Source organism: Crocodylus siamensis, chromosome 4, assembly GCF_052110815.1.
Source record: "Crocodylus siamensis isolate JL-2025a chromosome 4, ASM5211081v1, whole genome shotgun sequence".
In the NCBI taxonomy this organism is placed as follows: domain Eukaryota; kingdom Metazoa; phylum Chordata; order Crocodylia; family Crocodylidae; genus Crocodylus; species Crocodylus siamensis.
In genome coordinates, this window is record NC_143398.1 from 169,144,548 (window position 1) to 169,432,905 (window position 288,358).

At 44.7% G+C, this 288,358-nt stretch overlaps 1 protein-coding gene and 2 pseudogenes across 1 annotated transcript; 2 read left to right on the forward strand and 1 right to left on the reverse strand.

Annotated features, from left to right (window-relative positions):
* The first annotated feature begins 2,537 nt into the window (after positions 1-2,537).
* On the forward strand, positions 2,538-4,293 carry LOC149867164 (fibrous sheath-interacting protein 2-like; annotated as a pseudogene).
* A 101-nt stretch (positions 4,294-4,394) lies between these two features.
* LOC149867165 (fibrous sheath-interacting protein 2-like) lies at positions 4,395-47,769 on the forward strand (annotated as a pseudogene).
* An 81,370-nt stretch (positions 47,770-129,139) lies between these two features.
* Positions 129,140-223,692, reverse strand: PTH2R (parathyroid hormone 2 receptor). Its single transcript, XM_090041225.1, has 13 exons — positions 223,529-223,692; positions 187,812-187,914; positions 180,947-181,057; positions 180,723-180,844; positions 177,063-177,160; positions 168,123-168,309; positions 167,117-167,270; positions 156,935-156,995; positions 148,677-148,743; positions 140,283-140,377; positions 133,917-134,055; positions 131,015-131,056; positions 129,140-130,269 (listed from the first exon to the last, which is right to left on the reverse strand). The coding sequence occupies exons 1-13, from the start codon at positions 223,595-223,597 to the stop codon at positions 129,880-129,882; spliced, it is 1,638 nt and encodes a 545-aa protein (XP_089897351.1). The 5' UTR covers positions 223,598-223,692; the 3' UTR covers positions 129,140-129,879.
* Positions 223,693-288,358: the final 64,666 nt, after the last annotated feature.

The following is a 288,358-nucleotide window of genomic DNA, read 5'->3' on the forward strand; positions in this document are numbered from 1 at the left end:
GCCCGAGGATGTAGGGGGGCAGTCAGGAAGGCCAAGGCAGAGATGGAGATAGGACTAGCTTCCCGGATTAAGGACAATAAGAAGTCCTTCTTCAAATACATAGGGGGTAAAAAGAGGGTCCCGGGTAATGTGGGGCCCCTGCAGGACACGATGGGCAACTTAGTCGTCATGCCAGATGACAAAGCTAACATATTTAACGATTTCTTTGCCTCTGTCTTCCTAAGTAGGGACCAGTTCAGCCACCTCCCTGCTGGGCCCCCCTCGGGCCCCGGGAGAGACACGCCTGGGCCAGGGGTTAGCGAGGAGTTAGTTAGGGTACTTCTGGAGAGGCTGGACGTGTTCAAGTCTGCTGGTCCGGACGATCTTCACCCTAGGGTTCTACAGGAACTGGCCGAGGTCATTGCGGGACCCCTGGCGCGGCTCTATGAGCACTCGTGGTGCTCTGGTGAGGTGCCGGAGGACTGGAAGAGGGCCAATGTGGTCCCTATCTTCAAAAAGGGAAAAAAAGAGGACCCGGGAAATTACAGGCCAGTTAGTCTTACCTCAATCCCGGGTAAGCTCTTTGAAAAAATTATCCTGGCACACATCCAGGAGGGCCTTGCGGGGGAATGCATGCTCAGGGGCAACCAACATGGGTTCATCAGTGGCAGGTCTTGTCAGACCAACCTGGTGGCCTTTTACGATCAGGTCACCAAATCATTAGACGCAGGGGTTGCTGTGGATGTAGTCTTTCTGGACTTCCGGAAGGCTTTCGACACTGTCTCTCACCCTGTCCTCATCAAAAAGCTGGGAGACTGTGGTGTCGATGCCCACACAGTCAAATGGGTCGCCAACTGGTTGGAGGGCCGCACCCAGAGGGTGGTAGTGGATGGGTTCTTCTCGACCTGGAAGGACGTGGGCAGTGGGGTTCCACAGGGCTCGGTCCTCAGGCCCGCACTGTTCAACATCTTCATCAGTGACTTGGATGAGGGGGTAGAAAGCACCCTGTTCAAGTTTGTTGATGACACTAAGATGTGGGGGGATGTGGGTGCACTAGAAGGGTGCAATAGGCTACAAGCTGACCTTGACAGGTTGCAACGGTGGGCGGATGAGAATAGGATGGGGTTTAACACTGATAAGTGCAAGGTGTTGCACATGGGGAGGAAGAACCGGCACCACACTTACAGGTTGGGGAACTCCCCTCTTGCCAGCAAGGAGACGGAAAAGGATCTTGGAGTCGTCATTGACTCCACGATGAACATGGACCGGCAGTGTGGGGAGGCAGTCAAGAAGGCCAACCGTACCCTGTCATGCATCCACAGATGCATCTCGAGCAGGTCCAGGGAGGTGATCCTCCCCCTCTATGCGGCACTGGTCAGGCCGCAGCTGGAGTACTGCGTCCAGTTCTGGGCGCCACACTTCAAGAGGGACGTGGATGATATGGAAAGAGTCCAGAGGAGGGCCACTTGTATGATCAGGGGTCAGCAGGGCAGGCCTTATGAGGAGAGGCTACGGGACCTGAACCTGTTTAGCCTCCACAAGAGAAGGTTAAGGGGGGACCTTGTGGCCTGCTACAAACTGGTCAGGGGGGATCAGCAGGTATTGGGGGAGTCCCTGTTCCCCCGTGCGCTGCCAGGAGTGACCAGGAAAAGCGGTCACAAGCTGGCGGAGGGTAGGTTTAGATTAGATATTAGGAGGCGCTACTTCACAGTCAGGGTGGCTAGGGCCTGGAACCGGCTTCCAGGGGAAGTGGTGCAGGCTCCTAGCCTGGGGATTTTTAAAAGGAAGTTAGATGAGCACCTTGCCGGGGTCATCTGACCCCGGTGCTCTTTCCTGCCAAGGCAGGGGGTCAGACTAGATGATCTACCTAGGTCCCTTCCGACTCTAGCTACTATAAACTATGACCCTATCCAAAAGGCTGGTGATACATGTCACTTTTCATAGGGGCTGTTATTGTTTATCCTAAACGTTTAAATTGCACCCAGTAGACAGCTGTTGCCATCTACAGATGGGAGAATGAAGGAATTAATTAACACATTTATTGTCCTTTCTCATTTGTTCCTGCAACAGAAAAACGAGACCAAAGAAATGACTGATGAAATTACAAATATAATGACATGGTTTGTATCCAAGGTAACAGACATCATCTATCTAGCAGTAATACAATATGAAGAGAGAAAAAGATCTGAGAGGGGGATGAGAGATGAGGAGGCCAATGCCAAAAAGTCTGTCTTCACAGAGAGAAAGAGAACCCCCAGCAGATCACCAGGATGTATGAAAAGAGGGAGTAGAGGGAAACTAACCCCAGTCTTTCCTCAGCAATCACCTGGCCTGTCTCCAACAAGAAGCAGGCCACTGTCTCTAAGCAGAGTTTTGGGAAGAAAATCTTCCAGAGGCTGAGCCAGCAGTGGTAGTTCCTCATCCAGATGACAATATTTCTAGTTTATGCAGGGAGAGCATGTGCATGGGAGCTCTGCTTGAGCATCCCGTGCGGACTATCAAAGCGGAGAAGTTTCCTCATAGCCAAACTTATTTTAAATACAAATTAACAAGAAAAGATGGCAAATTACAAAACTGTCGCTTTAGGGAAGATATTTTTTCTGACTTTAAACAAGATCACCTTTAAAACAGGCAAGGTTAGAAAATTATTTTCATTGATCAATGTCCAGGGAAGAGTGCTAGATTTGGAGGAACAGGTACAAAGGGAAGGGCAAATGCTAAGGCAGCTTCAAGTCCCTGAGCTTGTACAACCCACATCAGGGGGCATCTGGAAGCTGAGTTACTGCACAGGAGCTCCGGGCCTCAAACCTTCTACATCCCCCTGGACACACTAACCAAGCCAGGGGCAGTTTGCTCCAATGTAACTCTACCCCAGCTTGGCAGGCATCTTGCAAGAAAGCCCTTCTTTTCATCACACAGAAAGACATTTCCTGAAGAGGAAGTACCACATAAGACAGTACAGGAAGCTTGCAGCAAGGCCCTGTCAACATATGCATTTGAGTCTCAGCCCTTGCAGTATTTATGCTAATGCTTTTTGGAAGAAATATGTGATGAACTAATGAGCAAACTGATCCCTTCACAAAACCTACATGCTTAGGACAGTGTAATCCCTGGAAGTGATCCTTTATATATCAGCCGAGATGTAGTTGATTCCATGTTAAATAAGCTTTCCATATAAGCTTTCCATATGTCAGGCCACAGACCTGCAGCCTTCTGAAGATCAGGGTCCCTCCCCTGACATAGATACATTGACGGCCAAAATTATTCACACCAGTTGATCTGACCTTCTGCAGGAGATGTGAAAAGCAACAAGAGTGCATCAGAAGAGAGCTTAGGTGTTTTGATAAGGAGAGAAATTACTGGTTACCAGCAGGAAGACCCCTTAGCAAAAGCACCCTCTTCAGCTCTGTATAAATCTCTAGAACCTGGGGAAATTGATGAGATGCTTTCAGAAGATGCTACCAAAAGCAACACCCAATGCCAAAATCCCACACCATCTACTCTGGGGGTGTGAGGGTGGGGGTGACAGATTTTTGGAAGATATAATCAGCAAGCTTTTATCTAACATACTCCCTGCCACCACCAGCACATCTTCCTCCACAGAAAAGAAAACAGAACTTGCAGAATTTGGCTTCATTCACATGAAAGTAATCAGTAAAGTTATGGCAAAAATCTCTGAAGATGAGAACTCTCCTAGCCAGTATATTGAACATCTACATTCCAGGGAGGATGATATGATTCAAACAATTGCTGAGTTGGTCTATAACAAGCTTTTGACACAGTTTTAGTCTATATTCAACATACAGAATTGTTTTAGAAGTCGGTGCATCATTATTTCTGAAACTCTTTGCGACTTGGTCCTCCAAGAGATTTCTGGGAAGCCATTGCAGAACTCTCTTTCTGGAGAATTATCACTTCACCACTGTGTTGAAGCAGACAATATTGTTGAAAATACACTAGGCGATGTTACTGAGCCTTCAGATAATCCCAACAGGTTATCATCAGTTCTTAGTATAATAGTTCCTCTTATCATACAAAAACTGGTAGCAAATCTTTTGCCAACTTTTTCTTCCCTCTTTCCCATTGCGGATTTGGATGCAGAAAAGACTTTGTTACTGAACGATGCAACTAGAAAAATACAACATGCTTTGCAAGTACTCCTGTCAAAACATCAGATGAATGTGAATGAACATGTCAATGAAAGAGAATTTTTACACACTGGAGACAGCCAAGCTATGGGAGACCTGTTCGATTCAGCTTGCCCAAGCACTGGAGACCATGCTGATTCTGACATTTTTGTTTGCAGAGACCTAACAAATAGGAAAGATATTTTAGCACATAGGATAGCACCTTCAATAGTAAAAGAAGTTGCCAAACCTGAATTTCAAGCCAGTTCAGAGGAGAGGATATTGCCTTCTTCATCTTCAACAACAGAAGGTGTTAGGATTGTTGAAAAAATCCCTACTGGTCTTGGCATGATAAAGAAATCCCCAAACCAACTTTAAACCCACAAATTCCTGTGGTACCTGTGACATTTGTGGAACAAATATTAAGTAGATTCCTGTTGAAAGTCTTACATTCAATTGATGGCAGAAGCCCAAAGTACAGAAGATGTTTATCAAGAGCCAAAATGAACGGAATTGCTGAGAACCTTAAACAGGCCATGGAACAAGGCCTGTCCAAACATAAAATCAGCCTTGTGGCAGCTACAGATCAAGAACAACATCTACATCTAGAACATGAAGAAGCAGTTAATCAAGTTGTTCTTTCTATTTCTAGAACTATTTTACAAAAATCTGGATCTGAGCAAGACCTTTATGATGATGTAACAGGTTTCAATGCACTTTTTCCTCAAGAGGCGGCCACTGTAATAATTGAGGAACTCTCCGATAGCCCCCTTTTACAGGCTGTTAGTGACAGCCCACCAACACTGAGCCAAAGTGTGATGAACCCAGACTGAACTGCTGGCAAAGGTCTTTCCCAAGTGTCTGTTAATGCAGAGCCTAAGACAGGGGCTCTGAAGAGGCAATCCCAGGTTCAAGTGCAAACAAAACCCCAACAGAGCCAGAGGAGCAGCCTGTAAGAATAATCCCCCATGTTAGAATCAAACATGTACCCATTGCTCCAGACTTGGTATCTGATCTTTTACAAGTCATTTACATAAAAACAGAGCCTCTTGAGGAACTACAAGAAGCATTCATTGCTCAAACTGGGGATGGCCTAAGAGACCCAAGAGTAACGCTGGTTGAGAAGTGTCTTGAAGATGAAAATTCAAGATCTGAGGCACAGAGAAAAGAAGACAGTCATTTCTCTCTGGGTAGCATGGGACAACCAGTTGTAAGACCAGGGGAGGTAAGTGGAAAGAATAAGGCAGGGGCAATCCTGTTTTGTGAATGCCATTTGGCTTCTAACTCAGGGGTTTTCAAACTATGGGTCATGACCCCCCCCCAGGGGTCACAAGCAACTTAAAAGGAGTTCGCAAACCCACGTGCTGCTGGTGCTTCCACTTTCACCACCACATGCCCCATGGGCAAGCAGGGGACCCCCCCCACTAGTCAATCAGCTACCAGGGGGTCATGGTATCACAAAGTTTGAGAACTCCTGTTCTAACTGGATCTTTTGTTAAGATGTTCATGCGGCATTGAAAGCCTATCTGCTATGAATGCTGAATGCTCTTATAAAGGTGGTGGACCATTTCCTAGAGAGCCTGCAGTGGGCCATCAGCATGGATGACCCTCACTAGCTGGGATTCTGGGTTACTGGTCAGTAAATTTGCTAATCTTAAATCTACTCTCTTTCCAAGAAATTTGTCTGGGGATAAGAAGAACGCTGGAATTCCTTGGGTTAAGCATATGGTTAAGACAGCTACAGCTCTCTGCTTTGCTTACTGATGGCAGAGACTGGTTCAAAGGCAGCTGCTCTTCAAGCCAAAAGGGTCATTTGATCACTAGGAAGAGAAGACCATGTGTGGCAGTATGAGGGGCTTTGCATCCCCTGAAAAGCTTGGGTCAAAACTAGAGAGTGATAAATAATGGGGGTTGTGGTGTGAGTGTCCAGAGTAATGAGGACAGTTTCAGGAGCTTGCTCTCCATAGGGCTGCAACTCTTATCCTCTTTCCAAGTAAAGCACAGAAGGTATGTAAGAAATGATTTTGCTAAGCCCAATTTCTGAGCTTTGGATGGCTCAGACAATGGTTCCAAGATCCTACTGCTGAGTCCTGCTGCCCAAAATAAGGATATGAGACAGGGAGTGTAAACCAGGCAATGAGTACAGGTAACCCAGATGTGAAAACAGTATCAGGTAACCCAGACCCAGCTTATTTAGCAAGCCATGGGATTGAGTAGTTGGGTCTCATTACAAAGCCAGAGTTTCTGTTTAGAGAGCAGGAACTGACCAGTTTATGACACAGATACATTCATGTGTGCATTGATTAAAAGAAACAAACTTATTTTGTGACCTTGCTAGAGCCCTGATCCATGGAACAGTTGTAAACACTGTCTGAAGATGGTGGAAAGAAAGATCCTTCCATACCAGAAGACATGGGGGTTGATACAGGTATGTATGGGGAACTGATACTGGCTAAGTGAGGTGATGTACTCTCAGTCACACAGGAAGTCTATAGCTAAGCCAGGAAGTGACTCTAGGCCTCCTGAATCCATATTCATTGACCTACCCAGAGACCATCATTACTGCCCTACCTACCATCCCACACGCAGCCCTGCAAAAGATAGTTAGCTCCTGACCTTGAATCATGAAAGTCTGCAGAGCTTGGCCACAGCACAGGATCCAGTCAAGCTAGTTATCAGTGCCCCACACTAATACTCCATAGCATACGTGGCTTATTCACTCTGCTTGTAGACTCCATTTTGGCTAAGTGCAATGGCTGAGTGATTACAAGACTGGACTGGAAATCCAAAGGTGTTTCCCTGTACAAAAATCAAACCCTGTCCACAGGAGTGGCTTGTTTCTTGAGGAAGGACATTGGGCTAAATGACCTTTGGAGACCTTTGCTCTATTTTTCTATATTAAATAACTGCTCTCTTTTCTCCACAACAGCTGCTGCCACTGTTCCAAAAAACCCCCCAAAAAACCGTCTTCCTTTTTCAAGAAGATCCCAAATGCTCTGTCCAGAGTGCACTCTCTTGTCTCAAGTTGCCTACTGCACCACAGGAAATTTTGGAAAGTTGCACCAGAGATTATACCTACATGTTAAGCTGTTTTAGGAAAAATAAGAAAAATATAAATAGGGGGAAAAAGTGGTCTGGTGGAGGCTGCTAATTGTACTTTGTGATTGTTTGCAACCTCATTTTCATGTAGTTAAACTCAACAAAGAGGGCAGACAGAGAAAGCAGACAGGAGGCCTAGTCCACAGGGAGGAGGGAGGATCCATTTAAGATGCATTATAGGAGAGTCAAGGTGTATTCCCAAGTAGTTGGCTGTGCCACAGGAGGGGTGTTGGAGAGAGAGGTCAGGAGCCAGCCCAACCAGCAGGTAGTGCCACAAAGGGCCAGAGAACTCCTTGAGATAACTTGGAGGTGCCACCTAGGCAGGATGGGGAGTTAAAGCCAGCAGATAATGCCATTTGGAGATGGTGGCATTCTCCACCTGGAATCACAGGGTAATCAGAAGGCCCCTGGAATCGCAGGTGCTGACACGTCATTCTCAGCACCAGTAGAAGGAACAATTTTCTGAATTGTTAGCTACAGCAAGTGAGGTTTAATCAAGCTCTCTAAGCAGAAGAGCAGCATGGCACAGGTGCCTGAGGGGAGCAAACACCCAGGGCTGAGGACCAGTCTGTCCTAGTCTGGCAGCAGGGAGGGGTGAAGGGACTGTAGGTGTCCCTGACCTCTGCTTCCCCTTTGGAGCTCAGGCCCACCTGGGTTCTGACCCATCTCTAATTTGTGCCGCTTTTCCCTCAACAGCTGGAAATATTTTGTTCTGGGGGAGGGGGTACTACCAACATCACTGCTGCCCACCCCCAAAATTCAAAGCTTCGGAGGAAGAGCCCCCAAGTTAGGGATGGCCCTCAAGTAATGAAGATTTCTTTAATATGAGCTGCCTAAACACCTGTTCATTGGTGGTCTAATTAGAATGCATTGGAGCAGACGTGATTAATCGAGTCTGCTCCATGTTCTCATTAGAAAGCTGCAGCATTGCCACAGTGTCACACGTATTAATCTCCCACACATTGAAAAATGGGCGCAGGGTGCTTGAACTAAACCTCATTGAATGGAGTTAGATAAAGGGTCCTGCAGCTGTTTTTAAACATGCGGGGGCTTAATACATGTTATGGTGAGGCATTTTAATTAGAGTGGCTGCCCAGGAACTCCTCTAATTAAAATGCCACCCCCCCACCTCTAAGCATGTGTACAGGCAGCCAAATTACTGTAAGCTCTTGCTTTTTGAACTCCCTCCCTTCATAACTGGGAACAGCTTCCAGGCTGCTGGCTGCCATACGAGCAGAACAGGAAACTCTGATGCCTGCTCCCACCAGGAGCTTGCACTGCCTGCCTGAGGGCACAGCTTCTCCACAATGATGTTCTAGCGTAAGCCACAGGCTGTGGGCTGCTGAGGCCTGTTTCAGTGAGCCCTGTTTCTGTTCTCCGCTGTTCCTCCTGCACCTCTAGCTTCAGGACTGTTTCCCATCCTTCCCCAGGCCAGGAAGGGGCTCCACTGAACCCCCCATACCCATTCTCAGGCTTCTTAGCAAGGATGGGCCTGTTAGGACCCATGCAATGGGAGAAGATAGGGGAGTAGTAGAACTGACATTCTCCATCATCCTTCCATGTGAGGCATATTGGGTTACCAGAGCAAGGAGCAAGAGCTGCTGCCTCCTGAGGAGCCTAGGGTTACCATACATCTGGTTTTCCTGGATGTGTCCTTTTTTTTTGCCTCCTATCCTTGTGTATGGGGAGGTTTTTAAAATGTGAGCAAATGTCCAGGTTTTTGCTTTGCCTCTGCTTTTTCTGGGCAGAAGCAGCTTGGATGCTTGGGGCTGGGAGCAGTGGGCATGGTAATTGGCTGTTGGGGGTCATGTGCTCTGCACGCAGGCCTGTCAAGAGTGCATGTGTGTGTGCATGCGTGCATGCAGGAGCTGCATGGGCAGCAGGGCTGGAAGGACATGGGTTTCTGGGTTGGTAGTGAAGGGCACCAGGTTGTGGGTTGGGAGTGAGGGGCATTGGCAGGGCTAGGGGGGCAGGGACTTAGGAGTGAGAAGCAGAGGCAGGTCACAGTCCCCCCCCACTCAATCATATACCATGTCCCCTCCCCACCACAGGTGTCCTCTTTTTTGATCCTGTAAATACAGTAACCCTAAGTCTGTAGTTATGCCCCACAGCAGCACTATGCAATGTGGAATCACAGCAAGGGTTTCTGGTCATGCCATCTCTCTGACCAGGGGAAGGAAGCAGTAACTCACATTGACACCACAACGCTGGTTGTGACATGTTGTGATGACACAATGCGAGCGCAGTTCAGCACAGATTTACATGAATTCCCATTAGCTAATCAGACACTCATATAAAAAGAGACAACTCAATAACTCTTCTCAGTATATCAAATATTAACTTTTTTCAGGAAGCTATTTTTGTAGTCAGCACCCCAGAAGATTAACTCCAGTACCTCTGCTCAGTTCACACACTTACTTTCTCCTAGACAGTTTCCCAGACCCAAAAGGAAAAGCACAACATTGCAGCAGTTGTTTGCATACATTTGGAATGGTATTTCAGCATTTAGCACTTTTTACTCTATTTTGGAAATCTTCCTTGTTGAATTTCTTTTTCATTCTCAAAATCTTAAGTTTTCCCACTTTCTTATTGCAACATCAAATCGTTGAGATTATTCCTATGCCCCATTTGGAACGCTCTGTAATGAGAGCAAATTGAGGAGTCAGACACGTTCTGCTTGTTTTCCTGACATGTGGAAGATGGCATCATTTGCCAGCTCCTCAGATCACTGCAAACACCAAAATCACACTACTACAAAGGAAAATTGGCCATGTAAATAAAATGGAGGCAACAACTTTAAGAATTGAACAGGGATATTATGGAAGACTGAGGCTCTTTTAACTCCATGCTTATGTTGGGTCATGTAATTCCAGGCAATAGCGCCCTCCCAAACCTTCCTGTCTCTCACCTTCTGATCATCTCACTTTACATTGTATCTGACTGGCATTCTTGCATACATACTGGCCTCTGGCTGCTTTACCACTCCATCCAGGAAGAGCACAGCAGATGCTTTCTCAGCCTGACAAAGGGTGTTTGTGCCCAAAAGCTTGCTAAGAAGAATTTTTCCAACTATTTGAGTTGGTCTAATAAAAGATACAGGTTTTCCCCAAATAACGTTGTCTGCCTATGTCATTAGATCAACACGGCTACAACCTACACTCCCAAACCTTCCACATTCTCACTTGGCCAGCCCCACAGTGCCCAGCCATTGCAGATGCTCCCCAAGAATATTTAGAACAGTTCCTGAGCTACCCATGGAAAGCTCCTGTAAGTCAAGAACTTCCTCCCTCAGCTTTTGGCCCAGGGAAAGCACAGCTGGCAGCTACATTTCAGAATTGCAGCATCCTAGACACTAGCAGAGTAAGGCAAGCTGTCCACTAAAAAGAAATGTTTTCTGTAGTTACAGGTATTCCCACTGGATACAAAGGTGCCACAGCAGGCAAATTGTTTATGCTAGATCTGTCCAGAGCAAGCTGAGATCATTTTAAGTATTATCATGCAATTGCTCAGGACACAGTCTAAATTTCAATGCAGCATAGTAATGCTTACTACAATTTAAATAAAATGCAAGCCAAGTGTCTCATGCAACAAGACCCTTGAGTGCTATTTAAACCCTAACATTCAAGGTATATACACACACACACAAGCAGGCTATCATTTGTTCTTAATTTGTGTAATTACCCAGTTTGTTGCTAGGTGAAAAGTAGAGTAGAGGAAATTGCTTTGCTTTATAAATCTAAACAAAGCAATCGCATGAGCCAGATCATCAGCTTTTGTAAATTGGCATTATAACTAGGGCAGTTTACATCAACTGAAAATCTGACTTTCATGTCTGCAGCATATTGGAAATCAATTGTTATTCAAAAGTGGATTATCAGCCTTTGTACCTTCAGCTTCTTATTTTTGTCCTCCTTTGAAACTACAGTCAAATGTTTTCACTCCTTCATAGTTTCAATTAACATAGTCATGCTGCAATTGCTTTTTTCAGTAGATAAGAGACCATGCAAGGCATGCAATCTAAACTTTAATCAGTATCAATTACTGAGTAATTATCTTTTAAAGGTCCTTCTGTAATTTTGTTCCTACAAAAGCCAATTGAATATTTAGCATGAGGTGGCTAAATGCAATTAAGGACTCCATTCCTGTGACCACAGGAGCTGTTTTTTGTCATTTATTTCTGTGGGAGCTGGCTAAAGTCTTTAATGATTTTAAAAGGCAGTTATTAGAGTAAGTGTGCTACCATTTTCAGACAGAAATACTTACAGAAAATAAGAGTTATATAATAAAATAGTAGTAATAATATGTGGGAAATCCTCCAAAAAATCTACAGGAGTTTGCTGCCCCCCACAAGTCTGAAGTAGTTTTGCAAAGGTTTTCTATTCAATACATTTTACGTTTTAAATGCAGATGCCCATAAGAGGTGGATTTATTAAGGCTAGATAGCATGGGGCAGCCATGTAAAGGGGATTCCCAAATCACTCATTTCAGTTATAGATGGAGTAGATCTACTCTTGTAATGAAACCTGAAGGAAGGCAAACTTGCCTAATACTAGGTTTTGTGATCTGCCTGTGTTTTTATCCAGTTACTTAAAGATTTACCTAAAGATATATCAACTTTCCAGATCTGGCCAAATTTAAACAGTATTCAAATATCTTAAAATTTAAGTCTCTTCATAGGGAATCCCTGCAGATCCATTACAAGTAAATCTTGCAATGTCTCGGAGATGAATTTACATCAGGGTGGAAGTGATGATACCTGGAAACCTTCACCAATTAAGTCTCCCTCTAGCAGTTACAAGAAGGCTGTAACAGCCTTTCTAGCTCAGGGAAGTCATAAAGCAAAGCAGTCTGAAAGGGTTGTTTTTTATTAGTAAGATCAGCTTAGGTGGATTTTAAACTTTACTGGGCTCTTTTTAGTTTTGAGGCATATACAGCAAAAATGTTGCAAACTAGATGTGGTTTGAAATGTCCAACTTGTTGGTATTTTCTGTCAGAAAGTGCCAAGCTGATGAAATATCAACATTGCATTGGAAGGTGCTGATTTGGCCAAACTTTTCAACCAGAGCTAGGTGAGCCTCCAAGAACTCCCAGGCTTCCTAGAAACCTTGTCATGGAATAAAGCTTTGAGGAAGCTTCTTGTGGGGCAATGTGACAGGAAACCTGGAAGCAGAGCTGCTGAATCTCCAAACAGCTCTGTGAGCTTCATTAGGCTCCTTTTCAGAAAAGAAAATGAAATTAATTTCAGGTGCTCTTTCCAACCACACTTCAGAATTACCTTGCCATGGAAAAGTCTGAATTCTCTTGTGATTCTGGTGTAGGAGTTGTTTAAGTTTCAGATCATGGTACTGTTTGGTAACTCCTGGTTCCAGCAAGTCCTTCTGAAGCCATCTTCTCATACTATGGTAGCCGACTGTAGTAGCTTCCAGGGCAGTCTGTCTGGGCAGGACTACTGCAGAAACACCTAGCAAGCAAGTCTGGGAAATGTCTCCAAGAAGCTGCAAGTAGCAGTAAGATCTGTTCCAATACATCTTTGAACTCTCATGAAAAACAAATTTTAAGGTAAGTTAAATAACTTTCTCATGGAAAAGTTGAGTGAAAAGAAAATTACTGTCTTTCCCCCTGCCCTATACCCACTCAGTTTTTCAGCAGAATTTTAATAGAGAAACTTTGGCCAAAACCTGAAATACATATTTGGAAATGACCCATGGGTGTTGAAGCTTGTAGTCCCCAACTTAAGAGTTCAGTCTGATCCTTAGCTTAACAAACCACTCGGGTTTAAAGACAAGCCTTTACTTAGCTGACTAACTTCAGCACTTGCTTCTCTTGCTGAGCGTTGAGCCTGATCACAGGTCCTTGTCTTGTGCCCTGCCATCTTTGTTCTTAGAGCCTGTCTCCCAACTTTCTGACTCTGGTTTATCTTTTTTCCCCAGTTGTGGCTCTGTTTATCTCCTGATTTCCACTGTCTGGCTCTAGACCATTATTTTGACATCCTGGCTACAGTTTTTTGGCTTGAGCAGGTATGCTTTGAGAATTTACTACATATGCTTAAGAGATCCTGGCGCTCTCAGCTGGCTGTTGGCTGAGAACATTCCTTCAGCTTTCAGATGCTTTGTGTTTTCTCTTGCATGCCCTTTTGAGACAATATATGTCCTATCTTTGCCTACTTTCCAAATCTAAATGTTGTTTGCCTGTTAACAGTTCCTTCCCCATAAGTGATTAATAATCTGAGTGTGGACAGATGTGTTGTGTGCTCTAAGTGCTTTCAAAGCACTGTAGTGAGGGTGTTGATGAGTGATTCTCAGTTATGGTGCCAGTGTGCTCTGGGATGTCATGCAATCTTTCAAGGGTGCTACAGGAGCAAGGAGACGAGTGCAGGCTCAGGCTTATCCCTATGTGGCTGCTGCCTTGCTGTCATTGCCCCACCCCTCTGCAAGGACAAAAATATAGATAAAGAACATAACACCTGAAATATCTTCTTCAAATGAATATGCTCCTGGTTAAACCCAAACATGTAGGGGTGTGTCAAATGAAAAACCTCAATAGAGAGAAATTGTACTTAACTTTTCAAACCTTCATAAGGGACTCTGTTTAGGTGTACTTTGAATTTTGGAAAGCCATTCTGGTTGGCTCTGCTTTTAGTTAAACCACGCTTAAAAGGTAATAGCTTGCCCTTTGCAATAGTATTAAATTTCACTTGGGACCTATTTGGAAGCTTTATGTGGAAGTAAATCATGCATAGGCCTTCTTCTGGCTCTCCACGCAGTGACAGCTTTCATTCCAAACAGTAAAAATTCCTTCTTTTATGTCTTTTGGTTATTTTTGCATGCTCTCTGAACCTAATTGATAGGCTTATCCTGAAGATGATTTCAGAATTAAGTGGATTATGACAGCCCTGCAGGTAGCTAAAGACATCACTACAAACATACCTCTGATGCCTTTGGGTTGGCAGTTATTTGAAGCTCAAATTGATCTGCTTTATTGCCTCCTTTAAAGTGAGCATACTCTAAAGGGCCAGAACTAGAGCTGCACTGTCTTCAGTTGTCATGTTCATTGTCAATTGACAACCTGCCGCTCTCTGAAATTCACCCCTCTGAGGTGAGATTACACATTATGAGTAGCTAGTGTTAAAAGCACTTAAAACTTGAACAACTGTATGTTCAAGCTCTTTAACTAGTGCTAAGTGCCCTTTAGGTATCTTTAAAGTAATGTGACTAAGGGAGGACTATCACTGATCTGTGTTAACCAGCTAGTTTTGAGCACACTTCTGAGAATTGCACTGTCCTAAAATGACCAATTTGGAGTCCTCCAGCATCCCAGATGCATCATTCCCAGCCTTTCCCACTCTCCTGCTCCAAGGGCAAGCTTTCTTCCCCCCACCCCTTTCTACTGTCCAGGGGATAATACTGGCCTCAAGCCAACACCCATCCTGCCCCTGGGGATTCAACTCGGGACTCCATGGCACCACAAGTCTATCATCTCTCTCAACAATTTGCTGCTTGCTTGTACATTGAACTTGCATTGTCTGGGTTGAAACCTCCTCCCCCAACTCCTTTGCCCCTGTATTTTACTCCTAGCAAGGGGGGAGTGGGGCTGGTGACCCAAACACCTGACACCTGCATGGGCTGGCCAATGAACTGCAAGGAGGGCTGGGGCCGTGGCCACTCAAGCCTCTGATTTGCTGCATCACCACTGGATGTGGAGGGGGGAGTCTCGTCAAGTGAAGCTTGACCAGGGGGGCAGCCTGGGTGCCATGGGTCCTCTTGCCTCAGCTGACTGGCTGTAACCTGCTGTGAGCTGCTGTGGGGGGGGGAGAGAAAACAATTAACTTAATTTAAAGGAACTGGGGTAAATTTGGAGTGGCAGCTAGTAAGCCCTATCAAGGACCTGTGGAAGTCTGGTGGGGGAAGGGGCATGCTCCTCAGTGATCTACCTATCCCCTGTACTTCATGCCCCACTGCTCCCCTGAAGACCTGCAGCCACCCAGCTGTGATGAGGGAAGGCATTGTCCCTTTAAACTTGAAGCATCCAGTGGGAAGATCACGGGGGGGGGAGATGCTACTGGTCTAAGCCAAGGCTTTAGTCCTATTCTGGGTGAAGATGGGCCAGGCAGAAACTCAATGGGGCCTTGAGTTGCCACCCCTAGCCCCGCCCCCCCATTTCCTTGCGGCCCTCTGGGAGGGAGCTTGGCAGCTGGCCGGGATGGCTGGCTGACATGCAACTAGCCAGCAGTGTGGGTTACCAGGGCCTCAGGGGGCCAGCCCCAGCCCTCCCACTCCCTCTAGGAGGGAACTGTGGACAGGTCATAGAATTGGAGAACACGAGAGTTGGAAAGGACCGCAGGAAGTCATCTAGTCCAATCTCCTGCTCAAAGCAGGACCATCCCAGCCAAAGCTTTGTCTAGCCAGGTATTGAAAACCTCCAAGGATGGAAATCCCACTGCCTCTGTAGGTTAGCCTAGGTGCCTCAGCCCCCTCCTACCAGACCTGCACCAACCCCCCTGCCAGGCAGTCCCCCTTGCAGCTTGTTCTGGCCACCCCCAGCCTCAAACCAAAGGGGCTGGCTGCACTGGGGCCTGGATAGGGCCCAGCTCTCTTTCACCCTTTACAATATATTAAAACAGAGTGTCTCTTGTCTTGTATAACTTTAATCAAATAAAAATGCTTTAAAATAACTATTCATTACATGGAAAAATATGGGAATAGGGTTTTCTACTTCCTAACATGCTGTTCCATGTTGCTTTGCCTCCTGATACACTGTGCCCTTTCAGGACCGCCTCCCGCAACAGGGAAAACCCAAGTGCTGGGCTCAGACAAGCACCATTCACTAGCAGTCTAATGATAGGTCTGGGCAGTGCACATTAGAGTGGATTTTAACCCTTAACATGCCACTGGGCATTGGCTCATGGTATCTTTAACACCAGCTAACACCCTTTACAATTAGCACCTGCAAGCTTGAATGTGTAATCTCACCCAGACAAAGGCGCTCTGCTAGTTTGCCTTACCTACACTTTTATGTTCTTGACCTTAGTCTCTTTAAGCAAAAAAAAAAAAAAAAAAAGCAGCAAACAAACAGGGGAAAAAAAAATATCCCACTTGAATTCATGTCTAGAAATGAGTGAAGAGACAACATGAGTAGCTGCTTGGAGCTGTTGGGACCAAAAGGCAGGCAGGTGACTAAACTAATTTAGAGCTGTAGTAATGTTTTCCTGCTATTAGGCTGTGAGGAGAGAAACATTGTGTTCTTTCTAAATACTTCAGCACAAGCAGAGGAAATCCATACATAAGCGCTCCCACTTAGGAGCCATTCATAAGATAGACAGATTTTTCATTAGCAGAAAAGGGAACGCTTGGTGTTTGGCTTGGCCCAAATGCCACTATCATCAGGCAATAATAAAAATTGCTGGTAAATGTTTTCATTTGCTTTCTCCCCCTCCTGCTGAAAGCTTTTGACATTTAATCACTTGCTGGGGGCGGGTACTAGTAATTTGGCGACAATGCTCTAGTCCAATTGACTAAGTAAACAGACTGGGGTTTTAGGGAAGGGCTGGAATCTACAAAGGATCTAGGCACAGTTGCCCCATGTAAGGTTTCAGTGCCTGGTTTCAGATGGCATCCAAACCCCAACAGTCAAACATGTGGTACACCTGGGGTTATTACATTGTGCCTGGGGTAAGTAAGGGTTTGCTTATGCCTTGGCAGTGGCTTGTCCCAACAGGGGAGGATCCAGAGCTGGTGCAGTGGCACAGCTGCACCCTGCTCTTTCTGACTATGCCAGCTTAAGTCTCAAAGGAGGTAAGCACTCCCTCTCCTCTACCCCATTTCCCTCTGTGCTTAGAGGCATGTCCCTTCCCCTCTCCTGCCTGCTACTGTGAAGGGCTGTGCTGTGAAGGGAAAGGGATGAGAGAAGCTCCTGCCTGGTTCAGCTGGGCTACGCTGGGCCCATAGGAGCAGGCAGGCACATAGCCTTTCCCTGGGTGTTCCCTGCCAGCCCAGGAGCAAGTGCAGGGAAGGGGAAAGTGCCAAACTACCACTGCCACCTCTGTGGCAGTCCTGGGTGAGTACAGCCCAGCTGGAGTGGGACAGGTGCTCCTCCTGCCCTGGAACAATGGGAACCCCAGTAGGTAGGGAAGGCAAGAATGGGAGGGGATGCATGTCTGAGCATGGAGGGAAAAGGGTGAGTGCTTATCTTCCCTGGGACTCAAGTCCGCAGCAGCTGTTCCTGCAGTGTGTGCCTGCCCCAGTGGGCGCAGGGGCAGGAGGCCAGGAGTTGGGGGTGCAGCCATTTCTTCAGCACCAGTCTCTGCATTCCCCCTGGATCCATTTCTGAGTCCTGGTGAGAATGTGATTGAGCATCCTGCTCTCACCTGTGTCCACAGGCATGCTCCAAATGAGAAACATGTAAATGAAACTACTCCAAACTGACCCCTCTGCTTCTGCTCTCAAGCCCTTGGTTTCCAGTAGGCTTGAGAGTGGTCACTGGGCTCAGCTGACAAGTTGCTGGGGTTGGAGCATGGTGGGCATGGGTAAGGCATACTCGGCTACTGCTGTAGTGTTGAGAAGCCCTAAGCTGCTTCAGAATGGAATCCAGAACAGTCAACTTGGTCAGCAGGGAGTTGGACACAATATTTTGTGCTAACCCATAGGATATCCCAAGAACAGGCATGTGTGCAACATCACCCTTCTGGGATGTGGGTGTCTGTATCCATTTAAGAGCCGCAACCTGGGATCCTCTTCTGAAAGCATTTGCTTATGATCTTTTTCAAAGAACTGAGCAGGGCTTATTGCTCCATTTAAAAACATGGCAGGAGGAAGAGAAGTAGGAAGGGGTCTGCTACCATTTATTTTATAGCCAAGTAGTTGAGCACCCACACGTGAAGTGGAAGAGCCAAGTTTAATCCTCCATCCAAAAGGAGCCATCCTGTTCAAATTGTTTTACTGTGAAGAAAAGAATTCGAGACTTACTGGCTTAGAGAGAGCAAGAAAGAGCATGGTTCTGTAACATATTGGTCGGCGTTCTCCGTAGAGATGAGGATGGTCCTACATCCTGGTCTCTGCTCACAGAACTGTCTCTAGATTTCACATTAAATAATCACTGCATGAAATAGGGCAGTTCCAGGCATATATAGTTGCTACTCCGGGCACCTGGGGGAAAAGTAATTTGCTGCTGGAGTTTCTAATAAATCCAACATCTCAAGTGCAAAATTGAGAAGCGACGTACGGAACGTCTCCACTTTCTTCTTCTCTTTCATTTTAAGAAGAATGAATTATAGGTGTGTCATCCTTCCTCATCCTTGGCACATGTTTTTCTCCCACCAGGTTTTGCTCTATTCCCATGTAACTGCTTTTGAAATTACAAGCTTATAAAGGCAGAGGTAGTTATGTCTTCCAGGGGTTTCATTCCCCACTACAGTTCCCCTGTGCACTCCTCTATGCTAGTGCAAACAAAAAGGAGTGTGCAAAATATTACTAAATCCAAATCTACACTTTATGGCTCTGGTGTTTGTGTTCACTTTGCATGACTATGAATAACTACCCAGGTTGCAAAACATGCACTGTCATCTCTTAGTGATCTAGGAGAAAGGCCTGACATAGCTGTAAAGTATGTAATTTTCCCCAAGTTAACTTGACTTCCTTTGTCAAATATCTGCTTGAGCTTACCAGCCATTCACACAAGCATGGTTTGGGCTTACCTACTTTGGTGGCTTACAGTGCATGAGGGAGTAATATGTCTAGCATTGCAGCTGGCTGCCTTTGACTCATGAGATCAAATGACCAGGTGCCCATTTATAGCTGGGTCAACTGGGACAGCTTTCAGCATGAGTCAGTGTGTCTTGAAGTCAAGCCTCTGGAACTAAAGCAAGTCACTTCAGTCACTTTACCACAGAAATTCTTGACTTTCTTGTACCTCAGTGAAATCTTGAAAATGGAGCAATAAAAACTTCACTTAAAACCCATTTTATAGCTCAGCAAAGGTGCATTAGAGCACAGAAGTGTTTGGATGAATAACAGTATTATATGGGTCCCAGACCAGCCCCCAAAGGGTGCTGCATGCAGATGATATACCAGCTAGAGAAGGTGCCAGGTGTGCTGGATTCAGTGCGCAGCTGGGGGTGGGGGCAGTCTCTCGGCCCAATCTGGCCTATGGACCAGCCTCATGCCAGCCATCTGACCCGTGTGCCTACATAAGTGCCCACTCCCACTCTACCATGTGCCCACAACACTGCTGCGCTGTGTCCTTGTAACCTCCCCCACCTTTTGCTGCACCACACACCCTTGGCTCACCCTCAGCTCTTTGCACTCTTACACAGCTGCCCTCCCTGGGACAGAGGCAGAAAGCAGCAGCTGGAGGAGGAGCCTGGAGATGCAGCCAGAGCAATGGAGGCAATGGGGACCAGACTGGAGCATGAGGACAAGAATTTAACCCCTCACGGGCTGTATGTGGCTTGTGGGCTGCCAGTTGGACAACTCTGTTCTAAGTGAAGTACAATAGTTGACTGGCTTTAATGATGAAAATCCTACAAGGTCCCTTCATTTTGTAACAGTGCCATGCTGTCATAGACTTCTTGCCCGATCTTTGAGAAGTTGCTTAGAATTTCTGAGTCTTCGTTCCTTAACTGTAAAATAGGGATCATAAGGGGTTTTATTCCCACCTCACCAAGGTCATCTAAGGTACTCCAGTGGCTGCAATGGACTTGGGACTGACTTGACTTGACTTGACCAAGATCTTGTGAGGGTAAATGCATTAAAGATTCTGAGTAGCATTGCAATGAAGTTACAGCTGTTATGGCCCAGGAAATATGAGAAACAAGAAGGATGTTTTGGTGGTATCTTGTATTGGACCAATTGTATTTTGGGGAGGATGGTTAGGGAAGCTTTTTGGCACAAATTGCCTTTCTTCAGGACCTTCTTCAGAAAGACCATCTGCCCACTTTGTCCAATAAAAGATATCAACAGATAATTCTTGCCTCTCCTAAAGATACTGAGGCTTTTGGATACTGCATGACTGAACAGCAGGCACATACCACTGCTGGCAACCAAAAGAAACAAACTTGCTGAAATATCTGGTCAGTGCTTTCCTTCCCATGATATAATTGCTTATTTTTTTTCAGGTAATTGTTTAGTAAGCCTCTCTGCCCACCCTCCACTCCTACATAGCAATGACATTGCAGCTCAATTTCAAAGACCTCTTCTACCTTTTAGTTTTGTTTTTTGTGATGTCAGAACTGGTTTACTTTTCCATATCTAACCTCCTGAACTGAAGCCTGTTGAGCTAGTCATCTTTTTTTACTTTTTGCCTCTCCTTAATGTTTCTTCTCAAGTGTGATGGAAAAGGACGTCTCTCCTTTGTACATACATCAGGGCAGAGGCATGTGTAACTTAGGACAATTCTGCCATGTGTATAGTGGTGTATAATGAGAACTAGTCTAACACATTACCGTGAGATGACTACAGCACCCGGACCTCTCCTGTTGCAAATACAGAATACTTCCAACTATACTATTCTACCTCAGAAGGGTAATGCTGAATTTCCAATAGTGATGAATCCTTACCCACAAAACTAGTGTACCCGGCAGAAGCATTCCAAGACCAGTTGAAGACCCAATAGATAGGGCATTATACTGGAAGTCAGATACCTGGGCCTTATTCCCAGATTTGACATTGACCAGCTTCTTGACTTTGAGAGATTCACTTCACTTTGCGCCTTTTCTATCCTTTTTCTGATTAATTTAGTTGGACTGATTTCTGAGTCAGGGAGCACTTCTTACTATGCACATATAGATCAGTGGTTCCCAACCTTGCGTCGTAACCCAAATGAGGATTGCAGGGGCAATGCCAGTGGCGCTGTACACAGAGGATAAGTTCTGCCGGGAGCTTCCATGCTGTGCGCTGGGAGCTCCCCCGTCTCTGCCACCGCTGCGCTCTGCTCCAGCAGCAGGTCGTGGTAAAAAAGGTTGGGAAGCACTGGTATAGAAGGATTCCTTGATGGGTTCCTAAATTTTGTTGGGGACTTACAGGCACTACTGTAACATACCTACACTATGTATTTTCTGCAATATAAACAGTTCCCCTTCCTGCTATATAAGCTGTATCATAGCATAGGACATATCTACCATTAAAATGGATTAGCGTGTAATATATCCAGAATCAAGTACCTCAGCATAGACAAATGGCTGACATATTCATTATTGTAAAGGTAAATCAGCAGCATTCAAAGAGTCTGATTTATTTATTTTTTTTAAGCACATATTAGACCCAGGTTACCTTTTGTTTCTTGTTCTCAGTGTTTCACCTGTGTAGAGACTGCCTCTGCCTTATTGCCCTTTCACGAATGTGTCAGAGAGACATGAAAGGAGATCCTGCAATAGGTGTATTTTGTGTCACCTGATATGGCTAACAGCCAAAAGGAACATCCCTTATCGTTGACTAAGAACAAACAAAACTTTAACTACATTACTGTCTCAGCATTACTTAGAAGAAAACGGTTTATATATTACATTGTTTCAGGGACAAGGAATCAAGTTACTTAGAAGAAAACGGTTTATATATTACATTGTTTCAGGGACAAGGAATCAAGTTGACTTTCACTTGTGGCAACCTGTAGCATAACTCCCATATCATATTGTTTGGTAGAGAAAGGTTCAGATTCTCAACTGGTATGATTCAATATTGCTCTACTGACTTTGTTAGAGTGGTGCCACTTTGCACCAACTAAGACTCCTGTCCAGAATATTTGTATCCCTTTTACTTTTTCTTCATCTCTTTGCTTTCAAGTCAGCTTTGTTTCTCTGTAGTCATTACAGGTATACTTTTGTCCAAGGACACTCTAACCACACTTCTGTTTTGTAGTGTAGATGTGATATTAATAGCATCCACAAATGCACTAAAATCTTGATTCTTGGGGTGAGACCTATTAGAAAGAGATTCCTTCCTAAGGCTCCTTGCAGACTCATTAGGAGGGAGGACTGATCTACTACCCTTAATATAAGAGTAATATATATTTTGCTGCCTCCGTTCACTATTAAGGAGATTATTGATTCTCATTTTTAAAACAAGTTTCAGACAGAGGAAAGCGTTCTGGTTTTAGAAGGAGTCTAACTTTTTTTTTCTTGGCCAATTGTTAACACAGCTCTACTTCCTCTTAGTTACTGTGATACTGAACTGTGAGGGTAGCATCAGTTATCAGAGTTCATATCGGTTCTTGAAGAAGTACTTTTGATACCTTTTGCTGTTTGCCATGATGAATGTCAATAATTCTGTTCTCTGAAGGTCACAACTGAGAGGATTACTTAAAATACCTCATTTTGTTCTTGTGGTTCCACTGCTACTCTTCCACAGGACGCTATTTCAAAGGACATTTAACCTCTTACAAATCTGAACGTAGATGCATGTCTCTTGCAAACCAGTGTGTTGTCAGGAGGAGCTATAATGAGCCCAGCTTGCTGAAAACGTAACTGCCACAAAAGCATATTGTATTTCTGTAATTCCCAGCTAACAAATTGGAGTTGGTAGCTGTACTAACACATGGCACAGTTGCATCAGATGAGCAGGGTCAAAGGACCTGGAATGGATTTTCTAAGGATTCATAGGTGCTGCAGAAACAGACATATATGACTCAGTAGGCTATCATCCTTTTTACTAGTCAGTATTGAACCAAAGCCACAGGGTAAGGTTAGCAGATACTACGCTACTGGGAATGATGTTATTCTGGATGCATAAATAATAAGTCAGATAGAGATTCTGAACTATTTTAATCAGCTAATGATTCTACAGCACTTTTGGCAAAAGTAGGAATGGTAACTCAGCTATTTCTCTAATTTTACCTAGAGGTCTGATCTTAAAAGTCCTACTACCTAAATACTTCAGTTGTGTATATATTGAAAGTATATGGGTTTGCAAGATTAGGTTGTGAAGTTACATCCAAGATTTGACTTAAATAACATATTGTTCACTTTTGGGTAGTTAAAACATCATCATGCTTCACTTTAGAGAACTGTATCTTCATGGTGGAGACAATTATAGACACGTGGCAGTTGGAATACTCTAATAAAATGTGTTCCATTAATTCACATGAAGCTAAATCTGAAGTGAGGAGTCTAAAATTCATAAATATGCTTTCATGGAGTGGAATGCTTGTATGTCACTACACTATTTAAGGTTTTGGAACTAAACTGGGACAGCAAAGGATTATGAGGATGAATTGCCTGCAGACTGCTATACGTGGCAGAATCTCTGTCTTCTGCCATCAGACAAATTCACTGCTTCCTTTATTTCTTGGGCACTGATGCAGCAATGAGTGCAGTATGAATGGCAAGATTAAAGCAATGGTAGCTAGAATAGAGCTTCTCATCATCAGCCACCCAGGGTAATACTGTTTGGTGTCATCTTTTCACCCTCTAATTACACTTGACTTTTCAAATCTTGACACTGTCCTTTGTTCAAGGGAGTGAGCACTCCAAGTGTAACTGAACATAATGTGAACACTAGAGACTACTTATTACTATTACACAGTCTAATTTAAAGCTCTTCCTCACTTTAATAAGAATTGATGCAGCATGTGTAGGAGCTAGTGTGATTTTTATTTGACAAAATCGCTGTAAGGTGTTTTTCCTAATTTTCTTTTTTAGATTACGATGGGTGCTGATGGAAAAGCAAATGCTTTATAAATGGGCTCTCCCTTTAGATGTGGCTGATTGATTACTGTATTAACTTAGAGTTTCAAGATATTGTCTTGTGTATTCAGGGGAAAAGCTCAGGACCAGAGACTGTAGGCTAGATCCTGATCAGTTCAGGGTGCAGACAAGCTAAGCCAACCAAATTAGGATGTGACTTTATGGCAGATCAGCTACTCTGGTAACTGCCTCTGGTGATGCTTTCCCCCACAGTAAATGTTAACAGCTTACCCTACCTCCTCTGAGGCTCAGGTAATATGGTGTTTGCCACAGGAAATAGTATGCTTACTGGTAGCTACCATAGGCTTGGTGGCATGCTAGACATCAACCCTCTAGCTTTCTTGGCAATTACTTGTTCATGCGTCAAGACGCTTACTCATGCAAGCAGTTCACCAACCTCATTGGAATTAGGAAGGTCAGTAAAAGCAACAGAATTTGGATCAGTAAAGTAAAACCTAAAACAAAGAGAGGACCAAGTGGGCAGTGTGGGGTAAATCTCTGGTGTTATGATCAACATTGCACAAATCTGTATAGTTCCATTGACGTTCAGGATGTTCTGCTGATTTGTACCAACTGAGCATCTGTCCTTATGAAATGTATTTACTTGCTTACCATATGTGCCTTTCCTGCAAAACTAGCCCTCCAAAATTGGGATGTATGTCTTACACAGAGGAGCTGATTTTTGCACTGGAATAGAAACATGGAGATGCTGGAGTGGCTGCCAGGGGCTGTGTTTTTTCCCAGGCCAGCATGTAGCAGCAGTGGAATCCATTCTTCAGCATCAGAGCTAGAGTTTTTACCCTCTGCCAGCCACACCAGAACTGGTAGCAGCTTTTGGCTAAGCAGCAAAGGAAGGCCAGTGACACTGAAGAGTAGACCCTGGTACTGTTTTATGTAGTCGGCATCAGCTGTGACTCTGGAAAAAAATGTCTTTAGTCTGCCTTTCCAAAACAATCTGTGTCTCTTACTTGGAGGGTGTGTGGTTTGTGAGGCAATATGGTACAGGTTTCCTTCACTTTATGCAGGTTCTGTATGTGCAACTTTGCTTTTATGCAATGACCCTTTTTATACCAAAAAATCATTATATGCAAGGTAAATTCACTCTAATGCGATCAGTGTGGTGGAAGCCCGCAGTCAGCTGCTTTGTGCAGTGCATTGTGGGAGTGATGTGCACCAAAATGTAGTCTCCTGTGTGGATCTGTGCTTCTTGCTCATTGTCTATGACCTATGTTTCTAAAGTTGCCATCCCCACTATGTTAGTGCCCTGTGCTTGTGTGTATTCTCTGCTGTTGGTGAGTATCAAAAGTGTCTTGTAAAAGTGGTAGAAATGGGTCTGGGAGTCAGTACAGACGAAGTCTTGGAACGTATCCCTATTTGTTACATTGTAAAGTGAGCTCCCTTTATGCTCATTTGAGTTGCACGTCATTTTCCAGGAATGCCTGTGTAGCATTAAGCAAGGGAAACCTGTATGTTACATTTGGATGCTAAGTAGTGACATTATGGCTCCAACATACATGTGAATAATACATAACTTATCTGTAGAACCAATGCTTCTTTATTGGGGAATAACGAGCACAAAAACAGAGTAATTCAGTTTGTATCTTTTGCATTTCCAGGCAATGTTTCTCTCAAGATGGGGGCAGGGTGCATATGTATGTTGTAGAAGAAGAGGGAGGTTGCTTACCTCTGGAAGGTAATGGGAATTCCACTTTCCAAACTCATGGAACAAAAAGCACTGCTGCTCAGAGGCTCCTTGCCTCTCCTCTGCTCTCTATCAATCTGCTTCTTCTCCAATTTCCTTACCTCCCCTGGGTAGCACGACTTTTTTAGGAAGAGCCAATCTACTATGATCTCTGAGACACATGACTGCTGATGGATGCCCTCCCCCACCCTGCCCATGCTTTGATCCACAGCGCTAAGTTCACTGTCACGCACACCTATGGTAAAGAGCATTATGTGAGTGAGGGATTAGGTTCAGTGGTTACAGCCCTGGATGGGGACTCTTGGGGGTCTATCCCTAGCTCTGCCACTAGTCTGTATAACCTATAGTGAGTCACTTCTCTCTGTGCTTCAGCTTCCCACATGATAGCATGTAGACAATGGTAATGAATTCCATGGTAAAGGGCTCCAAGATTTGCGGATGAAAGGCAGTCTGTAGGAATAGATATTATGGTATTACTATTATGTGTTTTTATAGTCTTATCCTGTTAATGTATATCCTGAGACAGAAATACTACATCTGTATTGGCTTAATTATGCTATTGATTTCAGTGGGGATGGATCTGGTTCATGCTCTGGAGAATTCCATCCACCAGATATAAGTATTGTTACAGAAAGCAGTGCATTATGATAGATGTTTTTGGAAGAGTGGCTTCCAGGAGAAAGAAAATAAACATTTGCCTATGGTCTGTGCTGTCAAAATGTTTTTCTTGTCAGCCATTTCTATGATACCCTCTGCCCTGCCCCTCCACCCCCATCAGTTCCTCTCATTCAGCTTCCTCATTTACAATTTTTCCAATGTAAATAGAAAGCAAAGTTAAAATCCTCTGAAATAGTCAATAAAGCCATAGCTTTTGAGAAAACTAATATATACAGCTACAGCACACTTTATAACAATGTTTGACTCTATGGGTGCTTGTACACATGACAAAATTTGCCCTTTCTTGCATTTCAGCAGCATTACAGTTTGCACATGCAGGTTCTCCTGATGTTTTAAAAGTCTTCTTGGCATTTTAAAGTAAAACACTTTGCAGTGTAGTTTAGTTTGGGTAGTCACAAATTAAAATGTTGCATCCATGGATTTATCACATGCAAACAGAATGCACTCAAAGACATGTAATGAGCCCCTTTGTCCATCAGATGACACTGCAACTTGTTTGTAGTTTATTAGGCCTGTGTGAAGCTTCAGTAGCCAATTCGATTTGGAAGAGATTTGGGCTGATTTGGGAACAGAATTTCCAAGTCTGAATCAAATTGGAAGACCAGTGGAAAGTTCTGAATCGATTTTGAAGCATCTGAATCAATTCGGAAAAGAGTCGGTGATTCGGCCGTAGACTAAACAGGCAGCTGGCACAGCTGCCTCCAGCTGGTAAGCCTGTTGGGGTTGGAAGGTGGGGAGGGAAGGTGTGTGAGGCAGGGAGGGATTGAGGCTGGGGCTGGGACAAGCTGCCTAGCCAGGGCAGGGTGCATTACTTGGGGAGGGGGGCAGTGGTGTCAGCTGCCTGTTTAGTCTATGGCTGAATCTCCAAAGCAGCACTGAATCTTTTGGATCTGATTCAGCTGAATTAAATTGGGACAGTGATTCTGAATCTCCAAATCAAATCGGTGCCCTCCATATCGGCTGAATCTGAATTGAATACTTGCTGCTTCACACGGGCCTAGTAAGCATGTATAAACTTACTTTCAAACATTAAAAAGAAAAATCACCCCCCTCCCCCCAAGCCCCTAAAACTTAAATTGAGTTGCTCCTATTCATGGAAGGACTTTGCTTGTTTCATTCACTACATGAAATAATTGGATCTTTATTAGTTTCATAGTTAGTAGGGTTGGAAGGGACCTGAGCAGATCATCAAGTCCGACCCCCTGCTATGGGCAGGAAAGAGTACTGGGGTGAAACAACCCCAGCAAGGTGTTCATCTAGCCTTGTCTTAAAGACCCCCAGGGTAGGAGCCAGCACCACTTCTCTTGGAAGTTGGTTCCAGATCCTAGCCGCCCTGACAGTGAAATAGCGCCTCCTGATATCGAGCCTGAATTTACCCTCTGCCAGCTTGTGACCGTTATTTCTAGACACTCCTGGTAGTGCTCGGGGAAACAGGGACTCCCCCAATGCCTGCCATCTCTCTCTGGTTATCTCTAACAAAGTTAAACAAGTTTAGATGATTTCTATTAAAAAAAAAAAAAAAAAGTAGTAAAAACTAAAGACTACTGTCCAATTTAGACAGCAGCAGGATATAGTTACTAAATTACTTCTGGTTGCTTTTTAAAGCTAAACAAAGCATAAACTGGCTGAGGAGGAAAAAACCAGAAGCTGGAGTAGATTACCTAAGCTGGCTGTGCAGTCCCCAACCTTCAACAGGAGAGTGGACAGATGCCTTCCTTGAATCATTTGATCTCAGCAGTGTTTCTGCCCTGACTAGGCTGGTTTGAACTCGATAATCTTTCCAGGTCCCTTCCAGCCCTTACTTTCTATAAATCTACATGATTCCTAGCCCATTATTCATCAAGCATGTCAGCTGAACACTGCAAAGCATGCTCGCTCACACATTATCCACCACACATGACTGGGGACTGCCATGGATGACAGCATCCAGCATGCATGCAAGGTCTGTGCTTGCTCTGTCAAGTCCAGGTGCATCATGATTAGTAAGGGAATACTAGCTCTCCCCCCCTTGTGTCTGTCTGTTACTGCACAGTGGCATGAAATTAATAACAGCTTCTCAGCTTTGAGTGCTTTCATTTGCCCTTTAAACTATCATGAGGTTCTCCAATTCCAAGGCTGCGCTCACTGGGGAACTGCTTTCCCCTAGGTTAGCCACTCTTTCCCCATGGGTCATACAGAGGCTAGACACTTTCCCCCAAATGTTAAAAGGGATGGTTACCTGCCTCCAATGCTACATGCATAATCTCCCCAGCACATCCAATCCAATGGCACTGAAACAGTGCCTGCCAGGCACTGACGCCCAGGAAAAAGCCAACCTATTAAATAGGTACTTTGCGTCAGTCTTTCATCAGTCCCATGGGATGCCCATGCCTGCTATGGGACAGGGAGATCTGGGTGATGGGGATCCCCTACCCTCCATAAATGCTGACCTCGTGAAGGAACACCTTGAGAAGCTGGATACCTTCAAGTCAGCCAGCCCTGACAATCTGCACCCCAGGGTACTCAAGGAGCTGGCGAGCATCATAGCCCAGCCCCTGGCACGGATCTTTGAAAACTCCTGGCGCTCTGGTGTAGTGCCCGAAGACTGGAAGAAGGCCAATGTGGTGCCGATCTTCAAGAAAGGGAGGAGAGTGGATCCGGCTAACTACAGGCCCATTAGCCTGACTTCTATCCTGGGGAAGATCTTAGAAAAGTTTATTAAGGAGGCCATCCTTGATGGACTGGCCCAGGCTAACATCCTAAGGGATAGCCAGCACGTGTTTGTTGCGGGTAGGTCTTGTTTGACCAATCTCATTTCCTTCTATGACCAGGTGACCTATCACCTGGAGGAGGGAGAAGAGATTGATGTCCTATATCTTGACTTCAAAAAAGCTTTTGATCTGGTATCCCATGATCACCTCTGGGCCAAACTGGCCAGTTGTGGCCTTGGCTCCACCACGATCTGCTGGCTGGGAAACTGGCTCCATGGTCGGACCCAGAGGGTTGTAATTGATGGCAGTCGCTCATTGTGGTGCCCTGTGACCAGTGGGGTCCCTCAAGGCTCTGTCCTTGGACCCATACTGTTCAACATCTTCATTAATGATGTGGACATTGGGGTCAGGAGTGGACTGGCCAAGTTCGCCGATGACACCAAACTTTGGGGCAAAGCATCCACGCCAGAAGATAGGTGGGTGATCCAGGCTGACCTGGACAAGCTCAGCAAATGGGCAGATGAGAACCTGATGGTGTTTAACACCGAAAAATGCAAGGTTCTCCACTTTGGGAGGAAAAACCTGCAGCATCCTTATAGGCTCGGCAGTGCTACGTTGGATAGCACTACAGAAGAAAGAGACTTGGGGGTCATCATTGACCACAAGATGAACATGAGCCTGCAATGTGATGCTGCGGCTAGTAAAGCGACCAAAATGCTGGCGTGCATCCATAGATGCTTCTCGGGCAAATCCCAGGATGTCATTCTCCCCTTGTACTCGGCCTTGGTGAGGCCGCAGCTGGAGTACTGCGTCCAGTTTTGGGCTCCACAATTCAAAAAGGATGTGGAGAAGCTTGAGAGAGTCCAGAGGAGAGCCACGCACATGATAAGAGGTTAGGAAAACAGATCTTATGATGATAGGCTGAGAGCCGTGGGACTCTTTAGCCTGGAAAAGCACAGGCTCAGGGGTGATCTGATGGCCACCTATAAGTTTATTGGGGTGACCACCAGGATCTGGGGGAACATTTGTTCACCAGAGCGCCCCAAGGGATGACGAGGTCGAACAGTCACAAACTCCTGCAAGACCGTTTCAGGCTGGACATAAGAAAGAATTTCTTTACTGTCCGAGCCCCCAAGGTCTGGAACAGTCTGCCAGTGGAGGTGGTTCAAGCACCTACATTGAACACCTTCAAGAGTAAATTGGATGCTTATCTTGCTGGGATCCTATGACCCCAGCTGACTTCCTGCCCTTTGGGCAGGGGGCTGGACTCGATGATCTCCCAAGGTCTCTTCCAGCCCTGATGTCTATGAAATCTATAGTGGTGCAAATGGATATAGTGCCCATTCCCTCTTACTTGCAATTCCCTGGTTATGCATCCTTTTGCATCTTGGGAACATAAACTGATCTTTGGGTCTCAGGAGGAACTTCTGATGCATTTACCGCATGTGAATTGGTGTCCTTCTCCTCATCTGTGCCATTGGTGAAGGTGTTGAGGAGACTGGGGTCATGATCAGGGTCTCCTCCTCTTGGCTGTCCCTGTCATCTAGGAGCATCAAGCAGTCGCTCCATAGCTCCAACATGCTATGGCTGGGCACTGGTAGTGCCTGTCACTTTAAGGACTGGGCAAGGGAGGGACAGGTACCTGATGAGTGTGGCTATTTTAAGGCCCAGCCAGCTCCCTGAGCTGAAGGCAGTTCATGATCAGCCAGCAGAGACAAAACATCTCTCTGCTGAGCTCTGCCAGGAACACCTTTGAGGTAAGGGTGAGGCTATAGGGATGGTTTGGAGGTCTCATTGGTCCTGGGCATAACCAAAAACTGCACCCTGCTGGGGATGGGTGGCCTGGTGGGGCTCCTAGGTGTGGGAGCCCCCAAGAAATGCCAGGTCAGTTACCTCCCTGGTGAAAGGCGTGTTAATAACCCCAGCCCCCACCTTCCTGTGGGTTAGATAATGCAGGGGAGGTCAGTTAAGCTTCCTCAAGTGCCTGAGCCTGCTGGGGTGAGTGATCCCGTAGGGTGGGCCAGGCATACTTTGCAAAGCAACTGAGTTGGGGGAATGGGGGAACCTTGAACCCTGAGAGCAGGCATGCAGCTTAGACCTGACCCAAGGGACCTGACTGGTCAGTAGTGGGGCCAGGACCCGGAAAGGGATCAAAAGGGCCAGGGGGGCCCACTGCAAGGGATGCCTGCAGAGAGCAAAGAAGCTCAGGGTCCTGACTGACCTGAGATGGGGCCAGGGCCTAAGGGGAGAGCTGAAGATCCCAGGGAAGGGACCACAGCTAATGTGTGAAGGGGATGGCTGAGTTAGCTGCCTGAGATGCCACTTGTGAGGCTTGTGCTGCAGTGTAGGGGTGGAATGGAACTGAGGATCTCCCCCTAAATGTTGGGGTACCACTTAATTAACACAATAATCGTGTATCAAGGCGTGGCAGAAGAGTGAGGTGGGTGGCTGTGCACAAAAATTGTCAAGACCAACGTACTCTAACAACGGAGTCACAGAATGGTTTCTGCCAAACTTTGAGGGCTGTTGTTATATAGACATGTGTTGAATGAACCTCTTTGAAAATTTCAAGTATGCATAATTATGAAGGTGTGAACTCTGTCTCAGAAGCATCAGTCGGGGCAATCTGATGAAGTAACGATTTGGAACAAAGCATGTGATAGGCATAGCCTGGTCCAAATTGACCCCCATTGTCCATACAGATAGACTGATAATGTCCAACTGCTGATCACACACAAGCATCTGTGGCTGACAGCTCTTCCTTCAGGGAAATTTTCCCCTGCCCTCACTACCACAGCTGCTGCAGGTGCTTCCATGGAAACCAGCCCAAGATGCAATGGCAGGGGCTGCTGGGAATAGGGGTAGTCCTTATATGGAGAAAAGAAAATGGAGGAGCACGACCCAACCCTCTTTGCATACCCTGGTGTACTACCCTGTGGTAATGGTGGTGCACATACCACCACCACTGGTTTTGTATGTGCTCCCCCCACCCTGTCCTGCGCCCAGCACTGCAGTGGAGAATGTGGAGCACAGCAGCAGCAGCAGCAAATGGTAAATGTGCAATACTCTACTATTTCAGGGTAACTTTCCTATTTCTTATAATTGACATTCCAGAAACATGACAGATAGCGCGAGCAGATGCTGCGTGCCAGACCTGCCCCCCAGGTGACATATAGATAATGTCAGAAATATCCCACCAACTTTGTAGCCCCTCACATATACATTTTCAAGATGTATTTCCCCCAAACAATAGGTCCAACCTGTAGGGAGTGGGTGAAGAAGGTGGTGTTGGGACTATGGCCAAAAACCCATCTTCTTCTTTCTTCCCCTGCAGAAGACTTACATGATCAGAAATAGAAGAGCAAAGTAATGAAAGAATGAATGAATGAAAGAAGGAAGAACATTAGAAGAAACAGAAGAACAGAACTAGGATAGAGAATAATGATAAAAATAGATAATATCAGATACAGAATAGATTACCCTATTTCTGCTCTGTTTCTAGAATGTAGAATGAAGTAAGGAAAGCTTATTTATGTTGTTTTTGCACGTTGCCTACTGTATATGTATATTAGTACTTACCTAGTTATCTATTTTATTTAGTTGATAAATACGGCAGAAAAGTTTAAAAAAAAAAGGCTAATTTAAATTTTTATAATGTGTTCTTACCTCTTTTTTGGAACAACATTCTTATCTGATAATACTTTTAATGCTATATTTAAGTAAAGGGCCAATAGTAGTTTCATAGTTGTTAGGGTTGGAAGGGACCTCAGTGGATCATCGAATTTGACCCCCTGCCCTGGGCAGGAAAAAGTGCTGGGGTCATAATACCCCAGCCAGATACTTGTTCAGTCTCCTCTTAAAGACCCCTAAGGTAGGGGAGAGCATCACCTCCCTTGGAAACCCATTCCAGATTCTAGCAACCCTTACCGTAAAGAAGTTCTTCCTGATGTCCAACCTAAATCTGCTCTCTGTCACTTTGTGGCCATTGTTCCTGGTTATTCCAAGAGATGCCCTGGTAAACAGAGCATCTCCTATTACTTGCTGTGCCCCCCTCCCTTCCCCCGCCCCCAATGGATTTGTAAATGGCCACAACATTTTTCAAGAAGCAGATAAAGGTTTCAGTTTATTGCTGGATGTGGTGCAATGCAGCTAGCTCTACATGGTTGTCAAAAGAATGAAGCCTAAAGACAAATGCAGTGCATATTACTGACTGACAGTGCTGTTACGAGCATATACTTATGCTCACCTGGGTTCTCCACATGGAAACAAAGTGGAATCATGGTAGCTTCTTGTAGCATGATAGCTTGTACTCCCTTAGGGATCATTTCTCTTAGCCAGCTATTCAACTTTTTTGATATGAAGCTGTCTCACCAGGTGAGATTTGCAGTGTTTGCAAATATATATAGAAAATTTAACAAAAAGATTTTTTTTTTCCAGCATCCGATGAAATAGGCTGGAAAAGCTTATACCACTTTGAACAAGTTAGCCTAAGGTGCCAAACTGCTTTTCCTGACTTCAGATTAACACAACTAACTACCTTTCTCTACTACAGAAAATTAATAGAGATGGTCTTGGGGCTAAGGCATTTGATTGGAATTGGAGAAAGGCATGCATCCTCTCTGACCTCAGGTTCTCATCTGAACAATGGCAGCTCCACCACCCTTTGTCTGGTGCATTCTGATTGTAAGTTCTTAGGGGCGTAGATTTTCAGTATGTATTTGTCTGATGCCTAGCACAATGGGGTCATTATCTCAGTTTAGGATTTTAGCTATTCATTTAATGAAAATATTATAAGAGTCTGTAGTTTTCTGCCAGAGAGCCTACAGCAATAAAAAAGTGGGCTATTTTTCAGCATTGTATAGAGGAACACAAATTTCCTGAGCCCTCTGGCAGTATAAGACATCTTGTTCCTTTGCGGTGTTAGGACCCTTCTTTGCAGTTATTTGGTGTGGTATTTTCTTCTCGCATCTCAGGCTAGAAAAACAAAAATAACACAAGCTTTAGAAAATGTTTAAAATGAAAATAGAAATCCCTATCTCTGAAAAGCATGATAACCCAAGGCTTTCTCTGTATTACATGGGATAAGCTGTAACACAATAGTTTCACAGACTAGAGAGAACCTGGCAGTCAACTAATCTCTAGCATTTAAAGCTAACCACAAAGGTTTCCTCTTAAGCATGTAAGTAAGGAACAAGGATGAAATCCTAGCTCCATTTAAGTCAATAGTCAAAGTTCCTTTGACTTTAGTGAGCCCAGAAATGTACTCAAGTTTTTCAAGTACATCTGGTATTCAGTAGCTCCTGTTCTGATGCTTATGGCCATATTTGTATAAAAATTCAGTATCCTTCCAGACCAGCAGGTTGAAGTTTTTACAAATCTAGCCTATTAGGTGCTTAACTAGGAGCCATGCTCTCTTGAAAATATTCCAATGTTAATACCTTTTGGTATTAGTATTGATAACCCTGTCCACAGCCACAGAGACTCTGATTGGAAAAACTGGTGAGCGAAAAACTCAGTTTAATCTGTTTAAGTCCTTGTTGCTATTATTTCATAAATGCAATTCACTGAAATCTGGGACTCCCTGCCTTCTTGAGATTGCTACACATGGTCAAACTCAGTGATTTGGGCTTGGCAGTTCTGTAATGCTCAAAATTCATGAGTTGGGCTGAAAAGAATCAGCAGCTAAGGATTTCCTTAGCAACCATAACAGCTAGACTGAGGATTTTTTAAATGAAAGATGAGATTCTTGTTCAGGTCCTTGTGAGCTGCCAGGGCTTTACAGAATACACCAGATGTCATGAGGCATGAAATGGACCTGTGAGAGTTGGCTCCCTTATGATTGCTATTTAATTATGATATTGTTCCAGGCCCTGACTCTGCACTAGACATGAATCTGATTAATTGCACCTCTTTTTTTTAAATCCATTTATTCTAGTTGAAAGACTAGGTGTTTTCAGATAAATGTCTGTTTTTGAGGAAAATTGTGCATCCTCAAGCCCTTTCCCATGAAAGCAGCCAGCTGGATAGTGTTGAAAAGTTTGGGTTTTTTTTAGCTCCATGGTTCCATATTTTCAGAAGCTTGATTTCATGCAAACAGATTTTTTTTTAACTCTAAAAATGGGATTTAAAAACACATAGCTTTAAATATAATAGCATGTATGATGCAATGTTTAATTCAATGAGAAACTGAGTTAAATATTATAAATCACCATTTTAGTGTCTAGAGTATATTCAGAACTTGACGTAGTCAGCAATTTAAACATTCTTCTTCCATCAATAAATCCATAGTTTATAGTTCCCAAAAGAGGAGAGTGTCCAGCAGTCACAAAGATGGATGAGCTCTGCAGCATTTTCACTTGTGAGCTATGCACCAGGGAGAGGCCCTTTCAAAGAACATCCACTCTACTTGTATAAGTAAAGCTAAAGATCTCGGGCTACTACAGTAGCAATCTAAATAAGAGGCCCATTCTATCTGACAAAACAACAGGAATTTAGCTTTCTTAGACTTAGTGCTCTAATTACAATTCAAGTAATTTCTTAAAAGACAAGGACAAACTTTAGTGCTCAGTCTCTCAGACACAAACCTCCTTGAATGACTTTGCTGAATTTAGCAAGAAGACCTGGGACCATAGAAAGTAACAATATTACAACGATGATTACAAACAGTCCTTGACTCACAGCTTTTTGACTTACGGCGATTTGCACTTGTGGCGCTCTGCCATTTACACCTATATTATTACTTACGGCGCTGGATCCTTGCGCTTATGGCACTACAGAGAAATTTAGAATGAGAAAAAGAGGGCAGCAGAACAAACATCCCTGGATCAGTTTCTCAGAAAGCCATCAAGTGGCCCTAAGACTCCCCAAAATCTCTCCAAAGAAGCCCTTCCGAATTCCATGTCCCTGATGAAGGTGTTCCTTCACCTTCTTATTAAATAAAATTTTATGTGATTAGTTACTGTATTGCCCTGTTTAATTGATTTACATACAGTACACTTTAGAAAGCTTTGTCCTGTATAGTGTATATCATTTATAGTTGATTAAACAGTTGATATAATATGGTGTTTATGGTCACTTTTATAAAAAGCTGGGCATCAGGCCTTTGGTCAGGAACATAACTCCCTATTATAACATTGTTTCTATGGGAAAATCAGATTCAACTTGCATTGTTTCAACTTACAGCACCTTTTCCAGGTACGTAACCTGCCGTAAGTGCAAGGACTGCCTGTACTACTATTCCTGCCTGCTGCTTTTGACAAGTGGTACAATTAAGCTAGGGACAGAAATTACACACAAAGCAGTGTGAGTGATTGGAAACCAGTTCAAATCTGTAACACAACAGAAGTTCAGTGCACATAAACCACTTTCAAAATAGCCAAAACTAGTGTAAGATAAACTTGGTTGGATGACATATCGGACTTCATTGATTTTAGGTTAAAAGGGTTTATTGAACTTCTGTCCCAGATCCTTTCTAGATTTAAGTTAATTCACAGTCCCCCAGCAGCCCAGGATGCATTGCACCTGCTCTGTAAAACCCACCTTGCAGGGGGGGCAGGCTAGCCTTGGCCCAAGTTGTCTGCTCCAGCCAAGTAGGAAGGCATGCTCTAGCATTCCTCAGCTTCTGGCCTTGGCCATTGCAGGCAGGTGACTGAATTTCTGGAATCAAAAGTGAATGTCTGTTCACTTTTGTGTCTTGGTTCAATCTATGCAGCTTAGAGTAAACGCAAAGATTGAATCAATTCAGCCTCAGGTTTTTTTGATGCTCTGTATTTAGCCTTAAAGAGAGGCTGCATGGAACTTTAGTGAAAATATAACCTTTCCTGGTGTATTTGACATGTTATGTAAAATAATGGAGGATTTAATTCAGTGAAGCATTTATGCACATGATTATATCTATGCACAGAAATATGTCTTACATGTATACTTAAATATTACATTGAAAGCCATAAAAGCTGCTGGAAATGAGGAAGATCCAATGACAGTAGCTGCTGCAACGGAGAAAGGGAAAGTAGAACGCTTCCAGAGGCTTGAGGAAGAGTACTATAATATCAAAAATCTTGCCTATATGCATTCCAGCCATGCAGCTGGTCCAATAAAAGATATTAACCACAAGATTTCTTGGCTTGCATAATATATTGTGACAAACTTTGAGGTCAATGGAACTACTCATATGTTTAGAAGAAGCCACTTCAGAAGTATGTTATTGGTTTGGTGTCTGAGTGAAGTATCATATAATAGCTATTTTTCTTCTGTATTATTCTTCATATTGGTGTGATTTAAGAAAGATACATACTACTTCTTCAATAAAAAAAATGCTCCATTTCTGGAGTACCAATTCATGTTGCAAACATAGAACTGGAATCTTTAAAAATTAGGGTTGGAACAATAACCAATGATCTGGCTCATAATTGTTTTGTTTAGATTTATAAAACATAGCAATTTCCTCTGCTTTGTTTCTTACCTAGCAACAGCTGGGGTAATTACAAAAATTAAGAACAAATGATTGCCTGCTTGTGTGTATACCTTGAATTTTAGTCCAACCCCCTGTTCAAAGCAGGACCATCCCCAACTCTGTTATCCCAGCCACTTCCCTTGATCTGCTGACGGTGCTCCTACTAATGCACCCCAGTGTGCCGTTAGCCTTCTTGGCAACAAGGGCACACGGTTGGTTCATATTCAGCTTATTGTCTGCTGTAACCACCAGCTCCTTTTCTGCAGGGCTGCTGCTTAACCAGTTAATCCCCAACCTATACCTGTGCATGGGATTTTTCCATCGTAAGCGTAGGACATTTCACTTGTCATTATTGAACCTCATGAGATTTCTTTGGGTCTAATCTTCCAATTTGTTGAGTAGGTCTGCATCCTAGCCCTACTTTCTAGCATATCTACTACTCCCCCCATCTTGATATCATCCTCAAACTTGCTGAGCGTACACTCCATCCCAGGTTATTTATGAAGATACTGAATAAAAACAGCTCAAGGACTGACCCCTGGTGCACTCCACTTGAAACCAGTTGCCAGGTAGTTGAGCCATTGATTACTACTGTTTGAGCCTGATTATCCAGCCGGTTTTCCATCCATCTTAGAGTCCATTCATCCAGCCTGTACTTCCTTAGCTTGCTTGCAAGAATGCTGTGGGAGACCATATCAAAAGACTTGCTAAAATCAAGGTATAGTGCATCCACAGAGCCAGTTGTCTCATCATAGAAAGCAATTAGGTTGGTCAGGCATGACTTGCCTTTGGTGAATCCATGCTGACTATTCCTAATCGCCTTCTTCTCCTCCAAGTGCTTGGAGTACTGCATCCAGTACTGGGCACCGCACTTCAAAAAGGATGTGGGAAGCCTGGAGAGGGTTCAGAGGAGGGCTACCCGCTTGGTGAGAGGGTAACAGGGCAGGCCCTATGAGGAGAGACTGAGGGACCTGAAACTGTTCAGCCTCAGCAAGAGGAGGCTGAGGAGGGACCTGGTGGCTGTCTACAAACTCATCAGGGGAGATCAACAGCAAATAGGTAGAGCCCTTTTCTCCCCAGCACCACCTGGGGTGACGCAGAACAATGGTAATAAGCTGATGGAGAACAGGTTTAGGTTAGAGATCAGAAGGCAATATTTTACAGTTAGGGTGGCCAAAATCTGGAACCAACTTTCCAGGGAAGTGGTGCTCACCCCTACCTTTGGGCAAATTCAAGAGGAGGTTGGATGATCACCTGTCTGGGTTCTTGTAAACCCCGCATTCATTCCTGCCTGTGGCAGGGGGTCAGGCTAGATGATCTGTTCAGGTCCTTCCTGACCCTAGCTACTAGGAAACTATGAAATGGATTCCTTGAGGACCTGCTCCATGATTTTTCCTGAGACTGAGGTGAGACTGACTGGTCTGTAATTCCTTAGATCCTCCTTCCCTTTCTTAAAGACGGGCACTATATTTGCCCTTTTACAATCATCTAGGACCCCTCCCGACCACCATGAGTTTTCCAAGTTAATGGCCAATGGCTCTGCAATCATATCAGCCAACTCCCTCAGCACCCTTGCATGCGGCCCCATGGATTTGTACACACAAATGTCTGTACAAATCTGGGGTCCTCATTCTTTCAATCTTCTGGGACCTCTTGTGATTGCCACAAACTTTCAAAGATAATGGCCAGCAGCTCTACAATCACATCAGCCAACTCCCTCAGCACTCTTCGGTGCATTGCATCCAGCTTCATGGACTTGTACATGTTGAGCTTTTCCAAATAGTCCCTAACCTGTTCTTTTACCACTGTTGTCAGCTAACCTTCTCTCCAAGCTGTGCTGCCAAGTGGGAGCTGCTCCTGACTGAAGACTGGGGTAAAAAAGGCATTGAGTACCTTAGCCTTTTCCACTTCATCTATCACTAGGTTGCCTCCCCCATTCAGTAAGGGACCCACACTTTCTCTGATCTTCCTCTTGTTGCTGACATTCTTGTAGAAATCCTTCTTGTTACCTTTATGTCTCTTGCTAGCTGCAACTCCAGTTGTGCTTTGGCCTTCCTGATTTCATCGCTGCATGCCCAAGCAATACTCTTGTACTCCTCCCTAGATGTTTGTCTACATTTCCACTTCTTGTAAGCTTCTTTTTTGTGTTTAAGCTCACTGAAGAGTTCTCTGCCAAGCCAAGCTAGCCTTCTGCCATATTTGCTGGTCTTCCTGCACCTCAAGATGGTTTTGTTCTTGTGCCCTCAGTAAGGTTTCTTTAAACTATAGTCAGCTGTTCTAGACTTCTTTTCCACTCAGACTGACCTCCAGGAGATCCTGCCCATCAGTTTCCTGTAAAAGTCAAACTCTGCTTTTCTGAAGTCCAGGGTCCTTCCTTTTCTGCTCCCCTTCCCTCCTTTCCTCAGAATCCTTAACTCAATCATTTCATGGTCAGTGCTGCCCAAATTGACATCTACTTCTACATTCCTCACCAATTCTTCCTTGTTTGTGAGCAGCAGATCAAGAAGAACACAGCCCATAGGAAGTCTCTCCAATGCTTGCACCAGGAAATTGTCCCTAACACTCTCCAAAAATTTCCTGGATTTCCTGTACACTGCTATATTGCCCTCTCAGCAGATGTCAGGATGATTAAAGCTCCCCATGAGAATGAAGGCCTGTGATTTGGAATCTTCTACTAGCTATTTTGAGAGAGCCTCATCTACCTCATCTTCTTGGTCTGGTGGTCTATAGAAGGCACCCACCATGACATCACTCTCTTGTTGCTTTCCCCTCAGATCTGAGCCCAGAGACTTTCAACAGGGCTGTCTCAAGTTTCCTACTGGACCTCTGAGCAATCATATGGTTCTTTTACATAAGGCACAGCTCCTCCTGCTCTTCTCCTCTACCTATCCTTCCTGAACAGATTAAAGAGTGTCCAAAACCATAATGAATAAGTATGAAATTATAGAATCCAAGTTTTGTATGATATGTGCATAAATACAAGTGTACAACACCAGAGGAATTTGGATCTTCCATTTTTTTTCAGACATTTTCTCTAAAAGTTGTTGTTAGGTAGGTTCTGTTGTTTCTTTGAATTTCTTCAGAATGCTTTCACAGTGATTAATTAAACAGGATTGTGGCATCTCTAGTCGATGCTCTGAGTACCACACTGCCCCCTTGGTCGGGGTCCCCCAACTCGCCTGCCATGACTTTTTGTTACCTGAAGAAAGGAGGGGTTCATCAGTGTTCTTCCTGAGCGACCTGATGATGGGGGCACTCACAGCAGTATTCACAGCAGTGTTCTTCAGGGATCTGCCTCCCCAACACCCTGTCCATTCACCAACCACTCTGGTGTTCTGCTTGTGGTTCTGCCATTCCCAGCAAGCCCCCTTTTTAAAGGGGTCTGGTGTCAGCTTCAGCACTGGTCAGTTGTCTGTATGTTAAGGAGCCTGGAGCCTCAGACCCTAATCCCAGAAGGCTGAGCTCCCATTCTCTGGCATCCTTCTCCCACCAAGGGAAAGGGATGCTCCTATGAGCTTTGAAATTAAGGTCGCTTCCCCTGCAATGCTGGTATTGCCAGCCTTCGGAGTGACTGCCTGCCTGGCAAGCTCCCTGCTGGCTCTCTCCTTCCCCGCCCCCCCCGCCAGTTTCCAGTGGGGTTTTTGAATTTCCTGTAGTGGCGGCACAAGCTGCCGCAATTAGACCGATGCCACCCCACCCAGGAAGCAGCTGTTTGAAGAGCCAGAATAATGCTGTGTCATGAGGAGGAACAGAAGGGAAGACCCCAAAGAGCCAGGGGGGAGCCCCGGGGTCAGGAAACTTCAGAAGAAAATAAAAGTAAAGAAAAGAAAATGAAAACTTCTTACCTGCAGCAGAATCTGTGGCAAAGCCGGGGCCGAAGGCAGGACCCGCACGGCTCGTTAGCTGTGTCTTTATACAGTTGTGGCCAGCTGATGATGTGAGCTGCAGGAGCCGGCCGGCAGGGCTAAAAGGAGCTGCTGGCAAGGAAGCGGGGGGAAGGGAGAACAGCATGAGCGCCAGCAGGGAAGGAAGCCCCTGAGCCCCTACAGAGGGAAAAAGAGTGGGAAGCTGCTTCTCCCAGCATGGGAGGGCACAGCAAAGCCCACCACCGGAAAGACACTGTCGTCAGCAGTGCAAGGAGTGAGGGACCAGAGGCAGCTCTTCCTGACCAGGGACCCAGATTGGAAGGCAGAGAGCAGCAGGAGGATCTCGATGCCAGTAGTTATCGCCAAGGAGCTGGAGGGTCTAGCATATACCAAGGCGCCAGACCAGTTGGGACTGTTGAGGGCTCCAGAAGACCTGAGGAGGTGCCCCAGGTGGGAGACAAGGGGCACAAGCAGTGTGAGGGGCTGCAGAATATGGGCCCCAGTAGCATAGAACTGCCCCAATGGGTGACTGGGAACAGGTGTATGGATAAGGACCTCTGTGGGTCCAGTGAACCCACAGGCTGGGCGAAGAGGGGAGAGGAGTCTGGAGTAGTCTGCAGACTATCCCTGACCCATTTTAGGGCTGAGTAGAGGCCTTGGGTACCTGGGGCCCAGTATTGGTGGTTATCACCAGCTCCTTTGGCCTAAGGGGGCAGCAGGCCTCTCTTAATGTCTCAGAGGGTTTTTTTTGTTGTCTGTATTTTATGGTTCCCACTAGTGGAGGGGTTGTGGTGCAGGGTGTGCGGAGACTGAGTGTTGTTTAAACCTAAAGGGGGTTTACAGCCTCAGGGGAGGATAGGCAGCTGTGAGATGTGGAGAGTCTATTGAGGGTTAGGCCCTGCAGGCCGATAAGACCATCTCTGCAAATGCACGGGGGACCCTCAGCAGTCGGGGACCTGGCCTGAAGGACATCTGGGGCCCATCAAGGCAGGGTGTAAGGGCAAGGTAGAGGGGAGGTGGACCCTAGCAGAAGATCACCAGACGGACATCCCGTAGTCAAGAGATCCCTGGTGGTTGGACGCCCACCATTGAAATGAAGTCATGGCAGGTTAGATTGGGGAAAGACTGCACTTGAGGGAGATATCCACTCAGTGTAACACTGGGGACAGACAGACGAACACCACCAAACATCTGGGCCCAAGCGGCACGTGACCTGATGTTAGAGGCCAGACGGGCACATGCTGGCTTGCATGGCTCCAGCTGTGGCTATGGCTCTGGCTCCACTCCCAGAGGTAAGTTTGCCGGGGCACTGGGGGCCTGCTTGTTCACCCTGGGGATGGCCCCAGAACCCTTAGTGCCTGTGGGGGCTTCTCACTGCCACAAGGATACTTGAAGATTATCTACAAAACCAAAGACTTGCTTTAAAAAAATACTTCTAATACTTTGTGTTAGACCCCGACTCCAAGCAATGCCCAGCAACTAGGGAGACAACAGATCAATGCCATCATGCATCACCTGTGCACATTGCTCATTAACAGCTTTATTCAAAATGAAGACAGCTTTAGGCCAGCTTCAACAAACCAGGGAGCTGCGACAAACATTAGTTCTTTCCATATTTATACACCTTGGTTTATATTCATTAACGCTTACTCCACCTTTGTCCCTCCTTTGTTACACCCATATTCCCTCCTATCTTAAGCTGCACCTCAGTTTACTGTTTGTTTCAGTAACATGGAGTTACCTATGCATTTCACTTATTTGCATGTCTTTTGCTATGAGCGCATGCCTAAAACCCTGACCCCAGCTGCTTTCGGTCATTTGCCGTTTCTTGCTGATTTCTTCATCATCTCCAAGGTCTTGCTTCTGCTTTATTTCCTAATGACAGCCAGTGGTCTGCATCCTGTTCTTCTTACACAATGGGTTATATATCTTATAACACCATTATACTGTTAGGAAAATGCTTGCCTAAGCATCTTGCAATGTTACTTTTAATACATATATCATTCTGCCTTGTGGTTAGCAGATTTTTATAATACTTCTTATACTTTTCATGTTTATTTGTTGTTCTGTTGAGAAAATAAATGTTTTATTCCACTGGAAACCTCAGCTTTTCACTCAATTTAAAAAAAAAAACCCAGCTAAAAGGTTTTCAAACAATTTGGGTTTTTTTGTTTTTGTTTTTTTTTTTACAGCACCTCAAAATTGCAGAACTGGCAGCGTTTGAAAAGAGTTTTTTGTTGGAAAAATTCTAGCCAGCTTTACTTCCAATGTTTCATACTGACCTGTCAGTCTGCCAAGGTGGTGGGCTTTTATCTATATCTATATCTTTTGAGAGAGAAAATACTCTAATCCAAGTGTCAGAATCCCAAACCCACTGATGTCATTGTAGTCTCCTGTCCACGCCAATGCATGCTGAGGAAGACTCCAGTTCACCACAATTGCTGAATTGAATTTGAGAGTGGACGAGGGCTGCAAAATCAGGATTTTGTTACTTTGGTTCAAGACTGAACTGCATGGGAGGTGGAGCTGGGTAAAACTTCTTTTTAGACAACTGGAGATTGTGAGCACTTCTGATTCCCTCTGTGTGTTTCCATTTTAATCAATGGCTTTTACAAGTGCTTAAAACCTCACAAATGGCCGAACAAGCAAATGCCCCAGGGTTGGATTCTACATCAATGAAATAAACAGAGACTCTCCCTTTAAGTTTTTTGTCAGATGTGGAATGAACCTTGCCCATGAAATGAATTTAGTAAAAAATAAATTCATAGATGATATATTTGAATGTCATGCTTTTTACCCCTTTTGCTCTTTAGTTATTTTTTTCTTTGTCGTTCACGGACTTTCAGTCCAAGAGATTTACTGATTTTTATCTGTAAATGAAGATTGGTGACTAGAATACACTAACTGCTGAGAGACAGACATTTATAATCTGATAGATTTTGGAAAGTAACAAGATTCCATAAATGTCACTATATATAGAAATATGCATTCAGGAAATTGAAGTGTTATAGCAGGAGGCTGTTAAATGTTCTAAAAAATAATAGAAAAGTTATCCAGGTGACCTTTAATTGAAGACATGGATTTACCAAACAACATTTAATCTCTGAATAGAGTGTGTTCATGCACACGTGTGTATAGCATGGTCAGATTTCTTGTTGCCAAGCACAGTCCTAACTTAATGCTTGAAAATAGGGGTATAAATAAAACTTTTCTTTTAAGCGCTGAAAGAAATTGAAGTGTAAAGTGTACAGCATTTGATACCCCAAATTATGACCAAGGAAGAACAGGCTAAAAAGTTTAAACCTAAGTTCTGGCAGTAAGATATGCTGGGCACACCTACATGTGAAATTAGTGTGTCTGAATAAACTCCAGCTCGGTTTGTGCTGTTTATTGCTTCTGGGCTCAGCATTTACACATGTGCCCGAGACCACAGCATGTTGAGTTGGAGTGGCAAGCCTGTATGGCTCAGCCTGCCAACCCAGAACTGCTCCTGCCTAGCTCATCATGCTGTTAAGAGGCTGCCAGGGGCATGAGGGTGCTACAATGCAGGGCTAGCCAGCAGGCAGTGCACACTGTAGCACCCTTGTGCCTCAGCTGCCCCTGGCCACTGTCACGTGTGTTGAAGTGAAATAAATAACTCCACCAGAATAGTACTTGTGCTGGACAGTACTGTCCTACAGCGGCGTTAAGTAGGGATATGGTAAGATCCTTTCAAGGGTACTTCGGGTTGCTACACAAGTGTAACCACTGTTAGGTGTGCAAACATAATTCAAAAGATAAACCCAGAGAGTTCCATTAGGAATCTGTAATGTTAAAAACATTCTAACCTGTTTTGTTTTTTCTGAGTTCTTCGCAACAGAAAAACTGCTTTATATTTCTGTAGTCAAAAAAATTAGTGAAAAATTAAGAGCTGGCATTTTTTGGGTTGGGAGGCCCTCGCGTCTCTTGAGGTATAGATGGTGACACTTTTTACTGTGGAGCTAATTAGTCAACTCTGAAGTAAAGGGCATGTGTAAATGTGCTCACTATGGGTTAGGCCCAATGAAGGCATACATGTAGAGCTAATTAATCATGCCAAGTGTACCGTATTGAAAGATTCTGTGCTGCTCCCTGATGAAAACCTTTTTAATCACTGCTAGTGTAGCTGTTTTAGTGAGGCACTAGAAGCAATTACTTTACCTGCAGTGGTAATTGTAACTGCTGTACTGAAGTGGCTACACTAGTTGCTTGAGAGCGTATACATGGAGGAACACAGTGTTTTCCAGCTTGGCACTACCTAGCAAGGTACATTAGGCATATAGATGTGTCCTGAGTTCCCACAGTGCCCTATAACAGGGGTTTTCAACCTTTTTAAACAAGTGTACCCCCTCTGTCTCAAGGTTTCACTTCATGTACCCCTTTATATTTTTTTTTCTTGTTTTTAATGTTACGAGTTACGTTCCTGGCCACCACTGCCCACCCTGTGTGCAGCCCTGGCCCCTGTCCACCCTCAGCCCACACACAGATCCAGGGGCACACAATCTCCATGCCCTCCTGGGATGTGTGCAGCAGTGGGAGCTGCCATCACCCCTTCCACCCGCCATGTGTGGAAGCTGCTTATGGCTTAGTCCTGTGCTCTGTGTTGGCTGTGCAGCCCCTGCCCCTGCCCTACTCCCTCCCTCCCTCCCTTGCAGTAGGGGCCTCAACCTGCCCCTCCCCCCTGTACCCCATCCCTCACAACAGACTTACCAGCCAGACCCAGATGCTCTCCATGCTGCTGGGCTGCACTCCTGGCCACCTGTGTGCTGCACTGTGGCTGTGTGTATGCACAGGGCATTTATCATCCACTTTATTTGCCATATCAGCCAAAAAAGGCTGATTGCTGATACTTGTACATTCATTCTGCCTACCCCCTACAACCTTTTAAAGTACCCCTAGGGGTATGCGTACCCATGGTTGACAACCACTGGCCTATAACATCTCCAAGAATTTCTGGGGTTCATAGCACAGTACAGCTTGATCAATAGTATAACTTGGTCTCTCTTCTGTAGACATCCAGCTATGTCATGTCCTCATTTCGTCCTTGGCCCTTCCTAGTGTCTCTAGAAATTCTCTGACACAGGTGATGGCCGTAGAATGTACGAAGGCATCAAATGAGCAGTTAGTCCAGTCCAGAAGAAAACGGCACTGAAAGACCAACAGAAATGTCATTACTGATAAACAAAACCAACTTGAGCTTTGGATTGAACACTTTGGAATTATATACTCCAGTAAGCCTGAAATCAAACACAAAAAGATCAAAGGATTACCGCAGTTTGAAGTTTGGATTTAGACCATGAACCTATGTTAAAAGATCTCCTGAAAGCCACTAAATCGATTTCTGGGAACAAGGCATCTGGCAATGACTTTTTGCCCACTGGTATCTACAAATGTGCCAATGACGAATTACTTTGAAAGCTTCATGAAGTTATACTGCTGAGCTGGAAAGAGGAAGAGGTGCTGCAAGATTTCAAAGATTCTCATTTTGTACAAAAACAAGGGGGATAGAAGCAACTGAGACAACTACAGAGGTATCTCCCTGTTGAACGTTGTTGAAAAAATCGTCACTGACTTCATGCTTTCTAGGCTGCAGTCTCTAGGTGAAAGAATATATCCTGAATGTCAATGCAGTTTTTGCTCAGGATGTTCCACTAGTGATATGATATTTTTGGTTAAGCAACTGCAAGAAAAATGTAGAGAAAAACAAATACCACTATATATAGCCTTCATTGATCTGACAAAAGCCTTTTCATTGTTCCGAAGAAACTGGGTTGTCCTCCCAAACTGTTGAACATCATTCACTTATTACAGGTGAAGGAAACTAGTGTATGAAAACAAAGAATCAAATGCCTTTGATGTCAACAATGGGGTGAAACAGGAGTGTGTTTTACCCCGGTGCTTTTTAGCATTTACTTTTCATTCCTGCTTCTTCATGCATTCAAGGACAGCAATGATGATATTTATCTTCAAACCAGACTAGATAAAGACTTGTTCACCATTGCAGCTTTTAGAGCAAAAACTAAGGTGAAAGAACTGGTTCTGAGAGATTTTGTGTTTGCAGGTGACATGGCTTTGTTTGCCCACAGTGAATCTTCCCTGCAAAACCTCTTGGGCAGAATTTCTGAATCATGCGAGAGTTTCAGGATGGCAATTAGTCTCAAAAAGACTGTGATCATGTACAAAGGGGTGAAAGAACCAATGCCTGACATCACTCTGGCGGATAAATCTCTTGGTGTCGTTGACATTTTTTGCTACTTATCTTCTACGATCAGTAGGAATCTTGACCTTCAGACTGAACTGACTAACAGAATTGGAAAAGCTGCTAAGAATTTTGGGCTGTTGCAGAAATTTGCCTGGAATAGCTGCAAACTATCAGCTAAGATGAAGATGCAAATCTACAAGATTGGTGTGCTGTCATCCCTGCTTTCTAGGTCAGAAATGTGGACTACATATGTTAGGCCTATCAAGAGGCTGAAAATTTCCTTATGAGATGTCTGCATAAGATTCTGAAAAGAAAATGGAAAGATATAATACCAAACACAGAGATACTGGAGTGCACAGGACTGACATATTTAGAAATGAGTATTAAGGATAGGAGGTGGTGATGGGTCAGCTACATCAGGACAATAGGAAGAAAGCAGGGGCACCCTCTATGGTGGTACTAGTGTGTGCAAAAATGATATAAAGTCATTAAATATCAACATAAAAAGCCTGGAAGAACACACAGAACAATAAACAGGCCCTGTCTGTTGACCAGGTACAGACATTACACTTTTACTGGTACAAGTAATCAGAAACTAGTCTATACCTGTAACAGAGCAGACATTTGGCACTTATAGACTGCTTTAAAAATGGTAGAACCTGGTCAAGATTTGCCCCCCTGACCAAAGGGTGGCTGGCTGTTCTGTTTGCTACCAGTCTAAACTATGCAGATTATATAATTTAGGCCAGTTCTGCCTCGGGCTTTTTGAATGTCTGTACTCAGCCTAAATGTTTTAAAGATAAGCCACTCAAAAGGAAGTTTATCTTGGAAATGTTTTACGCATGCTGTTCCAGGGTATTATCTGAATGGTCAGGGGAGGCAAAATGCTTTACTTTCATTACTCCAGCATCCTAGGCTGGACAGCTCCCAGCTGCTCTACACCCTCCTACCCTCCAAAACTCTAGTGGTCCTCTCCTCTCATCTGCTGAGAGCAACTGGTCTGAGCTTAGTTGCAGAAAGACCACGGAGTTGGGGAAGCCTGCCTCCCTCAGCAACATGGTCTTCTTGCAGGAAGCTGAATTTCAGCAGAGACTACTTCTCTGGGGCTCTGTGCTTGGGCTGCAACTGAGGCGGCTCTGTGGGACCCTGGAGTTGGGGAAAGCTTGCTTTCCCAGCCCCAGGGTCTCGCCTCTGTAGGTAGGACAGCTTCTCACCTCCCAGGCAGCACAAACCCTGCTGTCCCTAATCCCACTCCTCCTAATCCTACCCTGCCCTCTGACCAAATCCCAATTCATTGAGACACTTGCAACATTTTAGTTGTTTAATTTTTTTAAGTCTTTCTCTCACTTCTTTCCCTGCTCCTTTCAAACAGTTCTTCAAGATTTATCCCCTCCCACCCTGCACTCTGGCTGGTCTCCTGCTGGATGTGGGGGGGGATCGGGGGGAGGCCCTGTGTTGGTTTGTCTGCCTCTCAGCTACATGCCACCCTTCCTCATCTTCCACCACAGGGTGAGAATAGAGTCCTGGGGCATCTATACAGATGCTTTGGGGTTGGGGAGAGGGGTGCTTTAATTAGAGCTGCTCTAATTAAAGCACCTGCAGCATCATGTGTATTCAGTGTCCCGTGCTTCAAAATGGTGGCAGGCACACTTTTTAACTAAAGCTCATTACATGAGCATTTGATGAGCTTTAGTTAAAGTGCCCCTGCTGCCATTTTGAAATGCGGGGGCAATGAATACATGTGACACAGAGGTTGCTGTAATGTGTTAATTAGCATGTTCCAGCAGACTTGCAGTAGGCGTGCTTAATCCTGAGAGCCTGAGGAGAAGAGTTCTTTGCAGCAGGGCAGGAGGACTCCCAAAGGACCTAAGAAGGTAGGGGAAACAAAGACTCTGCAAGCCTGGGAGCTAGAGAATATTATCTGGGGCAGAGAAGAAAGGATTTATGCAGGCAAAGGGTCTTTGTTTTATGTTGATGATATCATTTGAGTTTAGAAGCCTCGAGCCCTGCTGGAGACAGGCTCACAGTCTATAGAGAGCCCACCAGCTCAGAGAAAGGGCTGAGTGGGGATAGGGAGCAAGGGAATAGTGCTTACCGGCCCAGAGAAGGGAACTGAGCAGGGCTCAGAGTGCCCATTCCGGAGGAGGCTTGGAATAAGGAAGCAAAGCCCACCAACCCAGGGAAGTGGCTGGGTGGGGCACAAAGGGCTCCCAGCCCAGAGAGGGACTGCATGAGGACCCAGAGATGGAAGGCAGCTAGGGACCTAGGTAGTCGGAGAGTCCTGAGAGATGCTAATGGAAACAAACAGCTGAAGTGATAAGACCTGTGAGGCTTGGGTTTTGGTATGGCGGGGGATGGAGCCACACAATTTGCCCTTCAGGCTATAGGGGCCCTGCCAGGCCGAGAGTCTTATTTCACTGATTGAGACTAGTGGCATCCAGGAGGGATCCATTTACGGGTTGATTGGATGCTCTCTCTCTCTCTAAGGCCCATTGGCAGCTGCCCTTCCTTAACCTCAAGAACAGTAAGGCATAGGAGAAAAGTAATTAAGGGAGGGCACCCTTAGAGACAAAGTCAGGCAGGACTCATACAGCCACCCCTGTGGCTTGAACCTGCTACACCCTGGAACATATTTACTCTCTCTTCTACCCACTATACCCTACCACTTCCCTGTGTAGTCTCTGGGCTGGCTTACACCATGGCCCCACATGGACACATATATTTAGGGAGAAAAAATAAGGATTCTCTTCCTTGGTTTCAACGTCCTACAGGAAAGAGGATCAGAATTGCAGTTGTACCCAAGACATTTTCATTTGAAGTGCTATGGTAGACATGGGGCATGGAGAAGGCAGAACCAATCCATACCCGCTAGTCAGCTATTTGGGACCAGCACTTGCTGTGTTTTGATGTGAGTAGGTAGCAAATATTCTAGCTAGGAAGAAGAACTGGTGCTGGAGTTAAGTATCTTTGATGTATTTCTTTTATTCACAAGAATGTACCACATCCTGTTTTCCTGAAATGGTCTCCCTCTGCACAGCGATTGAGTAGCACTCAGACTTTTTTCAGAGCCACACGTGTGTACAGGCACAGGCTATGATAAAATTTTATCAGTTTGTCTTTTCTTCTTAATATGAGCTGACTACCCTTCTCCTGTCCACCTTTACACTCACCCTTGCCAGTTGCCACTAAAGCAACACCCATCAAAGCCCCCTCACCTCTGTAATTCAAAATTTTGACTAGAATTGCATGCTTTTTTTTGTTGGACACATTTCTTAATCGTCTCTTACAGTACCTTAAGTGAAAGATGGTAGCTCAGCCCACTGGTTTAAATGGCCTTTAACAATATGCTGCACTATATCCACTGTATCGATACTGTACTTTTATATGTTAGGCTAGAGTTTTCAACCTTTTTAGACTCAAGGAACCCTTTGGAAAATTCCAGCTTTTAGCTTTCATTCATTTTTTGACTATAGAAAACACTAGAGCGATTATTCTGTTGTCAAGAACTCAGACTACAGCAGGTCAGAATATTTGTGACACTGGATTCCTATTTGAAGCCTCTGGGTTTATTTTGTGAATTATGTGTAGGTGTTTGCAAACTGACAGTGTTAATATTGAGTGGCACCCTGGTTAAGAATAACTATACCATACCTATGCTACCATACCTTTGCAGGGGTATAATGAATTACTCTCTTTCCTTGTTAATCTGTAGCACATTCAGGAAACAACAGGAGTCTCATGGAAAGCCAAATCACTAGCATAGTGTCTGTGGAGCTTTCTAGCTAGTGGGCCATTATAAACCAGTTTCTACTGCAGGCACCAAGCTCAAAGCTCTTTGTAGTTACCTAGAAGAGTCCTAGATAAACATCTGAAAAAATAAAACTTGACAAACTTAAACACCAAAGCAATGTTATTGGTTAAACAATAGTTATCCTTTTTATAGATAAATCATACTACTTTTTCATAAGTGAAACAGGAACTGTTGGTGACTATCTAGAGAACAAAGAATCGGACTGACATTCATGGCTTGAGACATCATTTGGAATACAGACTGATTGGACAGGCATTTATGTGGAGCTCAAACAAAGCAATTTTCATTTGACCTCAGTTTCAAGGGTGGTTTACTGATCAATAAAAATAAGGAGAATGGGAAATGTTGCTCTTCTCTGCTCAGGGAAGCCCTTATTGGCTTCTGGGTGAAAGAAAAAAAACAAAAAGCACTAATTGGCAGAAAATTAATATTTCGTTAAAAAAAAGAATCTTCCTCAAAAAGAACATAAAAGAGGGAAGTGAAAAGTTAAAAATGCAGTAATCTCTCAAGCTGTGAGGTTTCAGTGGTTTGATGAAAAGAAAACTTGTGTGTAAGTTTTTTTTTTTCTTAATTTGGCCAGCAAAAAATCATATATGACTTTCCTTTGACTTTAAAAGTCCCTGTTTAGTCGCTGGACATAACTATGGTTTTTTGGTTATTTTTGCCGGTAGGAGGAAATTTTATGGAAAAATTACATCCATTCCCTGCACAGCTTAAAGCACTAAAGCTACTTTCTGTTGGACTGTAATGACCTGATGGATCTCAAAGTGCTAGCTACTCTTACTGATTCTGGCTACTATGTTATATTAAAGACAGCAAGGACAGATATGAAATACCCCATAAATTACCATATTCTAGGGAAAGTGACCAGTGTTCAGGTAACAAAAGTTGGTGCACACTTCTGGAACTCTTTAAGGCAGTTTGTGTAGTTGCCTTACTTCCAGTTTGAGGACCCATGTAGTAGCCTGCGCTGCTTCCTCAAACCAGAAGCAGCGCTCATGTGGCACTGCTCCCAAGTGAATTATTTCTGCCTTTCAGCAGATACAAATCATGTGGCACTGCAAAAAGGTTCAGAGAGGGTAGCTGTCTTTATCCAAAACTTGGAAATTTGCTTTTAAGCTTTATTTTAGGGACAGTGATGCTGCGGTAGAACCCCCAAATTTAAGACTATCTTGGAAAATGTGGGGAGGCCAGTAACTTTAATTCTAGGTAAGCATTTGCTGCAGTTTCCCAATGGTGGTTATGCAATTTGGAAAGGAAAAAGAAATGGCTTATGTGCTGATGCACAGTAATTTATGTGATCTGTGTGGTTATGAATGGCAGGAGTGGTGCACTAAGGGACAGTCTCTTTAAAGCATTCCTCAGGCTCTGAAAATCATTATAAACCCCACCATTAAGAATCACTGACTGTACATGGGCAGGCAACATCCATCCTTACTGAGTCCAATAATTTTTATTCTTGCCAAGTTCTTTTACACAAATTTCACCTTGAAAAATGGGCCCAGAATACGATCAAACAAAATACATATTCCATTGCTGAAAAATTAACCAGGATGTCAGCACCCAGATTAGCCTAGCCCCAGTTTACTGGTGCACTTCCTCACATGTGCCTTGTGGTTTTATACCATGGTTCTTTGGCTGTAGTGAGGCAAACCAGGCAATGATTGCTTCCCAGTGGATTGTAGGAGAATTATCCATTTTTCTGGGCCCAGGGCACTTTGTTCAGTGATATGGGTGGGCTATCAGCACTTGAGTGGTGTAGCCTGTATCCTCACTGCCAATTGGGCAGGTTAGCAGCCCAAGAGAAAGTAACATCTGAACTATTAGTCTCTGCCTTTAGCCTGGCTGGGTAACCTAGATATAGAGTGCACTACAATTCAGTTCAGAATGTTTTCTGTGTAAATGCAACAGCAGTTTGGGAACAACATTCACATAAGAATCTGAGTTGTTACCCGATGAAAGTGAAAGACATTTGGCACCTCATAGGATCAACCATGAATGGTTTTTTTTGTTGAAGATGAATTAAGGCCCCTAATCTCAATCAGATGTACCAGCTTTGTGATAAGGTAAGAGACTTTTTCAACATGTTGCTGTTTGTTGTAGCCTTTGTCATTATTGTGGTCTTGGGAATTTTCTGCTTGACCCTTGTTCTTCTTGTAGTGAAACCTGATAAGGAATATCCATGAAATGGAGGAAAAACATTTTGTTTACTTTAACCTCCAAGAGCTCAATTTACTATTGCTTTATTAAGTTAGGAGAAAAAGGCTTCTGATACCAAATGTTCAGCCAAAATAGTTTTGTGTATATTTTCTATCAATTAGTGGCTCACTTAAACTTTTAATACAATAAAAGCAAATGCATTTTTTTTAAACTATAGGCTGGTACTTATAATTCCTATTTCAGTTCATTATTTTACGTACTCTGTTACAGTTGCATAGTGGACAGCCATCAATGTATGCCTGAGGGCACCTATTTTATGGTATGTGATCAAATAATATTGCAATGAAAATATATGACTGCTGTGTTATTCTTGAACTTTTCAGATTATGACTTTTCAGGGCCAATTCCTGCTCCTGTCAAAACCAGAGTCTGTTGATTTCACCAGGAGTGGGACAGTACCTATGGTTTTGCACTGATAAAGTCTGTTGTAACATTTTGCATACGATGATGCATGCCCTGTAATAATAATTTGAGTATTTCTGTGGCAGGAATAACCATGGTTTTGGAATGTATGGTGGGGTAAGGAAAGTAATATGTGAAAATGTATTCTGTATCTGATACCACAGGACTAAATTTCTAAATTTAAATGCTAAAAGTATCATGATAACTATCTCTTGTTAATAATATAAATACAATGATTGAAGCTTACAGCACAACTGATTTGCAAGCATCTTACTAAAGATTAGGCTCGTCTCACTTTATTAATATCTTCAGAACCTCAACTCACAAGATAAAAGCATATTAGCACTAGCAAACAAACTTTCAAGATATTAGCATTAGATCATCTTGGATCATAGAGAAGTGAGGCTGGAAGGGACCTCAAGAGATTAACAGTGGTTCCCAAACTCTGACAGATTGTGCACCAACAATTTAAAATGATACCACTTTAAGTACCACTAGCAGTTTTTTCAGTTCAACCGTAAATAGCACAGTAAATTTTTGTCATACAAAGTCATTATAATAAATCAGTTAATGTGTGCGACTGACAGGTTGTCTGTGTACCACTGGTGGTACCCATACCACAGTTTGGGAACCACTGAGCTAATCCAACCAAGGATCAAAGGACTTGACTCTGGAGTAGCATATGGCTTGGGGGGATCTAGATGGAATATGGACATTTTCCAGTCTGGGCACTGAGAGCAGTTAAAAAATGCCATGAATGTAGTTATGGCTGAATGTTAGGAAGCATCTACCAAGGCTGTAGTCTGTAGGATAAAGCCCAGTCAGAAGCTAGGCTATTTGGTTTGAATGGCATCCTGGTTGAAAATACTATGGCAGGGTTTTGGGTTACAGCTATGTGCATCTATGACTCTGTCTCCTCTGTAGAGCTGACCTAAATTCAGGTATCCAGGTGAAACAAACCAGCCTGAAAGCAGCACAGAGAGGTGCACTTAACTCATACCTGTACAGTCATGTTTATACTGGCACTGCATTAGAGCAGGGTAGGCTTTCTGAAACGTATCCTTTTAGCCTATTACTAACTCATTCAAGCCCCTATAAGGATTGTTTTGTGGACTGGTATGGAAAAAATTCCATCCTTCTGGATAGGGGCAATGCTCCGAAGGAAAACTTACCCCAAAGGAAAGAGCTCCCGAGCTGGCAGGACACGGCCAAAAACGGGAAGTCCAGCAGGAGCAAAACCGTGGTGCAGAAAAATGCCACAGCAACAAACGGGGTGGGGGAGGCACAACAGGTCCAGGAAGAGCCGGGGTTGGTGCTAGCCCTGGCATGGACCTGCTTTATGGCTGTGTGCCGGCACTGATTCATCATCCAGACCTTTAGGGCAGAGGTAAAAGCTCCACTGGAAGTCAGGAGAACCAAAAGTGAAGCTTCCAGTGGGGCCAGAAGAGCCCTGAGGAGGGAGCTTCAGAGAGGAGCACTGGTGGCTTCCCCAGAAAAGGGAAAGGCCTGCAAGGGCCAAGGTATATATCTGAATCGGAGGTGTGGATCCCAGATGCCTCTGGACATGATTGGATGGCCAAGGACCCTGCAAAGGGAAAAGAGAGCCAGGATTCTGGACCACAGTAACCACATAACAGAGAAGCAAGGATGTCCCTGCCAACAAGGTAACCTGGGGATAGCAAGGACCACAAGCCAATCTTTGCTATAACCAGGAGTTCAGGCCAAGTGAAGTTCATACCCTATTTTCCTTTAAGGTCAAAGGCCAAAACAAAAAAATTACTGCCATGGCTCACCTTAGAGGTAAGCAGAAGATAACAATTTAAGGTGGGGTGTAGGGGAGGTGGAGCCCTGAATCAGGAAACCAGACAAGACAGGTTATGGAAGGCCCCGCGGAACGTGGGACATAATATCCTACTCCTAGTAACAAATTATTTTTCCATCAAAGACGTGGCAGGTAAGAACCCCCTGAAGGCCTTCCAAGGCAAATACTTCAACACCAACCTATCTGGATCCCAATGAAATGGCAACACCTGAGAGGTCCCTAAGAGCTAGGTATACTAGCGAATGCCACAGGAACTTGCACCTTCCCAAGCCCCTGTAGGGAAATATTCTTAGTTCACCAAGACAACAACACAAAGTACTTCTGGGTATGCATACCCTTCACTCCTTTCTGTTCCAGCCAGTGCCAAGGCCCAGATCCAGTCTAGGCAGATAGGCTGTTCCTGCTTTTAGCTGTACTATTATCAAAACAGAATACTGACAGTGGGCACATGCTGGAGGTCATTTCAGCAGCAGGCTGTGACCTGCAGAAGGTATTGGCAGGTGTTGGTAGACAAGTCATAAATGATAGGCACTGACAGGCTGGATAGGAAATCATTATGGGCCCAAGCTGAAGAACTAGACCCAGGGAAGGGGGATGAACTAGAACTGAAATCACAAGGGCTGACTGACACTAATAAATGCAGTGGAGACCAGGTCTCAGAGCAGGTTGGAGCTTATGCTGTACAAAACCAACAGTGATCAGTGTAAGTGTTGGAATGCACCCTATTTGAGACTGAGATTGGGGCTCAGGCTTTTTGGACTTCTGTTTTATAGCAGCAATTCTCAACCAGGGTCCCATGGCACTCTGGAGTGCTTTGAAATCCTTTCAAGGATGTCACAGGGTGCCATGCACTGTTAGCATTGTTAAGTACATAAACATTATTTATAAGATAAACCCAGACATTTCAAATAGGAATCCCCATTATTAAAAACTCTTTGACCTGATGTGATGTTTCTGAGTTCTTTACAACAGAAGAATTGCTCTGTTATTTTTCATAGTCAAAAAATGAGTGGAAGCTAAGAGTTGGCATTTTTCAAGGAGTGCCTTACGTCTAAAAAGAGGTTGGTAATCACTGGTTTAGGTGGCTTTAACCATATAGGGCTGGCTGTAAGTATACAGGCTTGTAAGTATTAAGCAAGCATACAGTTAACGTGTAATAAGTAAGTTGTCTGGGTACATTGTATGATTTCTGAGAGGTCAGTATGTGGGTGACTCCCCAAAATACCCTTCCCCAGAATCTTCTGTAATTTTCATTGGTAGTTTATCTCTGCAAAGATAAGTTGTGTTCTTGGTACAATTGTTTTTATTGTTGGTGTTAATTTCTGGCTGTCCAAGAGGCCTGGAAGGAAACCAAATGAGGTTTTCTCAGGCATGTATTTTGGGATTTGAAAGAAACTTAACCAGCCCCTGGATGTCCATCTGGTTTTATATGAGGCCAGGGCAAAGTCAATGAATAAAATTAGAATTGGAAGGAAACGATGGGATTTGGGAATATACTGGTCATACACAAGTTGAATCAGAAACATAAAAGAATGAGCTAATTTAGAAATTTAATTAAGCCTGTACTTTACTGTCTCTTTTACAAAGCAGTAGAGGTAAGTTCCACTGACTAACATGAACAATGACTTTAAAACAGAGAGAACAAATATCCTATGTGGATCCAAAAGCTGTCTCTAAGAACATTGGGACAAAGTTGTTTGACATAAGCCAACAGCAGACATTAAGATGGCTCTGTTGTAACTAATGGCCACATTGCAGTTTCAATCTGTATGAGTATGCATTATAAGGAGACCTAAGAAGTAATGCCAATAGATCACCTGTACGTGTTTTCCATTATAAATATTTTTTATGATCTTTTCTTTGAAAACCTCTTCTACATCTGTTGTTTGCAGCAGATCTCAGATGTTTAGTGGGGAAACAATTCACACAAATAGTTATGTGTTCTCAGTTATTGCTCCCTTGCTACAGATGAGTTGCATAGGCAAATGCTGACCTCCATCAGCCAGGCCTGTATATAGTAGCAACATGTGATGTAGGAGCTCCCAATTTCAAGGTGGGGTGTGGAGGGGGTGGTAAGAGAAAAACAGGCTGGAGTCCCTAAGACCTATTCCATAGACTCAGAAAACCACTCCCCTATAAGAAGACAGTTGCCTTCAGCTGACGGAAAATAGTGTTGATCTTGTACCTCAAATAGCAGTAGTCAGTGCTACAATGCAGCAGTTTGGTATTCTCAGTCCCAGTGAGATGATTCACGGTGGAGGGTTTGTTATAGCAACATTTAATAGAATTTGTTTTTGTCTTAAAAAAGAAAAGAAACCTTAAGCAATTTTACAAACAATTAAAAGAATGTTATTTGGGTTGCAAAATGAAACACTTGAATGTCTGGAAATATTAGCTCCAGGGTTGCTGTGCAACTGGCTCTTGTCTCTCAGTGTGGATGGACTGTGACTCTATCTTTAATTATCTGATCATATGCTTTTTTTCCCCCCCGCCCTTAGGACCCTTATGTCATTTGGTGCATAGGCTAGACCCACATGGGAAGAAGATTAGGTTGCTCTAGCAGATTGTAGCATAGCAGTCAGTGTTCTTTTCATGTAGTGTTGCTGTTTGCACATATGAATGTAATATAACATGGGTGCAGATGATATGAAAACCTAACCCTTAGAAGTTAGGTTTCATAGTCAAGGGCTGATGTCAGAAATTGCCCACTTAAGTTGGTGGAAATTTTTCTGTTGTCTCCAATGGGCATTGTTTGAGAACTTAAAAATCTAAACACCCTGCAGTTCCTTATTTTGAAGAATAAAAAACCTGCACACTCTGCTAGCTAATGCCCTCCCCAAAACTGCCAAACACCTTTCACCTGTTATATCACGGTGAATCCTATATCCAGCCTCCTATAGTCTGACCTTGGGGCATGGCATTCCATTTTAGGATGATTTCTAACAAAACTTTTTTTAGACTACTAAGCAGTACAAAAAGAGAAGCACATGTAGCCCCAGCAGCTGAAATAATGTATCCTTAACCCACTATATAAAGTAAAAGCTACAATTTCCCAAGATAAACCCATTTTAAAACAGCTTGAACAAATCTAGCTTACAGCTCTTTCTCCGCCCTGTAAGTGGACTGTTACAAACTGCCTAAAAAGGCTGAAGCAGCCATTTACAGAGAATGCATCACATTTCTTTTGAGATTTCCTGTAGGACTCTGAAGAATAAAAATGAGGAAACATTTAAAAGAGCATATAAAGTGCAAGAATTTTAATTAAGTACTGTTTTCTAATGATCACACTGTAGCCCAGCCTAACATGGAAGACCGTAAAAGAACCCCTAATCTATTGAGTCTACCTATGGGGATTTCCTTCAGTTGGTGATCTAAGAACTTTTATGCGGGTCCTACAAGGTAGGGAAGTCCTGTTATTCCTGTTTTGCAAGTAAGAACAGAAGAGGCTAAGCAATCTGCTCACCATCACACAGTATGTCTGCTGAAGCAAGATTGTCAGGCTAGCGTTCTCTCCATGGGGCCACCCAACACCTGGCTGTAGATGAGCATATTGTGCTATTGTCATGACAGCTGGCTTGTGGATGGGTGAGCAGCTGCCAGATGCCTGGTACTTCTGTGGTTGTGGGGAATGGACAGAACTCTGGCTTCGTTTCATGAAAATTAACTGAGTTCCTAGCATGGGGGGAAAAATGGTTCTTTACCAAAACTTCTTCACGATTAAACAGAGTTGTAACAGAACCATTGTAGTGGTATACTCTTATCTTGGACAATGATAATTCCCTGCTTTTAGAAGGGAACGTAATTGGGATATAAACATTTAGGAAAATGAACTAGACTTTTAGTTCAGAATCATGAGCAGGCATGCAAATATCTCTCTCTCCCACTGTGATGGGAACCATCTAGGTCTGGAGCAATCCAAATCAAACTGTGACCTTTGCTTGGCACAATAAATACTGTTTTGAAAAATGCATCTTACATTTTGACCGTGTAACTAAAACTGCTGACAGATGTCAAGAATAGATCAGTGTAGCTTACTGTAATGCCTGATGTCCCCCTGAAACAATACAAAGGGCAATTAATTCATGAGAGTCTTCGTGTGTTTTGCTGTAAGGTAGCCTGACTAAAGGAAATGTAGTTTCTCAGATGGGCCCCAGGAGATCTGAGATTTTCACTATCTGGCTGGGGTGCTGAGGCTGGTGAGGTAGTTGCTGTAGCAACATGGGAAAAAGGGGCAAAGACCTTATTAAAAAATAGGATCTTTCCAGCTTCTCTCAGCCTAGCTATCTTGACACAAGGATTGGGATAAAGGAAGCACAAGAAGGGGTGGGCATATATTTGGAGGGGGGTGTGGAGCGTGACACCTCTAGTTGTGTTGTCTAAAGCTCTGTAATTCTTGTGTCATGGAGCTCTGTATTGTGTCATGGAGCTAAAGCTCTGTAATGTTCTTGTGTCCTATTCAAAACATGGTTTTCTCACTTGACCCACCCCATGGTCTCCAAAGAGTGGAACTATAAAATGGAATAGCCTTAGAAGTGGAGCCCTGATGCATAAGTGACTGAGGAAGTTAGAGAAATCAAACCACTGGTTTTGTAGCTTAAGGCAACTAAACTATGGAGTCCCGCAACCAAAGTAAGCAGGCCAGACCAAGACAGCTATTCCTACAGTGAGAGCATAGGGGACCAAAGTTAGAAACAGCAACTAAACACTTAGCAAATCCAGAGTGCTTGGGAGCACATGAATCCAAAAGTTGGATCAAATTGCAAAGTGGTGGATCTCCAGACAGAGCTAGGTCTGTTGCTGTAACTCAGAGAATATCAGTCTTCCAACAAATTATGCATTTAATAAATCATAATTACTTTCCTAATAAGTTGTCACTTTTAAGGTAAATAAAGCAGCTAGCAAGGATACTGTTGTTGAAAAGTGCTGATTTATAGAAAGCAAACTTTCCACAGAAACCAGTTTTCAGAAGAAAAGTCTCTTGGGCAGAGCATACAACTCTGATTCCAAATTGGAGCAAGCTTTCCATCCCAGATCAGCCGAGAGTCTGGTTGCCAAGTCACCGCTTATGGTGTGAGAGGCTCTAATTCAGACCCTTGTTCTCCTTGATTCAGGGCAGAAATCTGAGTTCCACAGATGCAGGTGAGTGCCCTGACCACCAGGCCACTCTGGCATTTCTTCTGTCTCTGCTTTTCCACAGAATGAGTAATTGTTGAAGTAGTGTGGGACAGGAAAGCAGTTTCCTGCATAGCTCTGGTTAATACCAAAGATAGTCATTGGACTTTTGTCTTCTGCAAACATTTTCAAAAGCAAAAACATCATTTAAGCAAATATTGCATGAAAAATAGAAGCATCATTAGTACCATCTAGAGTGTGTGTGTGTGTGTGTGTGTGTGTTTGAAGGAAATCACTGGCTCTGAGTAGGGTTTTGCAATATTTCACTAGCTCTGGATTTGCTGAGGTTGGGCATGGTGTTTAGAAGACCACTGTACCTGTATTAACACTGTTGAAGAGCAAAAGACCACAAAGCAATCAGAAACAAAGAAGGAAACATGTAATATAACGTATTACAAAAAATATTTACAGCAACATTTAAAATGTGATTTAAGATGCATTGCCAGATACTTTTTTTTCAGTTTCTGCTGTAGATCTCAAGTAAGTTGATGTTCATTCAGAATTGGCATATCAAGTCATTGGCATATCAAGTTGTGAGTCGTAGGCAAAACTGCATCATTGTCAAAATCCTTGTGGGAGGTATATTTTATGTTCAAAATGTGGATGTAGAAAAAGGAACCATAGTGTCAAACAACATTTTTGTGCCTTTTTCTTTGTTCTTTTGTAAGTGGTTGGTATGCTGGTGTGTATACTGAATAAAATACAGTAGAACCCAAGTATTTTTGCAGGGTTAGGCTCTTATCCCCTGAAAAGAAGAGGGGTTACAAACTAGCTGGAGGTATATAAAACCAAATAAAAGAGATGCCTGGGAAGGCTGACATGTTCCCACTGTTTTTATTTCAAAGCAGTGTGGTGAGCTCCACCTGATGGTGGAGGACCCTTTGAAGTAAGTCTGCAGCAATCAACTGATTGTCCCTAAATTGTCAAACTGCTGTGAATTAAAGGGGACGTGACCCGTGTGGATATGAAAAATCTGGGTTGTAGCACATATTGCAGGCATAGTTTATAGGGCCTCTTTTCTGTCTGTTGTTGGTTTTTTTGAGTGGGTAGGTTTTAAATAAAAGGCCCCTAGTGTGGTTAAAATTTAAATTGGCTGAATCAATTCTGCTGTAATGTGCATATATGCCCACACTGTTTGCCAAATAGAATTACCCACACCAGGTGTTGGTGTCTGTATAACTATGTATAATGTAAAAATACAGATGGCAAACCTTTTAAAAATCACCGTGTATAAATAATTTTGGGACAAAAACTAATACTACATAAGGATTGTATTATTTGCTATATAATAGCTGAATAGTGTTCATGAGTCCCATTGATAACTGAGGGCAGCCATCCTCATGAACCTAAAGTAAGGACCAACCTTAAACCTCAAGCTCTTTAGTCATAACTGCTCTGTCATTACTGGTATCTGTGCATTATTGCGCAGATATGGGAACAATTCCATTGAAGACAATGGTTCTATGCTTGAAGATAAGTATGTGTGTAGGCATTACGAGGTTTCAAATGTTTATAAAATAAATCAGGGCATGTATTTGTTTGAAAAACTCAAAATGTGTTCAAAAGGTAAGGATTATATTTTATAGTGCCAAATTGGAAGTTGCCTAAACTTTCCATGCCACTCTTAGTGACTTTTTAAAAAAGAATAAGCAAAAATTGAAACACATGGTAAGCAAGGCTTCCTAGATCCAGAAAACAAATGGCATTTCCATGATCTCTTGTTTATGGTTCAAGAGATGAAATGAAAACTTACTGTGAAAAACCAGGTTTGACACACAGGTTATCATTCTTGTTGGCTTCTTAGGTAGAGAATAAAGCCAGCTGAAAGTGACCTTAACTGCCAGTATATTTATTTGTGTGAAAGCAACAAGATATAAAAATACATAGCTGTTAGACGACATCTTCTGTGGATAGAAGCTGTTACAGCCAACGACTTCTCATTTGAGATGATGAAAATGGAGAGCTTGTGTATCAAGTGGGCTAGCTTCCAAGCTGTGACTCTGGCCAACAGCACAAAAAAATAATATGATAGAGGCATACCTTTAATATTTACTGGTTTGATACAGAATAAAGCCTAACTGATAACAACTACCTCTCCCAGGCAGCATACTGTATTTGATGTCAATGATTCTCAGTCGGGGTGCCACCAGATGCTTTTCAGGGTGCTGTAGAGCGTGAGGAACAAAAGTGCATGGAGATAAGCAGATAAGCTAGTCAGAAAACTGCAGGCTCAGGCTTTTCCCTGCCTGGCTGATCTCTCACCACATAGCTCATGCAGGCAGGCAGGCTCTGGGAAGAAAAAAAAAAAAAGATTAGGGTTGACACTTCTTTTTTTCCTTTAGTGGAACTTGCCTGCATGGGCTGCCTGCATAGCCCCTGAGCTGCACAGGTCCAAGTGCTTCCCTCCATGGCTGTAAGATTGAAGACAGCTCGGGCATGTTTTATTTTTTTCTGCGTCCCAAAGTCATTTAACATGCAATACTCCACTGACATTGTAAACAGCCATGCCATTAAAGTACATTATGCTGCCAACAGTGTAAACAGCCACACAATTAAAGTGGTGCAAAAGGGCATTTAAGCCACTTTAAAGGCCAATTTTGTGGCATGTACAAAGGCCCTCAATTCACAAAGGTTATGGAAGGGTGCCTTGAGTCCAAAAAAGTTGAGAAGCACTGGATTATGTACTTAGAGGTTTTTTATTTTAACCTGCTACCCAATATTCCATTTCATTTTAGAAAGAAATTCTTGAATAATTCCCTTTACATCAAGAAAAATATAAAAAGGGAGAACTGGCCGTTACAGATAATGGTCCAGATTTACCGTCAAGATAAATTTGCATCTTTACTGAAGTCAATGGCATTACACTGATTTATGGTAACTGATGACTACCTCTTTCCTCTTCCCTATGAATGAAAACAGTTTGGTTCTATATTTCCTTGCAAAGTACCGATGAGGAGGAGTGCAGTGCTGCTCTCCTGGGCAGTACCTTGAACACTGGTTGGGAGGGAACCAGGAAATAATTGTACATTTTGAATGTACCTACCAATCACAGCTGATGAATGCTTCTTCCCCATCAACAACTTGGAATGAGAATTTTTCATTTGATATTTTTCAAAGATAAGGTTTAGTGAGAAATGCAATTTCATTTGTTTTTATTCAAATAAAGATTTTTCATTTAATTTCAATCGCAGCTGGTAATGCCATGCTTCAGGACTTCTAGTAGTGCCTTATAAGGAAGGAAGAGAGTTTCCCCCTCCCCAAGAATGCTTTAATACCTTGGGGAGATGTGATGGGGGAAGGGGAAAAGGAAAAAGGTTGCTTTTCTCTGAAGCATTGGATGTCAGCCATAGCTAAAGATGGGAGTTTTGCCTGGGGTGTCCTTAAGCTCCAGCCAGTACTGAGAAAGCTCTTGTGTACCTGGCTGGGGGTCTTGCTATTCTGCTCAGGGTCGAAATGATGACCAGATCTGAGGTCAGGAAGGATTTTTTTTTCCTTGGTTGGATTTGCAGGCCTGTGATGCGTGTTGTCTCCTGCAGCTGCATGAGGCACAGTATTCTTCCTAGGATTATCTACTTATACATTAACCTCATAGCTTCCCTGCCATTGCAGTGGCTTGGAATTGATGGTGTCCTTATCTCCCCTGCTTTTTCCTTGCACCATATTGCAGGCTGTTTGTGTTTTCATAATGTGCTTTGGGGTTGTGGGATAGGTGTGGAGTTGGAGGGGATGATATTTAGGACTCTGTGGATATATGATTGCCTGTGAATGCCAGGGACCAGCCTTGATGGCCTGAGAGGTCCCTTGTATCCCTGTGTTCCTAAAATTATTTACCTTTTTGCAATTCTATATATGTTATCTTACCAATGTGGAATCTAAGCCTTTTTATTAACTTATGTTTTAACAAATGCAGTTCTCTTCTAAAGGATATCAAAGTTGTCTTATTGCACAACCCCCCCTCCAAAAATAGTATTAAAATTTGCTTGAAATAAGTACTAGGATTTGATAAGGCTGAAGAAGATACTACTAAAAATTAATCCGAGCTGTTTCAGTATAACATCAAGAAATTATGACATTTGTTGGCTCTTGTACGCTACCCCAAACTGTAGACGTGTAGCCTATCCTGAAGTATTATGGGCATGAATACAGACTGTTTAAAAAAAACAAAACAAACAACAACAACAAAAAACAAACCCAAAACCCCTCTCTATCAAAATGCATTTTGCTACATTACAATGACTAATAAATTGCTTTTAGCTTGATATTTTCCTCTTCTCAACTATTTATATTAATATTTCTTATGCTTAGCATATGCTTTTAATAGTATAACCTTTTGCAGCTGCTTCCTCTGTGCATCAGTCAGTGCACAAATATAAGCCCTACAAGATAAGCAAGAAAATGTAACTTCTGAAGAAGCAAGATAGTGTATCTGAGCTCATACTCACAATGGGCTACATTCCACGCTGTTTTACACCACATGTGCTCCCGAGTTAATGGAACTGCAGGACGGAATGGAATGGAAGTGGAGTGAGTTGATCTGAAATTTAAACGATAGTATTTGTGCCTAATCATTCTGCCACTGAAATCAGAAAAAAGGTTTTACTGTTAAATGTCAGCTGCAGCGTGATCAGGCACGAACACTTTGGGACCTTAGAGAACCTCTGGCAGCCACAGGCATCTGTCAGCTGCTGGCAGGCAGTGCTGGGGGAGGGAACGCTTGTCCATGCCTGGCAGCACAGTCGCACTGTGGGGCTGAACCCATTCTCAGGGGTTGCCCTGGGCTCAGTGTCAGGTCTCATGTGTACATTATGAGGTGCTTCGTGATGGGGTTTGTGCAGGGACACAAACACCTTCCTTCCCCTGCCACACTGCCTGCCAGCAGATCACGGATGCCTGTAGCTGACATGGTGTGGCAGGAGAAGGGCAGCTTGCTCATTCCTACCCGGCAGCCAGTCTGGTGTGACCTGGGTGCTTGGCCATGCTTTGCAGTCTCCAGCAGCCCAGGGAGCCTGCAGGGTGTGCTGGCATGCAGGAGCACCCCCAACCTGCTGGGGTCTGCCAGTGCAGGCTGCTTGTGTGCTCCCCTACCCCCACTAAAGGGCTAGTGTGTTCTGCTGGCTACCGATCTAACCTACACCACTTAGATCGATTCCACCTCGGGCTTTTTGAATGTCTGTACTTAGCCTTCATTACATTCATGTTTCCCCTTTCCTTACTTGGTGCAACCTGATTGTTTTTGCAGTATTGCTGTTAATAACCTCCATCCACATTAGTGCCCCTGCTGCATGTATATACATTTTCAAGCTTTCATTTTAAGTGTAATGAAATAGAAGTCTAATGCAACAGGGCAAAGCTGGCCCTATATCAAGTGTGGGCCAGATGTGGCCCCCCAAGGGATTCTATCTTGCCCATGGCAGGACCCCTGGCCCCACCTGGCCTAGGTGCAGGGGGCAGCCTGGGCTGTAGCATGTGCAGCCAGTCCTGCTGCCCCTGGATGTGCAAAGGGGCCAGGCAAGTGATGCCGCTGGGCCTGGCTTCCTGGCAGCCCCTGCAGTAGCAGCTATCACTGCCTGGCTGTTGCTACCAGTGTGTCCACCACCACTACCACCAGGCCTGGCCCCATTGTCTGGGCACCCCAGCCCATCTGTCCCACATCTACCTCCAGGGGCACTGGATGGAGTAGGTGGGTGGGTGGGCAGGCAGGATCTCCATGGAGACCAGCCTGGGCCCCCCATAGGCAGGGCATACTCAGCTGGGCAGATGGGATAGGGCCATAAGTGGGTGGGAAGCAGCATCTGGAAGCAGTACATATCAGCAGGGCTGGGGCTTGGGCTGGGGCCAGGATTGCAACAGGGTGATTGTGGGGCTGAAGCCCAGTGCAGAGCCACAATCTGCTCTGTGCACATCCCTGCCTTTGGAACCAGCGCCCATTGCAGGGAGGTGTGGGGAGTAAAACACAGCTCTGCCTGAGGCCCTGACCCCACGCTGTCACTGCCCTTAGATCTCAGCTCCTCCTGCCCATCCTGCTCCTGGACGTGGCACCCCCACCCACCTGTGGCCCCATTCTGTCCACCTGGCTGAGTGGGCCCTGCCCACTGGGGTCCTGAGCTAGTTTCCGTGGAGACCCCACCCCACTCCATCCAGTGCCCTTGGTCATGGGTGTGAGGCAGACAGGCCCCGGGCTGGATAGAATCAATTGCCCCATTCACCTTCCCCAGCCCCGCCATGCTGCTAGGTCAGCGCTCTCCCCTCAGCCCACATCTGTTCACCAAAACTACTTAAATGGCCCTGAAGCCCAAATAATTGCCTACCCCTGCCCTATATTGACTGCATTCACAATTATACAAATAAGAAGTAACCCCTTCAGGATTTCACATGCATGCTTTGGAAAGAGAAGTATCATTTGCTTAGAATGCCTTACCTTCATTTTCAGCTTATATTAGTATGACGACATTAGAATAGGGACCCAGTTGAGTGGTAGGAGTATAGCAGCAAGAGTTAAGTTTGGGTTTATTTTCAACTGTGTCAATGACTGCAGGATTAAGCATAAGCCCCTTATACTCCTGTAATTCAGCTTTGGTGGTTATAAAATTAGAATAGTAATATTTCACAGAGGTGCTGTGAAAATTAATATTTGAAAAGGTCTTTGAGGCACTCAAATGTTCCTATTTCATGCAAAATACTAAATTTCAGCATTTTGCATGGATCATATGTATATATATGAAATATTCCTTTTGTGACCCCAATATTTTGAAAGCCTGCAGTTTATGTTGATGACTTCTAGCGGGAGGTGGTTTGATCAGGACTTAACTGTGCCATTAGTTTCAAATAACTTCATACAAATCTGATTCAAAAGCACAGGCATTTTTAAATGTAAATCGGAAGAGGGGAAAATGACAAGTATAGTTGTAGCAATTGCAACAATCAAAGTGTTTTCCTTCTGTTCCAGAGTCCTAATCAGACACACATTTGTGTCATGGATTAAGCATCTAATCAGTTTTTGTTGAATAAACTGTTGAGTTTCTTCTCCCCCTTCAGCACTGCTGGGTTGGGAGCGTAGAGGCAAGACATTAGCTTTCTTTGTTCATCCTGATGTGTTAGTTGAATCCCAAATAATTCAGTTCTACCTCTGCTCCTAGAAGAGACCAGCTACACTCTGACCACTACTCAGGGAAGAGTGTAAGGTGGTTGTTTATCTGGCCTGTAGCAATCTTGTAGTGGATATCATTATTAGGCCTGCAGCATTTCACGCGTGGAATCACAGTAAATGATTGTATGATGTAATTTTCCATGTAGTCTGTGTAGTTTAGGTGGTAGATATACTTCTGTTAAATGCACACACCTCTTGCAATGCTACCTCAATATTCAGGTCGTATTATGTGGCAAATTACCAACCTAAAGAGTTATGTAATGCAATATATCTGGGACCTTGCCATTAGGGCTGTGCAAAACACCATTGTTTTGTTTTGATATCCATTTTGCCATTTTGAAGGGAAAGCATTTTGCTTCATTGTTTCATTTTGTTTCGAAGCACTGTTCCATTTCATTTTATCAGAACTGTTTCGCTGTTTTGACTTGTTTCAACGTTTTGCCCATAGGCTATAATGGGGAATCATGAAAATGCCTAAAGGGTTGTCATTTGTTGCCTGATTCAGACACAAATTGCAGGGTTGGTAGTCCCTTCTGAGGGCATGAAACCTGCCAAATTTCAAGGAGATAGGTGCAGAAGTTTCTTGGAAACTGTACCTCAAAATCTTGAAAGCAATTCATGACGTCTGCCGGCAATGGCGGCCTCCTGTCATCCAGCATGCAGATCCAGGGGCTGGCATCCCCTGGAGGGCTGTGGGGCTGTGCCAGACTCCATCTACACTGAATGATGGGAAGCTGCTGCTGCCACCTGTAACTGGTGCTCAGTGCAGCCCATGCTCAGCACCGGGCTTCACGGAGCTCAGTCTAGTGGTAAGAGGTGGAGTGCAGCCCCAGCTCTGCCAGCCTCCCATTGCTGAGCTGCACTCCATGGGGCTGGCAGAGCCAACTGGAGCATAGCCCAGTGGTGGGAGGTGGGCGGAGCTGGGGCTGTGCTCTGATCAGCCCCGCCAGCCCTACAGAGCGCATCCCAGTGGCAGGAGGCGGGCAGAGCTGGGGCTGCGCTCCCTCTCCTGCCATGGGCTGAGTTACATGGGGTTGGCAGAGCTGATCAGAGCACAGCTTGGTGGCAGGAGGCAGACAGAGACAGGGATGCACTCCAATTGGCTCTGGCAGCCTCATGGAGCAAGCTTTCAGGTTTAAAAACCCTTAATCAGGCTGAGGAGGCATCTGCAGTTGGTGTATGCTCTTCCTGGATGGAATAAACCCAAAAGCTTGCTAAGAAAAATGTTTCTAACTATTTAAGTTGGTCTAATAAAAGATATGAGATTCACTGAAAGAAACTTGTCTCTTATATAGTTTACTATATTTTATACCTCCAAAAGCCAAAAAGCAAACAATAACAACCTTCCATCATTTAAATAAAAAACCCAGAAAAAGACACACGACTGAACATAGTTTTCTACCTTGGAGAGGATGAGAAGATGAGCACTTGAGAGATGCTAACATCACTTCACGCATTACTGGAAGCCACTCGGGTACTATGTTTTAAGTATAGCATAAAAGTTTAATGTATTAGACCCTACAAGGGAATTGGGGATCATGATAGATATTCAGCTGAAAATTATTCTTTAATGCAACACTGCAGCTGAAAGCACTGATGCAAACTGTGGATGTACAAATAGGAAAAGATCAATTAGGAGGAAGGTGGAATTTTTTTTTTTTTTTTTTGAATACTGTGGCCAGTTCAAATGTTCATAATTCAAGAAAGATACATGCAATAGGAAAGGTTTTGAAGAAAAACTGCAAGAATAAAGAAATGGAAAATATGCCTTTTAGGCCCCTGGCGCACATTAAACTTAGAAATGATTAACCAGTTAATCACATCTTAAATTGTTACCCGGCCATACCGTCATGCAATTAATGGTGTGATAAAGCAAGGTATAATGTTTAATAATTGTGTGGATGCTTCCTATCATGCCATTAATTAAATGTGTGGCCAGACTGTCCCCGCCCCCCCTCCTCCACTGTGAGCCTGGATCAGCTGACAGGGCTCCCACATGCAGGAACACATGGTGCCCCCTACAGCTGGGAGCTTTATCAGCTGATGGGGCAATGGCAGTAAGGTGTGATGGGATCTGATGGTGGATTTCACAATCACAGTTCCTGCCATGCACGTGTGTGGCAGGAGGTGCGATTATAGGGATCCCCTATCAGACTCCATCATGCCTTGACTTCAGGGGTGGGCAATTATTTCTGGTGGAGAGCTGCTTACTGAGTTTTGGTGAGCTGTTGAGGGCTGCCTGGGTAGCCCTACCTCTTGACAGGTGCCCCACCCCTGGTCTCCATCTTGTGACCAGAAGCCCTGCCCTCTAACCCCTGCCCTTTGCTATCAGAAGTCCCTCACCTTGCCCTCGGAAATGCTCCTTTCAACAAGGGGTTTTCTCATCTCAGAATCAGAAAAATGCCAAATTATGTTCCAAAAATTGAACATCTATAACATTCATTAATTTGATTTCAAAAAATATTTTATCTTGATTTACATGTGTTTATATAGTATGCATAGAGGTGATTGTACAATAGCTTAAAATGAAGTCTTACTCTTGTATATTGTGGCAGGGGGCATGGGGAGGTGGGTATAGGTTTGTGGGGAGCTGAGGGTATGTGGGGAAAGGTGTAGGTATCTGTAGGGGGCATGTAGGGGGGTGCATAGGTGTGGGTGTGGGGTGAGGGAGCATGTGGATGTGTGTGTGTGTAGATACATGGGGTGTGGGTATGGGGTTTGTAGGGAGCTGTGTGTTGGGGGGAGGGTGGCTGGGGTGTATGAAGGGGTGTGCGGCTCTGCCTTTATGGCAGTGGGGGGTGTGGGTGCATGTGTATGGTGCGGGGGTGTGGAACTCACACTCTCACTCTCACTCAGATGCACATGTGCATGTACCCCCTCCATTCCTGCTTGTGGGCCCCGTGGTCTGGAGATGCAGCCAGGAGCCATGTGGTGCTGGAGTGGTGGGAAGGCAGGAAACTGGGAAAATGGCAGCTATAGGCAGGGGGGGGGGGGGAGTGGCAGCAAGTGGGTGTATGGGAGTGCAGCAACAGCTGGGTGGGAGTGTGGGGCCCACACCGGTGTCCTGGGGCCAGCGCTGGTACTGATGCAGTTGCCCAGGTCTTGCTCAGTTTCTCCCATTTCCAGCGGCTTCTCCTTGTCATCCTCCTAATGCTGCTGCAGGGGATAAGCTGCACCCTCCTGCCCTAGTGTGAGGGACTCCAGCTTCAGCTTCTGGCTGCCTTCCACCCACTCTGTCTGCCCTGCATGATGAGCAGCCATCAGCAAGTGGCTGCATGGGTAGAAGGTGACTGGGAGCTGGAGCCCCACTTGCTGGGGCAGGAGTCACCTGGCTGCAGCTATCCCCTCACCCAGAATGGCACAGCATGGACAAGAGAAGGAAGAGGAAGAGCTGATGGAGGTGCGGGGAGCTAAGCAGCACCCAGGCAGCTGCAGCAGCAGAACAGTCCCACCAGGAAGCTGTGCATGCTGCCCAGGTCTGGGGCCAGTGTTAAGGCTGCCAATGGACGCAAGGTGAGTGCAGATGGGAATGTGGTATGGGCTGCCTTGAGTGGGAGCAGGTGGACCTCAGCTGTGGGCCAGATACGATCAGTTGGCAGGCCAGATCTGGCCCATGGGCCATATTTTGCCCACCCCTGATCTGCAATAAACATCTGTTCCCTGTGTACCTCCTCACCAAATGTTCAAGTCACTCACTTTTCCTTCTTTGTCAAATGAAACAGATTGAACTGCCCAAGACTGAATCCTTTTAAAAAAGATTTTATGATTCAAACAGATTAATTCAGGGAAGTCTTGTGAGCTGGCGTTATGCAAGTACTCAGACTACGTGATTGCTGTGGCCTCTTCTGGTTTCTAATCTCTGCACTTCAAATGCTAGGCAGGTTAGAACAAGATCATCTGAGTATAGAGGTTCTTTTTAAGACAAGTGTATGCAGACATTGGACTGCATTTTTTAGCTTTCCTGTCCTAATGTTAACATTTTTTAAATGTTAAAAGTGTTAGAACATTAAAAAACACAGGATAATACTGAACCTAGGAAAAAGGTAATTAGAACTTGTTGAGCTAGTTGTCAGAAATGGTATTGGAGCATATGACATGGGCTGTGGGGCACACAAAACATGCAGACCAGCTGGGGACTGTATTAAGTCAGGTTTCCCAAACAGCGTCTAGTTCTGTTTCCACATCAGTACAGTCTTGTATACTCCATCCTTATTTTACTTGTACTCCATTTACAATTTGAGCTATGTTGACTTATTTATTCAGTTAACCTTTTCTTCCAAATTAACTTAAATCCTGTCAGCAATGGAGCCTAGTTCCTTGTGACAGCTGGCTTTTAGGCTTCTAGGTCATACTGCTGTTGGCAGATACCTTTAGGAAGGATTGGTAGCTGCATTTCTGGAGAATCCTGAAAAGAACATTTTGTCATGTTAACTGCTGATCAAGCTAATCCCTGCATGTTCAAAAATACTGATGTCTTGTGAGTCTGTCTCTTGGGGAAACAGAACTGTATTTGAAGGCTATAGCATTCACTAAAGAAAAAACTATATTCAAGTCCTTTAAGAGCTTAGATAAACATCAGGAATGCCTGTTATGCCTGTTATTGATCAGAAGGAAATGAATAAGCATACCTGAGGTGTAGTTACTAACAGCAGGAGCAATTCAGATACATTGTATTGGGTTTAGTGGATGTGATCCATCAGGGTGAGATCATCCATCCAAACAATACACAAGGGAAGGGGGTGTAAAGAAGATTAAAAAGCAAACCAGAAACTGCACTGTCCAAGACAGAACTGATCCTGCTTCTGTCCCTGCTGCAGCAGCCTCACTTGGCAGAAGGACCGGAGTGATTCTGCTGTGCAAGGGTGGGCACCAAGCAATGGTGCATGGTGTGGAGCTCAGGTCTAAAAGGTCTGCATTGAGGCATGCAAGGAAGAAGTGAAAGTTGGGGAAAAGGCAGAGGGTATTTGTTGTAGCAGGCTTACCTTTCAGAGCTTGGGTTGAGTCCCAGGCTTGAGATCCTGCTGTTTTGATTGGTGGAGCCCATCCACCAATCAGGAGGCAGCAGGAGAAATAGAGTTATGCCCCTTTCCTGAGGGGAGGGGGAAAAGAGCTTCCCCGGACCCAACTGAAGACTGTAAACTGTCAAGTCCGGAAGACTTCCGGGGCAGAGCCCTGGAGCGTATAAAAGGAGCTGGATACCCAGCATGAGGGACAGATGCGGCGAGGGACTCAAGAAGCGCGGAGCCAAGAAAAGCTGGGGAGCTCTCCCCCAGTGGGCAATAGGCCCAAGGCTCCTGAAGCTGCCACTGGAGGAGTGGCCTTGGGAGTGGTGCGAGACCACTCGGGTTTATCACAGGGCGTGGTTCAGCGCATGGAGCCCAGGCTTTTGGAGCCTCAAGTGGTGGCTCGAGCCTGCTGCCCTGGCAGGGCAGCAGGCCACAATGCGTGGCGAAGTGCACAGGGCAAAGGCCTTGGGGCTGCAGTGAGGCAGCTCGGGCCCCATCTCCTGGCAAGCGGCCAGGTCCCACAGCATGCAGGGTGGCGCACAGGCACCAAGGGCTCAGCTCCTTGGGAGCCAGGGAGCAGTGGACACCAATGATGTCTGGTTATGATAAGTTCTGATAAGTGTGTGCTGCTTATGCCATTCTCCTTAAAACTGCTTGGGTTAGTCACCCAGTGTGAGGACAGCCGGCCACAGCTTGAAGGGCCCAGCCTGTGCTAAGAGAGCCCTCAGTGTTAAGCCAGGGCATGGGGGAATAGTGGTGCAGCGTGAGGCCCAGGAGCCAGCAGTGGTGGTGCAGCAGCTGAGAGGAGCTGAGCCCTCGATGCCTAGAGCAGGGCACAGAGTGGCGAGGAGCCCAGCAGTGCGGGAGAGACCTGGAGAGGCGCTTCAGCCAAGGAGACTTCATAGAGCTGCACCCTGACCGCCACCACCTGAAGAAGCGTGAGTCCTTGGGCTTCTGGATCCCACAGGGGAAAGCCATTTGGGGCGGGCAAACCCAGAGAAGGGGCTGGGTGAACAGCCCCTCACCTAGTCAAGGCCCTCAGGGGAGGGGCCTCTGGTGCTTCCTGGACACCCCACAAGGGACCCCACTGGAAGGAGGACTATCTCTTGCCATGGGTCAGGAACTATATTAAGGAATAGATGTTGTTAAGATTGTTCATGTTTGTGCTTTATATTTTGTAATTGAAATATTGTATTGTGACATTGTAAATAGTGTTATTTAGGGTTTGACCTTAGTTATTAGTGTTCACTGTGTAAATATGTGTATATGATATTTAGTTTAATGTATATTATAACTTAATAAAATTGTATATAGTTAAGAACTTTGGGCCCAGGCTAACTCTATAGAGGAAAGAGGGATCTGCTTGAGATTGTGGGATCCTCTCACAGCACCCCTTCCTGCCTGCCCATCCCATTCAGCTGAGAATAGGGCACTCACTTGAGTGTACCCAGGTTACATGTTATTGGCTTCATCCTGTCTCCTGCAAGGAATGAGTTACAGTAAAACAAAGCCTATTCCTGCCCATGGGAAACAGCTTCTGTGAAGCTGGTCCGTGCGTGCTGTAGCAGGTGAAATTCTTCCCCTCTTATCCCAGCATGCATCTCAGCACCCAGCCTGACTGCGTAGTTCATCAGTTTAAGTGCCCCCAAAACACCAGAGGGATCCACATCTGTGAAGACATGCTGGTTTAATAAAAAGGTATAACAGGCTGCATGGGCATTCTTGTTTTGTTCAAAACCAAGCTTTATCTTAAATCTCTTGGGTTTTTAAGCTAAACCAAAATAAGCCCTACTTAAAGTAAGTACGTTCACATGAGACTTTGCATGGGTTGCACCAGCGATGGAATCAGAAAAGAAGTTCTGACAATGTACTCCTTTCTTACACTATTTTCCCTTCTCTGCATCTATAAATCAATGATGTCTGGTTATGATGAGTTCTGATAAGTGTGTGCTGCTTATGCCATTCTCCTTAAAACTGAGGGGTGAGAAAGCTTTGGAAAGGGTCTAAATTCTGATAATTTGAGATTTAAGTTCTTAAATCCTTTAGGATTTTTTAGCCTTCTTCAGTTTTTAAGCAAGAGTGATTTAAAATCAATATATTATCCACTAATGATGCTTATTATTATTTTATTTCACTAACAGTTGGAAGGAGTCTCAAATACAGCCTTTCTAAGCATAAGAATTTAGAGATAAAGTTTGAAGGGGATTGCTAAATAAAGGTATTATGCTGGTTTAATAGTTTTTAAATTAAATATTAGTTTAGTTCTGTCCTAATCACTCAGTAAGGATGGCTTGCAGCTCATAATTTTTCCCTGCCTTTTCATGGAAATTCAAAGAGATTAAGGTGACATTTTGAAGTATATTTTCAATATAACACACAGGGATTTAACAACGGGACTCCTGTTGATGGTTGAGGTTAAATCTTCCTTACTACGCTAAGCATGTCCCCAAGGGTCTAGCTGAAGGCACAACGGTATGAACGTTCAGAGTTTGAAGCCTTAAATTCTGTTCTGAAAAGGCTCCATTCAGTATTTGGATACTAATTTTGTTTTACAATGGCCTCTTTGTGGAGCTGTGTGTCTAACCACTGAACAGGAAGGATGGACACTGACCCTTACCATTTAATTTCATGCACTCCCCAACTTTCCCCTCCCCACCCTGCTCCTGTGAGAGCTTGGATGGAGTTTCCTGCTACTTAATTTCCTTTGTTTTATTTTTAACCGTGTTGCATTAAGGGATTGCTCTCTAAACAAATTAAACTCTAAGAGGGTTCCACTGCCATGCTGATCAGGTGCCTAGGACTAGATTTCAGCATGGGTTATGTGCTTGTATTGGGAAGTAAAGGTTTTCCTTCACCTAGGGGGAAAAAAAAAGGGTAAAAAACTGTTTTACCTTTGGTTAGTCAGTTTGTTCAACCATCTTTAAGTACAGGCACAATAAATACAAGACATTTTAGTTTCACCATGCGGTAAATTAGGATTGATTTAGGCAATCTGCGCACTTGGTGATGACTTTAGTGGGTTAACCTCAGGTTTAAGTTAAAGATTTGTCTTCTCTCTGCACCTTGAGACAGCTCAAGCACACTAACTACCATGATGTAAAAATCTCACAGCCATTTTAGCAGTGAACACAATTCCCCAGATGTCTGCCTTTCTGTGCTTGTGTGGAGTACTTGAACCTGGGGTCAGGGCATTTTGTATTAGGCTTGTTTAAACCCCATCGTCAGAGGATGTGGTTTGAAAGTACGTCTAGCCAGTTCAGCTGAATGGGGCTGAGGTTACCGAGTAAAAAAATCACTTGCCTCTAGGAGCAAGGGAGGAACTGTGACTTAGAAAGATATCTCTAAATCATGGTGCTTTCCAAAGTTAGTCCTAAATTGTGCCTGAAGGCTTCCTCTAGACCTTAATAAATAGATTATACAGACAGATTTCTTCCACTGAGGGTTGGTTTTTATTTCACTGGGAAGAATATGTGGCTTAACTTTGGAATGTGCTATATTGTTCAAGGTAAAAAAAAAAAAAAAAAAAAAAAAAGGCGGGGGAGAAGAGGAGAAATGAGTTTAAATTCAGTCCAAAGCTTTGTCCATCTGTGCCTTGTAATGAACAGTTTTGGCTTCTGGATGAGATTATGCTTGTAGCCAGTTCTGTCATGACCTCAGTTTGTATTTTTTGCAGCGATAGTCTAGCTCTGTAAATTTGCCACAGGCTCGGCAGCTACAGCATTTCCAGTTTAAATAGCAGCTTTCAGATTGTAACTTCAACACACACTTTTAAATTATTATTAACATAATTAGGTATGTAGCAGAATTAATGCATGCAATGTATATAATGGACTAATATCAGGAATGGCCTTTTAAAATTTAGTTTGCTAAATTTAAGAGTTTTTATTAAGGGTCCTTTATATGACTCTTGTCAATAATCCTTTCTGCACCTGATTTTGCTCCCTTTGAACTCAATGTCTAGGGACAGAAGTTGCACAGAAACCAGTATAAGTGATTGATTGGAAACTGGTTTAAACCTGTAACAGAACAGAAGTTCTGCACACTTAAACTGGTTTCAAAGTGGTCAAACCTGGTTTAAGATAAACCTGGATGGATGCAGTATCAGACTTACCTGATTTAAGTTAAATCAGTCTATGGAACTTATGCCCCAGATCCCCTCCTGCCTCAAGTTATGTTCCAGTCCCCCAGCATCCCAGGATGCACTGGGGCATCTTCTAGCCCCCCCCGCCCCTGCAGGGCAGGCAGGCTAGCCTTGGCTGTGCTGTTTGCTCTGGCTGAGCTAGGGCCAGCCTTGCCACATGACTGTCACAGAGCCCAGGCAGCAATGGCTCTGCTTCCCAGCCTGGTCCTACCCGTACTTGTGAGCCCTGCAGAGCAGCAGACTCTGAGCCCTGGTCTGTGAGGGGTGCCTCCACTTCCCCCCCTCCCAGGACAGGCTGGCACAAGTCAATGACCTGCTGGGGGGAGGGGGAAAGGAGTCCTCCGTTCCACATGGTCAGATGCCAAGCCAGGTGTCTGCCCATGTGGAAGGAGCCCCAGCCTCTAGGGGGTTTCCTGTGGCCAGCTGGGGATCCCACCCAGCATTGGTCTGCCCAGCTGTGAGGGTGATTCTTGCCCTCTATGAAGCACTCCCATCCCTGCCACCCGGCACGAGTTCCCTAGGCCACCTGGCATGTCCCACCAGAGCCCAGCACCAGCAGCAACTGGCAAGATTTATCAAGCAGCCCCAGCAGCTTGTGCTGGGCACCAGGGCCTGATACTTCTTTGTATGCAACCAGCCTAGCCTGGCAGGGAAGGGCAGCGAAAATTCACTGGAGCCCAGTTCCTCTCTGAGTTGGGAAGACCACAGCTCAGGGCCAGGGCCAGGATGGGGGGCTTCGTTCCCTCCTTCCCCCTGCACATCAGTGACTTGTGTTGGCCGCATGGGGGTGGGGAGGGGGGCGAATCACTCCCTGCAGCTTGGCAGACCAGGGCTGGGAGGGATCCCAGGTCAGCCTGGGGAAATGCCTCCCCCTGTGGCCAGACACCTGGCTTGGGGGCCGGTACCGGGAGCAGGGCTCTTTCCTCCCCATGGGACAGGCTGGGAGACATGTTCTAGCACCACCACCTTCTGGCCTGGGTCAGTGCAGGCCTCCGCCTGCCTTTCCCAAGTGAAAAGTGAATTTCAGTTCAGTTCGCCATCAGCTTAACCTACGCAGCTTAGAGAAACCTGCAAAGATTGAATGAATTCTGCCTTTGGCTTTTTGATTTTCTGTACTTAGCCACAGGTAAATGACCACGGTGCTGTCCTCTAAGGTATAGCAATGTATGCTCTTTCTCAGCGCTCTTCGAGCTTACCTGGAGGCATTTTGTTTGCATGTATTCTCTCTGGACAGAAGGTCTGTTGTGATACCGATGGACAAAATTGCAATACATTTTGAACTGTTAGAAACTGTCAATTCTTTGGTTATTTTACCAATTTCCAGTTACCAGGAAAGGGCTGTAATCTATTGTCTCACAGGTGGGCTCCATATATTTTCACTAGTTGGCAGCAAAAGGCGATCAACAATAATTTTTTTAACTAATTGAGAAGTCCTGTTTCTCTTCTGCTGCTCTCACTGAATTAATCCACAGTTGAAGGTAATGACCTGCAAAATTCATTTCTGAAAGACAGTTGTGCTCTTGCTTCATAGAGATTGTAAAAGCATTACAAAACTCCCTTCTTTCTCCTCCCAACACAATTTTCTTGCTGGTATTTTAAGCAAAGCATATTTTATTCCCATAGTAATGAAAAAGAACATATCACCCAACTCTGATGTTATTAAGGCAGTTCTAATATTATATAGGAATATTTTATGGAATTATAGAAAATAGGGCTGTAAAGACCCTTTGAAAGCTACATTGCCTAAGAGCTGAGGCCAGTGATCCACTTAAAATTAAAGTGGGAATTTAAGGTAAAATGTATTTACTTTTACTTTTGAAATGCATCATGTCTTATTAGGTATCCAGGTTGTAGCTGTATTGGTCTAAAGGAAAAGGCAATCAGGACTCATAGTAGAGACGGTATTTTTTATTTGACTAACAAGATTTTTGCAAAAAAAATTCTTTAATTTCAAGCTTTCGGGCACAAGCACCCTTTATCAGGCATCGGAGAAAAGATTGTAAAAGTTCTCCTGGGTAGAAATGAAAGTTCGTATTTCATAGGATTTCACAGAGGAGTCAATAGGTGGAACATTTCTCTGGGCAGGCAGGTTTTAATTTTAAAGAGTCTCTCACCTTTTAACAACTAAGTTAAAAAGTTAAGTCAGGGCAAGTAAGATTTCTCTTCCCTCAACCCCTAACCCCATCTACAGTGGTGAGCTGCCCCCACTCTCTGTCCTGCCCAGGCACTAAAGGAGCTCACTACAGCTCTGGATTGAAATCTGAAATGTATCCACTGACTTCCCACCTGATGCCTTAACCACAAAGTCATCTTCTTGGGAAAGAGGAACCTGGGGCGTAATATAAGGCGTAGAATTGAAATGGTGTTTTAGACCTTGTCTCCAATGAGTCTTCTGCTGACAGAAGTTCTGCTACAGCAGACACCCCAGGAAAGCTGCCAAAGCATGTGCACACCTGCTCAGCTTCCGTCAGTTCACAGCTCCACTTCACCCATTGTGTCTTCAGAGCTTAGACTGAAACTGGTTAAGGCACAGTGGCTGATGAGACCACAGCAGGTGGCAGCCAGGAGGAAGCATGTGCATATTTGTACATGCTTTCTGCTGCTTAGCGTGCTTTTTCTGTCTGACAGGGTATGTTATTTTTCTGGCAGAAAGGAATAGTTCTGAAGATAAAGTACAGCTTTGAGTATGGATGCACTCAAGTTCTACCAGCAAAAATATGTAGTGAAAAGCAGGCCTTACTCTTAAACCTGTGCATTTACAAATGTGAGTGAATCATCATTATTATTTTCATGTATGCCTTTCCACCCTCCTTCGCTTATGTGCACATCTTTGATATTGCTGCGTCATAGGAATTCGTGTATTTTATTTTTGCAAGGCCTTCTATCAGGATTTCAAATCCTGATGCAAAAATTGGCCTGTGATTTGTTGGGCAGTAATGCACGTACATTATGAGCAAGTAGAACTTGGCCTTCAGAGTACATGTTTACTCAGGTAATTAGTTAGGCCAAGAGAGCTGGATTAGCTACAAACCACAATTAAATCAGTAGAATCTAGTTCTTATTCAACTATAAATTCTGCTAAAGGACATCTCTGCTCAATTCAGACATAATGAAGAGATGGCTGAAAGCAACCATCCCTACCTTGGAAGATATACTGTATAAAAATGTTTTATAAAGTACTTCCTGTATCAACAACTGCAGCTTCAGACAAGGCTGTTGAGCAGTGTGCAGTGCTATTGGCATCACCTGATTATCATGACCTTATCATAATCTGTCTTCTAAATTCATAGTTACTGGCATTGGTGTATGTGGCCTTTGGTTCACACATACTGCAGAAGGAGAATGCTGCTTAGTTTTGGTCATACTACTACAAGAACTATTTTTTCCCCAAATGAATTCTTGGTATTCACTTAATTTCAGAACAGTTGGGTACATCTCTTCCTAGATGGCCAATCATACCTACAATTTTTTTCTGGTTTGTAAGGGAGCCAGACAGCTGCATGTACTTAATAGCTTTTACTTTTTCTGCATCTGGGTTTATTTCTTGCTCATTTATGTAATGTTCACTGAAGCCTGTCTGTTTCAGTTCATTTAGAGAATCTCTTATCTTTTTCCTTTCTTTATGGGCTGTATACTGCCATCATAGGAAATGCAGGAAGTTAGGGCTGGAAGGGACTTCACAAGTCCTCTAATTTGGCCCCTTGGAGTCCTAATTGTTGGGATCATGGATCAAATCCCATTATGCCTTTAATTAAATGCCTACCAGGTGCCCTAGATCCTCTGAGGCCAAAATTTACCTAACCTGTTTTTGAAAACTTCCAGTGAAGGAGATTGTACAACTTCCTTAGGTAGCTTGTTGCATTATTCTATGGTTCTTACAATTGGGAGATTTTTCCCTGAGATCTGCTCTGCTGAAGTTTAAACCTATTGCCTTCTGCCTTGTTCTCTGGGGCAAGGGTCAAAAGATTTTCCCCCCTTTTCTTTAAATAATTCAAAACTCCTATCATGTCACCTTTAATCTCTTTTTCTGCAGGTTAAATATATCTAGTTCTCGCACCCTTTCCTCATGCAGCTTGAATTCCAAATCCTTTATCATCTTTGTCACTTCCCATAGGCCCCCTTCACTTTCTCTGTGTCCTACTTAAAATGCAGAGCTCAGAACTACACACAACACTCCATTTGTGCTGAGTAGGATGGTACTATCACCACCTGTCTTACATAAAAATACATTTCTGTTAATGCAGCCCATTTGTTATTTTGTGACCACATGTTGATGCTGACTTGTGGTGTTTTTTATGATCAAACATAACCCCCAGTTCTTGTGGCACTGCTGCTGTCTAGCACAAATGCCTTTCCCTATTCTGTGTCTGTGCACTTTGTTTTTCTTCCCTAGGTATAGCCCTTACATCTGTCTTTGAATTTTTCTTTGTTGTCTATCTTCCAGTTCTTCAATTTATGAAGTTCCTTTTGAATTCTGATCATCCAAAGCATTTTGAACCCTCCTTGGCTTTGTGTAATATGCAAACTTAATCAATAAGCTTTCTATTACTGCACCTTAAGTCATTAGGACAAATGTTAAACAGATTGGATCCTGAACAGACCCTCGTGGAGCTCCAGTTGAGTCGTCTAGGTATTCTGACAATGATCCATTTATAGATGCTCTTTGCTTGTACTTATTAAACTAATTATATACACAACTAATAATTATTCTCTGTAGCCCACATACTTAGAATAGTCCTTATTAGCCAGTCAAAAAGTCTTCATCTGAGCTGGAAACAGTTTTGATATGCATAGATATGCATAGTTCATTACATGGTTATGCAGTAGGGCTGTGTGAAATTTCGCCAGCTGTTTCATTTTGATGCTGTTTTGACTAGTTTTGAGCTCAAAACAGCAACATTGAAATGAAATGAAGGGCTTTGAACCAGCCTCAAAACTTTTTCAGTTTCAAAGCTGAAGCTGGGTTTGCCTGCAGGGAAACAAAGTAAGGAGAGGGAGGGGGAAGAGGAGGGGGGAAAGACGCAGTGAAGGTGTGCATTAACACATGTGCTGGAGAAGAAGCTCCAGCAGGAGGGGAAAGAAACGCTCTGTCACAGTTTGGCTGCCTGAGATGCTGCTGGTGCTACTGTGCTGCTGCTCACTAAGTTATTATTTTACCTGTTGTTATTTGAAGTTGTGGGCCCATTGAGGCTGTAGGGGAGGAGGAGACCTCATTGGGGCACACTGCTGTGTCATGTAGAGGCCTCAGCACCACTGAGGGCACACCTTAACACAGACAGTCACACGTCACAAGTTTTGCTTGTCAGCAGCTTGAGGTGCAGTTTCCCAGAAACCGCTGCACCTATCTCCTTGAAATTTGGCAGGATTCATGGCCTTGGAAGGGGCTACCATTCCTGTTGTTTTCATCCACATCTGCAAAAAAACTGACAAAGTTATAGGCAGTTTTGTGCTTCCCCATTATAGCTTACAAGCGACACAGCAAAACAGGTTTGATGAAATGAAATGGACCAGCGCTTTCAAAATCAAATGAAACGAAACACTGCCCCATTGAAACAGCCAAAATGGAAGTCGAAACAAAATGGTGCTATTTTACACAGCCCTTATTACACAGCTGCACACTTGTTTTAAATTAGACTTGTCCCAAAGAAATTCCTACTGTAGAAGCTCACTGTTTGTAGACCTGATTGAAGGCCTGTTGAAGTCAGCGAGATGTACATGGACTCCAATGGGCTTTGAATCAGGCCTCATTTGCTCAGTTAAGTCTGTATTGTGACTTCAGACTGCAACCTACGTGAGGGCCAATGCACAAATTACACTACTGCAGAAGCAGCAGGAGGAGGCATGTGATAGCCCTCTGAAGAGTGATTTATTTTATAATTCATCCTCAATTTTCTGGGGATGGGCGGCAAGTAACTTGTTACTAACCTAAATATCACATTTTCCTCAGCTGAAACTGAGCTCAGCTGGGCTGAAGTTAAACTCCCACAAAGCTCCATTCTAGTGCAGGTGTAACATTTAAACGTGGTTTTTTTTTTCATTAAAACACATTGGCTTTCAAGAATCCCCCACTTTGGCACATACAATGAACAGTAGTTATTAAGTTCTGAAACAGCCACCTGCTTCTATAGGCTAGGAAGTAATCAAAACAGCAATTTATTACATGGATGATGTGGCAAACACAATTATTTTTATAAAGGCAAACAAGTTTTGCTCTGTAGCATTTGTTCCATAATGATATATGCTGGAATATGCATTAGCTAAAGAAACTCAGTATTTCTAAGCTCCATTGATAACTATGTAATATTCATTATTATTTATTGTCAAGGGAAACCCCTGTAAGGGCCTTATGGAACTGTTGGCAAGTTTGTGATCGATTGCAATGTCCATGTGCTGCCTTTTTATGTAAAGCTTGTATCTAAAACTATACTTAAATACCTCAGTGTAAACCACTGCCTTAAAACTTAGTGCTAAAGTAGGTCACTGGCAAAGGAAGGGAGGGGGGAAGCTAAATAGCAGCACCATACAAAATGATGTTAAAAAGGTACTGTGCAACTATGAGAAACTTGTCTATGTGAATTTCTGAATTCCAGTTTGAGTTTACAAGCTCTTGAATGTTTATACCTTCAGAATGACACTGTGCCACAAGACAAAAACGTATATTTTGTCTGGGGGATGGAGAAGTGGCACCTGAATGCTCACCACTGAAGGAGCAAGTTGTTAAGGATCATCAGTGAATGAATACCTTGGTTCTAACAGAACAGTGGACTGGCTGCAGCCTAGATGAGTCTCATTTTCTCCACTTTGTTCACAGGCAAGGAGGATTGGAATGGTGTTTTGTTCCCTATCAGAACAGGAGAGCAAGGGTAGCGATTAGGGTTGTGCAAAATGGCACTGTTCTCTTTCAACTTGAGTTATGAGGTTTGAATGGAACAGTGTTTTGTTTCGAATTTCATTTACAGTTGAAACAGCTGTTCTACTGCACTTCCTCAAAACAGTGAGGCTGTTTCAAGCTGTATCAGTGTTTCACCTGACCATAGAGGTAGGGAAAGGAAATCAGCCCAGCTGGGGCTGAGTTCATTTCCCCAGCCTGGATGGTCACACTGGGGAAAAGAACTCAGCCCGGCTGGGCTGACTTCCCAACCTCAGCCTGATCCTAGTTCTGGGGATGGGACCTCAGCCCAGGTGGGCTGGCTTCCCATTCCCAGCCTAATCTAGCACAGGGGATCCTCAGCATGATCACAATACTTGGGAGGGGAACTGAGCAATCAGGCTTAGTTCCCTTCCCCTGCACTATGATCAGCTTCCCACAGCCCAGTAGTGGGAGATGGGGAGAGCCAGGGCTATGCTGGGAGTGCAACTGTTGTTCTCCCCTGTCTCCCACCACCTTGCTGCTGGCTTTGAAACTCAAAATGTTTCAAAACTTTTGAAATGTTTTGAGTAGCTTTGTTTTGTTTTCAGGCTGTTTTTTTTGTTTTCGATTTCACTGTTTCAGTGTGGAAATGAGTTAAAACAGTGTTGAATGGAAACTTCCAGCAAAATTTTGCACAGCCCTAATAGTGATGTTAGAATTAGCTACTGAACATTGGAGCACATGTGGAGCTTGAGGTGGGAGTGAAGGGAGACTTTGACTTGGAGGAGAAGCCTGAGTTAAATGTATGAGGTCCAGCAAAGGTAACCTGAGACTGTTTGTTTAATGGAGCTGGTCATGATTTTTCTAGCAAAACATTTTTTCATCAGAAAATTCTGATTTGTTGGAAACAAGACTATTCATAGGAAAGGGTCCATTTAAACTAAGCCTTTGGTTTGAAAAAAAAATGTGGAAAAAACAAAATTGTCCCGTGAACCCATTTCAGTTTTTTCTTTTAGATTATTGATTTGTGAACATTTTTGACTTTTTTTTAAATTATTTTTTTGTCCAGACCCAGCATGAGGAAAATATTTTGAAATCTCAAACTCTTGTGGTGTGGGTAAACACCTTTCTGTTAAGTGCTTCTAACCATAGATGGAACATAAAACTGTCTTCTGTTGCAGGGTAAACATCCTTTGAGTGACTCACTTGTGTCATGAGACATACAGAACTACCTGTATGTGAACATCTGACTTTTGCCCTGAATCTTGCATTAGGACACAGCTTTTCCATCCGTTCAAATTGTAACCAGGAGGAAAGTCACCTAAGAGCTGAAGTTTATTCCATATTAAAAAATAAACAGTACACTGCCTTTTTACTATTGGTGAAGGAGACAGAGTTTAAAGAGAAAACACAGAGGGTATAAAGATATTCTCAGCTTCAATAGAATACAATAAAGGGTCATTTGTGGTTGAGAATGTTCTTGGCAGCGGCTAGAGAAATCAGTTTTTATCATCATAGTCATACCATTATTTCCGGACACTCAGAAGCTGTGTTGAAGCTATTTCAATCCTGTGATGATTGGAAACTATTAAAAACCTTGAGACATAAATAGATTTTGTTTACATTTGTTTCTGATTTTGACAGACAGAAAAATAAGTATGACATTTTAGGAAGAATGTTTTCCCAGTTCTTCTATCATGAAAAAGACCACTATTAAGAACCAGAGAGATCATCCACTTGAATTTCAAAGGGAGTACACTGACAATAAAATTCTTTGAGTTGTCAGTTTGGAAGTGTCTAGCCCAAATGTTCTTTTGATTACAATACCTGAAAGCCAGTACTCTGCATATCTAGGATTGCGGCCTGTCACTCCTAGTAAATTTCAAAACTAGGAAAGTTTTAGCCTCTTCTAATGGCAGAAGAAAAAAAACTACAGACAAAAAGTAAAAGAATGGAAGAGTGCAAAGAAAATAATATGATGTTGTGTTCTTGTGTTATTTAAGAGGCTCCCCAACTACCACCTGCAGTGCAACTATTTGGACTACACTCTGAGCATCCTTTCCCTGATAGAGGTCCCTTCCCTGTGGTTTCCTGGTTATGGTTCTGATTCCCACCTTCCCTCTCACTTCCTTCCACTCCATCTCTGTGTCTCTTCTGCTTGTGCCCCAGTGGTGACCCCAGAGGCAGACTCACAGTCAGGAGAAACCTGAAGCAATATGGCTGCCAGGTCCAGGTGCAGGCACAGCCTAATGATGCAGGAAGGGGAAGTAGAGGGGTCATGTGACCCAGAGAGCCCTGTATATGCTCAGGCTGGGGCAGGCAGTCTGGCTGTAGAAGCCATCAGAGGTAGCACACATTGCTGAAAAGCGGAGCTGGGTGGCCGTCAGCCAGGCTCCACCCAGCAGCACTGCTGCAGCTGCATCCCCAGGAGGCCCCCAGGACCTCAGAGGACTGCTGGGGCCAGCACAGTGCTGGTGCCACTGATAGTTGTCCCTGGGGGACCATACATCCATGCACGTCTGGACACACCCATTGTGTTTTAAGCATGTCCCTTCTTAGAGTGGGCTTTAACAGTCTACTTTAAATTAGGTCCTGTTAACAACCTTGTGCTGTCTGAATTATAGTAGGACAGGATGAATTTCTGGTTACAATAGAAAATATGCAGCCTTGTGTTATAAAGTACTTTAATCTGGAGCCATTATGTTTTTTGAATGTCTGAATTATTTTTCCATCTGCCACTTGTAGCAGGATGGTAAGGACATGTTTAATGCTATTGCAGCTAGCAAAAAAAGGAAACTCTTTATTTGTAGAGTATGATCTGAGTTATACTGTCACTTAGAATTCACTGAGGAATGTCCATACTTGAAAACAGCAGTATTAACACTTCCACACTCCTTGTTGAATTAGTGGACTTCCTTCAGAATTTGCTCAGGCATTGAGAATAAGCATATATCACAAAGCAAATGGCCTATAAATGAACTAGTGTAGGGTGTCTGGAATTGCTGCCATGGAATAATTTGTCACTCCCTGTGATGGAAAAGAGCAAACGATCCTAATTCATGAAGGCACTAGAATAATGAATAACTGCAGAGGCCTAGAGAAATGGAAATGGAGATCTGCAGCTATTCTTTGAAAATTCACTAGAGGACTGATCTTCCCCTGGTAAAAGGCTAGAAAAGCACATGGGAGCTGATGGCAGAAAGCAAGAGAAAGGGGTTGGGCTTTTACTGAATGTGAAAGGAGTTAGAAGTTATTTCTGGTTTCCAGTTTATAAACAAAGTCTTAAAGTACATGGAACAATTCCTAATTATATGGTTGAATCAAGGAAATTTAACAGAGCTGTGCCTGGAGAGAGTTCAAATGATGCATTACAGCAGTGGTTTTCAAACTTTTTAGAGTCAGGGCACCCCTTGGACAATGTCAGATTTTAGTTTTCACTTCATTTTTGATTACAAAAAAAAATATAGAGCAATTCTTTTGTTGCAAAGAGACAGAATGCTCTTAACACTGTGGATTCCTCTTTGAGATCTTTGGGTTTGAAATCTCTTATGAATCATGTATGCACACTGCAAGTATGTGTCGATGTTCAAGCCACGCCGCTACATTGGAACACGCCTGACCTTCAGCCCACCCTTTCTCTCACTTGCCCTCCCACCACATCTTGATGTTTTGCTTTTCTTGCAAAGGTTAGATGATCCCTTGTGTGAAGGTTTATCTGACTAGGCCACTAGTTCTTCTGCAGGCCTCCACCTCCCCTACACCCTACCCCTTTCCGCTCAGGTTTGTGGTAAAAGATTCTTGCTGGTCCTAAATTAAAGTTCCAGTCTGGGGTCTCTTTCTCTGGGCTCTTTCCATGTTCCTTACATCATTAGTTACTTCCTCTTGTCTCTCCTCCCGTGAAATCAATATCCAGGTGTTAAGTTGACTGGTTATTCATAAACATTATATTATGCACATTCTCTCACAGAGTCCCCAAATTAGTTCACTCCTTTTCCTTTGGGCAATCCTATAAATTAATTCCATAAATTAACTTGCTTAAGGGTTTCCCATTTACCTTCACAAATTCATTCAAAAACCTATAAATTAATTTACTTCGAACTTCCTAATCATTTCTATACATTCATTCATAATTCATGTAACCCTTCTGCCAGGCACTAGTTGACAGCAACAATGGCTGGGTTCCATTTTGGTGTCTAAATATATTTTACTTTGACTCAAGCTGCCACCCAGACAACCTAGGAAACACTAAATAAATTACTAGGGTGTCCTGAATAAACAAAACCCCCTCCTTGCAAGCAGTGTAAACAGAGGATACATTTATTACAGAAACAAAGACAAAGAAAACACTGAATACTATTTAAAATGCTACCAACTACAAGGCATAGTTCATGGATTGTACTCTCTTGGGGAGGCTTCACCCATGCCCAGGCAGTCTACAACTTAGGGCTTACCCAAAAGGCAGTTCCAGGGGCTTGCACCCTTATACCTGCCCTTCAGCAACGGGCTGGAGAGGGGGACTTCACTGGAGAGTCCTTTGAGCTGCTCCTTGGGTTTGGTGGGCCGCAGGAAACTCCTAGAGAGTGGGGTTCTTCTGTGTTGCAAGAGGTCCCTCATTACTCCCTGCAATGCTGTAAGACAATTACCATTTCCATATGGTGGCCTTGAGGGTTTAACTGTGGCTCCAGACTGCATGCCATACCTCTACAGTCCTATTTCCAATTCCCAGCTCTGCTGGGCAGAAACTGCAAAAGAAAATGTAAAACGAGAGATCAGGCCTACTTCACTGGGCCTGAACTGGGCAGCAAAAGCTGGCCAGGCCTATACTGCACTGAGGCCTGAACATATATTTGGAGTTTAGACATGCAGCTAGGATAAAACACTGTAACTGTAGAAACAGCAGAAAAAAGGCCCAGGCCTATAGCTGTGGCCTGGACACCTGGTCTCAGCTATACCCCATGTTGAGATGATACAATTACAAATCACAGGGGGCCAGGCCCCTGTATCCAGTAACTGTCAGGACCCATTTCTGGGCAGTTTGCTTCAGGGATTGATATTCCCATGGCATTAACCCACTTAGAAAAAAAAGAGAAAAGAAAGAGGGAGGAACTAAAAGTCTCAAACTCCAAATAAGACTTTCTCTCCCTCTACTTGAGGCTTTCCCTTTAAATAGTGTTTGCTTGCCTCTTCATCAAAGGGAGGGGGGAGATCCCCCTCCCTCCGATTTTCTGGCTCCCAATTTAGATGTGCAGCTCTCAGAAGGCGCAGATGAACAATAGCCCCAAAACCTTAGAGAGTTGTTCTTGTATACCTGGTGTGACATCACCCAAGCCTTGTGTCCCTCCTGGATTGGACATTTCAGTCTTTCTCCCAACCAATCCACCTGAAGTAGCCCCTGCTTCCTCTGGCCAATGAAGCCCAAGGGTTTTACAAATGTTCCCCAGGTACACGCCCCAGCTTGCCATGTGCTGAGTACATGGTCAAAACAACAGGGGCCATCTTGCCCATATCAAAACACACTCACACACCCTACACAATCCAGTGTGTATGTGGGTGTTACATTCATAAATCAATCCCCTTCTTGCTTGTTGATTCATTTCTCTAAATTAATTTGCAGTCCCTACATTAATTTCCTTCTCGTTCCTTGATCACTCCTAGAAATCCATTCATGGTTCTTAAATTAATTTCCTTCCAATCGCTCATCTAATCCTGACACTGCTTTACCTCCACCAGGTGCATTGGGTATGGATTCTAACTTAGCCCATCCTTGGAATTGCTGGATTGACCCCTCGCTAACCCAGCCACCTTCTGTACTTATCTCTCTCTGTCCCGTCAGTCAGATCTTTACTTGAGGCTTATCCCAACTTCTGTGGGGCTCATTGGTTCAGCTTTCTGGGTCCCACATCTCTAGATGGGTTGTACAACACTTGTGCTTGAGCTGTACTGTCCCTTCTTTGGGGTGCCAAATGCTGGTCCGTCTTCTGGCTCTCTCTTCAATTGCCTGGCCAGTCCACTGGGCCAATGAGGATGGGCTTCTCCAGGCACATGATGCTGTGCCCTGGGAGGCCTGCACCTACCCAGGTTACCCCCAGACCCTTTTCCAGGTGGGCCTGTGGCCATGTTGTTGCAATTAGAAGCCAATGTTTTAACCTCGTGCTTTAAGAATTGACACAACACTTGGTTGATGAATAGCAGAAAGGCTTGCTTTAATAACTTCCAACAGGTTACAAAACTAAATGATAGAAAAAGACTTTCCCAACATAAAATGGGCTATTATTATCTTAGCTGCAAAGAGAACTTTACCCAATGCAGGCAGGAAGCAGTTCTTGTACATCCTCACGATATGGATATTGACTTGTGGCTGGGTGGTGCAGGATGGCTTCTTGATTTTCCCTGTACTGCACAGACACCTTGCTGACAGTTCTGTCTTGCTTTTTATACTGTTTTAATAGTGTAGCTTCCAAGCATTTGTTCTTGATAGTTGGTTAATCAGAGTCCGAACAAAGCAGGCAAGACAAGAATTAACATATTACAATTGTATCCTGTTTGTGTTTTGTGAAGTTTGCAAGCTTTTGATCAGTTTGGAATCAAACAGGTTGGGTATTGATTTAATGAGATACCTTTAGAAAGTTGATCACAGAATACTATTTTTCAGTAGTTACTTTAACAATCGAGCCTAATAAAGAGCTGCATCAAATGGCTTATGGATATAGTAAAGATCAGAGACCATTGGGTTCAACAGGTGTGAGTTTCAGGAGAATATACAGTGGTTTAGCATAATAAACATTTAGAAATTGACTGCCTATTTTGAGAAATATGCCTTAATAAATGCAACTGAGAGGCAGTGAGGATCAGACAATAGGTGTGAGGTAGGTTAGATGCAGTCTCATAGACTGATTCAGCATACAATTTAGACATATATTGGTTGTTTGCTTTGGGAAATGCGTCTTAATCAAAGCGGGAATGTGTTAATTAGGATATATTAACAGTCATGTTTTCAATGCATTTTGGCTTTTCTTGTCTCTTACAGGCTTTGCTTTGAAGTGCATATTTTAGTTCTTTTGTTTTCTTTAGTGACACTTGGCTCAGTTGAAATCTCTGGGTTAATCTTGTGGAACATATGTAGGTGTTTGCAGATATAGGAGTGCTAATATTGGGTGACACCCCACCACACTTTTAATAAAAGGATCTCACAGTACCTCAAGGTGCTGCAACACCCTGGTTGAAAGTCACTGTTACATAAATAAGCAATATATGGGTTTACAGTGGCAAAATTCTTTGGTGGGTTAAGATTCTAAATAATGCCTTCTCTTCTTTCGCACTTCTGTGTTAACTTTATTCTTCGAAAATATTAAATAAATCAGAATACCTTCTAAACTTCAATTCTCTTTCAGCCCTTGAGTTCCAACTAGCAGGCTATGCACTGGTGATCTCTGTACAGGGAAGGAATTATCACAACTAGCTATGGACCTGCTGCATGATTCTGGTTTTGGAATGGACTCCAGTGCCATACTGCTTACTCCTCTCTTCTCTCAGGAAGTGGATACTTTTTTCATGCCATGGCTAGCTGACTCCTTGATGAAGGGTGCTCCCCAGATGAACAGGGGCCATCATAAACAGTGCATACCCTTTTGCAGCTGTCTAAATGTACGTTGTTAATGGAAGTTGAATTCATCGTAAATGAGTTGGGCATCTAAATACATAATGAGGTTCTGGACCCTAAACTGTTCACATGCTGTTGGTGTATATGCATATATAGCAAATGTCCACCATTCCAATGCACAGGAAGTTAATCCAGTCCCATGCTCTATTCAGTGCCTGGCTTTTCTTCAGAAACTGTTAACAAGCAAGCCAGTTTGTGAGAACTGCACCAGTTTTTCTGTGGAGTTGTAAGTTTCCTTCATGTAAGACTCTGAAAGTAATCTGGTGATGCTGATCTGTTTTATTATCCTGGGGCCCAGTTCTCCCTCACTGGAGGTAAAAGCAGCATTCCTGTTGACTTAATTTGGAATAGGCTCAATCCCTGGGAGAATTTAGTTGTTTAAAAAACATGGAATTGAATCTGTTAATTTTATTTGCTTTTTTTTACTTTTTATCTGTAAATGACAAGTGATACATACTTGCATAACAATTCACTTTAAGCTGTGACAAGAAAGCAGTGATTTAAGAATTAATTCTATATCAGTGATCTTATAAATAATATCTTTAAACATTTTATTCATATAAAGTTTTTCTCACTTGCCATGTGCATATCATGAGAATAATAAAATGTTACTCAACAGTTTTAAATCATTCTTCTGAAGACAGGCTGGCTTCCAGAAATAACACACATTTAGGGTGGGATGTTGCTTTCCCAGCATACCCCAGTTCTTCCTGACTTGTAATGTCACATCCAGTTTAAGATATCCAAACCAGTTTTCCAACTGAATCTTGTGATTTAACAACAGAGTGGTCTTTTGGAGCTCTTGCTTCAGGTATGGGTCCAGACAAAGGCTTTATGTACATCCTTGAGCAAATGACTTCCTTCTGGAATATCTAAGGTATTTGTTCATTCATTTATTAGATTTGTTTGTTTATTCACTTCCCAACAGAGGCTTGGAACTACTTACAATAAAAGGACAGAATAACTTATAAAGCAGGAATGTGACAAGAACAAAACAACGTAAGGGGGACTAGAATATCTACATAAAAGAGAATACCCTCTTAAATAATATCTTAGCCTAGCTTTATGTGATAAGTGTCTGACCAAATGAGGAGGTCTTACAGCACTTCTGAAAGATGTCTAGTCTTGGGCTTGAGTGGGCCTCAAGAGGGAGGGAATTCCAGAGCTGAGAACTGACTGCCATTAATGACCTTGTATGTTCACTAAGTGGACTTGGTGTACTGATGATACTTGCAGCAACTTCATTGGATTGATGTAAAAATCGCGGTTCGTTTCTCGGGAGGCGAAAAAAAACCTTCAGCCACAGACACACTCTATTAGCAACACAAAAGGTATATATTTGCAAATAGGGTCAGAGAGAGAGACAAAAGATCAAACACTCTGCTGCCCCCGAGGGAAACTGCCCAGCTGGCTTTATCCCCTCTCTCCTGACCACGTGTGCAGAAGGAGGAACTTTTACAACTCATTTCCGATTCATACAAACATGTATGTGAATACGTCAAATCATGTGTCGCATGTGTATTATAATTAACTACTTAAGTATGCGGGGCGGATAGGCTTAATATGTATTAGGTTATTGCGCATGGGCAGACAATATTTGAGGTTACAAGAGTTTGAAATTTTTCTTGCTTCAAGGCTAGAACTGTAATCTACTTTTATCTGCATGAGAAAAGCTGAGGAGTATATGCTTTACTGTAACAAAGAGATAGTAACTTTGCAAAACAAAGAGGGAGTGATACCTTAGTACAAAGAGCCTTTGGTAGTTTTCCCTTCAATTTCCAACCCCCCCTTCCCTCTCCCATTAAGGAGACAAGGAGGGCTAGCAGCTGTGTTTTTTCTAAATCTGCTATTGATAATGCATTTTTAATAATATTTCTAACAGGATCATAGGGAAGTAGGTTTGGAAGGGACCTCGTGATGTCATCTAATCCAGTCTCTTGCTCAAAGCAGGAACAACTCTGACTAAACAATCCCAGCCAAATGTCTGTCTAAACTACTCTTGAAAATATCCAGAGATGGAGAAGTTGCTATTGGTTGCTCTTGGCTGACTGTAGGGATTGCTATAGGACACAAGTGAAAGCAGTCCCTTAGTTATTTAGGGATCAGACTGTTTAGGGCCCTACAAGTTCAAAATCAGCACCTTGAATTGTGCCCAAAAAGCTACTGGGAGCCAGTGCAGGCTCTGTAGCACTGGAGCTGTGCTCCTTGTGACCCACCTCTGTTAGAAGTAAGTCACTCTGATCTGAATCAGCTGCAGTTTTTGGAGAGCTTTAAAGGACAGTTCTGCATAAAGCATGTTACAGTCGGCTAGCTTTGAGGTTACAAAGGCATGGATGGTGGTGGCCAGATTTGAATCTGAAAGAAAGGGTTGAAGCCTTCTCACTGGATGAACTTGGTGAAAGATGTTTCTAGTCACCACTGCCACCTGACAATCCAAGTGCAGCAGAGGACCCAGGAGCACCCAGAAACTGGGAACCTGATGCCCCTCTTAAATAGTAATTGCAACTTACATAGAAACCTGGCCATATGTACAGGAAACAACTGGTATGATAAAATGGGAAATGAATCGCAATATTATTCCACAAACTAATATTGTAGTAAATCTGTGACTGGATTCCATCTCACTTTAACATGAATGTGTGGCAGGGTCCCTGCCATGCATCCTGAGGCTGGGACTCTGGGACTGGCCCCAGTGTGGTCTTGGAGCTCAGACCCACAGTCGGCTGATTGTTATCCTCAGACCTGGGACCACACTGGAGTCTCTAGTTGGCTCCAGTGCAGTCCCAGTGCTGTGACAAAGAAGCAGCTGGTTGTCAGTTCCAGCCCTGGAACTGCTCCAGCGTGTTGAACTAGCCCTGATGTGATCCCAGAACTGAGACTGACAGTCAGTTGTTTGCCAGTACTAGCCCTGGTCCACACCGAAGTCTTCAAATGGCTCTGGCGTGATCCCAAGGTTAAGACTGACAATTGACTGATTTGTCAGCCTCGGGGCTGCACCAGAGTTTCCAACTCATTCAGGTGTGGTCCCAAGGCTGAGACTGACAATCAATGCTTTCCAGTACCTGCTGCAGCTCATGACCCTGGAATGCAAGAGAAGGGATTTATATGGTGCTATCAGGATCATTCTACATTGGAACAAGGGGGCCACAGCATGTGCTGCTTTAATGATGCTACATCTGGGTTGGATTCATAACCAAAATGTGCAGAAATGATAAGCAATTCTTTGGTTTTGGGTGTCTGACTAAAGACACCTTTAAATGACTTGATTTTCAGAGGGTGGAGACTCAGTAGTTTCTGAAATCAGGCCCATCTTAATTTTTTTAAGCTGTGGTCTCAGAAATTAAACTGTCTAAAATGACTAGTAATGTTTTAAATCGTCTTCTGTCTTATTGTACACAGCACATCCACAGTATTTCCTGTTTCCATTTCCCCTGATGCTCTGCAGCTTCTCTCTGCATCTACCAGCCAATATCTGCTGGCATTGATTCTTTTATAAATAGTCATGTAGAATAAGAGGATGCATTGCTTGCTTATAGGTATTTTTCACGTGTGTGGGTTTGTATGTTTCTAGACCTATTTTTGTTCATGATTGGGCAGAAAAAGCATTTGCAAAATGTGCCATATAATTCAAATAAAAGCATTACTCTTTTAATAGGGAAGATTAAAAACTTTCTGAGATTTTTATCGCTGAGGATCCTTGTTACCTGCAGCATTCAACAGATGTTGAGAACACTGGATTATGGGCATGCTGGGAAAGTTTTCCTTAAGAGCTCACACGAGTAACGTCTAAAGGCATTTTTATACATGCAAACACTGCAGCGCCGGGCACTTTGAAAAGGTCCTGGTGCCACAATGCTTGCAGTTGTATGAGTGGTGAAATGCATGCCAGCGTGAAGAAAATGGCAGCAGTGTGCTTTTTAACTAAAATAACTTGGAGGCGCATTAGTTCAAAAGCATGTGCTGCCACCATTTTCTCCGTGCTGGCGTGCATTTTGCCATTTATACAACTGCAAGTGGCACATCCAAGAACTAAAAGGTACATGTATAAATGCCCTAAGATTATATGCAGTTTATTTCTGTAAATTAATACTGTATAATTAATTCATTAATACTAATTAATTCTATAATTGGTAATGTGTCCTTTGAACTAAACTTAAGTGAGGAATTTCCTTGATACTTATGTAGTGGGCCCAGTAGGGGTTGCTACTACACTTAGCCACCCACCTCACTGTGCCAGACCCAAAACCATGATTTGGGAGTCTCCCCTGGGGCACCTATGTCTAGCCCTCCCCCTTCTTGGACCACACCTGCAAGCCTGGGGTAATGCTGCTACCACCCAGGCACTGGCCTCTGTTAGGGCTCTGTGCAGCCTGGGGTACACAGACCCAGGCAGCCTGTGGGGTGCTTTGCCCACTGGTAGTATTTCTCGGTGCTTCTTATAGCCTGGAATGTCCCAAGATAATTTCAGGTAGGACTAAATTACTTAATAAACACCCAAGCACCCTCTCCCCTGAGGCATGCTGAGCCAGAGAGCTTTTTATTGATGAGGGAGGGAGAGAATGGGGAAGGGGTAGAACAAGGGAAGTTTGAGAACCAAAAAACCTTGAGCAATACAGAACAAATTGAGCCTTTCATCAAATTTGGACTCAGGGACCCTTTTAATACACATCTAAAATTACTTAATCCTAATCTACTGGCTAAATTTCCTAATCTACTGACAATAAATCATCCAGAAAGTCTCTCTCTGGAGATCCAGGCTTGCGAGTGTTCCCAAAAAGAATGCCACTGGAGAGAGGAAGAGGCAATTACCCTCTCCTCCCCTTGGGAATTTTTACAGCCCGGTCGCCTAGGTGGCCAGATTGAAACCTAATAGCACACAGTTTGAAAGAGGAGTGAGTGGGTTGTGCCAAGGCAGGGCAGAGAAAGGGACTTCTTTATAACTTATCTCCCAATAGGATGTATACCTCTCAGACATTTCTCACTCCAAGATTTTGAACATGCTACAAATAATTATTAGAAATAGTTAACAAGTACTGATGGAAGTTGATTCTTGACTAAGTGGTTCACATCAGCTTTGAATGATAACCTAGAGCAGGGGTGTCAAAGATGCAGCCTATGGGCCAGATCCAGCCCATGGGGTCCTCTTTTTATATCCCCTGTGTCTCTCAGTTGACTCATGTAGTAGGTGCTAGATCAGCCTTTCATGCAGAGTTTCATGCTGCATATGGTCCAGTATGCATACTGCATGTGGCTCCCGCTTTGGCACATGATGCCTCTCCAGTTGGTTTGGGATGTGAGCAGCATACAGCTCAGGTTCCAGAGTTGGTGCCCTGCGTGGCATAGTCCTGAACCAGGCGGAGTGGGCACTGGATTCAGCTTGCAAGGGCAGGGAGGTCTGTGGGTCCCCCACATGCTGGATATAATGCCTACTTTGACCAGTCCAGAACCTGTGCTGTATGCAGCACTTGCCCCAGACTATCTGGAGTGGATGTTATATTTGGCTTACATCCTGGACTGGCCAGAGCAACATGTCATGCACTAGATTTGCCATGGGGAGAGGGATGGTCCATAAGCTCAGTCTGGCCCATAGGGCCTGCCCTGCATCTTTCATCCAGCCTGCAGTACTGGATGATTTTTTACACCCCTGATAATTTTCCAGTTCAAATGTTATAATACTCCATCTTTAAAAGGGACATTTTATTGCATAAAATTATACAACTGTTCCCTTTAATAATTTATTTAGTAAGGCAAAATGTGTTTGATAGAAAAGAATTCTTAAACATCATGAGGAGCCTAAGGTTGGGAAAGTTACTATGAAAGATGCATTTAAAAGATTCAAACCTGAAAGCATTAAGCAGTAAATATATCAGATATCTTGGGTATAAAGTAATCTCTTGTTTCTTTACCCACATGCGATAAAAACGATTGAGAAATCTGTGTCATGGCTGCTATCTTTATATTTTCTAACTAAGTTTACTTCATGATGGGCAGTTCTTTGATTTTGTTTTCAGTAACAGAAGTCAGCCAGCCAGCCACTATGGGAGGCTATCCCTTATGGGCATTCATCTGCTAGTTATGAAATGCATGTTCCTGATTCACTGCGCTCTTTCATCATAAAAGCTTTAATACCAGAGGAAAGTAATGGCACAGATCAAAAAAAGTAATTTCCAATGTATTTACTGGGGAGACCAATATACAAATATATCCTCTGCAAGCCCTATACTGTTTTCTGTTTATGCATCACTGTATTTGTAATTAGTCATTTTCATCTTCGCCCATGAAATAGGAGAAAAGATGAAAAAATCAAGCACCCTTTCTTTGTTTTCTCATCTGAGAAAACTCATCAACAGCCAGCTGTCTCCTTTTGGATGAACACAGGTTGTAAAGGCTCTGATTGAGGGAAATGTACCATATTTTCTTGCATGCAGCATGCCCCCAAATATAATATGTACCTTGTTTTTAATATATAAGATGAAGAGAAAAAGATTTTTCCTGAGTTATGGTTTCATAGAGCAGCGGTAGAGCCTAATATTCAACTGACTCACCCTCCTCTTCCTGATTAGGTGATGAAATAGGAAAAGAGAGACCAAGGATGGCTAGCAAGTAGGAAAACTGCTCTAAGATTAGCTTTATAAGTGGAACATCAAGACCATAAAAGAAATGCTCTTACAGAAGGGCACAGCTGCAGAGAACTTTAAAAGGGCCCAATCCCACAACCATCTGAGCATCCATTTCATGAGGGTTCAGATGAAGGTGCTCCAAAGCAGAGTGCCTTCATTAACTTGTATCAGCATGCATCAGAAGCAGAGCTGGGCTGGGCTGACACAGCCCAGCCCTGCTCCCAGTGCTGTCTTCACAATGGGAGTAGGGGGGAAGAACACAGAGGGAGGTCCATCTGGGGTTTGCTCAGCCTGAGCTGGAGATTGGGGCAGGTGGATTGGAGCCCCCCAAGGTGGTGGTGGTGGGGGACTCCAATCTACCCACCCTATCCTCCAACTCAGGCTAGGCAAACCCCAAACTGAGCTCCCTTTGCTCCCTTCCTTCATTCTCTCCCATTCTGAAGACAGCACCAGAGCTGGGAGCGGGGAGGAGCAGAGTTGGAGGAGAGTGCCTGCAGACTCACAGCTGCTCCAAACTGCAGCTGAATCCTTCAGCCCCTGGGACCCAACAGTGAACATGTGTTTGGTCCAAGAGATCGCTGTAACTTATGGCATTTCCTGCAAAGCACCATGAGTTAAAAGGGCACTGACAAATACGTAGCTCCCCAAGTCAAGTGACTTCAGCTGCTTGCATAATAGTACCACAGCTGCTGTAGTGTGGAGCAGGAATAAAGGAGGGCGCTTCTATGTTGGGCAGAAAATTACTTTCCTCTCTTACTAGGTGCATCCCAATTGGGAGGGGGTTGTTTGGGGGGAGGGCTTGGGTGGGAGGAAGAGAAATGTGTATTGTATGTAAGAAAATGCAGTACCCCTTTAACACTTGCACATGGTTTTTAAGTTGCATGGAAAAACACATGTACTGAAGTGCTGCCACTGCCTTATCCAGGGATAGACTTAAGCACATGTTTGCATAATAATATTTTCTGATTCACATGTAGAGAGCTGGGCAAACTATTAAATTTACATAAATAAATTGTTAATTACAAATCTTTCTTTCTTGTGAGTAGCCTGTGAACAGATTGCTCAATATATCAGTGTGTTTGTTAGATGAAATGAACAGAAGGTCCGTGTAAAAATGGTATTTGAATGTGAAATTAAAGACTGTTTCATATTGCACATAGATACATGGGCAAAATAAATTTCTACCAGAGGCTTCATTCCAGCATTTCCAAGCTTCTAAATGCTTGACTTCAGAAGATCAGTGTTTGCTCAGTGTAGTAATGTTTTAAAATATAACTTCCTGAATTTTTCAAACAAACACAAAAAATAGAATGCTATAGTCTGGAAATGTATTGGTATATTTCATAGATTTCATAGACATCAGGGCTGGAAGGGACCTTGGGAGATCATCGAGTCCAGCCCCCTGCCCGAAGGGCAGGAAGTCAGCTGGGGTCATAGGATCCCAGCAAGATAAGCATCCAATTTACTCTTGAAGGTGTTCAATGTAGGTGCTTGAACCACCTCCGCTGGCAGACTGTTCCAGACCTTGGGGGCTCGGACAGTAAAGAAATTCTTCCTTATGTCCAGCCTGAAACGGTCTTGCAGGAGTTTGTGACCATTCGACCTAGTCATCCCTTGGGGCGCTCTGGTGAACAAACGTTCCCCCAGATCCTGGTGGTCACCCCTGATAAACTTATAGGTGGCCATCAGATCACCCCTGAGCCTATGCTTTTCCAGGCTAAAGAGTCCCATGGCTCTCAGCCTATCTTCGTAAGATCTGTTTTCCTGACCTCTGATCATGTGCGTGGACTCTCTCAAGCTTCTCCTCTGGACTCTCTCAAGCTTCTCCACATCCTTTTTGAATTGTGGAGCCCAAAACTGGACGCAGTACTCCAGCTGCGGCCTCACCAAGGCCGAGTACAAGGGGAGAATGACGTCCCGGGATTTGCTCGAGAAGCATCTATGGATGCAAGCCAGCGTTTTGGTCGCTTTATTAGCTGCAGCATGGCATTGCAGGCTCATGTTCATCTTGCGGTCAATGATGACCCCCAAGCCTCTTTCTTCTGTAGTGCTATCCAACGTAGCACTGCCAAGCCTATAAGGATGCCACAGGTTTTTCCTCCCAAGGTGGAGAACCTTGCATTTTTCAGTGTTAAACACCATCAGGTTCTCATCTGCCCATTTGCTGAGCTTGTCCAGGTCAGCCTGGATCACCCGCCTATCTTCTGGCGTGGATGCTTTGCCCCAAAGTTTGGTGTCATCAGCGAACTTGGCCAGTCCACTCCTGACCCCAATGTCCACATCATTAATGAAGATGTTGAACAGTATGGGTCCAAGGACAGAGCCTTGAGGGACCCCATTGGTCACAGGGCACCACGATGAGTGACTGCCATCAATTACAACCCTCTGGGTCCGACCACGGAGCCAGTTTCCCAGCCAGTGGATCGTGGTGGAGCCAAGGCCACAACTGGCCAGTTTGGCCAAGAGGTGATCATGGGATACCAGATCAAAAGCTTTTTTGAAGTCAAGATATATGACATCAATCTCTTCTCCCTCCTCCAGGTGATAGGTCACCTGGTCATTGAAGGAAATGAGATTGGTCAAACAAGACCAACCCGCAACAAACCCGTGCTGGCTATCCCTTAGGATGTTAGCCTGGGCCAGTCCATCAAGGATGGCCTCCTTAATAAACTTTTCTAAGATCTTCCCCAGGATAGAAGTCAGGCTAATGGGCCTGTAGTTAGCCGGAGCCACTCTCCTCCCTTTCTTGAAGATCGGCACCACATTGGCCTTCTTCCAGTCTTCGGGCACTACACCAGAGCACCAGGAGTTTTCAAAGATCCGTGCCAGGGGCTGGGCTATGATGCTCGCCAGCTCCTTGAGTACCCTGGGGTGCAGATTGTCAGGGCCAGCTGACTTGAAGGTATCCAGCTTCTCAAGGTGTTCCTTCACAAGGTCAGCAATCTCTTCTCCCTCGTCCAGGTGATAGGTCACCTGGTCATAGAAGGAAATGAGATTGGTCAAACAAGACCTACCCGCAACAAACCCGTGCTGGCTATCCCTTAGGATGTTAGCCTAAGTATGGGTCAGCAGCAGTGTTCAGACTTAAAGGTTGCATCTACACCTGTGCCTTAACATGCATTAGCCTATTTTAATGTGCATTTAAGTGTAACAAAAAAAGTGCTCTTTGGCTAATGAGTATTAAAATAGGCTAATGCCCCTTTGTACCTCACAATGGAAGTACTCGATTTAACGTGCATTGCCTAAAGCTCGTTAATTGAATGTGTAGACATAACCTTAGATATCCAGCACAGACCTCTACAGTGGAACTAACTACTACTAATAGTAGTCTCTTACCTTACATGTGGTTTGGTCACTAGGAAGTGGCTATACACACATTTTTCCAGTTGGAATCGCAGCTTGTTAAAAGTGGTGAAATGGTGAGACTTGGGAAGCTTGGATTCTTTACTAATTCTGAAAGGGAATGTGCTATCGTGGATGGAGACCCTTTTACACCTTAGTCCCAGCTTGTCTCTTTATGCTCCTTCTCCTCAGCATGAACTCCTTCTATGCTTAGTGATGCAGGACACTAAGGTGTGCCTGCTCCTTTATGAGCAGAAGCAATGTAGTTAGAGCTGGAGAGCTAGGCAGTGCCCCACAGCTGCAGGTTGCCTTTGCAGCAGGCTAATGAGGGAATTAGCTGGCACCCGCACCCGGTCAACTGACCTGAAGGAAGCAAGGGCCCTGGGCATATATAAGCCCAGGGCTGGGGCTGGCAGGAGTTAGTTCTCTTACACTTGCCAGAGGAAGCAGCTCCTGCACAAAAGAGCTGCCTGGGGAGTTTTGATTACCTGGTCTGCTGCCTACAGGATTGGAGCCCATAAGGTACCTGGGGTCTAGGTGGCACATGATACTGAGGAAGAAGCTTAGCTTCTTAAAGATGCAGAGGGTAGCCTCCATTGTTCTTCTTATGTTGTAACCCAAGGGCTTGTGCTTTTATTGTCTTTTGAACTGGTGGACTAGGATGAGGCTAATTGGGGCAGAGGAGGCCTCATTGGGGCTTACAATCTTGTAGCACCCCAGCACTGGAGAGGGCACAGAGACAGGACTGCAGAGAGCCCAGCGCCAGAGTGGGTACAGAGACAGGGACGAAGGGCCCATGGGGCATGGCAAAGGGGAAGCTTTGAAGCCACACATCTAGCCCATAAGGCTTAGGGTGTCTCAGGAGGCACTGACTTTAAGTGAGACCTGGCAAGGGATCCAAGGTCAGCAGGGTCTAGTGGAGTTCAACAAACTCGTCTGCAGCCTCCCAACTTATTATTTCAACCAACAAGATGTGGCAGGTGAGATTTAAAAGGTACCCACAGGGCAGAGCAGGCATGGCCACCCCTGGAGGCCCCACGCTGTGACACTTAGCTTCTGTTTCATGTAATGTAATGTCTACACAGTTACACAAATTGGGCGTTTGTGCACATGCTTGCACTGCAGTGCTGGGCACTTCTTAAAAGCTCCTGGTGCTGCAGCACATACATTTCTATAAACGGCAAAATGCACATCAGCACTGTGAAAATGGCAGTGGTGTGTTTTTGAACTAAAATGCACCAAAGTTGTTTTAGTTCAGAAGTGCACCGCTGCCATTTCCTCAGTGCTGATGCACATTTCACCACTTATACAAATGCATGTGATGCAGCACTGGGTGTGTTGACTTGTGTGCAGAGCAGACTCAATTAATCAAGCCAGCTCCAACATGCTGGATCTCTGGCATGTTGAAGCAGACAAATGTATGTGTATAAATACCCATTGTTTTTACACTGTGCTTGTGGGTATCACCAAGCTCTGCCTGAACTAATGACAACTTTGTTTCTATGATAACTATTTATTTTTCAAATTAAGATGAGTATAGTGAAATAAAGGCAAAGGTTGATCAATACAAGGCTAACACATATAGTACCTATGTTTGTGGATGGGATGTTAAGCTTTCACCATCATTTGTTTGCTAAGTCTTTATATCTTATAATAAATACAGGCATCCCAAATTCTAAGGATGCATTAAAGTTCTTACATAATTCACCCTTTCACCTATTTTCAGTTGATTTATATAGCATACTTTCTTGCAACTTGCAGAATGCCCAGAGATGATTTGGACACCATTAAGACATGCACATGAAATCCATTTAGAGTCTAAGTGGAAAAATAATCCAAATGTGATTTTCATTTCTCTTCTTCAGAAGGTAGGCAGGACAACATTTGGATGATGTGATATCATCCGTGATGTGGTATGCAAAGTATATCATGTGAAAAGTATATCTACTTGGATTAGCAAATTAATAAATCAACTGTTTATGTGGTGATATTATTGATCAATATACATATTATTTATAAGTATTAACCTAGGAATAAATATTTATGACATAAAAATAAGTGTGAATCTTGAAAATTTCATGATTTTATCACTGGCGATGATGACTATGACTGACTATTATTTCTTTGTTATTTACCATATATTACAGTGGTTGTCACAGATATACTCTTAACTACAAATGCATATTGCATACTTTGTTATATAGCTCACTAGAGATTCACATGTATATAGATTTTTGAGAGTGGAAGTTTTTGGTTTAAATTCTGTACATAGCAAGCCATAGCTTTTCATTCCATTATCCCTGTACTGGGCTCACTAACTTGCGTTGATTAAAGCATACTTTGCATAAAGGGATACCATCCTAATCTGGGGATGCTAATCTCACTGCTAAAGAGAGAATCGTGCCATAGTTCTACATATGAATTTGCCTGGTTCTAACTTCTGCTGGTACTTTCCAAGATACAGTCCATTATCCTGTTGTTATGATCTGTATGCTTTGTAGCCAAATTTGTTTTAATATTTGGCCATTCTGTTTGAATTAACCCAGCCTACAAGTGTTCCAGATCATTTTGAATAGCTGTCTAATCCTTATCAATACTGAATAGCATTGGTGAATAGCTTTGAGTTTTGTACTTGCCTTGTCTGAAAATACTACTCCTTGTTGAGATCTGGTAGCCAGCTATATCTTTTTGTTTGTTTGGTAGGATCCATTTCCTATTAATCTCTGTTGATTACCATTCATTACATTTTCACCCTTCTATTTCTTTATCAGTTGAATCCTATTATACCCCCCCGCACTTTTTTTTGCCCAATTTCAGATGCTTACTGTTTTTCCTTTACAATACAAGGTTGGTCTCTTACATCACCTTGTTTCTTTTCCTTGAGTGAATCAATGAACAGGAGACTGAGCAATGACAGAGCACAATTTGGATCACGCTGAAGCCAATGACTATTATTTTGACTTTAATGATGCAGAATCAGGCAGGTTGTGACTAATACATAACATTCTTAGTGCAACTTTCCAGGTGAATCATTATTTGTGATAAAATCCATTAATCTTTCTCGAGTCACAAACATGTTTACAAATAACTAATCATTTGAATATTTGTGAATAATGAACAACATGATGCCTATAATAATTGCAAACTGAGCATCACATTTCAATTTGTAAAACATTTTTTGAGTAAGTTTTGTCTTTATTTAACCACTGCTAGCAGTAGAGTAACAATCATGTCTATGGATGCACGTAAGCAATAAATAAGAGCATGTAAATTACTGGCATACTGAAAAATACTCCATGCTGTCACATTCTGTACTCTGATGAAGATCAAGGGTTTTTGGTAAAAAAGTAATCTAGCATGTGTGTTTTTAATGGAGGAACAATATGTACACTCGGAGGTAGAGTTTGTTTGTTCCATCCCAAATTGAACTTGTTCAAATTCAAGGTTCTGAAAAACCTTTAACAAGAAGCTTTCTGATGGATTTTTTGAGAATATGTTGAAAAGCTCATACTCTCTTTATTTCCTACTTGGAAAAAGCTAACTGTATAGTCTATCATCAGTGCAAAAACCTACACTGAAAATCTGTAAGGATCTAAAACTAAATAGATCTCAAAATATTGTCTATAGTTTTCCCCTTTGGGTGGGGAGGGTGGTAGAGGGGCTCCCTTGGTTAATGTGGGGAGGGGGTTCTTTTGTTGAGCATGGAGGCAGGAGGGATGGGGGTGGGTGTTATGAAGGTAAAAAAGTTGTTTTTGTTTTGTTTCGTTTCACCCATGTGTGTGTCCCGAGAGTGGTGCTGGGGGTGGGTAGTGGGGCAGGTGGGTTGGAGTGGGGAGTGCAGGAGGAGGGAGTCAGGCAAGGCCTTCTGCAGCCAGTGACCAGACCTCCCTGCTGGTGGGTGCGTGGCTGTCCTGGGGGGGAAGGGGGAAGGGGGCACAGGCTTCTGGGACCAGCAGGGCCAACACCGTGGCCAGCAGGAGTGCAGGGCACTGGTTATTGCTGGCAGGGGCCAGGCTGGAACAGTGGCATTGCTGGCTGGAGCAGTCCTGGCATGGGAAGGCAGGGAGGGAGCTGCCATGTGCTGGGCACGCAGGTGTTGGGCAGGAAAGGGGCTGGACAGAGATTAGAGGTTTCCCAGGTGGCTGCCAGGTGTACTCAGCTGCCTCTGGCTTCAGCATGGCTGCCAAGAGCTGGCAGCCAAGTGACCAGAGGCTGGAGCTTCCCCGGGTGGCCACAGGGGCACATGGGAGAGCTGTAAGGACCTGGGACTAACTTCAGTGCCAAGTCTCTGCATGTGCAAACACCTGCCAAAAATTGCTTAAGGTGCATTAGCTTAATGCACATTAAATTTAGTCTCACTTAAATGCACATGTAGATGTGCCCAATGTCTAATAACTTTGTAGCTGCTTCCTATCATGGCATTAATTGAATGTGTGGCCATGGGTCTCTGTGGATGGTAGCCCTGTCAGCTGATTGGAGATCCCAGCTGGGGGGAACCCTGTGCACCTGTGAACCTGGGAGCACTCAGCTGATGTTGGGATCACAGCTGACCATAGCATAAAGAGTATGGGTATGCGAAGCCGGCCCTATCTGATTCAGATTCGGCCCAAATCAGGGAAAGTGATTTGACTGATTGATTTGGATTGCTGTCCCCAATTCAATTTGGCCGAATCTGAAGATTTGATGCCGATTCAGAGAATCGGCGATTTGGACACAGACACAGCTTTAAAAGTTTTTTCTATATACCTTGAGGTACCAGGTGCAGCTCATGATTGCTGTGATGCTGGGGTGCATGGAGTGTCCCATAGGAGTGTGGGAGGACCCTCCGTGTGCTTGGCGGCAAACCAGGAAGTGGACCAGAAGTACTTCTGGTCCTCTGCCAGGGAGCACACAGGGGGCCTCCCCTTCTCTCCCCTCCCCTCTTGTCGCCTCCTGGGTACCCTTCCCAGACCTGGGAGGCACCAGTCACCGAGCTGTGGGAGCACAGGGGGGCCTCCTAGTGTGCTCCCCAGTGGACCTGGAAGTGGACTAGAAGTGGTTCTTGTCCACTTCCAGGTCTGCTGCTGAATGCGCTGGGGAGCTCCCTGTGCTTCTGTGGGATACTCCATGTGCCCCAGCATTGCAGCACTCATGAGCCCCTGCTATCTAAAGGTATGTAGAAAAAACATTTCAAGCTGTGTTTGTCTGAATCATTGAATCTTTCTGAATCTCTCCGAATCAATTTGGAGGGTTCTGATTTGATTTGGAGAGATTTAAAGGGCCCTCTGATTTGATTTGAATTTCAAGATTTGGCCACCAAATTGGCCCAAATCTCTGCCGAATTGAATCGGGAACTGAAGCTTCATGAAGTCCTAATCAGGAGAACCCCTGTGGCTGGGAAGCAACTCATCAGTAGTTTCCCTGCTGTGGAGACCCCTGGGGCACCCCTGTAGCTGGGAGGCCGGGTCAGCTGATGGGGGTGGGGGGGAGGCCTCCCAGCCACAGAAGCTGGCTTCTGGCCAATGCAGGAGGACCCCAAGATTGGATTTGCCCTGCACCAGCAATAAGGCATAATGCAATCTAATGCATGTGCAGCATGGCAGGAGGCAGCATTGGGTAGAATGTGCATTAGATCCCAGTGAGCCTTTACCTGGGACAGAACAATACTACTGGTGTCCCCTCTTTCTCCAGCCCATGCCAGAGCCAGACTCACTTCACCACCACCTGCGTAAGCCAGATGCCACAGCTGCAGCTGCCATCTGGAGCCCCTTGGCTGCCTCCTGCCTTCCAGCCACATCTGGCTTCTTGCTGCTGCTGTGGAGTTCAGCACTGGTCCTCCCAGCCCCAGCTGCAGCAGAGTCAGGGAATGGGAAGACTGTAGTTTGGGAGTATGGGGCACTGGCAGGGATAGGGGTGTGCGGGTCAGGAGTGAGGGGCACCATCAGGGCTGAGCAGGGGTGGAAGGCTGTGTTGGGAGTGGGAGGCATGAGCAGGGCCAGGGAGCTGCAGGTCTGGTGTAAGGGGCACCAGCATGCATTGGCAGAGGGAGAAAAAATTATATGGGGGGGCTGAGTCCTTGCATGCACCCCCCCCCAGCAGGTAAGTCTGTGGGAGAGGGGAAAGGGCTGCAGAGTAGGCAGATTGAGGCCCCCATGGTGAGAGAGGGAGTGGGGCACAAGCAGGAGTAGGGTCTGGATTAAGTGTGCCCCCGGCTGGGCCAGGTGGTGGAACAAGTGGAGGCCTGGGGAGCATGTTTCCACCCCCCACCCTCCAATCTGTGTGCAGGGTGGAAGTAGTTGCCACTCAAGCTCTGCGCTTTGAGTCTCACTGCTCTGAGAGCTGCACAATGCCATATGTCTCACTGCTGGGTGGGCAGGGGGCATGGTGCAGCCCCACGATGGGATGCATGTGGTGTTGGCTGCTCCTGGGTCAGCTACAACAGGGAGAAAAGCACAGTGACTGCCGCCTCTGTCCTGCGCACAGATGGAGGGGGCATGTCCCTGCTGGGCCTCTGCTTGTCCCACCTCCCAACCCAGCTGAGGCCCTGCTCCCTCACTTACGACTGGGGCCTCAATCTACCCCCCGCTGCAGTGATGGAGGGAGTGGGGCTGGGACAGGCAGGCTCTGCACAGCCAGGGTGGGGTGCAGGATGGAGCCATGAGTGGCTTGTCCCGGTGCAGGAAGGGGGTGGCAACTCCCACTGCTGCATGCACCTTGGGAGGGCATGTGGGGAGTGTGCCCTGGATATGTGCGTGGGACAAGGGAGGGCTGTCAGCTGTGCAATGCAGTTGAAGTGAATGCAATATGCCCTTGCCCTGTACGCAGATTTTGGGGCACCTGCCCCACCCTTAACTCCCTTGTGGCACATGCAGTGGTGGGAGTCCCCCTGTGCCCCTGGATCAGCCACTGGGCTCCAATTGTCCCATAACCTGGCCTGGCAGGGGCCCCATTCACAGTGAGTGGGGCCATGGCCCGGCCAGGTTGTAGAACAATCCCCACAGTGCAGGAGGGAGTAGGGTAGGGGCAGGGGGGATTTTCCCCTGCCCCCCTCCATCCTGCACTGTGGGGGTCTTGATTTGCCCTCCCCCCAAACCCAAACATAGTAGATTGAAACTTACGTTTTGTTCTGGGTAGCCACACACCAGGGCTGCAATCCTGGCTGTGCAGGGTATCTGAGTATGCTCTCCCCTCCTCCCCTGCTGCAGCAGCCTGCAGCCAGGTTGCCTTGTGGCTATATTTGTTGCCTTGCATGGGGGGGGGAGGGGACTGAGACCCGGTAGTGCCCCCCACTTCCACTGCCTATGCCAGCATAGCTGGGGAGAAGGAGGACTGACATTGGGAGTGAGGGTCAATGGCAAGGCTGGTGGGGGGGAATGTGGCTTGTAGTGAGGGGCGATGGCATGGGCAGGGGCCAGGCATTGGCATATCAGGGCTGCTGAGTGCCACAAAGTGGGTGGGGGGGGGGAGAACAGCTGCAGTTGGACCTGTGTCCTGGCGAGTGAAGGGGGAGCTCTGACTTTCCATGATTAAAAAAAAAATGAAAATCAAACACCAAAATACATAGGCATTTACAATTTATTATAATGACTGAGGCATTGGTTGGCTTTAAAATTGTAAATATATCTCTAAAACATTGTGTTCAACTGATTATCTACATCTATATATAGTAGCACTCCAGTTTAATCATGGAAAAATGTGGATTTTGGGTTTAATTGGAGAATTTTACATTGTTAAAAAATCCAAAATTCTCTGATAAAGGAGAAAGCCAGGATGCATGGATATTACTCATTTTTTGTGTAATAACTTTGTGGTTTATTCCTGTTTTATCACATCTTTAATTGATTGAACTTATGGCCAGGTAACAACTTAAGATGTGATTAACCAGTTAACTACATCTGAAGCATAATATGTGCGAGGAGCCTGATAGCCAGGTGCTGATACTCTTACTTGTGTTAGCTGTACTTTATTCTACCTGTCTCCTTTTTGGCATTTGCAACAAACCATAAAGGCTCCTTTGGGAAAGGGAGAGTTTTCTGGATTGGAGCAGAATCCCCTTTATACTCCCACTCCTTGACTGTGCCCCTAATTCACCCTGCATGCCAAGGCTGTGAGATGAGCTGGCATGCACAGAGTTTATAACTTCAGCTAGCTTTACAACCCTGGGGGATCTTTTCATGCTTAATAGTGTGACTAGACATCCTATTTTGACTAAATCCCATTTTAAACACCTGTCCCTGGTATCCTATTGGTTTGAGACCTCCACTTATGCAAATGGGACAAAAGCAGCACTCTTCAGCCAAGGTATTGCAGTATGTTAGGAGGTTGCTAGTATCCCACGTCTTCCTTCACTACCCCATCTCTCCCTAGCTCTCTGATCCACTCAACTGAAAACTGAGCTTGGAGAAAGCAGTGTCCTATTTTGAACTTCTTTGTTAGACCTGACTCTGGTAATTCTTTTAAATAATAACTTAGGTCCAAGTTCTCTATGGTATTTAAGTGCTTGATTCCCATTAGAGTTCATGAGAATTAAATGCCCGACTCCCCTTGACAACTTGAGCCCGCTGCAGTTGACTCTCAGTACAAGTGTATTCCTTCTGGGTACTAACAAGTGACATTTTTTGCCTGATCTGGCCACAAAGTGGTCTATAGCCAGGACCAAACACAAGTGCATGGCTGCAAACTGCTTAAAAATGGCTGATCCAGTGAAATCTGAACCCTCATTGCATGAGGGGACAGCTGAAGATGTTTCAAAACAGAGCCTCTTCTGTAACTTTTGTCTGCCTGCCTGCCAGCTTCTGAGCTGTTTTCAGAATGGGAGGGGGGCAGGGGAGCAGAGGGAGTTCTGTCTGGAGGGGTTTCAGCCCCCATTGGAGGGTGGGGTGGGTCTATTGGAGCTCTCCCAAGGTGCCTGTGTGTGTGCGTGGCGGGGGGGGTGGTTCTACAATTCACCCACTCCATCCTCCAGCACGGTCTGGGGAACCCCTAGAACAATCTCCCTTTGCTCCCTTTCCCCCCTTCGATTCTGAAAGCAGCATGGGCTGGCAGGGAGGAGAGGCTGTCACTAGGGGAAACTGACTTCAGGCTCAAAGCCAGTAGCTAGATTTCCCCTCCCCTCTGGGACCAACAGTGAACTTCTGTTTGCTCCATGGGATCCTTGTAACTCAGAACATTTCCTGCAAAGTGCTCTGAGTTACTGTGGGGAGCTGCACTTCTGTCTGTGCCCTTGCGTTCTCTTTAGGTGCACACAACTGATACCTCAGGGAAGCTGCAAAGTCAGTTTACTTTTGCCATATTCTTTTGTGCTCTTACTTTATTTCTTAATGCATTTTTGAGTTTAAGTTCTGTTGCTGATTTCAGGCTGGATCAAGAAAGTGGATGATCACGACTGTCCATGTGACTTTAAAATCTCCCATGAATCTCTATATCAGAGAACTGTGTTTTATTAACTTCTGTCCTTTTAACATTTATTATTCCACCCTGCTTTTTTTGTCTTTGCAACAGAGTCCCTTCCGTTTCACGTTTTTTTTTTTTTAGCATTGAAGATTATATTCAAATTTGATTTTGACTTGACTTTTACATTTCTAGCCTCTCCCAGAGCTTAACGGCTGGTTTCCACTTTCTTGCTCCATTGCAGTCAGCTCTGCTGAATTGTTTTAAAGCATTGCATCTGGGAAAAAGTATCTTTAATTCCTCATTCCTGTGGCACTGTTTAGGGCTGTATCCCTGAAATTCCCGTTGTATTGAATGGAAGGTGCAAATAGTCACTACTACTTAGGATACTGCCTGATGTTAACATCACAAGATAAGTGGAATGAAGAGAGAAGATTCAAAAGAAGTGACTGACTAATAAACACACCACTATTTATCTTACAGTGCCAACTGAAATGATGTCAGCCATACAGTAATACTTATGCTCCTGTTTTTTGTCTGTGTGTATTTTGTTTTTGTTGTTTCTTTTTTGTGATGAGAATTAATATTGACTAAAGGATATATCTATATTCTCCTGAAAGTTAATGACCCACTGCATTTAATAGCATTTGACTACTTCTACCTTTTTCCATCAGCTCCTTCTACTAGACGTTGCCCTATTCCTTTATTACTGATCAATTAATATGCACTCTGATTGTAACTCCTTGGATTGTATCAGTGAAAATCCAGAGCATCTTTAAAAGATATTCCTGGCTGGAACCTAACCACTGGAACTTGCAAGATATGGGTTAGAAGTCATTGAGAAGTAGGTTTGGGAGGGACAGCCAAAATGTATCTAGTTCAACTCCTGGCTAGAGGTAGGACCATCTGAAACAAATCCATTGTATCGGATTCACTTTCTTCATCTCTCTCAAACTCTGTCTGTGACTGAATTTCTTAGTCTTCCTATGCCTCAGTTCCCAAGTTTAAATCGGCTCTGCCCAACCTTCCATGGGTGAGGTGAGGATAAATACATTACAGTAATGGGGTGCTCAGGTAGTATGGCTGCGGTCCTCAGAAGTACTTGCGATAGATAATTACAACTTTAATAGCACTGAGAATAATGTTTGACCTTTAGAGTTTTTCTATAATCCTCACCCACATTCTCCAGTTGTGAAATACAGAATTGTAAGCAAGTCACTGGGTTTTTTTTAAAGCTTTGACTCATTCTGTGAACCTTTGCAGTCAGATGCTAAGTCTATAATATTCCCTGTTAGCTGGAACTGGTGTCAGCGTAGATGTCAGTTATATGACAAATCTCTTCCCTCAGTGCTGGTCTTTGGAAAACCATTCTCTACAAAAGTAGCTGATTCCCTTTTTGCCAGTAACTGAAACAGTTCAACGTTACATATGTCTATGATGAGTCGGGTGTTTGAGGCCAGGTTGTATAAACACCCCAACACTGCAGTGATTATCTACTGTGGTCATGCAAATCTGTGGAGACTCCAAAATTAGGACCTCAGTCTGATTTGGAGCCTAGATTGAAGTTAGCGGGTCTTTGGCCTCAGCAAGGACTGTGCATTTGGCTTTTAGGCAGGAAATCTAATAAAACCAGCTCCTCCCCTCCCTACCCCATGAGTTCCTCTTTTTTTTTTTTTTTTTAAATCAACAGTGAAAGCTCGGCAGTGATAGGAGAAGCAGCTAAGTGGACTGGTCACATTTTGGTTTTTTTGTTTTGTTACTGCCACCATTGAATACCGTTCTTTATTTCTCTAGGTTGTTAGTTCAACTTCCATTCTACTTGGAATACAGATTTACCTTTATGCCTTCCCTCTCATTTTTTTTTCTCTTTGCTGTCAACCTTTGCAGTGTTTCATAGTCAAATCCTAAGAGCATAGAGTAGGATTTAATCTTTTTCTGACAGTCAAATAACTCAATTTTTTTTCAAGAATAGATTTTCAGTGTGATAATTTACATCAATCGGTTTTCTTGCTTTTATCAGTCTCTTTCTCAGTCTTTTTTTTCCTACCTGCTTGATTTAAAGATATTGCTTTCTTATACAAGATCCCATGAGCACTTCAAAGATGATGCTATGACTACTAAAGCTAGACATTTCTACTTCAGAAAGCTAGCAAGCTAGGAATTTGGGACTAAATTCATATATTTATTATATGTGAGGCAAATTATTTCCATCTAATGAAATATATTGTAATTGAGCTTCTTCATGTAAAATGTTCACCGTTTCTTCATCACCACCTCCACAAGTTCCATTACATGATAGACTCAGTCTAGGACAACTGCAATCATCTTTATTTTTAACATCCATTCTAGTTACCCTCTCATGTGGAAACCATTTAACTGTAATTTATTAAGTTTTGTGCAATGCGTATATTCATGTTGGATGTACCCATAAAATTCAGGGACAGGGTAAAATGTCAAAATATAGAGAATGTGGGGTGACCTTCCATCCCCTTCCTCATTGTCTGAGGCCTTGGACACATGTTCATTTGTAGTGCTGCAAAGTGCTAAGGCACTGTACAAAGATAGAGCACTATGCAGTGTATACATGTGCACGACCTTCTGGCTGGAACATGACACACTGACCTCAAAGTCACTTCTAGTCAGGTAACAGGTGGCTGCTCTTTTTGTTCTTCCCACCACTGTGGCAGATGAGCTATCTCCCCCACAGGTATCAGCTAGAGGCAGCTGTAGCAGAGATACCGGTAGGGCATGCTCCCCTTATCCGTATCTGCCTGCAGGTGGCTGAGGCATATATAAATATATAAGTAACGTGTGCCCAAGTAACGTAATTGTCCAGAGTTGGTTGTCCACATGCCTGTGAGAGAGAGGAGGAGCCAGCAGGCTCCAAGGCTCCCAGGCTAGGCAGAGGGTCAGTGGCCCCAGGTCCACAGCCCCAAGGAGCCTGGCAGAAATTCCCCTTACCCAGGTGTGTTGGGAAGGGAGGGGCTGATATTTCCCCTGCTGGTATAAAGAAGAGGCCAGGACCAGAAAGCAGCAACAATGCAGAACCGGAAAGAAGAGGAGGAGAAGGTACTGCAGGGAACGCTGAAAGCGACGCTGAGCGCTGGTGGGAGCCTCTGGCAGAGAGCAAAACCCCAGTGGGGTTTTGGAACCCAGTTTCCTGGCCCCTGTGGGGGTAGAACTGTTTGTTTACCGTCTGGGAGCTGGCTGAGCCCGGCAGGAGAAGGGTACTGTAATAACCCTAATAGAGGGGCACGGTTGACGTTGGGGTACAGTATTCCCTGTAATAGGGGCACAGTCCAATAGTGAACTTAAGCTATTGAAAAGGGAGCTCATCAAGCCCTGCAAAGGGGCTCTCAGAAAGCCAACAAAGGGGTGCTTGACACCTCGAAGGTCACGTCTGAGTTGGAGGGTGGCTGCAGACAGCTGGAGCAGCTACACAGACCAGGAGAGCCGTCTTGGTTGTCGTGTTTGCTTTGATTGACCTTTCTTTTGTTGATTATCCGGGAGGAACTAAAGATATGTGGCCAGACCAGCCGGCTGGCCACCACCCGGTGGAATGGGCGAGGGTGTAGGGGTGGCGGAGCCCTCAGAAACTCGGGACCTCACGAGACGCCGGGGAGACTCGTAATTGGACTACAAGTGAAGGCATCTGAACCAACTCCATTAATATCAAGTCATGGCAGGAGAAGCGTACGTGTGTGAGACCCCAATTATATCTGATGACACCCTAGGCAAGTGGCAGGCGGCGTCTGTTAGGTTCACAGGGGACAGCGATCCCCGACAATGCCATTATTGGTTCTCTACATGCCAAAAAAGCTACTTGTGTATTTTGTTCCTGGGTGCATAGTCACTTGTGAAGGCTGAACAGGTTCAGGTCCCGCAGTCTCTCATTGTAGGGCCTGCCCTGTTGTCCCTGGATCATGCTGGTGGCCCTCCTCTGGACCCTCTCAATGTTGAAATGGGGCGCACAGAACTGGACACAGTACTCCAGCTGTGGCCTGACCAGTGTTGCGTAGAAGGGGAGGATCACCTCCTTGTCCCTGCTAGAGATGCACCTGTGGATGCATGACAAGGTCCGGTTAGCCCTGCCAACCAGGACCTCGCATTGTCGGCCCATGTTCATCTTGGAGGTAATAATGACTCCAAGATCCCTTTCTGCCTCTGTGCTCTCAAGAAGGGAGTTTCCTATCTTATAGGTGTGCTGCTAGTTACTACTGCCCAAGTGCAGCACTCTACACTTGTTAGTGTTGAAGCACATCCTGTTTTTGCTAGCCTACCCCTATCCAAATCTTGTTGCAGTCTTTCCCTCTCTACTAGCATGCTCACCTCACCTGAAATTTTGGTACCATCAGCAAATTTAAACCGGTTGCTTTTCGCCCCGTTGTCCAAATCGCTGATAAAGAAATTGAACAGCGCAGGCCCAAGGACCAAGCCCTGGGGGACTCCGCTGCCCACTTCTCCCCAAGTCAAATATGACCCATCCACCACCACCCTCTGAGTGCGACCCTTCAGCCAATCTGCAATCCATCTGACTGTGAAGGCATCAATGCCACAGTTGCCCAATTTTTTAATGAGGATGGGGTGGGAGGAAGTGTGCATGTCCTTTTTTTGACTGTATAGTTCATTACCTAGGGCCCTCACCTGGGAAACTAGGGGTTCTGGGCACCCCTCACCTTGACTGGATTTGAACATGGGTGCCCTGGACTTCTCAGCATAGCACTCTAAGGCTGCACCACAGCTCAGTCACTATCCAGGCCCTTCTTCAGTGCCCCTTTTTATAGCTAAACAACCAATACAGTCTTTTTGGGGGGTTGGAGGGAAGCTTCTGCCTCACTGGGAACAAAGGCCTCTGCTAGAATCCAGGCCAGCAGCCATATTCCCTCTAGTTTGCTCCTTTTCTCCTAGTCCAGTGGCCCAGCTTCAAAAGGAGTGCCAGAGATGGAGTTGGATAATGGTGGACTTGCATGTGGTGGTTTGCTATGCAAGGAAAATCAGAGAGATCCAGTGTAAACAGTGTCTAGGTAAGAAGGCCCTGGAAATTGGGACCTCTAGATTGCTGGGTGAATGCCCTAGCCATCCAGCTATTTGGGGAAAAGCTAAGAGGTCTAGCTTGCCCAGTCAGAATTTGCCCATATGTAGTTAGTTATGTATCTGGGAATAGAATGCTAACTTTTGTGTAAGCACTTTTGGCACTTGGATGACCTTGTATACAATTAAATCAGGACACTATGAAGAACAGAATGTCACCCATCGTCTTTCTAGTCCTATATCTGTTGGTAGTAGCCAGTATTGGATGTCTTGGAGGAACGTGGTTTACTATAGACAAACCTTCCCGCCAAACTTTCCCAGATTACCCTTGATAATTTATGGGATAAATATTAAAATATACGAAAGACAAGCTGCTGACTCCCAGTGCAAGCCTATTATTTTTGCTCTTGAAAAAAATCTTCTAGTTTTTCTTTGTTTTTATTTTTTATTTCCTAAATGTGCTGTCTCTGAAGCTTTGGATCTTGCAACTGTTTTTTCTATAAAAGCAAGAAGTGCTGAAGGCCTAGTCTTAGTGAATTTAGGGGTTCAATTGTGGAAGAGCAGCTAACCAGGTAATGATTGTTGACTCTTCACTTAGCACTTTGGCTCAGTCCATGAGTGAGTGCCTCTTAAAAATAAGTGTCAGATGAGCCTAAGGCAGATTATGACCTTATTGAACCCTTTTAAGTCTAAGTCTACTCAGTATTGCTCAACAGGGAGCTTACACGCATCTTTCCACGGAAAGCAGTCTTAAAAAGGTCACACTGATCACCAAATAATCATCTATGCTTACATGTGCCTTGCTCCTCCAAAACTCCATTAAGAGTGTTTATATGAGTAGTACAGTTATAGGAAGGAGTGTATTAAACTTGAACTTACAAGGGGGTAATTGAAATATGAGCAAAGATAAAAATGCTAATAGCACAGTCTCCACTTGCTCCCAGATGAGCTCAAAGGGCATAGAGCAGTGGTTCTCAACCTTTCCAGACTTGAGGCATTGCCTAAAATGCCAGCTGTTCATTTTTTACTTGTTTTTTGACTACAGAAAAATAATAGAGCAGTTTTTCTGTTGCAAAGCACTCAGAAAAACCACTACAGGTTAGAATGTTTTTAACACTATGAATTTCTTTTGGAACTCCCTGGGTTTATCTTCTGAATCATGTTTGCACACCTAACAGTGCTAATATTGCATAGTATCTTGAAGTACCCTTGAAAGGATCTTAAGGCATCACAAGGTGCTGCAACGCCTCCAGTGAGAATCATTGACTTGAAGCATGAATGAGAGAAGCTGTTTATCCACTCCCTGATGCACAAGGATCTTAATTCCAGTGGAAGATTCGGTAACACCGCAACCTACTGGACTGCATACCTATCCTATCCACAGGGCACATCTACATGTGCAATTAATGCACACAAATAAACTTCAGAGCTTTCTGCTCCAGAGTTGTTTGCTCCCAGGCACACTATTTAAATGCGCACCAAGGAGCAAAAAACTTTGCAGCATACTGTTCTGGAGTTTATTTGTGCGCAGCATGTGAAGCCCAGCTGGAGCAACCTGGGCTGGCAAGGGATCTGGAGGAGTGGGATCAGCCTGCCAGCCCAGGGCTGCTCTGGTAGGGCTCCACATCCTGCTGTGGAGGGGTGGCTGAGGCACAAGGGTGCTTCAGTGTGAGGCTAGCTGGCAGGGCTCCACTTGCTGCAGAAGGGCTAGCTGGGACATGAGTGTGCTTTGGCATAGAAGCTTCCTGCTAGCTAGCATGCACTGAAGCACCCTATGCCACAGCCAGCTGGGATAATTTCTACATGTGCACTGCTGCACACTTGTATTTACAAGTCCTAACCTTCTGCTGAGTTTATTAGTATCATGCACCCTAATAGGTTTGCACATGTAGACAGTGAGGTATTTATCACGCAGTTAATTAGTCAACTGAACAGTAAACATATCATGTAGACATGCCCACAGAGTAGCAAAACCAGGCTTCCTTCCATCCAGGGAATGTGGAAGAGAATGAGCTAATGCATTAGGCAGTAGACCTTCCTCCGCTCCCTTCATACTACTGTAGTACTCTCCTTCATAGGAAAGTTTTTCAGTGGCCTTTACCAACAACCTTATGGCTACTTTGTACTTATGTGATGTTAATGGTTGGGGAACTTGAGATGTATTTAATGGGAAGGAATGAACAGTGTTTTGCTGTCTCTAAGGGCCTTGTTACCCATTGCACTTTGAGCTGCTCAAATGATGGCCAGTGTTAGTGCTGGCTGAAATTTGGAGTAGTCGCACCTTAAGGCTAAAATCCTTCTCTGACTGTCTCCTCTGACAGCTGTATGTTCCTACTACAGGGATGGTAAGCCAGGGCTGGCTTCTATGCCTGTTTTAGATGGGGGATGTGTGAGAGATGGGTTTTGGTAGGGCAGGAACATGAAGCTGGGAGGCAGAGAGTTAACAGGATGGGAGTGGGTAATGAAATGGGAGGTGAAATGGAAAAGGAAATGCAGTGGAGGAATGGTGGTGAAATGAAGGAATTCAACCACTGAAGGATAAAATAAAAAGAAGTTAAAATGAATTTAAAAAGAAATATAGAGGAAGTTCGTTAAGAAAGATCTCATGTTTTAATAAAATGGGATTTAGGATTAGGATGTAAGGGGTGCTGGTTGTGTTTCCCAAGGTGGGGAGAGTGGGAATAGTAAGAGAAGGCGCTTTTGGGGGAGCTACTCCCCCTATCCCAGAAAGAAAACCCTAGTTCATGGGGACCTGATCTGGTTCCCTACCTTGTTCCCCCACATCTCCCCTAGACCCCACTCCTGTACCCCTCCATGCCCTGTGACCCAGGGTAGCTGACATGTACTCAGCAGGCTGTTTGCATGGGGTTGAACCTCTGCACCCTAGGGGTGGGAGGGAGAGTTAGCGCGGTGTCAGAACTGCTCCCTGGGCCATATTGTTCAGGAGGTAGAAAGTTCATCTACACAGAACAGGATGGGGGAGGGGACAGTGCATCCTGGGATATTGGAGGACTGTAACTTGAGCAGCTATCTATGGGGAGTGGCCACACATTAATAGAACACAAGCTGGTAAGACAGATCAGAGAGAAACTTGCCCTGGAGTGGTGTAACTTTAAGGCACCTAAAGTATGCTTAAAGCTAGTTTCAGATGTTGATGTGTGAACAGTTCAGGGGTTAAGAGCTTGAGAAGCTGTTTAAAATTAATATGTAACAAGGCCCTAAATGTGATTAACAGAGCTGAGGTGGTAGCAACCTGACGGGTCAACTAAAAAGGAAGTTTTATACAGCTACTGGCTATGCCTTTAAACATTGTAGGACCAACCTTTTGGGCAGGTGTACCACAAATTAGACCCACATCCTCTCTGAATACCACTCTCACCCCCTTCTGCCCAGTCTACTGCTCTGCTTTCCTGCCCTATCTGCTGCTGTAATGCCTGTCCCCTTTCTGATCTGTCATGTGCTACATACACAGGCTGCCCGTGCTACTTGTAGCACTTGTCACAGGTTGGCCACCCTTGAATCTTAAATCTTACTGAGCCCCTTTTACCAGGTATCATCTTTTGGCGGGCGGGAGAAGGAAAAGAAAAAATAAGGTTGATGGCTAGTCAATTGCCTGGTCAAATATTGTCAATTGACTGCATATTTTTGACCCATTTAAGATTATAGCAGTTTTCTTGACCAAAATCTGTTTTGTGACACATTTCTTAATGGAAAATTTGTGCTTTTTTCTCTATATTATTAGGACCTACTGGCCATTTATTTGATTTTATTTTTTGCAATTTTTGACTGATATTTGATTGGTCAATTGACCAAACTATTTGACTGTTCAAATTCCCAACCCTTCTGAAGAAATCACTGATGGTTACAGAGAAGGTGGCTTAGGGATATTCTTTCCTCAGACTGCCATGCACAAGAATCGCCTTGTAAACCCTCATCATTCTGTCTTAAGACATGAGACTGTTATTGCACAAAGGCAACAGACAGCTTTGCTAGCAGAAATAGTTGGAGGTCTTGCTGGTGAGCTACTTAACACTACTGCATGTCAGGACCAATTAGACTGCTTGCAGCACCTTGAAAAGCACACCCATGCTGCTTTCACATTAAGAAGCCAACTCCACAGAGCAGGAGGAAATGTTTGAGAGCATACATACCTGACATGGTAAGTTTGTTGTGTAAATCTACCCGTAGTGTGATGTTACTAGATTTGCCCGCTACTTTGGGGTGTGCTCATTTATTTAGGTCTTCGTAATTCTATCAATGTGCTGCTTGTGTTACTTGTGTTTCTATACAGAGCTGTATCTCTCCCTTCTGCAAGCCCTCACCCCCCCCAATGGAGCTATCTTCCAGGACTCAGTTCAGTGGGGCTGGGTTCCTCCAGTCCCCAAATCAGTTATACACACAAACACATGCAGATTAATGTGACACTCCTGACCTGGCCGGGTTGATCAGCATGGACAGGCTGACACCCTCATATGCCAAGAATCAGTTCATCAGAGCAACAATAACCACAGTCAGACACAAGCACACAATTAAACAGGATACCTCTGAATCTGGCTGGGTGTCCAGATGACACCCTCATGGGCCAGCATTCAGTTCATTAGGGCACGTCTGAGCCAAACTGGGTCAATCAGCCTGTACAAGCTGATCCCCTTATGTGTTTCGAACTCAGCACGTCCCAATCTTTTAGTCTCTTGATGAGCAGACCCCACCGTATTTCTGGGCTTCACAGGGATCTTTAGCTTAGGTAAGAGGGGCGTTGCTACAGAGCAAGTGGGGAAAGAGAAGTAAAGAAGGCAAAATATACCCAGTTACCACCAGTTTGACTATAAAAGTTATTTATTGCTAAGTAGATGAAATATATATTGACACTAGTAGTGATAGACATGCAAAGGAAAAACAAACACAAACAGTATACCCTGGTTTCACTAAGTATTTGGGGAAACTTAGCTCAAGCTTAACTAATACAGTTCGAGTTCAGAAATCTGTGCTTAGAGAGAGAGAAGAGAAAAGAGAGAGAGAGCTGGGATCTCACCAGTCCAAGGCACTCGGGTTGCAAAGCTGACAGGTCAAAGTTCTCAGCACGATCCTTGAAGGGAGATGATCTTCCTCCTGCAGCCTCTCCAGAAGAAAGCGAGTGGTGTCAGCACACACACTGCTGCTGCTTTTACAGATTTTTATACCCCCAGTTCAGTTTCTTTCAAGCATTCTCAATATTGTAAATCAAATTGTCTTTTCTATTGACAAGGGGTTATCTGGGTGGAACATCTCAGGAACTTGATTGATACTCAGGAAACATCTACTTGGAGCCAGCTTGACATTCCTATGGATAGCAGATATACTTGATGGGATATCTCTTGGTGTCTTCAGAAACAATAGATTGTAGCATCAGGGTTTTTGGATTTTTACTTGCTGTTAACAAGCCTCAGCTTAGCATGACTTTTCCAGATCTTACTTTTCCAATCTTTTAACAGACTTAAGGCAATTATTGGAGTGTTCATAACCTGTTGAGGAGAGGACTTCCACCAGTCGTCTCGGGAAAAGTATGACAACACTTGTGGACAGGGCTTCAACGGGCTGGACGCTGTGATGAACCCTGTACCATTGTTCAAATGTTGCTCATACCCCCTCTGACTCGGTCTATTGCCTCAGCATTCCCTAACCCGGCAACCGAGTTGTAGCCAATTAAGTTTACATAGGCCTCCCATAGTGGGACCGGGGAATGTACCGCCCGAGATGCCTAATAAACTTACTTTTGCTTAGAGGTGTGTGGGGGGGGGGTGGGGAGGAAAAGTCCTTTGTAAATCCAGATTAGAACTGGTCTGATAAATGCTGAGCTGGGTGTGGGGGTTGATTAGCATTTGGAGCGCAGATTCCCCATCATGCAGTGTTCCCCTGCTTTGCTGATCCCAGAATTCACTGCAGTCTCTGCTTCAGGTTTTCTGTTCTCCATCTCTCATGTAAATGAATGGTCATCTGTTCCCATCTCAGATGCAAATGAGACCTAGGGCACTTGTTGCACTTTTGTCACCCTTATCTGGAGGGTTTTAGATGTGTCTCTCACTGCATCTTAATCAGTTTCTGTTTGGGTGGGGGGGCAATTCATTGTGAGTCAGACAGTCTGTGTCCTGTGTCAGGGTTCCCCAAGAACATGGAGCGGACAGGTAACAGTGATCTTCTATATAATGCAGGCCCCAGGACTGGTGCTATTGCTCTTACCCTTGCTTTTGTGTGGATAGACAGGATTTTTGTATATGGTAGTAAATCAGGCACTTTTCACAAACATTAAATTTATGTATGACCATTTTAAAAAAAGAAATTGGACGGTGAAGTCATGATCTTTTTCATATTTCAACGACCGTAACCATTCTCAGGGTGGAATGAAAGTTACTTTATCTTGGCAGCATTTTAACTAGAGCATAACAGTGAGGCACGGATCAGTTATCAGCCAAATCACCAATGGACTCTAGATGAGCTAATGTCTCTCTTATAGAGAGTTACACCTCTGTTATTTCAACTGAGCAAATCATTGGGTAATGATTTGAGGAAAGTGGTGCAGAGGAACTAATTAACAGCAGCTTTCTAGAAGAAACCAGTGATTATATAGCTCTCAGAAACTAAACTATTGGAATTTTAATGCTGAAAAGGAAGCTGGTACAAGTTGGACATGCATATTATTCTGAATCTATGATCTTAAATAATATGAAGGTGAACAAGCACTGTTGTAGGCAGTTTTCACTGAGAGAGGCAGGAACAGCTATTCTTCCATGTAGAGGGAAAATAGGGTCTTTAAACACAGTGATAAGCATTGCACTGTCCATTGTCAGTAGGAGAGAGGTGGGAAGGATGGATCTAGGGCAGGATTCTGGTTTGCTATTAGGACACCTAATTATCACTTCTATAGTTTTAGGAGCCAACTCCTATTTCACCCTCATTTGCCATCTTTGCCACTTATGCAGATGTTATATACTATTTCCACTTGCACATCTGTACATTCCTTGAGTTTGCTTTGTGCACATGGTGAGAAGGCTTCTTTAGAGGCTATAGGCTCTGAGGCAAAACAGAATCACTTCGGCATGTGCAGGTCAGGAGAAAAAAAACCCAGTCTTAGAACCAGACAAGGAAACAGACCATCCTACCTTCATAGCCTAATAACAGAGGCATTTAAGGCAGGGGTAAGCAGCCCCTGGCACAGGTGCCAGGGTGTGGCACTCGAAGGCATTTTGCTTGGCGCACGTGGATGGCAGGGAAGGGGCCGGGGCTATGCTGCCACAACAAGGATCAGTCTTCTTGCGGCTCCCCCACCATCCCCCCCCCACAGCACATCTCATCTTACAAGTCAAAACACTGCCCAAAAACATTGCTGACCCCTGCATCAGGGCATTTGCCCAGGTAGGGAAAGATCTGATTTGTCGGCTCCACAGCTTTGCCCCTCCCCCCCCGACAGAGGTTTGGACCTATTTTTCTGACTCCCCAGCAAAGTCATGCAGTCACCACCACCAAAGGTAAGGCTACCACAGAACGAGTGGCGCAGTGCCCTAAACAGGTAGGAGCTATGGGTTCTAGCCCTGGACCCTACCCCCAGTGGAACAGAAGCTTTTAAAATTTTCCTCATTAAAAGACTGATCTAGTAAATGTGCAGCAAAGCCACTTGGGACAGGAACTGGGGCCAGAACCCAGGACTCCCACTCCTGCAGGTTGGAGTCTAGCCTTCTGAGCCACTGATCTGCTCTCTTATAGTTTTACTGCCACTCCCCACCCCCATACAATAGCATAGCTTCTGTTTTTGCAAACCAGTGGTCCAGCTTCCAGGGGGCTTGACAATGCTTTGTACAACACTTACCTCATGGCCTGATGGTTAGCACATTCTGTTAGGAAGTGGGGAATGCAAATTCTAACCTTCTTCACGGTGAAATTTAATCTTGTGTCGAATGAACAATCCCGAGGCAATGTGTGTTTTATAATGGGGGGGAGAGAGAGAGATCACAAATACAGTGCTCCAGCACTTCTGAAAGGGCTATTACAAGAAGATTTCTCCTTAGCCACAGATATACATGAGGCATTATTAGCAGTTCATGAAGAAGCACAGCATTTTCATTCTTTTGTTGCCTGCAATACGTAGAGAGATACATTTATGACAGTAAGCGAAGCACTCCGCTTTTGCTGAGAATTTAACTGGCAAAAAACCTCACTTCATTGCTAATAGTTGGAGTAGACAAATACACTTTTAAGCGGTGTTGTTCAAAATAGCAATGTGTGGTCACTGGTAGAAACAAGGAAAGGACTCTGTTCACAATCTAAACTGCAGATGCAGTCAGGGAAGTTTGTTTTCCCACCTGATCTTTGTTTGAGAAGTGAAAGCTTGATACCAGTTTCCACAGCTCAGTCAGCAGAAAGAGCAGTTTTGTATGTTTACCAGTCAATATTACCCAGTGGCAGAGATTAACACTAGGGCAGAGAGAGGAAGAACAAGGGATTGAGCAAGAATGAATGTGAAAAATGGCCTCAAGTTGAGATGCAGTCAGAGCTATGCTAGTGCCGGACAGAGGCATAACTAGGTACTTGAGTGCCCTGGGTGGAAGCTGGGCACAGACGGAGACAATGACCATGCCGAAAGCACAGCTGCTGCTATTTCTGCACTCTCCTCTGCCACAGTGATTGGCAGGCAAAGCTGGTGCCTGAGTCCTCCACTCCTCCAGTATGTTACTGGTGCCAAAAGTGTATGAGGCCTGACCCAAAGTGTACTGGTAGTATGGAAGTCTCTCAGTGGGCTTTGAATTGGTCCTATGGAGAGCATTTTTTTTCATCATACAATAAATTACTACAAAAACTGGCTGGAAGTTATATATTTTTAGCAAAAGGATGCATTCCTCTGGTCAAATTTGTAGTAATTTATGCAGTCATTACTGTAGCATGTAGTTCTTGTACATGGCTATATGGTATGCTTTTCACTTGAAGCTCAAGGACTTTAGAATTAGTCAGCATTACAACTAATAGAGGGAGAGATGGAAAAGAAATTATTTTATCTGATCCTTCCCCTTTTATGTATGTTTACTGACTAACTAATAGGTTCAGAGAGAGGGATTAGAGCTTTTCAGAACACAACATGGGATTTAACAACAGGAAATACTTGAGCAGAACAGGGAACAGTGTTTAATAATTGCAAGGTAGGTACCTGATAAATGAGAGCAAGCATTAAGGATGCTTCACCATAGCTTAAGAGACGCACAAAAGCTGGGAAAAAAATGAAATTTCTTTTAATCACTCTCACATACCACTGAACATTATTTGCCCAACAAAATAATGAAACAATAGCAAGTGAAGCAGCATAATTAACTCATAACATCAACTAGCACTTAACAGCATCAGCCCTCATGTGTTTTAGCCAGACAGAAAATAAGTTTATTTCTAGTGAAATCAAGATGGGAGAAGTGATGAGATCTGCATTTTTTTCATGCCTTGTAGAAAGCAATGAGCTGCAGTTCATGCTGAAGTTCAAATGTACACCAGACATATGATTTTGAGTCGGTTATCTCAGTCTCTTTGGAACTGAGATGAGGCATGGTTGTGCCAATTTTCTAAACTTGTCATAAGTTCCCATTCCCCTTCAAATTCTGGCATTTTAGAAACATTTACATCTTAAACTTAAGCACTATGTGTGAATACATGGAAGTGTAGCAGACTGTGCAATGTAGTCTCACACGTGTAATATTTCCAGATGTGCATCTTACCTTTGTACTGCTGCCCTTACAATGATGGGACAGATAGCAGGAGGACTGAAATAGCTCTAAGAGGCAGGACTGAAGGCTGCACATCTATCATGACAGTTATTGCATAGCCACGATGGTTTTTCTGCTGAGCTCCCCATATGCAGATCAAGATGGAATAGCAGGCAGAATCTCCTAAACTCTTCTTTCAGGTTGATATAAAATGATTATCACCATAGTATCTGAGCTGTACCCAATACATCACCTGATATAGCAGCTCTGTAGGAAAGCATCCAGTAAAATTAACTGGCCAATAAAAAAGCTGCTCTGGTGCCACTTGGAGAAGCTTGGGGTATGTAGCTCTTGGCTTGAGCTCCTCATCCTTGGTAAAAAAGAAGACCACTGCCTGGAAATCAGAGTAGGATTGTATGTTAGTAGAAAGGGGACTTAGGACCAAAGATGAACAAAGGTGGGACTTATGCATTTGGCAAAGATCTTGATGGCTAGGGACAGACATTACACACAAACTGGCTTAAGAGATCAGAAACTGGTTAAACCCTGTAACAGAACAGAGATTCAGTGCACATAAACCAGTTTGAAAAGGCTGAAACTGGCTTGAGATAAACCTGGTTGAACGTAGTATCAGACTTAACTGATTTGGCTCAAACCGGTTTATGCAATATCTGTCCCAGATCCCTTGCTGGTTTAAGATCAACCAGACTCCCCAGCATCCCAGCATGCTCTCTGGGATGGGCGGGGCTCCCTGCTCTCTAACTGGAATAGGGACTGGCCCAGCAGAGATACTGACTGGCATGGCCCTGTTAAGGAAAAATGGGCAGGGAGAAGGTTAATTCTTTCTTCCTTCCCCCACTGCAACCAGGGCCAGCCTGTCTGCTGGGGAACAGAAGGGAGGGGGCTCCAGAGGTGGCCCCTGGAGCTGGCAGACCCCGGCTGCAGGGAAGGGAGGGAGGGAGGAATTAACCCTTCTCCCTGCCCCCTTCACCTTAATGGGGACATGCTGGGTAGGCTCCTAACAGGGTTAGGAGGGGGGCTCTATTCTGTGCTTGGGGGGGACTCTTTCCCTTCCTCCTCCTCCCAAGATGGTGTGGGGGACACTGAGGCGCTGGATGGGGACAGGCTCAGCAAATGGGTGAATGAGAACCTGATGGTGTTTAACTGAAAAATACAAGGTTCTCCACCGTGGGAGGAAAAACCTGCAGCATCCTTATAGGCTCGGCAGTGCTACGCTGGTTAGCACTACGGAAGAAAGAGACTTGGGGGTCGTCATTGACCACAAGATGAACATAAGCCTGCAGTGCAATGCTGCGGCTAGTAAAGCAACCAAAACATTGGATTGCATCCATAGATGCTTCTCAAGCAAATCCCGAGACGTCATTCTCCCCTTGTACTCGGCCTTGGTGAGGCTGCAGATGGAGTACTGAGTCCAGTTTTGGGCTCCAGAATTCAAAGGATGTGGAGAAGCTTGAAAGAGTCCAGAGAAGAGCCATGTGCATCAGCAGAGATCAGGAAAACAGACCTTACGATGACAGGCTGAGAGCCGTGGGGCTCTTTAGCCTGGAAAAGTGAAGACTCAGGGGTGATCTGGTGGCCACCTATACATTTATCAAGGGTGACCACCAGTATCTGGGGGAATGTTTGTTCAGAGTGCCCCAAAGGATGACTAGGTCAAATGGTTATTAACTACTGCAAGACTGTTTCAGGCTGGACATAAGGAAGATTTTCTTTACTGTCCGAGCCCCCAAGGTCTGGAACAGTCTGCCATCGGAGGTAGTTCAAGCACCTACATTGAACACCTTCAAGAGCAAATTGGATGCTTATCTTGCTGGGATCCTATGACCCCAGCTGACTTTCTGCCTTTGGGCGGGGGGCTGGACTCGATGATCTTCCAAGGTCCTTTCCAGCCCTAATGTCTATGAATCTCCCTTCCCTTCCCCTCTCCCTGCTGCAGGCCTGGGAGGATGGGGCTCCATGTGATGCTGTCAAGCCCCAGAGCGGGGGCAGGGGGAGGCTCTGTTCCATGCTGGGGGGGGAACCTTTTCTTCTCCCTGCAGAAAGGCAGCGGGAGCATGGAGCTCAGCTAGGCAGGGTGTGGGGTGTAGGGACCCTCACACACTCCCACCATGGCATACAGCCCCCACCGCCTGGCAGCAGGTGGGGAGGTCAAGCATGGCTCTGACCAGCACTGCACAGGGGGAGAAGAGCCTGCCTTATCCCTGTGGGTCTGCTCCCTGAGCCAGAGCCTGAAGCTCCAGCCCTTGCAATAGGGGAAGCCCCATACTGGAGCCAGCTGCTTCCCCCAGTCCCTGCTGTGCAGGCACTCTGCTGGGAGTGGAGGGAGCCTTACCCCCTGCTTCCTCAGTTTGCAAGTGGATAGATATTTGGCACTTGCCTGCAGTAACTCAAGTCAGAAGCCTGGGGGCAGCACAGCAGCCCTCCCTTCCACAGGGAAGCTAAGGGGGGTGGGCATTGCCAGGCCCCACCAGCTCCCTGACAGCTGGGAGCCACCCCCGCACATAGGGCTGCCTGCCCCAGCCCCAGCCCCAGAGGGGAACTGTTCCCTCTCTTCCCTCTCCCGCACCACTGTAGGGCCAGGACAGTGGCCCTGTTCAGTGCTGGGGGGTTCTTCTCCACCCTCCTCCCCACCCTGTGGTGGGATTGGGGGAGGGGGACTTTGTGAGGCTGCCTGGCCCCCTAAGGGGGACTCTTCCCCCTGCTTCTCCCCCATCTCTGTTCTGTGTGAGGGGGCACTATGAGATGATGCCAAGCCCCAGAGGGAGACTTCCCCCACTGTCAGCAGGTTAGACTAACCTGCAAAGTCTGAATCAATTCATGCTCAGACTTTTTGAATGGCTGTCCCTAGCTGATGCATTTCTGGAAAGTGATTTTGCTATAAGACCAAAGGTGGTTGAAGTAGCACAAGTCTGTATTAACCATATCCTAGCCTCTGCTTATGTATAATGAAATGCATTGGGAACAAACCTATCTGCTGCTTAACACTGAGGTTTTCCAGAGGACAGCATGTAAGAGGACCTATTTTTTTGCCACAGTGCAAAAACTAGGAAATCAAAGAAAGAAAGCACTAATTACATTTTTACTGAACAGTGTGATGTTTGGGGTTGGGGTTTTTTTTTGTGAACAATTTCTTTGAAGCTTGAGGTTATCAAATTATTTTGTGTTCATTTAGGATTGTCACATCTTGCCCAATTTGCAGCAAAATTGAATATACCAAACAGGGGAGGGGGCTTTTTTGAGAATTTAAACCACACAGTATAAAACCACACAGGGGTTTTGGTTTTAACAAACTAAAACAATAATATAGATGGTTAAATACAGTGGCATCTCAGTTAATAAAAACCAATCACATTATTCAGATTTGAGATCAAGTTCATAAAAAGCTTGGAGGGCTGCCCCGGATTCACAATCAGGATCTTCTAGAATCTAAAGAATTCCTTTAGGTGCCTCTGATCTCTGTCCCTTTTCTCCTTAGGATGTAAAAAAGTATAGTCACATGTTTAGGCCTTCAGAAGAGCATCTGCAGAAAACATCCAAGGACTCATCTCAACTGAGTTTAAGTGCAGGTACTGCAAGTCTATAAAAAGTGACTGCATGACATAATAATTCAGTTTTATTGTATATAAAACCACTTGATAATCATTTGCTTCTTTGTGCCTTTAAAATTTGTGGTATAGAAGCCATTTTGCTTCTTCACTAACATGTTGATCCTTCACCTTGATCCAGTTGACCTTGTTGACTGAGCTTTAGCTTGGATCAGGATATTCACTGAGGCCAGCTGAAGGCAACAGATGGATACATTTAGCAACCCAGTTCATAAGAGGATATCGCATTAGCTGTGTCCATGCAGTGGCGTAACTAGGGTGGGGAGACCAGGGCAGTTGCCCCAGGCGCTGACTTTGGGGAGTGAGAAGGGCAGAAATACTTGGCTGCCACTGCAGCTGCACAACTGCACTAGTGGCCCAATGGCAGCCAGAAGTTGCTGCTCCCCACCATGTGTTGCAGCTGCCCTGTGCTTCTAGCTGCATTGTTACTTCTCTGTGTTTTTTATGGATGTCCATGACTGTTCATAGTGCCTCCTCTAGTTCTCCTCTGTTCTCCTCAGGATCTGTGTTAGTATCCCGTGGCCTCAGGGACTCTTTTAGTGATATATCATCCACCTGTTTCTCTTCATTGGCCTCCTCATGCACCCAGTGGTGTACACAGTCCTGTTCAGAGTTGCTCCTAACATACCCAGGCAAATTTATGTGCATGTCATTCTGCCTGTTGGCAGCTCTGTTGACTTTGCTTGAAAACATGACTGTGCGGGAGTTGGCCACCATTTGAGACTGGCTGCTGGTGCTATGGGTCATGTTTGTGAGAACAGAGCCATATCTGTAATTGCCACATGGAGTTGTTCTTTTCCAGTCAATAGCCAGGTTCCATCTGGTCCACATCTTCTTGATCTCAGTCTGAACCTAACAGGAAAAAATAAAATAAAATCTACAACAGAGCCAATACAGAGAATGAGAATGGTATAAATTCACGAGCAGAATCCTTTAGGTGTATGCTCTTTTGAGCACTATCACAAAATCACATGACATGAAGCATTATGTACATTTTTTTTCCTGAATTTTCCCCTTAAATAAATGCTGTCAGGTTAAGGATCATAGCCTTAATTTTTTTTATTTTTTTTTAACCCACAGCCCATGCAAATACCTTCATGTATGGGTCATACTCTAATTCCCTTGCTCTTGTAGAGTTCTTTTCTTCGCAAATGGCCACGCTGCGGCCAGTGGGGGCAATATTTTCAGGAACTGTTATGAATCTGAGAATCTCGCCCTCTGCCGCTATGGCCACCTTGACTAAGAAAACTTGTAAACACATTTCACCCAGGATGTCATTTTTTACTTTGTTTTTACAGTGAATGTTACTTTCTATATCTAATGAGTTTCTTACAACATTGCAAAGTTTTGGCTACAAATGACACAGGACACATGTCAAACAAAAACAGAAATTGCTTTAATTGAATTTGTTTTATACTTCATTTCTGAACATCTCAGGACACAAACTGCCTGATAAGTTCTTTTAAGAGTTGCTCAGTAGCTACATTCAGCCTGTAGGCAGACAAATTAATTTCCTGCCATGCTTATAGTGTTCTGTGCAAAAGCTCCTTTCTGCCACTCAGTTTGTTCAGGAGTTTATTCTTATCCTTGGACTTACCTCTCCATTGCAGTAGCAATATATAATAGAAACGAAGAAACCCTGCAGAATAAGAAAGGAAAATAGATTATTAAGGGATAATTGCCAGGTGTACAAGCATGTCAAAAGTAACTATTTTCTGTTAAAATTTAAGTCATAGATATTATAGACATTAGGGCTGGAAGGGACCTTGGAAGATCGAGTCCAGCCCCCTGCCCCAGGACCAGGAAGTCAGCAGGGGTCATAGGATCCCAGCAAGAAAAACCTCCAAATTTCTCTTGAAGGTGTTCAAAGAAGGTGCTTGAACCACTTCTGGCAGCAGTCTATTCCAGACCTTAGGGTCTCGAATTGTAAAGAAGTTCTTCCTTATGTCCAGCCTGAAATGGTCCTGAAGGAGTTTGGCGCTCTAGTGAACTGATGTTCCCCCAGATCTTGGTGAGCACCTGTGATAAACTTATAGGCGGCCACCAGATCACCTCTGAGCCTGTGCTTTTCCATGCTGAAGAGTCTCATAGCTCTTAGCCTCTCATCATAAGGTCTGTTTTCCTGACCTCTGATCATGTGCATGGCTCTCCTCTGGACTCTCTTAAGCTTCTCCACATCCTTTTTGAATTCTGGAGCCCAAAACTGGACACCAGTACTCCAGCTGCAGCCTCACAAAGCCCGAGTACAACAGGAGGATGACGTTCTGGGATTTGCTTGAGAAGTATCTATGGATGCAAGCCAGCATTTTGGCCACTATACTAGCCACAGCATCACATTGAAGGCTCATGTTCATCTTGTGGTCAATCATGACCCCCAAGTCCCTTTCGTCCGTACAGCTAGCCAGTGTAGCACTGCCGAGCCTATAAGGATGCTGCAGGTTTTTCTTCCCAAGATGGAGAACCTTGCATTTTTTGGTGTTAAACACCAGCAGGTTCTTGTCCACCCATTTCCTGAGCCTGTCCAGGTTAGCCTGGATCACCCTCCTATCCTCAGGTGTGGGCGCTTTGCCCCAGAATTTGGTGTTGTCAGTGGACTTGACCAGTCCACTTCTGATACCAACGCCCACATCATTAATGAAGGTGCTGAATAGGATTGGCCCAAGGACAGAGCCTTGAGGGACCCCACTGGTCACAGGGCACCATGATGATTGACTTCCAGCAGCTAGTGGGTTCAACCTCTGGGGCTGACCACGGAGCCAATTCCCCAGGCAATAGATTGTGGTGAAGCCGAGGCCACAGTTGGCCAGTTTTTCCAAGAGGTGGGATATCAGATTGATTGTGGGATACCAGATTGAAGGCTTTTTTGAAGTCAGGATATATGACATAAATCTCTTCTCCCTTGTCCAGGTGATGGGTCATAAAAGGAAATAAGATTGGTCAAGCAAGACCTACCTGCAACAAACCCGGGCTGGCTATCCCTCAGGATGTTGCCATTGGCCAGCCCATTAAGAATGGCTTGTTTGATAAACTTTTCTAAGACCTTCCCTAGAACAGAGGTCAGGCTGATGGGCCTGTAGTTTGCCGGATCCACTTTCCTCTGTTTCTCGAAGATAGGCACCACATTGGCCTTCTTCCAGTCTTTGGGCACTTCACCAGAGTGCCAGGAGTTCTCGAAGATCCGTGCCAGTAGCTGAGCTATGATGCTTGCCAGCTCCTTGAGTACCCTGGGGTACTGTCAGGGCTGGATGACTTGAAGGTGGCCAGCCTCTCAAGGTGTTCCTTCACAAGGTCAGCACTGATTGAGGGTATGGAAGTCAGCATTAATGGAGGGTAAGGAAGTCAAAGTATTCTAAGCTCACTCCAATTTCTCTGTTACTTTAGCAAGCCTATGTGGAATTAAAACTGTTATTTACCATAATCCCTGGAAGGGAAAAAGGTGAGAAGCTGGAAGGTGGCAACTCTGGTACAGCTGGTTTAAAAAATGGAAATGCCTTCCAAAAAAAAAAAAAAGTCCCATTGTTTAAACGATCTGAACTGAGGCTAAAAAAATTCTAAAATAACCATTTTAAGGAATTGCCAGAAAAAGAGAAATTGTTTGAGAGAAACAGAGACAAAATTGCAACATTCTGTTTGGCAGGCTGCTGGGGAGGCCTTTGCCAATTTCAGAAGGTGAAATTGACACCCATGTTTCAGGCATGCAGTTTAAGGCTGAACAGTCCAGCTCTCAGACTCTATGCTATACTCTACTGCTATAAAGTTTCACAGGGAGGATGAAAGTCAAGAAGCAGGGAGGAGGAGAGCCTGAGCACTGGCAGGCAGACTGACATTTCCCAGAGTCTTCCTGGTGGGCTTCCAGGGAGCGACCATTTTGCTTTTCCAACAGGGAAAATGAAAATTTGCTGAAAATTGAAATGAAATGAAAATTTTGATTTTGAAAAATAAGTATTTCTGTTAGGAGATCATTCTAATGGAAAATTCCTAACCAGCTCCATTCTCCAAGTCTTTTTCACTTCAGAGGCTATCGTCTATTTCACCTTTTTTTGCGTCCACATCAACCAGTGGTTATTTGAACCCAGCTGTAATAGAAATTTCACTTACAGATAGATTAAATGAAATCTACATTTCTGTGCTATGCAACCAAAATGCCAGACCTTTACTTCTGAAATATAACTTCCAAAACCAGTGCACAAATATTTTATCAAAAGAATGTACATACCAAATGTAGTAGTCACAAATCCTTTCTGAGGCAAATTGCATGCTAAATAATAGTGTTATTTCCACTACAGTTAAAAGAACAATTACAGTCACCTGCTGCTGCCAGGTTCAGGAAATCAATAACTTACCCTCTCAGGACTCTGTAAAAAGGTGATCTGCTGTTGGCATCAGAATTCTAGTCTCTCACAGCATCAAACACTGAATTACTGGCAGAGCCAGAAAGAAGGGATCAGAGATGAACATACATACAGAGGGATAATGCTTTATATTGCTACCTTTCGCACCTGGAAAGAGTTGAAGAAGAGCTCACAGTGCATTCGGATCTCCCAGCCCAGCCCAGTGAATGTGTGGGGGAGGCACACAAAGACAATATAATGGACGCCGAAGACCAGGATCAGAACCAAGGTGGATTTTGCTAACTTCCTGTAATCACAAGAAGCCCGTTTATTGTATAAATTGGAGTGGGTTGCACCTAGGAGATCAAATACTCATTAAGTGTCTTATATAGGGTTACCATACATCCAGGTTATCCTGGACACATCCTCTGTTTGGGTCCTCCTATCTGTCTGGGTGGTTGCTTTTGTTGATATTAAAAAAAAAAAAAAAAAAAAAAAAGAAGTCTGGGATTGTGTTCTGCTCAGCACTGAAGCTTTTCCCAGCTTGCCTTAGCAAGGAGCTGCTTGGGGCTGGGAGAAGTTGGGGGTGGGAGGCAGCTTCATACAAGTACGTCTGTGGGGGAGGCAGGATTTGCTGGGTCAGAGCTTAGCACTGTCTGGGTGTGTCATAGTTTGGGAGGGGGGAGTTGCCTGCTGGTGCTGGGGGAAGCTGTCTGGGCACTGGTGCTGCAGAAGGGCAGGAGAAGCAGGGGAGGCACCTGCTCTTCCAGCAGGGTAAAGGGGTGGAGAGGCTCTTTGGGAGCATCAGGGAGCTTGGTGAGCAGCCTAGCAGCACCAGGGCTGGTGACTGTGCTAGCAGGGGTGGGACAGCTGGGAGACACTGCAGAGATGGAGGAGTAGGGGGCTGCAAGTCAGGAGTCAAGGGTACCAGCAGGGGTCTGTGGGTCAGAAGTGAGGGGCACCGGCAGGGCTGGGGGAGCTGTGGCTTGGGAGTGAGGGGCTCTGGGGGGGCAGGAACTGTGGGTCAGAGCATGGGGCACAGGCAGTGCCAGGGGGCCACGGTTCAGAAGTGAGGGGTATAAGCAGGGACTGTGGGTTGCAGGTTGGGAGTGAGGGGCACTAGTATGGTCTGAAGGCAGGATACTATGAGTCAGGGGCAGTATCAGGGCCAGGGGGGCTGTGGCTTAGGAGTGATGGGCAGGGCACGGGCATATCACCGCATCCGCACCCCCCAGTCATTACCCACCCCGCTCCCCAATAAGTGTTCTTTTTTTTTTTTTTTGAAACTGGAAATATGGTAACCCTACTCTTATATAAATGGGTTGAGTTTTTTTGTTTAACTTCACACCACAAATTGATTTTTCTTTTACAATTTTTACTAACCATTTTCTAACACCAGGGTATGGCAGGGTAATAACATTTCCTCAATCTAGTGTGAAATGTCAAATCCCCTTTCATTCTTTCTCCAAACATATTGATCAAGGGTTATTTGTACACCAGTTAGAAATCCTTCAGTAATTATTTACTACCTGAGTTTGTGCTACAAATGTAACAATGGATACAAGTATATTTCTTCTGAATTAGGCCTATGCAAGTTTTTAAATGTTAATCTGAAAAAAACATAATCTCTCTTTTTTTTCCGGAAAGGTCTACAATTTCATAAGCCTCAGAAGCACTTAGTTAAAAGGAACTACAGACACATTAGACTTTGCATTGCTAAGTGGTGAGGACAGTATAGGTGAGCTTGTAGAAAATAACTTTGAATTGATGGATCATGAGTTGATACAGTATAGATTAAATGGACGTATGAAGAAAAAATGGTCTATAAGGTTTCAAAGCAAGCCAAAAAACAAACAAGGTACTTGTAGAGAAGGGTCCAGATCCAATAACAAAAATTATTTTAGGAGTAAGAAGAGAGCTTTCAAGGAATACATAAAGGCTAGATCAGAAGCTGGTTTAAACCTGTAACAGAACATAAATTCAGTGCACATAAACCAATTTCAAAATGGCTGAAACTGGTTTAAGGTAAACCTGGCTGAATGTAGAATCAGGCTTAACTGATTTGAGTCAAACTGGTTAACACAACTTGGCCCAGACCCCTTCCTTTTTTAAAGTTAAATCAGAGCCCCCCAGCACCACAGATGCTTTGCAGCCTTGGGCTGGGCTGTCTGCTCCAGAGAACAGGGCTGACCCCACCCCTCTGTTCCCTAGCCAGAGCTCCAAGGGAGACTGCAGGCACAATAGAGTCTGCCTGGCTTCCCTCGCTGCTGAAGTAGAGACCCCTCTTCCCTCCCTCCCATCTCCCACAGCATGGACCCCAGCCCCAGGGACCCTAGGCATGTGGTATGCTACCTAATGCTGAGAGGTGTCCCTGTGTGTGCGTGTCTCTAATTTCACTGACAGAACAGTGTTCGTTTAGGGATTTTTGGAGGTAAATAACAGTTCAGCTGGTAATGTCCCTCCATTCCTTCCTTGGAAAAATCTGTTTAAGAAGAGCTTGAACAAATGAGAGAGGTTTTTGTTTTGTTGATAGGCTGGTAAACACTGCATTATCACCTCCCTGCTGGTTTGAATTAATGTTCGGTAGTTACTGCACATTTAATTTAGTACTTCATTAAAAGTACTAAGTGAATATACACTAACTACATTTACTGTGCAGTAGTGCCAGCGAACAGTTTTTTTGTGACTGTTACTGCACAATAGTCTAATAACACTGTTCAGTAGCTTATCAGCATGGTTTTTGGAGATAATATGAAGAAACAGGGAGAGGGAGATTGAAAAGCTTAGTGTCATCAACAGATGCATCCACTGCACACCACTCCCCTCCCTTGCCTCAGAGTGTTAGCCTGGGGCAGGGGTCTGGCAACACTCCTGTACCTTTAGCAGTGAGCGGGGGGTGGGGTGGGAAGCCTGGGACAATGCAGGCAGGGTGGGGATTTACACCCCTCCCTAATCAAGGGGTTCTGCTGGGGCCTGGCCACACCCACCCTCAGCCGGCATTGTGGAAGGGAAGGGAGGGCTGCTCTAGCACCTTCCAGCTTTTAGCCTGAGCCACTGCAAGCATGTGCCTGCATTTCTTCAGTCAAGAGGGAATGTCTTCGTGGTTGTAAACTGGTTCAACCTAGGCAAACTAACCTGCAAAAATTGAATCAATTAAGGCTCAGGGTTTTTTAATATCTGTCCGTAGCCAAAGGGACTGACCAGCAAAGAAAGCTGTTTGTTAGAGTATGTCTACAATGCAATACAGAGATGGGATTGAAGCTTCTGTGGATGTATTTGAACTACCTTTAAACTATGTTAACTGCAGAGTATGTACCTATGCACCTAGGATCTGGCAGGAAAACATGCCTTGAGACCTTTCACACCATATAGTGGAATTTATGCTTGCTTCTGTCACCCAAGCGAACTACTTTAAAGCTATCTCAGGGATGTCTACATCAACTGTAATCACCAGGGATCCTGGTTTTCTCTGATTTAAAAAAAAAATCCCCAATTTTTGGATTAAGAGTAACCCCAAATCCACATTTTTTCCATGATCTAAATGAAACACCACTAATATGTAGATATATGGATAAATAGTGGTGTTTCATTTTAATCACAAAAAATGTGGATTTTGGGTTTCTTTTGTAATCTGAAAATTGGAGATGTTTTTATCACAGAAAACCAGGATCCTTGGTAATCTGGACTGTACTGTAAACATGCCATAGAGGTCATGGTGTAGAAATGAAATGGAAATTGCCAAAAGTCAAACAGAATTAGATTTTACAAAGGATATTAAATTAGAACAATGGTTTTTTAACCATGTACATAAAAAGATGGCAAGAAAAGAAATGAGGCTGCAGTACAGTGAGGGTGAGGCCAAGGTGATATGGTATGAGGACAAGATGATATCTAGATATGACTTGCAAACAAAATGAATATTCTGCCTCAGTTTTGAATAAGCAAAATGATGTTCAATATGGGCCAAAGTCAGGATGGATAATGGAAACGAGAGTATAGAAATGGAAATGACCACAACTGAGTTAGAAAAAATATTGTAGAGTACTCAGGGTAGATGGCAAAGTAATCTGTATCCTAGAAAGCTGAAAGAACTGTCACATGAAGTCTGATATTAGGAGGTTTTATTTGATCTGTCAAATCATGGTGCCATGACTGCTATTCATAAATACATCAGGGTATAAACACTAGGAAAGAAAAAAATAATTTAGCTGAGAAGGACAATGATTACACAAGAATAAATGGGTACTAAATGGCCACAAATAAACATACGGTAGAAATTAACAGGAATTTTCTAAAAGGAAAAGAATTGAAGTTCTTGGGTGCAAGAGACAAAGCTAATTTAAAATGAAGCAGAAGTTTATGAAAAGGATTGTGATGTGGTTGCCTGTGATGGCAGGAGACTGAACATGATTACTCAGGAAATCCTTTCCAGCGCTACACCCTTATTTCCAAGAAAATAATGCAAATTAAGGGCTCTACTATACCCTGCAACTGGATATAGTTCCTGGCTGTATTTTTGTCACTTTAAATCACTTTGATCCAAAGAGCCAAAAAACTATGAAGCACTGCATCTCCAAGGAAGGGGATACTTCCAGAACAACCAGATCTCTCACAGGGGAAATATGCCTACTACTACATTTTTCCTGTGCATACATGCAGATTAAAGACATGGCCATACTTACATTGGCGTCACTACACAAGATGCTTACTGTGTGGTAGCCCAATGACACTGCACAGTAGCATGCCAGTTTAAAACTGTGCTAATAAGCAACTGCACAGTGTTATTTGACTACTGCACAGTAACTATCACAAAAAAACCTACGCCAGCACTACTGTGCAGTAAATGTAGTTACTGTGCATTCGGTTTATACTTCATTAAGGAAGTAGTAAACTAAATGCGCAGTAACTATGGTGCATTAATGAACATGTAGACACGCCCACTACGTAGCTTACAATGGTTTTGTTTACCATTATAAAGCATTTGAGGTTCTGGATATGCAACTAACCTGTGGTATCCTACTGTTTTGTCCACAGTGGGTAGCTTTTAAAATACCTCACCATTAAGAGACACGAAAGTGAGTAATAACATATTTGCTTTGAACTCCAAGGACAAGCTGCAGATGCACAGTACCATGTACCCTGGTATAATTTACACTTTGGGGCAATTTTGCTGATTTTTCCTGGTGTTGTCTGCATTGGTTGCACACTGGCTGTACATTGGGTTTCTACCTTCTTTTGAACATCAGTATAAAGGGCAATTTTACTTCCATAATATTATGGGTCCATGCCATAACTGGAAAATAAAGCTAGAGTAGAATGTGGCCAACTACTTTTTAAGAAAAGAATTCATCACACAAGTGCATCAAAACCTGAAATGGCTGTCAGGTGTTTCCAGATAGAGTCCAAGGTATTGGCTTTAATTGTAGAATCCTAATTGGTTTGGGACCTCCCTCTCTTTGTGTGGACAGACAAGGCTCTTTAGTTAATATGATATCTTTTATTACACCAACTAAAATAGTTGGAAAAATTCTTGTTTGCTAGCATTCAGATACAAACACCCTTGTTCAGACTGAGAAAATGTGAGGCTAAAAGCAAATGACTAAATTGCAAAGGTCTGCTGGCAGAGCACCTTCCAGGAAGGAAGCTAAGCATGCAATACCTTCCTTATTTCTCATTCACCAACCCCAGATTTGTTAACCTGCAACATCTACTTTTTTTCTTAGGTATTTGGAAAAGGATTAGATCTAAGTGTTGATTTGGATGCTGAGGAAGTGGCAGTGGGTGTAATTATTAATTATAAAAGGGGGGAGATGGGCATGTTGAGAGTGTGAGAATTCCCTGTAAGAATTCTATGAGTCTTAAAACTTCCACTGACCTGGGCAGTACTTGCTATGTAGATAGAGATTAATGAAGAAAGGAATGGCTATTTTTAGAAATGCTTCCATACTCTGAAAGTGTGATGATGAAACTAAAACAATGTTAGCTTTTCAACCCAGATATTTTAGACATATGTAGTTAAACAATCTGTCAGCCCCCATGTTTTGTGGGAGTTGTACAACAAGGATTTTTGCAGGTGCTATCTCTTATTGAACCAACTGCAACTCTGGGAGAATTTTAGGCTAAAAACAGAGTTCCCTGGGACAAAGCCTGTCATTTCAGGATCCTACAGACTATATAACCTATTGTTCCACCCTAAGCACCTGCAAAGTACCAAGATAATATTGTGTCCTCCCCTCAATGAACCTAGTTCAAGTTAATTACCATTCAACCTGCATGTGTAAATGACTGTCTCCTGCCTGTTTTGATGCTAGTCAAAGCCAGGGACAGTCGGTCAGGGATTCCATCCCCCAAAGTCTGTTTTTAGCCTTAGACAAGTGTTCAGCTACAAGGCACCCTTCCTTAGGTCTATACGTCATTCAAGGAACTGATTCACTCTTTAAACAGACTTCTGAGTGATTCATACTTTACTGAAGCAACTTTTCTAACCAGCCATATCAGGAACATTCTGTTGAATAATACTATTCAATAATTTACCTGTATTGTTTTCTTGTGTCATACCCAACAGCATTTGTTTCCCAAATTTTGGTAGCGAGAACCCTCACGGTATTCAGGAACAAAATGAAGTTCAGCTGTAAAATATTGAGGTATTGCAAGAATAAAAATACACATTCAGTAATCTTACAGTTATCTGTGCAAACTTGAGACGTTTGAAAATATCTTTTAATCGATAACATAGAAGCAACAATTAAAATCATGAAATTGCACAGGAAACTTACTGAAAAGTTAAAATTATATATTTCTCATCCCTGATATAAGATAATTGCTTGGAAAATTACTGAGTTTGAATATTTGGGCTTCCATGAATAAGTAGTCCTAGCTCTAGTGACATTTGAAATATCACATCATTCTGATTACTACCAAAGGGTCAGATTCTCAGCTGGTGGAGATCAGCATAATCAATATAGTCATTAAGGCCATCCATGTAGTTATCCATATAGTAATTAAGGCCATCCATGTGAAACTGAAGCATTTCAAGTCTGGCATGATATATGGAGGCAAATTCTCAAATTCCAGTCAGTCTGGGCCTTCACATCTAACTCCAGCTATTCTCAGTGTAGGAGCAGCTGAAGATACATCAGGATCCACATAGAAGCTGAGGAAAAGATGGTCTGATATCCTCAGTCTGGGCAGGACAGTTGAAAATGGTATATACAAAGGTAGCAATATCATCTTAGACAAAATTAGGCAAATCCTCAGTTCCCAAAGGTGTGCAGCATATGGCACTGCTCTGGGACTTGGAGCACCTTGGAACTGGTCCCATTCCCTAAACATTGGATATAGCTTCAGACCAGTTCAGTTTTTCCATCGATTATATGAAGCCCTGTTATCACAGTTAACTGGTGGTTAGATGTATGTGTAAAAAATTGTCCTGTAAGTAAGGTTGCCTGGCTTGGTGTGCCAGCCACTTTGGGAGAGAGGGACTGCCTGAAAAGCAGCCTGCAGGTTTGGCAGGGGCTCATTAGCATATCACCTGATTGGAAGGTGCTGGGTTTGAGGCACTTAAGCCCAGGGCTTGAGCTGGCCAGGCAGTCTAGCCCTGGAAGCCTCAAGGAGAGGACCTCATGGCAGCAGGGCTCTTGAGGTAACCGCTGGGATGGGGTGAGCAGCACTGAGCCCAGGAACAGGCCAGGCCTGGGAACAGGAGCAGGTGAGCCCATAACCTGGAGGGGGTGGCAGAGAGCAGAGGGCTAGAGACCTGAAGTCCAGCTAGTAAAGAGAGTGTAGGACCTGAGAGAGGTGAGGCAGACCTGGGGATAGAGGCAATGGCCTGAGAAGGCTGTTGGTGAACAATTGGTGGTCATGGAGGGGACTGAAAGGGGAGGTATGGATCCCAATTGGTTTAGCAAGAAAAAGCGACAGGGCCCAGAAGAACAGAGGTCCTGGGGCCCAGAGAAAGAGAGCTGGAGCCCATTGAGGGGTGGAGCATGGGGCCAGACCAGGTCTTGGAAGAGATAGGCCTGGGGCCCACAGAGAGGGAGAGCTTGAGCCCAGGATGAACTAGGTATGAACTAGGTCTGGTGTTTGGAGGGGGACTGACCAAGAGGGGCCAGTGCCTAGGCGGGAAACTAGACAGCGTCAAGGGAAGCTCCAGTGCCTGGGGTCTATCAGCACACAGACAATTGTGTTAGCAGATCACCTGCAAGGCATGGGAGTGCATACTGGGGAGGATGGAACCCACAGAACTAGCCCTTAAGGCAATGACCACAAGCAGCTGTGGTCCTAAGAGCAACACCAGGCTTGGGAAGCCCTGAGGCAGCTTCCTCTTCATTAAAAATTGATAACATCAAGGTGTGGCAAGCAAGTAAAAAGGAGAGGGCCCTAAGGAGAGCCAATCTGGCAAAGGCTGAAGGCCACCAGGGCCACCTGTGGAAGAGGCACTTGCTACAATCTCTTGTTGTTTATGATGGAAGGATTTGCACCCACCCACCGCATGTGCAACTTTAGCAAGTTTTCTTTGATGTAGATGAGAAACCCTGATTTACACTTGCATAGGTGTGTAAAATGCTTTAGGATGCATGTTTCCAAACACATCACTGCATAAAATAATCTTGCCCTCTTTACAGAGTGGATTTGATATCACTGTGAACACGAAAGCAATCAAAGACTGATAGTATCAGTTTAAAAAGATCTAGTACTCTGAGGGATCATACACTACACTGCCAAGGGGATAAACCTGAGAATTTAATAGTTATAGTCTATCATTATCTGGAATTCCACGACAGATTGTTAATAGAAACACTTGAAACTAAGAGCTTGATTTCCCTCATGGCAAACTCCCACTCATATGAATCAAACTGGATTTGTAAGGAGCATTTCCAATTCCAGCTACATGGTAACCTGCCTCTCTCCAAAGTGCAATCAGTCAGATGGCAATCTTTCTCCACAGACTTCAATCAACTTTGGATTAGGTCATCATTGCTACTATGACATCTACAGTCAGCAGAGTAACAGCTCCAGAAATAAATAACTGGAATATGGAGGTATATCCTTCTTGGTTAAAGACGTTTGAAATCATTGTACATGCAGGTTTAGTAATGTCTAAACTCAGGACATCTTTTCATGCAGGGCCCAAGCCTGATTCTCTTTGCCCCTTCATCAATTGCAATGGTGTAATTTTTTTATTTAAAGGAACAAGTCAAGAATAAAAGTGGTGTAAGATTATCAGATCAAGAATTAGTCAGCATCACATATAATTTAATTGAACCCATAGAACTGGGGCTTAGGCATGAGTTGAGCCTGGCCGTTTCTGGGATGATATTATTACTGTTATATTTACCTTATTCAATAGTATAAAAAATGTATTGGCCATTCCAAAAATGCTTCAGAGCAGTGTATAGCACTAGAGTCTCTATTATCAAATATTTCTTGGCACTTCTTGCTTACAGCAGTTCTAGAACAAATTTAGAACAGGATATAGTGATTACAACTTCAGAGCCTCTTCAAATATCAAAGGCAGTGATTTTTTTTGTTTTTTTGTTTTTTTAAAGTCAAACAGAATTTTGGACTTGAAGCAGGAAATATCAATGGAAGTCTTCTGCCTGTAGTATACAAAAAATCAGACTAGGTGATCACAGAAGTCTCTTCTGGCATAAAAAAACTATGACTGTATATATAGTTGATGTGAATGTTGGCTCATTTACACTGGTTTTACACTGAGGTGCATCACTGGGCTGGATTCCCACTGATATTTAAGAGGCCTTTTTATACCACTCTAACAGTGTAAAGTGAAATTAACACTCAGTTGAAGGCCTCTTTACATTGTGAAATAGGTATAAAAAGGTCTAAGTGTGACTAAGAATGCATTCTGCTAAATTTAAAGGATTTACTCATGTTTTATAGCCATGAACTGTAGATGATAACCACCCAAAATAACTTCAGTATAAGAAGAAAGCAGAAAAGGACAACAAAGAGAAGGGTGTGAGGTGTGTACACACAGCAAGATTATTATGGAGTAATTAACTCTGGATTGTACTCCATAGTAAATGTAACTCTGTAGTAAGGAGCAGATGTGCAAACAGCTCTCCCAAACCAGTTACCTGCACAGCCCGCACTCAGATACTCAAAATTGTTCCCCTGGGCAGCTCCACAAGTGTCACTTTTGCCATCTCGCAGAGAGGATTGTGAACAAGCTAATGCAACTTTAGATCACACTAACTCTCTGCTGGATTTTTTACAGAGATTGGGGTGTGTTTAGGGCAGGGGCAGGCAAAATCCAGCCCATGGGCCAGATCCAGCCCCCCAGGCACTTTTGTCTGGCCTGTGGCACCCCGTAATGAATTGTACCCTGCCCAGCCTTTTCACCTGTGAGGGTAGGAGCAAGGTGCTTGCATCCACCCTCAGCATACATTATTATGCCTCACGCCCACCCTTGTGGGTGGAAGGACCCAGCCCTGCTAGCACTGGCTGAGGCTACTGCTGTAGGCTTCCCCAGCATCCTGCTCCCTTGGGGCAGCAAGTAGGGAAGCAGGAGGCTGGGGAGCTGCAGCTGGGTGGAAGCGCACAGCATGTGGCTGGGACTGGCAGCAGTGCAGAGCCTGTGCCTAGAGGGTGGGGGCAGTGCAGAGTTTAGGTGGGCAGGGTATGAGTATGAGGGAGGGTGGGGGGTGTGGGGACCCTTCCCACACTCCCCACATCGTGCTCAGCCCTGGTAGGCACTGGGGGCAGCAGCAGGAGGGGCGTTTAGGCATGGGAGAAAAGCCCCAGGCACTGTAGCTGGCTGGGGTGGGGAAGGCAGCCAGCTCCAATGCCTGGGACTTCCCTCCTATGCCACACAAGTGTGGGAGCGTCCACAGTAGGGACGGTACAGTGTGGGCTGTGCTCCTTATTGTGATATGCAGCACTGGCCAGAGCCAGACACCAGTGCCCCCACCTGTTGCTGCACTGTGGGTGGAGTGTGTGGGAGGGGTCCACACACACACACACACACACACACACACACACACACACACACAGTGTTGCCTGCGTTGACTGCAGGAGAGCCACATGCCCACACCCCACAAACTGCCCGCACACACAGCCACACCTCCTCACAAATTCCTACCATGCTCACACCCCACCTCATCACACACACACACATACACAGACATGCCAACCACAACCTCCTACACAATATAAAAGACTCAATTTATTTTTGAGTTATTATGTAATCACTGCTATATAAAGTACACAAACACAAATCATGACAAAAATATTTTTTGTAATCAAATTAATATACGTTATAGCGGGTGTTTGACTTTTAGTGTATCATTTTGTTTTTTTCTGGTTCTGAGATGGCAACCCTGCCCCCCCGGAGTGTTTCCAGGGGGCCAGGGGAGAGACTTCCGGTGGCAAAGGCCAGCTGTTAGGGGTGGGACTTCTGGTCTCAAGATGGCAACCGGGGGCAGGGAAACCATCAAGGGGTGGGGCTACGCACGCGGCCCTCAGCGGCTCGCCAATCCTCGTTATGTCACCCTCCACCTGAAATAATTGCCTGCCCCTGGTTTAGGGATAAGGCTCATTTTCTCAAACCTACCTTCACACTACTTACGCCAACTGAATCTGTCATTCTCCCACCATCAGCTTCCCAACTCTATATTATAAAGTCAATTCCATGAAGTCAGAGACAAGGGCATGATGGAAATACTTGAATAAAGTAAGCTACTTGCACACAATGAGGAGAGCAGGAAGCAATGTATGTCCCTGCTTCTGGCCAGGAGAATCATCACAATGCAAATAATGTACTGAATGACAACACCTAGCTAAATGCAGTATTGAAATATAGGATATAATATATCCTTATATACCTACATAAATCCTCTGAGTGCATCTATTTCTTGCCCCCTAAGTCCTTTCTACTAGTCTTGGATCTCAGACATGATCGCTTTGTTTTGACCAACAACCTCTTGAGGCTAAGTTGGAACAACCAAATTCATTCACACTCAGGAAGCCAATTGAATTGGAATCCAGATCTTCTATGTTAACCTGTCCTAACACCTAACTTACTACCACCTAACTTGACTCCTGTCAGGTACAGATATTTTGTATTATGGCCAATTTCCAAAGTGTTTTAAGATAAAAAACAGTTTTGATCAAGCACAGAAGTAGCTAACAACTAGGAACTGTATTTTATCCACAGATATGGAGTTAAATGGATTTCAACGGAAAATCTAAAATCACAGATGATTAAAAAAATAAGGCTTCAGTTATCTAGACAATTTTGATAATTTATTACAATTGGGTTCTTCAGAGAGAGGAGAGGCTCTGACTAGAACTGCTGTGCAGCTATTAATACTTCATTTTTATATGTAGAAGGGAGCTGTAATAAATGTGTCTCAAGATGGAGGAAGATATACAGATGATAAAAGAGGAAAAAGCTCTGCTTAAGGATTTCTTTCTAGATTTGTTTGCTTCTGTTGTAGCAAACAAAATTAACTTTATGGACATGTATGTTCCAGTTACAGATGTATCTTTGAAAAGCACGATGAATGAATTCAAAGCACGCTGGATTGATGCACAAAGAAAATTCAGTATTCAACTACTCTTTAAAAATATTTCACTTTAATGTAGTTTTATGGCATCATATCAGGGCTTAGCACAACACATAGCTGAGAGCAGCACAGGCATGAATGCTGAAGTTGCATTGGTATAAATCAGTGGTACCCTACCTTTTCATCCTGCAGCGTGGATGGGTAGTGCCAAGTCTGTCCATGAGCCAGATTCAGCTGGTGGGCCCAATACAGCATGGGGTCGGCATTTCAGGGGCTTGATCCAGCATGCAGGGCAGGTGGGGATCCTTGCCCTGATCTGGCTGCACTGGGGGGCTGTACAGGTCCAGTCCAGCTGCACGGGTGGGACTGGCCTGTGTGGGGCTTGGTAATTTGGCAGTAGGAGAACCACTCCTCCACTGCCAAATTTTCCTACCTGTGCAGAGCCCCAACAACTGGAAACCGTGGCTCTGCAGGCTAGATTTGTCCCATAAGCCTGGGGTTGAGCACCCCGATATAAATTGAAAGGAACTGCTGGCCAACTGTACTCTGTTTAGACTCCTTGACTCTGTTGCTCAGTCCCACCCCATACTCTGAAATATCCCATACTAGTCAGTGTTACTTGTTGGGAAAAAAACATAATAAAAACACAAAAACATTAAATATTTTTGTTTGGTTTTGTTTAAAAATAAAATAATTAATTATTTGCAGAAGAGGTGTGAAGTCCCATATGTTAGGAAGCTGTATTATTATTGTTATTGTTATTATTCCTTGTGTTGACCACAAAAAGGATTGCATGGTACTGTCCATAGCTTAGACTATTGCGGATATATTCAGTAACATTTTACAGCTGTAAGTATTGACTTGTTGCTATTCCCTTTCATGAGTAAAAGAGCATTAGGACAGGGTCCTTTGAATGTCAGATTCCCATTTCATTTTTCCCATCTGAACTCTTAACAGATTTCTTACAACTTGAACATTTGAAGAGTTAAAATGGAAGATGAAAACATGAAGGCTGGAACTAAAACTGCAATGAGGATCTTTTATTACAGTATGTTAGGAAATATCAGTAACTTTTTCTATTCATTAATATGTTCTTCCCTTCTTTGTTTTTCTGTCAAACTCTTTACTTTATACAATGTTTTGCTATTTATGTCTGTAAGATGATATTATGTCATTTATTAACTGAAGGACTGCTTTGATTTGCTGCCAAACTTTAAAAAATTGAAAGAAAATTTTTACTTTGAGTAGACCTGACATAAAAAGTTTTCAGTTTTCTTGCTGGAACAAAAGGCATTGTTTTGAGTCAAATTAAATGTTTCATTTTCTGGGCTTTTTTTACATTTAAACATAGTTACCAATGGGGTTAGGAGGCAACTGAGCAGTAGCTTTGAAAATGTCACTGGTGCCAAAATGATGTAGTAAGGCACCTGAAGAGGTAAAAAAATACACTTCTGAGTTGCAGGTCTGGGCTCTGGACCCAAGTGCCTAAGTCACCTTTGAAATGTGGACTCTGGCTGCTACTAGTTAGGCGGTTTTGAATATGTTGTCTTTAGACTACAATTGGAAAAGACCATTTCCATCAGCAATGACAAACAGCAAAGTGCTTTCACTTAAACTTGACCTTATCCCCCCCTAGAGTTTAAAACCAGTGTGATTAATCTTATTCTTAAATTGCTTTTAATTTTCACTGTCCTTTGCACTTCCTGATTCTGCTTGGGACAGAATAACAGAGATGATAAAGTATGTAATAAAAGGCTATTTCTTTGGCATTCTTGGCCAGGTCAGAGAATAACAGAAACAGAAAGCCTATTCTTGGGCAATTTCCAGGCAGTTTTGTAGACTCAAAAGATCTGAATAATTATGAAAATTATTTGAAATATGGAATGTTTATCTGAGCTCAGCCAAACCTCTTGCTCTGTTCATTCATTCCTATTGATAATTCTACTTTGATCAACCTCATTTCTTGATGCTGTCTTCCTGGCAAATCCTCTGGGTTAGTTCATAATGAGCAGAGCTCCACATCCACTGTACTGCTCATTAGACTAATTAATGTGCAGTAAAGTATCGCTATCCACACATGCACCACTATTAGTGCTCAGTAGATTTAATTTACTCCAGTGTATGATAGGCCTGTCAGACACAGGTACTGTCCTATGCTGCAGTAAATTACTGCACTTAAATACACATGTAGACAGTGATGTTGGGATTAGTTTACTCTGGCTCAAATTGAGCTAGAGTATATTTAATTCTATTAATTGCATGTGTAGATGCACCCAATATGAACCACCTACTTCCATTCTCCATTGAGAACCCATGACCTCTTCAGCAAAGCTAGAGAGTTTTAAAATGAAACAACAGACCAATAAACCATTTACTTATACATTGTATGTATGAAACCTACCCCAATAGCTGCTAAAATTGGTGCTTGGTAAATCCATTTGATATCTCCAGCACTGAGCTCCCAGCATCTGTGATATCAAGAGAAACCTGGAGTTAAAAAAAAAGCCAGCAAGAACAAATACTCAGTGTTGTTTGTCATTGGTCAGAAAGGATCATGCTTATTTGGGGGTTTATGGAAAAGATTGTATCTCCCAATCAGGATTAGCCAAAAGATTGATAGTGAAATCTTTCATTATTAAGATACAAATAAAAATTCTGATAGTCTATGGAAAGAGAAACAAAAAAGCTTTTTATTGGCACAAACTACTTGGCAGTTTCAGTAGTGCTTTCAAGAGCAAAAGACAGCATGTCTACACATGTATTCGTGGACTTTAGTTAACATACATTAAATCTAGTACCTCCATTGTGAGGTACTAGGAGAATGTTCATTTGCCTGTCTTAATGCACATTAACTAAAGAATCTGGGGAGTTTATAAATATGCTCTGGAAGACTTGGGGGGGGGGACTTTAATTAGCTCCTGAAGCATCACATGTATTATTGTCCCAATGCTGAAAAATGGTGGCATGGGCACTTGAACTATAGCTCATCAAATGAGCTTTAGTTTAAGTGCCCTGCTGCTATTTTTCAGCACAAGGATGCTGATACACAACACTGGAGTCTGCTGGAGCACGATAATTGCCACGCTCCAGCAGACTCGATTAATTGAGTCTGCTCCGATGCACTATAATTACAGTGCATTGGAGCAGCTTCCCCACATGTGTATAGGTGCCCACAGTTTTTAAGTGATGCTAATTTTAATGTACATTAACTAAAAAGCACAGGCCCTTGTGCACACGTGAGGAGCCTGCTCTGACATGCTGGAAAGCCAATGCACTGGAGCAGACCCAATTAATCGAGTCTGCTGGAGCAGGTAAATTGACACACTCTGGTAGCCTCATGCATCCCACGTATCAGTGTTGCAGTATGTCTCTGTGCTGAGAGAATGGTGTCAGCACACTTTGAACTAAAACTTGTTCAATGTGCTTTAGTTTAAAGTGTGCCATCATTTTCTCAGCACAGAGATGCACTGTGCTGCTGTTACACATATTCCTGATGCAGGGTCAGGCATTTTTAATTAGTGCAGCTTGCTAATTAAAAGTACCTAACATGTCAGAAGCACATGTAAAATGCCTTTTTTAGTGATGCTTTAATGCACATTAAAATAGGCTCTTGCATGTTAAAACGCATATGTAGACATGCCCACTGTGACTCAACTTTCCTCTCAATAGAAGTTGATCCCTCTGGGTCACCAAGGAGAAAATGAAGTACAGATACCATTAGTTGGATGCTTAATTGATATGCATAATTTAGTAAATTGTGCATATCAATTGCAAAATGTGTGTCTGTTAATTTACAGTACGGGAGACAGTGAAATGCAAAGCCCCATTTACATGAGGTATCATTTTGTACATACCTTGATCTGGCATGTGGCTATTTTATGGGCTAACTTCCTGCTGAACAGAAGTGGCTCACCTTATGCTACTGTGAGGTCTGTACTGTTTAAACATCAGAATCATTTCCTGTCTTACTCTATAAGAGATTCTTAGTCATTAAGTCTTGTCAACAACTCTGTTCTCTAAGGGCTTGTTTTCTTCCTGTCAATGCTGTATTCTCATACCCATACAGAGAGATATGAAAGAAAACCAGCTGATTATTATGCTGGACATTGTATTTCACTAGCTGCATGAAAGACATTGCTTTTATATGAATCTATGTTGCATCTAAAAGGGTGTGACACTAATAAAGCATACTCAGACACTTAGTTTTGGGAAAACTTTGGGAGTTTTTTTTAGCTGGAAAAGTTGACTTGCCCATTGATAAAGGTTAGTACAATTGAAAACAGGCTTTGAATTCTACCATTTCATCAGTTACGCTGTCCCTGATAATCTCTAAATGGTTTGACATATCTTAAGGATAATTTGTTTCTCTGAACTTTAGAAGATGATACTGGAGCAAATTCTTAGCTGGTGTAAATCAGTGTAGGCGTACTGACATAAATGGAGCAATGCTGATTTACAGTAGCTAAGGTCCATCCATGCTTTAGTGAGCAGTTTACAAAAGAGATCTTGAATCAAAGCATGCAGTTTTGACTTTAAACCCCTCCAGGAATTCTGTAGATGTTTTGGAGGTCTTTTAGGTCTCCCTCCTAAATGTGTATGTTTTGTGCAGTGTGTGTAGACTATATTATATTCTTTAAAAGCTCTTCCTATTTAAAAGGAATGTACTTCTCTTGGTACCAGCCTGATAGCCCTAGGGAGGAAAGTCATCTACTGAAGAGTATGATTATCTGCCTTGTACCATTGGAAGCTGTTTTGTTTTGATGAATGATTTCTGGAAAGCTAATTGGTGGTACCCATCCGATTTCAAGTCAATAGGTGTCTGCTGCACAAAAACCATCAAGACAGCTAGTATTCCTACTGGTAGTTTCAGCAGAGAAGGCAAGAACTCAGGGTGCAGATAGAAGTGACAATTTTTGCACAATCTGGCCACAGAAAAATGGTCTATAACCATGACCAAACATGAGTGCACTGCTACAGATGGTTTAAAATGGCCAGTTGGGTGAAAATCTGAACCCTCATTGCAATGAGGGGTCAGATGAAGATGTTTCAAAACAGAGCCTCTTCTGTAACTTTTGTCTGCTCTACCAGTCTCAAGCTGTTTTCAGAATGGGGGAAGGGGAGCGGAGGGAGTTCAGTCTGGGGGTTTCTCAGCACCTCCTGGAGGGTGGGGTGGGTGTATTGGAATCTCCCAACCTTAGGGGGGAATCCAATACACCCACCCTCCAGCACCAGCCTGGGGGCTCTCAAGGGGCATGGGGCTGGTCCCAACGTGCACAGGGCCAGGAGAACTCTGCTGGCCGCAGGGGCAGTTGCCGGTGAGCCACCTGCTTGGTGGGGGGGGGGGGGCATGGGGCTCACCAGCAGCTCACCTGTTTAGCCCAGTGTGGGCTGCTCTGGAAACTGGGTATGGACAGGGAACCCAGCCCCCACCTGCCCCAGAGCAGCTCTGCATACCTCCCAAGTGAATCCACACATAGCGTTAATGGTTTTTAACACCTGCACATGTAGATGCTGGCCTATTCCCACTCACTGCAAAGTAAATTTAAGCCAGTGTAAATCCATGTGTAGACACTCTCACGGTACAGTAACTATTGCACTGATAATCTAGTACCTCTACTTACAGGTACTAGCTAACGGTGCAGTAGTTGAATTTACTGTGCAGTGAATATCCTGCACATGTAGACAGTGATGCTTTACTGAGTAGATTAGTCTACTGTGCATTAAAGCATCTCATGTAGATGCATCTAGCTGGTAACAACACGATAAAACCTCTCTGAGAACTGACTTTCGAGCAGTGAAGTGCTTGGTTTAGCTGAACCTTGCAGGCCACAGCATTATTGTTTTTAAAAATGAAAATGTTTCACTGCCACCAATCACTTGTTCACATGTGCTCTTAGCACTGATCTTGCCAATAAAGATATGCATTCTTCCTTTGCCATTGCAAAGTAACAATACACAGAACGTAAGCTAAGCTTCTAAAATAACATTCCCCATTGCTCATCCCTCATTGCTTATCTAGCTGGACTCCCCTTAATATTAACATGTGATTATATATCATCTTATAGTAATGGATAATTGTTATGATTGAGGGAATCTGCCTATGGGCATCTTGTGAATTCCTGCTGTGACCTTTCTGTATCCTTAGATGCATAAGCTTCCTAGGCCTGATGGCTGTCTTTTACAGTGTTCTTATTATGCACTCCTTGTGCTAACGGATAGAGAAATTGCATCTGGTCACAAGTAGCACATGCAAAATAATTTATACTGCTGAAAGGGATGGATGTCTTCTATGTGTGGTATGATATAACTGTCATCAGCCCTTGAAGAGTTACTCCATCAGTGGAGTATATGAATACACAGCAGTGGAACAGATAAAAATCAATCTGTCTCTGTGTAAAATACTCAATGTAAAAAATTCAGCTGGGGTCCCAGGCCAGATCCAGACCATAGGGCTCCTTGTAGACTTGATTCAGCTCAGGGAGTGGTGGTTGTAGCAGTGGTACTGGTGACAGGTCTAAGGGAGTGAGTCCAGGGGCAGCAGGAACAAGCCATGCTTGCTGCTGATGGCCATGCCCAGCATGGCCAAAGGTCCCTGATTCTGCAGCAGACCAAGTTTCCCAACTTCTGGTGCTCACCAGTAGTCCTGCAGCCCATGAGCCATATCTTTGACACCCATGGCATAAAAGAATGAGACTGTATGGGAACTAAAGCATTTTTCAGTATCTGCCAGTGGAAAACTATTCATTACTTTTTACAATACTCAGAGCTACTTGTAACCTGTTTTGAGTGGATGAGGTGATAGGTGTTTTTGGTACAAAAACTTTCAGGTGAGAGAACAGAATCAGTCTAAATCTTACTGAAAAAACCCCTGCTTGCACTAGCCAAGCAAGAAAAGATAAATAGCAGCAGCCTAGGCAAAAAGCACAAGTAGGATGTGCTAACAATGAGCAACACTTCAAAAAAATTCCAGCAGCTTTCTCAGTCAAATATCAAAATGGAGTAAGTCATGATGTAGCTGAAAGTGATTACTGAATTAACTCATTCAAAAAACTTGTAGAAGAACCGGTCTTCTCTTTTTCCCCCCCTTTTAGTCAAAGAATAATAGCACTGATTCGAATATTTTACATTTCAATTATGTTAAAAAAATTAGAGTTTAGAGTTGGCTAAACTTTTCAATTTTTAAATGCAGGCACACACAGAAATAATTTATATGGGTGTGGAATTTTCCACATAAGTGGTAAACTGTTTTTTTCTCCAATTATCTTTTATAAGCATTGTGAGACGGTATTGAATAAGGAGATTCCCAGATATGTAGAATTAATTTGCTGTTTTGTCAGAGTAGGAAAGGTATATGGAGTATCCAGAGAGTCAGTCTTCATATGGATTGTGGAGTTCTCTGAAAACTCAGCAAAACAGACAACTACATGCTACAGTTGAAAAATAGTCTCTGCTTTCTGTGGTTCTAGGTGTGTGGACAGAAAAGAGACTAGAACTAGTTAATGGGGGCATATAGGCTCTTCTTGTATTAGAGCTATTTTCGTTGTTGGCCACACCTACCTTGAGATGTGGCAAACACCATCTCTATTTTGCACTGATATCAGTGAGAGGTTGGACTGCTTAGCATCATTGAAAATGTGTCAGCTGATTCATTTTGCAACTTATACTACAGTTTCAACAAAGGAGCAGGTCACTGAATGACTAGATCACTTATTTAAGTGCCTAAATATGGACTTCAAAGCACTCAAGTTTGAACTTTTTTTGGCCCAACAATTCAAAGGTCTCTGCATTGAAATAAGAATGTAATTTGGTAATAAAATATATTATTTTTATTTTCCTTGTATTTAAAGTGGTGCACAAAAACTAGGTACTCAAATCAGCTTATTTCAGGGAACTAGAAAATCAGGGCTAATTCTTTTTTGGAATATGTATCTCTGACAGTTGGGTCTGAGTCAAGTTTCAAAGGCATTTTTTCAAAGCAAGTGGCACTTCCAGTGTTTGGGCTCTTGCAAAACAACAGCCCAGTAACTGAGAGAGAAGATAACAGTATTAACAGTCTGCAGTAGGGGGAGAATTACACGGGGACCTCTTCTCAGGATCTTCACTTGAAAGCCTCAGATGAGTCTTCAGGATATAAGCAGCAGCTGCCCTTTACTTCCAGGTACTTATGCCTTTCCTTAGCCATGATCTTTTACATTAGTCACCTCACACGTGATGCAGCTGAGGAGAGGGTGAGGGAAAGGTTGTTCTAGGTCATCTCCAGTCTGTCTGTCCTGGAGAGCCCTTTCCAACTTAGAAAATCTAAAGTTACATCATTGCAGTACACATGGACACATCTACATGTGATGCTTTAAAATGTGCATTAGCCTAAGCATCTACAGGTGTGTGTCCTTAACATGCATTAAAATGGTGAATAGTTAAAGTGCATTAACGCACTTGTAGGCACATTAAAGTGCATTAATGCTGTGTGTGTGGACTGACTTGGGACTAAAGTTAGTCCCAAGTCAGTCCACACACACAGCGTTAATGCGCTTTAATGCCTGCAGGTGTAGACACCTGCCTAAACCCATTTAATGTGCATTAAGCTAATGCACATTAAATTTAGATGTGCTTAAATGCAAATGTAGCCATGCCCTATGAGTCATGCTGGACAAAGACTAGCTAGAGTGATGTATTCTGGGGCCCCACAACTGTATCCCCACATTTCTGACCCTAATAAGGAGAGTACTGTAATCCACCCTCACTCCACTAAGCTGTAGAGCCCTACCTATCAATGCACTACACCTAGCTTGCGAAGCCATACCGGCTGCAACCATAAACACAGCCCCAAACCTTGCCTGTTCTTTAACCTTCCCCTAACCTTAATCTAGTTCAGGCTGTTCCAGTAGCCCCAATCACCCCTAAAACATTTTTTGAAATACTGACATTTGGCAAAGCAAAAAAATCCATAATTAATAAGAGATGAAATTAAGGCTGCAGGAGGAGAAAAACATTTTTTGCTCATAATGATGCAGACAGTGAGAGCCTGGACTAATGGCATGTCTATTAACTGCTTATATCAGGACTTTTCAACCCTGAGCTCATGGGCCAGTGCTGTGCCATCTGGCCTGTGGGGTTCTTCATGGATCTGTGGAGATGCTTATGGGCTGTGGCCCTTCATGCTAAACTAGGCACACAGGCCCCAAGCCTGGCACATGGGAGCTGGGCAGGAAAGGCGTGGGGACCCTGGAGCCAGATCCCAAGTGTGTGGGAGAGGCACAAGGCCGCTAGAGTTGAATCCCAGCCAGGTGGAGGTGGTGCAGGGTCCCTGAAGCCACATCCCAGTGTGAGGGCAGTGCAGGGCCCAATCCAGCTCACAGACTGGCTTTGTGCCATTCATCTGGCCCATGGGACCAAAACCTTGAGCACCACTGGCTTACAGCATTCACTACAACAGAAGAGGTCATAGTGATAAAAAGGTTAAAGCTTCTCACTAGGTCCAGAGACATGATTTTAAGCCTTTCAGGCTGCAATCTGTCCCAGTCATGCCATCTCTAAATGAGTACTTGGTCATTTGACATGGAGAGTCAAAAGGATGTAGGAGTGGGCACTATCCACCTCCCTCCCTCATGTGCTATTGCCTTAAAAAAACCCAGTGTTCCTTAACCACACTAGCTCAATAATACACCTAGATTTGGTGTTTGCTCTTAAAAACCACCCCCAAAAAACCCATGTGATTAATTGTATTTTTCATACAGGTTTGAGCTCACTGGTTTCTCTCCCCAGCAATCCATCCATGACACTTATAACACTACAAACAGAGGAACAATTTCAAGCAGATACCATTTTTTGTATAAACAGCCTGTCACATAAGTTCTTCTCTTTCCCCAAAACATAAAATTTCCATCTAGCAAATTACACTGGCACAGTGTATCTGCCAGTCAGCATTTACTTCTGAGCTAACACCATGTCAAACAAACCATGTGAAGCATAAAGGCCAAGAGAAAGAGGAAACATTTGAACATTGGCTGATCCAGTGCTCTCTCATGGATGGTGAAACTTATTTAAAAGAAAAAGTTCCACAGGAGAAACAATGTTCCATTTTTCAGTGCTTCAACATTGACTGCTACACAGCAATAGTAATACTCACTACCAAGTAAAATTTCAAATCTTTTAGAATGCAAGCATCAAAAGGAACACATTTGTAACAGCACAGAGAATCCCCGCCACATGATTTATTGCCTCCTGAGGTCTAGAAAGCATGCTCTGGACATTTAACTTACTGATAATCCTTTTGGGACAGATAAAGGATAGATATCTATGGCCATTATTACATCATTTTTTTTTTAGTTTCCAAGGTGGAAAATGAAGATACAGACAATTAGGATTACTCAGATTATTATTTTCTACAATACGTGTGAAATTATGCTGAATTGCATCAGATGAGGGTCTGGCCTATTATTTTTCTCACCTTCTCTGATCTTTTACATTAAAGTTTATACCATTAAGGCAAGCATTCTGATAGAGAACATATATTTTTTCTGATTAAGACCACCCTTTGTCTGGAGGTAAGAAAGGGAGCAGGCAATATATGGAATGTACAGGAATGGAAAGACTGAAAAAAAAATCTGCCTGCTTCCATAAACAGAAGATGCAAACGGCTTCTTCCTCTTTTCCACTTACCTTGCATCTGCCAGTGCTGCACGGACAACAGCCCAGGCCATGACAAAGACAGCTGGAAATCCTACACATTGGGGAAAAATCAATTCATATCTGTTAGAATAGATTCACTTTGGAACAGAACAGGATGGGCAGTTTCTTACCCTAAGGGAAAGTTAAATATTTGTAAATGAGTGAGTTGGAGAAAAATAACGTTCTTATTATCAGGAAACCCAGGGCTGTACAAGAGCTTTGAGTGAGCATGAAAAAAAATCAATATTTAAAATCAGAAAGGTCTGGTCAGAATTCAAGTAATTGCAGTTAAAGCTGAAAGTCTGGAAATGTTGACTGCACATACTAATTCCTATATCCTACTGATGTAAATCAGTAATCCCAATGAGGTTCTGGCCTTCTGACTCCATATTTATCATACAGCATAAACCAAAAGCTTCTGAGGTTTCACCAACAGAAGAACCCAGCTCATCTTGAAAGTGATTTAAAGTTTTACAGTGATTTGCAGGTATGTGGGAAATGAGGTCATCTATTCCAACCCCCTGCTCAAAGCACACAAAAGCTTGTGAGAGAGATAAACATCGATATCTATATAGATATCGATGTTTATCTCTCTCACAAGCTTTTGTGTGCTTTGAGCAGGGGGTTGGAATAGATGACCTCCTGAGGTCCTTTCCAACACTAATTGTCTATGATTCTAAGTCTGGTAGTTTTTAAATATATTTCTATTTTTAGATTATATTTGATCAAACAGTTCTGATTTAGAAGATGAAACATGCAGAGAAGCTCTGATTTTTGAGAAATATTCGTGGGAGCTACAAGTCTGCAAGACCTAATGGACATGATGGAATTTTAATGATAATTGCAGTGGTTTAAGATAGCTTGCTACTCCCGCTGCTCCAGTTAATGGAAATGACATTGTGAGTTCAGGTGACCTTACACACTGACTCAGATGTGTTCTAAGTAGTCAGCTAGGTAAGTTCAAGATAAAGCACTGAATTTACATTAAAAGGGGGGGAAGGAGGTGCTGGCAAAACATCATTTATAATAGAGCTGGCCAATTAGTGGATTACATTGCAGCCCACAGGGCTTGTTAGCATGGTTGCTAGAGCCATTGCACTGGTTCAGCTGTGGAACCCGGCAGATATATGCCAGCGTTGCTTCCCTTCCCACCCCCTTGCCCACCACTGATTTGTGAGTCTTTAGTCACGGCTGCTGGCAACTCAAAATGTTGGCAGGGGTAAGGTGTGGGGAGTTAGCAGCAACAGCGAGAGCTGAGGGTTGGATCTGATCTGCGGGGCCAAACACATTAGACAGCCCCATTTTATAAGATTACAGAACCTAGAAATGGAAAAGGATTCCTCAACAGAAGTCTAAATATTCCACATAGTATCTCCTTAGCATCCTGTGTAGTCTCACTTCAATTCTTGCAAGTGCTTGTATGATCCTTTGTATTTGGTGGATTATAGTTGGTTAGGCCAAATCCTACAGAGAGTCTATGGAGATTGGTGGGGAAAGGGCAGATCTATTCAGAAGGGGATAGAAGACTGAATGCTAGTCCTTGCAACACGTGTTTCCATTGTTTGAATGTATTCACCGTAAGTCAGGGGTGGCCAGCCTGGGGCATGGGTGACACAAGTGACACGGGCAGCATCTATGTTTGGCACACAACAGATTGGGGAGGGAACAGGCAGCACAGTGGTAGATAGGGCAGGAAGCAGAAGTGAAAGCAGCAAGTCAGACAGGAAGCATAGGGAAGGAAGCAGAAAGCAGGGTGGTAGTTCAGGCAGGGAATACAACACTGGGGGCAAAAAGCAGAGCAGCAGATGGGGCAGGGGATCAGTAGCACTTGGGAAAGGCGTGGGTCAAATTTGCTGAAAAGGTGAGCCCCCATTATTTTAAGTGATACCTTGAATATCAAGAAGCAGGCTTATGAGGCAAAAAGGGTGGACTGTAGAATGAAAGAATGGGAGAATAAAAAGAAAGGAAGAAATTAATATCTGGTTAGAATTTGCCTGAGTCAATATTTTCAGGTAGTATAAAACAGTAATGCTTTTGAAGAAAATAAAGCTACAAGGCTTGATACAGGTACTATCCTGCTGTGTAGTTAGCTGATTAGGTATAGCAGAAAACTACAACAGACTTTTGGAAATTTGGGGTACTGATATTAACAAATATATTAGCTTATAGTCAGAGGTATTCACTACAACAGTGCCTGACAACTAACTGACACAAACACTAATGATCATGAAGTAAATTGAGCAATTAATTTATGAAAAGTGAGGACCCAAAGGATAACAGGGTTTTGGAAGGCAAGATAAGGAAAAGATGATGCCCCAATACAAATATGATGTGGGCATAATAGGATTTAAATGATGCTTCCCAGAATGCTATTGTTGGGAAGATGGAACACCAGGATGGCAGCTACCTACTACCTTGGGAAAATGCCAGTCTGATTTGCCTGCTCCTAATGTCACCCCCAAGGAATGCTGTCAGTACTGCAGATGGTAGATACTCAGTATTGCTTTCTCTCAACTTTCTATGATCAGAGTGGCACTGGTTAACTCTGGGTCATTAATAAAACATATGCCATTTCAATTGCATGGCTTGGGGTACTCCATTCAGCAGAAACCACTCCAGTTTAGCTGTAATCAAGAGGACGAACCACTGCATACTAAATTTTAATTGCCATAGGCCATTAGAATTACAGATCAGACTACAACTCATACTATAAAATGGGTTTTATATGAATGAAACATTCTGTGAGGTGTTTCACATCATACTGGAAGATGAGAAAACTAAAGCATTCAGCTCAGAGGAACAGGGCATAAATTGCTAATTCCATTTTAATAGAATGATGTTCTTATTAGTGGAGCTTACCTTGGCTAACTTCCTAATGGGGATCGATATTCAGTGTATAAGTAAGATGAGTAACCTGTTTACTCTCATGAATAATACATAGGAAGGGAGGGGAGAAGCACGGAAGGAGCAAACTGTCTTCTACTACCTGGTCACAGAAGATCACATAGATCTCTTGAGCAACACACCTGGTACATGCTTATTCTACCTTAGCATTTACTGTGCTGTGGAGAAGGTCTGAAGTAATATGCCATTTTTCTACTCATGTTGTAAAAAACAGAGCAGAGAGGGAGATAATCTTTGACTAATGTTGTAATCTGGTGGCTGATCTCACAAGAAGAAAGACTGAGAATATGTGTTCTAATTAATCAAAAATGGCTTGAAGATCTGAACAAAATTTCCCAGGGGTCTGAGCTCACTCTGATTTGCATTGGCTTGACCCCAGCAAAGTTGCTCTTCTTTTGAAGAGGAGGATAATCTGGCCTGAAGAACGCATTTAGATCAGCCTAATATCCTGACCAGAGCCCATATCTCCAAGCCGTTTGTAACCTAAACCCACATCCTCACCTGTACCCATCCATTCCTAACCATGCCAACTTGTCTGCTTATTTCCTACACCCCCACCAACTCCAGTCCAAGACCTAAAAAATGAAGCATATTTCCCATAATGAAAGATGGCTACCACTCGGACCATGCTATTTCCTACATTCTTTACGAAAATTTGCAACTTGTGAAAAAAAAAATATAGCAGTTAAGTGGAGGATGTGCCAAACAGAGTTGGCATAGCAACCAGAAAGTGTCAAGTGCTCATTTCAATATTTTCCCCTGCAATGCCAACTGAGAAGTGAGCATTACTGTGATTAAAACATAGGGATGTTCAATTATAAGTGATTCCATGGCACAGACAGGTGATACATCCACTGCTGTAAAAAAAGGATATGCTAATAAAAAGGCTATTGACAGTAAGAAGTAATTTACAAGGAAATAACTAACAATGGAATGTTAGCTGTTCATGAAGGACAAAAACTGATTTAGTTACTATATCTATCCATTTGCTACAAGAAGAGAGAGCTCCCTCCTGTTTTTGGAGGGGAAAGCATTATAGTAACAGTTCCAGAGTACTATCATTTTTGAGGCACTTTGCATAGTGTGTGATAGTATCACCATAAGCTTTAGCAGGGACCCCACACTTTCTCAATAAACAGCACTGATAAGGAGATGTTTGGTAGAAGATCTATATACCCCATGCCTAATCCCGTATCTAGTACATCTTGATGGTTTCTGGTATGATCCCTTCTGGTGTTGAGTCCAGGGCTTTAGAACAGTCAGAAAAGGAGAAGCAGCTCTGAACAGTCCGGTGGAATTTGGGAGTCTAGCCCTCTTAGGAGCCATTAAAAGTCTCACCCTAAATTTCAAAAGCTTCTTCCAGAGATCACAAATCATACTGCACAGAGCAACCCATTATGTCTCTTAGTGTTTCTGTATTTCATTACTGACCCTTGTGGAGTTTGAGATAGGGAAGCAGATTCAGGGAGATCAAATGATTTAGTGGAGGACATATAGGAAATATCTGTGTGAGAGTCAGGAGCAGAACCTGAATGTATCCAAGCTGCTACTGATCACTGTGACTTAATATACTGAATCAAGCATTTTCCTGCCAATGGAAACGACTGCCACCTACTACAAGTTACCAAGAAGGGTGCCAAAGGGATCTGAACTGCACTAATTATGTGTTTACAGCAATAGAGGGTTAGAAGGATAATTAGAAAGCAGACCTGGTTTTCCAGGAACTAACGATGATGACTTATAGAAACCTGATGTGTCAAATTTGTACTGTGACTAGAGTGTGTCTATATCAGGGCTAAATGTGGCCTAGGTTGTTTTTTTCTCTTGAGTAACTTTATGCCTTTAATTCATAAACTTGCATCAGCCTGTTCATCATTGAAGGGAGCTACTTTACAGGTGCTCAGCAGAAATGAGAGAAACTTTGGGATTCATAAAACTAGATATTTTAAAAGACGTAAAACCCTTTTCTTTATTTAACCCTCCATTCCCTCTTTCCCTAACAAGAGAAGATGACTTTAAAAGTATACAATAATTAATAGGTCTTCAGGCTAAGTTATAAAAAAGTGGTGAGGAGAAAGAACACCCCCCTACCCCCTACCTTTTGTAGGAACATTTTTTTCAGGGATTCAAGCAGGGTGGAATAGGATTTGGCCCCACATCCATGGGGGAAGCTCTATAGTCAGGTACCTTTGCTGAAACTGAAGAAATGAAACAGCTGGATCAAGGTTGACACTGTTGACACTTGCCAGTAGGTCTGTGAAAATAGGGAAGTATTTGATTTGGATTCAGATTCAGCCGATTCGGAGGACAGTGATTCAATTTGGAGATTCAGAATTCGTCCAAATTGGCTTCGGAAGATTCAGCGCTGATTCAGAGAGATTCAGTGATTCAGCCATAGACTATAATAGGGAATTACTGAAATACCTATACTTTGTCATTATTTGGCAGATTTGGATGAAAACAGCAGGGATGGTATTCCCTTCTGAGGCCATGATGCCTGCCAGGTTTCAAGGAGTTAGGTGCAGGGATTTCTGGGAAACAGCATCTCAAACTGTTCAAAGCAAAACTTGTGACGTGTCACATTGTGTGTGTGTTCAGGTGCAGCGGGGTGAAAATTGCGGGGAGGATAGCCCCTGTTCTCACCCTCACAACTCCACTGCAACCAGTAAGCCTCAGGCCTCTCAAAGATCTTACAGGTCTGGGCTTTTCTCAGCCAGGACTGTGTGGTGGCTGGAGGTTATCAGGTGCCTCCTGCTCCTACCCGCCTTTCACCAGGGAGGTTTGTGGTCCTGGCATTTCCTGAAGCTGCCGTGCCATTGGCAATCCCACCCAGGCCTCCTCACCCTGGCAGGGTGCAGTTTTAGGTCATTCCCTGGATGATGTGGGGCCTTTTCCTCCCCATATAGCCCCAGCCCTTATACCTCCGAGTTCTTCCTGGCACGGGAGCTCAACAGGGACATGTTCTTTCCCTGCTGGTTGGTGAGAAACTAAACTGCTGCCTTCAGCTCTGAGAGTGGGGCATTACATGGCCGCCCTCATTAGCACCTATCCTGCCACATACATAGTCCCTTGTGCGGGCATGAGAGAGGCCTGCCAGGTTTCAGCCTGAGTAGTGCAGGGTTTCTATGAAACTGCACCTCAAACTGCTGAAAGCAAAACTTGTGTCACTTGTGTGTGTTAAGGGGTGTAGGTTGTAGCTGTGTTGGTCTAAGGACATAGCCCAGACAAGGTTCTTAGGTCAATCTGATATCTTTTATTAGACCAACTGAATAGTTGGAGAAATGCGTCTTTGCAAGCTTTTGGGTTTAAAAGCCCTTCATCAGGCTGAGGAAGCATCTGCAGTTGGGTGTGTGCTCTTCCTGGACGGAAGGAATAGTAAAGAAGCCAGAGGCTGGCATGCAATGCAGGCAAGAAAGCTGGTCAGTGAAAATGTAAATTGAGACATCAGGGGGTGAGAGACAAGCTGTGGGGAGGCGGGGTGGAAGGGGGATGTAGCAGGTAGAAGTGGAGAGGTACCTGCTACCTGGGGAGTCAGATGTCAGGCAGGTTGTAGTGTGTCATAAATCCAATGTCTATATTGAGTCATGAGTTTCTGTACTTAGGAGGCTGGTGAAGTGAAGTTCATATGCTCATTTGTGAAAAGTGGTTTGTAAATTCAAACAAGCAATGAACTTCACTAACCTTCTCACCAGAAGCCAACTTCCTACAGTCCAAGACGCACTGAATGGTCCAGACCGTGCCATGACAAGAAATGCAAAACCTGCCAACATATCTCCGGTACCCCACAAACTGCACCAGAATCTATTACAGACAAGAATATCCAACTACCCGTGGGGGCACATTTCTAACAAGAAAACCACTCTGTCTCCAGTCTTTCAGTCTTGATCCTCATAGGGAATTTACAAACCACTTTTCACAGACGGGTCTGAACTTCACTTCATCAGCCTCCTAGGTATAGAAACTCATGGACTCAATATAGACATTTGACTTATGACACACTACAACCTGCCTGACATCTGACTTCTCAGACACCGCTGCACTTTTACCTGCTACATACCACCCGCCTCTCACCCCCACCAGCCAGCCTGTCTCTCACCCCCTCACACCTCAATTTACATTTTCACTGACTGACTTTCTTGCCTGCATTGCATGCCAGCCTTTGGCTTCTTTAGTATTCCTTCCATCCAGGAAGGGCACACACATACCAACTAGTTGCTTCTTTAGCCAGATTAAGGGTTTTAAATCCAAAAGCCCATACCTCATAGATGGCATCCCAGGCAGCTAAGCTCACCTGGAGCCTCACAATTCCACTGCAACCAGCAAGCCTCAGGCCTCTCAAAGATCTTCCAGGTCTAGGCTTTCTCCAGCCAAGACTGTGCATGCGTGTAGTGGCTGGACCTGCCTTTGACCAGGAAGGTCCTCATTCCTGGCATTTCTTGGGGGCTGCTGCACCACCGGCAGTCCCACCAGGCCTCCCAACCCTGGCTGGGTGCGGTTTTAGGTCATGCCCAGGACCTGGTGCCTCTTCCTTCCCCATAGGTCCAGCCCAGACCTCCAAGTTCATCCTGGCATGGGAGCTCAGCAGGGACATGTTTTTCCCCTGCTGGCTGGTGATGTAGTGAGTGCCATCTCCAGCTCTGAGAGCAGGGCATTAAATGATTTTAAAAAAATAATGCAAATAGGTGTGGACAGAGTGAGGAGGGTGGCACTCACTCTGTCTGCAGGTGGAGCTTGGGGAACCCCAGCAGTGGGGGATTCACCTTCAGGAACACCATCTGCTCCACCAAACCAGGATCCAAGCAGGTGCAGTGGGGTGTGACGACATCCCCAGCAATACTGAACACCCTCTCACTTGTAACACTGGTCAGTGGACAGGACAGGTGTTGCTGGGCAACTGTGGCCAGATCCTGCCACATCTGGCTGCAGGTTGCCCAATAGGCCAAGGGGCTGCAGTCCAGTGGCTCCATGTCCTCAGTGAGATGGGTAACCAGTGAAGCCTTGGTGCTACCTACCTGACACTGGGGTCTGGTGTGTCTTGACCCCAACATTGAAGCCATGCCCTTGGCCCACATTGGCAGTGGCTGGTGTGGAGAAGACTGGTTGGTGCTGGGAGTGCTGACATGGGAAAATGGATCCCCTTCTTCCATGTCCCCTCGCCTCTGCCCTTTTACCTCCCTGACTCTGTTCACCAGCACCTCCGTCCAGTGATCAAGGGTTTTGGTACTGCATATGCTCCCCTTCACCCTCAGGTCATACATGCCCACCAGCACATGAACCATACTGGACCACAATGGATCCAGCCATTTTTTGATGCCCTCCTTCAGCTGCTTCACCATTGCCTGCACCTCTGGTGATAGGAGCCTGCCCCATCCAGGAACAATGATTTCCTGGAACTTCTCCATTTCATTCTCAAGCTCCCTCACTATGGGGATCACCTGGCTAAGGAGGGCATTCCCAGTGCTGAGGGTCTCAGTGGCCTTAAGGAATGACTTGAGGACCACCAAGATCTGGGAGATGGTATCCCACTCCGCTCTGTTAAAAGGGCCAGTGTCCCAATCTCCCTGAGCTAGGCTATCTCATGGATGGCCTTGTTGCTCCACCAGCCTTTTGAGCATCAAGTATGTGGAGTTCCACTGAGTCTCTACATCATGCATGGTTTTGTGTTGTGGGATGCTCAGCTCTGCCTGTCTGTCCTGTAACATCTTGCCCCCCTTGATACTGCAGTGGAAATAGCCTGCCACCTTTCTGCATTTTGAAATCAGCTGGCTGGTAGTGACAGCACCACCACCCACAGCCCTCTCCCCCTCCAAGGCATCCCTGACTACAAGGTGGAACTTGTGTGCCACACAGCGGATGCCAACCAAGTTGACAACATGGACTGCCTTGACCATATCGGAGGGTTTTTTTGGTTTCACAATTTGATTTGGATTTGGTAATTTGGTTTCCGAATTGGGCCAAATCTTCTTCGAATCGAATCAGAGACCGAAGCTTTGCACACCCCAACTTGCAGGATAGGACTAAGGCCTAAATATAGTTAGACTTTATTTTATCTTTAATACTACGGATGAAATATCAATGGGGAACTATACTATCAGATATATGTAATATGGTCAAATATGACCAACTGTAATATTTTGGGCACATCTACATGTCACCCTGTGTTGCCGTAGCAACATGGTACGTCGCTGTACAACATGCTATGACCAACATAGAGATCCTAGCAACATAGTGATGTAGTGTGAGTCTGTACATGACTGGCAGCTACTTTGCTGTAGCAGTGTGCTCCCCCGTTTTAAGACGCTGCTACAGCAAAGTAGTAGCCAGAACTAACCGTGCACCATGCACACAGCACAGCACAGCACAGCACAGCACAGGTAGTTACTGTCCTGTACTTTAGTATTTCCAAAATGAAGTACTAAAGCATGGTGCAGTAACAACATCAGCGTAGGGCAATATGTAGATATGCCCTTTGTTGGGGAATTTGAGGATAGATGATTCACCTGTAAGGAGAGGACGTTATCTATTACTTCAATTTTTTCCTGGGCATTTTATAGTAATCATCATCACATATGTCTAATCTGTAAAGCATTTGATGAGAAAATGATAAAAATTGCCATAGTGTGTCAGTCCAATTGGCCATCTAGCCCAGTATCCCATCTCCAACAGTAGCAAGTAGTGGATGCTTTTTAAGGGAAGAGCATAAGAAATAGGGCATGGAGAATACTTCATTCCCTGTTATACTTACCCAGTTACCAGAAGTCACAGGTTTAAGGATGCCCTAAGCTTGAGGTTACATCCCTGACAGTTGTACTTAATAGCTACAATGGTTCTATCCTCTAGAAGTTTGTCTAATCTATTTTTTTGTACTTGGTTATATGAAACATTAATCAATTTACCCTCACAAGACGCCAGGAAGATAGGGTTGTATTTATGTGTCATTATTCCCATTTCACAGTGGGGAAAGGAAAAGTTAAGTAACTTCTTTAGGAATGTACAAGAAGTGGATGTCTCAGAGTACCCAGACCTCCTGCATCCTAACCAATCTACTGACTGCTAAAACCATCCTTCATCAGGGAACCCAGCAGTGGTGTCCTGTCATTGCTGATAGAAAATAAGGTATTTAAGGACACAAGTTCTTCTTGTCATCATTTTTAATGAATCTAAGTGTTGAAAAAGAGCAGCAGGTAGGAATATCAGGAGGACAGAATCTTCTCTATCCAATGAGCCTGATCAGAAATAAAAGGAATAACAAAAGCCCATAGACCTTACCCCAGCCTATCAAGATGAAGCCCCACAGGTACTTGGTATCCGAAAAGAAAGCCACAAATATCAGGCTATGTAAGTAGAGGCCTTCAACTAGGATCCAGTAGTAGTTGGTGGCCAAGAAGTAAATAAACATCACAACAGTAATCTTGCATCCCACCTGTGAAAGAATCCAAGTAAAATAGTAATAAGTCAATATAGTTAAATTTAGCAAATTTTAAAAACCATCAAGGCCATTCCTGGCAGTCTGCCTTGTTAGTATTAGACATTTATTTATAGGCCATCGGCTCTCCATTTTTCTTTATGGACTGTTCTCATTTTTTTCTTTTTTCTTTATAATTGAATTAGAATGTGTGAAAGTGAACAACTAGTGACAGCCCACAGAAACAGGTGTATTGAAGGCAGGTGCTGTACAAGCTTCCCATGCACACTGCCCTCAAGCTGGGGGTACGTGTACTTCTGGGGGTACTTGGGATGGCCTCAGGGGGTACTTGGCAGCAAGTGCTGTCGCCACCAGCACTTCCACCACCACTGTGCCACCAGCACACTTGCCAACTGCTTGTCTGGCTGCCAGGGAACTCCTGCCTTCTCGACTGGCCGCTGGAGGTACACTGACCCAAAAATGTTGAAAACCCCTGTCCTAGGGGTATTTAGATGCTTTTGAAAATCCGTGAGGTTCTGCTCTTTAGGTTGAAAAACAACCTTAAAAAAGGTGGCCAAAAAAACCTGAGTTTCCTTGAGAGTCAGTGGGACATAGGCTGCTAAGTGCTTATGTTATTTTTGAAAATGAGACTTAAGTTCTTGTGAAAATTTTTGCTCCTCAATATAAACATAAACAGGAACAGATTTCCGGCACTCATAAACTACCTGAGGATTTGTGCTAATACTTTAAAATGGCTTTGCCTTGTTATCAACTGGTTAAAAGGGATATAGTTTGTAACAAAAAATACAACCTAATGCAGAAAATACTTGGCTAATGAGCTAATAGTTTTCCACTGGGTCTAATGCTTACATATTGTGACTTGTCTATTGCAGGTGCCACTACAACACTTCGGAGATCATTCGTCAGCAGAGAATCCAGCTCTTTGACTCCTATGTGAGTATGCACTACTTTGTCCTTGATAAAGATGCTGACAGCTCTTAGCATGAAAGAGACAAACAAGTGCATGTGGATGTAATTCCGAGTGCAGTGCAGTCTCCTGTGGAAGAAAAGGATCATTTAGAGAAGGGCATCATTCTGCACCTAGACAGCAAAAGATAAGAGGAGATACTGCCAGGATTCATAGTCTGAGTCACTATATCACTATGTAGGAATTATGCTAGAAACAAAGTTTGCAAACCCTGCAGTGGAATTTTATTTATTTTACCATATTTATTTTAAGCTGCTTTCACTGGAATTTCATTAGAAAAATTCTATTAGTTTTAGCTTTCTATAAAACCAAAATCTGGGGCCAAATCTCTCCTGCCAAGGTTACTGTTAAGTAATAAAATCAGACTTCCCTCTGGCTCTTGTGTGAGTGGCTAGAACAGCTGATGTTTAATGTGCCCTGCACAACTGTAGAGAGGATTTAATTCATGGTAGCCTAATAAAGATGACAGAGAGGGGAGGAGATAGGCCCATAACCCTATGTGCTGGATTTCAGAGCTTGTTGAGGAGTGCTTGTTTAATTCTCCTTTGGTAACCATTTCATAGATCAGGAAAATTGCTTGCTTTAGAGACAGCTCAACCCTGATTCCTGGATCCAAACTCTGATTTGCATTTTAAGCCAAACAAAGACTCCAGATCAGATTCATCCTGACTTGTGGAGCAGTTTGGATCTTTTGTAGTCCAGTTCAGTTGCTATTATATATTTTATATAAAAATGGCAATGTTAGCTGAAATTTTCAAAGGAGGAGTGAAGTGTCCAGATTTCACTCAATTTCAATGGGAGTAGAGTACCTCATTCCCAACTGCCTCTTTCCTAGCCCCATCTCATTTATTTGATGGTAAGGACCAACTTTATCTTTAGTCTAACTCTATGCAACTTCAGTGAAATCACACCAATGAACTGGGCCCAGTATTTAAAAGGAAACAGTAGGGCATTATCATAGCTATCAAAGTAAGAGACCCTATAATTTGCTGCTCTTCATTAACTGAAAAATCAGTACAGAAAGTTAAATAAAAGGGGAAGATAAATATCCTGGCCAGGAGCACACAATAGCTAAGATCCTTCAGACAGATCATTAAAGTGGATGTCCCTTGAAAAGTCAATACCAATAGTGATATCCCCTGAGGTAAAACCTGAGAAATACCCTTTTAGTGAAGAACCAGAAGTAGCTCAGTATTCTTCCTCATTACAGAGGTAAAACTTTAGCCCTTTTGTGTGTGCTTCCAAGGAATGAAGTTGTTCTAAGAATGAATGCATGAACAGCACCTTGTGTCACATATACAGTCAGCATGCATTGGTGCAAAAGACTTTGGAGTCAGGTGTTCTGTACAGGTCATTTAAATAATCCACTAAACCTCCTGCACTAGCCCCATATAGTGATAAGCCCCATATAATGATAAGCAAAAAGACTGATTCTGTATACACTAGAGGCCAGATTTTGAAAAGGACTTTAGGAATGGAAGTAGGACTTCAACAAAATTAAGCATATATCTACATTGCTGCTCTTGAGCAAGTGGAAACGTGGACAAACTACTAAAGAGGAGTACAAGAGTATTGCTTGGGCATGTAGGGATGAAATCAGGATGGCCAAAGCACAACTGGAGTTTTAGCTAGCAAGGGGCATGAAGGGTAACAAGAAGGGTGTCACGGAGTCACAGAGGTGCTCCGTGATTGTGAGGGTGATTGGCAGAGCTGCCAATCACCCAGGCAGCTCAGGTGCCGGGTTACCAGGGCAACCAGGCGGTCACATGACCGGGAGGGGGCAGGGCCAGGCCTTTATAACCAGCTCAGGCCAGAGCCTGAGACACAGTTCCCTTCTGGCTGCCGCAGGAGCAGGAGCTCTGCGGCTGAGCTGAGCGGCCGGGGTTAGTGGCTACTACTTCAGCTGACCGGCTGCAAGGATGCAGGGAACAGGATCGCCCTAACTGGAGGTAGGATTGAGAGCCCTGGTGGGGCTTGGAGTTATTAGGCGTGTGGAGCCTTTGCTTATGTTATAGCCAGGCTTGAGTGTTTAGTTATAGTTTACATCCGGAGGACCGGGGAGGCTGTAGGGGAGCGAGGAGGCCTCAGGGGAGCTCCCCAACAGCTTGGGGGTTCCCAGGGCCCAGTTGAGGCACAGTGCCGGGGGCACTAGTGTCAGTGCGGCTGGGCATGGTATTGCGCCAGGGAGGCGCAGTGTGCGGGTTACAGACCCCAGCCCAGAAGGGCGGTGTTTAACCCTGGAGCGGAGCAGTGACAGAGCGCAGGAGGCGCAGAGTCAGCCCGAGAGGGCAAGGCCCGGAGCAGGGCAGAGACAGAGCGCGGCGAGAGCGGCCTAGCTAGCCACCCAAGGGCGCTGAGATTAGGGCGGCGATAGTGAGCCGGCCCGAGGGCGCCGAGGCCAGGGCGGCGATAGAGCTTAGGCCAGGGCGGCGATAGTGCCAGCCACCCGAGGGCACTGAGATTAGGGCGGTGGTAGTGCCGGCTCAAGGGCGCCGAGACTAGGGCGGCGATTGAGCCAAGGCTAGCGCGGTGAGAGCAGCCTAGCTAGCCACTCGAGGGCGCTGAGACTAGGGCGGCGATTGAGCCAAGGCTAGTGCGGCGAGACCAGCCTAGCTAGCCACCCGAGGGCGCCGAGACGAGGGCGGCGGTAGTGCTTGCCCAAGGGCGCCGAGACTAGGGTGGCGAGAGACCCGAGATCCGGGCGCAGGGAGTGAGCCGGCCCGAGGGCGCCGAGGCTAGGGCGCAGGGAGTGAGCCGGCCCGAGGGCGCCGAGGCTAGGGCGCAGGGAGTGAGCCGGCCCGAGGGCGCCGAGGCTAGGGCGCAGGGAGTGAGCCGGCCCGAGGGCGCCGAGGCTAGGGCGCAGGGAGTGAGCCGGCCCGAGGGCGCCGAGGCTAGGGCGCAGGGAGTGAGCCGGCCCGAGGGCGCCGAGGCTAGGGCGCAGGGAGTGAGCCGGCCCGAGGGCGCCGAGGCTAGGGCGCAGGGAGTGAGCCGGCCCGAGGGCGCCGAGGCTAGGGCGCAGGGAGTGAGCCGGCCCGAGGGCGCCGAGGCTAGGGCGCAGGGAGTGAGCCGGCCCGAGGGCGCCGAGGCTAGGGCGCAGGGAGTGCTCCAGACTCAGGCAGAGCCGGCGATTAGCCAGGCGCCGGCTAGAACCCGGCCCAGGGGGCCGGTAGTGAGCGGCGCTGGAGGAGCCGACCCAGGAGGCGCCAGCAAGTAGCTGGGCGCCAGCGTGATAGGCCCAGGGCGTGGGGAACGGGCCAGAGATTGGGGCCCGACCCAAGGAGGCGCCAGGTGGGCGAAGAGCCCCGGTGCCCGAGAGTGAGAACAAGGGCACCCGAGGGGCGAGGGACCATACAAGCGTCCCCCGGAATAGCTGCGAGGCTTGGGGCGTGCTAAGGGGGAGGCTTGGAGGCACGCATTGCCCTTAAGGCAGGACGCTTATTAAAATCCCCAGTCTGGAATAGGGACGAACAACTAGACCGTCCATTAGGGAAACTGGCAGCCTCCACATTATATATCTTACCATCAAAGTCGTGGCGGGCGAGGTTCTGAGGGTGCTGCGTCACCCTAAAGTGACGGTAGGCGGCGCTAGGGGGTTCAGAAGGGTTTCTACAAGTATGTCAGCAACAAGAGGAAGATTAGGGAAAGTTTGAGCCCCTTACTGAATTGTGAAGGCAACCTAGTGACAGATGATGTGAAAAAGGCAGAAGTATTCAATGCCTTTTTTACCTCAGTCTTCACAAGCAAGGTCAGCCCTCAGACTACTGCACCTGGCATCACAGTGTGGGGAAGAAGTGAGCAGCTGACAGTGGCAAACAAACAGGTTAGGGACTATGTAGAAAAATTAGGGGCGGGATGCAATGCACCTGAGGGTGCTGAGGGAGTTGGCTGATGTGACTGCAGAGCTGCTGGCCATTATCTTTGAAAACTTGTGGTGATCAGGATAGCTCCCAGGTGACTGGAAAAGGGCAAATATAGTGTCCATCATTAAGAAAGGGAAAAAGGAGGACCTGAGGAACTACAGACCAGTCAGCCTCACCTCAGTCCCTGGAAAAATTATGCAGCAGGTCCTCAAGGAATCCATTTCTAAGCACTTGGAGAACAAATCATAAGGAACAGTCAGCATGGATTCACCAAAGGCGAGTCATTCCTGACCAACCTGATTACCTTCTGTGATAAGATAACTGGTTCTGTGGAGGTGGGGAGGGCAGTAGATATGATATACTGTAACTTTAGCAAGGTTTTTGATATGGTCTTTCACCACATTCTTGCAAGCAAGCTAAGGAAGTACAGGTTGGATGCATGGACTATAAGGTGGATAGAAAACTGGTTGGTTGTCAGGCTCAAAAAGTAGTAATCAGTAGTTCAGTGTCTAGTTGGCAGTCAGTATCAAGTGGAGTGCCCCAGGGGTCAATCCTGGGGCCAGTTTGTTCAATATCTTCACACCAAGCTGCAGGGAGTAGTAGATATTAGAGGTGCACTGATACACTCCATATTGTATTGACACCGATAAAAGGAAAATTGACCTTATCGGCAATCAGCTTTTTTTGGGTGATGTAGCCAATTATGTCACTGATAAATGCCATGGGTGACTGGTGCACCTTAGTTGGGGAGGGTGGGTACGTTTCCCCCAGTGGCCAGTCAGCGACCAGGTTCATCCCCCTACAGCCAATCTCACTGACGTGGGGGGGAGGGATCCCCCCGCAGCCAATTGTGAAGTAGCCAATTGCAAAGTGGCCAATCGCTCCAGCTGATCGCTGTAGCCAGTTCCGGGAGTGGCTGCGGCCGATTGCACCAGCTGCGGCGGCTTCTGGGAGCACAGAGGCACTCTACTCCCCAGCCAGTGCTTGCAGAGGGGGCACCAGTGGTCCCGCCTGTCCCCCCTGCCCACTGCCTAAGCAGTGAGTGCGGCTGGTCAGGGGTTACACCGGCACTCTCAGAGGGTGCATGTGCATCCCTGTGCACCCCCTATGCATCGCCACTGTTAAATGCCGTGTGCTTATGCACAGCCACAGCATGCATGCGGCCAGGAGTGCAGCTCAGCAGCTTGGAGAGCAGTGTCTGGCTGGTAAGTCTGGTGGGAGGAAGGGATGTGGGGGAGGGAAAGGGTATGGGATGCAGATCAAGGTCCCCAAGGTGAGGGAGGGAGTGGGGCTGGGGCTGGGGCAGGCACTGCTCAGCTGGGGTGGGGTGGGGTGGGGTGTGGGGCAGAACTGGCATCTCATTGGGGACATAGGGAGGTGGAGAAGGGTGGCAGCTCCTACTGCTGCACACACCCCTGGAGAAGACATGGGGGGTGCATTTGCCTGTGTGTGGAGCAAGGGCAAACTACCTGTTGCATGCTTGGGGCTGGGACTGTTCCAGCCTCTTCCTGGTGGCTACACTTGGGCCAGGCAGGGCAGGGCGGTGTGGGGCAGAGGGACTATGGGGGACTAGAGCCACCAAAAAATTCACTGTAGGCCCCCCATCCCATTGCCGCTGCCATCCACCCTGCCCCGCCCAGCCTAAGTGCAGCTGCTGGAAAGAGGCTGGAGCAGCCTCGGGCCTGAGCACACAGTGGCAGCCTGCCCTAATCCCATGCACAGATCCTGGAGAGCCCAAGCCCCCATACCTCACCCGGTGGTGTGAGCAGTGGCAGGAGCTGTGTCCCTGCACCCTCTGGATGAGCTGCTGGCTCCATCTTGCACCCTGCCCTGCCCCAGCTGGGCAGTAGCTGCCCCTACCCCAGCCCCACTCCCTCCTTTAACATGAGGGCTTCAATCTGCACCCCCCATGCCCCTTCACCCCAACAGGCTTACCAGATGGACTCTGCTCTCCATACTGCTGGGCTGCATGTTGGCAATTGGATCAGGATTGGCCTATACGTCTGGTCAATAATTGCCCATTGGTATCGGCCCAAAAAATCTTTATTGATGCACCCCTAATAGATATGCTGGAAGGTAGGGCTAGGATTCTGAGAGATCTAGACAAATTGGAGGACTGCACCAAAAGAAATCTTATGAGGTTCATTTAGGACACGTGCAAAGTTCTGCATTTGGGATGGAATAATCCTATGCACAGGTACAGGCCAGGGACTGACCAGGTAAGCAGCAGCTCTACAAGAAAGATCTGGGGGTTACAGTAGATGATAAGCCTACAGTGTGCTCTTATTGTGAAGAAGGTTAATACCATACTGGCCTGGAGTGCTGCCAGTAGATTGAGAGAAATGATTATGCCCCTCTACTCAACACTGGTGAGGTCACATCTGCAGTTTTGTCCCCCTGCCCTTACAGAAAGGACACGGAAATTGGAGAGAGTCCAGAGGAGGGCAACAAAAATTGTTAGAGGGCTGGGAAGCATGACATATAAAAAGAGGCGGAGGGAATTGCGCTTATTTAGCTTGGGGAAGAGAAGACTGAGGGGGGATTTAATTGAAGACTTCAACTACCAGCAGGGTGGTTAGAAAGGATGGAGCTAACTTGTTCTCAGTGGTGGCAGATGACTGACAAGAAGCAATGGTCTCAAGTTGCAGCAAGGGAAGGTTAGGTTGTGTATTAGAAAGAGCTTTCTCATGAGGAGGGTAGTGAAACACTGAAGCAAGGTACCCAGAGAGGTTGTGCAATCTCTACCCTAGGAGGTTTTTAAAACCCGGGTAGAGAAAGCCTTGGCTGGGATGATCTTGTTGGGGATGGTCCTGATTTGAGCAGGGGGTTGGACTAGATAACCTCCCAAGGTCACTTCCTAATTTTCTATGATTCTATACCTCACCTGTGAATGTGGTTCACACATGCCAAACTTCAAAACACAGCCATGAAGCCACTGTGTGGTGCCCCACCTGGCCACTTTCAAGCACACTCAAGACAGATCTCAAGAGTAGCTGTAGGGAGACATCCCTGGAGTGGATTCACTGCTGCATTTCTGGGTTTAGCATTTCTGGACTTAATGCAAGCAAGAGTGGGTGGGTGGGTTGTTAGACAGCATCCCTCCTTGGAAATGCCGGGCATGCAATAATGCCCCAGATGCCTAATGCTGAAGTTGTGATCCTGAGGACCAGACACCTAAAGACTATAGGTTGCAGTCCTTTCTTGGATCTGGCCCTGAAGCCTGTTATACTTCTCTGGTAATATGAAGTGGTTTTAGAGCAGCTATGTATGACACTTATACTCAGTTAAAGACCCTATACCAATAAAACCAAAGATCAGGACTTTGATGTAAAATGGGTATCAGGCCCCAAAGAATGGGAATAGGGAGACTGGGATTCTTCTTTTTAACGAAGATAACTCCTAGCATCTCCTGTCATCCACAGTTAAATCTGAATAAGGTAGCCATTTTCTACCAACTATTTTGTATTATTGATGACCTTTGCGAAAGGGAAATAATGAAATGGAAACTGTTGGTATTCCTCACCCTGCAATTCCAATTGTTTGTACTAAAAATGGTATCAAATTTTGCCAGATTATGCATCAGAATTCTACGTCACTGCAGGTCAGTTTTTCAGAAGGAAAAAATGAGTTAAAAAGTATCCTGCATGTTTCAAGTATAACTTGCATAATTTACCTCTGTTCCAGGACAATGCATGTAGATAGTCACCGAGGGTTTTGTCACAGGGCAAATGTATATTGCAAGCCACCTGGTGCTGTGACTGTCTTAGAGGCAAAACCTTCAAACTACAGCCCAGGGAGACAAGCCAGGATGCTAACAGTATGTCTACACTGCAGCTACTGCTACGACTGCAGTTCATATAGACAGCTTTAAATTAGTTTAAGTTAGGTTAAGTAGTAAGTTAGGTTAACCTAGCAGTAAGTTAGGTTAAGTTCTGCTAGCAGTATAGCCACAGAAGCAAGTTGCTCAAAACAGGGCAGCCATTCAAGCATTTACCTACACTGAGTTCCATGAGGCAAAAGATAAACTGTTGCAATGCAAAAGCTTGTCAATTCAGAGCTCACTCAGGTGCGCTTATATGAGTTTCAGTAACTGCACTGTAGACCTGCTCTAAGTTACAGTACCCCCCGCATCCCAGACTGTCTCCTGATCACTGCACTGCTCAGAATCAGCACCATGTTCTGTGGTGAGATGCCCCTTTCCCTGATATACTGCTCCTGCATGCTCCCTACACAAAGATGTGCAGTGGAAATTTCAGAAGGCAGATGAATGGACGTCTTCTGCAGTGGCCAAAAGCAGGACTTTCAGAACTTCCTTTATGCTGTACCAATTTTCTTGCCAACAAGTGTAAAGAGGAACAAGGAGAGGTAAGGTCTCTGATTTTCTGGGCCTTCTGTGAAATGTCAAGCATGCTGTTGGAGACTATAATATAAATAATAACCTTGCCAACTGAAATGGAGTCTGTAAAGTCTGTTCCTGCTTTGGTTATTTCAAAATGCAAAATCTTTCAAAAGTGAACGTTAGAGTAAGTATTCAATGCTTAACAGCTGGAGCAAGCAGCAGTAGTCTTTCTATCAATAACTGAAATGGATAGGTCCACATGATGCCAGCCGTTTCAGTTACAAATTAAGCCATCAGGTCTGCAAAATCCATTCTGTGACTCGCTGCATGTGTCACCTTCAACAATTCTGGAGACAGGAATCCTATCAAGTCTGTTGCTGCTTGCGGTTTTTATGTAGTTATTGTAAATTATTTGCCCTTTAAGCAAAATTATTTGATTAAGGTATGCAGAACTGCCAGGTAGCCATTGAAAACCACTCTACACATTGTACAATATGTACACTCAGCACCATACATAGGAATATAAGAAAAGAGAAACCAAGCTACTCCCTGTGAATGAGGAACATGATTTTATCACATTGGACCAAAGAAAACTGACAGAAGCTGGTACTAGACTCACTCACCTGAAGTAGCCAATGATGAAAATAGCCACTGCCAGTGAACTGAAGGAGATGGAATATCCAACAGTGTACATGACGTAGAGACGTTCAAAGAAATCCCTCTGAAAAAGAAAATGAAAGCACCTTCACTGGTTAATCAGCATAAGCTAAACAATCTTCCTGTCAAAGCACCCTGTCCAAATTCATGGATGACACTAAAGTATGGGGTGAAGCTAACACCCTGTAGAGGAGGAACCAGATCCAGGCTGACCTCGACAGGTTGGGAAAATGGGCAGAGAACAACAGGATGCAATTCAATAAGGACAAGTGCAAGGTGCTGCATCTAGGGAGGAAAAACTGCCATCACACCTATAGCCTGGGGTGGGGCGACCTTCTCAGCACCACTGAGGCAGAAAGAGATCTTGGAGTCACAGTTGATTCCAGGACAAACAGGAGTCATCAGTGTGATGAAGTAGTCGGCAGAGCCAACTGCACCTTTTTGTGCATCCGTATGTGCTTCACAAACAGGTCCAGGGAGGTGATTCTTCCTCTCTGTGCAGCACGGGTCAGGCCGCAGCTAGAGTACTGTGTCCAGTACTGCGCTGCACTTCAAGTGGGATGCAGACAACCTGGAGAGGGTCCAAAGAAGAGCCACTCGTCTTGATTGGAGGCCTGAAGGGAAGGCCCTGTGAGGAAAGGCTAAGGGACCTTAACCTTTTCAGCCTCTCCAAGAGAAGGTTGAGAGGGGAACTTGTGGTGGCGTACAAATTCATAAGGGGGGAACAGCACACAGTAGGCAATGATTTGTTTATGAGGGCATCCCCTGGAATAACAAGGAACAATGCCATAAACTATTGGAGAGTAGGTTTAGACTGGACATTAGAAAAAAGTTCTTCACAGTCAGGGTTGCCAGGATCTGGAATGGGCTTCCAAGGGAGGTGGTGCTCGCCCCGTCCTTGGGGGTCTTCAAGAGGAGACTGGACAAGTACCTGGATGGGATCCCAGGTTTGGTGCCCCTTTTCTGGCCTGCCAGGGGCAAGGGGTCGGACTAGATGGCCCACTGAGGTCCCTTCCAACCCTGGAATCTATGAATCTCCAATAATCCAGTTTCACCTAAAAAGAACCACACATTACGTGTATGTGATAGGGCCAAATTCATCCCTGGTGTAAGATCACAGACCTCAGTAGATATAATTAGATATTTTAAAATAATATATTTGGGTTTCTTTTTATTTGCATTTGATTTTCTCTTTAAGCTTTTGTTTGTATCCAAGAAAGCTAGAAACTTACTTTTGTTAAGAAAATGGAAACTGGATTTGCCAAGTAATGATAAAAAAAACTTGGGACAAGAGCTTGAAGAGAAGCACTGACTGTGATGAGACTCATAGTGAAACCATGAGTTGGCAGCATTGAACTTTGGTTCAGTGTCAGCTCCCCCACTCATTACGGCTGATGGGGGTAACTGGATACAAAGGAGACAGGAACATATTTTCCCATCCTTATGTAGGCTCAGCTCTACTACTGTGAGCACTGGAGAGACTGGAGTTAAGGTTCTCACTTCTTTTAATTCTGCTATCTGTTTTCCTCCTAGGGCTGAGAAGCATAAGCTATGTAGAGCTTTCCATCTGTGCAGCTAAGATAAGGGGAAGCTGTGAAGGAACGGGTAGTCTTGATTTACTATATGGTCATACTACAACCCGCCCCACAGCAGATAACAGGAGGCTAGTTTAGAAATATTAGTCCCTTTATGGAAAGGGATTCCTTTATCCTTTCCCCATTTTCTGTTAAACAGTCATGGTTTTAATATCCTGGAGCTGAAGGGATTACATTTTTATTGCTGCATTTATTTCTGGATCCATTTGCCAATACCTTTGCTGTTAAGAGAATCGCTCTAAGCCAGTTTGCTGGAAGTCTATAATACAGCAAAGATAGGTATAAGAGTGAAACAGAGTTAGCATCTTCCAACTGTGATTCTGCACTGGGATTTATGTGGGCACCCAGCTGCAAGATAAATATCAGTTTTAGTGGGAGTTGTGCACAATAGGAGATTCTGAACTCCTACTAAGAGCCAGGCTGCATAATTAAATAACTCAGTGCCTTTACAATATGACTCAATTATTCACAGTCATAAAGCTATAGGCCTCACTGACATTATTTAGGGAAAAAGTATACATAAAAATGTTTGAGGGTTTTTTGTTAAATAATGCTTATCAATTGCATGCCATGTCCTATTCAAGAAAAACCAAAGAACAGGCTTTCTTCCATGTCAGATTGGCAGAGACCAAAGGTGTTTTTTGCCAACAGAGAATATTATATTAATTTAACAAGTTAGCTGTCATTGCAATGGCAAGGCATCTGGTGGTGCCCTTAGCTGTTACATTTGTAGCAATACAGACGGTGAGTGCCCACTACCATCTGTAGTGCCCCCAAATGGTGGATTTACCACAAAAGTGTTCCTCTTTCAAACTTCTGTATAGCACTATGTTTTGTAGCACCATATGTAGCATGGCAGGGAGTCTCTCCAAAGGATACTGCTCTCCCTCCCCTTTGGAAAAGGGGATGGGAGTGAGAGAGGGGCTTGCTCCTTGGAGCCTGCCCAGTCAGGACAAGCTGTCACAGAGTCCTGTTAAGACCCTGCTACTGCCACCACCATTGTGGGAGAACTGGCAACAGCTGCCTATGCCAACACCACCACTGTAAGCACCAATTGAGAGGAGCAGAGGCCCCCACAATGGCGGCAGCAGTTGTGGGTGCTGTCTTTGACAGCTGCTGCTCCCACTGGCAGCTGCCAGCTGATCACTGACAGCTTGCCCCTCTAGCCTCACAGGGAAAGGGCAGGCTCTTGGTGATCAGGGGCTGAGGAGGAGGAAAAAGGAGCAGCTCCCTGCCACTCTCTATTCCCCTTCCCCCAGCTGGCACGTGTACCTTTGAGGTGACTTTGTAGCGCTCCAGCCAGGGGACTATGCATGCCCCTATAGCACTTTATTTTTTGCAGTTCTATAAAGTGCTACTTTTTGTAGTACTGCAAAATGTATGCATGTCCAACACCCTTGTCTCCCTAAACTGCCTGTCCCTATGGCATGCTGTACATTTTTTTTTTTTTTTGATTGAGTGCTTTGTGGCTGTGTTTTTCAAGATGGGCTTGAGAGGATGCTCCTGTGTACTCTTTTGGATAAGTACTTCTTATATTGTTGTCTGTAATTCTAAGGGACTTGAATCAGTAACTTGGGTGGTACCTTCCAGCTTTCTGTTTCTAAAAAACCCATGTTTCCCTGATTCCCCACCCAGTCACTGGAATGAAGGGCCCACGCTTCTGAGCCAGGAATCTCAAGCTAAATCAGCCTTGCAGAAAGTAGGTGCAAGGCTTACCAAAGGTAATAGGCCTTGCAATTCTTTTGCCAAGGTTGAATTTAGACCATGCAACTAAATTCAGAATGGTGAGAAGCACTTCACAGAAGAAAGAGCTTTGGGTATCTTTTGTTCCTTTGCTTCTACATTATTTAAATTAGGTTCTACTTCATTTAAAACTATTGGGTAAATGATGTCAATGACAGGACAACAGTATAAAAGGCATTAAGACTTCCACATGTCTGTAAAGAACTATAAAGGAGTGAAAATGTGAAGACACAAATTTGAGAACCTGTTCTTTCCACTGAAACTCTCTCTTGGGAAAACATGCCATACCTTCCCTGAGTTGATTTCCGGCTGTAAGAAGTGAAGGCATTCAGAGTAATTGGCCCATGTTCTGTTTAAACTCTGCACAAAATCCCAGGTTCCATTAAGGCTACAGTACCTGAAGGCCGTTCCTGAAAGGAGGAAAGGAGCCTTGGTTAGTTTAATTAATCCTTTGTTCTACTCAGCTATTCATTTGGTTCAGATACAGCCTACGATAACTACAAAAATGGTACCTTTGTGATTGAAGTCATAGATATAAGGAGGACAGGGAACGGCCAACATTTTTCCCAGTGACCCCCTGGGCCAACAAATTAAGCCATCCCATTCTGGAAAACAGTTCCCCTCTGCAGAAGAGAAAGAGAAAATAAGTGTGAGAAACAAAGAACTTTATGACCCTTATTTCTTTTGTCACACTTTCTGAACACATGTGACCAAATAAAATAGTAGATATTTTTAGGCCATGTCTACATCACTTACCTTTTGATACTGGGTTTATTGTTAACAAAATAAGCTTCACCATTGCTTCCAGTCAGGTGCACCAGAGACCAGCAATTAAGCAGAGTGGACCTGAGTACCCATCCTAGCAGTCTCCAAGAAAAAAAACACCTGGTGAGACCTTGAGATATCCACTCAGGGTACTCTGAACTCTCTGTTCTATCTAACTGCCACTCTTAACTTTCGGATTATTTGCAGCTGAACAGCTAAATGGATCCAGCCAGTTTTTCACTCCCATATAATTCTTCATTGCTTACTGGGACCTCAGCTAAATTTACACCATTCTCATAGGGTTGCCTAAAAAGACATTAAGGATTACTTGGGTTTATGTTCAAGAGCTGTCCCATGTCGAGCGCATTGCAGTAGGCCTTGAGGTTATGAAGGCATAGATGATGGTGGTCAGAACTGAAAGAAAGCATGACAGCCTTCTCGCCAGATGAAGTTGGTGAAAGGCACTTCTAGCTACCACTGGCATCTGAAGATCCAGGGGCAGCAGAAGATCCAGGAATCTCCCAAGGCTGTGAACTTGAGTGACAAGTGAAGGCTGAACCCCATTGATGATAGGTATTCCAATACCCGCAAGTCAAGTGGTCTGCTCAGCACCATCATCTCTGTGTTGTTTGGATTCAACTTCAGTTGGTTCACATGCATCCAATCCCCACCTGCAGCCTGGTACTGGGATAGGACATAGAATGTGGGTCCGGGTCAGGGAAGTAAGAAAGAAAGAGCTAAGTGTCATCAGCATACTGGGGATATGTCATTCCAAATCTGTAGGATTTCATCCAGTGGCCTCATATACACACTGAACAAGAAGGGCACATTGAACGAGCAGGAGCTACCCCTGGGATGGCATTGCATTTGCTATCAAGCCTCACAGGGAAGAATGCTCATGATGTACAAATCCCCGAAATGTGTTCAGGTTGAGAGCTGTTATCCACTTGTTTCTAAAAGAGACTAAATGTGCAGTGTACATATAGTGGGTCAGGTTGGGACCCATATCCATTAGATTATAAAAGCGCTGAGATCCTTGAGCTTTCTCAAGGGATTAGAGACCTGGGTGGCATCAGAATATAGAAGCAGTGGCAGAACAATGACCCCCAGTAGTGGCAAGGAAGAATGGCAGCAACAGTGGTGGAGCAGGACCCTCTGTGGCAGCAGCACCAGAGCAGCACCCCAGTGGTGGTAAGGAGCAGTGGCAGCACAGTGCCTTCCAAGTGGTGGTAAGGCAACAGGAATTTGGGGACTAGCAGCTACACTGCCCCTACCAGCTACTAAACACACCCTGTATCAGACTGGGAGAGAACTCTGACCATAGTGACTGTCACAAACTGTTAATAATTGGTTGGGGTGGGTTACTAACTATTCAGGTTTTTCCTAAGATTGTTGTTAGTCCCTTTATTTCCCCCCTTTAATAAGCCCTGTTATAGTATAACGATGCCTGATGGGTAGGGCTGTGTGAAGCTTTGGTCGCTGATTTGATTTGGCTCGATTCGGCAGCCAAATCTCCGAATTGAATGAAGAGACCCTTTAATCTCCCCACATTGAATCGGAACTCTCCAAATGGATTCAGAGAGGTTCAGCGATTCAGACATAGATACAGCTTTAAATGTTTTTTCTACATACCTCGAAGTACCAGGTGGCTTGTGAATTCTGAGATGCTGGGGTGGATGGAGTGTCCCCCGGGAGTGTGGGGGCATCCTGAGAGCACTAGGCAGTGGACCCAAAAGTGGACCAGAAGCACTTCCGGTCCACTTCCGGATCCACCGCTGAGCACGCAGGGGACCCTCTGTGCTCCTGTGGCACACTCCATCTGCCCCACCATCTCAGTGTTCATAAGCCACACCTGGTATCATGAGGTATGTAGAAAAAATATATAAAGTTGTGTCTATGGTCGAATCACTGATTCTCCAAATCAGCACTGAATCTTCAGATTCGGACAAATCAAATCAGGACAGTGATCCGAATCAACGAATCGAATCACTGTCCCCCTGATTCAGGCCGAAACCGAATCCAAATAGAATACAGCCCGTTTTGCACACCCCTACTGATGGGAAGTTGTTCATATTGGAATTCCAAGTAGCATTTATTTTCCCAGGTTTCTGAGTGAGGGCTTGAGCCATAATGGAAAATTTGTGTAAAACCCCTAAACTGAACTCAGCCCCTGTTCCTGCCATCCATCTAGCAAGGTCAGTAGGGTATAATTTCCTCTGCTGAACTCTAAACAAAGATTGTCTTTGAAGGCAAAGAGCTCAAGGTAGAAGCCAGACTGGCAAGGGCTGTGCATTCAGATGTGCCTGGAGCTGGCAGGCAACCACCTGTTCAGTGACCTTCCCCCAAAAGGAGAGGTGGGAGATAGAGAGATACCTGGCTGAAGAGCAATAGTTTGTTGAATAGGGGCTGGATAATCAGTCTCAAGAACCTTCAGCACCTTGCCCTCTGCAAAGGAGGTGCTGACAAACCTTGCCATCAGTGGCCTTGTAAAACCCAGTAGCGGTCCCAATTTCCCTTGACTGACTTTTGAAAATGAATTTTTTGGCAAAGAGGCAAGGGTTTATTATGGTGATATCTTTTATTGGACCAACTATGTAGCTGGGATAGTTAGACAAGCTTTTGAATGCAAGACATTTTTCCTCACATTTCAGCCTAAGGCAGTGATATCCATTTGGGCTTAGCTTTTTTACCATTAAAACCTATTCTTCATATCCATTCTCTACATGGACTCTTTTTTCTGTAATTCTTAATGAATTATCTCTTAATGAGTTATCTTATTAAGTCAATGGATCAAATTATTTTCTCAGATCAGTTTTACATTGATTTAAATGGAGGTACTTTATATTCTTAAGACTGAAAAATGAATCAGGTCCAGTGTGGGAAAGCTACCAGATGTGACCTTGAAAGCCCAGATTATTTCTCCATAACCTAGCTAGTCTATTATTTACCCAGTTAGAAATAAAAGACATTCAGCAGTTCAGAACACAGACTCAATAAACTTCCTGCAAAGAAAATAGAAACTGTTCTACTAATGAAACAGCAAGCAACTCAGTCACTTTTCATTCTCTGTCTCAAGGCCCTAGTCTCCATGTAAGCAGATCCAATTAGATTTGGCTGCTTAAAGGTGTTGGCTTTTGAATAAGTAAAATTCAGTCATCTTTTGATCCAGTAATTTGTGTCTGGTTAAATGTTATTTCAACCATTACGTGTTTAATCCATTTAGAATAACACTTGCTGAGACTTCAGTTATAATGTTAGACTTGAAAGGATCATTTATTATTTCAGGTCCATTATAGCTTGTTACTACTACCAAAACTGACTCAATTAAATCTAAACATTAAGACTTCTAAATATTTTTTGGTAACTTCCTTGCTGTCTGGCTGCAGAACCAGGCTGATTTGTTATAGTAATGTAAATCGGAAGAAACACCAGTGACTTGAATGGAGTTTATTCTGAATTTACGCTGCTTTATAGAAATCATCCATGCTTAGGACAGCACCCAATTTTAAGCATGTACAAAATTCTGTCTTGAATAGGGATTTATTGAATTGTGTACTTAAGCACTGTCATGAATCAAGGGATAGCTGAAATGAAATCCTAGCTCACAATATCTATACTTCTCTGTCATTTGGGAGAAAGGCTTGTGTGTTAACTCACACAAGCTAAGCCGTTGGACCTTTCCTACATTTCAATTGGAGCTATCTCACTGAACACAGGCTTGAACAAGTGGGTCATTCATTCCAAATTGGATCATGCATAAGTAGCTTAGAGTAATTTTTTGGCATAAGAGACAAATAGATGACTTCCTATGTAAGATTAACTGACGAATGATTTGCTCATCATTCTCTCTACATGAACACCATTAATTTTCTCTCCCAAATCTTTGCACAAGTCTGGAAAATATCAATTATTTGGATCTTTTTTTAAGCTGTGACATTCAGATAAAAAAAGTGGAGTAGGAGTAAAACCGTATCTTTCTTCTTACTCATTTTTCCTTATTTATTTTTAAACGTGATTCCTATTATTAGAGATATTATGATGAATATTTGCCTCAGACAGTATTATGTATTGGAGACATTGTTATTAAGGTTAGTATTAGAAGTTATTCCTGACAGTAAAAATACATACATATGGTATGCATGCTTTCTTACTTAGATAAGAATAAATGAAGACAAACCAAAATCTGGTTTCACTGATTCTCTTTAATCCAAAGCTCCTTCTCCTTCAAGTCTTGGTCTTTCATATCAATTTCTTCCCCCATAATTCACAAGTGCGTATTTACATTTATGAGTTTTTTCATATAAATGGTAGGTTGCAATCAATGAACGTATTTAAAATTAGCCTACACCAGCGGTGTCTAAAGCAACTGGCCCTCTAAAACAAGGGCGGGCAAAGTGTGATAGCACAAGTCTGGGATTGCCATGAAGACTGACCCCAGCCATACAGGCAGGGGCTGCTGGGAAATGGAGTCCAGCCACCAACCAGAGCCACAATTTTGCCCACCCCTGCTCTAAAAGCTACACCTGGAGCGTGAAGCCACGCCATCTGTGCAGGAATTTGGCAGCAGCATTAATTGCTATGATTCCCAGTACTGCAGCAGCCAGTACTCTGCCCATTGTCAAATTTCTGGTCCTGCAGGCCAAATGATGCAGCTCCACACTCTGGATCTGCCCTGTGGGGCTCTCCATGATGCCAAAAATTTGGTGGGGTGGCCACAGCTTGCACTGCCACCAAATTTCCAGACTCTTGGGGAGCCCTGCAGGCCAGGTTACACAGCTCTGTGAGCTGTATCTTGGTCCCCCCTGGGCTATACAATTCACTGTTACATACCCTATACTATAGGAACTGGGCAAGGTAGTGGATTAAATCAACTAGCAAATCTTTTCCATCATCTAAATTCTATAAATCAGTTTTTTATTTAGCATAGCTAACACTTATAATAGGGACTACCTCTGAGAAAAGAGGACTAGGAAAACTAGAATTCAAGTTCTGACCCTCTTCTATGGGACTCTCTGTAATGAATGAAGAACTTGTGAAATGGTGACAGCACAAGAGGTGGGCTAATTACCTAGTGGGCCACACCTGCCTAGAGCTTTGACTGGCAGGCATAACCCAGTTAATGAGTCCAGCTGCCCACTGTCAAGACCTGCTGATTGGCTCTTGGGAGAGCAGTCTACCTATTTAGTTCCAGCTGTGGCAAAAGACTGCAGGCCAACAAACATCTCTGGCTGAAGGTCTACCCTGGCAAGCCTCTGCAATCTAGTTCTCCTGGTGTCCTGATCCTTTTTGCTCTGTTCCTGGACTCTGGCTTCTGGATTTTCCCTTGGATTTGGTAATTTGGCTTCCGACTCCTGACTTTTGCCTGGGCTTGTGATTTGGATCTTGCTTTTTTTGGATATTTTTGCTGGATCTAGTAACTTGCTATCTGTTTCGCTGGATTTGGCCTTTTTGGAGTCTGCCCTGGGGTTTCCCCTTAGATCTGGTAACTTGGCATCTGATTTGGCCCTTGTTTTAGACTATCCCTGGCTTCTGCCCTCCCCCAGTAGCCTAACCATTAGGTTGGATAGTGTACAACCTGGTCCATTACATAAAGTGAAAATTAAGAACAACTTACAAATTTACTTTAAAAATTATTTGGTTTATCTTAATCAACATTTATGTAACTTCAACAACCACCTAAAACTCTGGATAAAGGAAGTCTTTGTTAAAGATCCACTCATATCAAACTTTCAACTAAGGCTCTACCTACATTGCAGTCATTTCTGTGACGGCTTGCAAGACATACATGAATTAATTTAAACCAGTTAGCTTGGCAACTGCTAGAAATCTAGCCAGAGTAGTATAGAGCTCATCCTGGATTACAAAACTCACCTAAGAATCAAGAATATATATTCAGGTGGCTAATCTGAGCAATATGGTTATTCTGAGCAATATACCTAGATTGAGCTAGCTAATGTCAAGCTGTCAATACCACAATACAGTCACAGCAGAGATTGCAATGTAGACATAAGTTATTCCTCATCATAAGCCTGCCTGGGGTTTTCCACTGTTATGCAGCAAAACCAGGGAAGATCAAACTGGCCACTTATGATATTTCTAAGTTTAAAACAGAGGGAAAAATATTGCTTGCATTTTCCAAACTTTAAAAGAAAAAGAAAGAATAAAAAGATAAAGATAAACATTTTTAAAATATCCTTTGCAGCTCACCTTTTAAAAGCCTGACTCCAAAGCAGTGAGAAATAAGGCCACATCAAATTATGAAAGGAATGTAGACTGTCCTGCACACTGATGAATTCAAGTGATGGGCCCCACTAGCCAAAGAAATCATAAAGGACTCTAGAAGCCCTAGATCACTTTAAAGTATAAGTCAAGATACAAACTTTTTTTTGTTTAAGATAATAAATTGGAAGAGGAAAAAGAACTAAAGAAGGTCAAGTATAGACACATTTCAGACACTCTCACTTGATTTGTTTCTAAAACAAAAGCTGAATAAGAAAACTGGAATCTCTCCACATTGATGCCTTTAGTTTTGTGACATAGTTGAAGGATTTGGCGCCCTATTAAAACAGCTTGGGAAGAAAGAAACATAAGCTAGTTCCTTAGATACTTCACCTCCTTCTTGTAGCTGGGTGGTGATATTCAGTTCACATTGAACTTTGGCTTCCAGGAGAAGATAAATTTGCTCTTCCATGGTAATGGTGCCATCAGAATCAACCTGATAAATAAAAGCCCAAATAGAAAATATTAGTAAGGAAGGGCACTGTTATAAGTGTTTCATAGTTTACTTTAACAGGAGTATTCTTTGAGAGAATTAACAACTAAAAATTCAGCACTTGGAACCACTCAAACTTAAACAGTAAAGAATTTAGTACAGCTGTTAGTTGAGTTTATCCTAAGAACTGATGCTTGGAAAGTCATGTTAAACCCACCCACAATGCTCTTTTACCTGTCACATAACCAAATCTAATTTCACTTGTATCACTTCATACTTCAGAAGGTCTGGGCCTGGTCTCTCTATCCCCACTTCAATTGTGCCATTTTTGCTGCTTTTTTTGGTTGGCAAAAAATGATGTTCCATTTGGCTCAAGCATAATGTGCAATCCCCAGCCAGAGTAGTCAGCACTTTAATTTAAATGCTGTTAAGTATGAATTGATAAACCAACTTCCCAAGGCTAAATTTTGAAGGTGACTGGAAGTGCAGAAACTAGCACAAGGTATTCAGCTTGCCACAGAATTAGTAGTGTTAGAAAGGATGTCCCATTGTTAATGATCAGCAGGGATCCTGGTTTTCTCTGATTAAAAACTCAAAATCCATTATAAAAATTAAAGGCCCCCGCACTCCCCCCACCCGAGTCTCAACAGCTCTCTTGATGCCCCTCACAGTAGGCCCCCAGACCTCCAGACATAGACATGCAGACACAGACACTGACACCCACCCCAGCAGGTAAGTTTGTGTGGGGGGAACGGGTGGGGCAGTGCAGGGAAAAGGGAAGGTACTGGGGGATAGATCAAGAACAGGGGGAGTGTGCCCCTGTGCCCACTCCCAGGAGCAGGGTCAGGGGGCGAGGGCAGGGGTGCCCCTCTTTGGGGGAGCTTTGCGGGCAAGCGATGCAGGGCACGGTATGGTGGTGCCCGCCATATGCGGGCTGCACACATGCCGCCTGGCTGCCTGCCCAGGGGAAGGGGAGAGGCGGGCTTGCATGCGGCCAGAGCACAGCTTCATGGCCAACTGCAGCCACAGCGAGGGATGGGGGCGCAGGGGTGGGGGCTCACACGCAGCAGCTGCTACCACTTACCTGGAGGGCCATGACGGCTGCTGCCTATGAAACCTCCTGCTGCCACCGTGGAGCTGTGCCCGGAGCTGTGCAGCCGGCTGCTGGGCGGCAGTGTGGTGGTGGCTGGGCGGCATGCAGCCATCCCCACCACCACCTTGTGCTGCACTGCAGCCGCCGGCCATGGCTCTGTGGTGGCAGCGGGAGGTTTTGTACACAGCGGCAGTCACCACTGGCATGGGCAGCCGCTGCTGCTTACCTGTGGGGCTGCCCGTGCCAGCGGTGACTGCCGCTGCATAAAAAACCTCCTGCTGCTGCCACAGAGCCGTGCTTGGAGCTGTGCGACTGGCTGCCTGCCGGGTGATGGCAGCAGTGTGGTGGTGGCCAGGCAGCACACAGCCATTCCCATCCCCACCCCCCCATGCTGTGCCGCTGCTGTTGCGGAGCCATGCTCAGAGCTGTGCAGCCAGTGGCAGCGGCATAGTGTGGCGTGGGGTGGCGGTGGGGATGGCTGCGTGCCGCCTGGCCACCACCATGCTGCTACCTAGTGGCCGGCTGCACAGCTCCAGGCATAGCTCCGTGGCGGCAGTGGGAGGCTTTGTAGGCAGCGGCCATCACCGCCATCGTGGCCCTCCAGGTAAGTAGCAGAAGCCTTCTCCCCACCCCCAATCCCTCGCCGCGGCTCCAGAGCCGCATGCAAGCCTCCCTCTTCCCCTCGCCTGGGCAGGCAGCCAAGCGGTATGTGCGGCCGGCACATGGCAGGCCCCACCACACTGCACCCCGCATCGCATTCCCACAAAGCCCCCCCACAGAAAGGCACCCCTGCCCTCACCCCCTGGCCCTGCTCCCAGCTGTGATGTGCCGCCTGGGGCCGGCAGCACTTCCCACTCCCTCAGTCCCCAACCATCTTCCCCAGCCCTGCCCCAAGCCCCACTTACCTCCATGCTCCAGGGGCAAAGGGCGAGTCTGAGCCTGAGCCCAGCCTTGGCTGCCTCAGAGGCTCAGGCCTTGCCCTCCCCGCTGTCCCTCCTCCTCTGGCCAGGGCTGAGGATTTCCCATCCTTTCTGCAATTGACTCTTGCAGGCTAGAGCTGTGCAGCCTGCAGAGCTGTTTGCAAAAGTAGAGAATCCACAGATTTCTCTGCTAAAAAGGAAAATCCATGTTTCTCCAATAAAAACAAGGAATCCATGGTTTTCTCCATTTTTCTGTGGGAAACAGAAAACCTGGATCCCTGATGATTAGCCCTTTTCCCTCCTCCCCATCAGCCCCAGTACTTGCACCATGACTGAGTACTGTTATCTCTGCCATTCTTGGGTTGTCTTTAACCTCAGGAGACAGTGGCCTTAATTCAAAACAAATTAAGGGAACATCTTTAATTTGCCTAAGTAGGGGACAAATGCTTGGCTATAGCCATCTTTGTGAAACAGAGAAAGGCGCTCTTCTCCTTGCTCAGTGACTCAAAACTGTTAGCATGCTAGCATTGTCTTGGAAGTCTTCATCTGCAGCCATTATTAAGAGAAACACTTCGGGCACATTTAGATGCACTGCCTGGAGCTCATTCAGGTTAGAGTCAAAAACTGGTTTCCAGTCTCCACTATGCAAACTGGCTTGACATCAGGAGGACAGTTCTCAGTTTCCCTGTTCCTGCACCTAAAGGCTGCTTTAGTTCACTGGGGGCCACTCTTTTTTGGCAGGTATGACACAAATTAACCCTCTTAGTGCCACTCCAATCCCTTTCCCTTACCTGATATCCTGCTCAACTTTCTGCTCTCTAACCAAGCTGCTGCTCTACTTCCTGTCCTGTGCTCCCTGCCTGCTCTGATACTTGCTTTCTGCTTCCTGCCCTATCTGCCACTCTGCTGCCTGCTCTCTCCCCAGTCCGATGCGGGCCCCACACACAGAGCCTGCTCATGCCACAGGTTGGCCACCCCTGCTCTAGTTTATAGTGAATAGCTGTAGTTGCAGGGTTATGGCCATCATATCATGCACATCTGTTTCCTGCATATACCCAATCCACACCCTATATCCTGTCTGAGTACAGAGAACTTTAAATCAGCTTTATGTCAACCAGACAGTCCTTTTTGCATAAGGGATATTCCCAGAAGGTTCTTTCCACCCACTTTAAAGACTTTTCCAGGAAGATCCCCTTGGGAGTAGAGGGGAAAGTATATATTATTCACACCCTAACACAACTCTACTCTCCTGTTGCACCTATCTGAAGAGCTCATGTACTTAAAATTTTTAGTGAATTAAACCTCTAACATTCTCCAGTGGTAGGCACCTATTAAGTTAATTTTATATGTGAGAATAATGAGATGTAAAGTGACATTGGACATGTCTACATGAGACACTACTGCTCAGTGGTTACTGCACATTTATTTAGTTTTTGTATAATCAAGTACTAAATAAATGCATAGTAGCCAGAATTACTACACAGTAGCACTGGTGAGTGCATTTTAAGTGAAGCTACTGTGCAGTAGTATATTAACACTGGTGCTGTGACGTGCTTTTGCCAGTATTATTCAGCTACTGTGCAGTTAGCATCTCATGTAGCTATACCTATTGGGTACTATGTCAGAAAGTCTGTGGCAGAGCTGGGAAAAGCTGTGGCAGCCAGTTCTTCTGACTTCCACAACTATGTCTAATCCCCATTAGCACATCCCCTTTCCTCCCCTAAAAGGCCTGGTGTGTCTGCATGCATATGCAAACATATTACATGTACATTAGTTAAGACTGGAGAACCCAAACTCAAAGAAGCTGAGTTCATTAGACTGAAAAAGACAGGTTCAATTCCCCATTAAACTGCTAGCTCAGCTCTAGGAGAAATAAGCTGCCACTTTTAAAATACCCTTATCTAAAAAAAGTGATTATTCAAGGGGGGATATTTCATAACCCAAGCTTCTAAACGTTTCTTGGCCTCATTCATATGAAAAATTAAATGTTTCCCTCAAAGCTCAGAGGTAATTTAGCCAGGTACAGGATCAAAGTTTTTTGTACCAATTTCCCAGGTGGGCACATCTTAGATTCAAGAAAGCTTTCTTACTATCTTGTGTCAAACAAGAAAGATTAAAAAAGTAAGAACCATGTAAAAAAAATCCAGCTTCATGTTCTTTCTCTCTACCTGAAGATATAATTCATTTTTTATCCAAAAGAAATAAATCAGACCAAATAAAAAATGAATGAATCTCTACTGTGTATTGGTGCCACTTCTTAGGAGCACTCTGTACAGCTGAGGTAGATAAGTCAGAGGGCTTCATGTTACCTTATTTCCTGTTGCAGTTCTGGGGTTAAAGGCACTTACTGTGGTCTCCTCAAGGGCACCCCATTAGGTCTAAGGTCATAAACCATCACCTTCCTACGTGTAAAAATGTGCATGCCCATCTCTCTCTACACCTGGCTTTTGGAGTTCCAACTCCATTGAAATTAACTGTGCTTGTCCCAGCAGGCCTGAATTCAGCTCAGCAGCTGCAGTTCTGCTTTCTGTCAGACTAAGACACTGTTAATCAGTGACCAGCCAGCTTTCAAAAAGTACAGCTCATTTATTTTAGGATAAAAGCTGTAAAGAGAAAATATATCATAATCTACACTCAGGCATTACCCCTCATCTGCAGGGGTCTTGCAGATCTAAGACTCATGATTATCAGTTATATGTTTCAGTGTGAGTGTCCCTGCCCCTAAGATTAGGTGGCCAATTTATATAATCTGATGTCATTTTTGGAAGTGTTCTTCAGCTAATTGAAAGCACCATTTTTCCCTTGGGTGCATGGGGGTAAGGAGGCTTATCCACATGCATTCATCTGCTGAAGTACATTAATTACTTTCCAGTTATTGTAGTTCCTGGAGGAAAAAACTCCTGTAACTTCTCTATGTGCTAGAATATAATTCCATTGATTTAGATTCTTACTTCAGCTCCTAAAGCAAAATGCCTTGATCCACTTCTGCCACCAAAGTGCTTTGTTATTTACTTTATCGTGATAAATAGAGGTGCACCGATATATTGGTCACATATCAAATCAGCACCGATAAAAGGAAAATTAACCTTATCGGCAATCTGCTTTTTTTGGCTGGTGTAGCTGATTGTGTCACCGATAAATGCCACGTGCATGCATGCAACTGCCATGCACACAGGGATGTGGGTTTTCTTGAAAATTCTGAATTGGAAAATTTTCCAATGCCTTAAATAGAGTGTGGTCAGATTTAGCATGTTTCTGTGACTTTATATAAAAAGTTGATTTAGTAAACGAAACTAAAAAAGAGCCCCTATGTTAATTTTATGTTCAAATAGCAACATGTATTTGAATTGAAATATTTGATTAGGAAAAAAATTAAATGCAGCACATTTAATGTGATTTAAATGTTATATTCAAACACATTCAAAGCTTTATGTGGAAAGAAATAATTTTTATTGGAATACTTGTAAAAATGTAAAGACAATACACAATAGTATGTTGTCCCAGGGACAGTGAGAAGCGAGACTGGGAAGCTCTGCCCATGGGGCTCGGCACGGGAAGAAACACTCAAAGAAAGAAAGAAATGCAAAATAACCTCTTACCTGCAGGAGGAGCGATGCCAGAAGACAGAAAAGCCTGTGCAGTTTACAAGCCACGCCTTTATGGAATTAAGGCCGGCGGGTGACGTCATAAGGACACACCAGCCGGCAGGGATAAAAGTGGCCACTGGCAGTAGGGAGGGGAGAGCCAGTGAGGAGGCGGAGGCTCTCTGTGCCGGCAATGGATGGAACCGGCACACAGGGAGTGCCTGGATGTTGGATGGCTGAGGAAGCAGCGAGAGCTTCCCACACCGTGGGCACTGAGATCGAGCCTCGGGAAGGGTGGAACACTGGGGGTGACTTCCCCCTTGTGTCATTAAAGAAGTTCGTCGTGGAAGATGCCAAGTGGTGGTGTGGCCAATTCGGCAAACACAAAGAAGAGGTGAAAACCAACCTAAGGGAAGTTGGGGGAGAACTGCCCCACTGGAGGTTGCTGTAAGGCTGGGGTGTAGGGGAGGTGGAGCCCCACAAACATCCCGTAAGTGGGGTGGTCATCCCTGAGGAGAGTTTTCAGGCTGAACCTCACACTGACATAACATTCAAAGACGTGGCAGGAGAGTTCAGGGAAGGCCAGCAGAACAACTGAAGCCCACCTCGAGGAACCCACGAAGCTAGAGAGCATACACCCTCTGCTGTCTGGGCCAAGGCAGCCCACAAGTGGGCATTCAAAGCCAGGCAGGAGCATATGTACTTCCCTTACGTTGCTTGTTTAAATTTAAGAAAAAAAATGAAGGCACTGAAAACTGTTGACACATGAATTTTAGCACACCCGAAGAGCTGTGCATGATATGCCATGGCTGTCCACTCATCTACTTCAACAGAGTTCAACTCTCTTCCACTGAGATCATTGCGGCACCCCCAGTTTCACTGTTGCTATCTGTAGAATCACTTGCACTACTTATTAGTGCCATTTCGAAATCAGATTGAGGCAAATCTGATTCAGAACTACTTGAACCACATTCTCTTTCGCTAAAGGCAGAGATGTTAGGTGGAAAAATAAAGCACTGGAAAATTTTCCAGAAAACTTTCCACCCCACATTTCTGCGCGCACGTGGCCAGGAATGCAGCCTGGAGAGCAGCATTTGGCCAGTAAGTCTGTGGGGGAGCGGGGAATGGGCATGGGGAGGGCAGATCGAGGCCCCCATGGTGAGGGAGGGAGTGGAGCAGGGACACAGGCAGAGGTAGGTGCTGCCCAGCCAGGGAAGTGAATGAGACCCCACTGGGAATGGGATGGAGCCATGGGCACCTTGTTCAGTGGGTGCAGGGGTGGGAAAGGAGCATGGATCCCTGCTGCTGCTCACACCTCTGGGGGAGCCAGGGGCAGCATGTGCTGCACCCTGGATTTGTGTGCGGGACCAGGGGCTATGCCAGCCTCTTCCTGGCAGGGGGACTGAGCCAGGGCTGCAGAATGGGGCAGGGTGGGTGGCAGTAGCACTGGAGGGGCTATGGGGTGGGCTACAGTCACCCCAAAATTCCCTGTAGCCACCCCTCACAGTGCTGCCACCACGTGCCCCAAGCGGGGCCCTGACCTGGACCCCCTGCTGGGAATAAGCTACTGCAGCCACAGGCTCCAAGCCCGCAGTGGGCAGCACACCTTCACCTTGCACATAAATCTGGGGGGCACATGCGCCCCCATGCCTGCCCTGGCAGTATGCATGGCAGCCAGGAGCCATGTCCCCTCCTCACCCCCCTGCATCTCTCGGGTGAGCTGCCTGCAGGATCACAATCACCACTCTGGTTGGGTATTGCCTGCCCCTGCCACACTCCCTCCCCCACCATGAGGGCCTTGATCTGCCCCTTCCCTCCCTCCTGCCCCATAGACTTACCAGCAGGAGGCTGCTCTAAAAGCTGCCAGGCTGCGTTCCTGTAAATCGGCTATCAGATTGGTATTGGCCAATATGACTGGTTAATAATCGGCCATTGGTGTCGGCCAAGAAAATCTTTACTGGTGCACCCCTAGTGACTTTGCCTTCCACATAGTGGCAGAGGTCTGCCTGCCAGCCTGCTTGAGTGAGCCATAGGAGGAACTAGAAGCAGGAGATGATGGTGGAGAAAAAGGAACACCAAATAAGAGCCTAATGACAGTTTTTAAGCATTCTTTAACAAAGTACATAGGCCAAAGTGTCCATGGTATATCTAGATCTCAAAGCAGGGGAGCAGGATTTTTTTGGTGATATCTTTTATTGGACCAACTACATTGCTGAGACAAATTTTAGACAAGCATTTGGGTGCAAAGGGCCATTCTTCAGGTCTGGGAAAGAACTAGGAATGGCCTTGATTAAAAACCAGATAAAACCATGGCTTATGTTTAATTCTGCATGTAAATGAAAAGGGTCATTTAGAGGAATGGAAAAGGGATGCAAAGGAAAAAAGAAGTTAGCCAAATTAGCTTCAAAACAAGAGAAGTGCATTTATATAAGTAACCAAACTATGTAAGAGGAAGATATTCAAAAGGGGAAAAGGGCTATTCTTATCTATGGAGTACGGAGAGTTTAGAAGAGATTTTATTAAGTTATGAGCCATGGATTCATTGTCCATTGATGTTTAGTCCATGGTGTAGTGTCCAGTAAAGCTACGATTTTTTTTCCCCAAGGCCTAACTCAAAGGTGTTCTGTAGATTTTCCATGAAAAATGGTGAGGTCAGAACAGAATGGTTCAACATGTCAGTTCTACTACAGGGCCTTGTTGCACACATTACACTGTGAGTGGCACAGATATTAATTGGTGTTAGTGCTGGCTCAAGTCTGGGAAAGTCATGCATTGAGGCCAGCAGGGGTCTGGAGGACTGGAAGATAAGAATCACTCCCATCCCTTCACTCCATGCTTCTCCCCTGCTCTCCAAGGCTCCCCTGGTTCCCCCAACACTGCACCGCCCTGGGGTTCTCCCCACTCCTGCTTGCTTGTGGTTGTCTGCATTATCTGTCCTGGAGAGCAAACGGGGAAAGGTTAACCTGCCTGCCCGTGCCTCCCCCATCCCCCTCCACACTGCCGCTCCTGTCAGGCTGCTGCTCTTCTCCCAGCTCAGCCTGGCCCAAACAGCAGCAGTGGTGGTAGCAGCAGCAATGGCTGTGCAGATTAACCCCTTCCTACCTGCCCCCACCAGGACAGATAGTGCAACCAGCTATAAGTAAACAGGGGAGAAGGTGGGTGGTGGTGGGGAGGGTAGTGAGTGAAAAACTGGGGTGCTCAGGACGGCCAGGGGAGGAGGTGCAGTGGTCCCCATCTGGGCCAGATGGAGTGGGTGGCAGATGGGATGTTCACAGTGGGTGCATCTACACATGGTGATTTAAGGCACATTAGCCATTTTTAAGGCACACTAAGGGCACACCCTTAATGCACTATTAAAATGGCAATTTTAGGCTAATTGTGCCTAAACTTAATACCCGAATAAAGCAGGTATCAAATTTAGGCATAATCAGTTAAGGTGCCTTAACCCATGTGTAGACATCTTAATGCTATGTGACTGAGCAGGCTGGAGCCGAGAGTATGAGGCTCAACGCTGTTGCTGGCTGCCACCAAGAAGAAGAGGTGGCAGGTGCTGTTCTGTAAAGCACAGATGCTTAAGCTGGAGCAGCAGTTCTGTCAGCAGCAGTCCCTGTCAGTGTGCTCATCAACTGGGGACTAAGTTGGCAGAGACAGCAGGAGGCACAAGTGCTCCTGTCATAGCATAAGGGAAAGCTCCTCCCCCTGCCCCCCCATGACACTCTGCAGGGGAAGGGGACAGCGAAGTATGGGCAGAACCTTTGCTAGCAGCTCCCCTGTGCCTCTCCCTTGCAATGCAGCCCTGCAGGGGGGGATGCATTGCTGCCCACCCAGCATTCAGGCACCCTTAAAAGCCCATGCTGGGGCACCTGCCCGAGAAAGCAGACAGGCTGGGTCTGTGTCTGCCCCCAGCTACAACCTTTCCCTGCTCCATCCACCTCCATGTCAGGGAAGTGCCTGGCCTCCATGCTGGACACTGCCTGTGAGAGGTGGCACGAGCTCCTGGGGGTTCTGTGCAGCTCAGCCACAGGAGCTGGGATTGGCCTTGGATCAGGTGGGTTGCGTTGCACCCCGCCTGCCTGGGATGAGCTGCACAGAGCCCCCAGGAGCTCATGCCCACTCTCCTACGGGCAGTGTCTGGCACAGAGACCAGGCGCTTGCCTAGGATGGAGGTGGGTGGAGCTGGGAAAACCGTGCTGGGGGCAGGTGCCATCCCAGTCCACCTGCTGTCAGGCAGGAGCCCCAGTGTTGGCTTCTAAAGGTGCCTGAATCTCAGGTGGGCAGCAAGGTGTCCTGCCCCTGCAGGGCTGCATTATCTGGCCAGCAAACCTGCCCTGAGGGATGGGCATGGGGGAACCACTAGCAAAGGCCCTGCCTGCGCTGCACTGCCCCTTCCCCTGCAAGGAGTCACAGGTGGCCCTTTCCCTTGCACTTTGACAGGAGCACTTATGCCTCCTGCCCCCTCTGCTGACTTACTGCACACTGACAGGGGCTGCTGTTGCTGGGACTGCTGTGCCAGCTCCAGCATCCACACTTTGCAGAACAGCACCCTCCATGTCTTCTTGGCAGTACCCAAAGGCAGCATGGGGCCCCATGGGCTTGGCTCTGGCCCACTGTCATCTGACAATGGGAAGGCAGAAACATAGGGAGGGGGTTAGGGTTAGGGTCAGGGCTGAGCCGACTGCATTGTGGGGACTGGAGGCTCCCACCCCCTTGGCCGGTTCTGGGCTGTGCTGCCTGGCTCTGCTGCTGCAGGCTTCTGAGGGCTATCCAGGGTGCTGACCAGAGCAGGCTGCCCAGTGAGCCATGTTAAAGGTGCCTTAAGGCGTCCAAGTGTAGATGCACACCTAAATCGCCTTAATGTACCTTAGGTTAAAGTGTAACCTAGAATGACTGCAACATACATAAGCTGGGTAAAGCAGATCAGAGAGAATCGTGTCCTGGAGCAGCGCACCTTCGGGCTGCCTTATGAGTGCTTAAAACTAGTTTCAAGTGTTAATGTGCAGCCAATCCAGATGTTAGGAGCTCCAGGGTATGCCACAAATTACTGTGTAACAAGGCCATAGTAGGGAAGGGTAGCTGAAGATCAGCAACATGGACAGTTGCTCTGGTATACCACTGCTATAGATACAGGGCTTTGTGACCATATTGTCTCCTAGGCAAAAGTCAAAAAGGTACTATCAAAGAGGGGAAATGGCAAGGAGCATCTATTGGTATGTGTGCATAAGAAAATGAAGACAAGGTTCTTTGGGTAGATGTCATATCTTTTATTAGACTAGCTGAGTAGTTGGGAAAAAGTTCTTAGCAAGCTTTTGAGTGCAGTCACCCTCTGTCAGGCATGGGGAATCTGCTGGTCTGAGACTCCAAGGAAATGAAAACGAAAAATGAGAAAATGAAAGCGTGCACAGCTTGTACGTTGGGCAGGAAAGAGTCATGAGGAGCATAAATAACATGCCGGGAGGAGTTCAACTGAATGGAGAGCATAAAGTCATCGCATATGCTGATGCTATAGTTCTCATAAGTGAAAATCTGAATGATATGGAAGCTCTGTATACCTAACTAGGAACTGAAGCAAATAAAATTGGCCTACTGTGAATAAAACACAGTACCTGCTGGTCAATAGGACAGCAGTAAGCCAGGGGCTTCACAAAAATAAACACAAAATTTAAGCAAGTGACTCACTTCAAGTATTTAGATTCCATAATAGCACAGGATGGTAATATAAAGGAAGAAATCAAAGGAAGAATAGAAGCAGGAAACAGAGCCCATTTTGCATTGCACAAGCTCCTGTCATCCAAGCTCATGTCACGGAAAACTAAATTTCAATTCTATAAAACCATAGGCCATGTTTAACCTACAGCAGTCAAACATGGGTACTAGCAAAAGCAAATAAGACAATACTAAACTATTATGAAAGGAAGATTTTACAGAATATCTTTGGTGCACAGTATGATCTCCTAACATAAAAATAGCACATAAGAACCAACAATGAGTTTTATCAATTGTACAAAGACCCAATCTCAACACACAAAATCGGAGCACAATGATATTGTGACTGGGTTGCATCAAAAAAATGTAAGTGATCTGGACACCCAAAAAAAGTGCTCCTTGGGGTAGGAGAAGGCTACCTGGATGACCAAGACGAAGATGGCTAGATGATGTAGTGTCAGACCTACAGAAATTAAATGTGGATGACTGGAGATGGAAGGCACACAACAGTATGGACTGGATGGAGATAGTGGAATAAATTACATACAAATGCAATGTCTGCAGGTATGTCACATTCATGCATATTCACATATAAAATATTTCAGCTCCAAACATTCATGCCAACAGAAACAGAGTAACTGAAAATGTTTTGCCACCATTTCTCCTTCTCTAACATGTCTCAGAGAAATGCTGTTACTTCAACAACAGATCAGAGATGTTTTCCCTCACCAACAGTTGCTGCTGCTAATAGCACAATACTAGCTTCTGGAAGTTCAATGTACAATAAATGATTATTAAGTCAAAATGTTTTCAGAATATAAAAATAAAAGGTTAATATATTAAGCAGAGAGGGCAGTTTGGTCAGAGAAAAGTTAAGTGTCTGGAAGCTTGAATGGTAAATCTGCGACTGTAGCTGGTTCAGATCACTGCTTTTGTATATCTTTCCTCGGTTACTGATTCAAAAGGAACTCATGTTAGCTGTGGTTGTTGTTGATTTCAGTCCTGTCCACAGTGGACACTTATCCTCACAGACCTCATAAACTGAATCTATAACAAGAAGCAATCTTTTAGTAGTCTCATCAGGTATTCCCCTTTGTCTCTCCAATTATGCATTACAGTGCATTGAGGCAGAATGGAGAAGCTTGCTCCACAAAGTCATATTTATTTATTCATACAGAATACAGCAACTGCATGACAGAACTAGCTATAAACACTGGCACTAAGGGATAAGGCAGGAGAGACAGTTTTAGGTTTGAAATCCACTGCAAGGCATCATCAGTAGCCTGGTGCAGATCTTCAATGCAACCATGAAAATGATAAATAGGGCATTCCTCCATAATGTGTGCTATAGCTTGAATTTTACCACACTCAGACTTGGGGTCTTTAATAAAATTCCATTTATGTAGTAGGTAGTTACATCTATCTTGTCCAGTATGAACCCTGTTCAACGTGTTCTGCTTTGCCTTGATAAAGCAAAGCCAGGAGGTTTAGATGTGGGATCCATGATAAGAAATTTATTAATTATATTGTGTTCCATTGTTGGATACATTTTTCCTTAATGTCTAAATTTTCATTATTCAGCTTTTTTCCCACACTCCAAAATGGCCGTCTTGACTTAAGCCTTGGCCTGGGGGTGGTCATTAGGTTCTTCAAAATTTGGAAGTGAATTGAATGTATGCAGTTTCTTGTTAACTCTTAAAGTAGCCTACTTACATTGAAAATTAGGGGAAGGGACATGAGATAAAACAGACACCCAAGGAATGGATTAAGAGTGATTACAGAGCTCTGAGTGCAAGGATGAAGGGGATGGGACACAGGTCACGTTCCCTTCAATCCTTCCAGTCAAGGGGAAGGGCCCTGGCAGGAGCCAACACATCCTGCAGATCAATGCACAGCAGGACAGCTTGGTTTAGTAGAGAGCTCTTCGGTGAGCTTAACCATAACAAGGAAGCTTACATGAAGTGACAGCTTGGACAAACAATGTGGGGGGAGTATAAGAATATTGCTCAAGTATGTAGAAATGAAGTCAGGAAGGCCAAAGCACAATTGAAGTTGCAGCTAACAAGGGATGTGTAGAGTAACAAGGGTAACAAGAAGAATTTCTATAAGTATGTAAGCAACAAAAGGAAGGTCAGGGAAAGTGCAGGTTCTTTACTGAATGAGGGAGACTATCTAGGGACAGAAGATGAGGAATAGCCTTGTTTACCCCAGTCTTCACAGGCAAGGCCAGTTCCCAGATGACTGTGTTGGACAGCACAGTTTGGGGAGGAGGTGAGCAGCCCTCAGTGGTGAAAGAACAAGTTAGTGACTATTTAGAAAAGCTGGACATGTACAAGTCCATGGGGCCAGATGCAATGCATCCTTGGGTGCTGAGGGAGTTGGCTGATATGACTGCAGAGCTGCTGGACATTATCTCTGAAAACTCTTGGTGATCAGTGGAGGTCCCAGACAATTGGAAAATGGCAAATATAGTGCCCAACTTTAAGAAAGGGGAGAAGGGAACTACAGACCAGTCAGCCTCACCTCAGTCCCTGGAAAAATCATGAAGCCAGTTCTCAAAGAATCCATTTCTAAGCACTTGGAGGAAAAGAAGGTGATTAGGAACAGTCAGCATGAATTTGCCAAGGGCAAGTCATACCTGACCAACCTAGTTGCCTTCTATGATGAAATGACTGGCTCTGTGGATGCGAGGAAAGCAGTGGATGTAGTATCCCTTGACTTTAGCAAGGCTGGTGATACAGTCTCCCATAGCATTCTTACAAGCAAGCTGAGGAAGTATGGGTTGGATGAATGGGTCATAAGGTGAATATAAAACTGGCTGGATTGTTGGGCTCAATGGGTAGTAATCAATGGCACAATATCCAGCTGGCAGCTAGTATCAAGTGGAGTGCCCCACAGGTTGGTCCTGGGGTCAGTTTTGGTCAATGTCATCACTATCTTTCTGGAAGATGCGATGGAGTGCATCCTCAGCAAGTCAGCAGATGACACCAAGCTGGCAGGGTTGGTAGATACGCTGGAGGGTAGGTCTTGGATTCTAGTGACCTAGACATATTAGAGGATTAGGCAAAAAAAAATCTCATGAAATTCAGTAAGGACAAGTGTAAAGTCCCGCACTTAAGATGAAAGAATTCCATGTACTGCTACAGCCTGGGGACTGACTGGCTGGGCAGCAGCTCTGCAGAAAGAGACCTGGGGGTTACAGTGGACAATAACATGGGTATGAGTTAGCAGTGTGCCCTTGTTGCCAAGAAGGCTAACAGCATACTGGGCTGCTTTAGTAGAAGTGTTGCCAGAAAATTGAGGGAAGTAATTATTCCACTCTATTCTATACTGGGGAGGCCACATCTGGAGTACTATCTAGTTTTGGGACCCCCACTATAGAAAAAGTATGAACAAGTTGGAGAGAATCGAGCAGAAAGCAATGAAAATATTTGGGTGGCTGAGGCACATGACTTACGAGGAGCCGCTGGGGGAATTGGGTTTATTTAGTTTGCAGAAGAGAAGACTAAGGGGGGGATTTGATAGCAGCATTCAACTACATGAAGAGTGGATCCACAGAAGATGGAGCTAGACTGTTCTCAGTGGTGACAGATGACAGAACAAGGAGCAATGATCTCAAGTTGCAGCAAAGAAGGTTTAGGTTGGATATTGGGAAAAACTCTCACTAGGAGAGTGGCAAAGCATTGGAACAGGTTACTTAGAGAGGTTTGGAATCTCCATCCTTGGAGATTTTTAAGACCCGGCTTGACAAAGCCCTGGCTGGAATGATCTAGTTGAGGATGGTCTTGCATTAAGCTAGATGACCTCCTGAGGTCCCTTCCAACCCTAATTTTCTATGATTCTATAACAGGCATGGATCTGCAAATACCTGTTATAAATATCAATGTTTCATTCATTTTAGAGTCAATCAGGTTGGTATGGGCACTTCTGCCCCAAACTGGGGCACAATACCCAGCCACTGAATAAACAAGGGTCAGCACCAATGCTCTAAGAACTTCAGCATCGCTTCCCCAGCTTGTACCAGCCAGTTCTGGAATGGTGTTATTACATGTGGCAAGGTTTTTCTTAGTTTCTTGTAGATGATGCCTATAGGTGAAACTATGGTCAAGGTGGATTTCTAAATGTTTTGTGTTGGGTCCATAGCTGACTAGTTTTCCACAAAAGCTGATTCTTAGTCCACTGTTCACCTGGGCATTAGTGAAATGAAAAAAAGAAATAAATTATTTCATCAGGGTTGGGATTCAAATACCATTCATTAAAATAAATTTTTAATTTTACCAAATCATTACCAAGTGTTGCTTCAATAATGCTAGAATCAGAGACCAGTGCTAGAATGGGTAGAATCACCCACAGAAATACATTTTCTTGATTTTTTTTTTCTATGGGGAATATCATATGTATACCAACTGTAAAGGATGAGTGCCAGAACAGAGCCCTGTGGTATACCTTTATTGATCATTCCAAGTCTGCTTATTTTAGTATCAAGGCTATGGTATAGCTTCAACAGACCCCTCTGATGTTCTATGCATAATGAAAGGGCTCCATCCTTCAAGGCTGTCAGCCTGACATGGTTTCAGAGCATTGTATTTACTTAAGGAACTGTAAATGCCTCTTCCTTTAACCCTGATTTAATTCATATCATAAACCAATTATATTACTAAGGAGATCCATCTGCCCTACAAATATACTTTAAAGAACAATGGAGATAAGTGCAAGTTGTTAAAAAAGGATTAGGAGTGAAATTGTTGCCCTACTTAAGCCAATGAGAGCTTTGCCATTGGCTTTAATAGGGCCAGGATTTTTCCTCAGGAATTTTAAGTGTAGTTTGTCCCACTGTATCCATATAGGTTTAAAGCTTTCTAGCTCATCCATGCAGGTCAAGAAATGTTGCATTTTTATTCCTGGTTAATGCAAAGGATTCACAGCAAGCCAACACCACTGGCACGCTGCCTATGTGGTCTTCTGCTTTAGGATTGACTTTAGAGCAGTGATTAAAACCCATTTCAAATCTCAACTTCTTGCTCAAATCTCTCTGCTTTAAATGGGACTCAAGAATGTGTGTAAGTGCTTTGCTGAACTGAGACCTAGATACAAACCCTTAAAAACACTGCTTCTGTAGGACAGAACTGACCAACTACTTTTTTGGGCCTACGTGGAAAGGATCCTTTCTGTGCTTGATTTTCCCCGACCCTTTTCCCTTGAGTTCTCCCAGGCCTTATTGTTAAGAACTGTGGGGGCCTATACACGTGCTCTGGGGTGGTGGGGGAGGAGGGTGTTAATTAGTGTGAGTTTTAGGAGCCGCTGTAATTCAAAGGCCCACAGCATCTTGTGTATTCAGCATCCCACATTTCAAAACAGTGGCAGGGGCACTTAGCTAAAGCTTGTTCAATGACCTCTAGTTAAAGTGCCCCCGCCACCATTTTGAAATGCAGGACACTGAATGCACAAGATGCTGCAGCACACTGGAGTGTTCTGATTAGCTCTGACACGTTCTAATCAGAATGCGTCAGAGCATGTTTAAAAGTGCCCTGTACGTCTGCTGGTACTACTGTTATGATTTATTTTTATACTTCATAACTCTCTCAGGTAAGTGCTTAGAAATCTGATGCAATTGACCTGGAAACAGTCATCAGAACATTAGTAATGTTCATGAATACTTATTTACTGTGCTTACTGAGAAAGCAGTGGCTGGCCAGTAACTTCCAGATGTGTTAAAAAGAGCAGATGCTGCACAGAACAGCACTATAGCAAAAGTGTTCCCTTTTTAGCCAAAAGCCCAGTAGTTAGAGCAGCTAACAGCCTGAAGGGCCAGGGCAATGAAGCAGCACAGGGATCTGAGGGTAAGCCTGGGACACACAGTGCAGTGCAGGGGTGGGGATCATAGACAAGGAAGGGGTTGGGAGGTTGGACTTGGTGTGGGTGGAAATAATTGCAGATGTGCAGTGAGGAACTGGGGAGAGGGGCTAGCAAACGTATTGGAGGGGTTGGAGACATCCAAGGACAGAATGTGCAGCCTGGGCGGTCTATAGTTTGCCCTGATGTGGCCCACAGGGCATGCAGCTCCCTGCTGGTGCAACTCATAAGGCATGTGCCCTCCCCCTCCCCCCTGCTGCAGAAGTTGGACAGCCCTAAGTTAAGGGAATAATTGTAAACTGTCACAAAGTGCCTGGATAGAAGCAAGCTGCAAAAATAGTAGCAGTTTCCAGCTGAAAACATAAATACATATCACTGCCTAAAACAATTGTAAATACAAGGTTTCTCAGGAATGTGAACACTTCAGGTGAAGAGGTTTTACTGAATACTGTTCTAGGTAGGGGTATCTAAGCAAAGCCAATATATGTAGTAGTAGCGTGTTGGGCACATGCAACCTGCATCCATGCTGTCTGTACCTGTGTATGTTTTCAAGGAAATAAATGTCCTCCTTCCTAGGTATCCTGATAATATTCAGTGAAAATACATTGCTGCCACCTGTCACCCTGTGTCAAGTCACACTTGAGAAACACAGGAAAAGAAGTTCCATTATAGCTTGAAGGGTCATGATGTCTGGCCCTGAGAAAAAAACCTATAGGGAGAGCAATTGTGAGGGATATTGGCTGTAAAGAGCCTTTGTAAACAGGAAACTCCCTTGGTTTGTTCAATTCAACCTGTCTTCAGGGAAGCAGGATTTACACATTCTTGAAATGAACAGATTTCCAAAATAAGATAACTCCTTTACCAATCATTCCTCTGAACACCGTGTTGCCAACTCTCATGATTTTTCGCATTGTTCTTAAAGTCTACACTTCGGGAATGTGAAAAACTTAGCTCTTTCTTATCTATATCTCTATAATAAACTAATATATAAATATATACATATAAATAAAAAGAGCTAAGTTTTTCACATTTCCAAAGTGTAGACTTTAAGATAAATGCCAGAAGTCATGAGAGTTGGCAATACTGTTAACAGCAATAACATGTAAGTGCACAAATGTTTGGCTTGATATGAAAAAGGGGTAAAAAAAATATTATCATCAGTTCATAATGATCCCTTGAGGATCACGGCTTACTGCATGCATGGAGCAAGCTAGAATTAGGTTTTGTGAGGTGAGCCACATGCTCCTCAGGACAGTGACTGGATCACAGGAGTGTCAAAATGCCAGTGACCTCATCTCTCCATAAGGGTCTCTCAGAACCAAACTCTGCCTCTCAGGATCAGGATATTGCCCAGCAGCCTCCTTCCTTCCCACCTCGATCACTACTGATACAGAGATAGCTACAGCACAGGGGCGTGGTAACCGTCAGAGTGATGTAATGACATAGCCAGACAGATACCCAAGGAAGCTGCCACACATAGGAAAGTGTCTGGTTGCCATTGTGCCACAAGGTCATGATTGCATTTGCATGGCTGTGGCCACAGATGTTTTTTGCCACAACCCACCCCAAGTCAGTGCCCAAGGCAGCTGTCTCAGTCACCCCTCCCTGGTTATGCAAATGATCTTCAGTAAAACATGGTCACTTCCTACCAGGTAAGAGCAAGGAGAATCTCTTGAATAAGTGTAAATGAGGTATGTGGAGATGACTGATGGTCCTACAGAAACCTGGGGTTATATTTGATGTGTGTGTATGAAGTGGAAAGGAAGGGTTGGAGGGGGCCCCCTGGGTCCACACTGAGTAATGGGCTGATGAGAGATGGGGGTCAACATGTGCAACTCAGATCTGTGCTCAGATTTGACACCCATAGGGATGGGCCATTAGGCTACAGGGCTTGGTTCAGTTCTTTACAGAGCCAGAAGGCAATTTAGAAACCAGATCCAGGTTCAGACTGATAATCATTGCTGAATTCAAGAGTACTGAGCCCAGGAGTTTGTGAGAAAAGAGGTCTCTGAAGAATAATAGGATAACTTTACCCAGCTGTGTCTTAGAGATCGATGACAATTCAATGATAGTTTCAAGTTAGAGCAAGAGAAGTTACATTGGATAATAGGGAAAACTTTCTCATTAGGAGGGCGTAGCACTGGAACTAGAGGTTTTTAAGACCTGGGTAGACAAAACCTTGGGTGGGATGATAAAGTTGGGAATGGTCCTGCTTTAAGCAGGGGGTTGGACTAGATGACCTCTTTAAGTTCCTTCCAATCCTATGATTCTATGAACACAAATTTTCCCAGACCCATTTGTTCTAAGACAGGAGTGGCAAATGCACAGTCCATGGGCTGGATCTGGGCCAGAGAGCCTCTCTATCTGGTCTGCCAAGCTACTAGTAGGCACTGGAAGCTGGGAGCCATAGCCTGCTATAGAATCTGGGGCCCTTTGGCCCCATTGAGCATAGTCAACAGCAGTGAGCTTAGCCACCTTTGGAATCGCTCCCCCAGACCTCTCACCACTGAACTCGTCATAGTTGGACTCCTCACTGCTGCCACTGCCAGACCCCTCATCTCCAAAGTCACTATGGCAGTCTTTACAGCCCAGGCTGGATTAGGCCCACAAGAAGCTCCACAGCCTGGATCCAGCCCAGGGCTCCAACTAAGTTTGACATACCTGGTCTAGGATGTTACAAATTACTAAATAATGGCCTGTCCTGCAGTGGGGGCAATACCTCCTGAGCATCTAGGGAGGACTGGAATAAGCCAAGGCTTGCAGTGGCTAACCTTCATGTGTGGCAATTCCAGCATATGAAACTAATTTAAGTGGAAAATAAGTTAGAACACAGGGCTAAACACAAGGGTCTCCAACTTAGGTATGGCCTCCAAGTTCAGGATTAGTCAAACCAACCACACTCTAAACATCTGCATATTCAATGAACCAAGTGTCGCTGCACACTTTCTGCAGAATGGTTTCTTTCTGTAGCTGGGTTGGGGTTGATCAACAAACGACTTCCCTTTGGGGCTTGTCTGCCACGCCTTATAGATTCATAGATTCATAGATGCTAGGGTCGGAAGGGACCTCAATAGATCATCGAGTCCGACCCCCTGCATAAGCAGGAAAGAGTGCTGGGCCTACATTACCCCAGCTAGATACACATCCAACCTTCTCTTGAATACCCCCAGGGTAGGGGAGAGCACCACCACCTCCCTTGGGAGCCCGTTCCAGACCTTGGCCACTTGAACTGTGAAGAAGTTCCTCCTAATATCCAATCTAAATCTGCTCTCTTCTAGCTTGTGGCCATTATTTCTTGTAACCCCCGGGGGCGCCTTGGTGAATAAATACTTACCAATTCCCTTCTGTGCCCCCCTGACGAACTTATAGGCAGCCACCAGGTCGCCTCTCAACCTTCTCTTGCGGAGGCTGAAAAGGTCCAGTTTCTCTAATCTCTCCTCGTAGGGCTTGGCCTGCAGGCCCTTAACCATACGAGTGGCCTTTCTCTGGACCCTTGTGTGATGTAAAGATAATATAGTTATTTCCCCAACAAAAAATGATGTCATTAACCACCGACTACAAAAATAGAAGTGAATTCATTTTATTTTAGTGCTCCCCATGAAATCCCGGAAAAGGCCAGCTTGTAACTAAACTGCTCCTTCACCTCCCCTGCCCTACAGCAAGTCAGCTAGGAGCTCATTGCCTGATTTCATTTCCTCCTTTTTCTTCCAGGCTTCTGCATCTGTATCTCTGGGGTCAATCCTGGGTCCAAAGACAACAAAGGTAAGTGTCCCGTATCTCTCACCTCTTGGCATCTGGTTCCACCGTGGTTATACTGTCACCTGGTCAGTCCATCCTGAGGCTGAGGTCCTCCTTTGGCTTCAAGGAGCTCCTTTATTTTCTTTCCTTGATCTCCAATCCTTTCATCTCCTACAGTGCCCCCAGGGGCTCTGAACTGCCCCCACTGCATTCTTCTATTGTCACCCAACACCGCTTAAGTGCCGATCCCCTCCTGGTATGTGAGTCTTTCCAGCAGTGTCTAATCAGTAATTACCCTTGCCCTGTCCATGAGCTGGCTCCTGCCCCCCCCACCCCCCCCAGCTCTCTCTGGGTCAGAAACTTTCTATCTTTTCAGGAACAGGGCATCCCTTGCCCTGTTACACTTTCCTTCACTTAAAGTTCTGTGAAGAAAGTTCTTGCTTCTTTTGGATGAGGACATCTCTTGCTTTTTGTGAGATTTTCAAAAAACACCTATCTATATTCCCTTGCAATACTTTAAAATGCTACGTCTTTTTCAGTTGTGTTTTGCCAGGGTGTCAACCAGTTGCACAGAAGTCAATCCCAATAAACATGGTTGGGTTGTTCTGCATTCTACTGTACTGCCATGAATCATAATGGCAATCAGAACAAACAACACAGGGATAAAAGCCAATTGGGAGCAGCCAGGGGGCTGGGACTCAGATGGTAAGATCAGCCAAAAGGCATCAATTCCATTGGTCAGAAGCTTTTCAGGACACTAGGTTGGTCAGGAGAATGTCACGGTGCCAATGAGCTCATCTCTCCAGGACAGTCTGTCAAGACCAGCTCTGCCCTTCTGAGTTACTATTAAACTGGGATCAAGAGTGAAGCATATAACAACCCCCTTTTCCCTTTGCAATTCAGGCAATTTTTCTAAGTACCCAAGACAACAGGATCCCCAATTTATTTCATTTCCTGTTGTACTTGAGAAAAGGAAAGTAGAAGATTAATGGGTTATTATATTCTTCTCTGGTGGCTTATTTTTATCAGCAGAAGCTGCATCTAGAGGCAAACAATGAGACAGGCAGATTTTCAGTTCAGAACATTGAATTAAACTATCACTTAGCTATAATTACTACAATAGGTGAACATTCAGAGAAAAGGAACAGGAAGCTACAGCAGTGCTGTAAAAGAGCAGTTAATTGCGAGATTAACCTAGATCATTAATTATAACTTTTAGGACACAAGAAACCAGGTGCCCCCCTCTTATCAACCTGCCTAACATTTGTGTCTGAAGCCAATCAAATTACTCTATATGAAAAATCTATTTGTGGGCTTTGGTCCTTAATGATTTCTGGGTTTTGTTTTTGGTTCTTCCTGGTCTTCAGTATTATTATCTTTAAGTTTTGGACAAATAATAGTATTTACAAACATATTTGTACCTGCAGAACTTTGTGTGATGTTCACAGCTAAGAGAGCTTCAAACCAGTAGTGTATTGGGGAGAGGGTGGTGAGTGTGGCACTAGCACTGGGCACCAACTTAGAAGGGTGCCAGAATGGCCCCTTCCCCCCAAGTATCTTTACCATAGCAGGGGCAGCCCTGAGCTACCCTGTTGTAGGAGCCAGGTAGGTACAGACCCATGCCTAGTAGTGTATCTTGGGGGGAGGAGGGTCTAATAAATAGTATCACATTTACCCAAATAACCTTGTCTTTCTTACTGTACTGCTTTCAAACTTAGTTGTGGGACAGTCTCATGCCTCCTGCCTCAATCTCTAGGCAGGAATTTTTATTGTACAAAAAACATGTGAACTCAGTGGGAACAAATACCCTAAATTCCAAGTGCTCTCTCCAGTGATTAGTCTAAAATAATCTTTTTATACATGGTTGCTGTGGGAGTAGTTGAAACATGTTTTGGTTTTACCCCATATTTTAAGATGGGGTGTCAAAATCACCTGTGACCCTGGGCTAGATCTGGACTACAGGGCTCCTCATGAGTCATATCCAATCCAGGACATAAGAGCAGCCACCATTGTTACCACGGTGGCAGCAGCTGGGGGGGGGGCAGCAACAGTGAGGGGTCTTCTAGTGGCAGGAGGGAACCACTGGCAGCAGCAGCAGATCTAGGGCAGAGGTCTTGGGGTGGCAAGCCAAGCTTTCCACCAGTGGTCATGGGCAGCAGGGCCAGGAAGCTCCAAATTCTGCAGCAAGCCATGCTTCTTGGCTTCAGGAAGCCAACCAGTAGCCTGGTGGGCCAAATGGAGCAGTTATACAGGCTGGTTCCAGCTTGCAAGCTGTATGTTTTAAGAGAAACAAACAAAGGTTGTTGAAGCAGCTGTGGTGTTGTAAGGAGATTTGTTTCTGCATTGATCTCCTCAGAAAACTCAATGGCTTGATTCACCATGTGGGCAATTACACTGATTTCAAATTCATCAGCAATATTACCTGTTTTGCAGAAATCCAAATTTTATTCCGCACCACAAGTTCAACTCACTGATGTTGCCTTGAAATGTTAAACATGGCCAGAATTTGGGCCATAAATACTCTGATACTATATTCCTTGACTATCTAAAGCTACCCAGTTATAATGTACCTGCTTAAAGTGAAATTATTCTGTGCAGAAAATAAAATTGACTTTGCTAAGAGGGTTTCACTGTACTTGTTAGAGTACCTTCCTCTGTCAAGTGTCTCAAAACCTGCTACTGTCATCTTAGTATTCCCAATACTCTGTGGCTTCATATCAGCATGAGTTCTTTATACTATATTCATTTTAATTTGATGATAAGCTGCTCTGGGCATGGATCTTTTCTTTTTGTATTATGCCCATGTTCAATCCTATATGTAAACATTTGTAAGCTTTATTATTTGGAGTGCTCACACTCATTATTTTGGCTTTTTAGTACAGCAACCTTTGGCAGCTTTGGTTGGCTCTGTTGCACAAAAAAAGCCCCAAACTCTTTTGTTGCTTTCTGAATTGCAAGCATCCACAGCCCTCAGTGCTGCAAAGAGAAAGCCTGAAAATATGTCTTAAATGTAACTGATGCAGCAGTGCCTGCTTGAGCACATGGACAGACTGAAAAGATAGCTCCCAGGGAGCAAACTGCCCCCCCAAACTCTGTAGCATGCAACTCCAAAACTCACTGCAGTCAAAAACTTTCATCTTAAGAGAAGATATACTTTGACTTTTGGAGTTAATGCTAGCAGGGACCTTTACTGCCCTAGAGGAAAGAAAGTGATGCCATGCCAATGACCTTACTTTCTGAGTGGGGTCCCTTTGCCACCACCTTTTCTGGCAGAGGGCAGAGCAATGATATAGAGCTGGTCTTGCAGCAGAGCCCCATGAAGGCATGTGTAGCACCCAGATTATATCAATCCTGCCAGGAGACTGCAGTTAAGCAATCAAACCCTGCCGGATTCAGTCTAAGTATGTGAATTCTGTCTCCTGAAGCAGCAACTCTGCAGAAATCCAGAGGCAAGTATTAGCATGGGCAGCAGAAAAGTATTCTACTGTGAGTTACCATCAAGGAAAGAGAGGGGAAAGCTAAAAGGCCAAAGCAGCCTCTCATTACAAAAGGAAGGGGATCATGATCCCAGGTGGCACATGCTTTAAATATTTATTCTCCTCTAAGCAGGTGCTTCTCCTGGTTGGAAGAATGAAATGATTCCCTGGTATAATTTAGCGAGGCTTTCTTAGGGTAATAGCTTTCATTGGACCAACTGTATAGTTGGGATTGAGTTTGACAAATTTTTGAGCACTAGACCTTCTTCATCTGGTCTCACCAGAACAAGCCAAGTATTGCTGTTACTTGAAAGGATCTGAACCATTACAATAGTGAAGAGGGAAAGCCTGTGGCTCTCACTGATCAAAATAAATTAGTAAGGGACAAGGAGAATGTTTATGGCATTTGATCCCAGGACAGCAAGTCCCTGAGAATGAAGGCTTATAGTTGAAAGTATGGCTCTATCCTATAACAAGAATTACATTTTACATATGCTGTTTGGTCAGCAGATTCTTGGGTATCAAAGCAACAGATGAAGGTACACTTAATAACAAAAAAGTAATCCAATCCTGAAGGTCCTTTCTTCCTCTGAGGACATTTTCTTTCCTGGGATCTTTCTTCATGGGTAACCTATCACGTAACAATGGGGCGGGGGGGAAATCAGTCAATTTCTTCTGACTCTGAACAAGGAACTTTACAAGAATAAAGAAAATAGAGCAAAGGGCAGAGTTGCTGGGAATGGGGAGAAGAGAAGCTATTCCACTTGAAATCACCACAATAATGGCACCAGTATCAGGAAGGGACACATGAAAAATCAAACACAAAATTCAAGAGTTAGATTGGGGAAGCTGTTGAGGAGATACTCCTGGAAAAATCCTCATGTGAAATGGCCCTCTCACTGCCCTCAAATAAGAGAATGATACCAGTTCATAGAACACTGCATAACTCAGCCAATCTGACTAAGTCCCTCGCCTCCCCCATTCCTTTCAATGCAAATACCTCTATCTTTTCCTGGCCAAGACACATGGTCAAAGGGTATCTATATGCAGTGCAGTCTGTGTGTTTATGAAAGTGCCAAACACCCACCGGAGCCCACAGCAGACATGTTCATCAAGGCTAAAAAAGGAGAAAAATATCAATCAGTAGAGAAGAAAACATTTTCTGGAAAACACGGAGAAGAATAGAACTGCAAAAAATATGGATCTAAGAAAAGTGTGGCTTTAACACAACAGCATCATACTAAGTTCCTTCAACCCGCACCTACACTGGAATCTCTATTTTCCTTAGTCAGTTCCCAGCAGTAACTTAGCAATAACCAACAAGAAAGCAAGTGTTTATTTTGGCTTATACTGCAACAGATTCTAAAGGTTTTGTCCCATGGAAGCACTGCCTTTAAAAAAAAATACATCATTTGACTATATGATGGCACAAGAAGGGTTATGTGAAAGCTTTTTAGAAACTGCACAGTACTGTGCAGCTATATACATATAGAAAACACACAAACCCAGATTAGGCTGGCTTCAGTTCTAAAAAGTTTCAGTTATGAGGTTGCATTTATTTCTCTGAGCCAGGTCCTCAGCTCGTGTCAGAGTATTCTCCATGCCAAGCATTCAGAGAAAAGAAAACCACGTCAGGTTCCCCACTGTGAAAAATAAAATAAAATAAAATAAAATCACCCTCTAAAAATTGAACTTGGGGTTTTTTAATTTGTCTTCTGTTTCTGATCCTTTAGTGGTCAGATTTGCAAGATTTTGTACACGCCTGTAAGAGCCATAAACATACATTTATAAAATAAAATGAAAATACTCACATAACTACAGGATTTCAGTAGCTGGAAGGTTAAGAACAAACACCAACTATCACAAAGACATTGGATAGAATCTGGAGTTTGTCAACACTACAACTGGCATGGCTCCATTCAAGCCAAAGGAGCTATGCCAATTTACATCAGGTGAGAAACTGCCTCTACATCACCTATCATATCAATATAGATTATAAATATATTTACTGTTGATTTTGATCCAGAAGCAAAATTAATCACATTTGTTGCTGTCACCCGTTTCCTAGCTTTTGCCTAAGTGTAGCATGTGTCTCACAGTAGAAAGGGAACTGAAAAATCAATGAGTCATGTCCAGCTTTTAAAAGCTGCCTTTCATCTGCATAATTAACAAAATTCCTACACTAAATAACAAAATTCATAGGACAATTCATAAGAAGTTATGATGCAACTCAGAGGACTGCAGGTGTCAGGTGGAGTAACTTCCCTTTGCTCTTCACATAACCTGGCTGCTTTGTTAGCAAACACATAATGAGGTTTCCAGGTATAAAACCATGAAGACCACAAAAAGCAGGCCATTTTATGGAACACCTCTCTTCCAGGCATGCCACTTCTTCAGTGGCTTGTTCTCAAAATATGCCATTTACTAGCAAGGGAGAGCTTGTATAGTAATTCTTAGACCACAGCCTTTACTTAGGAATTCCTAAGGTTTTTCATAACTGTAACCATATCTTTATAGGGACATGGTTAGTCTGAAATCAGGCAGAAGGTAGGGTAGGGTATGATGGCACCGTAGAGACTGACCGGTTCAAAGAGGCCTGATCTTTCATAGGACAACAACCTACTTAGTCAGACGTTTTGTCATATCTTTATAGACAGAATTTCTCTTGGATAACCTTCCCTCCCATCTGTGATTGCCTGTGCATACTGGCCTGAACAATTCACACACACCTTAAAAGTTTTAAGACTGGCTCTTGGATCAAGAATGAAAGGTCTGATTGGAAGCAAATTCATGGAAAAATGACATAGAAAAATGGACTGAAGCATAGACAACGTAGCTTCTATTTATTTCAGATGACATATTTACTCTGCTTTGCACCATCATCTAGGCATATTTGACACTCTGATTCCCTGCCTTTGCAGAACCCAACCTTATTACTACGTAGGGATTTTTCCTACTAGCGATGCTAATTTCATTATGGTGAGTATGAATGAAAAATGTTTTGTGGCTGTGGTGAACAGGAAGGGCCAGTGTGGATGGTCTTGTGGTTCTTTTTTGGATAAATGTTTATTACATGGTCACCTCCAACTGCAGGGGACTGAACTTGATGGATGATATTGCCCCTTTCAATTCCATGTTCCTAGTTCTTTTAAACTGGCTTGCTTAGCCTTTTGCTGTAGAAAAAAGAGCTGGCAACAGGGAAGGAAGCTGGGGATTTCTGGCAATATATTGTGATTTAGAATCCTTTACACCCCTGCACAGGCTACCCAGACCTTGGGATCAGGAACACAGTACTGAACAGAGCTATACAGGCATTTATACCTCCCTTAGAGCAGAGAGGCAAGAATGTAAGGGGAATGAGTGAGAAATGGGCAGGAAGTAGGTGCAGCCTTGACTCTACCAACCCTAATTCCTGGCTGAGATTGATGAGCCAGTGCTGGGGTAGGTTATTAGTACATTAGTGCCCCTTTCTGTCCCCTCACTGCTGACTCACCAGGAACAGGAATGAGGCTGGGGGGCAATCCCAATGGATAAGGATATCTATCTAAGGTCATCATCTGGTGACTCTCTTCTAGTAATAGGATCACCTTGTTTCTTCCATAATGGGCTCTGTTCACCACACCATACCTCTCCTCTTCAAGTCACTGGGAGCTTTCTGAGAGAAATGCTTGGAGATTAGGAGCTAGAGTCAGTGAGAGCAGCAGTCACAGCTACCACCCTTCCTCCAAGCCATGTGTAGCAGGGTACCTTTGGTGGCTGCTACTTGAAGGGCTTGAGCAGGCTGCAGACCAGCCTGCAGGTGGGAGCAGACCCAATCAGGAGGGCACATGGTACCCAGGAGGCTGCCTGATTGGTGTAGGGTTATGCAGCCAGGGTATAAGATCATACCCAAGGAGCAGGGCTGCTAGTTGCAACTAGGGAGCTGAAGTGCAAACATCTCCTGGCTGGAGTACTGCTACTCCAAAAGCACCTGGAGATCAGGGTAGGAACTATGGGGATGGAGGAGGTTCCTGGTCCTGGGGCAGGACCTAAAACTACACTCTGCTGGCATTGGATTTTGTGGTGGGGCTGCTTGTGGTGAGGCAGTCTCCAGGAAATGCCACACCTGTGCCTCCCTAATGAAAGGTGAGTACGGGGTGCTGGAAAGCCTCAGCCCCTGCTACCTTGTGAGTACCCTTTGGAGGGGAAAGGCTAGGGAAGCACACCTTGACAGAAAAGCACAGGGGTCCAGGCCCATTGAGTGGGGCCTGAAATGGGGACAAGGTCCACCAGAGGCCCCTGGGGCATAAGGCAAAATTGAGAGCTCCTGGAGGCTGCATAGGGTAGGGTCTGAGGGGGCCTGAAGGACTATGCATAGGCTGGCTGGAGCAGAGGCCCTAAGGAGGTGTCATGTGGCCCAAGCATGTCTAAGGACACCTGAGGCTATGTTTGGACCAGAGGCTAAGTACTGCCCAGCTATGGGCCTGGGGGAGTTGGAAGTCATTTTTGGATGCCATCTGCAAGGCATGGGACATGGTAAAGGGAAGATTTGGAGCAGTGGTGATGCATAGGGTGTGCACAGGGGTGCACATGCACTGCCTGACAGCACTGGTGTACCCCCTGACAGCCAGTGTTCCCTGCTTAGGTGCTAGGTAGTGGTGGCAGGTGGGAGCACTGGTGTTCCCCCCCTGAGAGTGCCAGCTGTGGAGTGGGGGTGCTGCTGGCACTACCAGGTCACTAATGAGCTGCAGGGGGACCTCCCCCTAGTTGCTGACTGGCCACTAGGGGGAGAAGTGCCCCCCCAACTCAAGAGGCACCAGTCACCCATGGATTGGAGTGTGTGTATTATGCCCTTGCACATTAAATGGGAAGCCTCATGCAATTTTCCATCTACTTTGATACATCAAGGTGAGGCAGGGCAGACTACAATTGGCCTGACCACCTGTCCAGGGCAGTGACTGGCCCTGCAGCAACTGCCTCCCCCCCTGCCATGCCTCTGATCAAATTTTAAAGAATCCTATGCCTATGCATGCTGCTTCTTTCTTCTCCAGGGTTGTGCTGAAGCAAATTCACCCAGTTTACATTCAGTACTGTAAATCAAGCCTACGTCCTGATCCCAAGAAACTACATCTAAAACATGCTTTCAGTCCTTTAGTAGCAGAATAAGGCACAACAGCTGTGGACAATTGATCCGAGTTTACTTTGGGGGCAGTTATTACTGTGACCTTGATCAGGAAATTTTATTCATCTTTCCCATCAACATTGGAAGGAACGGCAAGTTGAAGGCAGTGATAACAACACAGTTTAACAGCAAATGGGGAAACAGAGATGTACAAGGAAAAAGATGCAAGTTATCTTGCTAACTGTGACTCATCTGTGAAGAAAATGGAATGTGGTATTTCTTTACAGTCTTTATATTGCTTTTAAAAAATTGCCCAACAAGCTCAGGAGGGAAAGATGAAAAATTGGTTGAGTTAATGCTAACCAAGGGAACTAAGGAGAGAGAGGTCTTAAGAACTTCAGAGGTAAAATAAATATTAAAGGGGAAATTGTGCCATTAAGATGAAGAGGAGAAAATAAACCAGATGGGTCTCAAACATTTCCAAGATGCCATAATCTTTACTCAGAACATGTCTAACAGGAGAAAAAACAAAGGAGGAATTTTGGATCAATAATAGCATTTATACCCCCCTGTTGCTTCTCAATGCAGGCTTTTGCACCCTGAGTAGTAACAGATTAGGGCTAGGAACAGACATTCCACACAAACTAATTTAAGTGATCAGAAACTGGCTTAAACATGTAAGGGAACAGATGTTCAGTGCACATAAACCAGTCTGAAAATAGCTGAAACCAGTTTGAGAGAAACTTGGTTGAACGTAGTATCAGGCTTATCTGATTAGACTCAAATCGGTTTATGCAATGTCCATCCTGGACCCCTTGCTGGCTTAAGTTAAACCAGAATCCCCCAGCATGCTCTCTGGGCTGGGCAGGACTCTCTGTTCCACAGCAGGGTTGGCCCCTCCCCTCTGCTTCCTTGCTGGAGCTCCAGAGACTGCAGGCTCCTCCCCTGCCTCCCCTCACCACTCCCTGCTAAGCAGGAATTCCCCCTTTCCCTTTGCCTTGTGGAGAGGTGTCTATTTTAGTTAGCAGACCACATGCTGGCTACCATCTGTGCTGAATCAATAGGTAGCTGGTAATGTCCCACTGTTTTCTTAATGGGGTGATAAACACTGAGTTAGGGGCAATAAACACTGTTATCAATTCCCTGCTCGGCTAATCAGTGTCCTGGAGCCTGGCTACACCCTCAGCTCAGTGTTGTGGAAGGAAGGTAGGGCTGCTCTAGCAACCCCTGCCTTCTAGCCTGAGCCACTGTGGTATGTGTCTGCATGTCTGGGATGTCTGTGCAGTTACAAAGCAATTCAGTCTAGTCAGGTTAGATTAATCTTCAGAGATTGAATCAATTCAGTCTTAGGCTTTTTGACTGTCCTTAGCCTGAGAGAGTAGCTTCTCCAGGATCCCTTGGCCCTTTACTCGGTACATGGGGATATAGGACTGGAAGAGGCTTCCTGACCCATTGAGTCCAATCCTCTGTGACCACAGGCATTCACTAACTAAATGAATCCCCAAATTACTGCTTCACACTTCATCTACAACAAAGAACAAAACCTGAAGCATCATAAACACCCTATAAAATGCCACAGGCAAAAGCAAAAGCAACAGGGGTGCTTCCAGTGCCTTCCTGCTATGATGATGTAGTCAGTTATGACCTGCTTCAAAGCTCTTAAGAAAAGGACAAGATCCCATACTACAAAGGCAGGCAAAAACCAGCACAGTCTATGCCATGTGGGTCATAGCTTTGGCAAGCTAAAAGTGTTGGCCCCAATGCAGCAAGATGAGGATCAAAATGTTAACTGCAGATAGAGACAAATACAACATTTTAAGTGCTTCAAAGTGGAGCTCTATAGCCCTCTACTGTACCCTCTGGCTAGAGAAGTACAAAATCACCCTGGTTGCATGCAGGTACATGTTCTCCAGCCAGGGGGCATGACAAGAGATGGCTGTGTCCTAGGGTGCTGTTCCTCCACCCTCCCCAAGAGGCAGACCCTGCTCTACAGCTGAGCTGACTGTGTGTGAGCACTCTCCCATGTGTTCTGTCTCCACTCTTCCAGAGCATCTCCACCAGAGCAGGGATGCTATCATGCCTCTCCCAGACCAGGGGAAGGGGGCAAGGGTGCTCTGGAGAGTGGAGGTAGAGTACACAGAATGGCACTCACTAACAGTCGGCTCCATCCACTGGCAGTGAGTGCTCTGCACCCTGTAATCTTTGCTGCTGGGACTGGGCATAAGGAGGGGCATGGAGCCATTGTGAGTGAGCACTTTCCTACGCACTCTGCCTCAACTCTCCCAGAGTGCCCATCCCCACTAGAACCAGGAAAGGTACAGAGCCTCCAGATTTCTGGTTCTTGGAATGCCTGCTTCTATGGGGGCATGTGGGACCTCTGGTCTTCTGGCTATAGCAAGGAGGGGGGAGCACTCCAGGAAAGAAGAGAGAGAGCACTTGGGAGTTCACTGATAGTATAGTCACTGTGCTCTCCGTCCAAATGGGAGGGAACAGAAGAACAGAGCACCATGGGATCCTTAAAGACCAAGCGCTCCCCTGTTGCACACAAAACAGGAAGTGCTTCATTTTGAAGCACTTCTAAAACAGCAGTAGTTTCCTACAGGTTTATTTTTGGAGCATTTCCACCATTTTTGGAGTGCTTCAAAGGACACGCACATCTGTCCACTCACCCTCTGAAACCCTTTAAAGGCATCTGAAGTACTTTAAATGTTACTTCTATCCATATCCTATGGCTCTCAGGCTACGAACAGACTTTACATTTGTCCCTGGATAAGTAGTGTCTGTGTTTTTCCTGAAGCAAAAATATCCCTTGATTGGTATGTCCATACATCACCCTTCCAGTCAGGGTTTAGTGAGTGGCTGAATGCAGTGTCATTTGTCTGCCGTTGATTCAGTGATGCATTCCTGGAATAACCATACAGATGTACTTTACTATATCCTGGAATAAACTGTTCACACCCCTATCCAGGAAACTTTTTTTTAAGATTTATCCTGGAACTGCAACCATGGAAGTCTATAGCTTGACATTTTGTCCTGGAATAAAATGGTTTATGCAGGGATAAATGTGGCATCTATTTGTACCCTCAGAGTCGCAATCTGGTTCCTGGTCAACTCATAGAATTAATATGAAGTAATTGTCAAGACAGCAGAATAATGGCAAAACAGGCATCTTCCAGTCCTATGATCTTGGGAGGAGCCCACAAGGGTATGGTTGTTCAGACCCACTTAAATGCATGTGCGTTTGAAACTGGTAGTCTCCAATCACACCACCAGCTACTATGGCAGTGTGGCACAGGTCTGTAACACTAAAGCAAGCAGAGATGTAATTCTGAAGTGAAGGAGTTTATGGATCATTCTGAATCCATTGTAAATCACCGTAAGCTACCCCATTTAAGAGTTCTACAAGGCGGGGAACTGTGTTTCTTGACAAAATTAGCAACGCAGTTTGATGACCACAACTAAAGTAAGTAATCCTCAGCCTGAGCTTGCTGCTTAGCTTGCCTGCTAGTTACACATCTGGTCTTTGAATTCCCTGTCTCTCTCTCTCTTTCACTGATGTGTCCAGGTTCCAAGGTAACCAGCAGCTCTCTCCTTTATATATATTCTTCTGGAAGGAGCTTGAATTAGCACTTCTATATTAGCTGCAACTGCTTTTTACAGATCTTTTTAAAACTATAATGACACGGTATTTTAGGTAGTTTGAAAAACACAGTAAGAAAAATACTGCTGAGACATAATTGCATCCTGGTTTTACAATTTAATAGCCTCTCACTGTTAGGCACTTTAAAACAAAGAGAAATGCAGCATTTGTAATTAGTATCAAATGTCAAGTGCAACTGAGGATTTCTTATAGCATAAAGAAAAAGACATCATTTTCTAACATGTTTAAAAGCAGGCATACACTCAGGATCTGTGGCAATATAATTAATAAACAACAATGACAAATAGCATAGGAGACTTCAGTCTGTGGCTGACATATATGTGCCAGGCAAGAAGTGTTTGCAAAGGAGTTATTCCTAGAGTCTGGACTAACCAAATTCTCTCAACCAGACTACAGATCAGATTATGTCAGTGCAGGGGAAGACCCGGGGGATGGGGAGGGTGTGCAGTCATGCAAACCTCCCCCACACACACTTTCTTACCACAGGGCAGGAGCCGCAACCCAAGACTTTAAGTCCCAAAGAAAGTAAGCATCCCCCACTTCCTCTCAGTGCTCAAAGGCATGTCCCTTCCCCTCCCATTCCCCTTTCTCTCTCCTGCTGCTGCCAGCATCCCCACTGTTCCAGGGGTGAGGGAGCTCTTGTGTTATTCTAGGCTGGCTGAGTGGGAGCTGAGTTCATCCTGGGACAGCATCACTAGTGGCAAGCAGATGGGTTCCCTGTTTTTGCCTGCTCCTCCTGGTGTTCCCTGAGAGCTCAGGAGCAGGCATAGGGAAGGGGAAGCCATCTGTTTGCTGCCACAGACACCATCCCAGGCTGAGTCCAACCCCCATGCGGCCTGGATAGAGTAGGACAGGAGCTCCCCTCCCTCCTGGGACAGCACAGACATCTGGATACTGGCAGTGGCAGGCAGGGGAGAGGAGTGGATAGAGAGGGGAAGGAAGGAGATGAAGCTCTGAGCCTGGAAGAGAAGGGAGGGGTGCTTACCTTCTTTAGGACTTAAAGCCCCCCACTTCTGCTCCTGGGGCGTGCTCTTCCTGCCCCAGTAGGGAGGAGGGAAGGAAGGAGGCTGGGAGTGAAGGGTGCCAGCCACCCTTGCATCACTGGTTGCTGCTCCCCTTTATAAAATCCTGGATCCACTTGTGTGTCAGTGATTACTTCTGACTGTGGCAAGTAAATGACAGAATTTGTTATGTATTCAAAATAGATTTTAGTCATTCCTTGGTCTTAACCTCTAGATGACCACTCTCTGAAACAACCAGAATCCTTATTACCTACACGCTGGATGACAATATTTTACACTTGTGTGTGTGTTTGTATATATATATTTTACACGTCTAAGAACCAGTACAGCTACCATGTTCAGAGAGTGGGTGTATACCTAAACCAGTCTATAATTCTCTTATCCCCTAGATAACAATGTTTACATCAACACATAAAGAGTTTCTCTTTTATTTGCTTCAGTAATCCCGGGGATAAGTGCTTGCCTAACACCTCAAAGGCTGAGGGAGAATAAAAGGTGTCAGAGTCGGAGGGTTTCTAGCTCTCAGACCTGAGCTCTGTCCTTTAGCATGCCACACTCCTGCTCTGCAATGACTTTGCAGTGTTAACCTCCTAGTGTAAAAGCCATTTACCCCTGCCCAGCTAGCACTGAGTCAAAAGCATTGGGTTTGCCTGTCATTTCAAGCAGCACTTACTTATTCCTGAAGGTGCCTTTAAAAGTACATTAATTTAAAATCACAGAAAATGAGGGTTGGAAGGGACCTCAGGAGGTCACATCTAGTCCAACACCCTGCTCAAAGCAGGACTATCCCCAGCTACATCATCACAGCCAAGGCTTTGTCTGCCCAAGTCTTAAAAGCCTCCAAGGATGGAGAGTCCACCACCTCCCTGGGTAACCTGCTCCACCCTCCTAGTAGGAGAGGGTTTTTTTTCCCTAATATCGAACTTAAACTCCCATTGCTGCTTGTCCTGTCATCTCTCACCACTGAGAACAGTCTAGCTCCATTCTTCTCGGAAGTGCACTTCAGGTATTTGAAGGCTGCTAGCGAATCCCCCCCCGCCCCCCGTCTTCTCTTCTGCCCCCGAAATCAGCCCGGTTCCCTTTGCCTCCCGTCAGGCGTGTGCCCCAGTCCAACAACCATCTTCCTCGCCCTCCGCCGGACTCTCTCCCCGCCCTTCCTGCCCTCGGACTGGGCACAGCACTCCAGGCGCGGCCGCCGCAGTGCCGGAGGGGGGCGAGCACCGCTCCTGTAGCCGCGCCCCGCGCGCTCGGCCCCTGGGCAGCTGGCCGGGCCGCTCCGGGCTCGCCTCCCGCCGCCAGCGCCGCGGGGCTGGCAGCTACCGGAGTTGGAGCGGAGTCCGCCCTCGGGCTCAGTCAGCGAAGGGGCAGACGTGGGGAACAGCCCCTGCCGCGATCCACGCACGGACAGACGGTCTGGTCTGCACGAGGTGACTTGCCCACGGGGAAGGCGGGATCCCGGGGCTTACCTGTGCCATAGCCAGGAGCCAGCCGCTGGCCGCCAAGAAGCCCAGGAGCCGGGGCGCGCCTCTGGCCATGCTTTCCAGGGAAGCCCGGGGCCAGCGGAGCCACGAGTTGGCTGCAAACTTGGTCCTCCCGCCGCGTGTCGCCGCCCGCTGCCCCCTCCCGGGCAGGCGCCCCCGCCGCAGCCGCCGCTGCCCGCGCAGGCGCCGAGCGGCGGGGGAGTCCGGGCAGCGGGAGCGGCAGCCGTCGCCTCTACGCGCCGCCCTGCCGCTTGGAGGCCACGGGCAACTGCCCCGGGAACCTCCTCCCTGGGGGTTCAGCTTGATTCCCTGTCCCCCGGCCTCTGTATTTACCCTCCCCGCACTCCCTCACCTGTTGACGCCACTTGGCAGAGGCTGCCCTGCTCTCTTGGTGGAGGGAAGCCACCGCGGACGTGTCCCCCGGCTCCCTCCCTCTGCCAACGTTTATTTCATAAGCCGCTAAACTTTTCCGGGGTGTTGGGGCCACGTTGTAGCCACCACGGTCACAGCGGGAGAGGCTAGTGTTTCTGAGACGGGGTACCTTTTAGGGGATCAAACTTCAGGTCTCCCCTAGGTTGTTTCGAAGCCGTGACCCTCACTCCCGTCCCTGAGTTGTCCCAAGCCCTTAGCAGCCCACATCACCAAGGGGGCATGTAGCAAGGGGGGCAGTTGTCTTCCTGTCGGGGGGGGGGGCGGGGGCTGGAAGGGTCCTTGCAATGATGTGCGAGGACCCTTCCAGCCCCTAACAATCTGAATCAATGAATATAGCTCTACTTCACTGGTTCCCAACCTTTTTTTGCCGTGACCCGCTGCTGGGAGCAGAGTGCAGCAGCAGTGGCGCTGGCGGAGGGGGAGCTCCCGGCATGCCTCATCCTTTGTGTACGGCACCAGCGGCGTTGCCCCCACCACCCTCTTTTGGGCCGTGACCTGAGGTTGGGAACCGCTGCTGTACTTGGTGGACTTTGGCCCAGACCACAGAATGGCACATCGAAAGGCCTGTCACACAGTGGCAGAGAGTGGATGCTGAGAGGGAGAGTGAACAGGGTATAACCAGGGGTTTTTTCCACCCCCTGTTCCTCTCTCACTTGCAGCCTCCAGCATTTAAGATCTAGGGAGTTCTGTTTCAGAGGTTGTACCCCTAACTCTCATTCTCAATAGCGACTGGCACCCCTTTCTTCAAAGAACGGGTCCAGTTTCTTTTTGAATCTGGCTAAACTGTCAGCTTGCACCACATCTGGTGGCAACAAGCTCCACACTTTAATTGCACAGTGTGAAAAAGAACTTCCTTTTGTTCATTTTAAACTGACTGCCTACTAGTTTCATTTTGTGGCCCCTAGTTCTTGGATGGTGAGAAGCTTTCAAATGCAAGGCATTCTTTTACAGGTCTGAGGAATGTCTTGCCTTCGCAAGCTTGTTTAACTCTATTCCCAACTATGCATTTGGTCCAATAAAATCTATCACCCTAAGAAATCCTTGTGTCTGAACTTTTACCCTATTTGGAGCACAAGGCCTGCAGGGTGCCCAGAGACATGCTGAGTGTAAAACCTTAAAAGCCTCCAAAAATCTCTCACATCTAAAACAGCAACAAAGAAGAATGAAACTGAGATGCACCATGTTTCCCGCATCCATATCCTGAATTGCTCTTTTCTAAACGTGGGTTTTGTTGAAGTAGCTGAGGTGCCTTTGTTATGAACCCATTTCTGGCATCTTGTGTGTGTGGATTTCAAAGAAAGAAATGCTATTTTGCCACATGAGTTTAATGTGTAAAACAGAGGCAAACTCATTAAATACAGAACCAGTAACCTCAAGCTAGAAGCAGAATCTGGTAGGCACAAACACAAGGTGAACCCCCACAAGACAGCAGCAAACATACTTTGTACCACAGTATATGTAATACAGCAAATTAATTAAATTACCAGAACAGGAACAGCAACAGAAAACACCTGCCTGATCCTAGGATGGAAAAGCACATTGTACAATGTCCCCAAATCAGAAATGGACCACAGAAGGGCAAACCCAAATATAGTAAATAGTCTCCACCTGCATGTGTCTTCCTTGCCCCCCAAGAGACACACCTAGGTTGGAATGGTAAGCATTTTGGCAAAGCTTAGATAGTTTATCAGGCTGATAATCTTTTGGCAAGTGTTATTTGCCTAGTTATTAAAAATAAATGGCCAAACGTAAAGGTGGACACAGTCCATTGACTTCAATTACACTATCAGGATTGATTCCAGCCTCATACCTAAAAAGCACAACATCTCATGGTGGTTGAAATATGTGGCTGCTACCTTTCAAATCTAAAGCAATTTACAGGGTAAAAGTCTAGTCCTGCAAAAGTAATGCAACATATGTAGGTGGAGCTTAGGCAGGATCTGCAACCTGTTAAGTGACTTAGCCACCACTAGAGGAAGGCAGAGCACCATGCTGAGTGGATGCTTATTATAGGAACAGACAAGGTTCTTTGCATGAATCTGATATCTTTTATTAGACCAGCTTAAATGCTGGAAAAAAATTTCTTAGCAAGCTTTCAGGCTTAAAAACTCTGAATCAGGCTGAGGAAGCATCTGCAGTTGGTATGTGCTTTTGCTTTCTCAGCCTGACAAAGGGTTTTTAAACCCAAAAGCTTGCTAAGACATTTTTTTAATCCAACTATTTAAGTTGGTCTAATAAAAGATATCAGATTCACCCAAAGAGCCTTGTCTGCCTATGTCCTTAGACCAATGCGGCTACAACGTATACCCCTGTATTATAAAAACAGGCATTTGAGTTACCCTGTTTACAGAACAAGATCACACGTCTTCACAGGAAGAACCCCTAAGTTAAGATAAGAACAAGTGTTGGGAAAGAGGAAAGTGAAGAAGGAAACAGTGGGCTTATATGGTCACCATGGAGGCTAAAGCATGTATCTTGAGGCACAACCAGGTTAGCCAACACCTCCCAGGGGTAATGAACACTTCATCTGAAGAAACACAAAACTTTGAAAGGTCTAACTTTTTTCCCTTGTGGGAAATACTAGAAATGAAACAGAAGAACTGCTTGTTGGGTTGATTGGGGAAACACCTTCTTGGGGAGCTGCTGAGATAGGAGTGGGCAGGTTTTGACTTTGTACCAGGCCTTGTAACTTTTATATTATACCTATACCACTCGGTGTGTGTGTTTAAATTGACATTTTTAAGTAATTCAGTTGGAACAAAATCCTTAGGCATAAAGAAAAACAGTATTCACCAATACTTGAAGGCAAACTAATTATAATTGATAAACTTGAAACAACGTGTCACACTCAAAATGAGCATTGTCATATATGTTATACATCATGATATAAATCCCTTTCCTGCTTAATATATAGTGGCTTCTTTAATACCTGCACTACAGAAGAATAGGCATTGAAATAGCCTTGTAGATAAAACTATGCCAAAATCTCTAATAGATACTTAATACTTAGTCACTGTTCTTCTAGTATTAGAATGTGATGTCCAGCTTAAACTGGGTTGTATAATAAAAACAAGTTAGCCCTTCAATGGGCTTATACAATATTTCACAATATGTAATATAAAATATTACACCGCTCCCAGCATGATAGCAATTAAGAGACATACAGAATGGTTTGCCGAATATTTTTGTATCGCTAAGTGTTGGACTATTCACCAAGTGCTCAGAATAAGCATAATTGCCCCCCCCCATTTAATCTGAAACACATGACTGAAACTCATTGTGAGAAAAAGCAAGTTACTAGCAAGTATTTGAGTACGATTTTTTTGTCTGTGTCTTTGTAAAAAAAGTTTCAGCTAAAAAACTGTGCTACACTGGACTGTGTCAGAAGATTATTGTTGTGGAAACAAAACAACCTATCTAACTGGATGTGTTGCTACATCCTGCTGGGGACTCTACCAGCAAACAGCTTACTGTCAGCGGTGTTTTGTTTTGCTACTTTTATTTGTGCACATATGGAGAAAAGATATTTTGTAAACTAATATTTACTACAGTTCCTGGGGACTAATTCAGTTTCCTTTACCAGCCCACATTCCCCTGTGACCATGTATACTGTCAGCCACTACTTACAGACTATCTAATACAAAGTGAGTGACAAATATGTCATCACAATTATGCACATGCAAATAAGCCCTATCAAGAGAACAAGCTGCATGGCAAGACGCCGAGCATCTCTCTAGTTGCAGGCATTAGGAAGCTAGCATGAACTGTGCTTGACAGGACTGGGCCTTTGGAAGAGAGAACTTCCTGGAAGGTGTTTTAAGATAAAGAGAAGGAACTGGGAATAAAATGGTGATGCTCATTCACATGTTCTGGTCCCATTTTCTTGCAGGTGCTATAATTTCTTCAGTTAACATTTCTGCCAGTTTGACAACAGTGTCTGCCAGTTTAGATGTGATTCTCACATTGTGTGCATTACCTGTGGTGTATACGCCCCCATACAGAGAAGAACAAGCCTGAACCATGGAAACAAGTTTATAATAATATGCTGAAATGAACCAATACCATGTCAGTACTACCCTCTGCTGACTTGATCAGTAAACCATGAGTCAAATGCATTGGCAGCAAACAAAACTACATTCTTCTTTAAATTGTTCTCAGGCAGGGGAATTTCCCCCTTCTGCTGTTGGGTGGTTCTTGGAGAAGCTCAGTGACAATCAAGACATTCCTATATGGTCATGAATTTGTTACAATAAATTCAGATCAATAGTCAGTGCTAGGGACACTATGTTTGCAGAAAAGTCACCATTAAAAGGTACTCCTTCAGTTATTGGGCTTTGTGAAAATTTGCACCTTCTTCTATGGCTAGACTTTTAATGTATACTCTGATAAGTTTATATCACAGTATAACAAGAGTAATCTTCTTGGCTTTGATAAATTAATGAGTTTAAATCAGTTCAGGAGATGGATGTCTAGGTCTTCAAACTGTATCAGCTAATCTTAGCAAGAAATTGGTGTTTAGTGTGGTTAGCAGTGCAAAAGTAGGACAAGTATGGAACAGCAAGCAAGGCCCAATTATTTCAGACTTCATCAGTGCAAGTGATAGCAAGAACCCCCATGGCTTTATTTTCCAATTTCACACTAAGTTTCAGAGCTAACACTTGGAAAATCACGTAGATTTATATCACTCAGTCCAGACGGAAACACCTGGATTTGTAGGAATCAGTGTTTTAAAGGAGTCAATATTAATTAAGCAAGAGAGGAAATTGCATTAATGAGGCATCTCAGTGGTTATCAGAAGTGTGGCATGAAAAAAGTATGTCCAGAGCAGTCCTCTTTCACCCTTCCCCTGCCCTTCTTCTCACCTCTGGCTGATAGCAGCAAATACACCCAGGCAGCCTAATAATGTAATGTGTTTTAGGAATCTTAGTTTTCTAGAGTGGCAGTGGAGTTTGCTGCTGCTGGGAAGAAATTTTCACCTCATTTTTGCCACTGAAATCCATGTAGGGGGGAGGGGGTACGCCAATTTTGGTGACAACAATAGGGTCAATTCTCTCCCCAGCAGCAGTGAACTCCACTGAAGCGCTACAAAGCTTCAGTTCCCAGAATGCCTTGCACTTTATGACACAGTGCCTGAGCTACTGCTTCTTGCAGCCAACAAGTGCAAGCAGAGCATAGGGAGGCAGGGTGAGATGCCTCCTCCCTATCCTTCTGGTTCCCCTTCCTTTAGGCAGTGCCTGGGATATGTGTTCCACTCACCCACCCCATGTTTTGTTACTGGTGGTTATTCTGAATATTATTTGGGCAAGCAAATGGAAGAAAAGGTGAGTTAACATTTTGAGTACAGTCTTGAGTTGGTTAAATAGAACTGTTAATGGGATAGGCTAATAGTCAACTTATGCAAATATGGCATTGAGGAAAGAGTCTATCAGTGAAAAAATAGTTTCCAACATTTAGCAGCTAATCTATTTATGGATGATAAAGTTTGGTGCCTTATTGAAACACTGAATTTAATGTGCACAGCTTCTAACCCTGAAGACTTAAGCCATAGAACAGCTTTAGAACAGCCTCCATTGCAGCAGTCCAGTATTCAAGCAGTGCCCCACTCCTGTATTTTAGCATTGCTCTGGAGGAACTGTGTCAAAGGCTGAGAACAGTTTGGTCAAGATGCTCACTCAGTGCATGCAGCAGTTTGTGTAAAAGAGATTCTTGCCCATTAGAAAGTTGTCTGAGGACACATACTAATTACAGACACACTAAGGATGGTTACAAAGAGGACAGAGCTAGACTGTTCTCAGTGATGGCAGATGACAGGACAAGGAGCAAAGGTCTCAAGTTGCATCAAGGGAAGTTTAGGTTAGATATTAGGAAAAACTTCCTTATTAGGAGGGTAGTAAAGTACTGGATCCAGGGCCAGCCTAACCTATCCTGCAAAACCTGCAGCTTCAGGGGCCCCTGCAGCCAAGGGGCCCGCTGCTTCCAGCCACTCACCACCCCCTCCCCTGCCACCACCACCAGATTCACATCCAGCTGCTCACCACCACCACCCGTCTGTTGCTGCCGCCAGCTTCTTCAGCTGCTCACCACACCCTGTAACACCCCCCTTTACCGCTAACCCAGCTTCTTTGCATCAGGGACCCCCAAAACTATATCTTGCAGGGAGCCCCAACATATTGTGGGCAAGCCCTGACTGGAACAGGTTACCAGAAAGGTTGTGCAATCTCTATCCTTGAGGTTTTTAAAGACCCAGCTAGACAAAGCCTTGGCTGGGGTGATCTAGTTGGGGATGGTCCTGCTTTGAGCAGGGGGCTGGACTAGATGACCTTCAGAGGTCCCTTTCAACCCTAATTTTCTTTGAATTTTCTATGATTGTTTGCTCCTGAACTTGCCAGACACTAATTGATTTCCGTTAAAAATGTGGAAATTTAAATATGGAATTAAAGGTTTTGATAATATTAGGAATGTGAAAGGATAAACAATCAATTAACTAACAAGCCCCGTGATAACCAGTTAGCTTACTTTTTATTGTGTAGTGTAGGGCTGGATGCAGTTTGGCAGAGAAGGGAAGCTGTGTGGTACCTTAGCAGAAACCAGAAGGCGACAGGGCAGGGAGGGGGAAGCACAAGTGGGGAATAGTACCCGTAGCCTATAAGGAGGGATCCTGGTTTTCTCTGTTTAAAAAAAATACAAAATTTTCAGATGCAAAAAGACCACCCCCCTCAAATCCACATTTTTCTGTGATCAAAATAAAATGCCACTATCTATCTATATCTATATAGATAGATAGTGGCATTTCATTTTAATTATGGAAAAATGTGGATGGGTGGGGAGTTAAATCAGACAACTTTGGATTTTATTAGAGATAATCAGGATTCCTGCCTATAAGATTAAAAAAGAAAATAGTGGGCAGCCTAATGACTCTTCAGTTAAGCAATTAGCTGCTCATTCACAGGTGTTCCCTCCCCACCCCCAGCAGGACTTCAGGTGGGCTGTTATCTAGCTGGGCTTGCCACTGCCCCCCTCACCACCCTTGTCAATGGGCTCAGGGAGCAGCTCCCAGCACCAGCTGTGTCTGAGCTGCTGTTATCAGGTAACCATTTCACAGATGTAATTAGAGGAGGTTAAACAGATAATTTTTTTAATGATCTTTATACCTCTAGATAGAATTGCCATAGATCTTTCTCCCTCTCCTCCTCAACTGTCCCTACACTTGCCTCTTATTTTTCAAGCAATTATAAGCCAATTGGCATTTTTACAAATATTGATTGAATCTCACATTCAAAGGTAAAACTAAAAAAATAAACAATTTTCACAATTTTTTTCCATCTGGCTTTTGACCATATCTTCTCAACAACTTCCTGGATCCATGTTTCATGATCAGTTCCCAAAAGATACCTACATACAGCAGGTCCTGCTGCTTTGCATATTCTGTTTTTTTAAGATTTTTATTAATGTACCTCTTCTTTTTCTGAAGATTAATAAACCCTGAGACTTCCACGGGTACTACTGTCAGCTGTGTAAAACTGAATGGATTAACTAACGTAAAAAGATGGTCAAGTGCTAAAAGTAATACACAATAAAAATCCCTCTTGGGATTTAATTTCCAGAGATGTTGAACTCCACAATTCTCACTGGCTTTGATGAAAATAATAGCAGCTGCTCACTGCCCCTGAAAACTATTGGATTCAGATTCAGAATATGTCTAGAAAAAATGTTCAGTGCTCTTTAACTGGCTTTGTGTAAGTCCTTTAACATTCAATTAGTACCATAATATTAGTCTATGAACATTGAAATAAAATAATAAATACATTTTTGTGATTGTTTCCAATACATTCTGTATTTTTTCTACCAAAGAAACAAAGGTGTTAGGTATACGTGCCTGTGTTTTTATTCTTACATTCGATCACTTGCCTTTGCAGGAAAAAATGCAAGTAATTCTAACATGAAGATCTGTATCTTTGTGCCTTCAGCATTACTGTTATTATTATAGATATGAATGATTGTTCTTATTTTGCCATAAAAATAATCTCTGTTTTCTACAGAATGCTATGATTTTTTCACTCCCTTCAGAGGGCTTGAGATTATGGTTCCTTATAAGTTATCAGGGTGTCTAACAAATAAGATCTTCAGTTTGAATGGAATACTCATTCAGTCACTCAACAAGTAATTCTGTTGTTATTCCAGAGATTTACTAACACCAAACAGATTACCAATTATTACTTATCATTCTTGTACAAAACATGCTGATTAGCCTCTCTCTTAAATGCAGCTGTTAAATACTATAAATACTTATTTTAGAATTAATTTGAACTTGGTGTCAATACTGGCATTGTAAGCCAATTATATACTTTATAAGGGTTTTACAAATCTGAATCAACATTGTTTTAGATCCCAGTTAAACACTGCATGTGATTAACCACTTACAAGGGAAACCATGATTAGCCCACTAGCACTCAGCCCTGCAGTCCTTCCTTTGGCAAAACTCCTATACACTTAACATGAAGCTGATTGAATTGAATGTACATTTTACCCATAGACTGCAGGACTGAGTCCCTGCAGGTGAAATCATTATGGGTAAAAACAATTTGTGGGGCTGTAGAAACAATTAAGTAGTTCATACTCTCACTTTTTTTGGAATCCCACTTTGGAGCAAGGAATGTACACAGGTCTATGTGCTAAATCCTAATGAGAACTTAGGGCTGGTTTAAAAATATATATATAAGTATCAAAAATGAGATTTAGGAGCCTAAAGTCTGTCAAAACTTGGATCCTAATTCCTCCTCCCACCTGTCTCTTCAACTGAACTCAATCTTCATCTAAACTCTGCAGGCTCCCTTTTGAGTAACTGCCACTAACTGCCCAGGTATGCTTCTTGGGATTTCCAACACTGCTTCAGTCTTACAAGTGCAGAGGAGCTAGAGCTCAGATCCAAAAAAGGAATTTGCTGTTTAAACAGGACTTGGGGAGATATTAGCTGCCTAAATCCAAACATGAAAGCCCAAAAACCTTTACTCAATAACCTCCTGACCCAGGAGAATTAAACTCACCACATGCCTCCCTGTTTGATGGGAGAGATCCTCAGCTGTATGCAATTCTGCTCCAATGTGCATGCCCAGAACTGTCCCGGCCTGAGCAGTTGGGCACGTAGGTCTTCTCAGTCCTATTTGGATTGAGAAACTAGGCAATTTACTGCTGTGCTCAGAACATGCCTAAAACATACCTGTAGTACTGAGCTCAGCATAAAGCACAGCAGCCACAGTTGCTTTCATTCACAGGAGACCGTGGATCTAGTACCCATCTTTTATATCCTAACAGTTATAGTCTAACAATACATCCTTTTATAGCTTAACAATTGGAGCAGGGCTGTTCAACTGGCATCCAGAGGACTGCAAGCATCCCACAAGGGGTTTAATCTGTAGCCCCCAGGTTCCCACCCAGCCACCATCCAACTATCACTCTAGCTGCAGCAGCAGGGGGGGGGGGGGGATATGATGTCTGGGCTTCCCATTTGACTTCTGCTTCCTGCTCCTGCCCCCTGCAGGGGATGGTATGTTACACTGTAAAGTGGGTTCATTTTATGCAAATTTGATTTCTGCGCTGTTCTCCGGTAGTGCATGTACAGCATAAATCGAGGGAAGCCTGTAATGGACTACCAGCTGTGACCACTGGGCTCAAGCTAGGCTGGGAGTAAGCTGCCTCCACCCTTCCTGTTGAATCTGTGATGTTGCTCAGTAAAGAATGTGAAAGAAGCATCTGGACTTTGTCACCTAGCAGGTAGGGCAGGTACCTAGTAGGGCTGGGAATGAGAAGGGGAACAGGATGGACTCCAGGCCAAGCTCAAAGGGGAGCAGGAATTGATCTCCAGTCCAAGCTTGTAGGAGTTTCTGTTTTGTATCCAGAGACTGTTCAGTATAAAATATAAACCGTTCAGAGGTTTTTCCAGTCTATCAGTGGAAGATCTTGTGTTTGGAAGGAAATGGAAAAATTGTACTGGGACAAGAAAGACAGTTAAATTATATATGCTATTTGGTTGCATAACAGCAACATTGCACCTCCACATAACAATTTCTTCCACATCTCACATTAATTATTTTTAATTTGCAACAACAGTTTTGGCTCTTTATTAACTCTATCTGTCAACCTCCACACAGACAGTAGGTGAAGAAAGATGTTAAATACTTCTAGGATTTATTTTATTGGATATAAGAAGTATTTGCTCATGTAGAGACAGTAGTTGTTATTAAGTTCTGCAACAGCACTGCATGCGATCTTATGTATACTCTTGGGGCTTGATCACTGCTATCTTCCTAGAGAACACAACCAACAAGTATGGGTTTTTTTCCTTTGAGAAGCAGTAGCTCAGGCTTTTCATGGGTAACACAGCAATGTTCTTAATTAACAAAACTCAGAATCAATTTATGTAAAATATTATGTTAGCTGTCACTTGTTCAAATGCCTGCTGCTAGAAATTTCATTTCCTATGTAGACACATCTTTGTGCTAAATGTATTTTTTTGGAACCTGAAAATCATGATTTATTCAGCAATAATTGCTAGAAGGCCTCAGCCTCCAGCTACTGATTGTTAATAACATTTCCTACATCTTTTCACATCCAAGACATGCATCTGTGCACACTTTGAGATATGTAAATTTGTCATTACCATACAGGCACTGCAACCTGTTGAGTTTTGACTTCTAAATTATGGTAATTATTTCAACAGCAGGACAGCCAAAGGGTATTATACTAGGAAGGAGGGAAATGTGAAGTATTTAAAGCTGAACTGCTTTCTCAAAATGAACAAAGTCATGTACATTTTTTTACTAAAGTTAATTAAAAATGTATAGAAGTACCTTGAGGAACTGACAAATCAACAACTGATCATAAATAACCAAAATAAAATTGACTCCTATAAGAAGCAATAACAGCTAGGAGCAGTGAGCAGAGGAAGAAAGGATAGTGCCCTGGAAGTAGTGACAAGTTGATGATAGAATGAAAGCATTAGACAACTTTCATCATCAAATTTCAGGAGAAAACCAGAAGTTCATATAAAAGAAGTTCTGTAAAATATAAATAAAATTTACGGTGACCAATAGCATTATACTAATGTTACAGTGGTATATCAAGGAATTGGACCTAAAGTTTAAAGATGCTGTCTAAAAGTTTCAACTAATAATTTTTTTTTCATAAATATTGTAAGTTTTCTGCATTTTTTCTCTCTTACTTTTAAAATTTCAGTATTTTTTCAATCAGTAAAAACATGAAATCATTTGGCAGTTCATTTGTTAAAGTGTTGGGGGGCATCAACAAAACTAAATTCTGAAAACTCCATCAAGTCTAATTTTAATATATTGTGTTCTTACAACATAGAGGTCTTAGTGGTTTCCCCACCCGAAAAATCACATAAATTTTATACTGTTTCAGAAAAAAAGTGTAATGTTGACAGGGTAAATTTAATCGGAGTCTCTGCATGAAGTAAAAGAAGTGACAATTGTCTGATAAATCTTTTAGTAATTTCTTAAGCACACAGATTTGACTGTGATATAGCCAGAAAATAGATGCAGGATTTTATAAAGGGGGTATGGTTGCATTGACCAGAACTGCAGGAGCAGCTGCCCAGGACTAAAGTCCCAGGGGAGATAAGCACTCCCTACCTCTAGAAACATCTTGCCCCTTTTCTCTCATTTCCCCACTCCCCTGCTGCCTGCTGCCCCACTGTCTTGGGGCAAGGGGATCTCTTGTCCCATGTCAGCTGGAGGTGCACTCACCCAGGACTGCCACAGTGGCACAGTGGTAGGCAGATGCCTTTCCCCTCCCTGCACCTGCTCCTGGGCTGACAGGGAAGACCCACGAGAAGCAGGCAGGGAAGGGAAATACACCTGTCCACTGCTGCAGCTTCAGTGCATCCCAGCTGAAGTGGGCAGGAGCTCCTATCATTCCCCCCACCCAGACAACAGACCCTGGTAGCAGTAGGCAGGAGAGTCGGGGAGGGAGGGGGCATGCTTCTGAGCACAGGGGGGCATGCTTACTTGCTTTGAGACTTAAGACCCTGTCTGCTTTTCCAGTGTGATAGTTGGAAAGGGGAGGGGGGAACCTATGACTGTTGGTGACTCAGACACTATGACGGGGGTGAATCACTCTTCATATCTTGTTTCTTATACTCTTTTTATAAAGCATCTATAGGAGACCAGATAGATTTTTGGGTTGACCCACTATGGCACTTCTCATGTTATGTTCATATGCTAACCTAGCTAAGGTGATAGTGGATTATTTCTTGCCTTTTTGGCTAAGATCTGAAGAGATACTGATATGGATACTGCCCAGATATGTGATATGGGCCCAGGATTTGGATTTTTTGAAATCAGATATTAAACTGTGTTGGATATTAACCTAGAATTTGATAGATATGCACTGTACAATATAATAAAAATGTGGTGGAGCAGCAAAGCACTCCAATCTGTGCTCTTGCATGCCCATTTACAACCCCTTCTTCCTCTCGCATTCTCCCTTTATGGCAAGGAGGCATGGAACACCAAATGGCATATAGCTGTATTTCATCCAAGCTGCCCATAGATTTTCCCTGTGTCAGTGATCACCACAGAGCATGCAGACTTCAGTGACTGTTTTGTAGGGGTAGGGGAGGCTAAGCTAGACCAAGATAAGTAAGTAATGTCAAGCAGACATTACTTAAGCAAACAAGGTAGGGGAAACAATTTAAGGAACTAGTAATAGGACCTAATAGGCAACATCATAGGCAAGATAATTGTAGAACTAAGATTAAGAGTGGGAGCAATCAACATCCAATGAAGAGGGAAAACCAGGGCAGTGACATCCAGGTACTGCCTGGGGGCATGGGAGAGGGAGGGAGGTGTCAGCTAATCACTGACTGATGTAAAGTTCCAAGTTGCAAGGGATCATCATTACTTTGCATTTACTTTCCTTTCGTGGCTGTGATCAGATACTGTTATATAGATATCTTTTGTTTCTCTTGTTAAACAATCACACACTGCTTGCTCTATTATGATTAATCTCACTGACATTATCTTGAAAAGCATTTTCCTTAGGAAGGAGTTACTGTAATTTCATTTTCTTGAACACTTGGATACACTGACTCTCCTTCTACTCTCATATTCAAGCATATCTTTCACTTTTCCCAGTGCTCTTACATATCCCTTCTATGTCATTTCTCTAGCTGTATGCTTGGGTATCAACACACCAAAAATCTACCCACATAAACAGACCACATTCATTTTTGGTCCTGCATACTTATTAAATCAGCACTGAGTTTTAACTTAAGGTCAAGATACTGCAAGCAATTCTCCTTTTCCAAAACTGAACTTTATGTCAGAACTCTCTAAGGGGGTATTCTCATAGAAAAATTCAGAGCTAACTCTGACAGTAAGCCCATTGCTTCAGTGTCACTTTTCATTGAAAGTCTTAAATTCTCCCAGATTCCATTTTCTTTTCATTTATCATCAACATTTCAATTCCTCCCCAAGATGACACAAAGAAGGGGGTTTCTGCGTGAGCAGTGGGGAAAAAACTGATCTTTGGCACTTTTTGAAAAATCATGACGTGTCAAATCATCTATTTCCCATTCTGAATGAGCAAGAGTCCTCATAGCTCAGGTTTGGGGGGGGGGTTTGTTGAAGAGGGGAGAGGGGAGCTAGGTATTAAGCTACTTAAAACTAAGATCTTACACAGCAGCTGTGCTCCCTTGTGTTCATTTATACTTCCCAACTTCATCAACTTCCCAACTTTCAGTTAGGCTCCGGAGCGGCGAGAAACTCACAGGTGAAAGCCCACCGTGCCCCCGCTCCCCCCAAACCCCCAGATACCCCCCAGCAGCTGCAGAGCCCCCAGCACAGTCAGAGGCAAGCGGGGCCCATGGTGGGAAGGGGTTAACCCCTCACTGAGTGGGAGGAGGCGGCTGAGTGGAGCCAAACTGGGTCAAGCCCTGCCCAGGCCCCTACTTTGCCCAGCCCCCCAGGGAGCCACGTAACCAGAGCCATGCGAACAGGCTAAGCAAACAGGTGCGCTTGTCCGGTGGCGTGTGAGTTAGCGCAGAGTTGGTGCAGGAGGGTGCACAGGAGGGCCCGAGACCCTGCCTGCGAACCCCCCAGGGTAGACAGTTGCAGCCGTAGCCAGCCTACCAGAGGCATGACACGGATGGGCATGTGCTGCACCCTGAGGGTCGCCTCGTGCTCTGCGGGCCCCCCCCCGGCACCTCAGAGATGGCCACCCAGACGGAGCCCATGGTCCTGGGCTCCACACAGACAGAGATCCTGGCTCTTGGCTGCGGGGGCTGCCTGTCCCTTTTTCAGGCTCTGGGGCCTGGGAGCATGGCCATCTCCCCATGTGGGGTCTGCTTCCTTTTGGGGTCTCTGGCACGCCAGCTGGAGGAGCTCCAGGCCACAGTCCAGAGACTGAGTGCTATCAGGGACTGTGAGCACGAGATTGACTCCTATTGCCAGGCTCTTCTCCCCTGGGAGCCAGAGGGTAGACCACCATCTCCCTCCAGCACAAAGGAGGACTCCAGGACCTCCCACTCTGTCCAGTCAGGGGCATGGACCAAAGTGGTGAAGGGCCCTCGGGACCGCTGCACCAAGGCCCCTGCCCCACCAGAGCTTAGCAACAGGTACGCACCTCTTGCTGCTCCAGCAGAGCCTGCTGAGTTGCCAACTCCCACAGCCAACACAGGCTCAACTGCAGCTACCATCCCTGCTCTCCCCAAGACAAAATGTAAGGTGTTTCTTGTGGGAGACTCCATCCTAAGGGGGAATGAGGGGGCAATCTGTCACACTGACCCCTTAGTCCGGGAAGTCTGCTGTTTCTCAGGGGCCTTCATCTAGGACATTGCAGAGAAGATCCCAAAGCTCCTCCAGCCCACAGACCACTATTTTATGCTCCTTATTCATGTGGGCACCAATGACATGGCTTGGAGCACTCCCAGCCAGGTCATGAGGCGCTACAGGGATTTGGGAGTGGGGCTCAAGGGTCTGGGGGCACAGGTGGTGTTCTCATTGATCCTCCCAGTCTTGGGCTATGGGCTGAGGAGGGAGAGGAGGAGCCATGTAGTCAACCAAAGACTGCGGCGCTGGTGTCATTGGGAAGGCTTTGCCTTCCATGACCATAGCCCGCTCTTTGGTGAGAGAGGCAGCGAGCTGCTGGGAAGAGATGGCTTCCACCTCTCTCCCCTGGGGAGGAGGCTCTTCTCAGCCAGACTGGCTGACTTGCTCCACCGGGCTTTTCATAGATTTCATAGATTTCATAGACATTAGGGCTGGAAGGGACCTCGGGAGATCATTGAGTCCAGCCCCCTGCCCAAAGGGCAGGACGTCAGCTGGGGTCATAGGATCCCAGCAAGATAAGCATCCAGTTTACTCTTGAAGGTGTTCAATGTAGGTGCTCGAACCACCTCCGCTGGCAGACTATTCCAGACCTTGGGGGCTCGGACAGTAAAGAAATTCTTCCTTATGTCCAGCCTGAAACGGTCTTGCAGGAGTTTATGACCGTTCGACCTAGTCATCCCTTGGGGCGCTCTGGTGAACAAACGTTCCCCCAGATCCTGGTGGTCACCCTTGATAAACTTATAGGTGGCCATCAGATCACCCCTGAGCCTACGCTTTTCCAGGCTAAAGAGTCCCATGGCTCTCAGCCTGTCATCGTAACATCTGTTTTCCTGACCTCTGATCATGCGCGTGGCTCTCCTCTGGACTCTCAAGCTTCTCCACATCCTTTTTGAATTGTGGAGCCCAAAACTGGACGCAGTACTCCAGCTGCGGCCTCACCAAGGCCAAGTACAAGGGGAGAATGACGTCCTGGGATTTGCTCGAGAAGCATCTATGGATGCAAGCCAGCGTTTTGGTCGCTTTACTAGCCGCAGCATCACATTGGAGGCTCATGTTCATCTTGTGGTCAATGATGAACCCCCAAGTCTCTTTCTTCTGTAGTGCTATCCAACGTAGCACTGCCGAGCCTATAAGGAAGCTGGAGGTTTTTCCTCCCAAGGTGGAGAACCTTGCATTTTTCAGTGTTAAACACCATCAGGTTCTTGTCTGCCCATTTGCTGAGCTTGTCCAGGTCAGCTTGGATCACCCGCCTATCTTCTGGCGTGGATGCTTTGCCCCAAAGTTTGGTGTCATCGGCGAACTTGGCCAGTCCACTCCTGACTCCAATGTCCACATTGTTAATGAAGATGTTGAACAGTATGGGTCCACCACGATGAGTGACTGCCATCAATTACAACCCTCTGGGTCCGACCACGGAGCCAGTTTCCCAGCCAGCGGATCGTGGTGGAGCCAAGGCCACAACTCGCCAGTTTGGCAAAGAGGTGATCATGGGATACCAGATCAAAAGCTTTTTTGAAGTCAAGATATATGACATCAATCTCTTCTCCCTTGTCCAGGTGATAGGTCACCTGGTCATAGAAGGAAATGAGATTGGTCAAACAAGACCTACCCGCAACAAACCCATGCTGGCTATCCCTTAGAATGTTAGCCTGGGCCAGTCCATCAAGGATGGCCTCCTTCATAAACTTTTCTAAGATCTTCCCCAGGATAGAAGTCAGGCTAATGGGCCTGTAGTTAGCCGGATCCACTCTCCTCCCTTTCTTGAAGATCGGCACCACATTGGCCTTCTTCCAGTCTTCGGGCACTACACCAGAGCGCCAGGAGTTTTCAAAGATCTGTGCCAGGGGCTGGGCTATGATGCTTGCCAGCTCCTTGAGTACCCTGGGGTGTAGATTGTCAGGGCCAGCTGACTTGAAGGTACCCAGCCTCTCAAGGTGTTCCTTCACGAGGTCAGCATTGATGGAGGGCAGGGGATCTCCCTCACCCAGACCTCCCTGTCCCGTAGCGGGCATGGGCATCCCATGGCACTGATGATAGACCGATGCAAAGTACCCACTTAATAGGTTGGCTTTTTCCTGGGCGTCAGTTGTCAGTTGCCCCATCTGGTTTAGCAGGGGTCCAACATTGCCCTTGCTTTTCCTCCGGCTCCCCACATATCTGAAAAAGGACTTTTTATTGTCCTAGATGCTTGAAGCTAGTTGGAGTTCAGTTGCATCCTTGGCTTTCCTGGTTTGCTCCCTGCAGGACCGGACCAGTGCAGAATAATTCTCCTTGGAGGTGAATCCCATCCTCCATCCTTTGTAGGCTTTCCTTTTTAGCCGCAGGAGGTCTGCTAGGTCCCTGGAGAGCCAGGAGGGCCGCTGTGCGTTCTTGCTGCCTTTCCTCCATGTTGGAATAGATTTAGCTTGTGCATTGAGGATCGCTTCCTTGAGAAGCAACCACTCTTTTTGAACTCCCATCTCCCTGGGGTCACGGTCCCTGAGGGCCTGACCGACAAGCCTCTTGAGCTTGTCAAAGTCGGCTTTTCTGAAGTCAAGGACTTCTGTGTTGCTGACTGACTTGCCAACTTTATGGCGGATGGTGAAGGTGATCACCTCGTGGTTGCTGTCTCCCAGCTTCCCATCGATCACTAGGTCGCCGATTAGGTCGTCCCCCGTAGCCAGTACCAGGTCGAGCAGCGCTTTGCCTCTCGTTGGCCTATAGACTTCTTGAGTCAGGTAGAGGTCATGCACGCATGCGAGAAAGCTTTGCGACCGCTCGGATTTTGCTGAGTGATCTTCCCACGAGATGTCTGGGTAATTGAAGTCACCCATGACAACCAAGGTCCTGGAGCAAGCGGCCTCAGTCAGTTCCCGGGCAAACTCCTGGTCAAGCTCAGGACTTTCAGTGGGAGGTCTGTAGTAGACTCCCACAGTTGTGTCCCGTGCCATATTCCCCACGAATTTTTACCCAGAGGGTCTCTAGCTGTCCATGCTGGTCGCCAACATCAGCTTGCAGGGACATGTAGCTTTCCTTCACATAGAGAGCTACACCCCCGCCCCTTTTGTCAACACGATCCCTCCTGTACAGGGTATAGCCCTCTATACCTGAGGTACAGTCATGGGTGGAGTCCTACCAGGTCTCCGTTATCCCAATGATGTCATAATTCTTTGCACTGAGCAGGAGGATGAGCTCCTCCTGCCTGTTGCCCGGGCTCCTGGCATTAGTGTACAGGCAGGCAAGTGTTCCCTTGGGGCTCTTGCCTTGCCCACAGATTGTACCAGGGCTGGGGTAGGGGTGGGCTCCCTTACGTGTCTTGGTCTGCTGGCTTTGCAAGGGTCGCTCAGCGGGCCAGCAGTGGCAGTAGTCTCCCCATCCCCCAGCGGGCTTAGTTTAAAGCCCGGTGGAGCAGGTCAGCCAGCCTGGCTGAGAAGAGCCTCCTCCCGGGGAGAGAAGTGGAGGCCATCTCTTCCCAGCAGCTCGCTGCCTCTCTCACCAAAGAGCGGGCTGTGGTTGTGGAAGCCAAAGCCTTCCCGATGACACCAGCTCCGCAGTGTTTGGTTCACTGCGTGGATCCTCCTCTCCCTCCTCAGCCCATAGCCCGAGACTGGGAGGATCGACGAAAACACCACCTGAGCTCCCAGACCCCTAAGCCCCATTCCCAAATCCCTGTAGCGCCTCACGACGTGGCTGGGGGTGCTCCGAGCCGTGTCATTGGCGCCCATGTGAATAAGGAGCATGGGGTAGTGGTCTGTGGGCCGGAGGAGCTGTGGGATCCTCTCCGCAATGTCTCGGATGCGGGCCCCCGGGAAGCACCAGACTTCCCAGGCTAAGGGGTCAGGGCAGCAGATTGCCCCCTCAGTGCCCCACAGGATGGAGTCTCCCACAACAAACACCTTTCGCTTTGACTTGGGGAGAGCGGGGGCAGTAGCTGTGGTTGAGCCTGGGTTGCCTGCGGGAGCTGGCAACTGAGCAGGCTCTGCTGGGGCTGCAAGAGGTGCAAACCTGTTGCTAAGCTCCGGCGAGGGAGGGGCCTTGGTGCGGCGGGCCTTCGGGCCCTTGACCAGCTTGGTCCATGCCCCTGACTGGACAGAGCGGGAGGTCCCAGAGTCCTCCTTAGTCCTGGAGGGAGATGGTGCTCTCCTCTGCGGCTCCCGGGGGGGAAGGGCCTGGCAGTAGGAGTCTATCTCCTGCTCGCAGTCCCTGATGGCATGCAGTCTCTGGACTGTGGCCTGGAGCTCCTCCAGCTGGCGTGCCAGAGACCCCAGCAGCGAGCAGACCCCGCAAGGGGAGGTGGCCACGCTCCCGGGCCCCAGAGCCTGAAAAAGGGACAGGCAGCTCCCGCAGCCAAGAGCCAGGGGCTCCGTCTGCGTGGAGCCTGGAACCATGGGCTGCGTCTGGGTGGCCATCTCTGAGGTGCCCGATGGGGGGGCCGCAGAGCCCTCGGGGACCCTCGGGGTGCGGTGCGTGCCCATCCGTGTCATGCCTCTGGTAGGCTGGCTATGGCTGGGGCTGACTACTCTGGGGGGGTCGCAGGCAGGGTCTCGTGCCCTCCCGTGCCCTGTCCTGCATGAACTCCGCTCTAACTCGAGCGTCTATTTACGCAGCCTGTTCGCGCGGGTCCAGTCGCATGGCTCCCTGTGGGGCTGGGCTAAGTAGGGGCCTGGGTGGGGGCTTGACCTGGCCCGGCACCAGGCAGCGGCCTCCTCCCAGGGAGTGAGGTGTTAACCCCTTCCCACCATGAGCCCGCTTACCTCCGGCTGCGCTGGGGGTCGGCAGGGGGCTCTGCGGCTGCTGAGGGGGTGTCTGGGGGGCTTCGGGGGAGCGGGGGCGCAGCGGGCTTCACCCGCACGTCTCTCATCGCTCCGGAGCCTAACTGAGCTTTTTTTTCCCCCCCCCCCCGTTTGGCAGGCCCTTTTAAACTGCAGGCATGCGCAGTGGGCCCGCCGTCAGGGAACGCTGGTTTCTCAGGCCAGGGAGGTCCTGCCCGGGATTTGGGGGGCCCTGCCCTACAGGAGGGGGACTGGTGAGTACTTAACTAAGCCTGCTATGGTACGGGGAGACTGCTGCCACTGCTGGCCCACTGAGCAACCCTTGCAAAGCCAGCAGGCCAAGACACGTAAGGGAGCCCACCCCTACCCCAGCCCTGGTACAATCTGTGGGCAAGGCAAGAGCCCCAAGGGAACACTTGCCTGCCTGTACACAAATGCCAGGAGCTTGGGGAATAAGCCGGAGGAGCTCATCCTCCTTCTCAATGCAAATAATTATGATGTCATAGGGATAATGGCAACCTGGTGGGACTCCACCCATGACTGGACCTCGGGTATAGATGGCTTTACTCTGTACAGGAGGGATCGTGTAGATAAAAGGGGCGGGGGTGTAGCTCTCTATGTTAAGGAAAGCTATGTGTCCCTGCAAGCTGATATTGGCAACCAGGGTGGACACCTGGAGACCCTCTGGGTTAAAATCCGTGGGGAACACAGCACAGAGGACACAACGGTGGTAGTCTATTACAGACCTCCCACCCAAAGTCCTGAGCTTGACCAGCAGTTCGCCTGGGAACTGGCTGCGGCCGCATGCTCTAGGAGCATGGTTGTCATGGGTGACTTCAATTACCCGGACATCTCGTGGGAGGATCACTCAGCAAAATCTGAGTGGTCGCAAAGCTTCCTCTCATGTGTGGATGACCTCTACCTGACTCAAGAAGTCTATGGGCCAACAAGAGGCAAAGCGCTGCTCGACCTGGTACTGGCTACTGGGGATGACCAAATCTGCGACCTAGTGATCGATGGGAAGCTGGGTTACAGTGACCACGAGCTGATCATCTTCACCATCCGCTGTAATGCTGACAAGTCAGTCAGCAACACGGAAGTCGTTGACTTCAGAAAAGCCAACTTTGACAAGCTCAGGAGGCTTTTCGGTCAGGCCCTCAGGGACCGTGACCCCAGGGAGATGGGAGTTCAAGAAGAGTGGTTGCTTCTCAAGGAAGCGATCCTCAATGCACAAGCTAAATCTATTCCAACATGGAGGAAAGGCAGCAAGAACGCACAGCAGCCCTCCTGGCTCTCCAGGGACCTAGCGGACCTCCTGCGGCTAAAAAGGAAACCCTACAAAAGATGGAGGACAGGATTCACCTCCAAGGAGGATTATTCTGTGCTGGTCTGGTCCTGCAGGGAGCAAACCAGGAAAGCCAAGGCTGCAACTGAACTCCAACTAGCTTCAAGCATCAAGGACAACAAAAAGTCCTTTTTCAGATATGTGGGGAGCCAGAGCAAAAGCAAGGGCAACACTGGACCCCTGCTGAACCAGATGGGGCAACTGACAACTGACACCCAAGAAAAAGCCAACCTATTAAGTGGGTACTTTGCATCGGTCTATCATCAGTGCCATGGGATGCCCATGCCCGCTACGGGACAGGGAGGTCTGGGTGAGGGAGATCCCCTGCCCTCCATCAATGCTGACCTCGTGAAGGAACACCTTGAGAGGCTGGGTACCTTCAAGTCAGCTGGCCCTGACAATCTACACCCCAGGGTACTCAAGGAGCTGGCAAGCATCATAGCCCAGCCCCTGGCACAGATCTTTGAAAACTCCTGGCACTCTGGTATAGTGCCTAAAGACAGGAAGAAGGCCAATGTGGTGCCTATCTTCAAGAAAGTGAGGAAAGTGGATCTGGCTAACTATAGGCCCATCAGCCTGACTTCTATCCCGGGGAGGATCTTAGAAAAGTTTATTAAAGAGGCCATCCTTAATGGACTGGCTGATGCCAACTTCCCAAGGGATAACCAGCATGGGTTTGTTGCGGGTAGGTCTTGTTTGACCAATCTCATTTCCTTCTATGACCAGGTGACCTATCACCTGGACAAGGGAGAAGAGATTGATGTCATATATCTTGACTTCAAAAAAGCCTTCGATCTGGTATCCCATGATCACCTCTTGGCAAAACTGGATAATTGTGGCCTTGGGTTGACCATGATCCGCTGGCCGGGAAATTGGCTCCATGGTCTGACCCTGAGAGTAGTTAATTGATGGCAGTCACTCATCATGGTGTCCTGTGACCAGTGGGGTCCCCCAAGGCTCTGTCCTTGGACCCATATTGTTCAACATCTTCATTAATGATGTGGACATTGGAGTCAGGAGCGGACTTGCCAAGTTCGCCAATGACACCAAACTCTGGGGCAAAGCATCCTCATCAGAAGACAGGCAATTGATCCAGGCTGACCTGGACAGGCTCAGCAAATGGGCAGACGAGAACCTGATGGTGTTTAACACCGAAAAATGCAAGTTTCTCCCCCTTGGGGGAAAAAAACCTGCAGCATCCTTATAGGCTCGGCAGTGCTACGCTGGCTAGCACTATGGAAGAAAGAGACTTGGGGGTCATCATTGACCACAAGATGAACATGAGCCTGCAATGTGATTCTGCGGCTAGCAAAGCGACCAAAACACTGGCTTGCATCCATAGATGTTTCTCAAGCAAATCCCAGGATGTCCTTCTCCCCCTGTACTCAGCCTTGGTGAGGCCGCAGCTGGAGTATTGCCTCCAGTTTTGGGCTCCACAATTCAAAAAGGATGTGGAGATGCTTGAGAGACTGCAGAGAAGAGCCATGCGCATGATCAGAGGTTAGGAAAGCAGACCTTACGATGACAGGCTGAGAGCCATGGGGTCTTTAGCCTGGAGAAGCGCAGGCTAAGGGGTGAGCTGATGGCCACCTATAAGTTTATCCAGGGGTGACCACCAGGATTTGGGGGAAGGTTTGTTCACCAGAGTGCCCCAAGGGATGATGAGGTCAAACGGTCATAAACTACTGCAAGACCATTTCAGGCTGGACATAAGGAAGAATTTCTTTACTGTCTGAGCCCCCAAGGTCTGGAACAGCCTGCCATCAGAGGTGGTTCAAGCACCTACATTGAACACCTTCAAGAGCAAATTGGATGCTTACCTTGCTGGGATTCTATGACCCCAGCTGACTTCCTGCCCTTTGGGCGGGGGGCTGGACTCAATGATCTTCTGAGGTCCCTTACAGCCCTAATGTCTATGAAATCTATGAAATCAATAAAAAGCATGTCTTAACTGTTTACTTATCCTTGCAGAACTGTCACAGATATGGCAGGTATGGCTGGATTCTATTCTGTTTGGTGCCTTTTCAACAGAATTATTCAGTCTTCTCTTACACATGCACACATGCATTCAAGGCAATGGAGATGCACAGGTTAACTGAGGACTGGATGCAAAAACAGTGGAATGTCCACATTTGTGCATGGATCTCAACTGAGATATAGTTTAGTTCCTAGTAGGCATAATTGCAAAGCCTGAGTCATAGTTCCCTGATGGAATTGGCTAGGCTGAGAATTAAAGGGGAAGAGAAAGCAAGGATTTGTAAACTGTCTCTACCCAGTATAGGCCAGAGTGTTAGGGCCTTATTACACATTACACTGTGAGCTGTACAAAAGTTGATCAGCTCAGTACTAGCTTGCAGTCATACCTTCAACTTGAACAGCACATCTGTGGGGAGTGGCCACCCTTAATGGAACAGGAGCGGGGTTGTGTGGATCAAGAGATAACCTGGTCCTGGAGTGCTGTAACTTTCAGCTGCATATTGAGTGCTTTAAACCAGTGGTTTCCAAACTGGGGTGCGCAAGACATTCCACTGGGGTGCATGAAGAAAATACTAGAACTTCTATTTATATTTATTTTTTATCTAAAAAAAAGAAAGAAATTAAGCTTTACTAAAGTTTAATATACGGATTGACACTGGCGCCCTCACTCGGTCTGTATGTCAGACCGTCATGTGTCACATACGGTACGCGAGGTATCCTGAGGGAAGAGTGGGAGTTCCACATATATTGGGGGTGCGTGCTCAAAATTTTTTTATTGATAGGGGTGCGTGATCAAAAAAGTTTGGAGACCACTGCTTTAAACCACTTAAAGGTGTATACATGTGGACAATCCAGGTGTTCAGAGCTCCAAGAGCCACCCAAAATGAATGTGTAACAAGGCCTTCAGTTGATCTAAATCAAGGAGCCACCCAAAATGAATGTGTAACAATGCTTTCAGTTGGTCTAAATCAGTGAAGCTCAGTTTACATTCCAGTTGCTTTCTGAGTGTGAGCCAGCGCAAGCGGCTGAACCCAGTGAACAGTTCTGTTGATAACATACAAAACAGGAATAGGAACCAGACTGTACCTGACTGGACAAAGATAACAGGAAAAATAAAAGCAGTAAATACATACATGTGTCGTTCCAGTCTGTAGTTATGATTAAGTGTACAACATAAATCTATTAAATAGATGTCTATTGAATAGGACATTGTTACATGGTAATTTTGGGTGGCTCCTGGAGCTTTTAACACTTTGATTGTCCACACGTTAACCCCTGCAACTAGTTTTAAGAACTCCTTAGACACCTCTAAGTTATGCCACACCAGGGCAAGATTGTCTTTGATCCATGTTACCCAGCTCGTGTTATGCTAAGATGTAGCCACTCTAAGCTACATGTTAGTGTAAAGATCTCACCCAACACTCCCACCCATTGCCCTGGATCAGGCCCACTGCCCCCCCTCCCCAGCACCCCAGATCCCTGCTCACTGCCCCCCACCGCTTTGTTTGCTTACTTGTGGCTGCCTGTGGTGCTGTCAGTTCCAAGGGAGAAGGCAGGGAAGGGTTAACCTGCCTGTTTTCTGCGCAGGCTCATCCTGGACAAGAGCAGCAGCCTGGCAGCAGTGGCAGCAGCTGAAGACAGGCAGTGTGGGCAACCACAAGTAAGTGGGACAGAGTGGGAGGCTGGGGTGGCAGCCCAGAACGGGAGGGGAAAGATGAGATTGTTACCTTTCAGTTCTCCAGGCCGCTGCTGGCCTGAACATGTGACTGCTCCAAACTCAAGCTAACACTAACACCTTTCAACATTTGTGCCACTCACAGTGTAAGGTGTAACGGAGCCCTAAAAGATGTTATTTTTATGTAATCATTTGAAGTCAGGAAATCTAGGCTGATTTTATAACAGCTGAGGATCAGGCCCTGCATTTGGAAGGCAGGAGTCCTAAGGAGACAAGAAACATCTGACCTTATGATTTTGGTGTTATGCTGGCATGTACATTAATGTATTCATTTAATTCGGATTAGTAAGAATATATCTGTGCTGTTTCCATGTACTGCCCAGTACACCATTGAGAAGCCCAGCATTGCCCACTTGTTCTCTCTTCACATGTTCTAAACATGGACATGAGGTATGAAAGCAGAGCTAGAGAACTGAAGAGCAGCAGATGAAGTGCCTTTGGGATGAATTCCCTGCTTCACTTCCATGTTTGGTGCATGGGGAACAGGCTGTGCACCTGAGTAGCTCCAGGGGGTGCTGGGGAAGCAGTCAAGTCACACTCTAAATAGCCTTTGATCAAATTACATAATGTTGTAAGTTTCATAGATGCCTCATACAGAATATAGGCCAAGACTATGAAGACTTAAACTAAAATTAGGATGTTTGTTTTCAGAATTAAGTAACCTATATGTAAATTTCTGGATGTAATTACTGTGGTATGTACTAGTACATTTTGCAGATGTCTTGTAATGCTGTCTCAGACCTTTCTTTGTACTTGACCAAGGAGCAAACATACTCAGCAAAAAAGGGGATTGGTGATTTTTAGTAAACAACTTCTGCATTAAATCTCCCAAGTACTAGGATTTTGAACTCTTAAGAGAGGTAGTACTGAGCAAATCCCGACCCCACCCTTCCAATTTATTTCTTTATTTTCTGGAACATACTACATTTGAACTTAAATAAAAAGTAAACATGTACTCTGTCCTTATTATTTTCTCACATAAGGTTTAGGCCAAAATTCTGGGATCAGCGCTATTGAACTTCTTTGACATCAAGGAGAGTTTGAGGCCTTCAGTATCGCAAAGGACAGGTCTTAGATGAGTGCATTTCACTGCCATTTTCAGTTTATTTAGAGCACCAAGAAGGAAAGATTGCCCTAGTTGCCAGTCTGCTAAGCATTCTGAAACTATCAATAAGCTTGTATTTTCTGACAGTTAAATCCTTGATTCTCAACTTCCCTTAGGTAGGTTGTGTAATTAGGTTTTTGGCATGTCTAGAGCATTGTGGCTTCTGTTTTTATATACTACCCCCACACAGGAAGCTGATTGATCTTTAATTACATATTTGAGTGAACAATTCCAATTTCTTTTCATTGCATTAACTCACAATCTGGAACTACAAGTAACCATAACAGTGTGCTCAATCACAGAATCATGCTATTGTTTACTGTTGATACCAGGCTTCTATTTGAAACTGAATGATTTAGTGATGTGTGGTTTTCAAAAGACTACCTATATAACTGACTCATTAAGGACTTTATTGTCTGATGATTGTTTATCTAATTATATAAAGCGTCTCTAGTCTAGTATACTTGTATTTTGTCAGGACTGCAAAAGTAAGTCTCTAAAAAAGGAACACAGACACTGATCAATGAAAACACTTAAGCACAGGTTTAACTTTAAGTCCATATAATTTGGCTACTTAGTGTTCTAACAGAGCACTGTGCTGAGCTACTTTGACCATGTGTTGCCCAGAGCCTAGTTATAAATTGAGGGCCAGGTCCTATTCTTCCTGTTAGGCATATCTGGCACCTAAGCATCCTATTTCACCCTACTCAAGTGACTGAAAAACTGTTAACATATCTATATTTGTAACATAGCTTAATCTAAGTCAGAAGAAGTACTGAGAAGAACAAAGAACTCTCACAGCTTTTGCGTTAACAGTTTTTTTTCCCCTGGATTCAAATAGCATGGAATAGATTGCACTTAGATGCTTAATCTGTGGAAGAGCATCTGCCTTTGATTTTCCTAGCACACCATTTTTCAGCAGAAACCATAGCATCTGTCATTCTTACTAGCAATAGCCAAGTTGTTACTCAGCCTCCTTTTATCTGTCTCTGACCAGAGGACAAGTTAATGCTGTCTTCAAGAATTCTTACAATAGATTGTGATCTTTGTAAAATAAATCAACTATTATGCGTTCTTAAACTAAGTAAGCTTTTAATGTCAAATGGAATACAAAAGAGAAAACATACGTATGTAAAATCTTTTATATCCTGTAACTGCAGCACTTCCGTCTGTATCAGGTCTGGTGAAGCTGGGTCAGAAAGGGAAAGAAGAGACATGTAAGGCATTCAGAAGTTCTTTCCATGAGTTCCCAGTTCCCTCTGAGCTAGTTTCTCAGCAGCTATTCTTGTTTCAGAACAAAATTCAGTGGACCAAGTTCAGCACTATCATAATTTGCACTTGTGTTGATTTTAGGATTTCCCTTCTTGTGTACAGCTTGGCTAGTAATAGGCTAATTTTGTTCTGAATATAGAAAACATTCATCTCGTAATGGCCATTTCTTACACTCTTAAAGATGACTAGCCTGAAATATACCTGGGAAGGCCATTGCTTTACTAGTGCTTGGGCTGTACAGTCTGACTTTATGCACAGAGAGAGTATAGGGGGGTCTCATTTCTCTATGACATTTAACAATGCTATCATTATTTAGTAAACACATCATTAAAATGCCAGGCCAGATTTGTAATCCCATTCACACTGAGGCAAAACTGCAGATTCCAGTTTTTACAACAGTATAACAGATCAGAATTTGGTCCTACAAGTATGTAAGCAAAGGTAAAACTATATAAGGGCATGCTTTTGCACAGGAGAGTGGAAACATCATACATTTCCCTGCAAGCAATAAACTGCATATTTGAAACATGATTTTAGAGAAGTGCAAGCCATTTGCTCTTTCATAAATCTGTTTCATGCAACTAAAGGAGCAGCACATAGCACCAAACAAAGACACCTCACAAGGAGGAACTAATTGTTCAGATCTCTTCAGCAAAATACTACCAGATGAAAAACCTGCTTTCCTCTGGAGAGAAGCTCTACAGCAGGGAGGAGTGTGGCCCACTCATCCAGCCACGGGGGTGGGGGGAGGGGGCAGGACCTGGCCCCAACATGCTGTGCGGGGCTCAGCATTTAGGGATTTGGCAGCCAGGGATGGTAACCATATTTATTGCCATCATGCCCCTGCTGCCAAATTTTCCTATCAGTGGGGTGCTACCTATGGCTCTGCAGGTTGCATTTGGCTTGCAGGCCAGAGGTTGAGGACCCCTGCTCTAGACTACAGCTTGTCTCTGTATTTTTGAAAGTCACGATGTGGAGGCTCAGTTAAAGATGAGTTTATAGCAAGACCGACAGTATGATCTTCAAAACCCTAAGGGGAGAAACAAGATCATCCAGGGTACAGAAGTGTTTAATGGCATTCTTACAATTCAATTTCTAAGCCTTATAGGAAACATTGGTCACATGAAGAGGGCAGATGTTTAAAGGGAGGTACCTATGTACTCAGAAGGACAGACCAAGCAGGGGATTAAAGAAATGAAATGATAAAAGGATGTGAAGAATCTATACTCACCATCTCTAATGCAAAATCTGTAATAACTGTGCATTATTCAATGCCTCCACAGGATGCCAAAACTGAGGACACCAGCATACAAAGTGAAAATAAAATGGGAGTCCTTTTGTGAAAGCTAATGTATGTAAGGGAGAGTAGAATGCCTCAGAATCATGATCAGCAATTATTAATGAAAAGCTTATATGTGCCATTTTTTCTTTGGGATTGTAGACAAATCTAGGAACATATTATATATTACTCATAACATATCCAGACAGAACCTGGGGACTGGAGTTCTTTCCTCTCCAAATGCCAAAACCTTTTGCAGAATTAGCAGAGTATTTTACTAGTGATGATTCATGTATATAGTAAAAGAAAGAAAAGGACAAGGGGGTTAGATCTCTACCTGATTTAAAATCAGCTTAGTTTCATGGTGCTACTCTGATTTACAACAGTAGGGGATTTGACTTAAATACACCCATGACTCATCCTAGATCATCAAGTATTCGTGGCTTCAGGCTAGGAGGAATCACAACCTACATTATTAAAAATAATGAGTAGCATTATCTATTAACACTGATATCAACAGAAAGCACAGTGTCAATAACACTGTGATCAGATGAGTGCCATCCCTTTTAGCAAGATGGGTAATGAGATGTATCTCACTTATATAGTGACATCAATGCAAATATGACCAGGGAAGCAGAGAACAAACAACAGAGACCATGGTGAATCCTTGCTGCAGACTCTATGTAGGATATTATACAAATAACAATTTATTCTTGAGTAATAGCCCACAAAACATTGTCTATTAAATGCTGTAACCACTTTACACCACTAAGTCTGGCACCATTTTATGGTCTCCTTACACTGGCAAAATTGGACAGCATAAACAAAGAAAGCAATCAATGAAAAACAAAAGCCACAGAGCTTTCTGTTGAACAAGGACCATGCAGTTATTCAGTGCCTGGAAGGTTTCAGGTAAGAACAGTCAGTATCCGTAAGGAGTTAATATGACTGGCTCTCATTTTGACTCTTCTGATTTTTTCTTTTTTACCCAAACCTATTTGCAAATTTTGACAAATATATTCATCCCCCACCCCCAAAACTTTTTAAATAGAATAATAGTTGCCCAAAAAGTGCCTGATCTCATATGTAGTTTTCTGTTAATTATGACCATTTCCAGAGTTGGATCCTGGCCCAAACAATGGATAACAGCCTGCTCATCTGTGTTTGTGACATTTGATTGTGGCAACTTTGAAGGCGTGGCACATACCAATTATTATTGCTTATGCAAATGTAAAAAGAAGCCACAGAGCTATCTGTTGAAATGTAAAAAATGTCACCCAATTTAAGTTATAAAGCCACAGAGGTATGACATTTTGAGGACATTGTTGATCCACTCAAAGAATTTACCAGCTAAATGAGTAAATTTCCCAAGCTGGAGGTTTAGGCAGCTGGGTAAAAGTTCTATCAAGGTTGGCATGTTTGTTTTCTTGCTTGTTGCTTTTTTTTAAAAGCTGTCCTGGGAAGATGTGGGAATATTTGTCTAAAGAATAAAATTCAAGGTTATATTCTAAGAGAGGCAGCTACACATCCACATACAGTCTGTGATTTTCTTGTGGGACATAAATCCAGATGACTGTTCTGAGAAAAGGAAGAACTTACAACTATTCCACTCTATTCTGTTTATTTTACCATCATGCTGGGTGCATACATTCATAATTAGAATGAAGCACTGCTCTAGGTAAGGAACTCGCAGACTGCTATTGTAGAAAGTCCAGCTGTGTCCCGCACATCAAAATGGTGGTGGGGGCGCTTTAACTAAAGCTTGTTCGACGAGCTGTGGTTAAAGCACCCCCACTGCCATTTTGAAATGAGGAAATGCTGAATACATATGACATGAAGGCTACTGGAGCACGCTAATTAGCACGTTCCAGCAGACTTGATTAATCAAGTCTGCTCTGATGCATGCTAATAAGCACGTCAGAGCGGAGGTCTATCGTGTATAGGTGCCCCATGTGCCAGTTTTCTTTTTGTTGAGGAATACACTAATGCATCCTTTTTAACCTGACCATGCCCTTAACACTTAGGACCACCATTTAGAAAAGGCATCCTCACTGAAGATAATGCTTAAGCACATGCTTATAGGTAAGTCTCTAGGGTGAAATCCTGACCTGCTTAAATCAGTAGAAAAAGCAAGTATAGAAAGATTTGTCTACTTATCCAAATGTGATCACTTGTTCAGCCAAAATAAAATTAATGAACTGATACATTTTAAGGCCAGAAAGGAACATTGTGATCATGTAGTCTGACCCTATTTACCACAAGCTCAACTGTCACGCAGCTATTTGTTTCTGATGAATGAAAAAAGATTACGGTTTCGGCTGGTTCATTTCCTGATTTTGGCTTGCAACAGATATTTGAGAATACTCTGATTCCTATTGCAAGACTGCAGAAGTTTGAACTTGTATATGGATCTTTGAATTCCCAGTCAGGAATTCCTAGACAGTACAGATAAATAGGAAGACTGGACTAGAAATAGGCACAAATCTAACAACTCTCCACATCTAAAATGTAGGTCAAGGTTCCACCCCTGTAATTACATTCTATCTATATATCATTTTCCCTTCAGGTTCAACTGAGCATTCTTTTTTTGTGTCCTTGTGACAAGGTATTTAGTAGAATTGAAAAATTTGTTGGAATCTGACCAGAATGTGCTATAAGCGCATCTGCTATGGCATCAAAATTGTGACCTCTGGGCTGTTGAACCCCTTCCCTTCTCCTGCCCGATTCCCCAGATCTGCTCCTGCTTTCTGTTCCTACTGTTCTGTAGGACAGACAGTTAAAATCAGATATCTGATAAATTCCAATCAAGAAGAAACTTCCTTTTAGTTATGGGAGAAGTGATGATGTGAGGCTTGATCGTTCCATAGGATCAGTTTCTCTACTGGTGTAAATTAAGACAGTTGTGATTCTAACGGGACAACACCTGTTTACATCAGAAATGGCCCTAAACCTTGCTCTGAAACATTCCATTGAGAAAGTGCTACAAAACTATTGTTGGTGAGTTATTATTTCATTCAATACTTTTTTAAAATCAATATCCTTCTCTTTCCTAAGAAACAGTATAATGGCAGTGGTCAATAGCACACAGTGGCCATGTCTACACATGTACCCAACTGCTCAGTAACCACCATTACTGCGTGGTTCTGGTGGCACACAAGTCGTTTCCAACCCTACTGTGCAGTGTCACAGGACACTAGGGTGTCCAGCTCCTTTAAAGGGCTGAAACCGCTAGGGAGAGAGCCCTAGCAGTCAGTAGGGAGCCCCAGCTGCGGGTTACCAGGGCAGCCAGAACGAGGTAGTGGGCCCACACCTGCCAGCGGTCAGCTGACCAGAAGGGGCAGGGCCTGGCTCATATGTAGACCCCAGGGCTGAGGCCAGGGGGGCAGTTCCCTGCTAGCAGCCAGGGGGAAAGGAGTCTCCAGGGAGGAAGTGCCCAGTGATGCTATAACTGCCTGATATGCTGTACCTAGGGCTAAGGGGGCTCTATGAGCTCCACAGGTACCCTTGCCTACTAGACACTTAGTGCTAGGGGCGAAATCTGATTCTCTTGAAGGACTAGAGCACACACCAATCTTTTGTATTATGTTATAGCCCAGGGGCTTATGTGTTGTTTGCTTTTGTATACCACCAGTGGTTTGGGAGAGGCTACTGGGGAAGGAGGAGGCCTCACTGGGGCCCTGCTATAGTTTGGGGGCCCTGGCACCAGTGTGGGTACTGTGAGAGACAGGGGTGCGCAGACCCCAGCGCCCGGTGTGGGCACCATGCGAGATAGGGCTGTGGAGAGCCCAGTGACAACCTGAGGCCAAGTGAAACCAAGGCCTCAGAGGGATGCTGCGGAAGTACCTTCTGCGAGGCTTGGGGCATGGTAAAGGGGTGGTTTGGAGCCACGCATCTAGCCCCCATAAGGCTGGGGTGTCCTGTGACATCTATTTTGAAATGGGACCCATAAAGGGTCTGGGAACCCATGGGGTTCAAGGAATTCCATCAGGACCGTGTCTAATGGGATGTGAAGGCAGCCTCCCTATATCATAAATCCATCAAGACGTGGTGGGCGAGAATAGAGGGTGCCCATTGGGCCGAATTGGCATGGTCAAGGGGCCTTAGAGGTAACACGGCCATCCTTAGGGACCCCATCCTGTGACACGCAGTAGCGTCAACATCATGGTTTGTGCCCACCGTTGCTACATCGCTGTAGCGATAAGCTACGTGTAGATGCACCCAGTGAAAAGATAACTAAGATTACTAATCATAAACTTGTCAGTCATGAACCATCTTGTTTATAAATTTTGGACACATTAATCTTTACACAGAAAAAGCGTCAAATATCTTTTGCTTGTCACAAACATAAGCCCATGTCCACCAACTACAAACCTGGCTCATAACTCAAATAGTTCTTCTGGTTCAGTATTTATTCTACTTCCTACACTTACTTGTTATTTTTCCATTGTAACTGATTTTATAAATCATTTTGAATAAAAAGAATAGTAATAATAACAATTGCACAATACAGAAGTGTTATTGAAATACAGGACTACCAAATCCACAGTAAAGCATATTTTGGAGAAAAGATCATATTTTAATTAAAATTTCTTCAAGTTACCAGCAGAGATTGCAGACAATGGCAGGTGTTATATAAAAATCAGAAAGAGGAATAAATTACTCAGAATTATAGTACTGTATTAATTATGTGCTTTTCTGAGCAGTGGGTAACCTTTCTGACTCCACAGTGTAAAGGAAATAAAGTAATACAAGTGCTGTCACATGGTAGACAAATATGATCTGTCATAGAGTTAGATGGCATCCAGTAAATGTTACATTTTATACAAGTCACAACGCCCTACTGAAAAATACATTCTTAAAGCAAATTATTGCTCTGTTAAAAAATGTCATTAAAATGAACACCTGCCATTTAAAAGGGTCCCAAACACTATAAAATTTAGGGACAAACAGTACAGTAAAAATGAGGAATTATTTAAACCTAATAAGTCTGTGCCATTACAGCATATAGGAAAATAATAATCATAGGCAGGTTTAGATTATTTTAATCCTTAATATCAATGGGGAAAAAAAAGTTGTTTCCATCTTCAAAACACCTGTTATTGAGTTTTCAGCAAAAAATGAAAGGTCAGCAAAACCTAGTGATGTCCTTGCAATCTGGTGGCATTATAACTTATTACATACAGATACCCTTTGTTATGACTCTATAAAAAGGTGAGTTTTGTCTTGGATACACCATAAATCCCACTCAGCCCAATTTTGAGGACTTAAGTAAGATTTAAATCATGCAGCGTTGATCGTGCAGTGTTATGACGACAGGCTGAGAGTTATGAGGCTCTTTAGCCCGGAAAAGCGCAGGCTCAGGGGCGATCTATAAGGGCTACCTATAAGTTTATCAGGGGTGACCACCAGTATCTGGGGGAATGTTTGTTCACCAGAGTGCCCCAAGGGATGACAAAGTTGAATGATTATAAACTACTGCAAGACTGTTTTAGGCTGGACATAAGGAAGAATTTCTTTACTGTCCAAGCCCCCAGGCTCTGGAATAGTCTGACATCGAAGGTGGTTCAAGCACCTACACTGAACACCTTCAAGAGCAAATTGATGTTTATCTTGCTGGGATCCTATGACTGCAGCTGACTTCCTGCCCTTTGGGCGGGGGGCTGGACTCAATGATCTTCTGAGGTTCCTTCCAGCCCTAATGTCTATGACTCTATGATCTCCAGATGTGGTCTTGAGACCAAAGCAAGTTTGAGAAGCCTGTCCCAACACAACCAAGTACGGTAAAGGACTGTTTATAAGAACATTTTAATAAAAAAATCTTAACCCCAAAATTGCAATGCAATACAAGCAATGCATAATGGAAGGACTATTTTGGTTGCAAGTGATAAAATGCTCACAAATCTAAAAAGGATAAAAGATTACAATCCTGAAACAGCAAGAAAATAATCATAAGAATAAATAAGATTGTAAGAGTCACTAACTAGTGGCAAACCTACTAGGGATAAATTCTCCCAAATTTCAGACTAACCCCATAACAAACAATGATCTTCTTACCTCTGCAAATGAGATCCTCCACACAAACTTAGCAGAACATCGTGTGATGGCAAAGCTTCCTTTTTATTAGCTTATTGTCAATATAAAACTCCACTAATACAAATACTGTAAATGGGTCTACTAAAGATACCTAATTTTGTCAATTTGTGGTTAAACTATATCTGACTAGCCGAGAGCTGAAAAATTTACTTTCAAAATACTCATCACTTTCACCCTACTTCTAAAATTACCTTGTCTGTGATCTTTTCTCGCCTATTATCATTTCCTTAGATTCTGTTTCCTTACTTCTTGGCATAACTCATGCTACCATGGACTAGCTTAAATTTATGTACTCCTGTTAAGCATTCCAGGGCCTAGTAAAGTCTACAACAGACCTTGTCCTGGGGCTGCAAAGGAGCTTGTTTCATTCCATAGAGTGAAGTCACACACAGGGTAAGGATTCATTGTCACTTAGCAAGACTCTCTAACCTGCAGTAGGATGACTCATTGTGATGAACTTGTGGGCTGAAGGGCTATTCTATCCCTGATTCCCATTAATTCTTGTCAGACAGGAAGCAGGGAAGCATTTAGCAATTTAGGGAAGTTAAGGAAGCAGTTGAGCATTGCCTATCCCTTGTCTAGTGATTACAGCTTCTGATCTTGCTTCTCATCTGAAGTTTGTTCTTGAAACCGTAAGGCAATGACTACAATTCTGGATGGGTTTCTTGTCTGATACTTAGCCATGTGACCCATAGGCCCAATCTATCTCCCATTAAAGTCAATGGAAGTAATCCACTTGCCTCCTTAAAAGCGCTAGATAGTGATAATGACAATGACAATTTAGTCATACAGGCAACCCCTGCTTAGCACTCTTAATTGGTTCTGGAAAAACCAAGCGCTAAGCAAAACAGCGTTAAGCCATAGGATTTAATGTAAATAAATATAATTGGTTCTGTACCACCTGCTGGCACAGGCCCTGCACTTCTGCCAGCCCTGGCCCTGCTGCTCCTGGCAAGGCACTGCACAAGCTCCGCTGGCCTGGCCTCATTACAAGCTTGTTCAGAGACTCTTCAAAAATACAGCCCCAGAGAACTGATATCTTTAAGACTGGTGTCCAGTTACATGAAGTCTTTGACTTTTCAGATTCATTCATCCAGTAAGTGTTTCAAAGTTATACCAATAGTGGTTTATATCCAGCCTATTATGCAATTTATTTTTCAGATATATGAAAAAAAATCTACAGCCAACATGCTGGTCAGAGACCAGCACAGATGGCATTCTCCATCCAACTTCCAGATGCACCATGATGACATTTGAACTGATACCTGAACAAAAGCAAGGCATATTGAAGAATATTGTATCAATGTTTATTGTCAGCTTTTCAGTAACAAACCATAAGAGGTGTAACTTAGTGCTTGAGCACCCTGGGTGACAGTTATGACAGTCCAGCAGTGCAGCTGTTGCTGTTTCTATGCACCCCTCCAGGGTTGGCATCCAGGCCTAATGACCCAATAGTCTCCCTTTATTATGCTACTGCAAGCTATGCTATGCTCACATGATTTCTACCATCTTTCTTAATGACATTATCATTTTTAGTATTGCACAGAAAGGAAGAAAAGAACCCATATATTTTGTCTACAGTTTTATATCCCAAATTCTTACTTTGAGCCTGCCTGATCCGGCGTTCATTGAAGTTAACTGAAGAACTGGCATTGACTTTAATGGGTTTGGGTTTAACCTACCTAGAGTTGCAACATCATATTTATTGTAACAAAAACCTGGAGTTTGGGGATTCTCCCAGAAGTATATCCTGGGTGTATGTAAGCTTACTGGTCTCCTACTCTGCTGAATAGGTATGCCCTGGTTATTAATTTGCCCAGAAATCACAATTTACTACAGGCACTTCAGTCAAATAACATAAAAACCAAAAGGGCTTATTACACTGAAAAAAGAAGTGATCAGATACTTTGACAACAGAATATAGTAAAACAAAATGGACAAAATCCTTACCCTATGTTAAGAGTACCATCTAGCCCTCATAATATTTCTATGAAAATCTCCTGGGGTCAGCCTCCCCTAGTCACAGTTAGCTCCCTCCACTAAGGACCTCCATCGACGTCTCCTCACAGGAAGCCTAAATGTCTCCTAAATGTGACTCCCTACAGAACGTTCCCCATAGCCCCCATTGCCACCTACCTTCAGGGAGAGGCAGAAAATCCTCTTGAGTATCTCTGCCTGTGGCTCTATGACACTTATTTCTTTATTGAAGCCACAAGAAGTAACACTTCATGAGAGTTCTGCAGCTACTGCAAACATTGGAGTATATATATATAACAAATATATAGACCAACATTGAGTAATGTCTTAGCAGTTAAACATACACAATCTGTCCAGTAGTGATCAATTTTTCTTTGCATATGACATGGTTATGGCAAAATGGTGAATATGTGATAATCAACAGTCTATACCTAGGCACATGCTGCCATCGTCTTGCATCACTAACTGGCGGTGGCAGGAATTTTTTCCCACTTCAGAGATATCCAGTGCTTAGCTTTTAGGTTCTCAAGTTTGGCCCTAAATGACCCTCAAGACTTCATTAATGACAAATGCTCTAAAGCTCCCAGTGAAGCCTCTTCATGTCAGAGTAAAAAATTCATGAAAATATCTAGATCTTGAAACTACAAAGAAAGCTACTGAGTATGACTAATGAATTGAGGCGACTGCAGTTCTAGATGGCCTAATATCTCAAATCATGCCAGTTATATAATCAATATGGTCACCCTGGCCTAAGGCACTAATTAATTAATTGTTCATTACAAAAAACTAGTAGTTTTGCATTTTCCAGAGTAGCACATCCAAAGGATATCCACAAGAAAAGTTCTGGATAAGCAATAGAACTCAAAGCCTTTTGAGTTTCTGTGGATCACTAAATAAAGCTCTAGAAAGCCTATCATTAAACTTATATTTGTGTGATTTAACTAAGGATTTGAACCAAATTCCTGGAATAAATAGCTAATTCATTCACCTGCTGTTACAAAGTTGTTATAAATTTGTCAGCATTCTGCACTGCATTCTTGACAAAGCTTACTCTTTTTAGTTAATGATTTAATACAAAATAAAATATATATATTCTAATATTCATTTGTCTTAATTGCAGTTCAGTCTGTCTTTCCCAATGTCATCAAAACAGGGATCAAAAACAATACCATCTAACCTGCTGTAACTAATGTGGCATAAATTATAAATATTAACTATTTACAACAGACAACAGGGAGGAGGGGGAGAGGATATAATGTGACGAAAACTTGTCAATTTTGCACAGCTGTAACAGTTGTGCAACCAGAAAAAAATGTGGCATCCAGTTCTATTCCTGGTAGCAATGTAAGTTATTAAATATTGTCACAGAAGCTTTATATTTCGGTATCACTCAGTGGTTTTGACCTGAGTCAGGTCCTATTGTGCAAATGCACTCAAATAAAGTCTCCGCCCCAAACAGATTATCGTTCAGCTGCAATGACCCTACAGTGACTCAGCCTTTCAGTGGGGCAGGTACACTCACATAGAGCAGCCTTCAGGACTGGATTATAAGGAAATATCATGTTGATCTTCGGGGTAGCTGTAAAAATGGTCATTTTCTGGTTAGATGTCCAAATGATTTAAAATCCAAATTCCAGAGATGTCAAAATGATTTAAAAGCCAAATTCCCATTTGCACAAGTGACAGGCACTTAAAAACTTAATTCCCATGCAAAGTCAGTGTTTGGGACCTCACAGTCTTTCATCTGAACCTTCTCCACATTTACAAAGGTGCTTGCAAAAATCCATCCATTGACACTCAACCTTTTCTTACAAATGTTTCATTACAATTAAGTACAATTTAATCTAAAGTTCAGTGGAATAAGAGAGAAAGTCTGAATGTTATTGGCTTCTGTACTTCAAAATTTCATTATTCAGAATTAATGAACATAAATTTTGTTATTATGTAGGTTTTGTAACAGTCCTTTTTAATAGTCAGTGCAGGAAAGAGTTATAAGGTAATATTATTTCTGCAAAGTGGAATTTTATTTCAACATGAAGCAGGAAGCACATATTTAACTTTATTTTGTATGATGATAATCATGGCTTTATTCTGTGTTTATTTTTATCTTCTGCTATTTATCAACCCATTGCTTTGATGCTTTTAGACAAAATGTTTTCCTGTAAATGGCATTCATTATTGACTTCCATGTCTCGTATTTGCCAGCTTGGACAATGACTCGTGAAAACCTTAGTCATGGCACATACAGCTTGCATTCCTTCCCAGTGTTGTTCTTGAATAGGGAAGAATGTGGCATCTTTTTAAAGTTAAAAATGCTGAGGGTATGATGGCAGTTCTACCCTCTAAGGCCATGTCAGCATGGTAAATGTACTATCACAGTAGTGGCACTTCAGGCTTGCCATACTGCTCTGAACAGGTTACTTCTAAGACAGGAAGAAACACTGCTGCATCTACTGATGTCACAGGCAAACTAATTAGTTATGGAGTGGGCTTTTTGGGCTGGTCACCAGCAGTACTAATTTGCCTGTCCAAAGCAATGGTTCTCAATCGTATGAGGCTCCCAGCACCCCTCCATAACTCCCGTGAATGGAGCAGGATCGCAATTCAGTAACCAGTAACTAATGTAATTATTGTAGCTCTTAATACCTGCAGGGAAGAGCAAGCACTTAGCTCCCTATAGAGCAGTAGGGCAGGTACAATTATGAGTTTACCTCTTCACACTGGAGCCAGACACAAAGGGTGCTTACAGAAGTTACATTTTTTGCGCGATGAGGCCCCCTGAAAGCACTCTACAGCTGTAACATAACAAAAGTTCACAGCTGCCGAATGCTTTTAAAATGGCTGATTGCAGAAAAGTTTAACCCTCGTTAAATCAGCTTTCAGATGAAGGTGCTCTAGGGCACAGCACCTTAGAGAAGCTAGCAATTTGAGGGAGCTAGCAACTTGTGATACTGCTTGCAGGTGATACAGGGTAATAATGAGAGGCTCATCTAACCAGAAGAGGGATTCGGTTGGAGTTATATAAGCCCAGAGCCTGAGCTGGTCAGATAGTCTCTCTCTGGTAGTCACAGAGTGAAGAGCTCTGGGCAGCAGGGCTCTTGAATGGACTATCTTGCCTGTGGAACCCCAGTGAGGCTGGAGGAGCTTGCAAGAATAGCCCAGGGCTGGAAGGTATGCTGACACTAGAGAAGAGGGAAGGTTTGCCCTTTTAAAGATGCAGAGGGCTGCTTCCCCTTTATGTTATGTTATAGTCTGGGGGCCTATGGTTTATCTTGTGGTTATACTGGCAATTTAGGTTGGGACTGTAGAGGCAGTATACAGAGGTCCCATTAGTGCCTGAGGGGCATGCAATCTCCTTGAGCCCTATCAGGGGCAGGCTGAAGGCTGGAGTGACTACTGAGGCCAGGGAGGGCATAGAGTGAGGCCACAGAGTAGGACAGAGGCTGGGGACCTGGCACCCAAGGGCAGTGCAGCCACACAGAGGCCAGAAACCAAGCCCCTACAGCAGAGATCAATACTATGATAACACCTGTGAGGCTTGGTGCATGGTGTAGGGGAGGACTGGAGTCACACAATTAGCTCCTAAGGCTTGAGGTGCCCTGTGGTGTCACAGTTATAGAGTGAGGCCCAGCAAGGGGCCTGGGGAATAGTGAAGACCAGTAGGATGCCCTACCAGCGGGTTCAGTTAAACTCCAAGCAAGGGCCTGGGGGGCAGCCTCCCTTTTTAGAACCATAAGAATCAGCAAGGCATGGCAGGAAAGGTAGAAGGGCGCGCACCCTACAGGCAGAGGAGGGCATGGTTGCAGAGCCACCAGGGGGCATCACAGTTGCCCCTGGATCCCAACATGTTATACCTGTGTAGTACATATTGCTGTGGGGGTTAACTTTCAGGCAATTCTGCCTGCATCCTATATACCTTTGTGCTGGGCTGTGCTCCAGCCAAGGGCAGGCAGAGCTCTGTCTGTCCCAGTGCTGGGCCATTTCCACCCCTGGATTTCAGTGACAGTCTCTCATTCCAGCCCCACCTCCTCCTTCCAACCAGGCAAAAGCCAAAGCCTAGCCAAGGAGAGGGGTGGGGGGGGGCATGTAGTTTCTCTCCCTGGCTTTCCCCCTAGGACTGACTGGCAGAGCTAGGGTGACAATATGGAACAATGTGAAGTCTGGGATGCCTGCCTGCCTACACCCCTGGCTGTCCTCCTGACCCTGCAGTGCAACCAGGTTGGCTAGCTCCTTCTGGCACCTAGCAGGAATCCTGGGGAGAGACAGCTGTCACTTCCACCCCCCTCCTGCCCACCAGTGTGACCATGCAGACTCCTGGCTGGCTGTGTTGGTCAGTAGCAGGAGGCATCCCAGGGAAAGAGTCCTCACTCCCCCCTGTAGCGTAACTGGGCTAGCTGTCTGCCTGCTTATTATAGGTTCATTACAGGTGCTTTCCTCAAAACTCAGCTGGGAGAAGGAGGCTTGAGTTTCTTGTCCTTCTCTCAGAATAACATCTACTTTTATCTAATAGTTGTTTAATGTAAACTGCATAAATAGTCCAGAAAGCAGGAGCCATAATCTAAGTCTCCCCCTCCTTGCAGAGTGGTTTAGTCAATAGGCAAGTGAGTCAGTCCCCCACTTACTTGATTTCCTTCTGGCTCCATGACTCTTGCATTCTTGACCACATACCACATTTTCTCACCTATCATACACCCCCACAATCAGATATACAGCTCCATTTTAGAAGGCAAAACGTAGACATTTTTTTTTTCCAGAGTCAGAAGTAACTGTGTGACATAGATTAAGTCCTCCTGGAAATGTAAAGTGTCCAGGAAGTGTGTTATCCCAGGACACAGTTTGGGTGAGGCAGGTGTGGCAAGAAGGCTAGGCCCCAGACCCTTGCAAGCAAGGGAAGGAGCAAGACTTCTTTACTGTAATAGTTCTTTATATCACTCCCTGTAAATAATAAAGTTTTGGTTCCACTCCACAAACCTCATTGAGATACTGCAGATTCCATGCAGCATCTCACTTGCTTAGAGCCTGCTGAATTTCTCCTTCAGGCACAAGTGACAATGGGTAGCCAAAAGCTATAGCTGTGAGAGGTTTAGCACTCCTTTTGCTCACTGGATCTAGAGATGAGCAGCAGCCATCTTGACAGCCATTAAAGCACAGTGCCTACTTACGTCTATTTCTCTCTCTTTTTGTTTCATTAGGAAAAACATCAGTTTCCCCACTTAACACACGAACCCCAAATTTGGAAGACTGACTTTGGGGGAAAAGGGATGTGCGATATTAGAAGTAAATTAATATTCCAGTATCAACAGACATGGCTCCTCTATCCTATCCCACAGCCTAAATTAATATTCCAGTATCAACAGACATGGCTCCTCCTCTATCCTATCCCACAGCCTTTAGGTAGAGCACCCTGGTGAGAAGTGGGAAATGTGGGTTTGAATCATCTTAGGCTAAGGAGGGCCTAGACCCAAGTGCTCTCCCTTCTCTGGCAACTGTTGTAGCCACTAAGCACTTACAGAAAATGGAAGCACTGGCCACAGTGGCTACTGCTCCTGCTCTGTTTTTAAGTGCAACTGACAATGTTTGCTGCACTTTGTGATGGGCATGTTCAGAGTACATGTACTAGATCAGGCTCCTTCAGGAATATAGAGTTTAGATGGTGATTTATTTCCATCTGAATCCCAAAGGAGCTTACTTGGGAGCTGGGTCCCCAGTTGTACAGACTACAATGCTTCTGCACATATATAGGAAGTTTAGATGCCTAGGGAACTCCACAGTGCAAAATGTAAGCACCTAATGAGTTTTAGATGCTGGAGCATGGGTATTCTGTATCATTCTTCTCACTTAGGTACAAACATTATGCCCAAGTCCCCATTAGTGTGCTTTCCTGAGCAATCTGGATGTGACAGGAGGAGCTTAAATACAAATGCAAGGGTTAAACTTTACACACCCATTTTTGGAAATCATAACTGAAAATAAGACAAAAGGAAGAATTTGTTTTTAATGTTTGTGAACACTTTGGCTCTGTATAGACACTTCAAAAAAGACTGAGAAAGAATTGATCTAAATTCTTTGGGTTTTTTTATGAGCAACATAGTTTAGATCAACAGAACAGAACACATATTTGCCCTTTGATGGTGGGGAGGGGCAAATCTTAAACCAGGTTCTGCCATTTTAAAAGCAGTCTATGTGTGCTCAACTTCTGTTCTGTTACAGGCATAGACTGGTTTCTGATCACTTATACTGGTAAAAATGTAATGTCTATACCTGGCCTTTATGGAGCCATCAAATAGAAAATAGCTAGATAATGTGTTGACTGAGCCATAAAATTTTAAAATCTATTCATTAATTGTATTTGCATGCTTACCATTTTCAGAAACACAGATGCAACCTACTTTGATGTCTGGCTCTGCATCAAAATGGTGAGTATCATCAAGTCTGAAAACTGCACTCAAGGCACAGACCGAAGTGACAATTTTCACGTGATCGGTGCTTCATCTGAAAGTGCTGTACAGCCATGACCAAATAGAAGTGCAAGGCTGCGGAGCACTTTAAAAGGGCTTGGTCCTGTGAAAATCTGAACCCGCATTGCATGAGGGTTCAGATGAAGATGCTTCAGAATGAATCACCCTCAGTAACTTTGGTTGGTGCTGCCTCCCAGCATCAGTGCTGTTTTCCGAATGGGAGGTGGGAAAGGGAGTGGAAGACGTTTGGTTTGGGGTTTTTTCAGCCAGTGCTGGAAGGTGGGGTTGGAGCCCCTCCTTCCTCTCCCCCCCCTTCCTCCAAGGTACTGGGACTCCAATCTGGAGCACGCTCCAGCACTGGCTAAGGAACCCCCAGAATGAGCTTACTCTGCTTCCGTTTCCCTTTCCCATTTTGAAAACAGTGCTAAGGCTCAAAGGGAGGGGAGGGGCATTGCTATGGGAGTTCTGTGCTATGAATCTCAATTTGATGCTTTTCTGCAGCATGGTGTTGGCACATAAGCAGCGGAGAGAGAGAGTTATAAGAACTATGTCTTCTGAACTTTTTTATGGGCTACCTTAGGTAACTAACTTGCTTAATGTGCTGGCTGCCATGAATCCCAACTGAGAGGCACCCAACTCTTCCTATGCATTGTATAGAAGGCTGAAGTGCCTTAACTGTGGGCAGCAGATGCCAAGAACCTAAAAGGTAGGTTCTTTTTGGATCTAACCCATCACCATTCCACATCTCAGCTTCACCTCTCCATTTTTTGGCAGTTTTTGCCTATTTAGAGTTTAGTTTGTTTGGATCACAAGTCATAACCTTACTATGAGTTTATATAGGTTCTATCTCAAGAAGAACTTATTTACTATTAGTAAATAACAAATTTCTTCATGAAACAAAGTACTCCCCAGGTGCCCTTTGTACGTTAAAATTATTTTAAAAATCATTTTGCTTTAGATAATAGTAGTAGGGTGGGAAACAATGAATTACAAAGGTATTAATTTATAGCTAAAGTAAATAATATGTGGCTGTACCATGGGCCATCATATCCTCCTGAGAGGTCTTTCATTCCTAGATGCATCCTATGTCTTCATCACTCTTGATTAATTAAAATATTGAAACAATACTAGAACATCTCTTTAAACTACATACAGCTTAATAATTAAGTCACTTCAGCACTAAAGGTAAAGGCAAAGTACTTACTTGTTGCCGTGTTGGACTTTATTTAAGTAATGCATTGAGTTTTCATACTGTTTCTTCAAGTAGATGACTACTGAGAAACAACAAAAAGGGGCATACTACCACCGTATTGGTGAGGGACAGGAAATCAGATTGTGCCTCTAAGAATCACTCACCGCTCCTTCCCCAGTTAAAAAGTTATGAATCAGGTCCCAGAATATCATAATAACAGCTTTAAATAATAGGATTTTTAAACATAAGAACCTTCTATATTTATTATATTCTGAGTTAGGCTCAAACTTTACTGTATAGTATTTTTTAGAAAATGAAAGATGACATTGTCACATAATCATCTGATATACTACATTTTGATATTAATAGCATATTTTCATATTATGTTTTAATTTATTACATAGAAATCAGTACAAGCTCCTAAACATATTATATGTAAATATTATTAAAAAGCAACTAACAACCTGCCCCCCAACATAATAAATGATAACAATAATAATTTTGGATTTTTTTTTCTCAAACCAGAAAAAGAAATCTATTTTTTCCTGGAGAAAATATTATTTTGTCCCCTTAAAACAATTATTACAAGCAAATATAATAGAAATATGAACAAATTGATGAGCAGAACAGCAGTAAAATACTTGCTTTGTCATAACAATTCCCACCGCATTTTTACAAAAATAATGTACATTATAAATTCATTGTTTGACACATCAATTATACCACGATATACTTTGAATGGTGAATGCCTGTAGGCAGTTCTTGATTGTACAAAATGAGCTTGTTCTGTGAGTATGTGTGCAGACTAATTGAAAAATAATTTGTTTTGTAGGAATGCATATGCAATTACAACTAAAACATGCTGGTATCTCTCTTCCCAAGAGGATGCACAAAATCTGCAAAATGTATTGTTTACCTAGTGGAAATATAGCACCTGTTCCAGAAGCCTATGCTCACATAAGCACTGTCTTTCAGGGGTGGGATGAACAGCCAACATAGTTGCTGTTTCCTCCAGGATTATTTTTAGAGTGTTTCAGACTGCATATAAATCTGTCCACTCATCTGTTGAAGTACTTCAGAGACATTTGAAGTGCTTCAGATATTATATTTGCTCATGGCCTGAGAGACAGCCACTTTCCCGTTATACGAGAACTAGAAAATAACAAGTCTACCTAAGAAGTATCTGTTGGTAAACGTGCCTTTCAATTATATCCATTTTTCAATGAGTAAATACTAATTTTCTAAATATTGATATTTCTATTAAAGATAGGTAATTTACTGAATTAATTATATGCCACCTCAGTCAGTTTTCCTTCTTAGACGATCAATTGTCTACCCAGCCCATTTTAATTATGCTAAATCATTTCAGCTGCCACATTGAAGCTGAAATTGGGAGTTTTGCAGTTGACTTCAGGAGAGCTCAAGTTCCATACAGGCAATATAATCATCTACTAAATTTGAACAACAAAATATTAGCTTCAGCTTGTACCTTCTACACTGCTTTTTGAAACACTTGAGTTTAATGTGCAATTTGCTCCTGAAGTGTGGAGATATTTGTGAGAAACCAATACATCTCAAGGGATGGGCATTATAAGGAGACCATCTCCTAAAATATTTATATATTTTAAGACAAATGGGGTGTCTTAAATATCCTGGCCACAATTCAGTGACTTCATCAGATATCAGGCATGTTTAAAGGTGTTGCTGAATTGAGGCCTCAATCCATGTTGATGAGCTAAACATCCCTTTAAAAAAATCTGAGACGTAGTCTCTGTAAGAAACATGTATTGTATGCATGCATTCTTGAGGTTGAAGTCAATAAAATTACGACAGGCATGTTGTAGAGAAAAAGAACTATCTTTTGTTGCTGTGGTTGTTACTGAATATCTGACGAAAGGACTTGAACTACAGTTTTGAAATTCAAAGGCATTTACAACTTAAGTGCTGCAATGCCAAACGTAAGTGCCTGGCACCCCAAGTCCATTCCAAAACCTAGGGAGTTAAGTATCTCCAAAGACGTATCTGTTGAGCAGGGAGGCCTACGTAGCTAGCTAACAGGAAACACTAAGCAGAGGGCTGTTCAAGATCCTACCCCCACAAAAAGTTTATGTGACTACGCTGGCACTACCATCAGCCACCTTTATCCACTTGGATCCAGTGTGGAATCTTCCCCTGAGGATAGGTGGCTGACTATTCTTTCAAAGAACTGTTTGTCTTTCAAACACAGCTGCCAGCAGAAGACAATGGTGGCATTGCCTACCTGATTACATAAAATCTTCAGAAAGTACTCATGCAGGTAGTGGGGCACCTGCATTATTCACCCTCTTCGGTTTATTTACTGAGCACAGCCTACCAGCTGAGAAGGGACTAAAATACAGCCCTGCAGGCAGATCAGCTGACTGGAGGCATTACTGTGAGTTCTGTGAGTACTGTGCAGAGTAATTGAAAAATAATTTGTTTTGTAGGAATGACTGGGAGAAAGCTCAGGACAGTGCTACATACGCCCTGGAGTTGAGCTAGCCTGGGGAGAGGGCCAGCCCTGGCAGTGGTGGAGTATGGGGCTTCTGAATGCCTAGGAGACTGGAGGAAAACCACTCTGCAGGCCAGGAAACAAGATGGAACAATCCAGAGAGAAAGCGACACTGGGTAAGTAGGCACACAGCCTCTATTTTTCTTTTCTTAAGTTACAGCCCATGGGCTTAGTGTTTATGTTGCAGTTTAACTGGTGGCTTGGGCTGGGACTGTAAGGGGAAGTTTTGGAGGTCCCTTGAGTATCCTCAGGGGTATGTGCTGCTTTTGAGCCCTGCTGGGTCAGGTTCAAGGTAAAGTGTGGGCTGGGGCCCAGAAGCCAAGCCTGGAGTAGTGGGCCTGGGCTGCAGGACCAGCTGGAGTAGAGGGGTGGAAGCCAGGTGGGCTAAAGCCTCAACAAAAAGGGAAAAGAAAGGCCTAGAGTGGCCTGGAGATGCTGGGACAAGGGTCCCATCTGATTGGAGATTTGAAATCTGTGAGGCATGGAACATGGTGTAGGGTCCACACCTTCAGGTGTTCCTTGGAGGATATGAGACCTGGGAAGCCCTGGGACAACCTCTCCTTTGATAACCAGAAGGAACATCAAGATGTGGCAGGTGAGTGAAGGGAAGACTGTTCCCAGAGTGAGCCAGGGAAAGGAGGACTCTGGGTGGCTTCCAGGGGCTTATGAACACCCTGGGAATAGTGCCCTGTTACATCTGGTTAAAATATTGTTGGTCTGACCATGGATGAATATTCAAGAAAAGCTAGTATAAGAGCTATTGTAGTCAAACATACCTACTCCAGCATTTTGTTAATAGTCATTTTCCTTAATGTTCATTGTACCCCTATACTATGGTCTCATGAGTCGATGGAATTAAGATTTGCTGTGTGGCATATCATTATGAAGAGAGGGTGAAATTGGCTACTGTGTACAGACCAAGAACCGGACACATGCATCCCTTAAGTCTCCTAGAAGCCCTGAGCTATGATTTCAGTGGTGCACAGTCCTTCTGCTGAGCTTCAGTAAATGGAGGAATTTTAATACAAATGCAAATTTCAAGTCCAGATTTCATGCCATGTACAAGCACTTGAATACCATGCTAGTGGCAGGAAAAAGTAGACCAGACTTCAGTAGTTATTCTCATGGGAGATGTCAGCTGTATTAGAAGAAAGACACATTGCAATTCAAAAAGACAGCACAAATTGGAAACAATGTTGCAGTAGGTCACTGGGATGTGCCTGCTCCTTTAAGAGGCTAATGAGAGACTCACCAAACCAAAAGAGGCCTCAGGCTCAGCCTGTATAAGCCCAGAGTCTACACTGGTCTGTTAGACTTGTCCTGGTAGCTATGGAGTGAAGATCTCCTGACAGCAGAGCAGCAGGACTCCTGAACTGGCAGTGGCTCTGAATGAGAAACTTTTGCAATGCAGGGAACAGGGGAAAGTACCTGGGGCAAAGAAGGGCTTGGTTATACAGGTAGCTGGGCCTGTTTTATGTTAAGCCTAGGGAAGGCGTGAGTGCCTGCTAGGGGGCAGGTGTTCATTATTAAGTTGTCCTAGCAGTTTAGCCTGGAGCCCTGCAGGGGCAGGCAAGGCTCACAATAGAGGGCCAGGAGCTCAGCTGGGGCTGAGAGTGGCGCTCATTGGGGATGCAAGGGCCTAGAGAGTAGGGACCCAGGGATCCATGAGCCCCAGGCCCAGAAAGGGCTGTGAGTGTGATCAGAGCATCCAGGGATAAGCTAGGCATAGAGAGAATGAGACCCAAGGTCAAAAGACAGGGGGAGTACCTAAATATAGGACCTGGAGAATCAGGAGCCAGGGACTGACAGACACTTGGACCAGAGGGTCCATGGACCTAGGGACAGGGTGAGGGCCAAATGAGGATCCATGAGTCTGAGAGGGGCTACGAGCTGGACCGGGGATGCAAGAGCCAAAAGGGGCCAAGTGTGTGAGCTGAACATTGTAGTGACAACACCTGCAAGACTTGGGGCATGGTGTAGGGGAGGAACAGAGCCATGCAATTTGCCCTTAAGGCTATAGAGGCATAGTTAGGTTGAGAGGGGCTATCAGGCCTGAGGGCTAGATTGAGACTAGTGGGGTCCAGGAGAGACCCAGTGGTGAATTGTTAGGATTAAGGCTCATTCTAATTGTTAATCAACCTTTAACAACAAGAACAAGGTGTGGGGGGTAAGCAATCTAGAGAGAGTGACATCAGAATCTGAACTGGGCAGGAACGAGGCTACCAGGGGGCATCACAGCTGCCTTGTGGATGTGAGCTGGTCAGAAATACATTATGGGATGCTCAAGTCATGGAAAAGCTGTAATAAATACACCCATAAACTCAAGAGTTAAAGTGCAGACATGGATGCACCTTGAAACTAAAAATGGGCTTAATCCTGCCTGATGCTCATAAATCTGCCCACGTTCCGACAAAGCACGTGACCAATAAGTTCATAAGTGAATGCTCAACATCTGATAGCATAATTTGTAGATATAGTTAACAGTGGAATACATTTGCACAGTGTCATTTTTTAAGTTACTATCATCTATTAAATGTTGAATCAGGTCTATGCTCCTGCATTCAGATTTCTGCATTAGCAAGCAGTATTGTTCACTCTTTTTCAAAAATGCCAATAAATGGATTTTAACAAGCCATCTAAGCTTCTCAAATTGTTACAAATGGATGAAAATTTCTGCTCGCCTTATAATAAAACGTGGCATTTTATTAACGTACACATTTATTAACATACACATTAATTCCTGAAGGATTATCATCTCTTTGAAAATAGACACAAAAATATGGTTATTTGATAGCTAATCAATTAATTATTATGCCTGAAAATGTGTTCAAGAGCAAAGCAGTATTTAGCACAGAGGAGTAGTTTTCAAACTGTGGTCTGTGAACCCCTGGGGTCTGCAGACTGTGTCTAAGAGGTCTGTGCAAGATGACTCTGATCAGTCACAGGTATGTGAATACTCATACCTACATTTCAAAGGAGTCCACACCTCCATTTGAAATTTCCAAAGGGGGTCCGCAAATGAAAAAGTTTGAAATCACTGACATAAAATCAGTGCTCTGATTAAGCTAAATGAAATGTACATAAAGATTTTTCATTGTACATACTCATTATTCATATGCTTTTATTCTACTTTGCATTAGTGGCATTTAGATTTTGTTATTTTGCTCTATTGCAACAGCTGTTAAGGTGTTCCACTTATAAGGGTATATGAGAGGTGGCATGAAGAGGCATATGGCATTGATGTCCAAGTGCTGGGTACTGAAACTTAATTCTACTTTTATATTCTTGAAGTTGTGAACCATATAGGATTATGGATCACCTTGCAAATATGATCTAATGTTTATGGAAAAGTGATTAAGATTTTTAACAAAACCTAGGTATTTTAATACCTTTATATCACAAAGAAATTGAATCAGGGACAGTGAAATCATTCATTGATGAAAAAGGTATTTGAAGAGAGAAAAGCTAATTACAGGTTATAGAAATAAACTGCAGTTTTTTGTTTATTTTTTTTTAATTACCTTCCCACACAGGTAATCCTACTGGATTTTACTCATACTATTTGCTGAATCCTGGCACAATTTAGTAAAATGGCAGAATAATCTTAGGGAAAGAGATGTATTGTATCTATATGTTGCAGCACAGCTTTGGGTGCCGGCCACTTTAAGGGCTGGAGCAGACAGCTGCCAGGTGCCTGATTTAAGGCAGCCATTTTCAAACAAAAGTCAGCCATGCAGAGACAGCAGTTAGCTGTTTGTAGCCAAGGGAGAAGCACCATCTGGCTGCCTTTGGCATAGAACATCCTGGAGGTAAGGGCAGGACCTATGGGGATGGCTTAGAGGCTCCTGGTCCTGGTCCTGACCTAAAACAGCACCTTGCTGGAATAGGGAGGGCTATTGCTGGTGGCGCAGCAGCCCCATTCAAATACCAGGACTGCTCACCTCCCTGGTGAAAGGCAAGTCAAGATGCCTTAATAACCCCAGCCTGCACAACACTGTGGGTAAAGGGGCCAGGCATGGCTACAGCCACCTGAGCACTAGGGGGTGCAAGACCCCAGGAAAGGAGTGGGACCAGGCATGGCTGTGACCACCTGAACCCGCAGGGGTGAAAGACCTTGGAGGCCCCAGGGAGGGGATAGTTGTGTAGCCCCAGAGAGGGGGCGGTAGTGAGGGCCCTGACAAGAGCTGAGTAGGGCTGAGGGTCAGCCTGAAGGGCAGCCAAAGGGGATGTGCTGAATAAGACTGTGGGATGGTCAGAAGGGCAGCACATGGGCTAACCCCCAAGAAGTCAAGTAGTAGGGTGTGAGGAGCCCGGTGAGGGGCTAGGGCGGAGTTAGCCCTCCATTTGGTGAATTGGATGGCCACTACCCAGGTGAGGGTTGTGGAAGCGGCCCAAAAGACTGCAAGTTGCCATCCAAGGCATGATTTGGATAAACCTGATGGCCTCTGGGGCCACTCAAGGGAGCAGGGCAGAGTGAAGGGGACACAGTATTGTGCAGCAGGCAAGAGACCCTGTGAAAAAGGGTGGAGTGCAAGAGGCCCCAGTGGCAGGGGGGCAGTATAAGTGTGTGTGTGCAAGAGGCATGAGAAGAGGACTAAATTTGGTCTGTCTTTGGGCTAGGTGTGTTATAAGATCCTGGATGCCATCTGCGAGGCATGGACTGCAGTGTACGGGGGGTTCGGAGCTGCAGGTAGCGTCCTCTGACATCAGGGCATGTAATGGGCAGCCTCCCACATTATACCAGCAGTTTATGGGACCAGCAAAGTCATGGCAAGAAAGATTGGGTGGACTGCCCTATAGACAGGTGGGCAGACGAACTTGAGATTCAGCCCCAAGCGTGCCCCCTGTCACACTATACCAATATATGCCTTTCTGAACACCATTTTCATGGTATCTTAACATCTCCCAGATAATTAGATTCATCACAAAGCACCGCCAGAAATCTGGCCATTTCGTTTTGTATGTGTAACCTTTTCCTCTTTCTCCTTTACTCTTCTTTTTCTTAATATCTGTCATGGGAAGGCTAAGATAAAACATCACATTTTGCAACTTGTTTGGAAGACAGTGAAGCCTGTGAGCTTTCTCACCATGTTCAGAAACACATTCTGAATAGTCTTCGAGAACCTACTGTGAAATCTCTCTCACCCTATCACAATTTTATCTCCTGTGCATGACAAATGCATTGTTCTCATAGAATGCAATGGTACAGGGAGTGTCGGAGTGATGTTGTAGCTATGTTTCATAGTTTCGTAGTTAGTAGGGTCAGAAGGGACCTGAGCAGATCTTCAAGTCCTGGCATGGCAGGAAAGAGTACTGGGGTCAAACGACCCCAGCAAGGTGATTGTCTAGCCTCTTCTTCAAGACCCCCAGGGTAGGAGCCAGCACCACTTCTCTTGGAAGTTGGTTCCAGATCCTAGCTGCCCTGACCGTGAAGTAGCACCCCCTGATGTCTACTCTGAATCTACCCTCTGCTGGCTTGTGACCATTATTTCTAGTCACTCCTGGTAGTGCTCAGGGGAACAGGGACTCCCCCAATGCCTGCTGGTCCCTTCTGACTACTTTGTAACAGGCCACTAGATCCCCCCTCAGCCTTCTCTTGTGGAGGCTGAACAGGTTCAGGTCCCGTAGCCTCTCCTCATAGGGCCTGCCCTGCTGCCCCTGATCATGCGAGTGGCCCTCCTCTGGACCCTCTCCATGCTGTCGACATCCCTCTTGCAGTGCGGTGCTCAGAACCAGATGCAGTACTCCAGCTGCGGCCTGACTGACCAGTGTTGCATAGAGGGGGAGGATCACCTCCTTGGACCTGCTTGAGATGCATCTGTGGATGCATGACAAGGGGCAGTTGGCCTTCCTGACTGCATCCCCACACTGCCGGCCCATGTTCATCTTGGCATCAGTGATGACTCCAAGATCCTTTTCTGCCTCTGTACTGACGAGAAGGGAGTTCCCCAACCTGTAGGTATGGTGCCAGTTGTTCCTCCCCAGGTGCATCACCTTGCATTAGTAATTGTTGAATCCCATCCATTCTCATCCGCCCATCCCTATAACCTGTCTAGGTCTGATTGCAGCCTATTCCTCCCTTCTAGTGTGCCCACATCCCCCCACATCTTAGTGTCATCAGCAGATTTGAACAGGGTGCTTTTTACCCCCTCGTCCAAGTCACTGATGACGATGTTGAACAGTGCAGGCCCGAGGACCGAACCCTGCAGAGCCCCACTGCCCACATCCCTCCAGGTCGAAAATGACCTGTCCACTACCACTCTCTGGGTGTGGCCCTCCACCAGCTGGCGACCCCTTTGACTGTGTAGGTGTCGACACCACAGTCCCCCAGTTTTTTAACGAGAATGGGGTGAGAGACAGTGTCAAAGACCTTCCAAAAGTCCAGAAAGACTACGTCTACTGCTACCCCTGCATCTAAGGATTTTGTCACCTGGTCCTAGATGGCTACCAGGTTGGTCTGACAACACCTGACTCTAATGAACCCATATTGGTTACCCCTAAGCATAATCTCCCCTGCTGGCCCCTCATGGACATGTGCCAGGATAACTCTCTCAAAAAGCTTACCCAGGATCGAGGTAAGACTAACTGGCCTATAGTTTCCCGGGTCCCCCTTCCTCCCTTTTTTGAAGATGGGAACCATGTTGGCTCTCTTCCAGACCTCTGGCAGCACACCAGAGCACCACGAGTGCTTGTAAAGCCATGCCAGGGGTCCCGCAATGACCTCAGCTAATTCCCTGAGTACTCAGGGGTGCAGATCGTCCAGACCAGCTGATTTAAATACATCCAGTCCCTCCAGAAATTCCCAGACTAGATCCTCACTGACCCTTGGCCTAGGTGCGCCTCCCCTGGGGCCTGAGCAGGGCCCAGTCGGGGGCTGATCCGGTCTCTGCTCAGGAAAATGGAGGCAAAGAAGTCATTTAATAGGTTAGCTTTGTTGTCTGGTATGACGACCAAATTTCCTAGCGTGTCTTGCAGGGGCCCCACGTTACCCGGTACCTTCTTTTTGCCCCCTATGTATTTAAAAAAGAACTCCTAGTTGTCCTTGATCTGGGAAGCTAGTCCCAGTTCCATCTCTGCCTTGGCCTTCCTGACTGGCCCCCTGCATCCCTGAGCAACTGCAGTATAGTCCTCCCTGGTGATGACCCCTCCCTTCCATTGGGTGTGCGCCTCCCTTTTAGCTAGGAGACATTCCTGGATACTTCTGGTGAGCCATGGGGCCTTTTGTGCCCTCCTGCCCCCTTAGATCCATGTTGGGATTACCGCCCTTTGGGCTTGGAGGATCATCTCCTTAAGGAACGACCAGTCTTCTTGGACACCTGACTCCCCTCCCCTCCAGGACCTCAGTGCCTCCTGGACTATTCTCCTTAGCTCATTGAAGTCCGCCCTCCTGAAGTCTAGGGCTGCTGATTTGGTTGTCGCCCGTGCCCAGCACCAGGTCCAACAGGGCATCTCCCCTGGTGGGGCTGTGCACCTCCTGGGTTAGATGGAGGTCCTGCATTATGCAGACCTGGCTGACTGCTCTTCCCAGCAGATGTCTGGAAAGTTCAGGTCACCCCTGATGACCACGTCTTTTGATCTAACTACCTCCATGAGGTGACTTAAGAATTCACAGTCTAGCTCTTCCCCTTGGTTGGGTGGTCTGTAGTAGACCCCCACTGTTAAGTCTCTTTCTCCTCGACTGCCTTGTATTCTAACCCAGAGCACTTCAGCATGCCCCTCCTGTGACCATGTACTACTTGATGAGGATGTGCATTCTGCCTTGATGTAGAGCACCACACCCTCACCTTTCCTCCCTGTCCTGTCCCTCCTGTACAGCCTATAGCCCTTTATATTCATCGCCCAGTCATGGTTTGGGTCCCACCATGTTTCTGTGAGCCCCCCTATGTCTATGGGTTGGTGTCAGTTAGTAGGAGGATAAGTTCCTCCTGCTTGTTTCCCATATTATGAGCGTTTGTGTAGAGGCAGTTGAGGCCTTCTGAGGATGTGTGCACTGGCCCCCTATTTTCAGCATTGCCCTGGCCCTTGTTGCTTATCTGGGTATATGTTCCGCTCTTCCATCTAGGCTGGGCTGTACTTGTGGGTGCTGCTTGGTTTAGCGGCCCAAAGCTTCCTTCACTCCCATTTTCCCCTTCCCCCAACATGCCTAGTTTAACGTCCGCCGGAGGAGATCCGCCAACCTAGAAGAGAACACACGCTTACCTTCAGGGGAAAGGTGAAGCCCGTCCCATCCCATCTGAGTCAGTACTGTAAAGAAAATATCAAGCATCTTGATGTAAAATTAGTAGAACTAGTTGTTTTCATTTACCCAAGAGATAACATACTATACCATATTTCCTCATATGCCACAGGCACTGTTCTCTCAAAAATCAGCCGTCCAAAACTGGAGTGCACATGTGGAAGCCAATTTTCGTTACCAGAAGAGAAGCATGGAAGTGTTTGGATGGGCAGAAGCCAAAAGACACTGTGCTACAATGTGGCTGCCAGCTTCTTTCCCTGTAAGCAAGCTGGGGACAGGGAAGGAGGGCGAGATTCAGTCCAGTGTGAACTGTTTCACACTCTCAAACTGGCACCAGTTTTGTGCAGGTTTTATCCCATCACCAGGATAATGGGGGATACATAATACTGAAGCAACCCACCACACTACTACATACCCCCAATATTCTGGTGATGGGAAAAAATTTGCCTAAAAATGGTGCCAATTTTAGAGTGGTTATGAAAGGACTGGCACTGGACTGCACACCTTTCCTCCCTACATGCAGGGAGAGAGAAGCTGGCAGCCATCTTGTAGCACAGTGTCTTCATGAAAAAAGCCACCTCTAGATTATGATTCTGCGGGAAAATCTTTTTTTTTTCTGCATTCTGTCTTCCAAAAACAAGGGGTTTGTCTTATTTGGGGACATGTAATATGCAAGAGAAAGTGGTGCTGGTCATAAAAAACAGTGTATTTCAGTCTTAAAATCTGTGGAATGAGCTCTCTTTTCTGGACCTTGGGTGCTTTGAGTCATCTTTGGCTTGGGCCTGAGTATTCAACAGCTTCTTCACTAAAAGAGTTAAGTTTACCAGTCATATTTCCTTCTCCAGCCCCTGTATCGCACTCCCTCTCACTCGGGGATCAGCTTCATCTTTCCTTTGCATTCTCACACTTCCAGAAATGCCACAGATGGTCTGTCACCCAGTAGGCACAACAAATAGCTCTGGCAGCTTCCAATCTTATCCTCTTTAAGAAGCTTCTCAGTCTAACATTGTTTTATTTTAAAGCATACTTTTTAGATACACGCATTTAAATTGTCATATTGCTCATAAACACAGATCAATATTGAAAATATTGAAAAAAGACGATTTAATCATGTACCTGAAGTCCTGACAAACTCAGGATTTATCCAACTCTGCAGGGTTTTTCCAAACTAGGTTTTGTTCAAGAGCAATACAACAATTTATAGTTTCATAGTTTCTAGGGTCGGAAGGGACCTGAGTAGATCATCTAGTCCAACCCCCTCCCATAGCAGGAAAATTTAAATGTGTGTATCAAAAAAGTGCTTTAAAACAAAATAATGTTATATCTATATCTATATCTATATATTTTGTTCATGTGCCTAACATATAGGCCTAACATGCCTAACATATAGGCAGATCTTACAGTGCAGGCAAATTGATCGTAAGTAAGGCATTTATTCCTTTACTGAGTAGGTTTTTCTAATGATAGTATAATAGTGTTTCTAGTCCAATAAACCTCTTCAGTTCTCCCAGCACTGGTTCAGCAGTGCTGTCTGTACTGTAAAATCCTGTAGGTTTGCAACCTGCTTAGTTAACAGGTTGTTCTAAATTTAATGAGGAAAATATCTCATCATTCACTGAAGTTGCCTTATACATGCTTTCTCTGTTGTTAATCATTTGGTTTGAAGTTTTGGGAGATTGTAAATGCTGTTAAAGATCACTAGATTAACTGACTCATCAACCAAAGAACCAATTAATCATCTAGATTTAACAGGACAACCATTGTACGTTAAACACCAATTTATTTTAACAGCATATGTACCAGAGCTTAGGCATCAGTAAGAAATGGATTCAGTTGCAAATATTAAAAGCTCAGGTGACATGGTCTTTGTACTAACTTTTCACGTTAAATAACATCATGGGCATTATACACATGCTCTGGGAGGGGCAGGGGGTGCTTTAATTAGAGCGGCTCCAAGGGTTTCCCCTTTGTCTAGCTGCAGGTTCCTTTTCCCCCTTGGTAGGGACTTATCCTCAGTAGCTTGCCCGCCCTCTAAACCAGCCTGCCTGACCTTATATCCCTTAGCATGTCCTATCAGGGGGTGCCGCGCTTCAGTCTCTCTCTCAACCAATCCGCCTGGAGAAGCTGCTGCTCCCCCTGGCTAATCAGGCCAGAGGATTGTACATACCTTACCCAGACACAAGACCCCAGTTTTCCATGTGCAGAGCAGGTGGCCAGAACAACAGGAGCCATCTTACCCACAAGTCAAGACCACATGTTTTCTCCTTAAAGCAACAAGTCAGACGAGAGAAGTGGGTGGGAAGTTAAAGAAGAAGAAAAATAACACAGAGAATACACAGCACTCAAAAAGCACACACTTTATGGTACGTGGAATGTACCTTTAAGGGGCCGGCAATGGGATGACCCAGCCTCTCCCCATGATGCCCTGTGGGTGTGCTTTGTGGTGGTGGGTTGTTGTTCTTCTTCCTGAAAGCTGTGAGCATCTGAGTTGCTGAATCCTGTTCCTAATAAAGGTAAAGCTATTTACCACCCTACCGGTCTCTGCTGAATGGTGACTTGAGGACAGAGCCCCAAAGTCATGGAGGTCTGATTGATTCCCCCATCTCTGGAACTCAATGGCATACAGCAAACATTATATGGTGTCAGAAGTGACCTGTCGGTGGGATCATCAGCATCCTGATTAAGGGGGTTGCAACTTTCATTCAAAGAAAAAAAAAATGGGAGCATTTCAAACCTCCACCCGCATTGTTCTTCACTGGAAATCTTGGGGAGAATTGGAGGAGATGGGAACAGAAGCTTCAATTATACCTTGCAGTCACAAAGACTGAGGAAGAGGCAGAGGATTATAAAATTGCAGTCATGCTTCACTGCACTGGGAATAAAGCTCTAGAAATTTAGAACAACATGCAATGGGTGTTTGCAGACCCTAATAACAAAACCCTTACAGAGGTGCTTGCGGCATTCAAGAACTGCAAACCCAGAAAAAAACCCTGTCTTTGAAAGAGAGAAGTTCTGGCAATTTAGATACAATGAGGCTGCAGGCATAGATGATTTTGTTGAAGAGCTCAGAAGCAGAGCACAGCATTGTGAATTTGGACTTACTGAGGATGTTATGTTAAGGGACAAAATTGTCTTCAGCATAACTGACTGTAAACTCAAAGAAAGGCTTCTGGAAAATCCCTCCCTCACCCTAGCAAAGGCTGTGGGTATCTGCAGAGCAAAGGCTCTCACAAGTGGTCAGGCCTGAGTTATGTCTGCAGAAGCAAGCTTGCATACAGTTAAGCAAAAGCAAAACTGCCAGAGCACTTTGCAAAAACAAAGAAAGCCATTAGTGAAGTTTGTTCCACATGTGGGCAATCAAACTAACAAAGGCAGAGCTTGCAGAAGGTGTGTAAGCCTCGGTCCTGCCCAGCTTTTGGAGAAGCTTCTTTCAAATGCCCAGGAATGGCAAAAATGTGCATATCAAAGGGAGAAGCTCCAAAGTCTGCAAAAAGAGTCAGCACCCTGTGTTGGCACAATGCCTGCAAGGCAACATTCATGGACCTTTGATAACCAGATTGTGTGGTATAGCACAGTCATGACTACTGACTTGCCAGTTGCTTTTAAATTTGATACTGGAGCAGAAGCAAACAAAAACTATCTTGTACAAAGGCTTTGCAAGGCAAATTAGGGAAGACTCCAGCTCGTGTTACATTGGTTGCATCAAACCACAAGGTGCAATTGTTGTACACTGCAAATCTGGTGCTAATGAATCTGATTTAACTTTTTATATAGCAGTCAGTAGTGATCCCCCAATACTTGGTAAGGTAGGATGTACTTTAGACCTTATCAGGCGAGTCCATGGAATGGCTCTGCCAGCACCTGCAACCAAGGCAGAACTTGTTAAACTAGACCCAGACCTTTTTGAAGGTTTGGGCCAATTTCCTGGCAGCCAACACATCTACGTCGACCCAGAGATACCACCAGTTGTGCATGCATGTAGAAAAATTCCCTACGCAACCCTAGGCAAGTTGAAGCCTACCCTCGAAATGCTGGAAACTGTGGGAGTCATTACAAAGGTGACTAAGCCCACACCCTGGGTTAATAGCCTTGTGATCACACAAAAGAAGGATGGTTTGCTATGACTTTGTCTAGACCCACGAGACCTCAACAAGGCAGTGCTGAGGCAGCACCTTGCAATTTCCACTGTTGAAGATGTGCAGAAGAACTTGTCAGTTAAGAAGCTGTTCACCATTCTTGATGAAAAGGACGGCTACTGGCAAGTCAAATTGGACAGGGAATCCGCAGAGCTGTGTAACTTTAACTCCCATGGGGGCGGTACCTCTTCAATCGCCTTCCCTTTGGTGTTAAGTTGGCTCAAGAAGTATTCCAGTGGAAGAATTATGAGTGCTTTGGTGACATTCCAGGAATTTGCATAATCGCAGATGACATGGACATGCTCATTGCAGCAGCTACCAAAATAGAACATGACACTATCCTGAAACAAGTCCTGGAGAGAGCACATCTGAAAGGAGTAAAGTCTAATAAGGACAAAATACAGTTTTTAGTTGACAGTGTTAGATATATGGGCCATATCTTCTCAAAAGATGGTGTCAGACTAGATGATGACAAAGTGGAAGCCATCAACATAATGCCCCCTCCAACAGACAAAAAAAGTAGTCAGGGACTCCTTGGAATCATTCAGTACTTGGCACAATACATTCCACATGAGTCAAGCCTGATGGCCTTGCTGAGAGCGCTTCTCAGGAATGACATTATCTGGCAATGGGAACCCGAGCATCAGGCAGCCCTGGATAAGCTCAAGCAAACTGTCACAATGGCACCTGTGCCCAGGTACTTCAAGCCAGCAGAGCAGCTGGGAATCCAAAGACAGCTTAGGAGCATGTCTGTTTCAGCAGAATCAACCAAATGCTTATGCTTCGAGGGCTCTAAAACAACCCAAGAGAAATTATGCACAGATTGAAAAACAACTTCTGGGAAATGTCTTCACCATGATGAAGTTCCACCAATGGCACCCAGTTACAGGTCCAGTCAGACCACAAACCCCTGGAAGTCATTTTTGTGAAGCCCATTGGAAAGGCTCCAGCATGGCTACAGAGGATGCTGTTGCAGCTCCAAAAATATGACATCCAGGTGCACTATACCAAAGGCTGACATGCTTTCTAGAGCCACAATACTCACTCCTCCTGCTGAACCTGATCTTTTCTACTCACAAAAGGTGATTCAAAGCCTAACAGAAACAGAGCCACTCAGTGACCAGTTACTCCAGCAGTTGTAGGAGCACATGAAGTCTGACAAGAAACTACAAGCCCTTAGAGTGCAGCATCTTAAGCAGGCAAAAACAAGTCAAACCTGAACTAAAACTCTACTGGCCTATCAGAGACCAAATCTGAATTCAGGATGATTTGCTTATGATTGAGCCAAAAATAATAATTCCAAGTGAAGCGAGGACCAACAAGTTGACATTGATTCAGTCACCCCATCAAGGCATACACAGGTTGACAGCATGAGCTCGACAAATCATGTATTGACCGAAAATGAATGCCTACCTCGAGCAATGCATTGCGAACGAACTGTGCACCTTGTCAAGAGCTCCAACCCAGTAATCAGAAAGAGCCCATGATCTCACATGAGATCCCAGACCTGCCTTGGCTAAAACTGGCAGCAGACATTTTTGACCTATGGGCATAGTTTTATTTGATCATAGTCAACTATTATACTACAAGTACCCTGAAGTTTTGCACCTGCCAGACAAAACAGCTGGCACGGTAGTAGCCAAAATGAAGTCTGCATTTGCTTGCCATGGCATACCTAAAGAAATTGTCTGTGATCACATGCCATTTGGAGGTCACACGATGAAACAATTTGTGACCAACTGGGGCATAACCCTCACCCATTCTAGCCCAGGTTACCCACAATTCAATGGTCAGGCTGAACACACAGTTCAGACCATCAAATCAATGTTTAAGAAGACTTTGCAGAATGGCTTTGATCTATATCTGGCTTTACTCAATCTGAGGAACATGCTCATTACTGGTCTTGAGTATGCTCCAGCACAGCTTCTGATAGGGAGACTTTAGCACAGTACCCTCCCTGCTACAACAGTGGTGCTAGTTCCTAGACTGCCATCGAATGCCTCCCACAAGTTGCAGAACCTTCAGAGGTGCCAAAAGGAGCACTATGACCACATGGCTGCATTCTTGCCACCTCTATGAGAGGGGGAGAAAGTAGGGGTGCAAACAAGTATAGGTTGGACACCAGTGTCTGTCATGGCAAAAAGGGATGAACCGTGCTCCTATGAAGTAAAACCCCCCAGCGGTAAAGTCTACAGGAGGAACAGAAGACACTTAAGAAAGGATTACTCATCAATACTAGCACAACATGTGAATGTACCTCAAGAGATGGCAGCAGAACAAACTTCAGAAGAAGAACCAGACCACCACAAGCAAGAGTTTAATCATATTCCAGAGAATCCACCAGTACCCACAGAGGAACCAGATGACACCATGCAAACTAAGAGTGGATGTGTGGTGAAGTAGAAGGACTATATAATGGGATAGCGGTAAAGGCTAGACCCCACCGGTGAGCCAAGTGCTAGCAACCTCTGGCGCCACGATCCTGAAACATTCCATGTTAAAGTAGCACCTGATGAACATCCAAACTATTTAGGAGGGAGCTCCCAGAGTAAAGAAGGAGAATGTGGTATATGGAATGTACCTTTAGGGGGCCAGAAGTGAGATGGCCCAGTCTCTCCCCATGATGCCCGGTGGGTGTGGTTTGTGGTGTTGGGTTGTTGTATTTCTCCCTGGCAGCTGTGAGCATGTGAGTTGCTAAATCCTGTTCCTAATAAAGATAAAGCTGTTTACCACCACACCGGTCTCTGCTGAATGGTGACTCGAGGACAGCACCCCAAAGGTATGGAGGTCTGAGTGAGTACCCCATCCCTGGAACTCAATACAATAGAGTAAATATTATACAGTCTGCCATACAGATAGCAATTATGCATGGGTGTTACATATATGGTAAGTATTATCACATATTTAGGGATCATATAGGAATCCCATCATAAGGATTTTGTCTTTATATTTTTTCCATTTGCATCAATGGTATATGTAATTGCATTAAAACCCTTGTCACAGTAGCTATAGTTACAATACTGAAAAGTATACAGAAAACAAGAAAAAATAATTCAAAATTGATATCACAAACAGCCCAGCCAATCCTAAAATAATCTCTCTCTCAAGCCATTGTAATTTCCAATTCTGACTTTCCTCTGGTCTTTCATCTAAAGTCCAAGCCACATAGGATGATGAATTTGAGGATCCTGGAAAGTGCACTGCCATGTTTCCCTCTTCCACTTTAAAATCATCTGTCCTAGCTGACGCTCATCGCTGAATCACAAATAAAGTAGTACTGCATGGGAGAGAAGCTGTCCCTCCATCTAAGAGCTTCACTCCATCTGAGTAGTGGTTGATGTATCTCAGGGCATGCCATGCTAGGTTGGCTTTAAGATATTTTTAGGCATCCAACTAGATAATGTCTACCTCAGGAGTGCTGTATGACTGTCTCTATGGCCATTCTTCTGCCAGAAGCTCACCAGACATAAAGATATTCCACACAACCTGTTTGTCGGTTGCTCAGATGGGTTGTAGGTTTCAAGCTCCAGTACTGACCCTATCACATAGGAGGATTCATGTCTGTTGAGAAAATTCTTTGTTTGTCAATTAAACAGGCTTGAAAGTGCTTACTGCTGCTGAATTGGTATAAAAACTCTGGAACTTATGCTGTGCAGCATGAGTCTGCACAGGCAGCTGGGATCGCAACACATTGAGCTGGGGTGAAACAGTCCCAGCTGGCAGGCAGCCCTGGGAGCCCTCTGGGGGTTAGCCTGCCAGTCTGGGGCTGCTCCCCCTGGCTCAGTGTGTTACAGAGGGACTGGCTGGGGCATGAGGATGCTTCAGTGTGAGGCTAGCTGGCAGGCAGCCCAAGCACTAAAGCACCTTCATGTCCCAGCTAACTCCTCCAGCATCTATATGTGTGCTGCTCTGGAGTTTTTTACTCCACAGCAGCAAAGTACTTGTATTTTCAAGTACTATCCTTCTGTGGAGTAAATTAGTTTACTCCAGCCTAATAGGAGCACACATGTAGACACCAAGCCACGCTGAAGTGCTCTGGGTTAGAATACAAGGCAGTCGAGGGGAAAGAGACTTAATGGTGGGGGTCTACTACAGACCACCCAACCAAGGGGAAGAGCTAGACTGTGAATTCTTAAGTCACCTCACGGAGGTAGTTAGATCAAAAGACGTGGTCATCAGGGGTGACCTGAACTTTCCAGACACCTGCTGGGAAGAGCAGTCAGCCAGGTCTGCATAATGCAGGACCTCCATCTAACCCAGGAGGTGCACAGCCCCACCAGGGGAGATGCCCTGTTGGACCTGGTGCTGGGCACGGGTGACAACCAAATCAGCAGCCCTAGACTTCAGGAGGGCGGACTTCAATGAGCTAAGGAGAATAGTCCAGGAGGCACTGAGGTCCTGGAGGGGAGGGGAGTCAGGTGTCCAAGAAGACTGGTCACTTCTTAAGGAGAGGATCCTCCAAGCCCAAAGGGAGGTAATCCCAACATGGGTCAAAGGGAGCAGGAGGGAACAAAAGCCCCCATGGCTCACCAGAAGCATCCGAGAATGTCTCCTAGCTAAAAGGGAGGCGCACACCCAATGGAAGGGAGGGGTCATCACCAGGGAGGACTATACTGCGGTTGCTTGGGATACAGGGGAGCAATCAGGAAGGCCAAGGCAGAGATGGAACTGGGACTAGCTTCCCAGATTAAGGACAACATGAAGTCCTTTTTTAAATACATAGGGGGCAAAAGGACTGTATTGGGTAACGTGGGGCCCCTGCAAGACATGCTAGGAAAATTGGTTGTCACACCAGATGAAAAAGCTAACCTATTTAACGACTTCTTTGCCTCCATTTTCCTGAGCAGGGGAGGTACACCTAGGCCAGGGTCAGGAATTTCTGGAGGGACTGGATGTATTTAAATCAGCTGGTCTGGATGATCTCCACCCCAGAGTGCTGAAGGAATTAGCTGAGGTCATTGCGGGACCCCTGGCACGGCTTTACAAACACTTGTGGTGCTCTGGTGTGGTGCCAGAGGTCTGGAAGAGGTCCAACGTAGTTCCCATCTTCAAAAAAGGGAGGAAGGGGGACCCGGGAAACTATAGGCCAGTTAGTCTTACCTCGATCCTGGGTAAGCCTTTTGAGAGAATTATTCTGGCACATGTCCACGAGGGGCCAGCAGGGGAGATTATGCTTAGGGGCAACCAACACGGGTTCATTAGAGTCAGGTCTTGTCAGACCAACCTGGTGGCCTTCTAGGACCAGGTCACAAAATCCTTAGATGCAGGGGTAGCAGTGGACCTAGTCTTTCTGGACTTTTGGAAGGCCTTCAACACTGTCTCTCACCCCGTTCTCATTAAAAAACTGGGGGACTGTGGTGTCGACACCTACACAGTCAAATGGGTCGCCAACTGGCTGGAGGGCCGCACCCAGAGAGTGGTGGTGGACGGGTCATTTTTGACCCAGAGGGA

What these genes read in the sequence shown, in the direction of transcription:
- PTH2R (XM_090041225.1), bottom strand. Translation starts at nt 223,597, where the DNA reads ATGGCCAGAGGCGCGCCCCGGCTCCTGGGCTTCTTGGCGGCCAGCGGC. An exon ending in CACCCAGCTACAAGAAGGAG is followed by an intron (nt 181,058 to 187,811) that starts GTGAAGTATCTA and finishes TCTCTTCTGCAG; the next exon opens with AGGGGAACTGTTTTCCAGAA. An exon ending in CAATAGACAAGTCACAATAT is followed by an intron (nt 167,271 to 168,122) that starts GTAAGCATTAGA and finishes ATTCTTTCACAG; the next exon opens with GTGGGATGCAAGATTACTGT.